The 244,129-nt window shown below is 41.1% G+C and overlaps 5 protein-coding genes across 12 annotated transcripts; 3 read left to right on the top strand and 2 right to left on the bottom strand.

Annotated features, from left to right (window-relative positions):
• The first annotated feature begins 745 nt into the window (after positions 1-745).
• On the top strand, positions 746-21,794 carry LOC130928358 (glycogen phosphorylase, muscle form-like). Its single transcript, XM_057854878.1, has 20 exons — positions 746-1,099; positions 6,879-6,980; positions 7,037-7,115; positions 7,185-7,288; positions 11,358-11,489; positions 11,567-11,678; positions 11,752-11,834; positions 11,893-12,036; positions 12,104-12,196; positions 12,262-12,408; positions 14,593-14,756; positions 14,828-14,942; positions 15,010-15,111; positions 15,182-15,329; positions 15,399-15,457; positions 17,759-17,900; positions 17,964-18,171; positions 18,235-18,369; positions 18,445-18,511; positions 21,270-21,794. Exons 1-20 carry the CDS (start codon positions 857-859, stop codon positions 21,417-21,419), a joined length of 2,529 nt encoding a protein of 842 aa, XP_057710861.1. The 5' UTR covers positions 746-856; the 3' UTR covers positions 21,420-21,794.
• Positions 21,795-21,845: 51 nt separating this feature from the next.
• Positions 21,846-25,689, top strand: LOC130928359 (protein C-ets-2-like). 3 transcript variants are annotated; one of them, XM_057854881.1, is made up of 7 exons: positions 21,846-21,993; positions 22,095-22,214; positions 22,272-22,475; positions 22,537-22,611; positions 24,308-24,514; positions 24,574-24,692; positions 24,753-25,689. In XM_057854881.1, the coding sequence occupies exons 1-7, from the start codon at positions 21,975-21,977 to the stop codon at positions 24,960-24,962; spliced, it is 954 nt and encodes a 317-aa protein (XP_057710864.1). In that variant the 5' UTR covers positions 21,846-21,974; the 3' UTR covers positions 24,963-25,689. The 3 variants fall into 3 exon arrangements, with proteins under 3 accessions (XP_057710864.1, XP_057710862.1, XP_057710863.1); XM_057854879.1 differs by having other exon boundaries at positions 22,095-22,475; XM_057854880.1 differs by lacking the exon at positions 21,846-21,993 and having other exon boundaries at positions 22,026-22,475.
• On the bottom strand, positions 25,444-29,874 carry zgc:112271 (uncharacterized protein LOC553698 homolog). Of its 2 annotated transcripts, none has more exons than XM_057854884.1 (4): positions 29,778-29,874; positions 29,194-29,258; positions 29,015-29,112; positions 25,444-25,641 (listed from the first exon to the last, which is right to left on the bottom strand). In XM_057854884.1, exons 2-4 carry the CDS (start codon positions 29,254-29,256, stop codon positions 25,542-25,544), a joined length of 261 nt encoding a protein of 86 aa, XP_057710867.1. In that variant the 5' UTR covers positions 29,257-29,258; positions 29,778-29,874; the 3' UTR covers positions 25,444-25,541. The 2 variants fall into 2 exon arrangements, with proteins under 2 accessions (XP_057710867.1, XP_057710866.1); XM_057854883.1 differs by lacking the exon at positions 29,778-29,874 and adding an exon at positions 29,384-29,484.
• On the top strand, positions 29,865-187,161 carry LOC130928357 (structure-specific endonuclease subunit slx1-like). Of its 5 annotated transcripts, none has more exons than XM_057854876.1 (32): positions 30,310-30,379; positions 30,444-30,495; positions 39,586-39,785; positions 45,253-45,944; positions 56,410-56,703; positions 56,791-56,860; positions 77,714-77,834; positions 88,010-88,200; positions 96,022-96,128; positions 101,850-102,049; positions 114,990-115,075; positions 115,152-115,334; positions 119,509-119,683; positions 126,465-126,578; positions 136,190-136,334; positions 142,477-142,579; positions 144,265-144,463; positions 147,064-147,127; positions 147,189-147,352; positions 152,457-152,669; positions 152,882-152,987; positions 153,059-153,206; positions 158,538-158,615; positions 158,823-158,897; positions 158,964-159,081; positions 166,932-167,042; positions 167,131-167,264; positions 172,132-172,214; positions 174,671-174,706; positions 176,600-176,663; positions 182,373-182,471; positions 182,543-187,161. In XM_057854876.1, exons 4-32 carry the CDS (start codon positions 45,298-45,300, stop codon positions 182,753-182,755), a joined length of 4,341 nt encoding a protein of 1,446 aa, XP_057710859.1. In that variant the 5' UTR covers positions 30,310-30,379; positions 30,444-30,495; positions 39,586-39,785; positions 45,253-45,297; the 3' UTR covers positions 182,756-187,161. The 5 variants fall into 5 exon arrangements, with proteins under 5 accessions (XP_057710860.1, XP_057710859.1, XP_057710858.1 ...); XM_057854875.1 differs by having other exon boundaries at positions 167,128-167,264; XM_057854874.1 differs by having other exon boundaries at positions 166,932-167,054; positions 182,543-187,160.
• LOC130928361 (membrane-spanning 4-domains subfamily A member 4A-like) lies at positions 35,663-39,248 on the bottom strand. The gene is made up of 7 exons (XM_057854882.1): positions 39,178-39,248; positions 38,988-39,088; positions 38,811-38,918; positions 38,680-38,733; positions 36,682-36,837; positions 36,492-36,614; positions 35,663-36,430 (listed from the first exon to the last, which is right to left on the bottom strand). The coding sequence occupies exons 1-7, from the start codon at positions 39,182-39,184 to the stop codon at positions 36,377-36,379; spliced, it is 603 nt and encodes a 200-aa protein (XP_057710865.1). The 5' UTR covers positions 39,185-39,248; the 3' UTR covers positions 35,663-36,376.
• Positions 187,162-244,129: the final 56,968 nt, after the last annotated feature.

The following is a 244,129-nucleotide window of genomic DNA, read 5'->3' as shown; positions in this document are numbered from 1 at the left end:
GAATGGGAAATTTGGACGTACATGACCGTCAATGGCATCAACTTACATATGTGTTAATGGAGTCCAAATACATTAACGTCAATATAATTGACATACATGGCCGTCAATGGCATCTGTATACTTGGACTACACTGCAATGCAAATGCCATTGAAATGGATGGGAAATTTGGACATACATGGCTGTCAATGGCTTCCCATTAGAAATGAATGGGACAGTTTTTGGTGAACCGTGAGTTAAAATGTCTTCACGCCAGTATGAACTCCAGTAATCCCTCGTTATTTCGTGCTTCAAACTTCACACCCTCGGATTTTTTCAATTAAAAAAATCTTAAAGAATGGAGAAATTTGGCGTAAAACCTGCCCGTCGTCTAGCAGAAAACAGGGAGAGCCCGCCCAACCCAAAATCCACCTCTCTTGATTCGCTGCCTAGCATCACTCGGGAATCTCGCAAACTGATTGGCCGAGACGTTTCACTCACATGCTTTATCTTATTTATACATTATTTCATGCATGTTACTGTATAAGAACATACACAAAAATATATATGTACCGGTACTGTACACACACAAAAATGTATTCTCCGTGGGTTCTCCAGGGTTAAAAAAAAGGTTTTGGGGCACTACTTTACTGTATAAGCGAAACTACGTCGGGAGTGCCTTCACGTTAATTGTGACGCACTTGAACGCGTTCACCGGAAATGCTTTAGCTTTGACGAGCACAAACCGGAAGTAGGCGTATTCGCTTCCGTTAACTTGACCTATCATAATAAATACCGCAGAGCGTCGACTTCCGACTCGAGTCTCGCTTCACAGGTGCTATTCAAACTCCTAATTGACTCGCCGAGCCGCCAGTCGCCATGTCCAAACCTTTGACGGACCAGGAAAAGCGAAAACAGATTTCGGTTCGGGGTCTGGCCGGCGTGGAGAACGTGGCGGACCTGAAGCTGAATTTTAACCGACATCTGCATTTCACGCTGGTGAAGGACCGCAATGTGGCCACCAAGCGGGACTACTACTTCGCGCTGGCCAACACCGTCCGAGACCATCTGGTGGGTCGCTGGATCCGGACGCAGCAGCACTACTACGAGACGGATCCGAAGGTTAGCGCCTGTAGGTCGTCTGCCGCAGTTCGGCACGTAGGCTCGGATGAGATGGGTGGAGGGGGCGGGGTGCTGCAGTGTGTTGAGTGATGGAGACGAGAGAGTGCTGCTCTCCGCGGCCTTATATAGAACTTTTCCCGCATCAACTCAATAAAATCCTTTCAATCCCGTAGAGAGTGCAGCACAAGTGATTACATAACTGTTGCCTTCTGTTCCCCCAGTTGAGGCCTCACTTGGCTCATTCCCTGTCCGTGAAAACAATACATGTCCAATTCATTCAAACTGTGAGGCAGGGGCGTCACTAGGTTTTAAGAACAAGGGGGTGGGCTTAGCCCCAATGATTTACTCAGGATGTAAGTGAATCAAGGGCGTAGGTTTGGTGTCAACATTGGTAGGGACACTTTTTCCACGGGATGGGACATTAATAAGACCAAACAGATCATCAGGGCTACATTTCTCACGAATATGAACCTAATTAATTGATATGCTAAATCAGGGGTGTTCATTACGTTGATTCGACCAGTCGATCGCAACACTAGTGTGGGAAGTTCGCGGAATCCCTTTTTTTTTTGGCAATGTACATCAGGGGTGCCCAAGTCCAGTGGCGCCTCCAGAAAGTTTTCATAGGGGTGGCCAAATGGGGCCACTTAAAATCTTGGGGTGGCCAAAACAGAAAGCCATAATTTCAGGTTTTCATTATATTATTGCAGTAAAAAGGTCAGGGGAAAACTATCAGAAAGACTTAAGGACACGGCTACTGATATACTTTGGTGTATTGTGTAATATTTGATGTTACTAATGATTTAATGTGCATAGTCCATAACTGTCCAGTCAACATTCTGAGTTCCACAACAATTGTTTTATCATGTTATGTATATATTAGCAGTGTTGTTAATAACGGCGTAACAATATAATGGCGTTACTAACGGCGTTATTTTTTTCAGTAGTGGGTAATCTAATTAATTACTTTTCTCATCTTGGCAACGCCGTTACCGTTACTGAGGACGGAAAGGCATGCGTTACTATATTGGTCGAAAAGTCTGAGGGAGACGGACTCACCGAGACGACAGAGCAGAGCAGGAGTAGGGAGGAGGCAAGAACGTTGTGACGCCGAGCAAACGCGATGCTACGTAGCTCCAATAATACATGTTGTAGCCGATAGCTAGTACAAACTACGCTCGCTTATTATGGTAGACATGGTGGATATCACATGTACTGTACATAGATATAACTAGATGCAAAATGACAGACATGGCACTAAATGAGTTAGTAGACAGCCGCCATTTTAAAGCAGTAGACTTTTTAGGACGGCTCTTGTAGGGAACCTTCCTAGCGAACCTCAGTAACTTTTAATCTAAAATACTTCTAAATCGGCAAAATCTTGACTTGAATCTATCTTAAATGATGAAACAGTTTTAAAACTTTCATATGTCGAAAGTAGAGAGAAGGGAACTAATGCAATAAGGGGAGCAATTTTAACAACTTTTAACAGTTAATTCAGGGTAAAGGGTAAATTAGGGTAAAGAATTGGGCTCGGGCCAATTGTACCAAAAACCTTGACAAAAAAAAATCACATAGTGTGGCCAATGTTTTTTTTGTTTTTTTTTTTTTGAGGGGGAAAAAAAAGTAATTATCACCAATTACTTTGCCAAGTAACTAATTACTCTTACATTCAGGTAATTGAGTTACTAACGCAATTACTTTTTGAGAGAAGTAATTTGTAACTATAATTAATTACTTTTTTTCAGCAAGATTAACAACACTGTATATTAGGCATAAGGTGTACATTTAATTAGGGCTGTCAAACGATTAAAATTTTTAATCGAGTTAATCACAGCTTAAAAATTAATTAATCGTAATTACTCGCAGTTCAAACCATCTCTAAAATATGCCATATTTTTCTGTAAATTATTGTTGGAATGGAAAGATAAGACGGATACATTCATTCAACATACTGTACATAAGTACTGTATTTGTTTATTATAACAATAAATCCACAAGATGGCATTAACTTTATTAACATTCTTTCTGTGAAAGGGATCCATAGATAGAAAGACTTGTAATTCTTAAAGGATAAATGTGAGTTTATATATTGTGACGAAATATTGCCATCTAGTGTATTTGTTGAGCTTTCAGTAAATGATACTGTAGCGACTTAACTATTCTGCCCAAATGCATGATGGGAAGTGGTGCAACCATTACTGTGTGTGGTGGCTGCTAATGCTATATCTTCTCTGCATTGGGTACATTACAGGGTGTTAAGAAAAACATCAACTCCTGTCATTCTTCCCCACGTTGCTTAGTTAGTTGCCATGGGAGAGATGACAAAGTTTTGCCAATTAAAAGCACGGCCCCAATGAAAGCTTGTATCTACTCCACTCTGCCTCTGATCTCTGTATATAAGTAAAACAGCGCCATTGTAGGCTGTTTGCGGCAATGCGTGAATGAGTCGTCCCCCGAATGCGTTAATTGTGATAAATATTTCCACGTGATTAATTCAAAAAAATTTATTAGCGTCCGTTAACATGATAAATTTGACAGCCCTACATTTAACAAAACAAAATAAATGCATTCATTTGGGATGAAATGCATAACTGATGCTACAACAATCTAACGATTTACTGGCAAGTGGGGTGGACAACCAATTTGCCAGGGGTGGCGCCACTGCCCAAGTCGAGAGCCTCTATCCAGCTTGTTTTCCATGTCTCTCTCCTCCAGCACACCTGAATCAAATCATCAGGATCGTTCTCAGGCTCCTGTAGAGCTTGCTGTGTAGTTGATCATTTGATTCAGGTGTGGTAAAGGATGAAAACATGGAAAACAAGCTGGATAGGGGCCTTCGTGGACGGGACTTGGGCACCCAAGATGTACATGGTTACATTTGAGACGCTGTCGCAGAGGGAGTTAGTTGGATCCTCCTTGTCAAGTTCAAAAATAGACCCTTAGGTAGACATTTGTAAAATTACCCAAAAATAAGGAGAGAAGACACTCAGTTTTCTTGGCCAAGGAGAGCAAAAGAGTGACTAGACAGAGGAATGCTAGATTACGCTGTATAGTCACCAAAATTATCTAAGGAAAAACCCTCCTTGCTATTTTTATTTAGGGGTTTGTCCTAACACAGATGGGTGCCGCCCTGAGGGAGGGGGGAGCAAGCTGGAGACACCCATGTGATTTTGGTTGGCTATGTGTGAGCATGTAGGTGGAACTAAGTACACGTGTGTAAGCAAAGACACATATAAACAACGGTCAAAATGACCCAAACACTTGAGTTATGCAACGCTGCGGCCATGGAAGATGTCCTCGAATGGAAAATTGTCCTCGAAGGTCTAGACGAAATTCCAGACGCCAGGTGCTGAAGATGTCTCAGAAGGTCTAGTTACGCAATGATGCGGCCATGAAGCAAGGCAGTTGTCATCCTGACCCTCTTTACTCTTTGTAACACTTAAACATTATACTACAACTAGTATAGCAAGCAATAATCATTTACTGGTTTTATCAATAAGAGAAAAATATGGCAATATGTATTATTTATGGTATATATGAGAACAAGCAAATATTCAATCAATCAAGCAAATATTTAATCAATCAACCCTCGATAATTACCTCAACACTCCTCAAAATTGGGGAGACTGTTGCTGAGTCAGACCTGCATCAGACACATCATAACATTAAACTGTGTGAACTTGCTAACTTGCAAAACTAGTGGGAAGCTGCTTAGAGATGTCCTTCTGTTTGTGTTTTCTACTTTTAAACTGTGAGAAACGCAGTGAACTCTGCTGGACACTAGAGGTGTGACAAAATATCGAAATGGTGATATATTGCGATACTTTGTATTCCAAAAGGTTATCGATATGCTCTTGCCAAGAATCGAGATATCGTTTTAAAAAGGTGTCAATGTTTAAAAAAAACAAAAAAAACCCCAACAAGTTATCAAAATCTTCCACCATAATACGACCCCTAGCAAAAAGTCGGCCATTTTTTGGGCAAAACACAATTCAGAAAATGACTAATAACTTCCTGATACAAGGTGCAATCGTATTCATATCTGGCATTCATGTCAGGTATTCAAGCCTGAACACGACTGCATTGAAATATTACCCATTAGGTCTGGCGCCCCCTAGTGGGAACATAAAGCGCCGTTTTTTTTTTTTTTTTAACGAGAAAGGCTCCTCGTCCTCCGGGGAAAAAAGCAATTGACCTCAAACCTGCATCAAGGGAGCCTTAAGAAATGTGTTCAGGTATCTGATGAAAAATAGTGAGTTTTTGTTGAAGCGTTGGGGTCCAAATCTTCTTCTTAATGGCAAATGAAAATGGCCAATTTGAAGGCCTGAACATGCTCGAAAACTCACCAAATTTTGTACATACATACGGAGAGCGATGGAATATGGGTAGTCGTTACATTGTGCGAGGGCTAGATCAGTCCTGCTTGCAGGGCTAGTTATTATTATTGTTGTTGTTTCAGCCCATCTTTTAATACAGTAAAACAACAGGGGAAAAAATGCAAAAATTGCAAGTTACTTAGTAGATAGTGTTGATTTTGGCAGCCATTTTAATTTTCGTCTTACGTCTTTTGGACGAAAATACTTATTATCAGAATTTTTGGGCTAAATGAATCACCATGAAGCTTTGAACCTATTCATTGCTTCAAGTAGCTTCATTTGGCCATCACTGCTCCCTTGGGGAAGACAGTCAACCTCTGCTGTCAACACTGTTGTCATCCAACATGCCTCCCAGCATGCATTGCAGCGCTACAGATGTAAATAACAATGAAAATTCATGTTCTGTGCTAATTATTTCTTCAGTTACTGTTCCAGTTGTTTCATCAATTGCTAGTTATGGTATTTAGCAACACTTTATTTGACAGTGGCGCCATAAGACTGTCATAACACAATCATAATTGTGACATGACATAATTTTTGTCTCTTTTGGACGAAAATACTTGCTCCCGTAATTCTCGGACGATAAGGCGCCACCCACCAAATTTGACACGAAAACGGCATTTGTTTATAGATAAGCTGCAACAGACTATAAGCTGCAGCTGTCCTCACTGTATTATGGGATATTTACACCAAAAGATATTAACCGGTTATTTGACAGCAGCATCATAAGGCTGTCCAAGACCAAATGAATCACCATGAACCACCATAAAAGCTTCAAGTGGCTTCATTTGGACATCACTGCTTCCTTGGGCGGAGACAGTAAACCTCTGCTGCCACCTGCTGTCAACACTGTTGTCGTCCAACATGCCTCCTAGCATGCACTGCAACGCTACAGATGTAAATAGCAGTCAAAATTCATGTTCTGTGCTAATTTTCTTCAGTTACTGTTCTAGTTGTTTCATTAATTGCTAGTTATGGTATTTGGTGACACTTTATTTGACAGTGGCAACATAAAACTGCTATAAAACCATCATATTATGACATTACACTGCCAGGCGCATTAATGAATGCTTATGACAAATGTCATTTTGTGTCATCCGGCAAATTATGTCTTTTGTCTCATGACACCGCTGTCCAATAAAGTTTTACCTGTTAACCCAAATAAACTAGAATAATAAGCCGCAAGATTCAAAATGAGGGGGGGAAAAAAAGTAGCGGTTTATCGTCCAAAAATTGTGGTAGTCTTAGTCATGTTTTAGTCATTTCAAAAATGTGTTCGTCCTCGTCTAGTTTTAGTCAACGAAAACTCCTGAAGCCCCCCGTAAAATAGGCCTAACAATGGCACTGTAAAGTCCAAATCTGTCATTGTTAAACATTTCAAATTTCCCTTCCTCTTGCAGAGGGTTTACTATCTCTCCCTGGAGTTCTACATGGGCCGGACCCTGCAGAACACCATGGTCAACCTGGCTCTGGAGAACGCGTGCGATGAGGCCACGTATCAGGTAAGGCGACCAGTGGACCGGTTTTCCGATGAGATTCTCTTCACGCTTTTTCCTAGCTGGGACTCGACATGGAAGAGCTGCAGGACATTGAGGAAGACGCGGGCCTGGGCAACGGCGGTTTGGGTCGTCTGGCTGGTGAGCTTGCATCTTTCGACTCTTCCCGCTTGCGTCGGTTCTGACTGCGCCTCCGTTGTTTGTTTTCAGCTTGCTTCCTGGACTCCATGGCCTCTCTAGGCCTGGCTGCTTATGGATACGGCATCCGCTACGAGTTTGGCATATTCAATCAGAAAATTGTAGACGGCCGGCAGGTAAGGTTAAGGCGCACGGATCCCTTACTGTTATACCACTGAAAAGCATTTTACTAGGGGGTTATTAACCAACCCGCAGTTCTTTAGCGCTGCACTAGTGGCTCACTGGCAATATATTTTTAGTTTTAATATTATTCTGTAGGGGGAAAAACATGACACAAACATTCTTCTAATTTATTAATGATGCAATAAAGTTAAACTTGAGGCGGCATTGTACAACAGTCACATTTTGCGTCATTCCCTATAGGATTCACTGCAGAGAAAATAAACATTTACCATATTTTCCGCACCATAAGGCGAACCTTCAATGAGTGGCCCATTTTAAAATTGTTTTCCTGTATAAGGCACACTGCATTATAAGGCGCAGTAATAGTAGTAGAAGTATCAATCCCTGTATAAGGCGCACCTTCAATGAATGGCCTATGTTAAATCTGTTTTCATGTACAGGGCACTTTGCATTATAATGATCAGTAGTAGAAGCTAAATCGAATGTCGTGCCATGACGAACTAATATTGATCCATATACAGTATAAGGCGCATCGGAGTATAAGGCGCACCTTCAATGAGTGGCCTATTTTAAAACCGTTTTCATGTGTAAGGCATTATAAGACGCAGCAGTAGTCGTAGTAGTTGGTGTCGCGTTATGCATCCACAAGATGGAGCTGAGCTAAACGGAATGTTGTACCATGATTAACTAATATTGATCCATAAATAAGGCACATCGGAGTATAAGGCGCACCTTGAATGAATGGCCTATTTTAAAACTGTTTTTCACGTGTAGGGCACACTGCATTATAAGGAGCAGTAGTAGTAGTAGCTAAATCGAATGTTGTGCCATTATTAACGAATATTGATTTATTTATAAGGCACATCGGAGTATAAGGCGCACCTTCAATGGCCTATTTTTAAATCCGTTTTCATGTATAGGGCGCAGTAGTAGTAGTTGTGGTTGGTCTTGCGTTATGCATCCACCAGATGGAGCTAAGCTAAACGGAATGTTATGCCATGATTAACTAATATAGATCCATATATAAGGCACATCGGAGTATAAGGCGCACCTTCAATGAATGGCTTATTTTAAATCTGTTTTAATGTATAGGGTGCAGTTGTAGTTGTAGTGCTTGGCATTGCGTTATGCATCCACCAGATGGAGCTAAACTAAACGGAATGTCATGCCATGATTAATATTGACCCCAATATGAGGCGCATTGGAATATAAGGCGCACCTTCAATGAATTGCCCATTTAAAACAGTTTTCAGGTAAAGGGTGCACTGCATTATAAGGTATAGTAGTAGTAGTAGTAGTTGGCGCACCTTCAAGGAATTGCCCATTTTAAAACCATTTCACGTAAAGGCTGCACTGCATTATAAGGTATAGTAGTACTAGTAGTTGGCGTTGCGTTATGCATCCACAAGATGGAGTTGAGCTAAACGGAATGTTGTGCCATGATTATATAATAATGATCCATATATAAGGCACATCAGAGTAAAAGGCGCACCTTTAATGAATGGCCTATTTTAAAACCGTTTTCATGTATAGGGCATAGTAGTAGGAGTAGTAGGAGCTGAGCTAAATGGAATGTCATGCTATGATTAATATTGACCCCTATATAAGGCACATCGTAGTATAAGACACACCTTCAATGAATTTTAAAACATTTAAAATCCATTTTAAAACAGTTTTCATGTTCATGGTTACATTATAAGTAAAGATGTCCCGATCGATCGGGTCTGATCACGACATTTTCAAAGTATCGGAATCGGCAAAAAAAATATCGGACATGCCTTTTTTTAATATATATATATTTTTTTAATTAAATTGTTTTCTAATTGTATTTAACGTTACAGACAAAATGTTTTACATTCATCCAGAGTCTTTAGTTTTGGCTTAAAGTAGGGCTATATTAATTTTTAAAAAATTAATCACGTTAAAATATTTAACGCAATTAACGCATGCGCTGCACGACCCACTCACGCATTGTCGCGCTCAATCTATAATGGTGCCGTTTTACCGATACATAGAGCTAACAGGCAGCGTAAAATGAGTAGAGAGAATTTTGGCAGTCTTTGGAGCCTCTTTTTAATTGGCTAAAGCCTTAAAATCCCTCTCTCAACAATTAGAAACATCGTGGGAAACAATGTGGGGAAGAGCGGTAGTGGTTGATCTTTTCCTTAACACCCTATGTTACTTCCCAACGCAGAGAAGATATATCAATTGGTGCCATTACGCACAATCATGGTTGCACTTCCCATCATGCATTTGGGCAGAACAGTTAAATGGCTATAGTATCATTTACTGAAAGCTCAACAAATACACTAAATGGCAATATTTAGTCACAATATACAAAGTCACATTCATCCTTTAAGAATTACAAGTCTCTCTATCCGTGGATCCCTCTCACAGAAAGAATATTGATAATGTAAATGGCATCTTGAGGATTTATTGTCATAATAAACAAATACAGTACTTATGTACTGTATGTTGAATGTATATATTCGTCCGAGTTTTATTCATTTTTTTTAATGCATTGCCAAAATGTATAGGATCGGGAAAAATGATCGGGAATGATTGGAATTGAATCGGGAGAAAAAATTAAGTGATCGGATCGGGAAATATCGGGATTGGCAGATACTCAAACTAAAATGATCGGGATCGGATCGGGAGCAAAAAAAACATGACCGGAACAACCCTAATTATAAGGTGTAGTAGTAGTAGTGGTTGGTGTTGTGTAATGCATCTATAGACCCTACCCACCGACGTCACAATATCACGTGCTCGCTGTATGGTTCCGCCCCCTTGTCCGTCATTTTGTGTCTGTATTATCAATGGTCTCAATTGATCGAGCAATTTATAATGCATTTCATGGAATACCCGGTGCTTGCGGATGCCGTAAACTCACTTGATGCGTTGCATAAAAGGCGTTATGTGGAAAAGCTTCAGTTTATCCATTCGCCAGATCCATATTTGATGCCTAAATCGATGTTTTTCGACCCGCTGTCTCCGCCGTATTTGCCTGACATCTGCTAGCTACCCTGATATGAACAACTATCTTGTCCACACAAAATCAGCCTATTCTCACGAAAGTTTGAAAAACTTTAAGAGCTTGGAGGCTTATAAATAATTCATTGCTGGTTGGGTGAAACAGGTCCTCGTCCACGAAAATTTGGCAGGAATCTATCTTGTGCTTGGAAAGGTGAGTTACGAAATTTTCACTTCAAAATCTTTTGTTATTGCTAACATCCACTGTCAAGTCTAATGTATTTCATGTCGTTTGTCAATGGAGTTAGGGCTTTTAATGTTTATATGGTTTAGCGATAGCACTCTCACGACATACATACGTGTATGTTGTCGGCGATTAGCCTAGCAATGATCTTAATTGTGGTTGTCAGCCCAAAACCCTCTAAATATATATTAAATGCATCTTACCAGATATAAAATGACTACTACATAATCTGTGGTAATCGTTTGGAGCCCAGTTTTCTCGTCGAATTGCAGCAGCCCATCTCGCTCTCCTCTCTGGGTCTCTCGGAATACGGTAGAACTTCAAGTCTCTCCGTCTATCTTCTCTGTTATTGCAACCGACAGCCACACACGCCTTCACCATTTTGATTATTAATGTTAACGAGCAGAAAAACACGTCGGAAATGGGAGGAATGTACGTAGCCGTAACAGGTAAACATGATGTGTTGACGGACAATTGGGCGGCACCAGTCAGGAGGAAGGAGTTGTGATGTCACGTGGGTAGGGTCTATAAGATGGAGCTGAGCTGAACAGAATGTTGTGCCATGATTAATATTGATCCATATATAAGGCACATCGGATTATACACAGGCACAGTTGGCTTTTGAAAAAAATGAAGGCTTTCAGGTGCACCTTTTGTGCTGAAAATACGGTAATCATGAAGGCTGTCTTTGTAGCCAATTTAGTCATTTTGATAGTAGGCTAATATAGCATGTGTTGCCCTCTTTATAATGCTTTCAATTTTTTGCGGCTCTAGACATATGTTTTTTTGCTCCAATTTGGCTTTTTCAACATTTTGGGTTGCCGACCCCTGGTCTGTTTGTACAGGTGGAGGAAGCTGACGACTGGCTCCGTTACGGTAATCCCTGGGAGAAGGCGCGCCCCGAGTACATGCGCCCGGTGCACTTTTACGGCCGGGTGGAACACACGCCTGATGGCGTCAAATGGGTCAACACGCAGGCAAGCGCTTCGAGAGAGTCTACTGGATAATCGCAATCTGACAATTTATAGGAAAGCTTATGCGCTTTTTCATCAAGGTGGTCCTGGCTCTACCTTACGACACCCCGGTTCCCGGCTACCGAAACAACATCGTCAACACCATGAGGCTGTGGTCTGCCAAAGCCCCGTGTGACTTCAACCTCCAAGACTGTGAGTATGGTGTCGTCGCGAGGACTTCAAGTGGACAGTAACGTTGAGTCGCAGTTGCGGTTCACCCCACTAGTTAATGTTGGCGGCTACATCCAAGCGGTCCTCGACAGGAACCTGGCAGAGAACATCTCCAGGGTTCTTTACCCTAATGACAACGTGAGTAAATTGCAAGTGAAATTTTACTACACTTTCATTTATATTCATCTTTGTTTAGTTCTTCGAGGGGAAGGAGCTGCGTCTGAAGCAGGAGTACTTTGTGGTCGCCGCCACTCTGCAGGACATCGTGCGTCGATTCAAGGCGTCCAAGTTCGGTTCCACGGACTTTGTGCGCTTGGATCTGTCCACGCTGCCTGACAAGGTCGGTACGGTCAAAGTGGACTTGATGAGGACGGTGCTAACTGCAGTTCTTTCTGCGTGTCGGGCAGGTCGCCATCCAGCTGAACGACACACACCCCGCTTTAGCCATCCCTGAGCTGATGAGGATCCTTGTGGATATTGAGAACCTCCCCTGGGAGAAGGTTTGTGACTATTAATTGTCATATTGCGAGTTTATCCGCGACGATAAGCGCTGTTTCGCACCCAGGCCTGGGACATCGTGGTGCGTACTTGTGCCTACACCAACCACACTGTGCTGCCCGAGGCCCTGGAACGCTGGCCCGTGGATCTCTTCCAAAACCTGCTGCCTCGTCACCTGGAGATCGTGTACGAGATCAACCGGAGACATCTGGAGGTAAATATATAGTGGGGCAAATAAGTATTTAGTCAACCACTAATTGTGCAAGTTCTCCCACTTCAAAATATTAGAGAGGCCTGTAATTGTCAACATGGGTAAACCTCAACCATGAGAGACAGAATGTGGGAAAAAAACTCCAGAAAATCACATTGTTTGATTTTTAAAGGATTTATTTGCAAATCATGGTGGAAAATAAGTATTTGGTCAATTCCAGAAGTTCATCTCAATACTTTGTTATGTACCCTTTGTTGGCAATAACAGAGGCCAAACGTTTTCTGTAACTCTTCACAAGCTTTTCACATACTGTTGCTGGTATTTTGGCCCATTCCTCCATGCAGATCTCCACTAGAGCAGTGATGTTTTGGGACTTTCAACTCCCTCCACAGATTTTTTATGGGGTTGAGATCTGGAGACTGACTTGGCCACTTCAGGACCTTGAAATGCTTCTTACAAAGCCACTCCTTTGTTGCCCTGGCTGTGTGTTTGGGATCATTGTCATGCTGAAAGACCCAGCCACAGCTCATCTTCAATGCTCTTGCAGATGGAAGGAGATTTTCACTCAAAATCTCTTGATACATGGCTCCACTCATTCTTTCCTTTACACAGATCAGTCGCCCTGGTCCCTTTGCAGGAAAAACAGCCCCAAAGCATGATGTTTCCACCCCCATGCTTCACAGTGGGCATGGTGTTCGTCGGATGCAATTCAGTATTCTTTCTCCTCCAAACACGAGAACCTGTGTTTCTTCCAAAAATTTCTATTTTGGTTTCATCTGACCACAACACATTCTCCTAGTCCTCTTCTGGATCATCCAAATGCTCTCTAGCGAACCGCAGACGGGCCTGGATGTGTACTTTCTTCAGCAGGGGGACACGTCTGGCAGTGCAGGATTTGAGTCCCTGGTGGCGCATTGTGTTACTGATCGTAGCCTTTGTGACCGTAGGTCATTCACTAGGTTAGGGCTGCAGCTATGGAATATTTTAGTAGTCAATTAATCGATGGACTAGTTAGTTCGAATAATCGAGTAAGGAACACGAAAAATTAAAATACCTGAGCTGCACCTCAAACAGTATAAATTTAAAAAAATGAGGATCTATGTAAAACAAAAGAACAATCGGCTAACTTGCATAGAAAAAGTCCACTAGCTTAAATGCTATAAAATGCTAAAGTCTTTTTTACAATGCTCTAAACAAATGGTTCAGACACATATTCCCACAACAAAATAGCTATTTATACCTATAAACTAAATTATGAATACATTACAAAAATGTAGCTCAAACAAAAACTTAGCTTACGTTGGTTATAACAGGGAGCAGTTGGATTCAGCCATGTGAAAAGAGGCAGACCAGAGGGCAGTGTATCCACCCTGATCAATAAAACTAAATCCAAACACTTTCAAAATAAACCATAACAACGCCACTTTAATTAAACGAATACTTGAGGCGACAAAATTTAATTCGAATATTTTTTTTTCTAATCGAATACTCGAGTTAATCGATTAATCGTTGCAGCACTACACTAGGTCCCCCCGTGTGGTTCTGGGATTTTTGCTCACCATTCTTGTTATCATTTTGACGCCACGGGGTGAGATCTTGCATGGAGCCCCAGGTCGAGGGAGATTATCAGTGGTCTTGTATGTCTTTCATTTTCTAATAATTGTTCCCACAGTTGATTTCTTTACACCAAGCGTTTTACCTATTGCAGATTCAGTCTTCCTAGCCTGGTGCAGGTCTACAATTTTGTCTCTGGTGTCCTTCGAAAGCTCTTTGATCTTGGCCATAGTGGAGTTTGGAGTGTGACTGACTGAGGTTGTGGACAGGTCTTTTATACCGATAATGAGTTAAAACAGTGGCCATTAATACAGGTAACGAGTGGAGCCTCGTTAGACCTCTTTGACAGCCAGAAATCTTGCTTGTTTGTAGGTGACCAAATACTTATTTTCCACTCTAATTTGGAAATAAATTCTTTAAAAATCAAACAATGTGATTTTGTCTTTTTTTTTCTCTCCACATTCTGTCTCTCTTGGTTGAGGTTTACCCATGTTGACAATTACAGGCCTCTCTAATCTTTTCAAATTGGAGAACTTGCACAATTGGTGGTTGACAAAATACTTATTTGCCCCGCTGTATACCGCGCGCCCAAGTCCCGCACGGATGTCACATCTTCTCGGTCGGTTTTTGCAGCGCGTCGCGAAGCTGTATCCCAACGACAATGAGCGCGTACGCCGCATGTCCCTCATCGAGGAGGGCGACGTCAAGAAAATCAACATGGCTCACCTGTGCATCGTGGGCTCACACGCCGTCAACGGCGTGGCCCGCATCCACTCTGAAATCATCAAGAACACTGTGTAAGCGCCACCCTCGCGAAATCTGGTTCGGACGCACTCGATCGTTGACAGTCCTCGCGGTTCTCTCCTAGCTTCAAGGACTTTTACGACATGGATCCTCACAAGTTTCAGAACAAGACCAACGGGATCACACCCAGGCGCTGGCTTCTCATGTGTAACCCGGGACTGGCTGACGTTATCGCCGAGGTTTGTTCGGTTTGAAATGAATAAGGTAAAATCAGAACGATTTCTGGAGGTGTTTTCTTCTCTGCAGAGAATTGGCGACGACTACATCCGCGACCTGGACCAGCTGAAAGGGCTCCTGGAGTTCGTCAACGACGACGCCTTCATCCGAGACGTTGCCAAAGTCAAACAGGTCAAATAAAACGCAACGGTTACTGACTCGTTCTTTCCTTCGAATGTCTGAGCGAATCTTTCGAGCGCAGGAGAACAAGATGAAGTTTTCCGCCCACTTGGAGGAGCACTACGGCGTGAAGATCAACCCGAGCTCCATGTTCGACGTGCAGGTGAAGAGGATTCACGAGTACAAGAGGCAACTTCTCAACTGCCTGCACATCATCACGCTCTACAACCGTGCGTGCTTCTTCAACTAGAAAATGCCAATTAAGAGAAAGCACTTGAACCTGTTTTTCCAAAACGTAGGCATCAGGAAGGAACCCAACAAGACTTGGACCCCGAGGACCATCATGATCGGAGGAAAGGTGACTCCAATCGTAAAAAATAATAGTGTATCACAAAAGTGAGTACACCCCTTGCATTTCTGAAGATATTTAAGTATATTTTTTCATGGGACAACACTGACAAAATGACACTTTGACACAATGAAAAGTAGTCTGTGTGCAGCTTATATTATCCGCTTGAGAATCCCCCAAAGATGTTCTATTGGGTTCAGGTCTGGAGACATACTTGGCCAGCCCATCACATTTACCCTCAGGTTCTTCAGTAAAGCAGTGGTCATCTTGGAAGTGTGTTTGGGGTCATGGTCATGCTGGAACACTGCCCTGCGACCCAGTTTCTGGAGGGAGGGGATCATGCTCTGCTGCAGTATTTCACAGTACAGTCCCTGACAAGTCTTGCCGCTTATCCATTTTGTAGAAACGATTGCTAATAACCTGACTTTTAATTAGTTAATTGGTTTCAGAAATGGCTCATATGAAAGCTAAGACCCTCCTAAATGATGAACGTACAAAAATATATTTGTTTCACTGAAAAAAAGAATTCTTTAATGAAGACATAAAGGTCAAATTTTGCCTACAGAAAGTAGTAAAATTGAACAAAAACTACTTCAAATACAAAAATGTTACATAACATAAGCGAATTAAGTATTGGTGCTGTGAGATCCAAATTTAATACTTTGTATGACTTCCATGGGCTTGAGGGACTGCATCCATGCAGTTTGGCAAGGATTCGTACAATTTATTCATGAAGTCATCAGGAACATCAAAGAAAGCAGTCTTGCATGCCTCCCAGAGTTCATCAACATTCTTGGGTTTCGTCTTCCATGCTTCCTCTTTCATCCTACCCCAGACATGCTCAATAGTGTTCAAGTCTGGTGACTGGGCTGGCCAGTCTTGGAGGATCTTGATCTTCTTTGCCTTGAGGAACTTTGAAGTACGCGATGGAGCACCATTTGTCCCTTTTTATGGTTAGGAATGTAAGAGGCAGCTAAGATTTGTTGATATTACACCCTGCATATTTCTCGCACACCCCCATACTGGATGTAACGCCAGACCATGATTTTGCCACCACCAAACTTCACTGTTTTCCAAGTGAATCTCTGATCCATGTGGGCTCCAGTAGGTCTCCTGCAATATTTGCGGCGACTGTGGTGTAAGTCGATGGAAGATTCAACTGAAAAATCCACCTTTTGCCACTTTTCCAGCGTCCATCCTTTTGACAAGTTGTGGGCCTTGGCAAATTCCACACGGTTTTTTAATCGTCTTTTGTTTAATGTTGGTTTCTGGGCACTGATTCGACCATGGAGGCAATTTCTAGACAGAATTCGACAACCTGTTCTGGTGGAGACAGGGACTTCAGTTGACCAGGTCTCGTGGAGCTCTGCTACAGTGGAAAAGGGCTGGCTTTGGATTTTCCAGCCAACAACCGGTCCTCCCGAGCAGTTGTCTTGCGGGGTCTGCCTGACCTGGGCTTGTCAAAAACGTACCTCTGTACCTGACTCTGAGACACACTGAAGGTGTCTTCCACATCTGCAGTGGATTTGGTCTTCAGGCTCTTGATATTTAACACTTTGGACTCAGGAGGAGTCTTAGGCATCTTGTCAGAGGTCAGGTTGCAGTTGATGTGGCAGTCTAGTGCACTGGGGTTCTTTTGATACACACCTTAGACTTAATTGATCCATTATTGGTAAGAGGTGAAGTTCTAATCTGGGGTTGTGTGCATCAAGACTTCTGTCATTGCAAAAATTGAGTCAATGGGTTTTACCAAGCTGTAAACATAAGAACACTTTTCAACAGTTTTGTTTGGCACCGAAATGTTATTCCAAAACCTGTTGGGATTAATATTATCCATTTCTTGTAAGAAAATATTGATTACAAATGTATTAGAGGGACACTTCAGGTCCATGTGTATGCAAGCGACAAGACTTGAGTGCGGCGTATGGTCTGAGCACTAATAGGCTGACCCCCCCACCTCTTCAGTCTTTGCAGCAATGCTGACAGCACTCCTGTAACGAGTCACATGACATTTTGGAGGGAAAATTGACAAGCAGTACTCAATTAGGACATTTAGGGATGTACGTAGTTTCTAAGGGATGTACTCACTTTTGTTCCCAGGGGTTTAGATATTAATGGCTATATTTTGAGTTATTTTGAGGGGAAAATAAATTAACTAGCTGCACACAGACTACTTTTCATTGTGTCATTTTGTCAGTGTTGTCCCATGAAAAGATATACTTAAATATCTGCAGAAATGCGAGGGGTGTACTCACTTTTGTGATACAGTGTATATGAAAATCCTGTTTTTAATAAGATACCGATGTCTAGGCGGCTCCGGGTTACCACACAGCCAAACTGATCATCCAGCTCATCACCTCCATCGGCAAAGTTGTCAACAACGACCCGGTGGTGGGAGATCGCCTAAAGGTCATCTTCCTGGAGAACTATCGAGTCACTCTGGCCGAGAAAGGTATTCACCCCCTCGCACACTGCTGTTATGGCGTCAAATCTGATATTCTTCTCGCGTCCGCAGTCATCCCAGCGGCGGATCTGTCCGAGCAGATCTCCACCGCAGGTACCGAGGCGTCCGGCACCGGGAACATGAAGTTCATGCTGAACGGCGCCCTCACCATCGGCACCATGGACGGCGCCAACGTGGAGATGGCGGAAGAAGCCGGCGAGGAGAACCTCTTCATTTTCGGCATGAGAGTCAAGGACGTGGAGGCTCTTGACAAAACAGGGTGAGGACTGGAGTAACATGACTTAAGGACTATGTGGCGGGTCTTAACCTGATGTGTTTCCAGATACGACGCCATGTCGTACTACAACCGCTTACCTGAGTTGAAGCAGGCTGTATCTCAGATCGCAGCAGGCTTGTTCAGCCCGCACCAGGCAGACCTTTTCAAGGATCTGGTTAACATGCTGATGCACCACGACAGGTTTGATCAGAACCTCTATCGGCACCAGATTTTAGATGAATGGGGAAAGTCATGTTTTGTTTGCGTGTCCCGCAGATTCAAAGTCTTCGCGGACTATGAGGATTACATCAAATGCCAGGAGCGTGTGAGCGCCCTCTATAAGGTTGGTAGCAAAACTGCATTCAAATCTATTTCAACTGTTCACCGCCGTTGACGATATATATCGCCGCCAATGGCTGCTATTAAGTTAACGCTTGAAAACAAATCCATTTTAAGAACTTAAAGGGGTTCAAGTCGGAGAAATCCATGCGTCTATCTTGCAAGGGCGACTGTTTCCATTGGGGCGGTACAGACATAACACTGCCAACTTCTATTTAACCTTATATGCATTACATAATGAGTTCAGTCATACAGGTAATTTAGGTTGTCTTCCCATATGTTTTAAGGAAAAAATTGACCCTCGCATTATTAAGTGAATAATTTTCATTATGTTCAAACTTACATTTAAAGTCCCCGTGACAGCATAACAAAATCTTAAATAGCATTATTATGTGAATTTGAATATTTTGAGACTGTTCGACTATATACAACAATTTGGCAAAGCACAGATGACGAGAAATTAGTCTTTTAATCTGCTGTTTAGCCCCGCCTGTCATCATAGTGCTCTAGGCAGGGTCACGAGTTCATCATATTTAGAATTCAGCCCATTGAGGGGGAAGATTCAGAATGAGGAAAATGCGACGAAGAGAGCAGCAAAATGTCATTGTTTCAATCTCTACTCCAATATTTTTAAAGGATACTCTTTTTATCGAAGTATTTTTCCCCAATTGCTTGATAAATGGTATGGTCTAGGGCTGTCCCAAACGACTAATTTTCTCCCGATTAATCAGCCGACTATTTTTACGATTAGTCGACTAATCTAATAATTTAAAAAAATATATATATTTTTTTGTTTTTGTTTTTTTGTTTACTAATTTAGCAATGAAATTTTTGTTGACGCTTATCAATTCACAAAAAACATATTGGAACACTCAAATTATTTATTAAAGTACAAATAAACACGTAAATAAATTAATTAATTAATAAACGATTGAAAAGAAGGTCTCTTAAACTGATGGTTTACAACTTTTATTCCATCCTTGATGTGATCACACCGTAAGAGCTACGGTGCACACAAATGGAACAACACAATTAGAAATTAACGAAAACTTTTCACCTTTTTCCTTTTAAACCTTATTTATATATCAATGAATTGCCTATATGAATTGCCTTTACCTTAATTTATTACCTTATCATTGACAATCTCTCCCTTGAGTGCAATCACTGTATATACTGTATATATTTATGACCTTTTAACCTTATATAATTTTCTATACCATAAAATAAACCATAACATGAAATAAACCTTTCAGTTAGCATTAAGAACAATACTAATAGCACCTATAGGCCCATTGTCAATGAAACATTATTATTTAGTAAGGCGACAGCACCCTCTGGTGTACAAAAAATGAAAAAATAAAATAAAATTACAAACGGTGACGGCGCTTGAGGTGTTTATTCACGGCCGACGTGCAGCCAAGCTTGGCATTGAAGAGACAGGACAGAAGAGTGTACCCTCCGTTGTTTCTTTGAAATAAGTCAATGTTTTGGACACTCTGGTGCGCTTTTTTTTGGCTTTGTGCCGCTTTCCCCGCTTGCAAACAGAGCATCCGACATTCTGAACTTTCCACGCATATATATTTTTTAACCCTTCATTAACCGTCGACGGGATGTTGTGCTCGTCGACGGATTTACGTCATCGATGACGTCGACTATGTCGACTAGTCGGGACAGCTCTAGTATGGTCATGACAAATATGTCTTGTGCTAAATGGAATATGAAATATTACAAATGCATGTATTCAGTACAAGAGGGCAAAATTACTGCGTACTGGTGAAAACTGTTGACTTCTTGCACCTTCCGAACGATATTTTATGCCACCTGAGTTAGTCTGGCTTTTGTCATTTCCCTGCCCCGGCTTCGGAGAGCGTAAACAAAACAGGAGGCATGACAGCTAGACGACATGCCAACCCGAACCGAGCGGCGTTTCCAAGGCTTATTCTTGCCTTTGGAAAACGAAAAATCACAAGAAAACTACCCCGGATTATGTCACACAGCGGCGGGGTTGTCGATTGTCTTCACCGATTGGCCAAACAGTCGGCGGCGAGCAAATTACAGCTCGTCGTTCCCCTGCTGCTGGCAGGAGTGCTCGTTGCCGGGGAAGCAGCAGGGGAATGGCGGCTGTTCCAGTCTTTTTCGCCTTTCGAAAATGAAAAATCACACAACTAGCCCGGATCATGTCGCACACGGTGGCGAGGGTGACAGCCTTCACCGATCAGCCAGCCTCTGGCGGCGAGCAACTCTACAAATGTAAATGACAGTCAAAACTCATGTTCTTTTCTGATTATTTCTTCAGTTACTGTTCAAGTTGTTATGGTATTTGATAACACATTATTTGACAGTGGTGCCATAAGACTGTCATTAGACAATCATCTGTCATCAGCATTCAGTCATGCCTATGATAGTGTCATGTCAAAATTTTGACGGTCTTCTGACAGTCTTCTGACGCCGCTGTTAAATAGTGTTACCTATTAATCCAAACAAGCTGCACTGGACTATATGCTGCAGAATTCAAAATGAAGGAAAAAAGTAGCGGCTTGTAGTCCGAAAATTGCGGTAATTAATTTAAAGATTAAACTGTGTGAACTTGCTAACCTGCAAAACTCATAGGAAGCTGCTTTGAGAAAAATGTCCTTCTGTTTGTGTTTTCTACTTTTAAACCGTTAGAAATGTAGTGAACTCTGCTGGACTTGATGTCCCATCCCGAGCAAAAAGTGTACAAGTTGTTATATCGTCCCTACCAATTTTGTGTACATTACCAGAACCCGAAAGAGTGGACCAAGATGGTAATCCGGAACATCGCCGCATCGGGAAAATTCTCCAGCGACCGCACCATTTCCCAGTACGCCAGGGAGATCTGGGGCATGGAGCCCAGTTTGGAGAAGATCGCCGCCCCCGACGACCCCCGTTAAAGTCCACGGAAACACCCTGGTGACCACGTAGCCTCTCACCGTTGCAGCTCCAGACATTTTATCCTCAATTTGATCTAACTCCTACTTAAAGCCAGTCTAGGACTACTCCTTCCAGAGCCTGAAAGCCTTTAAAACCATTCCCAAATGTCTTCACTGTGGTGTAATTCTAATGCACGCTGCTGTCTGTTACTTTAAATAATACCGAACCTAGTGATACCTAAGTGACTATTAATGTTTTGTGTGTTGTTGTTTATTTAAAAACCGTGGAGAAGAATTAATATCGCGTACTGTAACCGCTCACACGTCTTTGAACACTGAATGTGTCGCCGTCTGTCTCTTGTCTGTGACCGTAATCAATAAAAAAATTAAATCATTGCTCCTAGTATGCCCTATGAGATTGCAGCTTCGCTATCAGCTCCTCCCACTCTCCCTGTGATTGACGACTATCAATCAGCGTGAGACCTTTCCCCTCCCATCCCTGTTGTCCATCATATTAATGTGCGCACTCCCAGCTTGGTTCCATTTGAGGTTTCACCTGTTGTCTTTCACACTGGTATGGACTGCAGTGCTTATGGTAAGATTTTGTTGGATTTATTTATGCTTGTCTGAGATCTAAAATATTAAGCGTCACATTTACGCGGTCATTTGGTCCACGATCTGGGTTCTCTGCGACAGAGATGGACCCCCTGGAGGTTCCCCCGCTTACCCCGACGAGTAAGGAGGTTCTATGCCAGGCTCTGAGAGCCAGTTTTGCCGGGTTCACCCAAGAGAGGCTCACCCATCAGTTCCCGCAAGGTGAAACGGCCCCCTTAACACCGTACGCCCAGATTTGTGAGTACTCCCTTCCTCCAGATCCGACTTTGTGGTCCGAGTGGGAGGTAAACCATTGGCTGGACTGGTGTCGGGCAGAGTTCGGGCTGCACTCGTCGGGCTCTGACTTGAAGGGCCTTCGGGGTCACGAGCTGTGCCGGCTGGACCGCGAGACTTTCCTCGCTCTAATGTCCGACTGCACTGCTGGAGAGATCTTGTGGGAACACCTGGAGATCATGCGACGGGGTAACGGTTTCATATGGTCTTCATGAAAGCGGCCATTGTTGAAATGTCTTCTCATCTCCAGATAATGATCGTGAATGCGGTACCGGACTAGGGATGGGCTCCGTGTTATCTCCCTGCCAGCGGACACGGAGTCACGGTAAGATATCATAGGGTCACATTTTCATTTCAACGTTCGTAGGAAGGGACGCATTTTGAAACTAGAAACAGCAGTTTCTGGAGAAGTTACTCTGGGTCTTTCCTGTGAGGAGATACAGATCTTAGCCCTGCCCAGGGCTAGCAATAGAATGGACAAACATGCCCGTCAATGGCATTAAACAGAGTAAATGCCATTAGAAACGAATGGGAAATTTGGACATCCATGGCCGTCAATGGCAGCACCCTTCATAAGCATCAATGGTATCGGGGAAGTTTGGGGGGACACGTCCTATTAATATCTGGTCATTTCCTGTTGATTTGGGGACATTTATTTTTTTTGCCATTGAAAATGAATGGGAAAAAATTTGGACGTCCATGGCCGTCAGTGGAATCCAAGTACATCAGTATCAATAGAATGGACAAACATGCCCGTAAATGGCATGAAACTAAGTAAATGCCATTAGAAATGAATGGGAAATTTGGACATCCATGTCTGTCAATGGCAGCACCCTTCATAAGCGTCAATGGTATTGGGGAAGTTTGGGGGACACGTCCTATTAATATCTGGTCATTTCCTGTTGATTTGGTGATATTTATTTTTTTTGCCATTGAAAATGAATGGGAAAAAATTTGGACGTCCATGGCCGTCAGTGGAATCCAAGTACATCAGCATCAATAGAATGGACAAACATGCCCGTAAATGGCATGAAACTAAGTAAATGCCATTAGAAATGAATGGGAAATTTGGACATCCATGGCCGTCAATGGCAGCACCCTTCATAAGCATCAATGGTATTGGGGAAGTTTGGGGGACACGTCCTATTAATATCTGGTCATTTCCTGTTGATTTGGTGATATTTATTTTTTTTGCCATTGAAAATGAATGGGAAAAAATTTGGACGTCCATAGCCGTCAATGGCATCGACTTATATAGGTGTTAATGGAATCCAAGTACATCAGCATCAATACAATGGACAAACATGCACGTAAATGACACTAAACAAAGTAAATACCATTAGAAATGAATGGGAAATTTGGACGTCCATGGCCGTCAATGGCGGCACCCTTCATAAGCGTCAATGGAATTGGGGAAGTTTGGGGGACACGTCCTATTTATATCTGGTCATTTCCTGTTGATTTGGGGAATTTTATTTTTTTCCCATTGGAAATGAATGGGAAAATTTTTGGACGTCCATAGGCGTCACTGGAGTCAAAGTACATTGGCATCAATGCAATGTAAATTCCATTGGAAATCCCATTGGAAGCAAATGGGAAATTTTCACATTAGAAATGAATGGGAAAGTTTTTGGCAAATTTCCGGGGAACCGTAAATTTTTTTCCAAATTCTGTATACAGCTTTTATGCCCCTCACCGTACCGGAATTTTTGATGGCCAAATGATCAGATTTGGTCAAAAACTGTAGGACTAGATACATTTTGAAACTTTTTTTCCCCCCGGGAAAATAGCCTTTTACGGGTGAACGGAAAATTTTTCGGGGCCGTTTGAAGAATTCCCATCGTCGTGCGATAATTCCGGTCGTTCGGATACTTGAACGGTGCCGATCGGTCAAATGGTTCAGGCTGCACGGCGCCGAAAAAATGCGGAGAATATTTTTTATCCCTACGGAAAAGACCCAAATAAAAATGTGAAATGTCCCCACAAAGTCATTTTAGTGACAAGTCATTTTGTGCTTACAGAGAGCAGCCCCGATGCTGACGTATCTCCTACCGCCTCACTGATGTGGACCGGTGGTGTCCACGATATGGAATCCACGGTGGATGAGAACCAATGCGGGGATGTCTTTTCATTGGCTCAGCCGTACAAAAGCTTCAAAGAGTACGTCGGTAGTAAAGCAGACTCCAGCTCGGCCGTTATCCCCGCGGCGGTGCTAGCCGGCTACACCGGTGAGTCGTGGCGAGCGTCAAATGCCGACATTGGATTTTTAGTTTATTAATCCCGACAGGAAGCGGTCCTATCCAGCTGTGGCAGTTTTTACTGGAGCTCCTGACGGACCGCAGTTGCCAGTCGTGCATCAGCTGGACCGGAGACGGCTGGGAGTTCAAGCTAACCGACCCGGATGAGGTACGGTAATGCCCTTAATCAGGATCATTCATCTCAATCGTGATATAAAACGCTTTCAAGGTGGCGCTGCTGTGGGGTCGTCGGAAGCACAAACCCAAGATGAACTACGAGAAACTTAGCCGCGGGTTGCGCTACTACTACGACAAGAACATCATCCGCAAGACGGTGGGCAAGCGCTACGTCTACCGTTTTGTCTGCAACCTGCAAGGGCTGCTGGGATACGAGCCCGGGGAGCTGCACGCCATGTTGGACATCGGAGTCTCCAACTAAGAGGGTGTAAATAAAGACTCGTAATCCGGCGGCGGGTCTGAGAAAGTCCTTTTTGCGGCAAGATTTTCGCCCGCGGGACCTCGACTTTGCCACCAAATACTTTTAAACAAGACCTGATTTCTGCCGTGAAATCGGAGGTTGATTTAATTTTACAAGTCAGTGAACAAGGCGTCGCACAGCGTGTGAGTGTGCGAGGATTACTTCTGCCACTTTCCTTAATGGAAGCGGGGAAGAAGGGGGTCTTTGTCCTCTGGATCAAATGTTAAGTGTGTGCTGGCCTTGAAAAAAATGGCGTCGGTGTCAACAAAAAAAGTGACCAATCCTCTCCGCGAAAAACAGAAATCACGTAAATAGAAGCTAACAGTGTCTCACTGTTCACTGAACGCCGCCTTCATGGTTCACGAGTACCTTGTATCGCCTACTGATTTAAAAATGTTTATTCACATGGCTTAGTCATACAAATGGATTGAGGGAAGACCCATTCTCGGCCCACGGACTGTCTTTTTATTATATTCGGTAGCATTTACACAATGAGGATCGGAACCAAGACATGATTTACCATGAGAATATGCGGCACTATCATTTAGGCTTGCATTTCTCCCACTGTTCTGGCGTGAGGGTTTTCTGTTCCAGTGCGTGGATGTCTTTCAGTTCCTCCTCTAAGCAGGTGTTGACCATCCTGAGAATGACAAACACACAGTGTTAATGTGACATGACCCTAATTAAAACCTTCTCTCAACTGTGTTTTGTATCGATCTTTGTGGGGACGTAGCAGTAAGTTAACAAGGACCCAAAAAAGCCTCCCCGGAACAAATAGGAATTGACCTATGAGAGCGCAAAGACTTCATAACTCTATTGACCTGACACTTTGTCATTATTTGCGTCACGCCTTTACCATCAGGAGCCGAGGTTTATTTGATAATAGTCAGCCGAACATGGCACACGCTCATGTCCAATCCGGATTTAAGCTTGGATTTTTGAACTACGAAAGCTGTACCGCATACAAACAGGAATGATTGTCTCGGGAGTGAATAGTTCGAGGAGTCAAGGTAATATTTTTCGTACCATGAATGCATTTTTAAACGTGAAAAAAATCAATGGGAGGAATCAGCTGCTACTGCATTGGCATCCTAGTTCGCCATATTTACGTAAAATAAACGCTAACTGCACGTTTTTTGTTTTTACCCAAGGATCGAGCTTGTTTCACGTACATATCTATGAAGAATTCGAGGATTTAAGCATTTATTCAGAATTTTCACCAGAAAAGCTCTGTTTAGGTCAGGCGACCGCTAGCCACAGACGCTAACAGTAACATTGTACTTCGACATATTTACGTAAAATAAACACGAAATGCACGTTTTTTTGTTTTTAACCAGAAATCGAGTCTGTTTTATGTACATATCTATGAATAATTCGGGGATTTCAGCATTTATTCACAAGAATTTTCACCATAAAAGCTCAGTTTACATCGGACGGCCGGTAGTATCATTCCCTAACAGAGTAGCATTGTACTTCAACATATTTACGTGAATTAAATGCTAACTGCATGGTTTCTTTACTTTTAACCAAGATTCGAGACTGTTTTACATCCATATCTATGAAGAACTTGGGGATTTAAACATTTATTCATGAGAATATTCACCAGAAAAGCTCTGTTTACATCAGGCGACCGCTAGCCTCATTTGCTAACAGAGTAGCAATGTACTTTGACATATTTACGTAAAATAAACGTTACCTGCACGGTTTCTATGCTTTCAACCAAGACTCGAGACTGTTTAACGTACATATCTATGAAGAATTAGGGGATGTAAGCATTTATTCACAAGAATTTTCGCCATAAAAGCGAGTTTACATCAGGCGGCCGCTCGCATCATTCCCTAACAGTAGCATTGTACTTGAACATATTTACGTCAAACACCAACTGCACCGTTTCTTTACTTTTAACCAAGATTCGAGACTGTTTTATATCCATATCTATGAAGAATTTTTTTGGACGAATTTTAAACATTTACAAGAATTTTCACCAGAAAAGCTCTGTTTATGTCAGGTGGCCGCTAGCCTCATTCGCTAACAGAGTGGCATTGTACTTTGACATAGTTACGTAAAATAAACGTTAACTGCACGGTTTCTTTGCTTTTGACCAAGAATCGAGACTGTTTTACGTACATATCTATGAAGAATTGGGGGATTTAAGCATTTGTTCACAATAATTTTCACCTGAAAAGCTCTGTTTAGGTCAGGCGGCTGCTAGCCTCAGAGGCTAACAGAGTAGCATTGTAATTCGACATATTTATGTAAAATAAACGCTAACTGCACGTTTTTTGTTTTTGTTTTTTGTTTTGCTTTTAACCAAGAATTGAGACTGCTTTATGTCCATATATATGAAGAATTTAGGGATTTAAGCATTTACAAGAATTTTCACTGGAAAAGCTCAGTTTAGGTCTGGTGGACGCTAGTATCATTCGGTGCCACATTGGCTAAAATACTAGCATCATATTCAACAAGTTTACAGAAAGCTAACTGCCTGTTTTTTTTTTTTTTTAAATTTTTTAAAATTTTAACCATAAATCGAGGCTGTTTTAAGTCGGTATCTATAAAGAATTCAGGGATTTCAGCATTTATTCACAAGAATTTCAACGTAAAAAAAGCCCTTTGTGGGGATAAGGCTGCGCCACATTGGCTAAAATACTAGCATCACATTCGACATGTTTACGGAAAATAAATGCTAACTGCCAGTTTAATATTTGCTTTTAACCATGAATCGAGACTGTTTTACGTTTATATCTGTAAAGAATTCAGGGATTTAAGCATTTATTCACAAGAATTTCCACGTAAAAAGCTCTTTGTGGTGATAAGGTGGCGCCACATTGGCTAAAATACTAGCATCACATTCAATATGTTTACAGAAAAGCTAACTGCCTGTTCTTTTTTATTTTAACCATGAATTGAGACTGTTTTAAGTCAGTATCTATAAGGAATTCGGGGATTTAAGCATTTATTCACAAGAATTTCAACAAAAAAGCTCTTTGTGGTGATAAGGCGGCGCCACATTGGCTAAAATACTAGCATCACATTCGACATGTTAACGGAAAATAAATGCTAACTGCCTGTTTTTTTTGTGTGCTTTTAACCAAGAATCGAGACTTTTGCTCTTCTATAAAGAATTCAGGAGATTTAGGGAAAATCCTAATTGTTTTGCTGCGTTGGCCATGTTGGATTTTACATCTCTAGATTTTTACGTTTTTGTAATATTTCAATCTCATAACTGAGTGAAACACTATGTTCCTACACCAACCCCTACGCCGACGGCAACAAGTAAATCTTCGCCTACTTTGACCCCGTTCAACTTTGGAAGAACATCTACAGCGGCTTCTACAACAATGTATGTATGGTGCTGCCCAGGCGTCCTGGGGCTGAAGTAAGTTGCAACCATCAAAACACCTTTCTACAACAAACACATTTTTTAGGAGCCTGAGAGTATGAGGACGACCCGATTCTCGCACCGGGAGGTGCTGGCCAGGTGGGAGAACTACAAGTCTGTCAAAGCCAGCTACAAGTGTTAAGTTTCTGATGTTAAATTGACTGATTTATTAGTTGTTGAAAACTTGCAGTAAATGAAAAAAAAATTTTTTTTAAAAAGTTGCTATTTTGGTCAAAAACTTATATAAGTATTGCTATTGATCCTGGGAATATAGGTGATTATCTCTACATTTGGTGATTTTTGTGCATCTAGTGTGAAATCTGAGAATGTAATAGCCATTTTAAGTTTTGCCATACTGATATAAAAAATAAATAATCGGGATTTTACAAGGGAACAACATTGAATTTTTTGATGCCTCTGCTCATGGAGACTCATATATGGCTAAGGTAAGTGCCTGTTTTGGTTTTAGGTCGATATTTTGAAGTGTGTGAAAATAGGCCCCCTACGGATCGGCCCCATTTCCCGTGTCATGTCAACAGGTTATGAAGTCTATGGCGAGAGAATAGCAATTTCTCCAGGAATGGCATTTTCTAGTTTTTTGTTTAAAATACACCATGGGATTGAATTATACCTATGCCTCTGTAATAGGGGTTTGCCCTCAAACTTGGAAGACACCACAAGCACTTTAAAACTCGTTGCACATCTGTTGGCTGACATATCTTCCACATCCTGCAGGTCAGAAACAAACCCAAATGTACATGTCGGCTATGCAGAATTTCCAAAAATGAAGGAAACCAAGCAGAAACCTACAACGTGCTCCGCCGCAAGCTCGGTTTTGAGTTTATCCCGGATGTGATCGGATGTTATAGCCATGTCTGCAACAACAAAAAACGATTATTTTCAGATATCGACAATATTATAAATCAAACGTACTGTTATAAATCAAAATTCAAGGCTAATACATAACAATCACTGGAAGAAACCAATACAAAATACATACTCAGCGTTATAGACTTCCAAATATTTTCACTTTTGGCTAGGATTGACCAAATTTCTATTGCAGAGGTAGCGGTAGAATGCCTGATTTAAATGATTCTACCAAAAAAATAAAAGCAAAACCCCCTTGAATATATAAAGAAAATCAAAAACAAACTAAAATCAAATCCAAACATATTTTTTTGGTCTCTTAGTATCACAGCAAGATATGTTTTTAGTTAATAAAAAAAGAAACAGGCAATGTCATGGACTACAACAGGCTATGTTTATCGTTCACATTAGCGTTATGATTATATTTTTGTTTTTCAAAATTCGCGACAATAATAATGTATTTTGTATTTTAAAAATATATATCATGAAACATACATAATTAGCAGGAAAAAAAATCCAAAACGTACCCGATAGAATTCAGTTTCAAAACATTTGGTCCTGTTAACCATCCAATCATAGAGCTAGCTAACTCCGTCCAAAATGTTTGAATTAGCAAACATGCAAACGCCTGACTTAAAGTACTCCTAATTTTAGAACTAAAAAAAACATTATATTATCTAATAAGCATTTTAATCAAATAAAAAACCACAAAAAAATTGAATAGTTGCACTATATCGTTACCAGTACAATAACGAGGCCGAATTTTACATGATTTTAAACAGGCACTTCAACGAACTCCTCACCAAGAGGACTATTTACCAATTGGAAGATTCATTTGAATTCTCAAAAAATAGAATATTTACCAGTGTTTTAGTTCGATTGGGTTAAAAAAAACACGATCTCTTCGTGACATGAAGACAATTTAACAGTCTTTCGTGTTTATTTAGGTCAAATCTATGGCAGAAGAGGTGGAAAACTTCTTTGGCGTCTACATGCTGTACTGTCTTAACCCCAAATTTAAAGGGCGAATATACATCGGTTTTACAGTCAATCCTGAACGCAGGATTCGACAACATAATGCCGGACGGCACAAAGGAGGGGCGAAGAGGACCAGTGGAAGAGGACCATGGTACACAAAATACTGCAAAGAACATCTCGTTTATCTCCAAGGCTAACATTTGCTTCTATACTAGGGAGATGGTCCTCATCATCCATGGCTTCCCGTCTGACATCGCTGCCTTGACAGTAAGGGAAAAAAGAATGATCATAAAATGTTTTTCTGTGTGATGAATTCCTCTTTAACCTCTAATGGCAGTAGCTGTCCAATCAGAAATGAATTGGACATCTATTTCAGGCAATGGAAGCCAAGTAAGGGTGGAAACCAGGGCTGCAGGTGTCGATTATTTTAGTAGTAGTCTTACAACTACCTCAGCGTTATTAACCCAGGTTTGTTTTGGTATTTAGCAAAATGGATTTTGGTTTGAAATGAATAGGAAGTTTGGACGTGCATAGCCGTCAATGGCATAGTCTTACTTGGGTGCCAGTTGAATGTCAATGCACTCTAATGGTAAGTGTATAATCAAAAATCACAGCCACTCATGTTTTTCTGCCATTTAAAATGAATGGAAAATTTGGACGTTCATAGCTGTCAATGGCATAGCCTTATTTCGGTGCCAGTTGAATGTCAGTGCGCTGTAATAGTAAGTGTTTGGTCAAAAATCACAGCCATACGTTTTTCTGCCATTTAATATAATCGAAAATTTGGACGTGCATAGCCGTCAATGGTATGGCTGTGCATGGCCTGGAAAAATACTACATACCCCCCAAAAATTGGAGCAAATCAAAATCGATTTTGCCACATGGCAAAAAAATGCCATATGTTCAAATACATTTTGCCATATTGCAAAAAATGCCATATGTTCAAGTACATTTTGCCACATGGCAAAAAAATGCCACATTGTAAAATACATTTTGCCACATGGCAAAAAAAAGCCACATGGCAAAATCAATTTTACCACATGGCAAAAAAAATGCCACATGTCAAAATGCATTTTGCCACATGGCAAAAAAAATGCCACATGTTAAAATGCATTTTGCCACGTGGCAAAAAAATACCACATTGCAAAATACATTTTGCCACTTGGCAAAAAAAAGCCACATTGCAAAATACATTTTGCCACATGGCATAAAAAAAAGAGCCACATGACAAAATCCGTTTTGCCACGTGTAAAAAAAATGCCACGTGGCAAAATGCATTTTGCCACATGGCAAATACCAGTTTTCATTCTCGGCCCTGCTTAATTTACAGGTTGAATCCATTTCTTTTAACTAGTAGTCCTCGATCTGATGGGAAGAGGAACTGGTTTGCTCAGTGGAAGGTTGACTCACACTTGGTTTCAGGGAATACAACAGACCAATGGGCACCATGGTCTAAAATTTTGACCTGTTTGTAAAACGTGCTGGGAAAATGAGAATTTTGAACGGGAGTTGGCTAATTTATTAGCTTGCTAGCTTAGATATATCGGTTTTGAATTAAAAAAAAAAGCTTTATTATCTAATTCCAATGGGTTCGGTGTAGGACTGCAGCTATCGATTATTTTAGTAGTCGATTCATTGATGAACTAGTTAGTTTGAATTGTCGAGTAATCGGATAAGGAACAAAAAAAAACCTTAACTGAGCATTAAACGGTAGAAAAAAATAAATGAGGACTTAAGTACACAAAAGAACAATTGGCTAACTTGCATAGCAAAAGTCCGCTAGCTAAAATCCTATAAAATGCTAACTTTTTTTTTTACAATGCTCTGAAAAAATGGTTCAAACATATATTTCCACAAATAACGGCTAAGTATACCTATAAACAAAATTATGAATGCATTAAAAAAACTAGCTCAAACAAAGACTTATGTTGGTCTTAACAGGGAGCAGCTGGATCCACCCATGTGAAATGAAATTTAATTTGACAATTTTTTTCAAATCGAGTTAATTGATTAATCGTTGGAGCACTAGTTCGGGGAATCCACGTCTGGGGTTCGGTACCTTTAGCTAGGTTAAGAACAACAAACTAGTTAGTTCGAATAATCGAGTTAATCGGGTTGGAAACAATCAGTGTGTTGCAGAAGAAAATTTTAGGAGATGTAAAACAAAGGCTTGCTAAGATACAAATACCTTTTGGGGCATTTATGCGATCCCCTATTGATGATTCTTGGGTCACTTCCGTTTCCGTAACCCAAAAATCAACAGGAAGTAAGCGAAAACCAACAGGAAATGATGTGAAATGACCCAAAATAAACGTGTTGCCTGGCATTGGCTGCTACTGCCGACTGTAGATGTCCAATCCCACATATAACGAACTAGTGATTAGGGATCATAGTCCTCAGCTTGCCCGGTAAAGTCTATTCAGGGGTGCTGGAGAGGAGGTCCGTCGGGAAGTCGAATCTTGGATTCAGAAAGAGGAGTGTGGTTTTCGTCCTGGTTGTGGAACGGTGGACCAGCTCTACATCCTCGGCAGGGTCCTCGAGGGTGCATGGGTGTTTGCCCAACCGGTCAACATGTGTTTTGTGGATTTGGAGAAGGCGTTCGACTGTGTGCCTCGAAGGGTCCTATGGGGGGTGCTTCGGGAGTACGGGGTACCAAGCCCCTAGGTAAGGGCTGTTCGGTCCCTGTACGGCCGGTGTCAGAGTTTGGGCCGCATTGCCTGGAGTAAGTCGGATTCGTTCCCAGTGAGGGTTGAACTCCACCAAGGTTGCATTTTGTCACCGATTCTGTTCATAAATTTTATGGACAGAATTTGTAGGCGCAGCCGAAGCATTGAGGGTGTCCGGTTTGGTGGCCTCAGTATTGCATCTCTGCTTTTTACAGAAGATGTGTGTTTGCTTCATCGAGCCGTGACCTCCGACTCGCAGCCGAGTGTGAAGCGGTTGGAATGGAGATCAGCACCTCCATGGTCCTCAGTCGGAAAAGGGTGGCGTGCCCTCTCTGGGTCAGGGATTAGGTCCTGTCCCAAGTGGAGGAGTTCAGGTATCTTGGGGTATTGTTCACGAGGGAGCGGGAGATCGACAGGTGGATCGGTGCAGCGTCTGCAGTGATGCGGACTCTGCACCGGTCCGTAATGATGAAGAAGGCGCTGAGCCGAAAGGTAAAGCTCTCAATTTACTAGTCGATCTACGTTCCTACCCTCACTTATTGTCATGGCTGTGGGTCTTGCCCGAAAGAACAAGATCGCGGATACAGGCAGCCGAAATGACTTTCCTCCGCAGGGTGTCCAGGCTGTTCTAAGAGAGGCTCGGTCATCCAGTAGGGAGTCGTGGTGTCGAGCTGCTACTCCTCTACGTTGAGAGGAGTGTTGAAATTCGCCTCCCCAGATGAGCCGCACGGAAACAGCGACATCTGAACTAAGTGCCGCTCTGCTGATGCTGCCTCCGCGCGCGCCAATCGGGAAGGCGGAACTTCGCGCGTTCTCTTATTATTTTAACCCTTTGTACTGACTCCATGTTTCAAAAGTTTGAAGACCACTCACCAAAAACAGGTTGACAATTTATTCGTCGACAGTGGTCAAAAACAAGGCAAAAACAGACGACGGAGGAACAATTCTGGATCCAAAACAAAGCTACATGTTTCCAAGCAGAAAAATCTGTCTTATCTCAGTGTCCAGTGTTTTTTAAGTCCGTGGGCCGGCCGGAGGTGTGTCCAGGCGTTGCTTTGGGATCGTCCCTCTCTGGCCGGTTTTGGGCTGTTTAGGTTAGTGCGTGGATAGGATGTGGTTGCCACAGCGACCGACGCTGGTCTTGACGTCACAAGCGCCTGCTGTCAACTTTATTATCTGGACTGGCACTACTTGTTTTAGGACAAAGCGCGCTGGTCTTTGTCCTTGTTCGTTTGTCGGTACGACTGATTGCCAGAGTCTGGTGCGTCAATCTTGCTCGTGGCGCACACGTTTTGGGCTTCTGTGATAAGATGTCGTTGTGTATCTATTCTGTTTCTTTAAACTATGGTGTGCTATTTATTTTACATTAGGTGTGTTAGAGTAGTGCAGTCATACAGTAAATATGAGAAATGATACTATTCCCTGATTGATTATATTACGTGTGTTCGAGTAATGCAGAGAGTTAGACGGTGCCTACGAGAAACGGTACCATTTTTCCTTTTCCCCCTCATGAGCGCCGATAAGGTGATTCACTTTACTGTGTTCAAGGCCACTGAGTGGAGTGTGCCTAAACTATAGTTAAATGAATGTGTTATACTAATGCAAACAATTATATGGTGTGTGCGAGAATGGTACCTTTTCCCTTCAGGAGCTAGTTTAGATGGTTCAAGCATCTGGTTTTAATGCCTCCTGGACGCCTGAGGTGTTTTGGGCATGTCCCACCGGTGGTAGGCCCTGGGGATGACCCTGGACATGCTGGAGAGACTATGTCTCTTGGCTGGCCTGGGGATGCCTTGGGATCCTGCCTTAGGAGCTCGTTGAAGTGGCTGGGGAGAGGGAAGTCTGGGCTTCCTTGCTAAAGCTGCTGCCCCCGCGACCCAACCCCGGATTAAGCAGTAGATAATAAATGGATAGTGGTGAACTTGCATCGTGAGCTACCCAGACGTTCCCAACATTAATTGTGACACCCTTGCAGCCGAATGAGTTAACTTCTGCCTTATTTTTTGTGTGTCTGGATAGTTTGAGTGGGCGTGGCAGAACCCCCACACCTCCAGACGCCTGGCCCATGTCTCCCGGCGCGCCAGGCGCGAATCCAGCCTGCAGTTTCACTGGCGCGTGGTTTCCAACATGTTACGCGCCGCACCGTGGAGCAGACTCCCTTTGACGGCCCGCTGGCTCAAGATGGAGTACAAGTTGGACTTTGAGTTGACTCTGAGGCCCCCGCCGCACGTCTCCGTGGCTTTCGGCGGTGTCAAAGCCAAGAAGTCGCGGCCGTTGCAGTTAGAACACCCAGAGGAGACTTGCGAGTGTTTTATATGTCAGGGCAAGATCAAGGTGGGTTTCCCGACCGGGTATAATTGCTCACACGGATTTATGGTTCGAAGTCTTTACAGACATCCGAAGAGCTCCAATGCGTCCACGCCTCTTGCGGAATGCGCAGTCATGTGATCTGCCTCGCCCAGGAATTCCTGCGAGCCGAACCGTCCCAGATCTTACCCGTGGCGGGTCGGTGTCCAGCCTGTCGTCGCTCTTTGCTGTGGGGGAGTCTCATCCGCCTCAAGCAAGGATGCACGGGACACAAAGAGGAGTTGACGTATCCCACTTAAATTGCTTCAAGATTACTAGCGTCGTGCTCAAGAACGGAACTCGCAGGGACCCGAGACAAGATCAAGGCCCTCGAAGTCCTGAGACTTATTAGTATACTAGTAAATGCAGAACTCCAGTTCAGACAAAAATGGACAACAACAGGCAAATAATTCCTCGAAATATAATTTATTTAAAAATGTTATTTGTATTTTTTTAAACATATGATTTTTTTAAACATATACGTGTATGCATGAAATCAGTGGTTTGATCATGTGGCTCTTAAAAACCAGATTAAAATGCTTTAAATGAGTTTACACTAGTAAATGTCCAATCAGGGGCGGAGCTTAAAGGGGTGTGGCGGGTGTGCGGCCGTAGAAGGGGTGTGGTTTGGCAAGGGGAGGGTCCAACATAATAGTAAGATGATGTTCGGAGCTTTAATTTAGTGTTTAAGGGTCAAAATATCCCAAATACGCCCACAAACTCCTTGCTCGACTGGTTGTTGCCCGCAGAAAATTTTCCACTAGCCCCGTCCCCAACTCACACATGGGATGATGGTCTTGAAGAGCCCACGAAAGTGTGGAGGGGCCCGCGAATAATCATCACCTAGGACCCCCAACCCACCAGACGTTCATCTCGGCACCAGGGCCCTGTTCACATTTGTCCCGCCACGGAGTCAAATCAGCTTGAAGTGGGTGTGTAGCATTCTCTACTGTCCCTCCCACTTCAAAAGGATTGGACGTCTATTGCAGTCAATGAGTTAATAAAAGGAATTCCTCAGTTGTATATACAAAGTTATAAAAAAATAAACATTTACAATGGATACACAGTAATACTGAAGTGGTTTCTTGTCCCTGCAGCAAGAGTGCAAGGCTGTAGTTTTTCACATTTTGATCATCTCATCCCTCTGCCTGCTCGTGGCTTGGATCAGGGGTCTGCAACATGATCACCGGCTGTGGGAAATAATACAAAATTATGTTTGAGCACTTTTGTGTCGTCGATCTCGGAACTCACCATTTTGGGCGCCGGTCCGCAGCAGTTGGCCACCTTGCAGGCGTAAGCACTCAGAGTGACTGAGATGGCTAGTAAAGCCACCTGGACAAGCATGTTCTGGGCAAAGATGTGATGCTTGGTGCGCTAGAAGCGGAGTATGTATGAAGTATGACAACGTAGCTTAAATTGGCCGTCTGAAGCATGAACTCACTTTGATGCTCTGGCAGAGTTGAGCGTTGGTGGTGTTGTAGTCGTCGGAAAAGCGCCAGCAACCGGTATAATTGCTTTCGATGTCAATCAGGAGCCAGATCACGTTGAAGAATGACGCCACGCAGGACACAACCTGCATTCCCAGACTGCCCCTCAGCTTGCACACATAAAATATTAGTAGTCATGTTATTATTGTGATGAGTCGACTCATAGGTTTATATGCAGTATAAAATACAGTGCCTTGCAAAAGTATTCGGCCCCCTTGAATCTTGCAACCTTTCGCCACATTTCAGGCTTCAAACATAAAGATATGAAATGTAATTTTTTTTGTCAAGAATCAACAACAAGTGGGACACAATCGTGAAGTGGAACAACATTTATTGGATAATTTAAACTTTTTTAACAAATAAAAAACTGAAAAGTGGGGCGTGCAATATTATTCGGCCCCTTTACTTTCAGTGCAGCAAACTCACTCCAGAAGTTCAGTGAGGATCTCTGAATGATCCAACGTTGTCCTAAATGACCGATGATGATAAATAGAATCCACCTGTGTGTAATCAAGTCTCCGTATAAATGCACCTGCTCTGTGATAGTCTCAGGGTTCTGTTTAAAGTGCAGAGAGCATTATGAAAACCAAGGAACACACCAGGCAGGTCCGAGATACTGTTGTGGAGAAGTTTAAAGCCGGATTTGGATACAAAAAGATTTCCCAAGCTTTAAACATCTCAAGGAGCACTGTGCAAGCCATCATATTGAAATGGAAGGAGCATCAGACCACTGCAAATCTACCAAGACCTGGCCGTCCTTCCAAACTTTCTTCTCAAACAAGGAGAAAACTGATCAGAGATGCAGCCAAGAGGCCAATGATCACTCTGGATGAACTGCAGAGATCTACAGCTGAGGTGGGAGAGTCTGTCCATAGGACAACAATCAGTCGTACACTGCACAAATCTGGCCTTTATGGAAGAGTGGCAAGAAAAAAGCCATTTCTCAAAGATATCCATAAAAAGTCTAGTTTAAAGTTTGCCACAAGCCACCTGGGAGACACACCAAACATGTGGAAGGAGGTGCTCTGGTCAGATGAAACCAAAATTGAACTTTTTGGCCACAATGCAAAAAGATATGTTTGGCGTAAAAACAACACAGCTCATCACCCTGAACACACCATCCCCACTGTCAAACATGGTGGTGGCAGCATCATGGTTTGGGCCTGCTTTTCTTCAGCAGGGACAGGGAAGATGGTTAAAATTGACGGGAAGATGGATGCAGCCAAATACAGGAACATTCTGGAAGAAAACCTATTGGTATCTGCACAAGACCTGAGACTGGGACGGAGATTTATCTTCCAACAGGACAATGATCCAAAACATAAAGCCAAATCTACAATGGAATGGTTCAAAAATAAACGTATCCAGGTGTTAGAATGGCCAAGTCAAAGTCCAGACCTGAATCCAATCGAGAATCTGTGGAAAGAGCTGAAGACTGCTGTTCAAAAACACTCTCCATCCAACCTCAATTGGAGCAGAAGGTGGCGCTACAAAGTATTAACGCAAGGGGGCCGAATAATATTGCACGCCCCACTTTTCAGTTTATTTGTTAAAAAAGTTTAAATTATCCAATAAATTTTGTTCCACTTCACGATTGTGTCCCACTTGTTGTTGATTCTTGACAAAAAATTAAAATTTTATATCTTTATGTTTGAAGCCTGAAATGTGGCGAAAGGTTGCAAGGTTCAAGGGGGCCGAATACTTTTGCAAGGCACTTTATGTCGAGTCAAGTGGAATCAAGCCGAGTCACAATGTTGTAAAGAAGAGCTGTGTCAAGTCAAAAGGGTGTTCCTTGAGGGCGTGGCAAGAGTTTTCAAAGAGGACAACCAAAATCGGACAAAAATGTACTACGTCTACTAGTATTAAACACATATAAATTGTTTTAATTCAGTTTTCAATGCCAGAAATAATCGACAATCGATTCATCACTCTTAGTACATGGGCACACTTACCGTGGGCAAATGCAGGTTCTTTGCCGCGACGGAAACGCTCCCGGCGATCAGCACCTGTCAGGACAGCATCGTCGATAACTCAAGCTTAATCGAATCGACGTCAAAACCGACTAATCGAATCGTCTCCGGACCAGAATCGACGCCACGATAAACGGAATGGCCAAGTAGTGATCGCGGTGGCTGGCTGGAAATGCGCTGACACATGAGATCTGATGCACGCTCAGGACAATCTGGGTGATCTAGAATGAATTTGTAGAAGTAAATCTGAGTTTGTTTTAAATCAGAGTTTTTGAAATCAGCGTACACACCCCGAGCGCTTTCGGTTCCGCTTCGAGGTATTTTTGCTTCCTTTTGGCATCTCGCTGGAATGTAACGGTCACCAGTGGGTTCGGGGTCGCCACGTCTTGATCTGAAAAGGTCCAAAAACATCTGGATTTCATCACTGTGGAATTTAAGACAATGTTAAACGCAGTCACTTGGAAAAAATAAACGAATTACCTTCCATGATTGCAAAACCGAGAGAATTGAGGACAGAAAGAGAGCTTGCAGTTTGTTGACTGCGTCTTCGAAAAATGTGGGCGTCAACTGTCGGAGGTTGACGTCACATTGTTGTGGGGCGCAATTACGAAAAATGCACAGCAGAGGGCAGCAGAGTCTAACTAAAAAGACAGGAATAAAGGCGTTTGTGATTCAATATAGTGTTTAATATGCTTATAAACAAAAAAATATACATATAAGATGTAAAAATAAATAAAAAAGAAAAGTAGATCCCTCTAATAGAAATCTACAAATCATTTAAAACCGTTTCCAACTTCAATTTGACATGTTTTGTTGCAAATTTTCTTCCCATGTTTGAAAGCTTAACTGTTTGCGACCTTGCATTCCAAATGCGTTGTGTGTTAACAGGAGGTGTGTTGGGGGATCAAGCCGGGACACGCCGATGCTACACGTCACACTCGGCCTCACCTTGCGCTTCGAACCAGGAAGCTCACATCGACACGCGTGTGTGCTAATTTGCAACACCTTGGGGTGCAATCGAAAGCGGAAATGGAGTTTTAACCGCAAGCGGTCAAGTCAAGTCCTTCGATCTTTGCTGCCGTTTGAAGGTGAGTGTACTCTGCGTGAAGGTATTTTGTCAGAAACAGAAAGAGTAAACTATGCTTTGCAGGACACGCCCCTTTCAAGCAGGTTTTTAGGTTTAGCGTATGGAAGAAATTATGTTAATGAATGTCAACAAAAAATGAGGAGGGCTGCTTACTCTCAGTACTTCAATTGAGATACTGATGGTGGTGTCAAACTCAAAGCCCGTGGGCCACATCTGGCCCGCTATATCATTTTGTGAGGGCTGCAAATTTCGAATACAAAATAGAAATACTGTGTTTAGGAGTAGTTTTAATTCAAAATATGTCATTTAATAAAGAAAAATATCAGAGCAGTGGCGCGGGAAGTAGGGGTGCTGAGGGTGCTAAAGTATGGAGGTAGATTTGTGTCTTTATTATTCAATCAAAAAAAAAAGTTGCTTCAATCAACTAAAAAGTTGCTTCAATCAAAATATATATTTTCAATCGAAAAAAACGTCTCTTCAATCAAAAAAAAAATGTGTTTGAATGCAAAAATAAATTTGAAACTCAAAAAAATATATTTGAAAACTATTTTTCTTTGATTGAAAATTTTTTTGGGGATTTAAGTCAAGTTTTTTTTGATTGAAACACCATTTTTGATTGAAGTCATGTCATTTTGCGTTTGGACCACATTTTGGCTAGGACATTTGTGTCTTTATTATTCAATCAAAAATTAAGTCGCTTCAAACAAAAAATTTTCAAAAGAAAATCACTTCAATCAAAAATTTAAAAAATATTCAATTGTAGAAAAAAAAGTTTGAATGTGAAAAAATATTTCAGACTCAGAAATTCGCATTTGAACACTTTATTTTTCATTCAAACAGTTTTCTTTGATTGAAGCAATCCTTTTTGTCTTTGAGCCATATTCGGGGTAGGACATTTGTGCCAAAATCATTCAATCGCAATAAAAGTTGTTTTAATCAAAAAACTATTTTTAATCAAAGAAAAAAATCATTTGCAAAAATATATTTTTTTGAAAATATATTTTTTTTATTTAAAAAAAATATATATTTTTTTTATTGAAGTATCACTTTTTTTGAAAAGCAAAAAGTTTTAAACTTTTTTTTTTCAAATTGGAAAAAGTTTTGAACACACTTTTTTTTTTTGAAGTGGGAAAAGTTTTGAAGGTACTTTTTTTTCGATTGAATGATTTTGACACAAAGATTCAACTTCAACGCTAGTTCCGGTGTGTTTGAGTGGCAGCTGATTGCGCCAATGGCATAAAAGTATGAAGCAAGAATAATGGCCACCAGGGCTCCATCCAGCCATCGGAGTCCAAGCCGAATATAGGGCATCGGTACGGGGGTGTGACATCGGCATTTCACCGGGGAGAAAGAAAGTGCTTTGGTAGATACTTAGACATCGACATAGACTTCATAATACAACCCCTAGGGAAAAAGTATAGAATCACCAGTCTCGGAGGAGCACTCACTCAGACATTTTATCATGTAGCAAAAACTCGGATAAAAAGCTTGAAAAAATGATGAATTAGTTGAAAAGTGCAACTCCTTGGCATTCAGAAACACTCAAAGAAATGAATAAAAAACATTGTGGTGGTCAGTAAATGCCAATTTTATAGAGCAAGTGCAGGGAAATACAGTGCCTTGCAAAAGTATTCGGCCCCCTTGAACCTTGCAACCTTTTGCCACATTTCAGGCTTCAAACATAAAGATATAACATTTTAATTTTTTGTCAAGAATCAACAACAAGTGGGACACAATCGTGAAGTGGAACAAAATTTATTGGATGATTTAAACTTTTTTAACAAATAAAAAACTGAAAAGTGGGGCGTGCAATATTATTCGGCCCCCTTGCGTTAATACTTTGTAGCGCCACCTTTTGCTCCAATCACAGCTGCAAGTCGCTTGGGGTATGTTTCTATCAGTTTTGCACATCGAGAGACTGACATTCTTGCCCATTCTTCCTTGCAAAACAGCTCGAGCTCAGTGAGGTTGGATGGAGAGTGTTTGTGAACAGCAGTCTTCAGCTCTTTCCACAGATTCTCGATTGGATTCAGGTCTGGACTTTGACTTGGCCATTCTAACACCTGGATACGTTTATTTTTGAACCATTCCGTTGTAGATTTGGCTTTATGTTTTGGATCATTGTACTGTTGGAAGATAAATCTCCGTCCCAGTCTCAGGTCTTGTGCAGATACCAACAGGTTTTCTTCCAGAATGTTCCTGTATTTGGCTGCATCCATCTTCCCGTCAATTTTAACCATCTTCCCTGTCCCTGCTGAAGAAAGGCAGGCCCAAACCATGATGCTGCCACCACCATGTTTGACAGTGGGGATGGTGTGTTCAGGGTGATGAGCTGTTGCTTTTACGCCAAACATATCGTTTTGCATTGTGGCCAAAAAGTTCAAGTTTGGTTTCATCTGACCAGAGCACCTTCTTCCACATGTTTGGTGTGACTCCCAGGTGGCTTGTGGCAAACTTTAAACGAGACTTTTTGTGGATATCTTTGAGAAATGGCTTTCTTCTTGCCACTCTTCCATAAAGGCCAGATTTGTGCAGTGTACGACTGATTGTTGTCCTATGGACAGACTCTCCCACCTCAGCTGTAGATCTCTGCAGTTCATCCAGAGTGATCATGGGCCTCTTGGCTGCATCTCTGATCAGTTTTCTCCTTGTTTGAGAAGAAAGTTTGGAAGGACGGCCGGGTCTTGGTAGATTTGCAGTGGTCTGATGCTCCTTCCATTTCAATATGATGGCTTGCACAGTGCTCCTTGAGATGTTTAAAGCTTGGGAAATCTTTTTGTATCCAAATCCGGCTTTAAACTTCTCCACAACAGTATCTCGGACCTGCCTGGTGTGTAAACAGAACCCTGAGACTATCACAGAGCAGGTGCATTTATACGGAGACTTGATTACACACAGGTGGATTCTATTTATCATCATCGGTCATTTAGGACAACATTGGATCATTCAGAGATCCTCACTGAACTTCTGGAGTGAGTTTGCTGCACTGAAAGTAAAGGGGCCGAATAATATTGTACGCCCCACTTTTCAGTTTTTTATTTGTTAAAAAAGTTTAAATTATCCAATAAATGTTGTTCCACTTCACGATTGTGTCCCACTTGTTGTTGATCCTTGACAAAAAAATTACATTTCATATCTTTATGTTTGAAGCCTGAAATGTGGCGAAAGGTTGCAAGATTCAAGGGGGCCGAATACTTTTGCAAGGCACTGTATTTGTATGATCATTATAAAAGCATTTACACAACGAAATAATGCTGGGAAAGTTTAATATATAAAAAAAAAAACCTTGGGTTTTGCAGACACACAGAGGAGGAGATTAAAAAGGATCACATTTCTGTTGCCTTTGTGTGCAAAAATAAAAGTGTCCTTTGGAACGAATTCCCAGTTGGCAGAAAACCCCCCCGCAAGTTTTCTTAATGTTTAAATAGTCTACATATTTTTATGTTCATTATAAAAGCATTTACACAACCAAATAATGCCGGGAAAGTTCAATATAAAAAAAAAAAACGTGGTTTTGCAGACACACAGAGAAGATTCAAAAGGATCACATTTGTGTTGCCTTTTGTGTGCATAAATAAAAGTGTCTTTCGTAACCAATCGCAAGCGCCACAGCGGGAGGAGAAGAAGAAAAAGCGGGCGGTGCCACAGCGTTCATGTGTGCGAACAAGCAAATGCACAATACAGAGAGCCTGCTCTCGGTTTTATCCCATTTTTAAAAAATAATTTATTAATCGGCACGGCGGCCCGACCCTACCCAAACGTGAATGCTTCACAATTTGGGCCCGACCCGACCCGAAAGGGCACAAGATCTAACCTCTAAAAAACAACTTTTATTGCGATTAAATGATTTTGACACAAATGTCCTACCCCTAATATGGCTCAAAGACAAAAAGGATTGCTTCAATCAAAGAAAACGGTTTGAATGAAAAATAAAGTGTTCAAATGCGAATTTCTGAGTCTGAAATATTTTTTCACATTCAAACCTTTTTTTCTACGATTGAATATTTTTTAAATTTTTGATTGAAGTGATTTTCTTTTGAAAATATATATATTTTTTGTTTGAAGCGACTTAATTTTTGATTGAATAATAAAGACACAAATGTCCTAGCCAAAATGTGGTCCAAACGCAAAATGACATGACTTCAATCAAAAATGGTGTTTCAATCAAAAAAAACGACTTAAATCAAAAAAAAAAATTTCAATCAAAGAAAAATAGTTTTCAAATATATTTTTTTGAGTTTCAAATTTATTTTTGCATTCAAACACATTTTTTTTTTTGATTGAAGAGACGTTTTTTTCGATTGAAAATATAATTTTGATTGAAGCAACTTTTTAGTTGATTGAAGCAACTTTTTTTTTGATTGAATAATAAAGACACAAATCTACCTCCATACTTTAGCACCCTCAGCACTCCTAGTTCCCGCGCCACTGCTCTGATATTTTTCTTTATTAAATGACATATTTTGAATTAAAACTACTCCTAAACACAGTATTTCTATTTTGTATTCGAAATTTGCAGCCCTCACAAAATGATATAGCGGGCCAGATGTGGAGAAATTCAATTGAAACACGTGGGAAAAAATCCTAACTTTTAAGTGATGTGTGTTATCAAGCGTAACGGCATTTTTAGGTAATATATATATATATTTTTTAATAAGATCGAAAAGTTTTTTGAGTGAAAGCAGTGAATTAGTCTTTTTTTTTTTTAAAAAATTCTAGTTACATCTGAGATGCAATTGTTGGCTGTTTTCAACAATATACATCAAAAATAAAGACATTGATTGACTGAAAATGGTTCAAGATTAGATGAAATGTCTTGTTTTCTCATGTATATTTATAATTGCTCTTCACCCTAAAAATATATTTGTTTCATCCGATTACTCGACTAATCGATAGAATTTTCAGTCGATTACTCGATTACTAAAATATTCGATAGCTGCAGCCCTAAACTGAAGAAATAATTAGCACAGAACATGAATTTTGGTTGTTATTTACATCTGTTGTGCTGCAATGCATGCTAGGCGGCATGTTGGACGAGAAAACTGTTGACAGCAGGTGGCAGCAGAGGTGGAATGTCTCCCCCAAGGGGGCAATGATGGGAAAATGAAGCTTCTAGAAGCAATTTTTGTTTTATTTTATTTTTATTAACCCAAATAAATTTAACAGATAAGCCGCACTGGAGTATAAGCCACAGGATTCAAAATGAGGTGAAAAAAGTTGCGGCTTATAGTCTGAAAATTACAGTAGTTGATTAATTGTGGTGATGTTAGTTGGCAGACTCTGTATGAAATCACATCGACAATTCGGCCCGAAAGTGAACCATAGTGAAAAGGGAAGCGGCGTGCAAAGAGTACGCCGTATTGCCTCAGTCGTTTCCTGCCGTTTCATCGGGTCGTGTCGCAAAAGCGTCTCATCACGCTCGCAATCTTTTCCCCTGACCCTATGCGACTGTTTTGTTTTGTCTTCAGCGCACCTGCCCTCTCAAGTCCATCCAGATGTTGCGCTAGAACATCATGCTGGAATCTCCGGAGCCGGGCCTGGAGGTGGAAAAGTGGCTTTTTACTCTCCGCCTTCCCCAGTACGCGTCGTGCTTGTGGCGTGGAGGCTACCGATCTCTGGAAGACTGCGCGGACCTCACGGACGAACGCCTCCGGGAGCTTCGCGTCCTACCGACTGGGCACCGGAAGCGCATCCTCCGCGGTTTAGAGGCGGTGGGCGTCCAGAAGCGAAGAGAGGAGGAGACAAGGAAACCGCCGCTCTACCCGAGAAATATCTTCCTGGACGATAAAAAAAGAGGAGGTTCTTGTCAGGGCTATCGTTCAAAAGAATGGCAGGCGTCGGAAGGAGGAGGGAGTCGGACCTTGCCTCCTGGATCGGGCCTTGGAGCACAAATGGAAGAAACTGGCTTGCGGAATATCCCGGCGTCAGAGTTGTCTTCGGCCAGCAGCACGGAGTCACTTCCGGAAATCCGAGAGATTTCCCCAGAAGACTTTGCACCTTCTCCAAATGATGTCCCAACCGAGGAACAAGGGTCACCTCCGTGCAGCATGGTGGACAACGCCATCTACCAGGCCCAGCCCGCGGTCACTAAAGGCCCACGACCGACCCGCTCTTACCGACTGAGGCACCGACCGGTACCTGACATCCCGCAGCAAGACAGGTAAAGTTTCCAATTTGATTTCCCCCCCCCCACTCTATGACCGTAATTTCGCACTATAAAACGCTCCTGACTATAAGCCGCACTGGACTATAAGCCTCAGCTGTCCTCACTGTATTATGGGATATTTACACCAAAAGATGTTAACCGGTAACAATTTAAGACTAAATGAACCACCATGAAGCCTTGAACCAATTGGCTGCAAAGCTTCATTGCTTCAAGTAGCTTCGTTTGATGGGATATTTCCACCAAAAGATATTATCCCGTAACACTGTATTTGACAGCGGCATCATACAACTGTCATAAGACCAAATGAACCACCATGAAGCTTTGAACCAATTGGTTCATGGCTTCAAGAAGCTGCATTTGGCCATCACTGCTCCACTGGGGAAGACATTCAACCTCTTCTGCTACCTGCTGTCAACACTGCCGTCGTCCAACATTCCTCCGAGCATGCATTGCAGGGCTACAGATGTAAATAATAAAATTAATGTTCTGTGCTAATTATTTCTTCAGTTACTGTTCTAGTTGTTTCGTCAATTGTTAGTTATGGTTTTTAGCAACACCTTATTTGACAATGGCGCTACAAGACTGTCATAACACAAATCACAATTATGACATAATATAATTTTCATCTTAGTCTTTTGGACTGAAATACTTATTACCGTAATTTTTGGACTATAAGGCGCACCTGACTATAAGCAGTCATCCACCAAATTTGACACAAAAATGGCATTTGTTTATAGATAAGCCGCACTGGACTATAAGCCGCAGCTGTACTCACTGTATTATGAGATGTTTACACCAAAAGATATAAACCGGTTATTTGACAGTGGCATTATAAGACTGTCCAAGACCAAATGAATCACCATGAACCACCATCATTGCTTCAAGTAGCTTCATTTTTTTGGGTTTTGTGTTGGTTCCCTCCTATTGTGTCCCTGTGATTGCCCATTGATTTCACCTTTTGTGCCTGCTCCTAGTGTATCCTCCAACCTGCATCCTCCTGTGCCACCCACCTGTTCCTCGGTGTCTCGTTACCCCTTGTCTGCGTGGGTATATAAGCTCCCAGTTTCTTTTCACTCCTTTTTGCGTCATTGTCAATGTCCATGTCCATGTTCTGGTCAGCATTATTCGCGTCTCTCCAAGCTCTCGTGTTCTAAGTAAGTTTTTTTGAAAAGCAGGCTTTTGTTCGTGACAGTTTTGTTTGCCTCAGTGCTTTGTTTGGATCACCACAGCCTTTGTTTTGTACTTTGTTTTTTGTTGGCTTTAATTAAATCATTTTTTGCACCGTTCATCTGCCTCGCCTCCGTTTTCCTGCATTTGGGTCCACCTGCCTGCATTTGGCCTTGACTGCTTCGTTGGGGGCGACAATCAACCTCTGCTGTCAAAATTGTTGTCGTTTAACATGCCTCCTAGCTTGCATAGCAGCGCTACAGATGGAAATAAACAATCAAAATTCATGTTCTGTGCGAAATATTTATTCAGTTACTGTACCAGTTGTTTCATTAATTGCTAGTTATGGTATTTGCTGACACTTTATTTGACAGAATGATTTTTGATTGGTATTTACATTAGGGCTGCAGCTTTTGATTATTTTAGTAGTCGATTAATCACTGAAGTAGTTCGAACAATCGAGTAATCGGATAAGGAACATAAAAAAATCAAAATACCTGAGCTGAGCCTCAAACAGTGAAAAAAATTAATAAATGAAGATCTATGTACAACAAAAAAGCAATCGGCTAAAGTCCGCTAGCTTAAATGCTATAATATGATACGTTTTTTTTCTTTTTTCAATGCTCTCGACAAATGGTCCAGACACTTATTCCCACAAAAAAGGGCCAAATATACTGTACCTATAAACTAAATTATGAATGCATTATAAAAAACATTAGCTCAAACAAAAACTTAGCTTGTGTTGGTCTTAACAGGGAGCAGCTGGATTCAGCCACGTGAAATAAAGCAGAGGGCAGTGTATCCACCCAAATCAATAATTTTAAATGCAAACACTTTCAAAAACAAACCATTACAAAGCCACTTTAACTAAACGAATACTCGAGTTAATGGATTAATCGTTGCAGCTCTAATTTACATCTGTAGCGCTGCAATGCATGCTAGGAGGCATGTTGGACGACAGCAGTGTTAACAGCGGGGAGCAGCAGAGGTTGACTGTCTCCCCAAGGAGAGCAGTGATGGCCAAATGAAGCTAACTTGAAGCAATGAAGCTTTGCAGCCAATTGGTTCAAAGCTTAATGGTGATTCATTTGGTCTTAGACAGTCTTTTGACGGCACTGTCAAATGCAAATTAAGTTAAAATCTTTTGGTGTAAATATCCCATAATACAGCTGCGGCATATAGTCCATTGCGGCTTATCTATAAACAAATGCCGTTTTCGTGTCAAATTTGGCGATTTATAGTCCGAAAATTAGAGTATACGTCCAATTTTAACATGTTGAAGTTCGTCTAGCTCCGTCAATGGCAGCAAAACCACTCCATGACAAATTTCTGGTGACCAATCATTAAAAAAAGAGTGCAATCAAATCCCTAATCAGGATACAACATTCCCGTCGTTGGCGACTTTAGAGCGGAAGAAAATCAATGGCGACGCTAACTTTGCTTAACACAAGGAACCAGATGGGATTTTTTTGTCCCGTACTTGGAAAGGTCAACTGCTGGATGACGAGAAATGCCGAGCGGACACTATGATCACGAAGCTGACCGAACGTGACCTCGGCGGTACAACGTAATCCCGTGGCTATACCTCGCGTGCTCCCGTTTGACCGCCGTCCATCCTTTTGTCCGCGGGCGCGTTTATGTGTCTGAAGGTGTTTCCATCTTTCCGGATGTCTTTTTTGCTCCTGTGCGTGTACAGCCTGCGGCGGCGTCTTCTGTCCCGCGCAATCCTCGGGAGAAGCTGGTGTCATCTTTCACAGTGACAGGCTTGCGGCCTACGCACGCTGGCCCGCAGGTCTCCAGACTAATAATGTCTGGACACCGTCTCTTCTCTGCCTCCCACAAACAGTCGCAGCAAACGCTAACGTAGTAGGAATGTGTCCTTCGGGTGTCCGATAAGGGCTTTCAGGATTTAACAAGTAATGGATTATCAAACGAGTACTATTTTGGTAGTCCTAATCAGCAAATATTCTCAATTTTCTTGAGGTCAATGAGTTAATGTGCAGTTAATGTACTTAACTGTGAGATTACTGTAATTTTTCACACTATAAGGTGCACTTGACTATAAGCCGCCACTCACCAAATTTGGCATGAAAACAGCATTTGTTCATAGATAAGCCGCACTGGACTATAAGCCGCAGGAGTTCTCACTGTATTATGGGATATTTACACCAAAATATATTAATCGGTAACAATTTAAGACCAAATGAAGCACCGTGAAGCTTTGAACCAATTGGCTGCAAAGCTTCATTGCTTCAAGAAGCTTCAATTTGGCCATCAATGTTCTCATGGGGGAGACATTCAACCTCTGCTGCCATCTGCTGTCGACACTGTTGTCATCCAACATGCCTCCTAGCAAGCATTGCAGCACTACAGATGTAAATAACATTCAAAATTCATGTTCTGTGCTAATTATTTCTTCAGTTACTGCTCCAGTTGTTTCATTAACTGCTAATTATGGTACTTAGCAACAGTTTTTTGACAGTGGTGCTATATGACTCTCATAAAATCATCATAATTATGGCATGACACTGCCATGAGTATTAATAACTGCTTATAACAGACTTCATTTAGTGTTATTCGGCAAATTAACTCACTTTTGAATGGATGTACAAGATCCGAGCTTGACATAAATGGAATTAGTGACATAATTTGCCAGATGACACTCCATGACATCTGTCATAAGCATTCAGTTATGCACATTATAGTGTCATGTCATAATTATGATGGTCTTATGACGCTGCTGTCAAATCAAGAGTGACCAAATACATGAAATATGAAATTAATGAAATAACTGGAACAGTAACTGAATAAATAATTAGCACAAAACATTAATTTTGGTTATTTTTTTACATCTGCAGCGCTGCAATGCATGCTAGGAGGCATGTATTGCCTATTAAACCAAATAAATCAACTAATGGGCCGCACTGGACTAAAGGTCGTAGCTGTCCTCACTGTATTATGGGATATTTACACCAAAAGATATTAACCGGTAACCCTTTTAAGACCAAATGAACCACCATGAAGCTTTGAACCAATTGGCTGCAAAGCTTCATTGCTTCAAGAAGCTTCAATTTGGCCATCAATGTTCTCATGGGGGAGACATTCAACCTCTGCTGCCATCTGCTGTCGACACTGTTGTCATCCATCATGCCTCCTAGCATGCATTGCTGCGCCACAGATGTAAATAACAATCAAAATTCATGTTCTGTTTTAATTGTTTCTTCAGTTACTGCTCCAGTTGTTTCATTAACTGCTAATTATGGTATTTAGCAACACTTTTTTTGACAGTGGCGCCATATGACTGTCATAAAACAATCATAATTATGAAATGACACTGTCATGACCATTAATTGATGCTTATAACATATGTCATTTAGGGTTATTCAGCAAATGATCTCACTTTTGAATGGATGTACAAGATCCGAGCTGGACATAAATGGAATTAGTGACATAATTTCTTTATGACATCTGTCATAAGCATTCAGTTATGCATATTACAGTGTCATGTCATAATTATGACGGTCTTATAACGTCGCTGTCAAATAAAGAGGGACCAAATACAATAACAAGAAAATAATGAAATAACTGGAACAGTAACTGAATAAATAATTAGCACAAAACATTAATTTTGGTTATTTTTTTACATCTGCAGCGCTGCAATGCATGCTAGGAGGCATGTATTGCCTATTGAACCAAATAAATCAACAAATAAATCAACATTTTTGTTGTCCAACATGCCTCCTAGCATACCAAATAACATAACCAGCAATTAATGAAACAACTGGAACAGTAACTGAAGAAATTATTAGCAAAGCCGCACTGGACTAGTTGCTGCTGTCCTCACTGTATTATGGGACATTTACACCAAAAGATATTATCCCGTAACACTGTATTTGACAGCGGCATCATACGACTGTCGTAAGACCAAATGAACCACCATGAAGCTTTGAACCAATAGCCTGCAAAGCTTCATTGCTTCAAGAAGCTTCATTTGGCCATCATTGCTCCCTTGGGGGTGGCATTCAACCTTTTTTGCTACCTGTTGTCAACACTGTTGCTGTCCAACATGCCTCCTGGCATACAAAATTACATAACCAGCAATTAATGAAACAACTGGAACAGTAACTGACACCTTGTCAAGAGTCAAGAATCTGCATTGGACAAGGTGATGATGCTGGAACTTTTGTTTGGTGCTGGGAGCACTGACTTAAACAACCGAGTTGGATTCTGGAGAAACGCAGAAGTTAGCAAGAATGTAAACCTGGGGTGCCCAAGTCCGGTCCTCGGGAGCCCCTATCCAGCTTGTTTTCCATGTCTCCCTCCTTTTAACACACCTGAATCACATAATCAGGACCTTTATCAGCTCCCTGATCATTTGATTCAGGTGTGGACCGGACTTGGGCACCCCTAGTGTAAACAATCTGGTAGCAGCTCGCGAGATCGTGAATGCATGTCTCTGTAGTCGGTACAGGATCGAAAACATTCAACTTGAGAGCTGATTTTCTGCTTTCCAGCACTGGGAACACCTTGACTCCCTCCGTTTTGCTCGTGTCTCCCGTTCCTCGCTTATCTCCGCCTTTCGGCCCGTCGTGTCACGACTTGTTCCGGTACAAGCACTGGAGAACAGAATCCTTTCCAATAAATCGGCCATTAGCGAAAATCCTACTTTAGCAACTCGCGTAAGAGGACGGGAACATCCGAAAGACAAAAAAAAGTTCTTCAAAGCTGCCTGACAGGAATACAGACTCAGGTCTCACTAGTTGGAGGGGGACAAGATATGAGAGCCGATATTCCCTGAGATGCGTCGCCGCCGCGCCGCCCTCCCCCTTCCGCGCTTTCATCCGGGCAAACAACAGCGCCGCCGATTCCACCGCCGAATGAAATATTCATAGCACGTGCCGAGCCGATGCGGCTGCGAGACGGCGTGTACCTTTCGGTGTGCCGTTTGCACCGGAGGGACCCCCGCAGACGGCCGGGTGTCGGGGCCCGTTTGTTTGCGCGCCTGAGAGAGGAAGAGCACCGACAACCGCGATGAAAACAACTGCAAAGTCTGGGAGTTAGTTTAAAAAAAGTCAAGGCGATCTTTTAGAAAGTACCTGAAATTGAGTAAAGGGATGACCTTTATCCGATCTTTGATCATGACATTAGGTTCGGAGGGGCATCGTACGACTGTCATAAGACCAAATGAACCACCATGAAGCTTTGAACCAATTGGCTGCAAAGCTTCATTGCTTCAAGACGCTTCATTTGGCCATTACTGTTCCCATGGGGGAGACAGTCAACCTCTTCTGCCACCTGCTGTCAACACTGTTGTTGTCCAACATGCCTCCTAGCATGCATTGCAGTGCCACAGATGTAAAAAACAATTCAAATTAATATTCTGTGCTAATTATTTATTCAGTTGTTGTTCCAGTTGATTCATTAATTGCTAGCTATGGTATTTGGTAACACTTTATTTGACAGTGGACCCATAAAACTGTCATAAGACCATCATAATTATGACATGACATTGCCATGAGAATTAATGACTGCTAATGACGGATGTAATTTTGTGTCATTTGGCAAATTATCTCGCTTTTGAATGGATGTAAAAGATCCGAGCTTGACATAAATGGAGATAAATACCTAATGCCATCTGTAATAAGCATTCATCAATGCCCATGATAATGTCATGTCATAATTATGTCTGATGGCAGTCTCAGGATGCTGCTGTCCAATAAAGTGTTGCCTATTAACCCAAATCAACAAATAGACCAAATGAACCACCATGAAGCTTTGAACCAATTGGCTGCAAAGCTTCATTGCTTCAAGAAGCTTTATTTGATGGGACATTAATGGGATATTTCCACCAAAAGATATTATCCCGTAACACTGTATTTGACAGCGGCATCATACAACTGTCATAAGACCAAATGAACCACCATGAAGCTTTGAACCAATTGGTTCATGGCTTCAAGAAGCTTCATTTGGCCATCACTGCTCCCTTGGGGGAGACATTCAACCTCTACTACCACCTACTGTCAACACTTTTGTTGGCAATATGCCTCTTAGCATGCATTGCAGCGCTACAGATGTCAATAACAATCCAAATACATGTTCTGTGCTAATTATTTATTCAGTTACTGTTCTAGTTGTTTCATTAATTGTTAGTTATGGTATTTAACAACACTTTATTTGACAGTGGCGCTATAAGGCTGTCATAACACAGTCATAATTATGACATGACATCTACCACCTACTGTCAACACTTTTTTTTGGCAGCATGCCTCCTAGCATGCATTGCAGCACTACAGATGTCAATAACAATCCAGATTCATGTTCTGTGCTAATTATTTATTCAGTTACTGTTCTAGTTGTTTCATTAATTGCTAGTTATGGTATTTAACAACACTTTATTTGACAGTGGCGCTATAAGACTGTCATAACACAGTCATAATTATGACATGACATAATTTTTGTCTTAGTATTTTGGACGAAAATACTTATTACCGTCATTTTTGGACTATAAGGCGCACCTGACTATAAGCCGCCATCCACCAAATTTGACATGAAAACGGCATTTGTTTATAGATAAGCCGCACTGGACTATAAGCTGCAGCTGTCCTCACTGTATTATGGGATATTGCCACCAAAAGATATAAACCGGTTATTTGACAGTGGCATCATAAGACTGTCCAAGACCAAATGAATCACCATGAACCACCATCATTGCTTCAAGGAGCTTCATTTGGTCATCACTGCCCCTCTTGGGGGAGACAGCCAACCTCTTCTGTCACCTGCTTTCAATACTGTTGTTGTCCAACATGCCTCCTAGCATGCATTGCAGTGCCACAGATGTAAGTAACAATCAAAATTCATGTTCTGTACTGATTATTTCTTCAGTTACTATTCCAGTTGTTTCATTAATTGCTAGCTACTACATTTGGAAACGCTTTATTACACTAAACTGTCATTTGACAATCAAAATTGTGACATGACACTGTCATGAGCATTAATGAATGCTTATAACAGATGTCATCTAGTGTTATCTGGCAAATTATCTCACTTTTAAATGGATGTATAAGATCCGAGCTGGACATAAATTGAGTTAGTGACGCAATTTGCCGTCATGACACTTCAAGACATCTGTCATAAGCATGCAGTTTGTATTGTGACGCCGCTGTCAAATAGTTACCAAATACAATGACAAGCAATTAATGAAACAACCGGAACAGAAACTGAAGAAGTAATTAGCACAAAACATTAATTTTGGTTGTTTTTTAACATCTGTAGCAATGCAATGCATGCTAGGAGGCATGTATTGCCTATTAACCCAGATAAATCAACAAATAAGCCACACTGGACGATAGCCGTAGCTGTCCTCACTGTATTATGGGATATTTACACCAAAAGATATTAACCAGTACACTTAATTTAATAGCGGCATTATACGACTGTCATAAGACTAAATGTACCACCATGAAGCTTTAACCAATTGACTGCAAAGCTTCATTGCTTCAAGAAGCTTCATTTGGCTGTCACTGCTCCCTCGGGGGGGACAGTCCACCTCTTCTGCCACCTGCTGTCAACACTGTTGTTGTCCAACATGCCTCCGAGCATGCATTGCAGCGCTACAGATGTAAATCACAGTCAAAATTCATGTTGTATGCTAATTTTTTCAGTTACTGTTCTAGCGGTTTCATTAATTGCTAGTTATGGTATTTGGTGACACTTTGTTTGACAGTGGCGCCAAAAAATTGTCATCAGACAATCAAAATTAAGACATGACACTGTCATGAGCATTAATGAATGCAAATTATCTCACTTTTAAATGGATGTATAATATCCGAGCTGGACATTAATTGAGTTCGTGACGTAATTTGCCGTCATGACACTTCAAGACATCTGTCATAAGCATTCAGTTATGCCCATGGTAGTGTTATGTCATAGTTATGACGGTCTTATGACAGTATTATGACGCCGATGTCAAATAAAGAGTTTCCAAATACAATAACAAGCAATTAACGAAACTACTGGAACAGTAACTGAATAAATTATTGGCACAAATCATTATTATTTGTATTTTTATTTATTTATTTATTTTACATCTGTAGCGCTACAATGCATGCTAGGAGGCATGTCTTGCCGATTAAACCAAATAAATCAACAAATAAGCAGCACTGAACTGTAAGCCGTAGCTGTCCTCACTGTATTATGGGATATTTACACCAAAAGATATTAACCAGTAACACTGTATTTAACAGCGGCATCATACGACTGTCATAAGATTGAATGAACCACCATGAAGCTTTGCTGCCAATTGCTTCAAGAAGCTTTATTCGGCCGTCACTGCTCCCTCAGAGTAGACAGTCATTCTCTTCTGCCACCTGCTGTCAACACTGTGATTGTCCAACATGCCTCCTAGCATGCATAGCAGCGCTACAGACGTAAATAACAATCAAAATTCATGTTCTGTGCTCGTTATTTCTTCAGTTGCTGTTCCAGTTATTTCATTAATTGCTAGTTATGGTATTTGGTTCACTTTATTTGACAGTGGCGCCAAAAAACTGTCATTAGACAATCAAAATTATGACGTGACACTGTCATGAGCATTAATGAATGCTTATAACAGATGTCATTTCGTGTTATCTGGCAAATTATCTCACTTTTAAATAGATTTATAAGATCCGAGCTGGATCATGTCATAGTTATGACAGTATTGTGACGCCGCTGTCAAATAGTTACCAAATACAATAACAAGCAATTATTGAAACAACCGGAACAGAAACTGAATAAGTAATTAGCATAAAACATTTATTTTGGTTGTTTTTTAACATCTGTAGCGCTGCAATGCATGCTAGGAGGCATGTATTGCCTATTAACCCAAATAAATCAACAAATAAGCCACAGGATTCCAAACAAAGGAAAAAAGTAGCGGCTTATAGTCCAAAAATTAATGTACTATTTATATATTAGGGGTGTGACAATATCTCGAAAAAGTTATATATCGCGATATTTTGTAGCCCGAAAGGTTATCAATATGCTCCCACCAAGAAAGGATCAGTTGTTTTTTTCAAAAAGGAACCAACCTGTTGCTAGCAAAACCTTGATTTCGAATAGTATTTAGTTAGCTCACTAGCTGCCATTGACAGCCATGGATGTCCAATTGATTTTTGGCTAGTTTGACACTGAAACCAAAGCATTCACAGTCAGTTTGTAATGGGCATTTACAGGTTACTTCCTATTGATTGATCATATTGTGAGGTACCCAGAGGTTCCCACATCTTTTGTGTAATGTTTTCTGGACCCGCAGATCCGAAGACAAGGACTCTTGCGTGGTGACGGACCCAAACCCTTACGAAGATGAATACTCCACGGTGGAAGAGTGCAGCGGTCTCTTGCCGAGTTCTTCACAAAGCGTGCCCGAGTACGACACTGTTGGCCCGGCGGACGACTCTGCGATCATGGTGGACTGCGACCTCTACTCACAAGCTCTCCGGAGTCCCGTGGACCACCTGCCTGATATTTCCCCGTACGCTTGCTTTTACGGTGCTGCGGAACATCAGGTGCGGAAGATGGGCTGGCTTGATAAGCTTTCACCTCATGGGTAGGTTGAGTATAGATGTTACGTCCATTTGAACTGGGAGGGCAGGCATAGCATGACCCGGAATTTTTGTTGTTGTTGTTTTGGCAGGAAATGTGTCTTTCAGCGGCGTTGGGTACGCTTCGACGGCGAAATCCTGGCGTACTACAACAGCGACAAGGTAAGGTTCAACTATCAAACCCTAAAGAAACGATAACCCGCAATCTAGGGTCAGGAACCCCTGGGTAACCATACAATACGATTTACGAAATAAGGCTCACGATAACCATGATCATAGACATCATTACTATTGACGTGTCACGTCGTCATTCTTTGCGCGACGCCTTATCAGAGGGGGCCGAGCTTCATTTAGTAATAGCACACGCTCACGTCGGATTTAAGCTAGGATTTACTTACGATTGGATTTAACTACGAAAGCTGTACCGCATACAAACAGGAAGGATTGTCTCAGGAGTGATTTGTTCGAGGATTCAAGGTAAATATAATATTTTTCGTACCATGCATGCGTGATTGATGCATTTATTCGCAGGAATTTTCTTCGTTTCCACATGGAGGCAGCTAATTTTCGTAACTGACTAGCCTCATAGTTTACTTTTAACCAAGAATCGGGACTGTTTTACGTCCATATCGATAAAGAATTAGAGGATTTAAGCATTCACAAGAATTTTCGCCTGTAAAGATCCTTTTATGTCAGGCGGGCGCTCATTCGCTAACATATTAGCATTGTACTTAGTCAATATACGTAAAATACACACTACGTGCACTGTTTCTTTGCTTTTAACCAAGAGTCAAGACTGTTTTACGTCCATATTTACGAAGAATTCGGGGATTTAAGCATTTATTCACTAGAATTTTCGCAACAAAAGCTCTGTTTACGCCAGGCGGTCGCTAGCCTCATTCGCTTGTACTTCGACATATTTATGTGAAATAAACGCTAACTGCACGCTTTCTTTGCTTTTAACCAAGAATCAAGACTGTTTTACGTCCACATCTATGAAGAATTGAAGGATTGAAGCATTTATTCACAAGAATTTTTGCTAGAAAAGCTCCTGTTAGGCCAGGTGGCCGCTAGCCTCATTCGCTAACAGAGTAGCATTGTACTTGGACAATATACGTAAAATAAAGGCGAACTACACGTTTTTGTTTTGTTTTGTTTTTTTTTGTTTTCTTTGCTTTTAACCAAGAATCAAGGCTGTTTTACCTCCATATCTATTAAGAATTCAGGGATTTAAGCATTTATTCAAATGAAATTTTGCCAGAAAAAATTATTTTACGCCAGGCGGTCGCTAGCCTAATTCGCTAACATATTAGCATTGCACTTCGACATATTCATGTAAAATAAACGCTACGTGCACTGTTTCTTTGCTTTTAACCAAGAGTCAAGACTGTTTTACGTCCATATTTATGAAGAATTCGGGGATTTAAGCATTTATTCTCAAGAATTTTCGCAACAAAAGCTTTGTTTACGTCAGGCGGCTGCTAGCCTCATTCGCTAACATAGTAGCATTGTACTTTGATATATTTATGTAAAATAAACGCTAACTGCACGTTTTTTTTTTTTTTGCTCTTAACCAAGAATCAAGGCTGTTTTACATCTATATCTATAAAGAATGCAGAGATTTAAATCTTGGCGTTTCTTGGCGTTTAACCAAGAATCGAGACTGTTTTACGTCCATATCTATCAAGAATTCGGGGATTTAAGTATTTATTCACAAGAATTTTCACCAGAAAAGCTTCTTTTACGCCAGGCGGCCGCCCGTCTCATTCACTAACAGAGTAGCATTGTACTTCGACAATATACGTAAAATAAATGCTAACTGCACGGTTTCTTTGCTTTTAACCAATAATCGAGACTGTTTTACGTCCATATCTATGAAGAAGTCTGGGATTTAAGCATTTATTCACAAGAATTTTCACAAGAAATGCTCCTTTCACGCCAGGCGGCCGCTAGCCTCATTCGCTAACTGCACGGTTTCTTATAACCAAGAATCGAGACTGTTTTACGTCCATATTTATGCAGAATTTGGGGATTTAAGCATTTATTCACAAGAATTTTCGCCAAGAAAAGCTCTGTTTGCGTCAGGCGGCCGCTAGCCTGTTGCTAACAGAGTAGCATTGTACTTCGACATATTGGCGTAAAATAAACGCTAACTGCATGGTTTCTTTGCTTTCAACCAAGAATCAAGAATGTTTTACGTCTATATATATGAAGAATTCAGGGATTTAAGCATTTATTCACAAGAATATTCGCCAGAAAAGCTCCTTTAACGCCAGGCGGCCGCTAGTATCATTTACTAGCATAGTTAGGCTGACCAAACGTCCTCTTTTGCCTGGACAAGTCCTACTTTCGGGTAGTATCCGTGTCGTCCGGGCGGGTTTTATAAATTCATAAACATGTCAGTTTTTTTATGATTTTTCACGGGACCAATTTGAAGAGAATCCCTCCGGCCGCTGGGTGGCAGCGCCTGCCTGCGATGGCATGGCTCCGAGTAGTCCTTCTTGTTTTTGTTGGCAGTTTACCCCTATCATGAGGCATTACCGACATCTACTGGGATGACGATTTGGCCACAACGCCTGAAATTTTTTACGATAAATACGTATATAATGGCAACTGTTGACTTCTGTCGGAGCTTTGACTGTAAAATCCCGGTTGGTGTCGCATCGTTGCGCTGTCGATGATTGTAAACTTTTATAGCAAAGTTTGATTTTTGCCTCAGCTAGCTATCAGTAAGCTGAACCGCGCGAGGCATTATGGGAAACGTAGTTTTGAACTGCTACGTTTGGAAACATGCTGGTTGAATAATTTGTCAGTTTATTTCAGTTGTTGTTTGTGTGCAATCGAGACAATTGAATGGAAATAACAATTTGTCAAGGACAAATTGTCTTGTTAGTAATTTATAAAAATGTTTAGTTGGCACATTGCCTACTGTGTGTATGTGTATTGACTGGACTACATTTCTATGGGTCTACATTATATATTATACATTTATATATATATATATATATATTAGGGCTGTCAAAATTATCGCGTTAACGCGCGGTAATTAATTTTTTTAATTAACCACGTTAAAATATTTGACGCAATTAACGCACATGTCCCGCTCAGAAAATATTCTGCCTTTTGGTAAGTTCTACAGCAAGGCTTTTTGTGCTGTCCAACAGCGAACTCTTGTGGTCGCTTTGCGACATGGTTTATTATTTTCTTTTTTTCTTTCTTCATTATGGCTGCACGACGTTTCGGGCTGATAATGTTGTGCTTATATGATCCTTGGACAAGATTTGTCTGTAAGTATGATTGTTGTAAAGAATGTACATATTATGTTAGTAAGCGAAATGTTATATTTTTTGTATGAGACGCTTTTTGTTTATGTTTAGGGAACCTGTATAGCGTGCTAAGCTAACGTTGTTGCTAATGCAATGCTTGTGTACTTTTATTTTGTAGTTTTACGACGGTCTAAAGAGGACAATGGTTTGAGGCCATTTTATTAATAAATCAGAAGTGTAATTACTAAGGCGTTGTTCACTAGCTGTCTAGCTTTGGAAAAAGTAGACGCTTCGGAGTGAGGACAGCATAGACAGATTTAAATGGCAATAGAGTGAAATGCCCACTACAGTCCTTATGTACCGTATGTTGAATGTATATATCCATCTTGTGTCTTATTTTTCCATTCCAACAATTTATTTTACAGAATATATATATATATATAATTTACAGAAAAATATGGCATATTTTATAGATGGTTTGAATTGCGATTAATTGCGATTAATTACGATTAATTAATTTTTAAGCTGTAATTAACTCGATTAAAAATTTGAATCGTTTGACAGCCCTAATATATATATATATATATATATATATATATTTATATATTTTTTAAAAAAGTTTTTTAAATTCATTATTTTTTTTTTTTCCAAACTGCATTTTTCCATCCAGAGTGAGGGGGCACACTTTAAATAAATTAAAGTGATATAGGCATCTTTGAGTGAAATTCAAGAATCTTGAGGCCGGGCTGAGTGTCCTCTTTTTTAGAAATCAGAATATGGTCACCCTAAGCATAGTAGCATTGTACTTTGTCAATATACGTAAAATAAACGCTAACTGCACGGTTTCTTTGCTTTTAATCAAGAATCGAGACTGTTTTACGTCCATATCTATGAAGAATTCAGGGATTTAAGCATTTATTCACAAGAATTTTTGCCAGAAAAGCTCCTTTAACGCCAGGCGGCCGCTAGCCTCATTCGCTAACAGTATATAGTGTATAATGATAATAAAGGGCGATTCTATTCTATAATATGTTGTGATTGTATATAGAATTTATTAATCAATTTACATAATATTTATAATTGATTCTGCATTTTTTCCTCAAGTATTAAGTTTCTGATGTTAAATTGAGTGAATTATTAGCTGTTGAAAAAAAAAAAGTTGCTATTTTGGTCAAAAACTTACATGTTAAATATTTCTATTGATCCTGAAAATATAGATGATTATCTGTGGATTTGGTTATTTTTGTGCATATATTGTAAAATCTGAGACTTTTATAGCCATTTTAAGTTGTGTTATACTTACATAAAAAATAATGAATCGAGATTTTATAAGGGAACGACTTTGAATTTTTTGATGCCGCTGCTCATGGAGACTCATATATGGCTAAGGTAGGTGCCTGTTCTGGTTTTAGGTCGGTAGCAGCTTTGGTTTTGTAAATATTTGAAGTTTTTGAAAATAGGCCCCCGTGAATCGGCCCCGTTTCCCGTGTCATGTCAATAGGATATGAAGTGTATGTCATGATCTTACGATATGGCGATACAAAGATTACCGATACTTGGATCAGGAAATCATCACAACTAATAAACAGAAAAACAAGATTCTGCTTTGAATTGGAATGAGTTTATCACTCCTAGACGCCCAATCCATTCGTACTGGGAGGGTGGCAGCGAATGAAAGAATGCCAACCCTCCCACTTCAAACCGATTGATCCCTGTAAATACAGTGGTATGAAAAGTATCTGAACCTTTTGGAATTTCTCACATTTCTGCATAAAATCCCCATCAAATGTGATCTGATCTTTGTCAAAATCACACAGATGAAAAAACAATGTCTGCTTTAATTCAAACCACCCAAACATTTATAGGTTTTCATATTTTAATGAGGATAGTATGTAAACATTGACAGAAGGGGGAATTAATTAGTGAACCTTCACATTTAATATTATGTGGCCCCCCTCTTTGGCAGCAATAACTTCAACCAGACGCTTCCTGTAGCTGCAGATCAGTCTGGCACATCGATCAGGACTAATCTTGACCCATTCTTTTCCACAAAACTGTTGTAGTTCAGTCAGATTCCTGGGATGTCTGGCCTGAATCACTGTCTTTAGCTCATGCCACAGCATCTCAATGGGGTTGAAGTCTACACTTTGACTTGGCCACTCCAGAACGTGTATTTTGTTCTTCTGAAAACCATTCTGAACTTGATTTATGTTGAGATAATTATCGGGGTTTGATTTATTAAATGTTTGCCTGATTGGTTGATTGAATATTTGCTTATGCTCATATATACCATAAATAATACATACTGCCATATTCTTCTTATTTCTAGATTTGCTTATGCTCATATATATCATAAATAATACATACTGCCATTCTAATTACTTTATCTAATTACTAATTACTTTAAATAATATATTGATTCATATATAACCAGTAAATGATTATTGCTTGCTATATAGATTGTAGTATAATGCTTAAGTGTTACAAAGTGTAGAAAGAGGGTCGGAGTGGCTTCATGGCCACGCCGTTGTATAACTAGACCTTCCAGGCATCCTAGCACCTGGGGTTTTGGACTTTCACCTAGCCCCTCGAGGACGATTCTCCATCCGAGGACATCTTCCAGGGCCACAGCGGTGCACAACTGGAAGTGTTTGGACTAATCTGCTGATTGTTTAACGTTGCATAACTAAAAGTGTCTGCATTATTTTGACTGCTTATATATTATTTTGACTGTTTATATGATTGTTTTGATTGTTTACATAAGCTCTTGCTCCACACACGTGTATCACTTAAATTCCACCTACATGCACACACATAGCCAATAAAAAACCACATGGGTGTCGCTAGCTTGCTCTCCCCTCCTTTAAGGCGGCGCCCCTATTGTTCAGGGAATACCCCTAAATAAAATACCAAGGAGGGTTTTTTTCCTTTAGATCAATCTTGGTGGCTAAAGAGCCACATGTTTTGACCTCCTTGGCCAAGAAAACTGAGTGTCTTCTCTCCTTATTTTTGGGTAATTTTACAATGTCAACCTAAGGATCTAATTTTGAACTTGACAATTTACTTCTGGGTTTTGGATCATTGTCTTGTTGCGGCATCTATCCTCTTTTTAGCTTCAATTATCTGACATACGGCCTCAGGTTTTTCTGCGAAACATCATGATAAACTTTTGAATTCATTCTTCCATTAATGATTGCAAGTTGTCCAGGCTGTGAGGCAGGAAAACAGCCCCAAATCATGATGCTTTCACCACCATGCTTCACGGTGGGGATGAGGTGTTGATGTTGGTGAGCTGTTCCATTTTTCCTCCACACTTGACGTTGTGTGTTACTCCCAAACAATTCAACTTTGGCTTCATCAGTCCACAAAATATTTTGCCAAAACGTTTTGCAAACATTAAACGAGCAACAATGTTTTTTTTTTTTTTTTTTTAAGACCGCAGTGGCTTCCTCCATGGAGTCCTCCCATAAACACCATTCTTGGCCAGAGTTTTACATCTAGTTGATGTATGAGAAGAGATATTGAACTGTGCCAGTGGTTTCTGTAAGTCTTTAGCAGACACTCTTGGGTTCTTTTTTACCTCTCTGAGTATTCTGCGCTGAACTCTTGGTGGCATCTTTGGTGGACGGCCACCCCTTGGGAGAGAAGCAACAATGCCAAACTCTCTCCATTTGTAGACAACCTCACTTACTGTCGATTGATGAACATCCAGACTTTTAGAGATTTTGTATCCTTTCCCAGCTTTATACAAACCAACAATCCTTGATCGCAGGTCTTCAGACAGCTCTTTTGACATCAAACAATGCTTCTCATCAAGACAATTCCAACCAAGTTTGTGTTTTATAGTGGTCAGGGCAGCTTTAAACCACTCATCAGTGCACACACTTAAATTGTTTGGTAAAAATAGGTTTCAGTAGCTTTTTAAGTCTCCTTAGGCAGATGGTTCACTTACTTATCCCCCCCTTCAGTCATTGTTTGCATTCTATCCTCATTAAAATATGAAAACCTATAAATGTTTGGGTGGTTTTAGTTAAAGCAGACACTGTTTTTTCATCTGTGTGATTTTGACGAAGATCAGATCCAATTTGATGGTGATTTTATGCAAAACCGTGAAAAATTCCAAAAGGTTCAGATACTTTTTCATACCACTGTGACTTGCGTCCCAACTGCGGTGCCCTCATTCAGGTTCAGTTCTCTCTTTTGCCTCAGCACATCACAATCAATGATGTGCGACCTGTCTGATGGCGCCTCGTTAATCACTTGCTAATTACAGCCCTCTGTGCCCACTCACGCACCGTCAACCCTGCTCCCGGATTCTTTCCAATGCATCGGTCGCTTTATCAGGACACGCTTTGCCGCCGGCGGAACTGGAATCGGCTGGGGGAGTCGACGAGTCAGCACTTTATAGACCGCTACGTGGCGTTTTCTTTCGATTAGTCGGCAAGTCGCCATAAGGGGAACCTTGGAGTTAAAGACTTGTTGGCTCTAATAAGCCACAATTGTTGTCTTTTACTAAAATATGTTATTAGAAACGCTATTGACGCTAGAGGTGATGACGTAGTTTGTCACTAGTTCGTCATGAGGCAAACACTACCGGTGGTCTGCAATTCCTTCATACGCGGCGAGACTTCCAACACATGTGCACCTTAGTTAAAAGCGTCGAATACTTACTATTTGTGTCTTATTGAGTCTTTTATTACCTTTTCCATTGCCTCAAAATACTTTTTGGATGTACAGCTCTAAATACACGCGTTGCCATTGCTGTTTATGACCGGAGGAAAACTATCGCATTTTACATTTCTTACAGTTGCTGCTGCTGGCTGTAGAAAACTTCTAATATCCCTAATATCTCTATTATGTAATGTGTGTGTGTGTTTGTGTGGGGGGCGTGTTTGTGTGGGTTGTCATCAGCCAATCAAATGTGCACTTAGGAGGAAAAAAATGGACCGGCACATTCTTTAGAGATCAGCTTTAGAAAATAGCTTCGTTTAAGCAATTTTCCAATTTCTGATGAAAAAACTTGAGCTTTTTGTAAACGCATACATTTCAAACATAACTATGACTTATACACAGCTATTTTTTGCTTTAGTTACATCCCAAACATCTGAATAATGTTTTCCTTTTACAAAATAAGATCAACAACAAGACAAATAGAGCTTTTGATGGCAAAGTAACAATTTATTTACACATAACTAACTGAAAGATGACGCTATTCTGGCCACAACAGCCGGTTAAACTTTTCCCTCATCGCCATCTGTCTCATAATGATGAATTTTTTTGAGTCGAGCAGCACAGACTCAAAGGCATCGTCCGCTGCACTAGTGGTCCCGGTCGTTGTGCTCGGTCATCCAGCGCCTGGCATTCTGGGCGTCCTACCGGTTGTTCTGCTCTGTCGTCCGCTGCCTGGCATCCAATTGGTTGTCTTCCGCCGGCGCCCAGCCGCGCAGCTTGGCCGTTCGTTGCCGTTGAATCGGGTTGCGGGTCTTACCAAATGCGCTACTGCTTTCTGCCTGGGCTGCCTGGGGGGAGGTCGAGGCTCCAGTCTCGCGTCGCCCCACGGCGGCTCCTCGGCATTCTCCTGCCTCCGCCTTCCCCTCTCTTCTCTAACTGGGTATCTGCCCTGTGCTCCGCCGCGGATCGCTGGCTGGGCGGTGGTGTATCGGCTGGATGTTGCCTGCTACAGCGGGGGACCCTGCCCTGCCCTGGGCTTGGTCGGCCGCTGGGGGTCCCGTGGCGTGCCATGTCGGCTGGGGGGCTGCGGCGGCGGCAGCTTGTGGCCCGGGTGGGCGGACGGGGTTGGGGTCGGGCGTGAGGTTGGTGGTGTGTCCCCTCTTGCCATCCCCGAGGGCCGGTAGATGGGCGCGCGGGTGGCCCAGGGGACCACCCTGGATTTCGGGGGGGGTGGATGGGCTGCGCTGCCCCACCCCCTCTCCCCGTGGCTGTTGCGTGCCCGATGGGGCTCGCGTGCGGCTGGATGTGATTGGGCGCGCTCGTGCGGGGGGTCCCGGTGCCGGGATTGGTGATGGGGCAGCGTAGAGTCGGTCGCCAACGGGCTTACACTCACAAGGGATTCACACGATTACTGGGTTCTAGATCACAGAGATGATTTGTGTACACTCTACCCCTTTCTATCACTTAGCTTATAGACTCCCCCACCTTCTTCCCCCTCTTTCCCTGGTCAACAGGCCCCCCACATGGCGTCAACTGGAAATACATATAGCTGACGATAGCACCAACATATTAGTAGTTAGTGTAGTTAGGCGTTCAATGTATTTCTTGATCTTGTTTGTGTTTCTTCTCTTGTGTTTCTTTTCTTCTGTTCCCCCATAACCCCTTCCTGTTCGCTGTTTTGTCATAATAAAAAAACAAAAAAAAACAGAAAAAAAAGTTTTATTGCTTTAAAATGGATTTTCAGCTTTGTGCTTTGGAGCTAAATTGAATCAGAACACAGATGTCTTTTTTGAAAAAAAAAACTTAACGTCTTTGGGGCACTCAAACAATTAAAGATAGAACATATTTATACGTTTTTGGGAGCAAATGAGTTAAGAACCACTGGTGTAGCGTTACCTTCTTCAAGAAGTTTGATAATCCTCTCCTTGAGACATCTCTCTTGTTGGAGCCATGATTCTTGTGAATCCACTTGGTCCAGCCCTCCAAGGTGCGATAACTGCACTGTTTTTAACTGCTGACTAACGAGCAGATCTAATTTGCCCAATTAAGGAAAGTAAATTGGGTGTGTCTGTATTTTCTACTCAAAATGGAGTGTCTCCATATTTTTTCTTCAGAATGGCGTGATTCTTGCTCTATAAAATCAACATTCACTGACCACCACAATGTTTTTTTTATACATTTCTTTTAGTGTTTCAGAATGCTAAAGACTTGCACTTTTGAACTAATTATTTTTTTCAAGCTTTTGATCTGAGTTTGTTCTACATAATAAAATGCCTGAGTGAGTGCTTGTCCGAGCCTGGTGATTCCATACTTTTTGCTAGGGGTTGTATTAGGCTCCTGCCGAGGTTGTTCATGAGCTGATCATTTCATTCTGGTGTGTTAAAGGAGAGAGACATGGAAAACAAGCTAGATCGGGACTCTTGAGGACTGGAGTTGGATCCCTCTAGTATTCGCAAAAGCGTAAATCAGCCCTTAGTCTCTTGGCAGCGTTTAGCCTATTCGGTCCCAAAACGGCGGGAGCGTCACGGTCCCCGGGAAAACATTGCGATGCTTGTCCTCCCTTCGAAACTTTTAACACCCGCAAACTCTCTTTTGTAGTGTGAAATCCTGCGGGATCTGTCAGCCCCAGACAGAACTAATCGCACTTAATCACAGTCGCGGCTTGAAAGGTCTCCGGTGATGTCATCATCGGGGGGTGGCGTGGGAGAGGAGCCGGATCATCGGTCTCACTTGTTCCCGCCGCCTCGCGTCCAATCCATCTCATCAATCGGCTCCTTTTCGACCGCTTTCGTCGAGACGAGGGGATTGGCTCTGGGGAACGTTAGATTTAGTCCTCCGGGTCTTGATAGGCCGTGTCGTTCGTGTGTGTGTGTGTCCAAAGCCTGGCTTCAAGGGGATGAAGTGCGCAGGATGGGCCGGGTTTTAGGATCGGGGATCAGTCTTTGCAGTGTGTCAGCCTGATGCCGCAAATCCCTCCGTTGACAGTTACTGAGATCCCATCAGAGGTGCTTTTCCAAAAGCGGCGAAATGCAAACCAATGGATCTCTGAGCCGCGGGCTGTCATCAACTCACAATGAGGGGAAGAAAAAATCAACAAGTGACTCTGAAATTGACCTAAAATATGCAAGAAGTGACACAAAATCAATAGGAAGTGAACAAGAAGCAATTTGAATAATGCCAGACAAACAAATAAATCCAATGTCATGACATATTTCCTACGGCATTTCTTCAGAACTTGCACTTATTTAAAAAAAAATGTAATCCCATATCAATTTAGACCAATTGGGGATGACGCAGAGGACTAATCTTGATGTTCTAGCTTCCTCAGAGATGTGTTTTTCACTACCACCAGTTGGTGTCCTCGTGCCTCCATTGCAGATATGCTTCAATTTAAAAAATTATTTTTTTTCTTCCCAGCCCCATCTCTCCTCTCTGCCTCCCTCTCCGCACGGTGCCTCCATTGTTGTGTGCTTTAGCTCCAGCGCTCAGCCTTAATTGTTCCGTGAAGTTTACCGGCTTGTTTTTACTTTATTTTTGCCGGGGGGAGGAGGAGTGAAAATGTGCAGGGAAAATAGGCTCCGCCCCTCCACAGCCTCTGCAGTCAGGGCCAGAATGGGCGGAGGTCAGCGTAAGGGGAAATGAAGATGGGGAGCGAAGAGATGGTTAGGCCTCGTTGCTTGCTTTGTCCTCTTGAGGATAGTCGCTATCTGCGCGCGTCTTTTGGTCTGACCTCGTCTTTTTCATCGAGTATTTATAGACGCGCCAGTCGCAATTATACAGCTGTCCTGCACGGTGCACGACGGAAGCTTATTGGTGCCACGCCAAAAAACAATAAAAACAACAAAATGTCTGTTTTTTTATATCATGCAGAATCGTGATAATTTGGAGAGACGAGAACTAAAAGTGGTATTTGCTATGTGGCCAAATGGATTTTGCCATGTGGCGTTTTTTTTTTTTTTTGCCATGCGGCATTTATTTTCCATGTGGCATTTTTTTGCCATGTGTAAAATGGATTTTCCCATGTGGCATATTTTTTGCCATGTGGCATTTTTTTGTCATGTGGCAAAATGGATTTTGTCATGTAGCATTTTTACTTTGCCATGTGGCGTTTTTTTTTTTTTTTTTTTGGCCATGTGGCAAAATGGATTTTGGCACGTGGCGTTTTTTTTTTTTTTTTTTGCCATGTAGCAAAATGGATTTTGCCACGTGGTGTTTTTTTTTTTTTTTTTTTTGCCATGTAGCAAAATGGATTTTCCCATGTGGCATATTTTTTCTTTGCCATGTGGCATTTTCTTTGCCTTGTGGCAAAAGGGATTTTGCCGTGTGACATATTTTTTTTTTTGGCCATGTGGCGTTTTTTTTGCCATGTGGCATTTTTTTGTCATGTGGCAAAATGGATTTTGTCATGTAGCATTTTTACTTTGCCATGTGGCATTTTTTTCCCGCTTTTGGCAAAAGGGATTTTGCCATGTGGCGTTTTTTTTTTTTTTTTTTTTTTCTTTGGCCATGTGGCAAAATGGATTTTGGCAGGTGGCGTTTTTTTTTTTTTTTTTTGCCATGTGGCAAAATGGATTTTGCCAAGTGGTGTTTTTTTTTTTTTTTTGCTATGTAGCAAAATGGATTTTCCCATGTGGCATATTTTTTCTTTGCCATGTGGCATTTTCTTTGCCTTGTGGCAAAAGGGATTTTTGCCATGTGGTATATTTTTTTTTGGGCCATGTGGCGTTTTTTTTTTGCCATTTGGCAAAATGGATTTTGGCATGTGGCGTTTTTTTGCCATATGGCAAAATGGATTTTAGCACGTGGTGTTTTTTTTTTGCCATGTCGCAAAATGTATTTTGCCATGTGGCATTTTTTTTTTTGCCATGTGCAAAATGGATTTTCCCATGTGGCATATTTTTTCTTTGCCATGTGGCATTTTCTTTGCCTTGTGGCAAAAAGGATTTTGCCATGTGGCATATTTTTTACCGTGTGGCATATTTTTTTGCCGTGTGGAATTTTGTTGCCGTGTGGGAAAATGGATTATGACATGTGGCACATTTTTTGCCATGTGGCATTTTTTTCTTTGCCATGTGGCATTTTTTTTTGCCATGTGGGAAAATGGATTTTGCTATGTGGTAAAATGGTTTTTGCCATGTGGCAAAATGGATTTTGCCATGTGCCATTTTTTTTGCCATGTGCCATTTTTTTTTGCCATGTGGCAAGATGGATTTTGACATGTGGCATTTTTTTTTTGGTATGTGGCAAATTGGTTTTGCTTTGTCGCATTTTTTGGGGGGTATTTATTGGGGGTATATATCAGTGTTGTAGGCCATGCACATCAATGCCATTGACGGCTATGCACGTCCAAATTTTCCATTCATATTAAATGGCAGAAAAACGTGTGGCTGTGATTTTCAAACATGCACTTAGCATTACAGCGCACTCAAGTCAGGCTTTGCCACTGACAGCTATGCATGTCCATTTTTTCCATTAATTTAAAATTGCAGATAAACGTGTGCGGCTGTGATTTTTGGCCATCCACTTACCATTATAGCGCATTGACATTCTACTGACTGTCCAAATTTTCCAAAATCCAAATCCATTTTGCCACATACCCCCCAAAAAATTCCACATGTCAAAATTCATTTCGCCTGCATGGCAAATACCACTTTTGGTTCTCGCTGTCTCTGAAAATTTTTATCACTTTGAAAACACTGAAAGAGGAAACTCCTCAGTATCCCGTTTTAACATGATAGTTTTAGCCTTTTCACATGAGAATGAACGTTTTTACATAATGATCATGTTTGTACATGATAATTATGTTTTTACACCAGAATTATGTTTTTGCATGATTTCACGTTTTTTTTTTTTTCATAAGAATGTTTAAAATCAATGATAACTATTAAGTACAAAACGTGAAATTTATCATGTAAAAAAACCTGATAATTATGTAAAAACATGATAACGATCATGTAAAAACGTAAAAAAATGTATCACTTTGAAACACTGAAAGAGCAAACTGTACGCGGGATCACATTTTTACATATCATGTAGAAGCAAGATAACAATAATGATAATTATGATGTAGTAACGTGCTAATTATCATGTAAAAATGTAGAAAATGTATCACGTTTACCGAATAGTTTTCACGTTTTTAAATTATAGTATCACATTTTTATATGTATCACATTTTAATCACTATCACATGATAGTTATTACGCTTTTACGTGATAATTATCACATTTTTACATGTTAGTATCATGTTTTTACATGATAGTTTTCACGTTTTACTAGATTGTCATCAGGTTATCATGTACTTGTTGTCATCTAAAAATGTGCTAATTATGATGTAAAAATACAATAAATTGATCTCTTTGAAAACATTGAAAGAGGAAAGTGTCCGCGGTATCACGTTGTTAAACAGTTATGTGTTTACATGATAATTATCATGTTTTTACACAAGAATTATCCTGTTTTTACATGAGAATGAGCACATTTTAACATAATGATCAAATTTCTCAGTGTTTCCCCTAGGATTTTTTGAAGCTGTGGTGGTGGGCTGCATCGGAGTCGGACAGCCTCACCATGTCGTGCCACAGCGAATTTTTTTTTCTTCATTTTTTCCCCCAAGAAGAACCATAACAAAGATATATTTGAAATATTTCATTAGCCAGGCTAATGTTGTACCTCTCAGCTACAGTACATGTATGTAAAATGCGTAGCTGATTACAGCTACGTTACCCGATGTACTAATGCGACTTTTTTTCTCGTGGCAATAGTACGACTTACATCTCGTAGTGACTCAGGGTTGGCGACCCAAACTGATGAAAGAGCCATATTTGACCCCAAAAAAAACAAAAAAAAAACTGATACAGTACGTCTGGAGCCACAAAAAATTAAAAGCCTTGTACAAGCCTTATAATTATCGATACTAGCTATATTAGCCTACTATAGAAATGACTAAGTTGGCTAGAAATACGTAATTAGCCTTCATGATTAAATGTTTATTTTCCCTGCAGTGGATCCTATAGAGAATGACGCACCACGTGACTACTCTGTTGTACTATGCCACCACAAGTTTAACTTTATTACAATATTAATGAATTGAAAGAATGTTTGTGTCATGTTTGTCCTCCTAGAAATCCTATTAAAACAAAAAAATATATTTCCCTCCCCCATCTTTTTCCATTTAAAAAAAAAAAAAAGCGCCGAAGCATCGCTAAAGAGCCGCATGCGGCCCGAGAGCCGCGGGTTGCAGACCACCGTCGTAGTCCTCCTTTTTCCTTTTATTTGACCCTCATAAGTACTACATTACCACAACAATAACAGTCCTTCTGTCAACTGACCCATTTAGAGCAGTGGGGGAATTCTAATAGCCGTGTAAAGAGTTTTACTTGATTCGGTGAGAAGGTGAATAGTTTTTTCCCCGTTGTTCGTAAACTAAATTTCCACACAAAGGCACGTCGAGGTACCATTAACTTAGCAAGGAGAGGTATGAGAGTCATTTTTCGAGTGTCCCAGAGCTCGCGAAATTTGGGTGGGGGGGCGCATTTATCAAAGTTTCGTCAGCCGTAATTGTCTGAAATTGGCGCGCCGGTGTTGTGCCGAAAAATAGCCACTCCACGTGAAATGTCCCCCCTGACGGGAGCGCCCACACGTCACTCGTACAAACAGCCTTTTCTTACCAATCGATGGAACCAGAAACGACGTTCTTGTACCGTGAATATGTATCATTTTACTCTGCTTGAACTGATAAATCGTTTACTGTGACCAACGCTCTGAAAATAGAGCAAGGCTTTATTTTGGGCCCCGCCTCTCCGCAGTCTCTCAGCGCAAGTTAGTCAAAGTTTGCTTTCCGTCCAAGACGGCCGTCCACCGCTCACTTTCGCCGAAAAGTCCGATCCAAATTATTGTAATGCCCCGGATATGGGCAAGAAGGAGAGAAGTCTGTATTTGCTTACCCACTTTATTGTGGTAACAATAATAAAGAAAAACAATAACAAAATAACAGCGGGCTGCTACGACATGCGACCGCTATCTCTCGCTATCTCGCTCGTTCTCCCATTCTTCCTACTCGTTCCCCTTGCGTCTCTTAAGGGGGGGCCTGCATAATTACGAACATTAGGCTACAATACACAATGAATAGGTGTCCGCTGAACTCCTCCCACTCGGCTGCCGCTAGTTTGAAGCGGCCTTAAAAATTTTTTTTTATTTAAATAAATAAATAAAATACATCTCATTTGCCAGGCGTGGCGGCTTTCATTTTAGTGTGGCGGTGCGCCACAATCTGTTGAATATAGGGGAATCCCTGTTTCTACATGATAATGTTTTGACATATGAATTATCACATTATTACATGATTTTATGTATTTACATGATAGTTTTCACGTTTTTACATAATATGTAAAAAAAAAAAAAAATGTGATACTTGACTTTTGTTTCATTTTTGAGTGGCAGCAATACGCTTCCGTGACGCCCAAACTGGAATTAAGATGTTTAATTACCGTTCAATCATATTAGTGGCTAATTTATCCAGTCTCGGGCGTAGATTTTTCTCTTATGGTTAGTTTCCTTGATATCCAGTGGCGGTAACGTAAGATTCAGCTTTTTAGTACCAATAGGACCGCCCCTCCCGGACCCTCATATGATGAGGTCTTTTCCCTCCGTCCCCATTTTCTTTCCCTCAGTCCTCCTTGGCCTCTCACCCGGACCTCATTTTTCTCATTCGAGTGCGCCGCCTGATATTTTTGGCCGCTAGATTTTTTTCTCCCCTCTTATTGAACGTCAAGGTCACCGGCATAATTATATCATTGTCCGCCATTGACAGCGCCAGACGTCCACTTTGAACGGATTGGACGTCTATCACCGTCAATGTTACTGAAGGAGTTAAGGAAGAGTCGCAAGTTCACTGCCTACTTTTTGCGGCCGACAAATTCACACCTTTTTTAGCTACTGTGCAAAGATAATGACACTATAACCATGAATAATGCAATGTCGCTCTTATTTTTCTTTTCACGAGCCAGTGATTTTCACACCGCTCTTTAGAGAACATTGGCTGTTTTTTTCACCCCACGCAACTCTAAGGGCGTTTCTTTGTCAAGTCAAGGCTTGTACAACGATCGGAAACGACACTTTAGTATCGAGGTTTCTCGTTCCCGCCGCCGATGACCCGATGCTTTTTTTTGTCGGTGTCAAAAGCATCCTCGTTTGTGTTTGCAGGGATGAATAACACGGAAAAGTACGCTGAATCTCACTTTGCAAGGATTTTTTTTAGAGTGGAATGAGGTGAAAATCTGTGGCAGAGTCATCTTTGTCACAGGCCACATGGGAGATATTGTTTGTGTCAGAAGGACAATATGTCTGCCATTTAGAGCTACCTCGTTAATCAAATAATCGCCAATTACCCTAATTTTCGGACTATAAGCCGCTACTTTTTTCCTTCATTTTGAATCCTGCGGCTTAAAGTCCAGTGTGGCTTATTTGTTGATTTATTTGGGTTAACAGGTAACACTTTATTTGACAGCGGCATCATAAGACCGTCATAATCAAGACATGACACTATCATGGGCATTACTGAATGCTTATGACAGATGTCGTGAAGTGTCATCCGGCAAATTATGTCTTTAATTCCATTCATGTCCAGCTCCGATCTTTTGCATCCATTCAAAAGTGAGATAATTTGCCGGATGCCACAAAAATGACATCCCTTATAAACATTCATGGATGCTCAGGACAGTGTCCTGCCATAATTATAACTGTCTAATAACAGTCTTATTGCGCCACTGTCAAATAAAGTGTTACCAAATACCATAACAATCAATTAATGAAACAACTGGAACAGTAACTGAAGAAATAATTAGCACAGAACATGAATTTTGAATGTTATTTACAACTGTAGCGCTGCAATGCATGCTAGGAGGCATGCTGGACGACAACAGTGCTGACAGCAGGGGGCAGCAGAGGTTGACTGTCTCCCCCGAGGGAGCAGTGATGGCCAAATGAAGCTTCTTGAAGCAATAAAGCTTTGTAGCCAATTGGTTCAAAGCTTAATGGTGGTTCATTTGGTCTTATGACAGTTGTATAATGCCGCTGTCAAATAAAATGTTACCAAATTACATAACTAGCAATTAATGAAACAACTAGAACAGTAACTGCAGAAATAATTAGCACAGAACATGAATTTTAATTGTTATTTACATCTGTAGTGCTGCAATGCATGCTAGGAGGCATGTTGGATGATAACAGTGTTAACAGCAGGTGGCAGCATAGGTTGATTATCTACCTCAAGAGAACAGTGATCGCCAAATGAAGCTTCTTGAAGCAATGAAGCTTTGCAGCCAATTGGTTCAAAGCTTCATGGTGGTTCATTTGGTTTTATGACAGTCGTATGATGCCGTTATCACATAAAGTGTTACCGGTTAATATCTTTTGGTGTAAATATCCCATAATACAACTTCATACTTGATGGGGAGAATATTACATTATGCCTTTGTGATGTATGATTGCTTCTGTGACCTAGATTGTAACAACTTCTATTGTTTTTTACCTTGTGTTTCATAGTTAGGAGGGAATCTCACGAAATAACTTGTTTTGCACCATCGTATTGTTTCCAATACGCCTGGGTTCCATAGTTAGGAGGGAATCTCATGAGATAACTTGTTTTGCACTCATAATAAGGGTTGTTCCAATCATGTTTTTTTGCTCCCGATCCGATCGTTTTAGTTTGAGTATCTACCGATCCCGATATTTCCCGATCCGATTGCTTATTTTTTGCTCCCGATTCAATTCCAATCATTCCCGATAATTTTTCCCGATCATATACATTTTGGCAATGCATTAAGAAAAAAATGAATAAAACTCGGACGAATATATACATTCAGCATACAGTACATAAGGACTGTATTTGTTTATTATGACAATAAATCCTCGAGATGGCATTTACATTATTAACATTCTTTCTGTGAGAGGCATCCATGGATAGAAAGACTTGTAATTCTTAAAGGATAAACGTGACTTTGTATATTGTGACTAAATATTGCCATCTAGTGTATTTGCTGAGCTTTCAGTAAATTGTACTGTCGCCATGCCCAATTCATGATCGGAAGTGGAACCATGACTGTGCGTAGTGGTACCAATTGATATATCTTCTCTACGTTGGGAAATAACATAGGGTGTTAAGAAAAAGATCAATTACTACCTTTCTTCCCCACATTGCGTCCCACGATATTTCTAATCATAGGGAGAAGGATCGTAAGGCTTTAGCCAATTAAAAAAAGGCTCCAAAGCCTGCCAAAATTCACTCTACTCATTTTACGCTGCCTTTTAGCTCTATATATAGGTAAAACGGTGCCATTACAGATTGAACGCGACAATACGTGAGTGGGTCGTGCAGCGCATGCGTTAATTGCGTTAAATATTTTAACGTGATAAATATTTAAAAAAATTAATTGCCGCCGTTAACGGGATAAATTTGATAACCCTACCTTAAGCCTAAACTAAAGACTCTGGATGAGTGTAACATATTATGTCTGTAACGTTAAATGAAATTAGAAAACGATTTAATTAAAAAATATACAGTATGTACCGTATTTTTCGGACTATAAGTCGCACCTGAGTATAAGTCGCACCAGCCATAAAATGCCCAATGAAGAGGAAAAAAACATATATAAGTCGCACTGGAGTATAAGTCGCATTTTTGGGGGAAATTTACTTGATCAAATCCAGCACATAGAACAGATATTTCATCTTGAAAGGCAATTTGAAATTAAAATACAATATAGAACAACACCCTGAATAAGTGTACAGTATGATAATGTTACATGATGCATGAACAACAAAATGCGAACGTGGCCAGTATGTTAACGTAACATAGCTATTAAGAGTTACTCAGATAACTATAGCATCAAGAACATGCTAACAAGTTTAGCAAATCATCAGTGTCACTCCAAAACACCAAATTAACATGGGAAATAATATAAAAATGTGTTAATAATTTCACACATAAGTCGCTCCTGAGTATAAGTCGCACCCCCAGCCAAACTATGAAAAAAACTGCGACTTATAGTCCGAAAAATACGGTATATTAAAAAATAGCATGTCCGATATTTTTTTGCCGATTCCGATACTTTGAAAATGACGTAATTGGCTACCGGACGGCACAACCTGGGAACCACGCAAAGAAAAGCCCCTTTTTCGAAGGGCTGAACCAAAAGTAGCTTTGTCATTGGACGGGGCCGTTCCTACAAAAACCGGGCATTTCCGGGTGACCAGTGAAGTCCGCCAGTGGGTCACGTACGGATCGCCTGGCTTTGTTCCTTCGCCGCCTTACCGGAGCGTTGGCTCCCGCTCATTTGTCACGGTAAGCAATTTTCATTGCCAAGGGATACCTGGTTGTGCTATAACGGCAGCGCGGGGATTCTGGGATTGACAAACTAAAATCGAGGGTCATCGTTGCCATTTGTTATTCTTGTTTTGGGATTATAATCAATAAATCTCATTTATTCTGCATCTTTTAATCAATAAACATCGTCTATTGAGCAAAAGTGTGCTGACTCACCGCAAACTGGAAATTTCGGGAAACATTACTCCATCACAAGTAGAATATCTTTATCAGAATTGGATGCAAAATATTGGCTGGTTGACCTCAGATTGACCTATAAAAGAATTGTAAACATCTCAAAAGCGATAACGGCACAAACGTAGCACAAACGTTTTGATCGACGCGTCCAAACTTTGCGAATTTTTTTCCTTTGTTTCCTAACATTTTCCCGGCAAATCTTCTGAAACTCCTTCCCGCAGCCTTTTTTATCAACAATATTGCCGGAGAGGCAAACAGGGAAAGCATTTCTGTAAATAAATATGATGCCGTATTGATGGCTTATAGCTGAAGTTTGATGAGGAAATCCGTCAGCCGCCTTCAAAATTGAATCGGCTCCAAAACCGACAGCGACGCGGGTGTGAATTACATTCACGTTGATGCAAAAAAAAAAGTCATTTCGATGAGATCGGGAAAAGAACAACAGCTCGATAACGCTATTATAATTTGCGGTGTTTGCTCGCATTTGTCAAGTTATTTAGTGCATTCTGTCTCTCGCAGGAAATGTACTCCAAAGGGATGATCCTTGCCACCGCCATCCGACAGGTGCGGACTCTCGGCGACAACAAGTTTGAGGTCGTCACCTCTCTCCGGACCTTCATATTCCGAGCCGAGAAAGAAGGTTGGGACCACTTGTTTTTGCCAAGTGTAATAATCTCGCCGGGGCGAAAAACCCGGCTCCGTCCACCTCATGCATCTTTCAACGAGGCGGCTCGCCTCGGAGCCGAGGCTCATCAATCTTTGGGGAGCGCGCCAGAACCGGGAAGACCCGAGGAGGTTGATGGGGGGAAAAAGGGAGTTAGTGGAGCGGAGTTAAGGAGCTGCTGAACATAAAGCGGCAGGAGGAATCATAGCGGGCGAGGGGGATGTGCAAAATTGCTAGCAAAGAGCTAACTAGGATCCATAAGAGTGCGGGGGACTTGAAAACAAAGTCTTAATCAACATCGCTTCTCACAAACTATCGTTGATTCGAGTATCTATACCAATAGAGTGCTAAAATGACAATATCAAGGAGTAGTAAGAAATACTGAGTCAATACTGTACAATATGTACATTTCGAGATCTGGTTTCCAACTGCTAATCGATTAGCCCTACTCAACACGGCCGGCAGTTATGCGCGAAGCTGTGAAAATAGGATCACTTGTCGCCCTTACCAAGATGGTGGAAGATGCATCCAATCATCCGTCTGCTGTGAATTTCACTTCCTATTCATTCTTGGGTCACTTCCTTTTCAGTCACCCAAAATCAACAGGATGTGAAATGCCCCAAAATAAACACTTGCCTGGTATTTGCTGTCAGTGACGGCCGTACACTGGTGGGAAAAAGTATCTGAACCTTTTGGAATTTCTCACATTTCTGCGTAAAATCACCATCAAACGTGATCTGATCTTTGTCAAAATCACACAGATGAAAAAACAGTGTCTGCTTTAGCTAAAAGCACCCAAATATTTATATGGTATATTCATATTTTAATGAGGATAGTATGCAAACATTGACAGAAGGGGGAAAATTAATCAGTGAACCATCACATTTAAAAAATTTTTGGCCCCCACTTTGGCAGGAATAACTTCAACCAGACGCTTCCTGTAGCTGCAGGTCGCTTTATCTCTTTATCTATTTATATATTATAATTGATTATTCATGCTGTATTAAGTTTCTGATGTGAAAATTGAGTGATTTATTAGCTGTTGAAAACATGCAGTAGATAAAAGAAAAATAAGTTGGTATTTTGAGCAAAAAAAAAAAAAGTCATTTTTAATTGCTACAAAACCGTGAAGGAAAAATAATATCACTAACTCCATTTATGTCAGTCTCTGTGATGGACAAATGAAACTTCTTGAAGCAATGAAGCTTTGCCGCCAAATGGTTCAAAGCTTCCTGGTGGTTCATTTGGTCTTATGACAGTTGTATAATGCCGCTATCAAATAAAATGTTACCAAATTACATAACTAGCAATTAATGAAACAACTAGAACAGTAACTGCAGAAATAATTAGCACAGAACATGAATTTTGATTGTTATTTACATATGTAGCGCTGCAATGCATGCTAGGAAGCATACTGGACAACAACAGCGTTGAAAGCAGGTGGTTTACGACGTAGCCGTAGGGTTCAATAGCAATATGATAAGTTAAATATTGCTATTGATCCTGAAAATATAGGTGATTATCTCTGCATTTGGGGATTTTTGTGCATCTAGAGAATTTAATAGCCATTTTATGTTTTGTTATACTTATATAAAAGTAATTAATCGGGATTTTATTAGGGAACAACTGAATTTTTTGATGCCGCTGCTCATGGAGATTCATATAATGCTAAGGTAGGTGTCTGTTTTGGTTTTAGGTCAGTAGCAGGTTTGGTTTTGAAAATATTTGAAGTTTTTGAAAATAGGCCCCCTACGAATCGGCCCCGTTTCCCGTGTCATGTCAATTGGTTATGAAGTTTACGTCCGATTTTTTTCGTGTTTTTTTGACTCGTTTGTCGGTCTGAACATGACAAGTTGTATAGAAGTAGACCACTTCAAATCTGATTTGGTCACTTTCATATGTGGTTTAAATCAGATCTGGGCCAAATTTTGCCAGAATGTGGCGGCGGTGGTCTGAATTTTTAAGTGTCTGCTTGCTCAGCGCGTGTCGGACTGCTAATTAGTGCGCATGCGTAGTACCTGAACGGGCTCAATGGACAAAGGCAGTCTGAACGGGCACCCCAAAAAAAACAGAGAAAAACAGCCCCAAAGCATGAGGTTTCCACCCCCATTCTTCACAGTGGGTATGGTGTTCTTCGGATGCAATTCAGGATTCCTTCTCCAAACACGAGAACCTTTTCGACCAAAAAGTTCTATTTTGGTTTCATCTGACCATAACACATTCTCCCAGTCCTCACCTGGATCATCCAAAAGCTCTCTAGCGAATCGCAGACGGGCCTGGACGTGTATGGCTTCAGCTGGGGGACACGTCTGGCAGTCCAGGATTTGAGTCCCTGGCAGCGCATTGTGTTACTGATAGTAGCCTTTGTTACTGTGGTCCCAGCTCTCTTTAGGTCATTCACTAGGTCTCCCCGTGTGGTTCTGGGATTTTTGCTCACCGTTCTTGTTATCATTTTGACGCCACGGGGTGAGATTTTGCGTGGAGCCCCAGATCCAGGGAGATTATCAGTGGTCTTGAATGTCTTCCATGTTCTAATAATTGCTCCCACAGTTGATTTCTTTACACCAAGCGTTTTATCTATTGCAGATTCAGTCTTCTCAGCCTGGTGCAGGTCTACAATTTTGTCTCTGGTGTCCTTCAACAGATCTTTGGTCTTGGCCATAGTGGAGTTTGGAGTGTGACTGACTGAGCTTGTGGACAGGTGTCTTTTATACCGATAATGAGTTAAAACAGGTGCCATTAATACAGGCTAGAGTGGAGCCTCGTTAGAAGAAGTTAGACCTCTTTGACAGCCAGAAATCTTGCTTGTTTGTAGGTGACCAAATACTTATTTTCCACTGTAATTTGTAAATAAATTATTTAAAAGTCAAACAATGGGATTTTCTGTTTTTTTTTTTTTTTTTTTTTTTTTCCCACATTCTGTCTCTAATGGTTGAGGTTTACCCATGTTGACAATTGCAGGCCTCTCTAATCTTTTCAAATAGGAGAACTTGCACAATTGTTGGTTGACTAAATACTTATTTGCCCCACTGTAAGAGTCGCAGAGCCCTGCGACCGGCCTTGGGAAGAGATCAGGGACAAAAGATTGGAACATCTGCGCGGCCTCCCCAGGAACAGGGAGGAGGGGAAGATAAGCGTGTTCGGGAAAGGAAACGAAAATTATAATCAAATTAAGCTGAAGAAGTAATTCAATATGCCCAAATACTGTTGGTCTGCAGTCAAATTCGCGCTCCTCATGGCGAAGGCGAGATCTCAGGTCCCTTAAGTCTAGTGCTGCAAAGATTAATCGATTAACTCGAGTATTCGATTAGAAAAAAATATTCCAATTTTGCTGCTTCGAGAATTCGTTTAATTGAAGTGGCATTGTAATGGTTTGTTTTGAAAGTGTTGGCATTTCATTTTATTGATTTGGGTGGATACACTGCCCTCTAGTCTGCCCTATTTCACGTGGCTGAATCCAGCTGCTCCTGTTAAGAACAACATAAGCCAAATTTTTGTTCGTTTGTTTTTGTTTTGTTTTTTTAATGCCTTCGTGAAGTATATTTAGCCGTTTTTGTGGGAATACTGTATGTGTCCGAACCATTTTTAAGAGCATTGTAAAAAAAATAAAAATAAAATAAAAGTTGGCGTTTTATAGCATTTAAGCTAGCAGACTTTTGCTATGTAAGTTAGCCAACTGTTCTTTTGTTGTACATTGATCCTCGATTTTTTTTTAATGCCGTTTGAGGCTCAGCTCAGGTAATTTTTTAATGGTTTTTATCCGATTACTCGATTATTCGAACTAACTAGTTCATCGATTAATCGACTACTAAAAAAATCGATAGCTGCAGCCCTACTTCAGTCATTGCCATTACTCGCGGTCTACCTCGACAGTTCCATCACCTGGCACAAGATAGTATCCACTTTTCTCCATCCTTCCTCGGACCGAACTGTGAGTCCACAGAGCCAGTTCTCGGTCCGAGCCTCGACGAGATCTTCCAATGCCTTTAATCGCACAGTTTGATCCGTGGTCAATTTGTCGAATTCCTTGAAAGCTGCCATCTTGGAAACTTTCCGGTAGAGCAGGGCACCTCCCAAGCCAAGCAGAAGGAACCCCACAACAGGTAACCAAACAGCCAAATATCCTCGATATCTTCCACGGACAGGACCGTAAGACACGTTGGTTTCCAATGACCCCATGAATCTCTCACGTAACCAGTGGCGAAGGTGCCGTCCGGGCAAGACTGCTCTCCTGGAGCACCGTATCTTGTTGAAAAAAATCTTGTCAATTGCGCTGATAAACCAACTAATCAGATCCATTTTTGTATGAGAGACCAGCGCGGTTGATCCACAGAGGGAAAAAAAGCAGTTATAAGGTTTTAAAGCCCTCTACACGCTATCCACGGGTAAAGCTAACGATAGCACCACTATGTTCAACATAACATAACCACTGCGTTTAACAATGTATTTGTTGTTGTTGTTTGTTCTTCTCCTTTTCTGTCTGCTTCATTCCTTTCTGTCCACCCATACCTCCTTCTGTTCCTTGCCAAAACAACAATGGGAGTACATCAAACTCCATGTGATACATTAAAACTGTTCATATCATAAGGACACTCGGATCCTATTCTCCGTGTCTAAGCAGTAGAAAATCGAAAATTTGGGCTAATTTGATGTTAAGTGAATACTTCATCTGATTTCCTACAGATTCATTCAAAAATGTGAAGCTCATCATTGTTGCGCTGAAGGTCTGCAATTTTATCCAAACCGACAAACCGCTCATGTGAAGATGCCGGCGCAGCTCAAATGGATTCCAAAAGTTAAGCACGCGAGACAACCTTCACCGCAACTCGCCTAAACTCAAATCCCGTCCTCGTCCGCCGATTTAAATATTTCATGTTAAGTAGTGTGTGCTTTCGAGTCCCCATAAGGCTGGTAAGCGCCGACGGATTTACGCACTCTCGGCGCCGGTAAACGCGAGTAAACACGCGCCCCGTGGGGCCTTTGATAGACGCCGCCCGCCGTGGCAGCCATTTAACACCGCACAAAAGAAAGAGCGGGTGGTTGTTTTCCGATTTTTTCCACTTCTTATCCTATTCGAAAAGCGAAAGACGCGCATATTACAGAAAGGTCTGAAAAGACAACCCGACATGACCGACCTGGCGACTGTACAAAAGTACCTCGTCGTATCGAGGCGATAAATATGTTTCATCGGTGACCTGCCCTCGCCTGAGTGACAGGCGGCTTTCTCGATAAGCCGTCAATCATCTGATGGAACTGACATTGTCTTGCCGTGACCTTAATTAGCATCCCCACATTGCTGAGGGCGGACGTGAGCTCCTTTTATTTGACCTGGTGGTCTTGAATTGCTTCCTGGTCCCAAATTCCTCTGAATTCACAATCCGCCTGCATCCATAATGAATGGCCTCCTCCATTATTGACGGCTCTTTACATCACTAGGCTTTACTGTTCCTTTCTGACTTCCATTACCTGGCCCGCTCTCACTTATTTGCCTCTTCTTTTATTCAGGGCTTCCCTCTCTCTCCTCCGCGCTGTCAATCGGAGACGGGAAGGAAGCGAGGCGAGCGGCGCGCTAGCGTTTGGAGGACATTTGTTTGTTTGCGTGGATGTCTATCACTGTCAATGACAGTCAAGTAAGGGTGGGAACCTCTGGGTACCTCACGATACGGTTTGCAATGCCCTGGGTTACGACATAGCCGATGAAGGGAAAAGGTACCGTTCTCGGACACTCCATATAATTGTTTGCATTAGTATAACACATTCATTTAACTATAGTTTAGGCAGACTCCACTCAGTGGCCTTGAACACAGTAAACCTTATCGGCGCTCATGAGGGGGAAAAGGAAAAATGGTACCGTTTCTCGTAGGCACCGTCTAACTGTTTGCATTACTCGAGCACACGTAATGTAATCAATCAGGGAATAGTTTCATTTCTCATATTCACTGTAGGACTGCACTACTCTAACACACCTAATGTAAAATAAATAGCACACCATAGTTTAAAGAAACAGAATAGATACACAACGCCATCTTATCATAGAAGCCCAAACGTGTGCGCCACGAGCAAGATTGACGCACCAACTCTGGCAATCAGTCCTCCCGACAAACGGACAAGGACAAAAAGCAGCGCACTTTGTCCTAAAACAAGTAGTGCCAGCCCGGATAACAGAGTTAATAGCAGGCGCTTGTGACGTCAAGACCAGCGTCGGTCGCTGTGGCAACCACATCTCATCCACACATGAACCTAAACAGCCCGAAACCGGCCAGAGAGGGATGATCCCAAAGCAACGGCTGGACACACCTTCGTCCGGCCCACGGACTTAAAAAACACTGGACACTGAGATAAGACAGATTTGCTGCTCGGAAACATTTTCTATGTAGCCTTGCTTTGGATCCAGAATAGTCCCTCCGTCGTCTGTTTTTGCCTTGTTTTTAACCATTGTCGACGAATAAATTGTCGACCTGTTTTCGGTGAGTCTTCTTCAAACTTTTGAAACATGGAGTCAGTACAAAGGGTTAAAATAAGAAGAGAACGCGCGAAGTTCCACCTTCCCGGTTGGCGCGGAGGCAGCATCGGCAGAGCGGCACTTTGTTCAGCTGTCGCTGTCAGCTGTTTCAACACCGACTTACGTGATTTCCACTTTACGATGCCAAAGCATAGACTTCATAACCTATTGACATGACACGGGAAACGGGGCTGATTCGTAGATGGCCTATTTTCAAAAAACTTCAAATTCAAATATTTTCAAAACCGAAGCTGCTACCGAACTAAAACCAAAACAGGCACCTACCTTAGCCATATGTGAATCTCCATGAGCAGCGGCATCAAAAAAATTCAGTCTTTCCCTAATAAAATCCCGATTAATTATTTTCATATAAGTGTAACAAAACTTAAAATGGCTATAAAATTATCAGATTTCACACTAGATGCACAAAAATCACCAAATGCAGAGATAATCACCTATATTTTCAAGATCAATAGCAATATTTAACAAATACGTTTTTGCCCAAAATACCAACTTATTTTTCTTTTATTTACTGCGTGTTTTCAACAGCTAATAAATTGCTCAATTTTCACATCAGAAACTTAATACTCGAGGAAAACATGCAGAATCAATTATAATATACAGTGGGGCAAATATGTATTTAGTCAACCACCAATTGTGCAAGTTCTCCTACCTGAAAAGATTAGAGAGGCCTTTAATTGTCAACATGAGAATGTGGAAAAAGAAAATCAGAAAATCACATTGTTTGATTTTTAAAGAATTTATTTCCAAATTAGAGTGGAAAATAAGTATTTGGTCACCTACAAACAAGATTTCTGGCTGTCAAAGAAGTCTTAACTTCTAACGAGGCTCCACTCGTTACCTCTATTAATGGCACCTGTTTTAACTCATTATCGGTATAAAAGACGCCTGTCCACAACTTCAGTCAGTCACACTCCAAACTCCACTATGGCCAAGACCAAAGAGCTGTCGAAGGACACCAGAGACAAAATTGTAGACCTGCACCAGGCTGGGAAGACTGAATCTGAAAAATGTTTGGTGTGAAGAACTCAACCGTGGGAGCAATTATTAGAAAATGGAAGACTTACAAGACCACTGATAATCTCCCTCGATCTGGGGCTCCACGCAAGATCTCACCCCGTGGCGTCAAAATAATAACAAGAACAGTGAGCAAAAATCCCAGAACCACATGGGGGGACCTAGCGAATGACCTACAGAGAGCTGGGACCACAGTAACAAAGGCTACTATCGGTAACACAATGGGCCACCAGGGACTCAAATCCTGCACTGCCAGACGTGTCCCCCTGCTGAAGAAAGTACACGTCCAGGCCCGTCTGCGGTTCGTTAGAGAGCATTTGGATGATCCAGAAGAGGACTGGGAGAATGTGTCATGGTCAGATGAAACCAAAATAGAACTTTGTGGTAGAAACACAGGTTATCGTGTTTGGAGGAGAAAGAATACTGAATTGCATCTGAAGAACACCATACCCACTGTGAAGCATGGGGGTGGAAACATCATGTTTTGGGGCTGTTTTTCCGAAAAGGGACCAGGACGACTGATCTGTGTAAAGGAAAGAATGAATGGGGCGATGTATTGAGAGATTTTGAGTGAAAATCTCCTTCCATCAGCAAGGGCATTGAAGATGAGACGTGGCTGGGTCTTTCAGCATGACAATGATCCCAAATACACAAAGGAGTGGCTTCGTAAGAAGCATTTCAAGGTCCTGGAGTGGCCTAGCCAGTCTCCAGATCTCAACCCCATAGAAAATCTGTGGAGGTAGTTGGAAGTCCGTGTTGCCCAACGACAGCCCCAAAACATCACTGCTCTAGAGGAGATCTGGATGGAGGAATGGGCCAAAATACCAGCAACAGTGTCTTAAAAGCTGAAGAGTTACAGAAAACGTTTGGCCTAAGTATTGAGATGAACTTTTGGTATTGACCAATTACTTATTTTCCACCATGATTTGCAAATAAATTCTTTAAAAATAAAACAATGTGATTTTCTGTTTTTTTTCCCACATTCTGTCTCCCATGGTTGAGGTTTACCCATGTTGACAATTACAGGCCTTTTTAATATCTTCAATTGAGAGAACTTGCACAATTATTGTTTGACTAAATACTTATTTGCCCCACTGTATAAATAGATTAGTATTAAATTGTATTTACAATCACAACTTTTTATAGAATAGAATAGAATAGCCCTTTATTGTCATTATACAGTTGTACAACGAAATTGTGGCGCATTTAACTTATCATGCAGTGCAAAGGGAAAATCTCAAAAGTGACTTGCAAGAATAAAATCTAAATAAACAAATATAAAATTCGTATGAGATAGCCCTATGTTCAGGCAGTGCAAATAATCGAAGTGAATTAGCAGCAGTTTGATAGTTAAGGCTTTGAGCATTGCAGGTAAGTATTGCACATAGAATATTGCATATAAATGAATATTGGACTAAGCCTTGGAGCATTTCCCTTTGCAGTGCATGAGTTAAAATCTCAAAAGTGACTTGCAAGTATAAAATCTAAATAAAAATAAAATGCATATGAGATAGCCCTATGTTCCTTTGAGTATTGCAGGTGAGTAAGTATTGCACATAGAATATTGCATATAAATGAATATTGGACTATGCCTTGGAGAATTTCCCTTTGCAGTGCATGATTAGTTAAAATCTCAAAAGTGATTTGCAAGTATAAAATCTAAATATAAAATTCGTATGAGATAAAGTATCACAAAAGTGAGTACACCCCTTGAATTTCTGCAGCTATTTAAGATATCTTTTCATGGGACAACAGTGACAAAATGACACTTTGACACAATGAAAAGTAGTCTGTGTGCAGCTTATATAATCAAAAGCCCTGGCAACAAAAGTGAGTACACCCCCTTAGAAACTACGTACATCCCTAAATGTCCAATTTGAGTACTGCTTGTCATTTTCCCTCCAAAATATCATGTCATGGCTGACTCCCCACCTCTTCAATCTCTGCAGCAATGCTGACAGCAGTCCTGTAACGAGTCTCATGACATTGTGGAGGGAAAATGACAAGCAGTACTCAATTTGGACATTTAGGGATGTACGTAGTTTCTATGGGGTGTATTTACTTTTGTTGCCAGTGGTTTAGATATGAATGGCTATATTTTGAGGGGAAAATAAATGAACTCTATTATATAAGCTGCACACAGACTACTTTTCACTGTGTCCAAGTGTCATTTTTTTCAGTGTTGTCCCATGAAAAGATATACTTAAATCTCTGCAGAAAAGCGAGGGGTGTACTCACTTTTGTGATACACTGTAGTTTCAATTGTCTTAACCGCTTGCTACAGTTTTATTAAAAGAAACAAAAAAATAACCGCCGTGCTGGATTCCCAGACTGGATGGCAATGATTTTTCACTTCTTTTAATTAGCTGTTGTGCTCGCTCTAATTTACGCAGCGAAATTTAGCCGGAGGCTTTTAAATCTCAGTTAAGCAGCTTTCAAGGATATTATTTTTCCAACCAGTTGTGCTTTATCCTGTCCAATTACTCCTTTCTACGTAAAGCCTTTGAATGCCACAGACATTGAAAGCGATGCAAATAGAAACGCCAAAAAAGAAAAAAGGACGTTTAATCTTTCTTTGTCTAAGTGTGTTTTCTTGATTGCGCGTCCGCAGGGGAGCGCCGCGAGTGGATGGCGTGCCTTCAGTCGTCGGCGCGGCCTCCCGCCCGCGGCTCCGGGACGCGCCGAAGCTTGCGCCGCCGTGTCTCCGCCAACAAGCGCGGCGTGCTGGAGGTGCGCGCCTACAAAGGCAGGGTTCTGGTGTCCCTGGCGGGGAGCAAAGTCAGGCTTTGCAAAACGGAACAGGTACTTTTTCACACCTCGGGGACTTACTGGCGGCGGGATGACAGCTCGCTCTTTGACAAAGGAACAGAGCAATGAGCGGCTGTTTGACAGTCACGAGACGTGGCTCGTCGTCCATGTTGGAACATACATTTTTTTGTGTATACAGTGATCCCTCGTTTTTCGTGGTTAATGGGGACCTGCTGTTGGATATTTATGCAGCAGGGCGGAGAACCAAAAGTGGTATTTGCCATGTGGCAAAATGGATTTTGCCATGTGGCTTTTTTTTGCCATGTAGCAAAATGGATTTTGCCATGGGGCATTTTTTGCCATGTGGCAAAATTGATTTTGCAATGTGGCAAAATTGATTTTGCCATGTGGCAAATTTTTTTTGTCATCTGGCAAAATGGATTTTGCCATGTGGCAATTTTTTTGCCATGTGGCAAAATTGATTTTGCAATGTGGCAATTTTTTTTTTTTTTGCCATGTGGGCAAAATGGATTTTGCCATGGGGCATTTTTTTGCCATGTGGCAAAATTGATTTTGCAATGTGGCAAAATTGATATTGCCATGTGGCAAAATTTTTTTGTCACGTGGCAAAATGGTTTTTACCATGTGGCGTTTTCTTTGCCATGTGGCAAAATTAATTTTGCCACGGGGCATTTTTTTTTGCCATGTGGCAAAATTGATTTGGCAATGTGGCAAAAAAATTTTTGCCATGTGGGCAAAATGGATTTTGCCATGTGGCATTTTTTTGCCATGTGGGCAAAATGGATTTTGCCATGTGGCATTTTTTTGCCATGTGGCAAAATGGATTCTGCCATGTGGCAAAATGGATTTTTGCAATTGGGCATTTTTTTGCCATGTGGCAAAATTGATTTTGCCATGTGGCATTTTTTTTTGGTATGTGCATAGCCGTCAATGGCACAGCCTGACTTGGTTGCCAGTTGAATGTCAATGCGCTCTAATGTAACGTGTATGGTCAAAAATCACAGCCAAACATGTTTTTCTGCCATTTAAAATGAATGGAAAATTTGGATGTGCATGGCCGTCGATGGCATGGACGTGCATGGCCTGCAAAACTGCCATATACCTCCCCAAAATGCCATATACCCCCCCAAAAATGACACAAACCAAAGTCCATTTTGCCACATACAAAAAAAAAGCCACATGTCAAAATCCATTTTGCCACATGGCAAAAATAATGCCGCATGGCAAAAAAAAAAAAAATGCCACATGGCTAAATGAGTTTTGCCACATGGCAAAAAAATGCCCGTTGGCAAAGAAAAAAATGCCACATGGCAAAAAAATGCCACATGGCAAAAAAAATGCCACATGGCAAACTCCATTTTGCCGCATGGCAAAAAAAAAATGCCACATGGCAAAAAATGCCATTTGGCAAAATTAAGTTTGCCACATGGTAAAAAAAATGCCACATTGCAAATTCCATTTTGCTACATGGCAAATACCACTTTTGGTTCTGGCTGTCCCTCTATTCGTGTGCAATATATTTTAGTATTGTGAAAGAGGGTGTTAAAAGGAGGCTTATTTGACCTTTTAATTTTCAGATGTGTTTGTTTGTCTTGCTGCACTAATTGTTGTTAAATTACACGGGCACTTTTATTTCCAATACAAAAACTCCAACACACACTGCAGGTGAAATAGAACACTGTCTTTGTAGTAGCCTAGTAGTAGTTTGTAAACTATCCAGCATACGTGAAGACTGCTATTATGCACAGCTATTATAGAGAATATGCACATGACAAATTTGGACTGCAACAGCTGCTTTTGGACTGGAAAAACTATTGCAATTTTCGGACTATAAAGCCGCTACTTTTTCCCCCCTCATTTTTAATCCTTCGGCTTATTTTTGGATTTATTTGTGTTAATAGGTAACACTTTATATGACAGTGGCGTCAAAGACTGTCTTAAGACCGTCATAATGACACTATCATAGGCATTACTGAATGCTTATGACATTAAGAGTCATCCGGGAAATTATGTCACAAACTCCATTTATGTCCAGCTCGGATCTTTTACATCAATTCAAAAGTAAGATAATTTGCCGAATAACACTAAATGACATCTGTTATAAACATTCATTAATGCTCAGGACATTGTCATTATTATGATTGTCTAATAACAGATATATGGCGCCACTGTCAAATAATGTGTTAGCAAATATCATAACTAGCAATTGATGAAACAACTGGAACAGTAACTGAAGAATTATTTAGCACGGAACATGCTTTTTGATTGTTATTTACATCTGTAGCGCTGCAGTGTATCCTAGGAGGCATGTTGGATGACAAGTTTACACTGAAATTTTAGACAACGATCTTATCCCTTCAAACCTGCAAATAATTGTCCACTAGCCGCCGGCACACCATTGGACAAATGGAGCACATTTGTTAGGCACTTTTTTAAACATTCAATCCCGCTCCTCTTTAATTTAGGATTTTTTTGAACTTGTAATAGTTCACAGTCGTCAAGTTTGAGAAATTTGGATCTTATGTGCGGTTGAAAGCTTCTCAATTTTTTGAATTCAGTCCAATTAAATCCCAAAAGAGCAAATTCCATTGATGCTATTTCCGAAGTTCCTTGCCTCTATTTGGAGAATGCTACAGGCGCTCCTTCGCCCGCTGTTGTGCTGTTTGCCTTTCATTATTTTCTTCATTAGCGTGAGCAAACATCTTTGTTAGATTTCTCTTTCGGGTTTCCCTCCGCGTCAGCACATTCGCGAACGGGCAGGAGAAAATCCAAATTAATTGTATTATTTCGGCCGGAGATCAATCCGGCGGCGGGGGGTGTTTGCGCGTGCGGTGAAGGGGAGGGGCTTAAGTAGAGCGGCGCCCCCGTCGGAGCTCAGCGGAGTGGAGTATTTAATCTAACATGATGAACGAGCTTTTGGCAACACGGGCCCGGCGCTGCCTCCGCCGCCGCCCCCGGACTCATTTCTCACGGGTCGTAAGCTCTGTGATGGAGCTGTGTTTGAGGTCATTTAAGCGCCGAGGTAAAGACAGTCTGAAGGCTTACAAAGTGAGAGGGAAAGGTAGCGCTCGGAATAAAAAGAGATATTACGTTAGCGCGGTTGTTCGTGGCAGGTAGGGCTTTTCCGTTTCTCCCATAGGCTTGTTTCGCCTTAAAATCACATCACGCATCTTGACAGTGAAGAGAATAGACTCGCAGACACTGTATAACTGTTTGCATTAGTCTAACACATTCATTATAGTAAAGAATTTAACCATAGTTTAGGCAGACTTCACTCCATGCCCTTTGACATGGTAAAGTGGACCAACTTATCAGCCCTCGCCTGATAAGGTAAGGAGAAAACGTCAGTGACTCTTCGGTGGGGTCAGAACACCCTCGCCCTACCAGGAAAACAAGTTGATAGCGCGGCGCCTGAGACGTCAAGACATGCGTCGGTTGCCGTGGCAACCACGACCCAGCCACAAAAGAGGACACATGAACTTGACCACTCAAACCTGACACAGAAGGATGATCCCAGGACAACCCCCAAGCATACCTTCTGCCCGGCCCACTCCACCGCAGCTTTCAAAGACTGAAGACTGAACATTTAGATAACAACTGTCGCTTCTTGGGGACATTTCGATGTGTCCGTTGTTTTGCTGACCCTGGATCCAGCATTGCCTTTCCGTCGTCTGTTTTGCTTTGTTTTTTGACCATTGTCGACGAATAAATTGTCAACCTGTTTTCGGTGAGCCTTCTTTAAACCGTTCAAAATGGAGTCAGTACAAAGAGTTAACACTGGAGTGGACGTGCGGAGTTTGGCCTCGCCGGCCGACTTGCTGGAGCAGCTCCAGCGGAACGCCATCTGGTTCGGCTGTCGCTGTTTGCTGTTGTGAGACAATTTATTCATGCTTATGCTTGCATGAGAACATTATAGCATAGAGTATCATTGTTAAAATAATCTGTAATCTTTTTGAGTGGGCCTTCTCATAGCCTTGACGATTGTAGACGGAGTCAATATGCCCAGATATGGACTGTCATGTTCCTGTTGTTTTCCAATATGCCCTGAATGAATACAATATAGCAACTGTTGCTTATCAAATTTCTTCCTGGCCACAGCTGGCGATTCAAGGTTACAGCTTAAGGTGGTTTTCCCCTATGAGAGATGTTTTTCTGTAACTTGAGATGTTTTTACTAAGTTTCGATTTCATTTCTATGGTATCAACCCATATATAGAGGGATGCCCTGTATCTCTCTTTTGTCCACATGCGGATAGGCACTTTGTGCGCTATTCCGCGTCTGTACCCAAGAGCTCTTGTACTAAAACCTTCGAAGAAAATCAATCCATGGTTGTGGTCGTTATTTATTTCTCTAATCTAGCTATCGAGGTAACACTTGTCTTGGAGTTCAAACTTGAGCTTCCCTGATACCTGTCGTCTTCTAACTGTGATTGTTACATTCTGTTGAAAGGATACGGGGAAATAGTTTGGTAACAAGAATCCAGAATCTGCCACGCAGGCGAGTCTGGTGCCGTATCCTGTTTGGTCTGGACCAAACCAAAAGAGTTAGTAGTGTGCACCTTTTGGCCTGATGTGAATACAAACCAACGGACCAAACAACTGGTTTGTGTCCAAGCAGACCGTGGTGTGTTTCGCAATGGGTGCGAAAGCAACCGCACCTTGATCCGAACTATAGCTGAAATTGCATACCTTTTAGCATGTAAAAGGCTTTTGTAGCCCGGAACTGTTGTTTGGTTAGCATCACAACCTGTGGTTAACGATACTTGATATTTAATGAGTTGGGGTTCAACATGGAGCATGTTCTAGTGCTAATTTTCGCACTATAAGGCGCACCTGACTATAATCCGCAGCCCACCAAATTTAAAAATAGCATTTGTTCATAGATAAGCTGCGCTGGACTATAAGCCGCAGCTGTCCTCACTGTATTATGGGATATTTACACCAAAAGAAATTAACCGTAACACTTTATTTGACAGCGGCATCATACGACTGCAGTCAATTTCCTCTCCTTAATTGGGCCCCTGCCTCAAATTAGATCTGCTCATTAGTCAGCAGTTAAAAACGGTGCAGTTATCACTCCTTGGAGGGCTGCTGGACCAAGTGGATTCACAAGAATCATGGTTCCAACAAGAGAGATGTCTCTTGAGACCAAGGAGAGGATTATCAAACTTGTTGAAGAAGGTAACGCTACACATGTGGTTGACAAAGATGTGGGCTGTTCACAGACAGCTGTATCAAAAATCTGGACCATGTACAAACAGCATGGCAAGGTTGTTAAAGTTGAGCTTAGTGGTAGACCGAGGAAGACATCCAAACATCATGACAAACAACTAAAGGCCATATGTCTTGAAAACAGAAGATGTACAAGAAGACAAATGAACAAGAAATGGGAGGAAGCTGGAGTCAAAGTATGTGACAGAACTGTGGAAAATTGCCTAAAGGAAATGGGCTTTTCATACAGGAAAGCTAAAAGGAAACCATCATTGACTCTTAAACAGAAAAGAATAAGACTGCAATGGGCTACGGAGAGGCAATCATGGACTGTGAATGACTAGATGCAGGTTAATTTCAGTGATGAGTCAAGATTGGACAAGGTGATGATGCTGGAACTTTGTTTGGTGCCGTTCCAGTGAGATTTACAAAGATGACTGCCTGAAGAAAACATCAAAATTCTCTCAGTCCTGGATGATATGGGGCTGCATCTCAGGCAAAGGCACTGGGGAGATGGCTGTGGTTAAATCTTCAATAAATGCACAAGTTTACATTGAAATTTAGCTTTCTTATCCCTTCAATTGAAAATATGTTTGTCATTTTTCAAAATGACAATGCATCATGCCACAGAGCTAAAACTGTTAAAGCATACCTTGAAGAAAGACTCATCCAGTAAATATCATTGCCTGCAAATAGCCCAGATCTCAACCCTATTGAAAACCTGTGGGTTAAATTGAAAAAAGCCAGCCAGGCTCCGACCTATAAGGATGATCTGGCACCAAATTGATGAGGAACACTGTTTGTCACTCATCAAGTCCATACCTCAGAGACTGCAAGCTGTCATAAAAGCCAAAGGTGGTGCAACTAAATACGAGAGATATGTTTTGATTGATTGTTATTTCTTTGTTTGTTTCTAATGATTCCATGTTTTCTTCCTTAGAATGGAGTGATTCCATATATATATATATATAATATATATACGTATATATTCCCTGCACTTGCTCTATAAAAGTAACATTTACTGACCACCACAATGTTTTTTATTCATTTCTTGTAGTGTTTCTGAATGCTAAAGAGTTGCACTTTAATTCATTATTTTTTTCGAGCTTTTTATCTGAGTTTATTCTACATATTAAAATGTCTGAGTGAGTGCTCGTCCAAGACTGGTGATTCTATACTTCTTGCCTGGGGTTGTATTTCTTCAGTTACTGTTCCAGTTGTTTCATCAATGGCTAGTTATGGTATTTGCTAACACTTTATTTGACAGTGGCGCCATAAGGCCGTCATTTGACAATCATAATTTTGACATGACACTGTCCTGAGCATTTATGAATGCTTATAACTAGGGTTGTCAAAATTATCGCGTTAACGGGCGGTAATTAATTTTTAAAAATTAATCACGTTAAAATATTTGACGCAATTAACGCACATGCCCCCCTCAAACAGATTAAAATGACAACACAGTGCAATGCCAACTTGTTACTTGTGTTTTTTGGAGTTTTGCTGCCCTCTGCTGGCGCTTGGGTGCGACTGATTTTATGGGCTCAAGCACCCATGAGCATTGTGTAATTATTGACATCAACAATGGGGGGCTATTAATTTTTGATTGAAAATTTTACAGATTTTATTAAAACGAAAACATGAAGAGGGGTTTTAATATAACATTTCTATAACTTGTACTAACATTTATCTTTTAAGAACTACAAGTCTTTCTATCCTTGGATCGCTTTAACAGAATGTTAATGTTAATGCCATCTTGTTGATTTATTGTTATAATGTTTGACTCTCCATGACGTCACTCTATGCTGAATGACGCCTTCGTTGCTACAACAGTCTATCAGCTGTGTCAAGAATGTGAACAGTCCCAGAACTGATTTGTACACTTACTAAACATGGTGTGAACAGTCACGCCTAAAAATCAGATTTGAGGAGAAATCCAATTGGGACCTGCAGTCTGATCGTAGCCTAAGACAAGACCAAGACTCTGAAAATGTGGTCTCGAAACTGGTCTACAGTCTATCTACGAGATAGGCTGCTGCTCAACCCCAGACCTAAATGAGAATAAGTTCCATAGAAACTGAATAGAAGCTCCCAATTGCCGGAAATTACCGAGTTCATCGTCAGTTCTTTTTGTCTGCAATGTCAGTCTTACGGCGAAGGAAGTGATTTGATGTATGGCGTCCTAAAATGCACCTTTCCGCTGAGTTTTAGGTCCGACGACAACACGCGTCGAACCCGGTTCGGGCCCTCGACGTGTGCAAGATTGCCTGTCACAAACTATTTCTAGCAGGACTCTCATTCCCGGAAAAAAAGCCGGCAAGACTGACAATGCGGCTGATGTAAATGTAGCTCTCCTTCCGTGTTTGTTAGCCGAGATGAGCCCGAATTAAATTCAAAGCCCGTGCGGGGAGAACGAGCTGTGACTTTAATGAGGCGAGCAGGTGATCGCGCCTTATTGGAAGGCGCTTCTAAATCTGGCCTGGAAATACGAGCTTCAGATGCTGTCTGCTCAAGACGAATACGGGATATTCGGTTCAAGGTGTTCCTGCTTTTTACGCCGGCAGGAATAAAAATGCAGCATCTGCTTGGTGCTTTTCAATTTTCAGCTATTACTTGAATAAGATGTTTTTTTGTGCTGGTCCAGGACTATGAAGCGGGCCTGGCTATCTGCGAAGTGGAGCTAACGGCCGCCAACGTGCGCAACGTGGACCGACGGGTCTTTGAGATCAACACGCCTTTCAAGAACTTTTGGTAGGTCGTTCAAATCAAGGGTGCAGGTCTGGTCTCCCCATTGGTATAAAGCAGCATAACCTGCATGTACACTTTTTAAGATCAAACAGATTGGGTGAGCAAGTTCACACAGTTTAATGTTATGCTAACTCTGATGCAGTTCTGACTTCCAGTAGCAAAATTAGTGGTGTGTTTCCCACCTCCACAACAGTGGTGTCTATTTAAATTACTTACAGTGGCTGCTGCTGGCCGAGAAAAACTAAAAATATGCCATGTATTCCTATCGGGGCTGTGTGAGTGTGAGCATGCGTGTGTGTGTGTCAGGGGTGGGTCAAGTCATCAGCCAATCAAACGTGCGCTTGGGGGGGGCGGAATGGATCGGCGCATTCAGCAAGTGAAAAGGGGTATATGTAATTTTGAACATAATGAAAATAATGACTAAATAAATAATAATGTTTAATTATTATTAAATAATAATGACAAATAATGGTAGGGTCAATTCTTGAGAGACAGTGAGATGGAAATGTGGTATTTGGTATGTGGCAAAATGTGTTTTGGCATGTGACTTTTTTTTTGGTCTTTGGCAAAATGGATTTTGACATGTGGTTGTTTTTTTTTTTCCATGTGGCATTTTTTTGGTCTGTGGCAAAATTGATTTTGCCATGTGGCTTTTTTTTGCCATGTTGCAAAAGGTATTTTGACATGTGGCGTTTTTTTGGTAAGTGGCAAAATGGATTTTGGCATGTGGCATTTTTTTGGTATGTAGCAAAATGGATTTTGGCATGTGGCATTTTTTTGGTATGTAGCAAAATGGATTTTGCCATGTGTTTTTTTTTGGTATTTGGCAAAATCGATTTTGGGATGTGACATTCTTTGGTATTTGGCAAAATGGATTTGGTATGTGACATTTTTTTGCCATGTAGCAAACAGGATTTTGGCATGAGGCATTTTTTTTGCCATGTTGCAAACAGGATTTTGGCATGTGGCATTTTTTTTCCATGTGGCATTTTTTTTCCATGTGGCAAAATTGATTTTGCGATGTGGCATTTTTTTTTTTTTTTGCCGTGACATTTTTTTTTTGCCGTGTGGCAAAAATGATTTTGGAATGTAGCATTTTTTTGGGGTACATGGCAAAATGTATTTTGGCATGTGGCATTTTGTTTGGTATGGAGCAAAATGTATTTTGGCATGTGGCATTTTTTTCCAAGTGGCAATTTTTTGGTGTGTGACAAAAGTGATTTTGCCATTTGTGAAAATGTATTTTGCCATGTGGCATTGTTTTTGGTATGTGGCAAAATGTATTTTGGCATGTGGCAAAATTGATTTTGGCATGTGGAATTTTTTTGGGTATGTGGCAAAATGGATTTTGGTATGTGACATTTGTTTTGGTATGTGGCAAAATGTATTTTGGCATGTGGCATTTTTTTGGTATGTGGCAAAATGGATTTTGGTATGTGACATTTATTTTGGCATGTGGCATTTTTTTGGTCTGTGGCAAAATGGATTTTGGTTTGTGACATTTTTTTGGTATGTGGTAAAATGGATTTTGGTCTGTGACATTTATTTTGGTATGTGGCAAAATGTTGGCAAGTGACATTTTTTTGGTATGTGGCAAAATTGATTTTGGCATGTGGCACAATGGATTTTGGCATGTGGCATTGTTTTTTGGTATGTGGCAAAATTGATTTCGCCATGTGGCATATTTTTTTGGTATGTGGCAAAATTGATTTTGACATGTGGCATATTTTTTTGGTATGTGGCAAAATTGATTTTGACATGTGGCATATTTTTGCCATGTGGCAAAATTGATTTTGACATGTGGCTTTTTTTTTTTTTTTTTTGGTATCTGGCAAAATGGATTCTGACATGTGGCATTTTAAAAAAATTTTTATTGGGTATATGGCATTTTTGCTGGCCATGCACATCCATTCCATTGACTGCCATGCACGTCCAAATTTTCCATTCATTTTTAAATGGCAGAAAAACATGTGCGGCTGTGATTTTTAACCATACACTTCCCCAAAAAATGCCACATGCCAAAATCCGTTTTGCCACATACCAAAAAAAAAAAGCCACATGAAATGTTGGTAATGTTATGTCCCTGCCGTCACTTTGCAAACCTACGCCCTTTGTTCAAGTCATATTTCCAGTTGACTAGTACGCTAGCACTGGATTGGACGTCTTGTGCCATCAATAGCTATTTTCCCAAGAGATACTGGAAGGTATTTGGAAATTGAAAAACTCAAGCGTGTCCTCTAATCTAAAGACCTCCATCGTCAGGAATTTTCATTCGGGAGTGTTCGCTAATATCCAAGGTACAAATATTGTCAACAAGTGTGACGTGCCCTTGAGCTAAAACCTTTATCTGCGGATTTATTTCAGTCCCAGCGCTAAGTTTTCTCGCCGTCAAACTTGAATGTCTTTGTCCCGCAACGCTAATTGTCATTCTCGCCACTAATAAAAGTCAACGACGGTATCTCTGGCGGCGGCCAAACAATGGAAAAGCCAAAGTGAGTCTCCCCAGCCTAAAGTGATTAGATGAGTTTCTGGCTAATCCCCACCTAGAGCAGGTATCAGAAAACTCCTAGGGTGACCAATCGATTTGATCCGCGCACACACACACACGATACAAAGCTTTCAGCATTCACCTCATCAAAACAATTCAGGAGCTCATTTTAATTCCACTTTCTGTTTTAGAGAGGGAGGGGTTCAACACAAAATGGCAATTAAGTCCAGGTTATTAACAAAAGCGGCGAACGACGAGACCATTACGGAGGCCTCGCGCAAACAGATCGATTGGACGTACGGAAGACGGGTGGAGGAACTACGGAGGGTCTTACATAAATCAAGTCAATCTACAAAAGGCGAAGAAAAAAAGGGAGGGTCGTCGTCCGCAAACAAACAAGCCACGCTTTGTGATGGTTGTATTCGAAATGGGCCATTACGGCTCAAACAAGCTGCGCGCTTATTGATCGGCGGGCCTGAGGGAGTGCGGCGTCACCTCAAAGGTTCTACAGATAGCAGCCCCGATGCCATTGACAGTTCTAAGCCAATCAGAGTTTCTTTAAAATTAGCTCTTTTTACATAGACAACACAGGAATTTCAGCATTTTAACACTTACGACGCTGAAACAGATCAACAACCTTCCGGCTTTAACGTTATTTCAGAAATTTGCAAAAATTGACAGCAAGGGAGGACAGGATTGATAGAGTATGACATGACATTTTAACTAATTTTGACTGAGAGTATTTAAAGTAAAGCAACACTAGGTAACTTTTCAACCTTTTAAAAATATTTTTATAACATTTGTGACGACATTATACTACTACTACATTATAAAGCCTATCAATTAATTAGGTTCATAGTGCTGAAAAATGTAGACCTGATCCCCGTTCACCCAGTATGTTTGGTCTTATAAATATCCCATTCCCAGCAAAAAGTGTACATGCAGGTTTGCCACATATAAAAAAAAATGCCACATACCAAAATCATTTTTGCTTCATACAAAAAAAAAAATGGCACATGCCAAAATTCATTTTGCCACATAGCACAAAAAATCCACATGCCAAAATCCCATTTTGCCACATACTCCAAAAAATGCCACATACCAAAATCCATTTGGCCACATCCCCAAAAAAATCAACATGCCAAAATCCATTTTGCTACATACCAAATAAAAATGCCACATATCAAAATCCATTTTGTCACATACCAAAAAAATGCCACATACAAAAAAACAACAAAACCACATACCCGAATCCATTTTGCAAAATACCAAATAAATGCCACATGCCAAAAGTCATTTTGCCACATACCCCCCAAAAAATCCAAATGCCAAAATTTTGTCAAATACCCCCCCCAAAAAAAAAAAAAAAATCCACGACAAAATCCATTTTGACATATACCAAATAAAAATGCCACATATCAAAATCCATTTTGACACATACCAAAATAATGCCACATACCAAAATCCATTTTGAAGTACATCTCCAAAAAAGGCCACTTGCCAAAATTTTGTCAAATACCAAAACAAAAAAAATCCACATGGCAAAATCCATTTTGCCACATACCAAATAAGAATTGCCACATTTCAAAATCAATTTTGCCACATACCAAAAAAATGCCACATACCAAAAAATGCCACATACCAGAATCAATTTTGCAACAAACCAAAAAAAGCCATGCCAAAATTCATTTTGCCACATAACACAAAAAAATCCACATGCCAAGATCCATTTTGCCACATACCAAATAAAAATGCCACATATTAAAATCCATTTTGCCACATACCAAAAAAAAAAAAGCCACATACCAAAAAAATGCCACATACCAAAATCCATTTCGCCACATCCCCCCAAAAAAGCCACATGCCAAAATTTTGTCAAATAACAAAAAAAAAAAAAAAAAAAAAAAAAAAAAATCCACATGCCAAAATCCATTTTTGCCACATACCAAATATAAGTGCCACATATCAAAATCCATTTTGCCACATACCAAAAAGCAATGCAACATAATAAAAAAAGTCACATTCCAAAATACATTTTTGCACATCCCCAAAAAATGCAACATGCCAAAATTCATTTTGCCACAAAAAAAAAAAAAAAAAAAAACTCCACATGCCAAAACCCATTTTGGCACATACCAAATAAAAATGCCACATATCAAAATCCATTTTGCCACATACCAAATAAAAATGCCACATGTCAAAATTCATTTTGTCAAATACCCCCCAAAAATGTCACTTATCAAAATCCATTTTGCCACATACCAAAAAAAACTGACTAACCTTGACGGCAATGGAGGACAGGATTTTCTAAAGTATGACAGGACCTTTTAACTCATTTTGACTCAGTGTACTTAAAGCAACAATTGGTAACTTTTCAACCTTTATAAAATATTTTCATAACATTTGTCACGACATGTCGACTGACAACTACTTGAAATACCCCTCTGTTCCCCCTTTCCTCATACATCATAAAGACCGAAGTCAATGCGAACACTTTCGTGCAAAATCTGCAAAGATGGCAGAGCAACAAAGAGAGACACTCCTGACTGCTTGTATGCAGTAAAACCTTTGTCCTGTTTCCACCTAAATCCGGCATTAGAACGCAGCGTGGGTTTTAGTTTATTACAGTGAAAGCCAACTCAACGTTCTGCTCTGGTCGGCCCCCTACGGAAAGGCGTGGTGCAATGTCTGTGGGAGCTCTTTTGTCAACTGAGTGGGGTCTATTGCAAAACACTACCGCTTTTGTCCACCGGCGTCGCTAAAATCAACCAAAACTCAATAGTTGCACAGTGTTGCTGTAAAACATTCCCTATAAAGAGATGTCTTTTTCACTTGATATAACTTTGAATTCTATATTTTTTTCCCGATTTAATGTCTTCCTCTTGGATAAGCGTCATGTAGCACAAGACCGGCGTGATTGCAATATTCTGCTCGACGAATGAAAACGGGGGTCGCCACCGTGATTGAGGCTTTTTGACAATGCGCGAGATTATATAAATTGCTGTAATTGTGGCTCAAATGCCAAACGCAAAAAGCATAGTCGCGGCTATAACTTCTAATCAGACCGAAGGTGGCAATTTAGTTCTTGTCAGCTTGAAAGGATGATCATTTTCTAACTTCAACTCCGCCCCCTGCATTTACAGCCTCGTATATTCTGGAGAATAAATGAACGGACACGCTTTCCATTGTTCTAACCTTTGAAAATAGCCCTTGTTTTGTCACCATGGCGTCCACAGCTTCGTGGCCGAGTCTGAACGGGAGAAGCTGGAGTGGATCGAAGCGGTTCGGGAATCCATCACGGAGACTCTATGTGACTACGAAGTGGCCGAGAAGATTTGGTTCAACGAGGCCAACCGCAGTTGCGCCGACTGTCGCGCCGAGCAGCCCGAATGGGCGTCTCTCAACCTGGGTGTGATCATCTGTAAGAAGTGTGCAAGTAAGTCACGCTTACATTTAATAACTGATAGGACAGATTAGGGTATGACAGGGCAGAAACTACGAACGGAAATAGTTGTTTTTCAAATTTGTGAGGCGCAAGTAAATCATGCTTAAATTTAATAAATGATAGGTCAGATTAGGGTATGACAGGGCAGGGTATGACGGGAACAATGAACTGAATTGGTTGATTTTCAAATTTATAAAGTGCAAGTAAGTCAAGTTTACACTTAATAACTGATAGGATAGATTATGGTATGACAGTTTTTTAAATTTGTGAAGGACAAGTAAATCACACTTAAATTTAATAACCGACAGGATAGGACAGGACAGATTAGGTTATGACGGCAGGGTATGACAGGAACTTTGAACAAAAATAGTTTTTTTAAATTTGTGAAGGACAAGTAAGTCACACTTACACTTAATAACAGATAGGATAGGACAGATTAGGGTATGACGGCAGGGTATGACAGGAACTTTGAACTGAAATAGTTTTTTAAATTTGTGAGAGACAAGTAAGTCACACTTGCACCTAATGAACGATAGGACAGGACAGATTAGGATATGGCAGAGTATGACATGAACTATGAACTGAAATGGTTGGTGTTCACATTTATGAAGTGCAAGTAAATCACACTTACACTTAATAATTAATATGATAAAACAGGACAGATTAGGTTATGACGGCAGGGTATGACAGGAACCTTTAACTAAAATGTTTTGTTTTTTTTACATTTGTGAAGGACAAGTAAATCACTCTTCCACTTGATAAACGATAGGACAGGACAGATTAGGTATGACAGGGCAGGGTATGACAGGAACTTTGAACTAAAACAGTTGTTTCTTTAAATTTGTGAAGGACAAGTAAGTCACACTTACGCTTAATAACCGATCGGATAGGACCGGACAGATTGGGGTATCACGGCAGGGTATGACAGGAACTTTGAACTGAAATAGTTTTTGCTGGACTGCTTTGTTTTTTGTTTTGTGTTGTCATGTTGTTATAAAGTGTGTATAATGAATAAAAATATTGTGAAAAAAATTGTGAAGGACAAATAAGTCACTCTTACACGTAATAAACGATAGGACAGGACAGATTAGAGTATGACAGGGCAGGAACTATGAACTGAAATTGTTGGTTTTGAAATTTGTGAAGCGCAAGTACATCACACTTACACTTAATAAATGATAGGTCAGATTAGGGCATGGCGGGCAGGGTATGACAGGAACTATGAACGGAATTAGTTAATTTATGAAGTGCAAGTAAGTCACACTTAAATTTAATTACCGACAGGATAGGAAAGGACAGATTGGTTTATGACGGCAGGGTATGACAGGAACTTTGAAGTTTTTTAAATATGTGAGGGACAAGTAAATTACTCTTACACTTAATAACCAATAGGATAGGACAGATTAGGGTATAACGGCAGGGTATGACAGGAACTTTGAACTGAAATAGTTTTTTTTAATTTGTGAGGGACAAGTAAGTCACTCTTACACTTAATAAACGATAGGACAGGACAGATTGGGGTATGACAGGGCAGAGTATGACAGGAACTATGAAATGATATATTTGTTTTTAAATTTGTGAAGTGCAAGTAAATCACACTTCATAACCGATAGAATGGGACATATTAGGATATGGCAGAGTATGACATGAACTATGAACTGAAATAGTTGGTTTTCAAATTTGTGAAGCGCAAGTAAGTCACGCTTACACTTAATAACTGTTAGGATAGGACAGATTAGGGTATGACAGGGCAGGAACTATGAACTGAAATAGTTGTTTTTCAAATTTGAGAAGCGCAAGTAGGTCACGCTTACACTTAATAATTGATAGGACAGATTATGGTATGACAGGGCAGGAACGATGAACTGAAATAGTTGGTTTTTGAATTTGTGAAGCGCAAGTGGATCATGTTTACGCTTAATAAATGATAGGTCAGATTAGGGTATGACAGGAACTATGAACTGAATTGGTTGGTTTTCAAATTTATGAAGTGCAAGTAAGTCATTCTTACACTTAATAATTGATAGTATGGGACAGGACAGATTAGGGTATGACGGCAAGGTATGACAGGAATTTTGAACTAAAATAATTGTTTTTTTGAAAATTTGTGAAGGACAAGTAAGTCACCCTTATACTTAATAACCGATAGGATAGGACAAATTAGGGTATGACGGCAGGGTATGACAGGAACTTTGAACTGAAATAGTTTTTTAAATTTGTGAGGGACAAGTAAGTCACTCTTACACTTAATAAACGATAGGACAGGACAGATTAGGTTATGACAGGGCAGGAACTATGAACTGAAATAGTTGGTTTTCAAATGTGTGAAGCGCAAGTAAATTACGGTTACACCTAAGAAATGATAGGTCAGATTAGGGTATGACAGGAACTATGAACTGAATTGGTTGGTTTTCAAATTTATGAAGTGCAAGTAATTCACACTTAAATTTAATAAGCGACAGGATAGGACAGGACAGATTAGATTATGACGGCAGGATAAGACAGGAGCTTTTAACTGAAATAGTTTTAAAATTTTTGAAAAACAAGTAGGTCACTCGTACACATAATAAACGATAAAACAGGACAGATTAGAGTATGACGGCAGGGTATGACAGGAACGTTGAACTGAAATAGATTTTTAAATTTGTGAGGGACAAGTAAATCACTTACACTTAATAAATAATATGACAGGACATATTAGGGTATGACAGGGCAGAGTATGACAGGAATTATGAAGTGAAATATTTGTTTTTAAATTTGTCAAGTGCAAGTAAATTACACTTAATAACCGATAGGATAGGACAGATTAGGATATGGCAGAGTATGACGTGAACTATGAACTGAAATAGTTGGTTTTCAAACTTGTGAAGGACAAGTAAGTCACTCTTACACTTAATAAACGATAGGACAGGACAGGTTATGGTATGACAGGGCAGGAACTATGAACTGAAATAGTTGTCTTTCAAATTTGTGAAGCGCAAGTAAATCACTCTTACGCTTAATAAATGATAGGTCAGAATAGGGTATGACAGGAACTATGAACTGAATTGGTTGGTTTTCAAATTCATGAAGTGCAAGTAAGTCACACTTAAATTCAATAAGCGACAGGATAGGACAAGACAGATTAGGTTATGACGGCAGGGTATGACAGGAGCTTTTAACTGAAATAGTTTTAAAAATTTTGAAGAACAAGTAGGTCACTCGTACACATAATAAACGATAAAAGAGGACAGATAGGGTATGACGGCAGGGTATGACAGGAACGTTGAACTGAAATAGTTTTTAAAATTTGTGAAGGACAAGTCACTGTTACACTTAATAAACGATAGGACAGGACAAATTAGGGTATGACAGGGAAGGGTATGACAGGAAGTATCAACTGAAATGGTTGTTTTTCAACTTTATGAAGTGCAAGTAAATCGCGTTTACACTCAAGAACTGATAGGTCAGATTAGGGTATGACAGGGTAAGGTGTGGCATGAGTTATGAACTGAAATAGTTGGTTTTCAAATTTTCTGAAGTGAACTTTGAACTAGTCGGCGTAAAAAACTGAACTTTCCCACTGTAAAATCCCGGAGTTGGCTTGAGTCTTCTGATTGATTTTGGCAGCAAATCCGGCGCACGTGTCCCTAATTAAATGTCTTCTCTCCATCTTCACTAAGTGGTGGTTCTTCCATCCGTATACACGCGTGCACTTCTCCTCCCTCCTTATCTCTCCATGCCTGAGAGCCATGACTTGTAATGCGATTCCTTACCTCACCTCTGCAAAGCCTGTGTAATTGCTAGCCATCAGATATCCAACATCCCTTCTCAAACACCCTTAAATGATTTCATTTGCCGGGGTGTTTAATATTACATTTGGTCGACACGCTTGGCGAGAGAGGTAGCTCTCCTCGCGCGGCGCTCCCCTTTAAATTAGGCGGCGGTCCATCTGGAATACCAATGACTTGCCGCACTTCTAATTAGCACTCTGATGTCACGGACAATAAAGAGAAATGCTGAACAAGAGGAAGAGCCAAGATGTAATGAGAAAGCTAATGGTAGAAATGATCCCAGGCTGGCTTTCCGTCGTCTTCTCGCTGGGAGACGGAATTCATTTTAATAGCCTGATGTAGAGAACTTTTATTTTTATTAGCCGAGTTGCCGAAAAAGGACTTTTTGTCGGCGTTTTTGGCTGACCGGCGAGGAAAATCCAATAGCTATTAACTCTTTTAGTGTCATTGACGCTAAAGGTTCTTGAGTTAGTTTGTCACGAGTAGAAGTCCAATCTGTTTGAGCTGGGAGGGGCTGGCAGAGAAATGAACAAATATTACGGGGACAGCGGTCACGAGTTAGTAGGGGTGTGACAATATACAATGAAAATTATTTGAACACCCTGCTATTTTGCAAGTTTTCCCACTTAGAAATCATAGAGGTGTCTGAAATTTTCATCGTAGGTGCATGTCCACTGTGAGAGAGATAATCTAAAAAGAAAAATCCAATTACAATGCATGATTTTTCAGTAGGGCCGAGAACCAAAAGTGGTATTTGCCATGTGGCTAAATTGATTTTGCCATGTGGTATTTTTTTGCCATGTGGCAAAATGGATTTTGTCATGTGATGTTTTTTTTGCCATGTGGCATTTTTTGCTATGTGGCAAAATGGAATTTGCCATGTGGTATTTTTTTTTCCATGTGGCAAAATGGATTTTGCCATGTGGCGTTTTTTTGCCACGTGGCAAAATGGATTTTGCCATGTGGCAGTGTTTTGCCATGTGAAAAATGGATTTTGCCGTGTGGTATTTTTTTGCCATGTGGCAAAATGGATTTCGCCATGTGGTATTTTTTGCCTTGTGGCAAAATGGATTTTGCAATGTGACATTTTTTTTGCTTTGTGGCAAATGGATTTTGCCATGTGGTATTTTTTGCCATGTGCAAAATGGATTTTGCCAAGTGGCATTTTCTTTTTTTTTTTTTTTGCATTGTGGCAAAATGGATTTTGCAATGTGGCATCTTTTTGCCATGAGGCAAAATGGATTTTGCAATGTGGCAAAATGGATTTTGCCATGTGGTGTTTTTTTCCATGTGGCATTTTTTTGCCATGTGTCAAAATGGATTTTGCCATGTGGTATTTTTTTGCTTTGTGGCATAATGGATTTTGCCATGTGTATTTTTTGCCATGTGAAAAATGGATTTTGCCATGTGGCATTTTTGTTTTTTTTTTGCATTGTGGTAAAATGGATTTTGCCATGTGTATTTTTTGCCATGTGAAAAATGGATTTTGCCATGTGGCATTTTTTTTTTTTTTTTGCATTGTGGTAAAATGGATTTTGCCATGTGGTAAAATGGATTTTGCCATGTGGCAAAATGGATTTTGCCATGTGGAATTTTTTTTTTGCCATGTGAAAAATGGATTTTGCCATGTGGATTTTTTTTTTTTTTTTGCATTGTGGTAAAATGGATTTTGCCATGTGGTAAAATGGATTTTGCCATGTGGCAAAATGGATTTTGCCATGTGGAATTTTTTTTTTGCCATGTGGCAAAATGGATTTTGCCATGTGGATTTTTTTTTTTGCCATGTGGCAAAATGGATTTTGCCATGTGGAATTTTTTTTTTGCCATGTGGCAAAATGGATTTTGCCATGTGGCAGTGTTTTGCCATGTGGGCTTTTTTTTGCCACGTGGCAAAATGGATTTTGCCATGTGGTGTTTTTTTGCTGCATGGCAAAATGGATTTTGCTATGTGGCATTTTTTTTGCACTGTGGCAAAATGGATTTTGCCATGTGGTATTTTTTGGCATGTGCAAAATGGATTTTGCCATGTGGCATTTTTTTTTGCATTGTGGTAAAATGGATTTTGCCATGTGGCATTTTTTTTTGCCATGTGGCAAAATGGATTTTGCCATGTGTTTTTTTTTCATGTGGCATTTTTTTGCCATGTGTCAAAATGGAATTTGCCATGTGGTATTTTTTTGCTTTGTGGCAAAATGGATTTTGCCATGTGGTGGTTTTTGCCATGTGCAAAATGGATTTTGCCATGTGGCATTTTTTTTGCATTGTGGTAAAATGGATTTTGCCATGTGGCAAAATGGATTTTGCCACGTGGCAAAATGGATTTTGCAATCTCGCAGTTTTTTGCCACGTGGCAAAATGGATTTTGCCATGTGTGTTTTTTTGCCATGTGGCAAAATGGATTTTGCCATGTGGCATTTTTTGCATTGTGGCAAAATGGATTTTGCTATGTGGTATTTTTTTGCCACGTGGCAAAATGGATTTTGCCATGTGGCATTTTTTGCATTGTGGCAAAATGGATTTTGCCATGTGGTATTTTTTGCCATGCGGCAAAATGGATTTTGCCATGTGGCATGTTTTTCCCCAATGCAAAATCCATTTTGCCACATACCAAAAAAATGCCATGTGGCAAAATCAAAATTGCCACATGGCAAAAAAATACTACATTGCAAAATCAATTTTACCGCATGGGAACAAAAATGCCACATGGCAACATCCATTTTGGATGCTCCCTCCCTCCCATCCGGCCTCCTGCCGGTGGGACATGCCTAGAACACCTCTCCAAGGAGCCAAGGAGGCGTCCAGGGTGCCCCTTGCTCCTCTCAACGCGGAGTAGTAGCGACTTGAACCCGAGTCCCTCCCGGATGACCCCATGTATCGATAATCGTTGGATCGCCATATCACGTGATCGTCGTTATCACAAATAGTATCTAGAGGTTCTCACCCATATTAGTTGGTAAAAAATAGGAAATTGATGTTGAAAACGATTATTGGCCAGGGAAGTTGACCCAAACTATTTCAATGCGTTCACTATTATTTTTAGCATCCTCTACTGCAGGGCAATAAAAGTTTCCCTCGCTCGGCGTCGAGCGAGCTGGACAATTCCACAGGAGGAAGGAGACGCTCGTCGCCGGGAAAGTTTTTAATTGGGGGTGAAATGTGTGGCAGCTTGGCCTTTTTTTGCGGGCCAGCCGCTGCCTTTTCGTGTCTAGTTGTACTTCACCGGGGAAAGATGAAGACATTTGGCTGTTGGGATGGCAATCGCGCACACACCCGGCGCGTTTCCCGTCTCATGTATTATTCACGGGGCTCGCGAGTTTGCTCTTCGGCCACCGGCGACCCCACGAGCCTCATCCGAATAAACGAGCAAACACGATGAATTACTCATGATTCATTAGCAATGTATGGGACCTCCTTGCTTTCCCATTACGGAGGGGTCTAAACCAGAGGCGGATGCTGGTCTTTCAATGAGGGGAAGCGCCTGTAAGTGTTTTGAGGGTTGGTATGGAAAGAAACTAGAGTGCTAGAAGTCAAGACTACAAATGCAAGCAGCTAAATTAGAAAAAAAAAAACCACCAGAAATTAGCTCGATTTTTCGCGAGTTGTTGCGAGGAAGATTATGAAAGTGTCCAGTTCAACTCCGAACAACGTAATGAAAATTGGAAAATTTGCTCATTTCGCTTTCAATCAAAAAGAGATTCAGACTCAGACAGCCAATCACCATGCAGAGAAGCCAGGCAAGCCCCACCCACTGCCCAAAGACCGATGGGCGGGATAAACCCAGCCTTTAGTTCATGTTTCGTCTCGTTTTGCTGGAGCAGAACAATGTACTCTTAACCCTTTAACACTTAAGCCTATTTTGGCCAAATTTACATGACTTTGATGTTGCCTGTATATTTCAAGGAAAAAAATCTTCACAATGGCCAGGTTGGGTCCTTTATTTCAGGACCAAGCAATTATAGTCAACAATTTGGACCCCTAGAGACAAAACAATCCCAAAATATGTTGTCGAAATTTTAATATTGATGTCCCATTGACAACCAAACATGCTCGACCAACTGTTTTGAAGCTTGATAGTATTTATTCAACTTGTTAGGATAAACATCCAATAGAAAAAAATAAGACTGAATAGTTTTATATTTGACAAATCAACACAAACAGCAGGTATGGTCATAGGCGTTTTTGGCCTTTACACATAGTATGGTCAAAACAGGTGATAAAACCCCTAGCAAAAAATATGGAATCTCCAGTCTCGGACGAGCACTCACTCAGACATTTTATTATGTCGAGCAAACTCCGATAAAAAGTTTGAAAAATGAATGAATTAGTTCAAAAGTGCAACTCCTTGGCATTCAGAAACACTAAAAGAAATGAATAAAAAACATTGTGGTGGTCAGTAAATGTTACTTTTATAGAGCAAGTGCACGGAAATATAGAATCACTCCATTCTGAGGGGAAAAAAAACGGAATCTCTCCATTTTGAGTAGAAAATACAGACACACCCAGTCAATTTCCTTTCCTTAATTGGGCCCCTGCCTCAGATTAGATCTGCTCGTTAGTCAGCAGTTAAAAACTGTGCAGTTATCACACCTTGGAGGGCTGCTGGACCAAGTGGATTCACAAGAGAGATGTCTCTTAAGACCAAGGAGAGGATTATCAAATTTTTTGAAGAAGGTAACGCTACACGTATGGTTGCCAAAGATGTGGGCTGTTCACAGTCAGCTGTATCAAAAATCTGGAGCAAGTACAAACAGCATGGTAAGGTTGTTAAAGTTCGCGTACTGGTAGACCGAGGAAGACATCCAAATGTCATGACAAACAACTAAAGACCATATGTCGTGACAACAGAAGATGTACAACAAGACAATCTAGGCCTGCAAGCAGGACTGAATGGGCCCTCGCAATCTAGCGCAACTCGGACGTCACGCAACTCGGACAGTGTGCAGGTCAGGGTGGTGGCAGATCGTCCTCTTTAATCATCTCATTAGAACCTAACATGCTCGAAAGTCGCCTCTTTACATTCACACACCTAAGAGATAAAAACCCCTATTGGGGAGACTACTACAAAAAAGGAGCGAATAAGGGGCCGTCACTGCAACAGACAGACATGTGGACATGGGTCGTAAAATAAGTATTTCAAAAGGTCTTGAAACTACAATGACCAACCTGAAAAGAACTGGACATATATTAGAAAAATGAGTGACTTTGAACGTGGTGTCAAGGAGCTATTAGTCTTGTACTGAATTTGTCATTTTGCCGAAAAAATGGCCGAATTTGGCACAAAGCCTGGTCAGACCCATTAATGAAAACGCACCATTTTGAAAATTTTTAGATCTCCTATGTCTCCTGAATAGTCTAACCTATTTTGAAGATAATCCAACTAACTCCCTCTGTGCCAAGGTCTCAAATGTGCACACTGTTAATTGATAAAAATTTCACATTCGATCCAAAATACCCGATTTCCTGTTGGGTTTGGAATATGGGTTCAAGAGACTTTTTGGAGCAGTTTTGCACAAGGTATGGACTCCCCAAATTTCATTGCTCTACGTTAAAAAAACCTAATAGGAAACGCCTTTTTGAAAAATTCAAGGGGGCACCACTGAGCCATTTTGTTACATTTTTTGTAACGTTGCAAGATTATCGAAATCCATGCGAAGCCGCATGTATGTGCAAAATTTGGTGAGTTTTCGTGCATGTTCAGGCCTCCAAATGTAAACTATACTACAAATGGATAAAAATTTCACATTCGATCCTAAATACCTGATTTTCTGTTGGATTTGGAAAATGGGTGCAAGAGACAAATTTCATTGCTCTACGTTGAAAAAACCCAAGAGGAAAGGCCTGTTTTAAAACTCCTTTCTGTCGCCACTAGTTGGCACTGTAGAGTTGATGCAAATGACCCTTACAAGGCCCTTCAGGCTATGACTCTCAACAAGCACGGGAAGTTTGGCGCAGATATGTTGTATATCTGCTGAGTTATGACTGTTCAAAGTTTTTTGCGAGACAAATTGTTGACGGTCATTTTCACTTTCCTGTTTGGTCCCCTCCGCTTCAACGAAACCTAAATATTTTTCATCAGGCACCTGAACACAGGTCTTAAGGCTCCCCTGATGCAGGTTTGAGGTCAACAGATTTTTTTCCCTTGGAGGAGGAACCTGTCTCGTAAAAAAAAAGGCATTTCCTGTTCTCACTAGGGGGCGCTAGGCCTAATGGGTAATATTTCAATGCACTCGTGTTAAGGGTGGGATACTGCACATACATGCCACATATGAATAAGATTGAACGTTGTGTCAATGAACTATTAGTCATTTACTGAATTTGTCATTTTGCCGAAAAAATGGCCGACTTTGGCACCACGCCCAGGTCAGACCCGTGAATGAAAACGCACCATTTAAAAAACTTAAGATCTCATATGTCTCCTGAACAGTCTCACCAATTTTGAAGATGATCCAACTAACTCCCTCGGCGAAAAGGTCTCAAATGTGCACCCTGTAAATCGATAAAAATTTCATATTCGATCCAAAATAACCGATTTCCTGTTGGGTTTGGAATATGGGTGTAAATGTTTTTTTGGAGCGGTTTTGGACAAGGTATAGACTCCCCAAATTTCGTCGCTCTACGCTGACAGACCCTAATGTTATAGGCCAATTTTAAAATTTCAAGGGGGCGCCACTGAGCCATTTTGACTTTTCGTGCATGTTCAGGCCTCCAAATTGGCCGTTTTCATTTGCCCTGAAAAAAAAAAAAAAATCCTTTGCAAAACAATAGGGCCTTCGCACGCTTAGTGCTCGGGCCCTAATGAAGAAGAAATGGGAGGAAGCTGGAATCAAGGTATGTGACAGAACTGCAAAATCGCCTCAAGGAAATGGGATTTTCATACAGGAAAGCTAAAAGGAAACCATCATTGACACTTAACAGAAAAGAACAAGACTGCGATGGGCTAAGGAGAGGCAATCATGGACTGTGAATGACTGGATGAAGGTTATTTTCAGTGATGAGTCAAGAATCTACATTGGTGAGGATGCTGGAACTTTTGTTTGGTGCCGTTCCATTGAGATTTGCAAAGAAGAAAACATCAAAATTCCCTCAGTCCTTGATGATATGGGGCTGCATGTCAGGCAAAGGCACTGGGGAGAGTTGGCTGTGGTTGAATCTTCAATAAATGCACAAGGTAACATTGAAATTTTAGACAGCTTTCTTATCCCTTAAATTTAAAATATGTCATTTTCCAAGATGACAATGCATCATGCCACAGAGCTAAATTATGAGGCAATCATGGACTGTGAATGACTGGATGAAGGCTATTTTCAGTGATGAGTCAAGAATTTGCATTGGACAAGGTGATGATACTGGAACTTTTGTTTGGTGCTGTTCCAGTGAGATTTACAAAGATGACTTCCTAAAGAAAACCTCAAAATTCCCTCAGTCCTTGATGATATGGGGCTGCATGTCAGGCAAAGGCACTCTGGAAATGGCAGTGGTTAAATCTTTAATAAATGCGCAAGTTTGCATTGAAATTTTAGACAGCTTTCTTATCCCTTCAATTGAAAATATGTTTCTCATTTTCCAAGATGACAATGCATCATGCCACAGAGCTAAAACTGTTAAACCACTCCTTGGAGAAAGACTCATCCAGTCAATGTTATGGCCTGCAAATAGCCCAGATCTCAACCCTATTGAAAACCTGTGGTGGAAATTGAAAAAAATGGTCCACAGCAAGGCTCCGACCTGCAAGGATGATCTGGCAACTGCAAATTGATGAAGAATACTCATCAAGTCCATGCCTCAGAGGCTGCAAGCTGTCATAAAAGCCAGAGGTGGTGCAACTAAATAAAAGAGGTGTGTTTTGATTGTTATTTCTTTGTTTGTTTCTCATGATTCCATATATTTTTCCTCAGAATGGAGTGATTCTATATTTATTTCCCTGCACTTGCTCTATAAAAGTAACATTTACTGACCACCACAATCCAGTCCAGAAGCCGTCCAAGGTGTTATAACCCGGGGTGAAAGTGGCTAGAATTTCTTGCCGGAACTCCCTTACGTGAACTTCGCCACGGAGCCAGAAATTTTATTTATTTATTTTTCATTCAAAATTTTATTTTTTTCAATGATTTGCAGAATAAAAGTTAACAAAAACAGCCTTCCTGGATTTCCTCACATACTAAATGCCAAATCTCAATTTCAACTATTGAAGAACATAGGATATCTATCAAAATTTAAGTTAATGTAAGCATTTACTTTTTTTTTTTTTTTTAATAATAAAAATATAAGTAACATACAAACACGAGGAACTGGGGGAAAATGTCGCGACAGGACTCAACAAAAACGGGGAGCTTATATAGACACAGAGACAGGGTAACGTGAGTCAATGAGAAACAGGTGGGTGACACAGGAGGACGCAGGTTGGAGGACATACTTGGAGCAGGAACAACAGGTGAAATCAATGGACAATCACAGGGACAAGTCAAACTAGGAGAAAACAAACACAAAACCTAACAGGAACTGCATTCTGGCCCTGAATCTTATACCGGAACTGCGTTCCTGACCGCTCTGGCCCACTTTCGTCCCTGGTGATAACTGCACTGTTTTTAACTGCTAATGAACGGGCAGATCTAATCTGAGGCATGGGCCCAATTAAGGAAAGGAAATTGACTGTGTATTTTCTACTCAAAATGGAGTGATTCCATATTTTTTTTCTTAGAATGAAGTGATTCTGAATTTAATTCCCTGTAGTTGCTCTATAAACGTAACATTTACTGACCACCACAATGTTTTTTATTCATTTCTTTTAGTGTTTCTGAATGCTAAAGAGCTGCACTTTTGAACTAATTCATTATTTTTTCAAGCTTTTTATCTGAGTTTTTTCTACATAATAAAATGTCTGACTGAGTGCTTGTCCAAGACTGGTGATTCCATACTTTTTGCTAGGGGTTGTATTTCTTCAGTTACTGTTCCATTTGTTTCATCAATGGCTAGTTATGGTATTTGCTAACACTTTATTGGACAGTGGCGCCATAAGGCCGTCATTTGACAATCATAATTATGTTAAACAGATTTAAATTTATGTTTATGGATTTAAACAGGTGTATGTTAAAGGGGCTTACAGTCTTAGAGCAATCGACTCTGGTCCAAACGTGTTTGTTTCTCATCTACGCCACTAGGGCAGCACGGCTCACTCGGTCCGAGTGTCTCCAAAGTGCAGAGCTTGAAGTTGGACAGCAGCATCTGGAGCAACGAGCTAGTGGAGGTACCTAGTCCCGGCTAATGAATTGATTTTACTCTTTAATACCCATCCCAAATACTAATGTTTCTTAACCACACAGCTCTTCTTGGAAGTAGGGAACCAAAAAGCCAACGCTTTCTGGACAGCTCATCTCCCCTTAGAGGAAGACCTCAACTCCGGCGCTTCCAACGAGCGCCGCGCAACCTTCGTCCGAAGGAAGTACCGTGAGAGGAAGTATCGCCGCGTGCTTGAGGGCCTTCACGACTCGGAGCAGCTCAACAAAGTAAAGCGCCTTCCGAATTGAAAAACATGACTGGCTGACTCTACTGCAAACCCTTTGGGAAAAGTTAACTTTCTATAAGTGGGCTTGGCAGATTTGGACGGGATCAACCCAGCGCAAACGTTGGAAAACAGCCCCGTAAGATCACAGTGTACATTAATAAATCACAACCAATGTATGTAAAAGATGAATCCGGGCGTCAGCGTTGCCAGCCGAGCTGATTTAACGAGACGTCTCTTCTTAGTTGGGCGTCATATCTATTTAGCGGCGCTTGGCAAAAGCCCACTCCTTGGGGAGTCTTGTCGAGTACAAAGACTACAGCAAAGACTTTTCTGCACCCACTCGGTCAGCTCGTATAGCAGGTGACTGTTTCAAGTGTCACTTTACAATCCAAATAAATATACGTGATTTATGTCTGCGTCGCAACTTTAGGCCTTTTGGGGTCTTTTGTTGTCGTCATTGGTCCTATTCCCGCGGTTGCCATTAGAAACTCATATCTCAGTGACCTCCGCGAGTCTCGGCAGGCCGCGCGACCTCCAGAAGAAGGTGTCGAAGGACCTCTTTATATCATTAAACGCACACAAATCCCTCCAGCGACTGCAGTAATTGCTGTGACACGGAAGGTCATTTTGCAGGGACGATCCCGAAAAGGTTCTGTTTTGTTTTGCCACGTAAACACACTTCGACGTAAAGTGACTTACAAGCGACTTAGCAAAAGTAGCATGGATGTTATGCTAGTTACTGACCTCGAAATTGGAAAGATCGTTGATTGAGTATGTGTCCATATGGTGAACAAATGTTAACGGCACTCAAACATGGAGGGGACAGCGAGAACGAAAAGTGGTATTTGGTATGTGGCGAAATGGATTTCTGCATGCGGCATTTTATTTTTTTGGTATGTGGCATTTTATTTTTTGGTATATGGTATTTTTGCAGGCCGTGCACGTCCATGTGAATGGTAAAAAAATCACAGCCACACATGGTTTTCTGGCATTTAAAGTGAATGGAAAATTTGGACGTGCATAGCCATCAATGGGATGGACGTACATGGCCTGCAAAAATGCCATATATCAAAAAAAAAAAAAAGCCACACACCAAAATCCATTTTGCCACTTAAAAAATGCAACATACCAAAAATCCATTTTGCCACATACCAAAAAAAAAAAAATGCTACAGGAGATACCCAATTCGATTTTGCTAGATACCAAATAAATACCACATACCAAATAAAAATGCCACATACCAAAACTCATTTTGCCACATACCCACAAAAAATGCCACATACAAAAAAAGGCACAGGACAACTAAAAATGTCACATATCAAAATCCATTTTGACACATACCCACAAAAAATGCCACATATCGAAATTCATTTTGCCACATACCAAAAAATGCCGCATACAAAAAATGCCACATACCAAAATCCATTTCGCCAAATGCCAAAATAATGCCACATATCAAAATTCATTTTGCCACCCCGCCCCCCAAAAATCCACATGCCAAAATCCATTTTGCCACATACCTAAAAAAATGCCACATACCAAAACCCATTTTGCCACATACCAAAAAATACTTAATGCCAAAAGCCATTTTGCCACATACCAAAATCCATTTGCCACATACCAAAAAAATTTGCACATTCCCAAATCCATTTTACCAGACACCAAAAAAAAAGTTACATCCCCAAATCCATTTTGCCAGATACCAAAAAAATACCACATACCCAAAAAAATGCCACATACCAAAATCCATTTTGCCATATGCCCAAAAAAATCCACATACCAAAATCCATTTTGCCACATACCAAATAAAATGCCACATAATAAAAAAAAAACCACATACCAAAAGCCATTTTGCCACATACCAAAAAACTGCCACATACCAAACCCATTTTGCCACATACCAAAAACAATACTATATGCCAAAAGCCATTTTGCCATGTACCAAAATCCATTTGCCACATTCAAAAAAATTGTACATACCCAAATCAATTTTGCCAGACACAAAAAAATATATATGTCATATATATCAAATAAAAATGCCACAAGCCAAAATTCATTTTGCCACATACCACAAAAAAAAAAAAAAAAACCTTCATAGCAAAATCCATTTTGCAACATACAAAAAAGCCTCATAACTACAAATGCCACACACCAAAATCCATTTTGCCACATATCCTCCAAAAATTCCACATACAAAAAAAGGCTCATAACAACTAAAAATGCAAACAAAATCCATGTGGCTACATACCAAAGAGATGAAACATACCAAAATCCATTTTGCCACATACCCAAAAAATTCCAAATGCCAAAATCCATTTAGCCACAAAACAAATAAAAATGCCACATATCAAAAACCATTTTGCCACATACCAAAAAATACCACATACCCCAAAAAATGCCAAATACCAAAACCCATTTTGCCTTATACAAAATAATGCCACCTAAGAAATAAAAATGCCACATACCAAAAGCCATTTTGCCACATACCAAAAAAATGCCACATGACAAAATCGATTTTGCCAATTACCAAATAAAAATGCCAAATACTAAAATAGATTTGGCCACATACCAAAAAAATATGCCACATGCCAAAAGCCATTTTGCCACATACCAAAAAAAATATGCCACATGCCAAAAGCCATTTTGCCACACACCAAAAAAAAAAAATGTCACTTACCAAATAAAAATTCTACATACCAAAATCCATGTTGTTCCATACAAAAAAATGCCACATGCCAAAAGCCATTTTGCCACATACCAAAAAAATGCTACATGCCAAAATCCATTTTACCACATACCAAATAAAAATGCCACATGCCAAAATCCATTTTGCCACATACCAAAAAAAATGCCACATACCAAAATCCATTTTGCAACATACTGTACCAAATAAAAATGCCACATGCCAAAATCCATTTTGCCATATACCAGGGTTCACTAAATCCGGACCTCGGAGCCACTTTTCCTGTCGAGTTTTCCATGTCTCCCTCCTCCAACACACCTGAATCAAATAATCAGGATCATTATCAGGCATCTGGAGAGGTTGCTGATGACATAATCATTTGATTCAGGTGTGTTAAGGGAGAGAGACGAAGAAAACACGACAGGATAAATGGCATCGAGGTCCAGATTTGGTGAACCCTGCCATATACCAAATACCACTTTTTGTTCTTCAATGTTGCAGTGAAATAGTCTCCTAGTCTCTGAGGAAGACAACATTTTTTGACAGGTTGTACGCAACAGTTTAAAAAGAAATCGCATTATCGAGTTACCAAGACTGAACCGATTGATATCCCTTCCTTACAGGAGGAGGGGCAAGTCGACTTTTGACTTAAAGTGACTTACAAGTGACTTAGCAAAAGTAGCATGGATGTTGTGCGAGTTACCGACCTCAAAATTTGACACAAAGACCAGGCTTTAGTATATATCCATATGGTGAACAAATATTAATGGCACTTAAACATGAGCAGTCTTCAATGTCGCACTGAAATATTCAACTAATCTGTGAAAAAGACAACATTTTTTAGGCAGATTGTACGCGACAGATAGAAAAAAAAAAAGTCCAAAGAGTTTCCAAATCTTTTGAGACCGAACCGATCGATGTCCCTTCCTTTGCTGAAAGGGAAAAGGTTGCTCGTTGAGATTCCGCCGCCGGACCGGCTTTGTCGCGGGTCACCGTCCACAATGTCACATCAATGGAGCGGATTGATGGGAAGCGACGTTTGCGGCCGCAGTGTTTTCCCCGGCTAGCCTTTCTTCTTGTAGCCATGACTGATGAACCCTTTGAACAAAGCTCTCTCCGATTCTTTGCGACCCTAAAAGTCTTAGCCCATCAGAAAACAGTTGCATCGCCGTTACTCCAGCTGTGTTCCTCTTTAAAACTCTTCCATTATATTTAACGCCGCCTTCCCTCGCTCCACTCTGTATTCTCCCCGAAAAAAGATTAGAGATTTAATGACTCGCTCAGGAAGTCATAAAATGTGATCTTATTTTAACTTCTCTTTTGAGATCAGCGAGCTGAACTCCGTCCTAAACTTTTACGCGGTCTTGAGGCGGCGTTTTATAGAAGCTTTGTCCTCCGAGTTTTAAACCCCCAGGAAGATGTTTGTCAATATTTTTGGTGTCATCCTGGACATGCATTATTAATGTCCGCGTCTGGTTTTATCCGCGTCCAGGCGCTGTGTGCCGCCGTGGTCACGCCCGACGTGCTGCGGACCATGGAGCTGGTCTTCAGCGGCGCAGATGTTATGTGCGCCACTGGGGATCCGACCTCCTCCACGCCGTACCTCTTGGCCCAACGTGCCGGCCAAAGGCTGCAGATGGAGTTTCTGCATCAGAACAGGCTATTGGGTATGTACAGTATGCCTACTTGGCCTATTGAGATTTTGAACCGGATCACCATTTTCTGCCAGGAGTTATTAGGGTCCGTGTGCGAGAGCCCTATTGTTGCAAAAAAAATTAACAAAATGGCTCAGTTGCGGCCCGTTGAATTTAAAAAAATGGCCTCTCCTATTAGGTTTTTCAACGTATAGCAATGAAACTTGGGGAGGTGATACCTTGTGCAAAACTGCTCCAAAAAGTGTCTTGCACCCATATTCCAAACCCAAAAAAAGCCTTAGAATATTTGGTCGTTTTAGTAAAGAAAAAAAAAGCCTTACAAGACTTGGTTGTTTTTGTAAAGAAAAAAACAAGGCTAATTATACGTGGTTGTTTTTTTTTTTAAAGAAAAAAAAAGCCTTACAATACTTGGTCGTTGTTTAAAGAAAAAAAGCCTTACTATACATGGTCTTTTTTTTTTTTTTTTTTAAGAAAAAAGCCTTAGAATACTTGGTCGTTTTTGTAAAGAAAAAAAAAACTTAGTATACATGGTCGTTTTTTTAAGAAAAAAAAAAAAGCCTTACTATACATGGTGGTTTTTGTAAAGAAAAAACAAGGCTTATTATACATGGTTGTTGTTTTTTTTAAGGAAAAAAAAAGCCTTACAATACTTGGGCGTTTTTTAAAGAAAAAAATTTACAATACTTGGTCGTTTTTTTTCTGTTTTTTAAAGAAAAAAGCCTGCCATGGTCGTTTTTTTTTTTTTTTTTTTTTTTTTTTTTTTAAGAAAAAAGCCTTACTATACATTTTTTTTCCAAAGCCTTACAATACTTGGTCCTTTTTTAAAGAAAAAAAAGCCTTACTATACATGGTTGTTGTTGTTGTTGTTGTTTATTTTTTTTAAAGAAAAAGCCTTATTATAAATGGTCTTTTTTTTTTTTTTTTTAAGAAAAAGCCTTACAATACTTGGTCGTTTTTGTAAAGAAAAAAAAACTTACTATACATGGTCGTGTTTTTTAAAGAAAAAAGCCTTTCAATATTTGGTCGTTTTTGTAAAGAAAAAAACAAGGCTTATTATATACATATTTTTTATTTCAAGAAAAAAAAAGCCTATTTTGGATAGAGTGTGAAATTTTTATCGATTTACAGGGTGCATATTTGAGACGTCGTCGCCCAGGGAGTTAGTTGGATCCTCCTCAAAATTGGTGGGGCTGTTCAGGAGACATGAGAGCTTAAGTTTTCAAAATGGTGCATTTTCATTCTTGGGTTTGTCTTGGGCGGGGTACCAAAATGGGCCATTTTTTTTTGCAAAAATGACAACTTCAGTAAATGACTAATAACTCCTTCATCAAGGTTTAATCGTTTTCAAATTTGGCATGTATGTGAGGTATTTTAGGCTGAACACGACTGCATTGAAATATTACCCATTAGGCCTAGCGCCCACTAGTTGGACAGGAAATGCCTTTATTTATTTTTTTATGAGACAGGCTCCTCCTCCAAGGGAAAAAAATCTATTGACCTCAAACCTGCATCAGGGGAGCCTTAAGACATGTGTTCAGGTGCCTGATGAAAAATATTGAAGTTTGGTTGAAGCAGAAGGGTCCAACAGGAAAGTGAAAATGACATTCAGCATTTTGTCTTGCCAAAAATTTTGAACAGTCATAACTTGGCAGATATACAACATATCTGCGCCAAACTTCCCGTGCTTGTTGAGTGTCATACCCTAAAGGGGTAGGGTAGGGGTCATTTGCATCAACCCTACAGTGCCAACTAGTAACGACAGAAAGGAGTTTTTAAAAAGGACTCTCTTATTAGTTTTTTTTAACGTTGAGCAATGAAATTTGGGGAGCCGATACGTTATGCAAAACTGCTCCAAAAAGTTTCGTGCACCCTTATTCCAAATCCAACAGGAAATTGGGTATTTTGGATGGAATGTGAGATTTTTTATCGCGTTATAGTAGTTTACATTAGGAGGCCTGAACATGCACGAAAACTCACCAAAATTTGCATATACTGTACATGCGGCTTTGCTTAAATTTCGATAACATTGCGACGGTACAAAAAAATTAGGGCTGTCAAACGATTCAAATTTTTAATCGAGTTAATTACAGCTTAAAAATTAATCAATCGTAATTAATCGTAATTAATCGCAATTCAAACCATCTATAAAATATGCCATATTTTTCTGTAAATGATTGTTGAAATGGAAAGATAAGACACAAGATGGATATATACATTCAAAATACAGGACTATTTGTTTATTTTAACAATAAATCAACAAGATGGCATTAACATTAACATTCTTTTAAAGCGATCCATGCATAGAAAGACTTGTAGTTCTTAAAAGAAAAATGTTAGTACAAGTTATAGAAATTTTATATTAAAACCCCTCTTAATGTTTTTGTTGTTGATGTCAATAATTACTTACACAATGCTCATGGGTGCTGAAGCTTATAAAATCAGTCGCACCAAACGCCAGCAGAGAGTGGCAAATCTCCATAAAACAAGCAGTTCACTGTACTGTCATTTACATATGTCTGAGCGGGGGGAGTGCGTTAATTGCGTCAAATATTTTAACGTGATTAATCAAAAAAATTAATTAACGCCCGTTAACGCGATAATTTTGACACCCCTAAAAAAATGTAACAAAATGGCTCAGTGGCGCCGCCTTGAATTTTTAAAAATGGCCTGTCCTAGTAGGTTTTTTTCAACATAGAGCAAAAGAATTTGGGGAGTCGATACCTTGTGCAAAAGTCTCTTGCACCCATATTCCAAACCCAACAGGAAATCGGGTATTTTGAATCGAATGTGAGATTTTTATCGATTTACAGGGTGCACATTTGAGTCCTTGTCGCCCAGGGAGTTAGTTGAATACTCCTCAAAATTGGTGAGACTGTTCAGGAGACGTGACAGCTTAAGTTTTCAAAATGCTGCATTTTAATTCATGGGTTTGGCCTGGGCGGGTGCCACACAAATGCCACATACCCCCCCAAAAAAAGCCACATCCCAAAATTAGTTTTGGATACCCCCAAGAATTCCATATGCCAAAATCTATTTTGCCTGTTATATCGTCCCTACCAAGGTTGAGACCAAACCTACACCCTTGTCGAGGCTAGATCCCCAAAGGTTTTGTCTTGATCTCTGACATCCAATCCATTTAAAATTTTTGATCGTCAATGAGCCGCCAATGGCAGCCAATGAGTTATTCGAGTGCCCTATATAACAAAAGTCTGTAGCAGTATGCGCAGTCCCCACGATACCTCGCTTCCGATTCCCTTTATGTGGAGCCGCTACCTTCCCGTCCCAGCGTTTCAGCTCATTTGAAGCCCACCCTCCATTACCTCGCCCCGCGGGCCTCGTTGTCACACATCCGCCCGCTCGCCCCAGAGCACCCTGGGATATTTTCCCGTGTTCATTTGCATAACCGGCAAAAGGGGGCCCGCCTGATGTCGCGTTTTGAAAACCTCCGGGGCGGCTTCAATGATGGCTCGATCCCTTTTAGTCAAAGGCTTCCACTGGGGTGCTTCTTTGTATATTGCCTGTTATACTTCTTTATGATTCATTTCGGTCCCAAATGTCACAGGTGTAGACTGAGAATAGGCTCGGAATAGACTAAAAAAGATGTTGGCGCAAGGTGCCAGATGAAGATGTTGTTTTATCCACACCTCGGATCTATTTTGGCACGGCGAACGTGCGACCACGCTGCTAATATCCACAATGCTGAACACTGCCGACAAACTGTGAAAAAAATAATCTTACGCCGTGAAAGGAGTCATTTTTAGTGCTTTTGATTGGATTCTGTCGCTTGCGTTGGCGGGTCAACAGTCCAGGGCTTGTTACCTTATCATTAGGACTCCCCCTGCCTTACACATGTAGCCAATTATAGCGGCATTTATTATGTGTGGCCCGATTCTTGCGCGGCGTCTTCACGGCCCCGCTGTCCGCCGCTCGCAGGGTAGCACTCGGCGGCGGTTGCCACGGGCGACCAGATGGCTAATTGAGCACTCCATCATGTCACCCTCCCTTCACTGGGGACGCAGCCAATCAGCGTAGGCCAGACTCTTCCTCTGGCCCCCCTCCTCTGCCTCTACAGACAACACAGTCCCATCTTAAGCGAGGCCAGCTTTAGTGGCCCGCGGGGGCTGTTTGGAAGACTCGCGGAGGGAAGCTTGTTACAGCACATACGCTGGCTTATTTACATTCCCTTAACATGAATGTTTGGGAAGGAGTGACATAAGCAGAACCAGATTACATAGGCTGCAATGTTAATGTCTTTGGCTGACACAGATGGAGAATTGCTCTTAAAAATAAAAAAAAACAACAATCTTTCTTGTTTTAACTGCTTTTGTGTCCCCTCGGTATATAGTCTTGACTGCTTTGCAACACTACTTATAGTCAAGCATCATATATGTAGGAATTCGTAATTTTTTAGGTTTTAAATACATTTTTAACTCATTGGCTGCCATTAACGGTGCTGGACGAATCAGACTTGCGCTAAAAATGAACATGAATAATTGGACATCTGACAATGTCAATGGTAGTGAATGAGTTACCGTAATTTTTGGACTATAAGCCTCTACTTTTTTCCCCTTATTTGGTATCCAGTGGCTTATTTTTTGTAATATTTGGGCTAATCGGTAATGATAGGTTATGATTGTCTTATGACAGTCTTATGACGCCACTGTCAAATAGTGTTACCATATTCAATGACTAGCAATTAATGAAACAATTAGAACAGTAACTGAAGAAATAATTAGTGCAGAACATGAATTTTGATTATTTACATCTGTAGCGCTGCAATGCATCCTAGGAGGCATGTTGGATGACAACTGTGTTGACAGCAGGTGGCAGCAGAGGTTGATTGTCTCCCCCAAGAGAACTGTGATGGCGAAATGAAGCTTCTTGAAGCAATGAAGCTTTGCAGCTAACTGGTTCTAAGCTTCATGATGTTTGATTTTGTCTTATGACAGTCTTATGGCGCCACTGTCAAATCAAGTGTTAGCAAATACCATAGCTAGCAATTAATGAAACAACTAGAACAGTAACTGAAGAAAAATTTAGCACAGAACATGAATTTTGATTGTTATTTACATCTGTAGCGCTGCAACTCATGCTAGGAGGCATGTTGTACGACAGCAGTGTCGACAGCAGGTGGCAGCAGAGGTGTATTGTTTCCCCCAAAAGAACTGTGATGGCCAGATGAAGCTTCTTGAAGCAATGAAGCTTTGCAGCCAATTGGTTCAAAGCTTCATGGTGGTTGATTAGGTCTTATGACAGTATCATGATGCCACTGTCAAATAAAATGATATCAAATTCCATAACTAGCAATTAATGAAACAACTAGAACAGTAACTGAAGAAATAATTAGCGCAGAACATGAATTTTAATTATTTACATCTGTAGCGCTGCAATGCATGCAAGGAGGCATGTTGGATGACAACAGTGTTGATGGCAGGTGGCAGCAAAGGTTGATTGTCTCCCACAAGAGAACAGTGATGGCTAAATGAAGCTTCTTGAAGCAATGAAGCTTTGCAGCTAATTGGTTCAAAGCTTCATGCTGGTTGATTTGATCTTATGACAGTGTTATGATGCCACTGTCAAATCAAGTGTTACCAAATTCCATAACTAGCAATTAATGAAACAACTAGAACAGTAACTGAAGACAAATTTAGCACAGAACATCAATTTTGATATTTGCATCTGTAGCGCTGCAATGCATGCTAGGAGGCATCTTGGACGACAGCAGGTGGCAGCAGAGGTGTATTGTTTCCCCCAAGAGAAGTTTGATGGCCAGATGAAGCTTTTTGAAGCAATGAAGCTTTGCAGCCAATTAGTTCAAAGCTTCATGGTGGTTGATTTGGTCTTATGACAGTGTTATGATGCCACTGTCATATAGTCTTACCAAATTCCATAATTAGCAATTAACGAAACAACTAGAACAGTATCTGAAGAAATAATTAGCACAGAACATGAATTTTCATTGTTATTTGTTCATTGTTATCCTTTCAAAAATGAGATAATTGGCTGGATAACACTAAATTATCTGTTATAAACATTCATTAATGCTCATCACAGTGTCTTGTCATAATTATGATAGTCTGATGGAACCACTGTCAAATAAAGTGTTACCAAATCCCATAACTAGCAATTAATGAAACAACTAGAACAGTAACTGAAGAAATAACTAGCACAGAACATGAATTTTGATTGTTATTTACATCTGTAGCGCTGCAGTGCATACTAGGAGGCATGTTGGACGACAACAGTGTTGACGGCAGTTGGCAGCAGAGGTTGAATGTCTCCCCCCCAAGAGAACAGTGATGGCCAAATGAAGCTTCTTGAAGCAATGAAGCTTTGCAGCTAATTGGTTCAAAGCTTCATGGTGGTTCATTTGGTCTCATGACACTCTTACGGCGCTACTGTCAAATAAAGTGTTACCGGTTAATATCTTTTGGTGTAAATATCCCATAATACTCACTGTATTATGGCCAGCTGTGGCTTATAGTCCATTGTGGCTTATCTGTGAACAAATGCCGTTTTCATGTCAAATTTGGTGGGAGGTGGCTTATAGTCTGGTGCAATTTATAGTCCGAAAATTACGGTAAATCTTTTTTTACTAGCTACCACAATGCATGTTATGCAAATATTATAACAAAAATGAACTCTTGAGTTACAATCAATGAGTTAGGCTAGCATTGATGGTGTTCTTCATTTGCTGCCAACCCTCCCACTTCAACAGATTGGACATTTACTAGTGATAAACTGATCAAATTGATCCATAACTGATTATTCGTGGTGATCTTCCCCCTCTTAGATTTCCCAACTTCCGAGAGCACGTCCCCCTTTGAAGCGTCCCCCTTCATGGACGGTTTCCTCTACATCTCCCCGGGCCCGGGCAGGACGCCGCCGGATCGCCGCAAAGGATACGGTGAGTCGCCGGGGCGGTCCGACAACTCCCATCAATCGGTCGCGATGAAGTGCGACTTAGTCAGGGGTCCGCTCCAGTTAAGCACTCATCGATCAATCAGCGTCAAGCCGTCAGCTGTCAAAGTCGCCGTCGTTTAATCCCTACGCCAAACATGCAGGTCACAACAATCGATGAATGTCATCCGGGGCTCATTGAGAAGCTGGCGACCGAAGAAATACAACGGAGCTTTACTGGAGATATTTTGACCTAAAAACAGTACTTCTGAAAGTTTTCTTTCCGAGGTAGTTAAAAACTCTGAATCAGACTGCACTTGACTCTGAGCTCCCTCAGCCGCTGCCCCTTCTGCTCCGCGGTGGTCCCACCTCTCCAAACAGCTGGAGTGTCCCTGGGGTCTTCGGGTAATTGGGAGAGAGAGCCGTCTAGGATACAGCCTTCGGGGCGCGGAAGGATTTTGCGGTGGTTAAGGCGGGGATAAAAAAAGAACAATTGGTGTCTTTTAGGGAAAATGAAAACATATTACATACTTCCATCAATAAAAGATTATGTAGTAACAAGAAACTGCAATTTCTTTAAAAATTTTGATGGTGGCTTTGCCTTGGTATATAAACCCCTACAGGTCACTGTCTGTTGATACCAGATCACTTCCTGTTTATACCACGTCATTTCCTGTTGTTATAATGACGTACATGGCCGTCAATGGCATCAACTTACATATCCGTTGATGGAGTCCAAGTGCATTGGCATCAATACAATCGACATACATAGACGTCAACGGCATGGATGTACATGGCCGTCAATGGCATTGACGTAAACGACCGTCAATGGCAAGGACGTACATGGAAGTCAATGGCAAGGACGTACATGGGTGTCAATGGCATGGACGTAGATGGCTGTCAATGGCATGGACGTAGATGGCTGTCAATGGCACGGACGTACATGGCTGTCAATGGCACGGGACGTAAATGACTGTCAATGACAAGGACGTACATAGCTGTCAATGGCATGGAAGTACATGGCTGTCAATGGCATGGACATGCATGTCTGTCGGTGGCATGGACGTACATGTCTGTCGGTGGCATGGACGTGCATGGCTGTCAGTAGCATGGACGTGCATGGCTGTCAATGGCAAGGATGTACATAGCTGTCAATGGCATGGATGTGCATGGCTGTCAGTGGCATGGACATAAATGACCTTCAATTGCATGGACGTAAACGACCGTCAATGGCAATAACGTCCATGGCCCTCAATGGAATGGACGTAAACGACCGTCAATGGCAAGGACGTACATGTGTGTCAAAGGCATGGACGTACATGGCTGTTAATGGCATGGATGCGCATGGCTGTTAATGGTAAGGACGTACATGGCTGTAAATGGCTTGGACGTGCATGGCCGTCCATGGCATGGACGTGCATGGCCGTCAATGGCATGGACGTGCATGGCCGTCAATGGCATGGACGTACATGCCTGTCAATGGCATGGACGTACTTGGCTGTCAATGGGAAGGACGTACTTGGCTCTCAATGGCAAGGACGTGCATGGCTGTCAATGGCAAGGACGTGCATGGCTGTCAATGGCATGGATGTACACGACCGACTCAATGGCAATGGCGTCCATGGCCATCAATGGAATGGATGTAAACAACTGTCAATGGCAAGGACGTACATGGCTGTCAATTGCATGGACATACATGGCCGTTAATGGTAAGGACGTACATAGCTGTCAATGGCATGGACGTACATGGAAGTCAATGGCATGGACGTAGATGACTGTCAATGGCATGGACGTGCATGGCTGTCAATGGCATGGACGTGCATGGCTGTCAATGGCATGGACGTAGATGACCGTCAATGGCATGGACGTGCATGGCCGTCAATGGCATGGACGTGCATGGCCGTCAATGGCATGGACGTGCATGGCCGTCAATGGCATGGACGTGCATGGCTGTCAATGGCAAGGACGTACATGGCTGTCAATGGCATGGACGTGCATGGCTGACAGTGGCATGGACGTGCATGGCTGTCAGTGGCATGGACGTACATGGCTGTCAGTGGCATGGACGTACATGGCTGTCAGTGGCATGGACGTACATGGCTGTCAGTGGCATGGACGTACATGGCTGTCAGTGGCATGGACGTACATGGCTGTCAGTGGCATGGACGTACATGACTGTCAGTGGCATGCAGGTGCATGTCTGTCAGTGGCATGGACGTAAAAGACCGTGAATAGCATGGACGTAGACGACCGTCAAAGGCAAGGACGTAATCGACCGTCAATGGCAAGGATGTACATGACTGTCAATGGCAAGGACGTACATGACTGTCAATGGCAAGGACGTGCATGGCTGTCGATGGCATGGACGTGCATGGCTGACAGTGGCATGGACGTGCATGGCTGACAGTGGCATGGACGTGCATGGCTGTCAGTGGCATGGACATACATGGCTGTCAGTGGCATGGACGTACATGGCTGTCAGTGGCATGGACGTACATGGCTGTCAGTGGCATGGACGTACATGACTGTCAGTGGCATGCACGTGCATGTCTGTCAGTGGCATGCACGTGCATGTCTGTCAGTGGCATGGTCGTAAAAGACCGTGAATAGCATGGACGTAGACGACCGTCAAAGGCAAGGACGTAATCGACCGTCAATGGCAAGGATGTACATGACTTTCAATGGCAAGGACGTACATGACTGTCAATGGGATGGAAGTACATGGCTGTCAATGGCAAGGACGTATATGGCTGTCAATGGCATGGAACTACATGTCTGTCGGTGGCATGGACGTGCATGGCTGTCAGTAGCATGGACGTGCATGGCTGTCAATGGCAAGGATGTACATAGCTGTCAATGGCATGGATGTGCATGGCTGTCAGTGGCATGGACATAAATGACCTTCAATTGCATGGACGTAAACGACCGTCAATGGCAATAACGTCCATGGCCCTCAATGGAATGGACGTAAACGACCGTCAATGGCAAGGACGTACATGTGTGTCAAAGGCATGGACGTACATGGCTGTTAATGGCATGGATGCGCATGGCTGTTAATGGTAAGGACGTACATGGCTGTAAATGGCTTGGACGTGCATGGCCGTCCATGGCATGGACGTGCATGGCCGTCAATGGCATGGACGTGCATGGCCGTCAATGGCATGGACGTACATGCCTGTCAATGGCATGGACGTACATGCCTGTCAATGGCATGGACGTACTTGGCTGTCAATGGGAAGGACGTACTTGGCTCTCAATGGCAAGGACGTGCATGGCTGTCAATGGCAAGGACGTGCATGGCTGTCAATGGCAAGGACGTACATGGCTGTCAATGGCATGGATGTACACGACCGACTCAATGGCAATGGCGTCCATGGCCATCAATGGAATGGATGTAAACAACTGTCAATGGCAAGGACGTACATGGCTGTCAATTGCATGGACATACATGGCCGTTAATGGTAAGGACGTACATAGCTGTCAATGGCATGGACGTACATGGAAGTCAATGGCATGGACGTAGATGACTGTCAATGGCATGGACGTGCATGGCTGTCAATGGCATGGACGTAGATGACTGTCAATGGCATGGACGTGCATGGCCGTCAATGGCAAGGACGTACATGGCTGTCAATGGCATGGACGTGCATGGCTGTCAATGGCATGGACGTGCATGGCTGTCGATGGCATGGACGTGCATGGCTGACAGTGGCATGGACGTGCATGGCTGTCAGTGGCATGGACGTACATGGCTGTCAGTGGCATGGACGTACATGGCTGTCAGTGGCATGGACGTACATGGCTGTCAGTGGCATGGACGTACATGGCTGTCAGTGGCATGGACGTACATGGCTGTCAGTGGCATGGACGTACATGGCTGTCAGTGGCATGGACGTACATGACTGTCAGTGGCATGCAAGTGCATGTCTGTCAGTGGCATGGACGTAAAAGACCGTGAATAGCATGGACGTAGACGACCGTCAAAGGCAAGGACGTAATCGACCGTCAATGGCAAGGATGTACATGACTGTCAATGGCAAGGACGTACATGACTGTCAATGGCAAGGACGTGCATGGCTGTCGATGGCATGGACGTGCATGGCTGACAGTGGCATGGACGTGCATGGCTGTCAGTGGCATGGACGTACATGGCTGTCAGTGGCATGGACGTACATGGCTGTCAGTGGCATGGACGTACATGGCTGTCAGTGGCATGGACGTACATGGCTGTCAGTGGCATGGACGTACATGACTGTCAGTGGCATGCACGTGCATGTCTGTCAGTGGCATGGACGTAAAAGACCGTGAATAGCATGGACGTAGACGACCGTCAAAGGCAAGGACGTAATCGACCGTCAATGGCAAGGATGTACATGACTGTCAATGGCAAGGACGTACATGACTGTCAATGGGATGGAAGTACATGGCTGTCAATGGCAAGGACGTATATGGCTGTCAATGGCATGGAACTACATGTCTGTCAGTGGCATGGACGTGCATGTCTGTCAGTGGCATGGACGTGCATGTCTGTCAGTGGCATGGACGTGCATGGCTGTCTGTGGCATGGACATAAACGACCATCAATTGAATGGACATAAACGACTGTCAATTGCATGGATGTAAACGACCGTCAATGGCAATGACGTCCATGGCCCTCAATGTAATGGACGTAAACGACCGTCAATGGCAAGGACGTACATGTGTGTCAAGGGCATGGACGTACATGGCTGTTAATTGCATGGATGCACATGGCTGTTAATGGTAAGGACGTACATGGCTGTCAATGGCATGGACATACTGTACATGACTGTCAATGGCATGGACGTACATGGCTGTCATTGGCATGGACGTACATGCCTGATAATGGCATGGACGTACTTGGCTGTCAATAGGAAGGACGTACTTGGCTGTCAATGGGAAGGACGTACTTGGCTGTCAATGGCAAGGACGTACGTGGCTGTCAATGGCATGGATGTACACGGCCGTCAATGGCATGGACGTACATGGCTTTCAATGGCGTGGACGTACATGGCTGTCAATGGCATCGACATATTTGGTCGCCAGTTGAATTTCAATGGGCTCTCATGGTAAGTTTTGGGTCAAAAATCACAACCACACAGCTTTTTCTACCATTAGAAATGAATGGAAGGACGTACATGCGTGTCAATGGCATGGACTTGCATGGGTGCCAGTTGAATGTGAATTTTCAACCAAAAACTTACCACTACAACCTGTAATGGTAAGTTTTTGGTCAAAAATCACAACCTGTACTGTAAAAAACTCGTTTGTGCTGTTACGGTTTTAGAGATAATAACTGCAAAACCATGTTAACACAAACAAAACTTTACAGCATGAACGACTGACAAAATTTTGATATAAATTTGCTTCTGTTAGGGGGTCAATTCCAGTTTTTGCACACTAAAGCGTTTATTGAACATCACAAAGTGAGAGATTAGCGTCGATAGATGTTCCTTGTCCTCAAAATTCCGACGGGAGCTTCATGGTTTCCCGTGCCAGCTAATTGGCCCGTTTCAGAGAGAAGATTTCCTCTCCGGCGGGTACCCCCGCGGAGAGCCGAGCGGCCGTGGGGGTCTTTGCTTTGAGGAAGGGGGAACAGCTGCCTGATTGCAAATCAGGTGCTATTGTTATACAGAGTTTTTGGAGCCACACACGTACTGATTTTCAACATCGATTTACTAAGAAAAAACGTGAGCGACCCCACATGTCGGGGGGCGTGTGTGAAAAAATTGACACATGAATTCATAAATATTTTAAAGTGCTTAATAAGATGAGGTAGAGCTGTTGGGAAATCAAGTGCGCCTCTTAAGACGAGCGCGGCGTGAGACTTGTGATTATTACAAATTTGGTTATTAGAACGGGGACGGAGGGAATGCGGAACGAGCGCTTAGAGATGTTCTTACCGGCATAAAGACGGACGTGACATTTCGGGTAAAAGCGCGAGAACCTGAACGCGTCGTCGCCTGAGAGGATGACGCTTAAGTGACTTGTTTTTTCCATATGTCGACACAGAAAACAGGTAATAAGACACAAATTGAAATTGTAGGTCAATCATTTGTTGCTGTTTTAATCACACCATTTGAAAGTTAAAAGTTTTATTAGCTAAAACTAAAAAGCAGCTCTTATTACAATAAAATAAGTAGAAGAAAACATGTTTTTATTGTCCTAATGTTCTTTAATTCACAGTTGATCAACTATGGTAACCGTTAAAAGTCAGGTAGCACTCGCCAGCCAATTTTTTTTTTTTTTTAAGAATAAAAAGGAGATACCACTATTTTCAATTTTGGATTACACACAGTTAACTGTGAAAACCATTACCAGTAAATCAATACTCCATTTGACAAAATTTCAAAAAATGTTAGCGGTGCCCCATTGACTCGCGCTAGCTTAGCCACTCCGGCGCCCTGAAACTAACAAATAACAAACAAAGTAATTAATCCCCCGCTAACTTGAAAATAAAGCCTAATTAAAAAAATTCGGAACTTTATACTTCTGAAAAGTTTAAAATCAATTCTAAAATGAACTGGGAGCCAATGGAGCGATGATAGCATGGGGCTAATATGTTCACGTCTGGATTAAAATTTGAACAGCAGCATTCTGAACAAGTTGCAAATGGGAAATAGAGGACTCGGATTGACTGGATTGGACAACAACAACAAATTGGACAACAATTTTAACATCTCTACCAGGTTTTATTTGGCGCCGATTGACCATGGAAAACCGGAGATATGACCCTTTTAGTTTCATAATAGGAAATATATTTTCTCCACTACAGGGTTCATATGCTCTTTGGACAAATTATGCTTAAAATGCTGTATTTGACATAGAGCGCCACCGTCAACATGACGCAAAATCGTGAATTTTAACGTTTCTCCCAGATTTTATTTGGCGCCGATTGACCATGGAAAACCAGAGATACGATCCTTTTAGTTTCATAGTTTTAAATATGTTTTCTCCATTAGAGGGGCACTCATGCCCTTTGGATGAAAAATGCTTAAAATGATGTTTTTGACATCGAGCGCTGCTGTCAACATGACTCGAAAGCGCGAATTTTAACATCTTTCCCAGTTTTTATTTGGCGCCGATTGACCACGGAAAACAGGACATATGATCCTTTTAGTTTCATAATGGGAAGTATGTTTTCCCCACTAGAGGGCACTCATGCTCTTTGGACGAATGATGCTTAAAATGATGTATTTGACATAGAGCGCTGCAGTCGACATGACACGAAAGCATGAATTTTCATTTCTCTCCCAGATTTTATTTGGCGCCGATTGACCACGGAAAACCGCAGGTGTGATCCTTTTAGTTTCATAGTGGGAAATATGTTTTCTCCACTACAGGGCACTTATGCCCTTTTGTCGAATAATGCTTAAAATGATGTGTTTGACATAGAGCGCTGCCGTCAACATGACTCGGAAGCGCAAATTTTAACCCCTCTTCCAGTTTTTACTTGGTGCCGATTGACTACGGAAAATCAGAGCTATGATCCTTTTAGGTTCACAATAGGAAATATGTTTTCTCCACTAGAGGGCACTCACGCTCTTTGGACGAAAAATGCTTAAAATGATATATTTGACATAGGCGCTGCCATCAACATGACTTGAAAGCAGGAATTTTACCCTCTGTCCCAGTTTTGATTTGGCGCCGATTGACCACGCAAAACCGGAGTTATGATCCTTTTAGTTTCACAATAGGAAATATATTTTCTCCACTAGAGGGCAGTCATGCTCTTTGGCCCAATAATGCCTAAAAGGATGTTATTGACATAGAGCGCTGCCGTCAACGTGACGCAAATGCGCAAATTTGAACTCCTCTCCCAGTTTTTATTTGGCGCCGATTGACCACGGAAAACCAGAGATCTGATTCTTTTAGTTTCATAATAGGAAATATGTTTTCTCCTCTAGAGGGCACTAATGTTCGTTGTACAAATAATGCTTAAAATTATGGTTTTGACATAGAACGCTGTCGTCAACATGACGCCAAAGCGCGAATTTTATCCCCTCTCCCAGATTTTATTTGGCGCCGATTGACTACGGAAAACCAAAGATATGATCCTTTTAGTTTCATAATGGGGAATATGTTTTCTCCACTAGAGGGCACTCATGCTCTTTGGACAAATAAAGCTTAAAATTATGGATTTGACATAGAACGCTGTCGTCAACATGACGCGAAAGCGCGAATTTTATCCCCTCTCCCAGATTTTATTTGGCGCCGATTGACCATGGAAAACAGGAGATATGATCCTTTTAGTTTCATAATGGGGAATGTGTTTTCTCCACTAGAGGGCACTCATGCTCTTTGGACAAATAAAGCTTAAAATGATCTATTTGCCATAGAACGCTGTCATCAACATGACTCGAAAGCACAAATTTTAATCTCAGTTTTTATTTGGCGCCGATTGACCACGGAAAGCCGAAGATATGATCCTTTTAGTTTCATATTGGGGAATATGTTTTCTCCACTAGAGGGCACTCATGCTCTTTGGACAAATAATGCCTAAAAAGTTGTATTTGACATAAAGCGATGCCGTCAACATGAATGGAAACGCGAATTTTAACCTCTTTCCCAGATTTTATTTGGCGCCGATTGACCATGGAAACCAGAGATATGATCCTTTTAGTTTCATAATGGGGAATATGTTTTCTCCACTAGAGGGCACTCATGCAGTTTGGACAAAAAAATGCTTAAAATGATCTATTTGACATAGAGCGCTGCCGTCAAAATGACTCGAAAGCGCAAATTTTAGTTTCTCTCCAAGGTTTTATGTGTCGCCGATTGACCACGGAAAACGCTGACGGCCATAGATGTCCTATTCACAGCAGACGGATGAAAAGTTTGTTTTTCCGTCATATTTTTCCGAATATCGTGGAATAATTACCTGACCCATGTATCGATAATTTTTATATATCAGCTCAATATATCGTCCGATTTTATTCGTTGTAATCTGTATAGCGTAATATCAAATTGGTGATTGTTGATGTCTTTAAATATCGATGCCTGGAGAAGATGACTTTTTGCAGCTGCTATTTGTGTTTGATTCTCTAGAGAACAATTTTTTTTTTTTTTAACCCCTTTTGAAAGCCCGCCGCGAGTTAGCCACGTCGGAGTTTTAAAGCGTGTCCCATTTCGACTCCGAAACGGAGAAAAGAGCCACACTGAGAGGCGGTGCAAGGGTGAATGGCGTCCTTGTGCTTGTCACATCCTTTTCCTTGAAAAAGCCAGTTGCAGGCACTTTTATTGGGACGCCATCCGCTTCTTCACAAGCGTGGCGCACAGTTGGCAGAAGAATTAGCATATTCATGAGACAAATACAGTGGAAACTTTGGGGCGACGGGTGGCGCGCCGGGTTTGTTTTTCTCTGTGTGAGCGTGTTTGTTTGCAGCACAACAAAGAAAGAAAGAAACAGATGGCACGGTGACTTTGAAAATCCAAAATTAGGTACGTTTGGGTGAACTTCATTCTCATTGGATGACGAATTCGCCCAGTCAGACGGTCGCGAAAAGACAATGGATGCGGGGCGGGTGGCGTCGATTCAAAAGTCTTTTTTTTGTGTGTGTTTGTTTTAAAGTCATTGTCTTTTTTTGGACGTTTTTGCAGATACGGCGCGTCGATGGTGCACGCTGGAGGGCGGCTTCCTGACGTACTACGAGACCGCCGAGAGTCCCGCGGCGGTCGGCCGGGTGGCTGTCGCCGACGTGGTCAGCCTGGCTGTCTGCAACGTCGAGACAATGACGGTGGCAGGGTACGAATGCGCGCTAATTTAGAAACCCAATAGTATCTAAATCGGCACTAAAAACTGAAATCAAACTCTGAGTTTATCAGTTGTACACTCGACGAATGAACGTTCATTCGCTGCAGCCTTCCCATTTCAAATGAATCGGACGTCTATTGGTTGCCGTGATTGGCAGCCAATGAGTTATTTGCTTAACCAATCCCATGACATTGGTGGTGTACGATCGCAAGCTAATTTGACGTCGATAGACGCCCAATCGTGTTAAACTCAGAGTTTGATATCAGTTTTTATCACTTGTAGACAAAGTGAACAAACGTTCATTGGCTGTAGCCCTCCCACTTCAATTGAATCAGACGTCTATTGCCGTCAATGGCAGCCAATGAGTTAATTGCTTATCCAATCCATAAAATATTTGATTTTAACTCTATAATGTAATGTAATTTTTAACTCTGTAATGTGTAGTAATGTTAGAACTTTATTTATTAGGGAGTAAACTTGATCAAAAATGTTAATCTAATTAATTCATCAATGAATCTCGATTAATCTCGGTGGACGACTGCAACACCAAGACCGTGGCGGTGGCGGGGTACGATCACACGCTAATTTAACGTTGATAGATGCCCAATCATGTCTTAATCGGCTGTTAAACTCAGAGTTTGATATCAGTTTTTAGCACTTGTAGACAAAACGAACGAACGTTCATTCACTGTATCCACTTCAAATGAATAAGACGTCTATTTCCGTCATTGGCAGCCAATGAGTTAATTGTTTAACTAATCCCTAAAATATTTGATTTTAACTCTGTAATGTAATGTTTAACTCTGCAATGTAATGTTCATACATTATTTATTAGGGAGTAAACTTAATTAAAAATGTTCATCAATGAATCTCGATTAATCTCGGTGGACGGCAGCTGCGGCGAGACCATGACGGTGGCAGGGGACGAACGCACGCTAATTTGACGTTGATAGACGCCCAATCGTGTCTTAATTGGCTGTTAAAAACTGAAATCAAACTCTGAGTTTATCAGTTGTAGACAAAAGGAACGAATGTTCATTCACTAAAGCCCTCCCACTTCAAATGAATCGGACGTCAATTGGTTGACGTGATTGGCAGCCAATGAGTTAATTGCTTAACCAATCCCATGACGGTGATGGTGTACGATCGCACGCTAATATAACGTTGATCGGCTAATATAACCTAATCGGCTGTTAAACTCAGAGTTTGATATCACTTTTTATCATTTGTTGACAAAACGAACGAACGTTCATTCAAATGAATCGGACATCTATTGCCGTCAATGGCAGCCAATGAGTTAATTGCTTAACCAATCCCTAAAATATTTGATTTTAACTCAGTAATATAATGTGATGTTTAACTCTGTAATGTACTACTACTACTGTAATATTCGTTCTTTGTTTATTAATCAATGAATCAATGAATCTCGATTAATCTCGGTGGACGGACCATGGCGGTGGCGGGGTACGAACGCGCGCTAATTTGACGTTGATAGACGCCCAATCGTGTCTTAATTTGGCTGTTAAAAACTGAAATCAAACTCTGAGTTTATCAGTCCTAGACAAAAGTTCATTCGCTATAGCCCTCCCACTTCAAATGGATCAGACGTCTATATCTTGACGTGATTGGCAGCCAATGAGTTAACTGCTTAACCAATCCCATGACGGTGGTGGTGTACGATCGCAAGCTAATTTGACATTGATAGTTGCCAATTGCTGTCTTAATCGGCTTTTAAACTCAGAGTTTGTTGTCAGTTTTTATCACTTGTAGACAAAACGAACGAACGTTCATTCGCTGTAGCCCTCCTACTTCAAATAAATCAGACATCTATTGCCGTCAATGGCAGCCAATGAGTTAATTGCTTAACCAATCTCTAAAATAGTTGATTTTAACTCTGAAGTAATGTTAATACTAGATTTATTAGGGATGTAACTTGATTAAAAATGTTAATCTAATTCAGTTAATCAATTTACCTCGATGAATCTCGGTGGAAGGCTCCAACGCCAAGGTATGAATGCGCTAATTTGACGTTCATAGACGTCCAATCAGGTCTTAATCGGCTCTTAAGAATTGAATTCAAACTCTGAGTTTACCAGTTCGTCCGATCCATTTGAAGTGGGATGGCTCAGTCCTCCCACTGCAAATGGATCGAACATATGACGGCCAATGAGTTAATTGCTGAAACAATCCCTAAAATAGTTGATTTTAACTCTAACCATAATTTTCGGACTATAAGGCGCACCTGACTATAAGCCGCCACCCACCAAATTGCTGCAATTGGCTGCAAAGCTTCATTGCTTCAAGAAGCAATCCAACATGCCTCCTAGCATGCATTGCAGTGCAACATATGTAAATAACAATCAAAATTCATGTTCTGTGCTAATTATTTCTTCAGTTACTGTTCCAGTTGTTTCATTAACAGCCAGTTATGGAATTTGGCAACACTTTATTTGACAGTAGCCACATAAGACCATCATAATTATGAAATGACACTGCCGTGAGCATTAATAAATACTTTTGACAGATGTCATTTTGTGTCAACTATCTCACTTTTGAATGGAAGTAAAAGATCCGAACTGGACATAAATGGAGTTGGTGACATATTTTGCCAGATGAAACTTTTTGATATCTGTCATAAGCATTCAATAATACCCATGCATAGACTTCATAACCTACTGAAATGACACGGGAAACGGGACAGATTCGTAGAGGGCCTATTTTCAAAAACTTCAAATTCAAATATTTTCAAAACCAAAGCTGCAGCTGAAATCAAACAATGTGATTTTCTGTTTTTTTTCCACATTCTGTCTCTCATGGTTGAGGTTTACCCATGTTGGCAATTACAGGCCTCTCTAATCTTTTCAAGTAGGAGAACTTGCACAATTGGTGGTTGACTAAATACTTATTTTTCCCACTGTATGTCGAAGTACAATGCTAGTCTGTTAGCGAATGAGGCTAGCAGCCGCCTGATGTAAACAGAGCTTTACTGGCAAAAATTCTTGTGAATAAATGCTGAAATCCCTGAATTCTTTATAGATATGGACATAACACAATCTCGATTCTTGTTTAACAGCAAAAAAAAAAAAAATCAAGGAATTAAGTCCATAAAAATCCCCCAAATAGTTGATTTTACAACTGAAATATGCGCTAAATTTAGTTTTAATTAATCCACACGAATGCTTGATTTCAAGTTTCAAGCACCAAATTTGAAGCGGAATGTCCATTCGCCTCAATTGAAATGCGGAATTTCCCCAGCGTGCCCTCGGAAGCGTTTCTCCTCCTTTATTGGTCTGTGGCAGAATGGAGTGTCGATGTAAATCATGTATTCCCGAGCCCCCCCCTCGAGTAAACACACATTCTCGTGTCGTTTTTCCTCCAAGCGACGCTTGTCGCATTAGCATATCTTTCACTCGGGCATGATTCACTTTAACGCTGACCTATCAGCGCTTTATGAGCGCCGTATTTCCCGTTCACGTCGACAAAACTGCTGGCCCCATCCAATCGGGGATTGTTCCGAAAACTTGATCTGGTTGCTGATATCCTAACAAACAGATAACCGTAATTTTCAGACTATAAGGTGCACCTGACTATAAGCCGCCACCCACCAAATTTGACATGAAAATGGCATTTGTTTATAGGTAAGCCACTCTGGACTATAAACCGAAGCTGTCTTCGCTGTATTATAGGATATTAACACCAACTTTGACAGCTTCAAGAAGCTTCATTTGGCCATTATTGCTCCAAAGGGGGAGACAGTCAACCTTTGCTTCTACCTGCTGTTAACACTTTTATCATCCAGCATGCCTCCTAGCATGCATTGCAGCGCAACAGATGTAAATAACAATCAAAATTCATGTTCTGTGCTAGTTATTTCTTCAGTTGCTGTTCTAGTTGTTTCATTTAATTGCTAGTTATGGTATTTGGTAACACTTTATTTGAGAATGGCGCCATAAGACTATCATAATTATGACATGTCACTGTCATGAGCACTAATGAATGCTTATAACGGATGTCATTTAGTGCTATCTGTCAAATTACCTTACTTTTGATTGGATGTAAAATATCCGAGCTGGACATAAATGGAGTTAGTGACATAACTTGCCGGATGACACTTAATGACATCGGTCATAACCATTCAGTAATGCCCATGATAGTGTCAGGTCATATGTATGACGATCTTATGACGCTGCTGTCAAATAAAGTGTTACCTATTCACCCGAATGAACCACCATGAAGCTTTGAACCAATTGGCTGCAAAACGTCTTTGCTTCATGAAGCTTCATTTGGCCATCACTGCTCCCTTGCAAGAGACAGTCAACCTCTGCTGCCACCTGTTGTCAACACTATTGTTGTCCAACATGCCTCCTAGCATGCATTGCAGCGCTACAGATGTAAATAACAATCAAAATTCATGTTCTTTGCCAATTATTTCTTCAGTTGCTGTTCCAGTTGTTTCATTAATTGCTAGTTATGGGACTTGGTAACACTTTATTTGACAGTGATGCCATAAAACTGTTATTAGACCATCATAATTATGACATGACACTGGCATGAGGATGAATGAATGCTTATAAGAGATGTCATTCAGTGTTATCTGGCAAATTACCTCACTTTTGAATGGATGTTTGCTTATGTTATGCTTATGACATATGTCATTTTGTGTCATCAGACAAATTTTCTCACTTTTGAATGGATGTAAAAGATCCGAGCTGGACATAAATGGAGTTAGTGACAATTTGCCCGATGACACTTAATGACATTGGTCATAAGCATTCAGTAATGCCAATGATAGTATCATGTCATAATTATGACGAGCTTATGACTCTACTGTCAAATAAAGTTTAACCTATTCACCCAAATGAACCACCATGAAGCTTCATTGCTTCAAGAAGCTTCATTTGGGCATCACTACTCCCTTGGAGGAGAAACAGTCCACCTCTACTGCCACCTGCTGTAAACACTTGACGTCCAACATGCCTCCTAGCATGCATTGCAGTGCTACAGATGTAAATAACAATCAAAATTCATGTTCTGTGCTAATTATTTCCTCAGTTGCTGTTCCAGTTGTTTCATTAATTGCTAGTTATGGTATTTGATAACACTTTATTTGACAGTGGCGCCATAAGACTGTTATTAGACCATCATAATTATGACATGACACTGTCATGAGCATTATTTAATGCTTATAAAAGAGAATTTTGTGTTATCTGGCAAATGATCTCACTTTTGAATGGATGTAAAAAACCCAAGCTGGACATAAATGGAATTAGTGACATAATTTGCCGGATGACACTTCATGACATCGGTCATAAACATTCAACAATGCCCATGACAGTGTTATGTCATAATTATGACGGTCTTATGACAGTCTTATGACGCCGGTGTCAAATAAAGTGTTACCTATTAACTCAAATAAATCAACAAATAAGCCGCATGAAGATAAAAAGTAGCAACTAATTGTCTGAAAATTACGGTAGACGTTCATCACCGTCAATTGCAGTTTATGAGTTAACAAGGAAAATGACCTGAAGAATACTAATTTTCAAGTTTGTGATCGTCAATCAACAATTAACACAAATGTTAATTTCGTGGCTATAAATTAGCCGAAAAAATGAGTGTTCGTGGTTTTAAGCTTTGGAAGTTACCATCTGAGTCGTCTTGCTCCTTCCATTCCCGGTGGCAGCGTTTGACCATCGCTCTGCTTCCTGCTCCCCCTCCAACACGCGTCGGCGCACCTGCTGAGGAGGCGGCGCCGGGTCAGAGCGGGGCCACGTAAACACCCGTTCCCCTGACACTCGGTGCGGATCGGGCCTACTTGGCGCACTCCCACGAGCTCCGGCTCGGCAGTTAACCGTCAGGATAACAAGTGTGTGGCCTTTGCTCCTTCGCATAGGAAGCCAGAAGTAAAGGTGTGCACAGAAATACCAACAAAGAAGCTTTTTTTCCCTCCGTTTTTTTCCTCTAATAGCTTTCACCCGGCGACTTAACTTCATTTCGCGACGAAATAGTCGTACTTTTGTTTGCATAGTTTGGCCCGGCCTGCGAATTATACACAGGTGCAACTTATACACTGAAAAATTCCACCGTTTTGCATGATTATTTACGTCTACGTTTACTTGAACGTTTTCTACAGGGCTGTGTTCACCGTGGAGGTGTACTGCAGCTCGGGGCGGACGCTCGTCGTCGGCGCAGAAACGCAGGAAACGCGGCGCGACTGGATCCAGGCTCTGACAAAGGTTCGATTCCATTTTATTGTTGGTACCGCTAACTTAATCACCTCATATCCAAATCACTGTTTTTTTGCAAAATTCTGTCGTCCGTTTACCCCTTTAATGGAATAAATAAATAAAAATAAAATCTCAGTGTTAGCCCACCATCAGATGCAAATTTATATAAAAATGAGGAATCGTTCGTGCCCTGTTTGTGCTTTTTTGTGCTATAAACAGTTTTGTTTGTGCTGCAACATTTTTTTTTTTAGATATTATACTTTGTCGTGATGACGTCACACAGTCCCACTATTTACCACAATGGTGTCATTCGTTTGTACTACGTTTGTGCCTGTTGTGCCATAAAAAGTTTCGTTTGTGCTGTTGTTTTTGAGATTTTTTTTTTTTGGGGATAAACCCGTGTTCACGGGCGAATGGAAAATTTTCGGGGTTGTTCAAAAAAAGTCGCGGGGTCGTGCGAAAATACCGGTTGTTTCGGTGCCGATCGGTCAAATGGTTCGGGCTGTACTGAATGCCATAAAAAAAATACGAATCTGGGCCTTTGGAATGCAAAGCTCCATATACCCCAATTTTTAGACAATAAGGCGCACTTGTCTATAAGCTGCCACCCACAGAATTTGATACAAAAACGGCATTTGTTCATAGATATGCCGCACTGGACTGTAAGACGCAGCTGTCCCCACTGTGTTATGGGATATTTACACCAAAAGATATTAAATGATCGCACTTTATTTGATAGCGGCATCATCACCATGAAGCTTTGAACAAATTGGCTGCAAAGCTACATTGCTTCAAGAAGCTTCATTTGGCCATCACTGCTTCATTGGCTGAGATGGTCAACCTTTGCCGCCACCTGCTGTCAACACTTTTGTCGTCCAACATGCCTCCTAGCATGCATTGCAGTTCTACAGATGTAAAAAACAATCAAAATTTATGTTCTCTGCTAATTATTTCTTCAGCTACTGTTCCAGTTGTTTCATTAATTCCTAATTATGGTATTTGGGAACACTTTAATTGTCAGTGGTGCTATAAGACTGTCATAAGACCATCATAATTATGACATGACACTGCCATGAGCATGAATCAATGCTTATGACATATGTCATTTTGTGTCATCAGGCAAATTTTGTCACTTTTGAATGGCTGCGAAAGATCCGAACTGGACATAAATGGAGTTAGTGACATAATCTGCAGGATGACACTTAATGACATTTGTCATAAGCATTCAGTACTGCTCATAATAGTGTCTTTTGGCAGTTTTATGGCACCACCGTCAAATAAAGTGTTACAAAATACCCTAATTAACAATTCATGAAACAACTGGAACAGTAACTGAAGAAATAATTAGCACAGAACATGAATTTTGATTGTTATTTACACCTGTAGCGCTGTAATGTATAATAATAATAAAGTTCAGGAATTTCACTATCTGGGCCTTTGCCATGCAAAGCCCCATGTGAGAAAAACGTGTCATTACAATGTTAAGTTTATTTTTTGTTCATTTATTAATCTATTTTCATCTTTATTACAATTTTTAGATGATGATTCATTTGCTAATGGATTTGACAAATAATCATGGCGGCCCTAATTTACTTGGCATTGACGGCGCAAGCTGTCCAATCCATTTTAACTTGGAGTCAAAACAGATTTCATACATCTGTCTTCATAGTTCCTGTTTTGTTTTTTCTCACCAGTGCTTGATTCCACCCAAAGTGGAATCTCTGGTCCGGAAGGACAGCGAGCTGATTGGCCGGCTTTTGTACAAGGAGGGTCACGACCTGTACCACTGGAGGACGGGTTGGTTCGTCCTTTCCGGGTCCGTCCTCCGCTTCGGCGCCATCGACGGCGAGGGAGACGAGGAAGTGCTTCATCTCAAACGGCTGCAGGAACTCAGTAAGTGTTACTGGAGTTGACCGAGAATGGCCCTAAGGGCGGACTGGCATACTGGGATATTGGGGATTTCCCATGTTGGCCCGTGGGCAAATGAGCAGACCCTAAAATTAGCGCACCCGCGTAATCCAAGCATTATGCTAAATGCGGCAAGTCAGTTTCAAACTCTTAAACGCTCTCAACACTCTAAAATATATAACACCACCATTGTCATTGTCATTGTCAAAAAGGTTAAAGTTCTCACTTTTGTGGCACTGTAAATCCACAATTCTGAATGCGTTCTGGACAAGGATGGTGAATATTAGAAGTTTACCTCTCTGACTACTCCCATACTCAAAACTATGCATTTGTACTCTAGTGACATTTGGAAAAATGTATTAAAAGTCCTGCATGTGAACTTTAATCAAGTTCCAGTTCTCATTTATGTGGTACTACTAATCCACAATTTTGACTATCAGTATTTGCTGACTATACTTTTTTTACCGTACCAATATTTAGAAAAATGAATTAGTAGTTCTACATGTATACAGTTCTTTGATCAGGTTACAGTTCTCATTTTTGTGGTACTGTAAATCCACAATTCTGAATAGGTTCTGGACAAAGATGGTGAATATTAGAAGTGGACCCTTCTGACTACTCCCATACTCAAAAATATCCATTTGTATTCTACCAATGTTTGGAAAAATGAATTAAAAGTCCTGCATGTGAACTTTAATCAGGTTTCAGTTGTCATTTATGTGGTACTGCAAATCCACAATTTTGACTATCAATAGTCTCTACTCCCAAACTCAAAAATATCCTTTTTTTTTTTTTTTTTTAACCGTACCAATATTTAGAAAAATTAATTAGTAGTTCTACATGTATACAGTACTTTGATCAGGTTACAGTTCTCATTATTGTGGTATTGTAAATCAATCCACAATTCTGAATACGTTCTGGACAAAGATGGTGAATTTTAGACGTGGACCTCTTTGACTACTCCCATACTCAAAACTATGTGTTTTTACTCTACCAGAATTTAGAAAATTTAAATTAAAACTCCGACATTTATACTTTGCTCTGGTTTGCTGGTTTCAGTTCTCATTTTGTGGTACTGTAAATCCACGATTCTGAATACGTGCTGGACAAGGATGGTGAATATTAGAAGTGGACCCCTCTGACTACTCCCATACTCAAAACTATGCATTTGTATTCTACCAATATTTGGAAAAATGAAGTAAAAGTCCTGCATGTGAACTTTATCTAAGTTACAGTTCTCATTTATGTGATACTGCAAATGCACAATTTTGAATATCAGTTCTCGCTGACTACTCCCATACTCAAAACTTTCCTTTTTTTTTTTTTTTATCGTACTAATATTTGGAAAAAAAATTCAAGATCTACATGTATACAGTACTTTGATTAGGTTTCAGTTCTCATGTTTGTGGTACTGTAAATCCACAATTGTTAATATGTTCTGGACAACGATGGCGAAGATTAGAAGTGAACCTCTCTCACTGCTCCCATACTCAAAACTACACATTTACATTCTACCGATATTAGGAAAAAGGAATTAAAAGTCCTGCATGTGAACTATTATGAAGTTACAGTTCTCATTTATGTGGTACTGCAAATCCGCAATTCTGAATGCGTTCTGGACAAAGATGGTGAATTTTAGAAGAGAACCTCTTTGACTACTCCCATACTCAAAACTATGCATTTGTACTCTACCAATATTCGGAAAAATGAATAAAAATTCCTGCATGTGAACTGTAATCAAGTTACAGTTCTCATTTATGTGGTACTGCAAATCCACAATTTTGACTATCAATAGTCGCTGACTACTCCCAAACTCAAAACTATACTTTTTTTTACCGGACCAATATTTAGAAAAATGAATTAGTAGTTCTTCATGTATACAGTACATTGATCAGGTTACAGTTCTCATTTTTGTGGTACTGTAAATCCACAATTCTGAATATGTTCTGGACAAAGATGGTGAATTTTAGAAGTGCACCTCTTTGACTACTCCCATACTCAAAACTGTACGTTTTTACCGTACTAAAATTTAGAAAATTTAAATTAAAACTCCTACATTTATACTTTGCTCTGGTTTGCTGGTTTCAGTTCTCATTTTGTGGTACTGTAAATCCACAGTTCTGAATAAGTTCTGGCCAAATTTAGTCAATATTAGTAGTGGCTGGATGCCTTCCAACACTGTCCATGAAGTGGGCAGGTCTTTCAATGACTCCCAGGTCACGCCGCTCCACCCCCCTCAGTCCGCCCCTTCCCAGTTTGGAAACCTTGTCGCTGTTGTTTCTTTTCACCGAAAATTGCCGTGAGCAAAGGGTCCCTTGCTAGACAGCTTAAGTGGGGCTTTTAATAGGCCGCAAATTAGATCTGTAGAACCCCCGCAGCACCAAAATGGCCTAATCCGCTTACGATTTAAGAGTCTCTGTGATTAACTGTGCTAACTCTCTGATGACTTTGACATTTTTATACATTGCGTTATCCGCAAACATGGTAAAGATTAAATCCGGAGGACCTTTGTTTGACTGTCATGTGTTTACTTGTACATGTTCCTCATTCTAAACATACAGAAATTTATATTTATTTTTCATCAGCCGTCACCACTCAAACCGAAGGCGAAGAGAAGATGCAAGTGCTGCTGATGGTGGAGAGTGGAAGGTACGCAGATCCCTGGAATCGTCCCTACTCAATTTTTTTTTTAAGTGTAATTTTTCAACAGGACCGTTTACATCCACGGTTTCAACGCGGTTGACTTTGCGCTGTGGCGCTCGGCCATCACGCAGGCGGCTGGCAACGACGGCAAGGCGCTTGGCGACCAGCAGCTCACCAAAAACGGCGTCCCTATCGTTGTGGAGAGTTGCATCGCGTTCGTCACGCAGTACGGTTAGTTCACTCGGGTGGTCTCAATGTACGTCAATTTTATTTGTGTTAGTGTACGTCCATGAAAATAAAAGTGGTTTTACAGGTTCTTTAACTCTCTGGTGCATCGTGGTCACTACAGTGGACAATTACTGAAATGTACCTTTCTCTTTAATGCATTGGTTTTCTATGGTTTTACTGCATAGCAACCTCAAGAGTGCTCTCTGCTGCCGTACTTAATTGAGGTCAATTCAGTGGTCAGTTGGTGTAACTGCAAATTACATGTACCGTATTGGCCCGAATATAAGACGGACCTGATTATAAGACGACTCTTTTTCAAGACTCAAGTTTGAAAAAAGACTTTTTGAACACCAAATTAATTTTTATACAGAAAATAATAACAGTACATCCGAAACAAATGATTATAATAATATATTTGAGAGAAAAAGCATGTTATTTTGCTTTATTCAAATCTTAATATCTGAACATTTAAATATGTGAACTAAAGTGCAATTACATTTGTAAATGAATGGGTTCTGGTTTTTGAAATGTAAATACAGTGCCTTGCAAAAGTATTCGGCCCCCTTGAACCTTGCAACCTTTCGCCACATTTCAGGCTTCAAACATAAAGATATAAAATTTTAATTTTTTGTCAAGAATCAACAACAAGTGGGACACAATCATGAAGGGGAACAAAATTTATTGGATAATTTAAAATTTTTAAAAAAATAAAAAACTGAAAAGTGGGGCGTGCAATATTATTCGGCCCCCTTGCGTTAATACTTTGTAGCGCCACCTTTTGCTCCAATTACAGCTGCAAGTCGCTTGGGGTATGTTTCTATCAGTTTTGCACATCGAGAGAATGACATTCTTGCCCATTCTTCCTTGCAAAACAGCTCGAGCTCAGTGAGGTTGGATGGAGAGTGTTTGTGAACAGCAGTCTTCAGCTCTTTCCACAGATTCTCGATTGGATTCAGGTCTGAACTTTGACTTGGCCATTCTAACACCTGGATACGTTTATTTTTGAACCATTCCATTTGGCTTTATGTTTTGGATCATTGTCCTGTTGGAAGATAAATCTCCGTCCCAGTCTCAGGTCTTGTGCAGATACCAACAGGTTTTCTTCCAGAATGTTCCTGTATTTGGCTGCATCCATCTTCCCGTCAATTTTAACCATCTTCCCTGTCCCTGCTGATGAAAAGCAGGCCCAAACCATGATGCTGCCACCACCATGTTTGACAGTGGGGATGGTGTGTTCAGGGTGATGAGCGGTGTTGCTTTTACGCCAAACATATCGTTTTGCATTGTGGCCAGAAAGTTCAATTTTGGTTTCATCTGACCAGAGCACCTTCTTCCACATGTTTGGTGTGTCTCCCAGGTGGCTTGTGGCAAACTTTAAACGAGACTTTTTATGGATACCTTTGAGCAATGGCTTTCTTCTTGCCACTCTTCCATAAAGGCCAGATTTGTGCAGTGTACGACTGATTGTTGTCCTATGGACAGACTCTCCCACCTCAGCTGTAGATCTCTGCAGTTCATCCAGAGTGATCATGGGCCTCTTGGCTGCATCTCTGATCAGTTTTCTCCTTGTTTGAGAAGAAAGTTTGGAAGGACGGCCGGGTCTTGGTAGATTTGCAGTGGTCTGATGCTCCTTCCATTTCAATATGATGGCTTGCACAGTGCTCCTTGAGATGTTTAAAGCTTGGGAAATCTTTTTGTATCCAAATCCGGCTTTAAACTTCTCCACAACAGTGTCTCGGACCTGCCTGGTGTGTTCCTTGGTTTTCATAATGCTCTCTGCACTTTGAACAGAACCCTGAGACTATCACAGAGCAGGTGCATTTATACGGAGACTTGATTACACACATGTGGATTCTATTTATCATCATCGGTCATTTAGGACAACATTGGATCATTCAGAGATCCTCACTGAACTTCTGGAGTGAGTTTGCTGCACTCAAAGTAAAGGGGCCGAATAATATTGCACACCCCACTTTTCAGTTTTTTATTTGTTAAAAAAGTTTAAATTATCCAATAAATGTTGTTCCACTTCACGATTGTGTCCCACTTGTTGTTGATTCTTGACAAAAAAAAAAAAAATTCATATCTTTATGTTGGAAGCCTGAAATGTGGCGAAAGGTTGTAAGATTCAAGGGGGCCGAATACTTTTGCAAGGCACTGTAAACCAATCCATTGTGATAAAACCAAAAAATTGCAATAACTGCATTAACCATCAAAGTGAAGTCTAACTGTAACTGTAGTCTTGAAATAAATCTGAATAAGGAAAAAAATGCAATAAAATAATGCGAACTGGTTAAACTTCAGAATAGCTGAGATCTGTCATGACAGAACATCGCTTCATGATATCTGGCGCCATCTAGCGTCGCGAATGGGCATAATGTCTAGACCGCGAATGTAAGACGACCCCCACTTTTTCAGTCTTATTTCAATGCAAAAAAACACCGTCTTATAACAGGAAGATCTTAGATCTGTATCAACCACAGTAAAGTTCTCATTGCAATTTCTCCAGAAATTGCAGTTTCTAGTTTGTTTATATTTGGTTTGGAGTCCTGAGAGCCACTGGCTATGTTACATTCTGTGCTTTACCCTTGCTTCAGAGAAGAAGCTGATAGCTGCACTCTTATCTTATCCAAATAAAGTCAGAATGCAATATAAAAATTAATATTCAGCGGAAAGAAAAAGTATCTGGACCTTTAGGAATTTCTCACATTTTTGCTTAACGTCATCATCAAATTTGATCTGATCTGTCAAAATCACACAGATGAAAAAACAGTATCTGCTTTAACCAAAACCACTCAAACATTTGTACGTTTTCATATTTTAATGAGGATAGTTTGCAAACAATGACAGAAGGGGGGAAAATTAGTGAACCATCACATTTAATATTTTGTGGCCTCCCTTTGGCAGACGCTTCCTGTAGCTGCAGACCAGTCTGGCACATCGATCAGCACTAATCTTGGCCCATTCCGCTCTACAAAACTGCTTTAGTTCAGTCAGATTCCTGAGATGTCTGGTATGAATCGCTGTCTTTAGGTCATGCCACAGCATCTCAATGGGGTTCAAGTCTGGACTTTGACTTGGCCACTTTTGTTCTGAAACAATTCTGAAGTTGATTTACTTCTATGTTTTGGATCATTGTCTTGTTGCAGCATCCATCCTCTTCTTAGCTTCAACTGTCTGACAGACGGCCTCAAGTTTTCCTGCAAAACATCTTTGAATGTTCTTCCATTAATGATTGCAAGTTGTCCAGGCTCTGAGGTAGCAAAACAGCCCCAAATCATGATGCCCCCCTCCACCATGCTTCACGGTGGGGGTGGGGGGGGGGGGGGGTGAAGGAAAAGAGTCGATTCTTCCATGTTACAGGTTGTTTATTCTTATAATGAATAGGAGATGATGACACAAAATTCGTGAATTAAAAAGAACAAAGAATTTACACTTAAAGACAGACAAACAGAAAAGACAAGACATATTGGTACCAGGTGACAAAGAAAAGTGCTACCAGCCTCCCCCTGCATAGCCTTTTTCCCCCTTCTCGGGTAACTAGCTTGGAATGTACAACCCCCCCCGCCCTGATCAAATTACATACACTGGTAAAAAGACAAAAGGGGCCTGTGTGAATATGTTAGAAAAGTGTCATTTTTCACGTGTGATTGTTGTGAATAAATGGAAATACATTTCTACAACTTCTCTGATTGTCGACTGATGAAGATCCAGACTTTTAGAGATGGTTTTGTATCCTTTCCAGCTTTATACAAATCAACAATCCTCGATCGCAGGTCTTCAAAAGCTCTTTTGACCGAACCATGATGCACATCAGACAATGCTTCTCATCAAGACAATTCTTACCAGGTGTGTGTTTTATACTGGTCAGGGCAGCTTTCAACCACTCATCAGTGATTGGGCACACACCTGACTGAAATAGTTTGGTAAAAATTGGTTTCAATTGCTCTTTAACTCATTCACTCCCAGCCATTTTCACTGGTGCAACCCCCTTCGGTCCCCTTCGTTTTACTGGATTTTGTTGTGGCCGCGACAGCCGGGGTAAGCTTTTCCCTCATCGCCGCCTGACTTATCAAGATGGATTTTTTTGAGTGTTTCTTTTGTGGTGACCACTGCCTCGTGGCGGAGTTCGCCTGGGGAACTTGTGTGGGGCATGTTGTGTTCATGGGGGGGGAACTGCTTGGCCGTGCGCGTTTCCGGCTGAGTAGTGGGGCACGCGAGTGGCTGAGGACGGCGGCGCGGGCTCTGCTCGGCATGCAGCACAGACTCAACGGCATCGTCCGCTGCACTGGTGGTCCCGGTCGTTCTGCTCACTCGTCCAGCGCCTGGCACCCCGGGCGTCCTCCCAGTTGTTCTGCTCGGTCGTCCGCCGCCTGGCATCCTGGATGTCCTCCTGGTCGTCGCACTTGGTCATCTTCCGCCGGTGCCCTGGCCGTTCGTTCCGTTGAATCGGGTTACGGGTCTTACCAAATGCGCTACTGCCCTCCAGTGGCCAGTTTTATTGCTTTAAAATGGATTTTCAGCATTGTGCTTTGGAGCTAAGTTGCATCAAAACCTAGAGATGTGTCTTGTGGAAAAAAAACGTAAAAGACGTATAAATACGTCTTTGGGACACAGAAACAATTAAAAATAGAACGTATTTATACGTTTTTGGGAGCAAATGAGTTAAGTCTCCTGAGGCAGCGGCTTCACTTACTTATTTTGCCCCTTTTGTCATTGTTTGCATGCTATTCTCATTAAGATATGAAAACGGAGAAATGTTTGGGTGGTTTCAGTTGAAGCAGAAATTGTTTTTTCATCTGTTTGATTTTGACAAAGATCAGATCACATTTGATGTTGATTTTATGCAGAAATGTGAGAGATTCCAAAAAGGTTCAGATGCATTTTCATACCACTGTATCAAGTAAAATAAACTATCTCTACAACGTCCATGGAAATGACCGCCATGCACGTCAATGCCATTGGAAGACTTGTACGTCCATGCTCATGAAATGTCTTAGGTGTTTGTTGACCATTACAGCAAAGCTACCATCACAATTTCTCTGGAAATTTTCTTGGTCTTAATGAATACAGTATTTTTTTAATACAAATGACTCTGTTGTGACAGGGTTATGTCAAGAGGGGGTCTACCAGCAACCGGGTGATCCCAACGGGGTGTCCCGACTCTTGGAGGAGTTCACACTTGACGCCCGTCACGTCAAACTGAGGAGCAAAGAGCGCCGCCTAGAGGACGTGACCGATACCTTGAAGAGCTTCTTATCGCAAGCGGAGGACGCACTCTTGACCAAGGAGCTTTATCCCTACTGGGTTTCAGCTTTGGGTACGTTGGTGTCGCTCAAAACCGGACTGTCCGGACTTGCCAAGGATCAGAACTTACCAAGACTTTTGGTAGTCAAGACCAAGACTGTCGGAGTTGCGACCAAGTTACAAGACAAGTGTTTTTGCTAGCATAGCTTTCTTAAAACTAGCATTGCACCAATACCTTTTGTTTTTTGGCTACCGATACCGATTCCCGACTGTGTTTTTGTGTAGATGAGGAAGACAAGAGCCGGAGAGTTCAAAAGTATTCCACTTTTATCGAAAGTTTGCCTAAAACCAACAGGGCAACCCTCGGTGCTTTGCTCCAACACTTGTTCAGGTAGAAAAATTCTATCTCTGTGTACATTTGAATGAAATCCTGGTTGACTGATTGAGGTCCATGTTGGGCAGGATTCAGCAATGTTGCCACCTCACCGGCATGACGAGTGAAAAACTGGCTTCGGTTTTCTCCTCCTGCTTGTTCCAGACGCAGGGACCGACGCCTAAGGAGATGGGCGTGGTCCGCGACCTCATCGATAACTACGTTACGCTCTTCAATGTGAGTCCACGATAACATTTATTTCTCCTTTTGGTTCAGATAGATAATGTTTCAGTGCCCCTGGTGGCGACAGACGTGAATGACAGCTGATTTTGTAGCTGGATAACACTAAAAAACATCTGTTTTAAGCATTCATTAAAGCTCATGACAGTGTCATGTCATAACAATTTCGGGAGAAATTACTTCTGGTCTTTGCAATGTGGAGATACAGATCTTAGCCCTAGCCTAGGTTGGTTTGGGGACAATATGGGGACAATATTAGGTCACTTCCTGTCTATTTGGGGACATTTATGGGGCCTGGGATAATGATATCAGGTCATTTGGGAACATTTGGGAGGCGTGGCCTATTCGTATCAGGTCATTTGGGAGCATTTGGGGGCGTGGCCTAGTCATAACAGGTCATTTGGGAACATTTAGGGGGCGTGGCCTGATCATATCAGGTCATTTGGGAACATTTAGGGGGCGTCGCCTGATCATATAAGGTCATTTGGGAACATTTGGGGGGCGTGTCCTATTGATATCTGGTTATTTCCTCTTGATTTGGGGACATTGTTTTTTTTGCCATTGAAAATGAATGGGAAAAAATTTGGACGTTCATAGCCGTCAATGGCATCCAAGTACATTGGAATCTATAGAATGGACAAACATGCCCGCATTAAACAGAGGAAATGCCATTGAAAATGAATGGAAAACTTGGACGTCCATGTCCGTCAATGGCAGAACCCCCTATAAGCGTCAATGGAAGCGGGGAAGTTTGGGGGACACGTCCTATTGATATCTGGTCATTTTCTGTTGATTTGGGGAAATTTTGTTTTTTCCCCATTGAAAATGAATGGAAAAAATTTTGGACGTCCATGGCTGAACGGTGCCGATCGGTGCAGCGGTACAGGCTGTGCGGCGCGCCGAAAAAATGCGGAGAATAAGATGATTAATAATAATAAATAAATAAATAATAAAGGTGCAGAATAACATTATCTGGCTTTGCCAAAAAGGCAAAGACCAGATAATTATGATTGTCTAATAAGAGTCTGATGGTGCCACTGTCATATAAAGTGTTACCAAATACCATAACTAGCAACTAATGAAACAACTGGAACAGTAACTGAAGACATAATTAATGGTTATTTTGATTGTTGTTGACATCTGTGGCGCTGCAATGCATAGTAGGAGGAATGTTGGACAACAATTGTGTTGACAGCAGGTGGCAGCAGAGGTTTACTGTCTCCCCCATGGGAGCAGCGATGGCCAAATGAAGCTTCTTGAAGCAATTAACCAATTGGCTGCAAAGCTTCATGGTGGTTCATTTAATGTTATGACAGTCGTATGACCCCGCTGTCAAACAAAGTGATACCAGTTAATATCTTTTGGTGTAAATATCCCATAATACAGTGACGACAGCTGCGGTTTATAGTCCAGTGCGGCTTATCTATGAGAAAATGCTGTTTTCGTGTCAAATTTCGTGGGTGGCGGCTTATAGTCAGGTGCACCTTATAGTGCAAAAATTACGGTACATTTATAATGTTGAAGACAAACTAAATTAACTATAAGATGGCACTTCCGGAGAAAAAATGGAGAAAAGTCCTGTCCAGTTAATTTTGAGGCATTTTCGGGTCACTTTTTGTTGATTTTGGGTCATTTTTGGGTCACTTCCTGTCATTAGGGCCCGAGCACTAAGCGTGCAAAGGCCCTATTGTTTTGCAAAGGATTTTGCAAATAAAAAACGGCCAAATTGGAGGCCTGAACATGCACGAAAAGTCACCAAAATTTGCACATACAAACGTACATGCAAATTGTAAATTTTGATAATTTTGCAACGTTTCAAAAAAATTTAACAAAATGGCTCGGTGGCACCCCCTTGAAATTTTAAAACTGGCCTATAACATTAGGGTTTGTCAGCGTAGAGCGATGAAATTTGGGGAGTCTATACCTTGTCTAAAACCGTTCCAAAAAAGCATTGGCACCCATATTCCAAACCCAACAGGAAATCGCTTATTTTGGATCGAATATTAAATTTTTATCGATTTACAGGGTGCACATTTGAGACCTTTTCGCCGAGGGAGTTAGTTGGATCATCTTCAAAATTGGTGAGACTGTTCAGGAGACATATGAGATCTGAAGTTTTTTAAATGGTGCGTTTTCATTCACGGGTCTGACCTGGGCGTGGTGCCAAAGTCGGCCAGTTTTTCGGCAAAATGACAAATTCAGTAAATGACTAATAGCTCCTTGACACAACGTTCAATCTTTTTCATATCTGGCATGTATGTGCGGTATCCCCCCCCTTAACACGAGTGCATTGAAATATTACCCATTAGGCCTAGCGCCCCCTAGTGAGAACAGGAAATGCCTTTTTTTATGACACAGGTTCCTCCTCCAATGGAAAAAAATTTGTTGACCTGAAACCTGCATCAGGGGAGCCTTAAGACCTGTGTTCAGGTGCCTGATGAAAAATATTGTGGTTTCGTTGAAGCGGAGGGGTCCAAACAGGAAACTGAAAATGATCGTCAACAATTTGTCTCGCAAAAAACTTTGAACAGTCATAACTCAGCAGATATACAACATATATGCGCCAAACTTCCCATGCTTGTTGAGAGTCATACCCTGAAGGGTCTTGTAGGGGTCATTTGCATCAACTCTACAGTGCCAACTAGTGTTGATGAAAGGAATTTTTAAAAAGGCCTTTCCTATTGGGTTTTTTCAACATAGAGCAATGAAATTTGGGGAGTCCATACCTTATGCTTAACTGCTCAAAAAAGCCTCTTGCACCCATATTCCGAATCCAACAGAAAATCGGGTATTTTGGATCGAATGTGAAATTTTTATCCATTTGTAGTAAAGTTTACATTTGGAGGCCTGGACATGTACAAAGACTCACCAAATTGTGCACATACATGCGACTTTGCGTGGATTCTGATAATCTTGCTGCGTTACAAAAAAATGTAACAAAATGGCTCAGTGGCGCCATCTTGAATTTTTCAAAAAGGCGTTTCCTATTAGGTTTTTTTAACGTAGAGCAATGAAATTTGGGGAGTCGATACCTTGTGCAAAACAGCTCCAAAAAGTCTCTTGAACCCATATTCCAAACCCAACAGGAAATCGGGTATTTTGGATCGAATGTGAATTTTTTATCAATTAACAGGGTGCACATTTGAGACCTTGTCACAGAGGGAATTAGTTGGATCATCTTCAAAATTGGTGAGACTGTTCAGGAGACATGAGATCTTAAGTTTTTAAAATGGTGCGTTTTCATTCACGGGTCTGACCTGGGCGTGGTGCCAAAGTTGGCCATTTTTTCGGCAAAATGACAAATTCAGTAAACGACTAATAGCTCCTTGACACAACGTTCAATCTTTTTCATATCTGGCATGGATGTGCAGCATCCCACCTTAACACGAGTGCATTGAAATATTTCCCATTAGGCCTAGCGCCCCCTAGTGGGAACAGGAAATGCTTTTTTTTTTTACGAGACAGGTTCCTCCTCCAAGGGGAAAAAAATCTATTCACCTCAAACCTGCATCAGGGGAGCCTTAAGACGTGTTCAGGTGCCTGATGAAAAATACTGAGGTTTGGTTGAAGCAGGTCTAACAGGAGAAGTAAAAATGACTGAAGCCATTTCGTCTCACTACAAGTTTTGAACAGTCGTAACTTCTACAACATATCTGCGCCAAACATATCGTGCTTGTTGAGTCATAGTCTGAAGGGTCATTTGCATCAACCCTACAGCGCCAACTAGTGGCAATAGAAAGTCACTCATTTTTTAAAATATATGTCCAGTTCTTTTCAGGTTGGTCATTGTCGTTTCAAGAACTTTTGTAATACTTATCTTACGGCCCACGTCCACATGTCTCTGTCTGTTGCCGTGACGACCCTTTGTTCACCATTAAAAGGAAATATTTTTTTTCAGAGACTCAGGCAGCTTATAGAGCCACAGTGTTTGGCACACTTGGTCGAATTGGCCCAGTTAGAAGATTCATTTTGGTTTTGAATAAGGGCTTGGCTGCATAGCTCAGTAGTGACTCCTTTTTTGTAGTGTACTCTGTCCAATCGCGGTTTTTATCTCTTAGGTGTGTGAATGTAAAGAGGCGACTTTCGAGCATGTTAGGTTCTAATGAGATGATTAGAGAGGACGATCTGCCACCACCCTGACCTGCACACTGTCCGAGTTGCGCTAGATTGCGAGGGCCCGTTCAGTCCTGCTTGCAGGCCTAGTTTTAGTTTGCTTTTTGTGGAATTTTAGGTCACTTCCTATCATTTTAGATAATCTTCGGGTCACTTTCTGTTGAGTTTGGGTCACTTCTAATAGTTCTAGGTTACTTCCAGTTGATTTTTATGTATTTTCAGGTCACTTTTTGTTAATTTTGGGCCATTTCCTGTCATTTTAAGTCACTTCCAATTGCTTTTTTGTGGAATTTCAGGTCATTTCTGTTGATTTTGGGTCACTTCCTACCATTTTAGGTGACGTCTTGTTGATTTATGGTGATTTTTTTGGGGGGTCACTTTCTGTTGATTTGCGGGAATTTTTGGGTCACTTCCTATCATTTTAGGTCACGTTCTCTTCATTTTGCGGCATTTTTGGTTCACTTCCTATAATTTCAGGTCACTTTTTGTTGATTTTAGGTCACCTTCAATAATTTTAGACCACTTCTTGTTGATTTTTTTAGGTGTGTTTTGATCACTTTCTTTATTTTGGGGCCTTTTTTGGTTCACTTCCTATAATTTTAAACCACTTCCTGGTGATTTTTTTGGTATTTTTGGATCATTTTTTGTTTATTCGGGGGGCATTTTTGGGTCACTTCCTATGATTTCAGGTCACTTTCTGTTGATTTAAGCTAATTTCAGGTAACTTCCAATAATTTTAGGCCACTTCTTGTTGATTTTTAGATTACTTTGTTGATTTTGGGGCATTTCAGGTCACTTCCCATAATTTTAGGCCACTTCCTGTTGATTTTTGGGTGACTTCCTATCATCATCGGTCACCTCCTGTTGATTTTTGTGTATTTTTAAGCCACTTTCTGTTGATCTTTGGCCTTTATGGGTCACCTCCTATTATTTTAGGTCAATTTCTGTTGATTTTGGGGCATTTTTAAGTCATTTTCTGTTGATTTTACGGGCAGCCCCATCGAAAACACTGATTATGGCCCCTAATAATACTGTAAAGTTATTGTTTTAAATAAAAAAAAATCATACAGGATTTAAATGACTGACCTATAAAGGGTTAAACAACCTTGTTGTTTTTCAACTTGAATCCAACTCCAAGCATGGAAATTGTCTGTTTTCCTCCATTTCCTCAGTGTTTTCTCCTGAATTGATTCCCGACTCGTGCGCTTCCAACAGGTCAATGAAGAGCAGGTGCAACAGATGGAGAGGGAGAATAGTTTCATCACCCGCTGGAATGACAAAAAGGACACCACAGTAAGTCAATCTGAGCAAATGGAAATCACCCACGGTTGTGTTTTGTTTGCGCGCGCCGATCGATTTGCCCGCGTGCATCGGGATCTGGCAAATCATTCCAGTAGCTTTCCTGGAAATGAGGCTCAGGGCGGGGTGGAATCGGGGTTCTCGTGCTGTTATTCTATTTTGATGAAGAAACGCAGTCTTGATTTTCATCTCCTGACGCAGTTTTCGCCAGCCGGTGACTTGATTTTCGAGGTTTACTTGGAAAAGCGAGGCCCGGAGAATTGCTGTTTAATCAAGGTGCATCCGCGCGTGATCTAAATAGTTTCTTCTTTTTCGGAATGCTGATTTTGTCATCGTCGGCAGGTTTGGCCTAGCATGCGCTCGGCGGAGCTCGCGGAGACGGCCTTGAGCATGCGCAATATCCCTTTTGACGCTGCGGACGCGTGGACTACATTTGAAGTCATCGAGAACGGAGAGCTGGGTAAAATGTTTATTCCACTGTATCTGGAAGTGAATAATTTTTATGTGTACCACTAGATGGAGCCAATATTCCACTCGCATTTTTTTGTTGTTTTGCTAACTAACTCCATTTATGTACGGATCGGATCTTACACACATTCAAAAATGAGATAATTTGCCGGATGACACAACATGACATCTGTCATAAGCATTCGTTAATGCTCATGGCAGTGTCATGTCATAATTATGATGGTCTTATGGCGCCACTGTCAAATAAAGCCTTACGAAATACCATAACTAGCAATTAATGAAACAATTGGAACAGTAACTGAAGAAATAATTAGCATAAAACATGAATTTTAATTGTTATTTACATATGTTGCACTGCAATGCATGCTAGGAGGCATGTTGGTCAACAACATTGTTTGCAGCAGAGGTTGACTGTCTCCCCCAAGGGAGCAGTGACGGCCAAATGAAGCGTTTTGAAGCAATAAAGCTTTGCAGCCAATTGGTTCAAAGCTTCATGGTGGTTCATTTGGGTTAATAAGTTACACTTTATTTGATAGCGGCATCATAAGACTGCCATGAGACAGCCATAATGATGGCATGACAATATCAAAGGTACTCATGAATGCTTATGACAGATGTTATTTAGTGTCAACCGGCAAATGATGTCACTAATTCCATTTATGTCCATCTTGGATCTTTTATATCCATTCAAAAGTGAGATAATTTGCCGGATGACACAAAAACAACATCTGTCATAAGCGTTCATTAAGTCTCATGGCAGTGTCATGTCATAATTATAATGGTCTTATGACAGTCTTATGGTGCCACTGTCAAATAAAACGTTACCAAATACCAAAACTAGCAATTAATGAAACAACTGTAACAGTTACTGAAGAAACAATTAGCTCCGACCATGAATTTTAATTGTTATTAACATATTTTGCACTGCAATGCATGCTAGAGGCATGTTGGATAACAACAGTGTTGACAGTAGGTGGCAGCAGAGGTTGACTGCCTCCCCAAGGGTGCAGTGATGGCCGAATGAAGCTTCTTGAAGCATTGAACCTTTGCAGCCAATTGGTTCAAAGCTAAATGGTGGTTCATTTGGGTTAATAAGTAACACTTTATTTGACAGTGGCGTCATAACACTGCCATAAGACCGTCATAACATGACAGATGACATGACACTGTCATGGGCACTAATGAAAGTCATTTAGTGTCATCCAGCAAATTATGTGACTAACTCAATTTACGTCCAGCTCAGATCTTTTACATCCATTCAAAAGTGAGATAATATGCTGAATGACACAAATTAACATCTGTCATAAGCATTCATTAATGCTCATGGTAGTGTCATGTCATAAGTACCATGGTCTTATGGCGCCACTGTCAAATAAAGTGTTACTAAATACCATAACTTGGAATTAATGAAACAATTAGAACAGTAACTGAGGAAATAATTAGCCAGAACATGATTTTTGATGTTATTTACATCTGTAGCACTGCAATGCATGCTAGGAGGCATGTTTGACGACAACAGTGTTGACAACAGGTGGCAGCAGGGGTTGACTGTCTCCCCAAGGGAGCAGTGACGGCCAAATGAAGCTTCTTGAAGTAATGCAGCCATGAAACTTTGAACCAATTGGCTTCAAATCGTCATGGTGGTTCATTTGGTCTTATGACAGTATTATAGCGCTGCTGTCAAATAAAGTGTTACCAAATACCATAACTAGCAATTAATGAAACAACTGGAAAGGCAACTGAAGAAATATTTGGCACAGAACATGAATTTCGATTGTTATTTACATATGTTGCACTGCAATGCATGCTAGAGGCATGTTGGACAGCGTTGGCAGCAGGTGGCAGCAGAGGTTGTCAAATAAAGTGCTATCGGTTAATATCTTTGGGTGTAAATATCCCATAAAACAGTGAGGAGAGCTGTGGCGTATCAGTGTTGACAGCAGGTGGCAGCAGAGGTTGACTGTCTCCGCCAAGAGAGCAGTGATGGCCAAATGAAGCTTCTTGAAGCAATGATGGATTCATGGTGGTTCAATATAACGTCTGTCATAAGCATTCATTAATGCGCATGGCAGTTTCGTGTCATAATTATGATGGTCTTATGACAGTCTTATGGCGCAACTGCCAAATAAAGTGTTACCAAATACCATAACTAGCAATTAATGAAACAACTGGAACAGTAACTGAAGAAATAATTAGCACAGAACATGAATTTTAAGTGTTACTTACATATGTTGCACTGCAATGCATGCTAGAGGCATGCTGGACAACAACAGTGTTGGCAGCAGGTGGCAGCAGAGGTCAAATAAAGTGCTATCGGTTAATATCTTTTGGTGTAAATATCTGATAATACAGCAAGGCTTATAGTCCAGAGCAGCTTATCTATCAACAAATGCCGTTTTCGTGTCAAATTTGGTGGGTGGCAGGTTAAAGTCAGGCGCTCCTTATAGTCGGAAAATTGCGGTACTAGAACATTAATCTTGAAATGCAAAATGATAGCGCGCGTGCAGATTAATGAATTCCCTCGTCACAGGCCGTCGTTTTCCTTTATCCTCGCACGCTCCTGTGAGGGGAGTTGACCCACTTCCTCTCGTATTATTAGGAGTCGAGTTGAGCTGTGTTGTGAAGTTGCTGAGATGGCGACCGACAACACCACTCTAAATCATCGTAAGCTACGTCAGAAGCTATTGCTCTAAAACTGCAAGGGAAGCTCAGCTTCCCCCAAAACGTCAAAGAGTAAATGCGCAAATGTATGCTGTTCTGTGGAAAAAATTAGCTTCGAATCAGTGGTTACGATGCGGCTTTTCATTCAAACAGGGTGAAATCTGTGCTACTCCAGAGTTGAGAGTGCATTGTTAGGTGATCTGTCTGAGGCTGAATGTCTTTTTGATTGACAGCCAAATGAGCGACACTGTGATTTTATCGTATTAACATCCACAGGAGGTATTTTCCAATTTTTATTCCATTGTTCTGTGTCGAATTAGGGACTTCCATCATCATCCTAGCGACCCTTGCTTTGTAAAAAACGACTAGCGAAAAACGGAGCTATTTCCGGTGTTTTTTTTTTTTTTTTTTTTTTTTTAATTTTAGCTACTTGTGCTTGGAGACTTGACTTCTGGCACTCTAGTTTCTTTCCCTACCAAGCCCCTCCACCAAAGCACTCACATTTTGAGCTTACCCTCATTGAAAGACCAGCATCAGCCACTGGCTATGCTGAAAACAAACTCTGCAGTCAAGGGCATGGGTTCGCATTGGCGGATGACCTGACCCCGAACACACACACACACACACAACACACGCACACAGACAGCATGTATGCCGTTTCCTCCGCCCCCCTTCGAAGAGGAGGGATATTAGTTTGTTTTCCGGCCAGCAGCAGCCACTGTAAGTACTGTAAAAATACATCAATGTTGTGGAGACATTGTGGAACACACCACGAATTTTGCTACTGAAAGTCAGATCTGCCTCAGAGTTAGCATAAAATTAAACTGTGTGAACTTGCGAACCTGCAGAACTCGAGTAAGAAGCTTTTTAGTTATTCCTCGACTAAGGAGTTTTTTCAGTTACCATAATTTCCGGACTATAAACCGCTACTTTTTTCCATCATTTTTAATCCTGCAGGTTATAGTCCAGTGCATCTTATTTGTTGATTTATTTAACGGCGGCGTCATAAGACTGCCATTAGACCGTCTTAATGATGACACTATAATGGTTATTAATGAATCTCTATGACAGATGTCATTAGGTATCATCCAGCAAATTACGTCACTAACTCCATTTATGTCCAGCTCGGATCTTTTACATTTGTTATAAAGCAAGATAATTTGCCGGATGACACAAAATAACATCCGGCGTAAGCATTCATTAATGCTAATGGCAGTGTCTTGGCATAATTATGATGGTCTTATGACAGTCTTGTGGCGCCACTGTCATGTACAGTGTTACCAAATACCATAGCTAGCAATTCATGAAACAACTAGAACAGTAACTGAAGAAACAATTAGCACAAAACATGAATTTTGATTGTTATTTATATATGTTGTGTTGCAATGCATGCTAGGAGGCATGCTGGATGACAACAGTGTTGGCAGCAGAGGTTGACTGTCACCTCCAAGGTAGCAGTGATGGCCAAATGAAGCTTCTTGAAGCAATGAAGCTTTGCAGCCAATTGGTTCAAAGCTTCGTGGTGGTTCATTTGGGTTGATAGGTAACACTTTATTTGACAGCAGTGTCAATGAAACATCATGAAACAACTGAAACAACTATCATCCAGCAAATTACGTCACTAACTCCATTTAGGTCCAGTTGGGATCTTTTACATTTGTTCAAAAGTAAGACAATTTGCCGGATGACATTAACTGACATCTGTCATAAGCATTCATTAATGCTCATGGCAGTGTTATGTCATAATTATGATGGTCTTATGACAGTCTTATGGCGCCACTGTCAAATAAAGTGTTACTAATTACCATAACTAGCAATTAACGAAACAACTAGAACAGTAACTGAAGAAATAATTAGCACAGAACATGAATTTTAAGTGTTATTTACATGTGTTGCGCTGCAATGCATGCTAGGAGGCATGTTGCATGACAACAGTGTTAACAGCAGTTGGCAGCAGAGGTTGATTGTCTCCCCCAAGGAAGCAGTGATGGCCAAATGAAGCTTCTCGAACCACTGAAGCTTTGGAGTCAATTGATTTAAAGCTTCATGGTGGTTCATTTGGTCTCAGAGAGTCTTATAATGCCACTGTCAAATAAAGTGTTACTAAATACCATAACTAGCAATTAATGAAACAACTAGAACAGTAACTGAAGAAATAATTAGCACGGAACATGAATTTTGATTGTTATTTACATATGTTGCGCTGCAATGCATGCTAGGAGGCAGGTTGGATGACAACAGTGTTGAGAGCAGGTGGCAGCAGAGGTTGACTGTTTCCCCCAAGGAAGCAGTCATGGCCAAATGAAGCTTCTTGAACCATTGAAGCTTTGGAGTCAATTGACTTAAAGCTTCATGGTGGTTCATTTGGTCTTAGTCTTATAATGCCACTGTCAAATAAAGTGTTACTAAATACCATAGCTAGTAATTAATGAAACAACTAGTGCAGTAACTGAAGAAACAGTTAGCATGGAACATGAATTTCAATTGCTATTTACATATGTAGCGCTGCAATGCATGATAGGAGGAAGGTTGGATGACAAGAGTGTTGAGAGTAGGTGGCAGCAGAGATTGATCCAAGGAAGTAGTGAAGGCCAAATGAAGCTTCTTGAACCACTGAAGCTTTGCAGTCAATTGATTTAAAGCTTCATGGTGGTTAATTTGGTCTTAGACAGTCTTATGATGCTACTGTCAAATAAAGTTAATATCTATTAGTGTAAATATCCCACAATACTGTGAGGACAGCTGCGGCTTATAGTCCAGTAAAAAAATCCATGATTTATTCAGTTCCAGCAAGTTGTCCAAGTCATGAGGGAGCAAAGCAGCCCCACACCATCACATTTGACTGTTGCTATCATGTTTATTTTGTGCATTTTACTCATATAACTCCTAATCCTTCCCCCTGTGTCCTACCAACTTTGCGTATTTCTGGAATTTTCAAAAAACCCAGCTCCTGAAGATGTAAAAATGCCATTTTGGGAGGACTGCTGGAGATAAGCGGCGAGCTAATATTTGTCTGCCGAGATCCCGAAGACGATAAAGCCGGCGCTATGAATACGTTCCGCCGTTGTGGCTCTTTTTACCTCCCCGGGTTATGAATAACCGGCGAGCGGAGGAGCAGGAGTGCTCTGATAATGTTGCGCCCTGTTCACCAATTAGGAGGAGATAATAGGTCTATTTTGCACATGAGTGTGTTTTTATAATCGTATCTCGATCGGCTCAAGATAACTTCCCCGCCGATGAAATGAGGAGAACAACAGTTTTATTTTGCGGTTAATTGGAATTAGTGCAGTGGCGATTGCTATAAGACCTGAATAAAGTGTCAAAAAAACAACGATTAAATGTATATTGTTCTGTGTGCATGTCATTGACTGAATATACACGACAATGCGCTCAATTTTTGTTCAGAATCAGTTTATCAATGGTGACGACGCGGTATTATAGTTCAGGTAGTCCCTGGGTTTCATTCCCTACGCTGGCGACATAACCCGAATTTCCTTGTAAGTCTAATTTAAACCGTTGAAGTCCCCCAAAATACCCCCTAAATCTCAAAATAACTACTCAAAAACATGTATTACAATATATGTCATTGTACTGTCTTCGAAAATGCGTTGCTCATTTAATGTTTGCAAAATGGCACTTGAACGCTCCACAGACGTTTTGGCAAAAAAATTTGGACTGATGAAACCAAAGGTGAATTGTTTGGGAGTAACACAAAACGTCATGTGTGGAGGAAAAATGGAACAGCTCACCAAAATCAACACCTCATCCCCACCGTGAAGCACGGCGGAGGGAGCATCATGATTTGGGGCTGTTTTGTTGTCTCAGGGCCTGGACAACTTGCAATCATGAATAGAAGAATACATTCAAAAGTTTATCAGGATGTTTTGCAGGAAAACCTGAGGCCGATGATCTAAAACACAGAAGTAAATCAACTTCAGAGTAGTTTCAGAAGAACGATATACATGTTCTGAGTGGCAAAGTCAAAGTCCAGACTTGAACCCCATTGAGATGCTGTGGCATGACCTAAAGACAGCGATTCATGCCAGACATCCCGGGAATCTGGCTGAACTGCAGCAGTTTTGTAAAGAAGAATATCCAACATTAGTCCTGATCGTTGTGTTAGAATGATCGGCAGCTTCAGGAAGTGTCTGGTTGAAGTTGTTTCTGCCAAAGGTGGCGCCACAAAATATTAGATGTGATGGTTCACTTACTTATTTTTCCTCTTTCTGTCACTTTGCATGCTATCCTCATTAAAATATGAAAACCTATAAATTAGGGCTGTCAAAATTATCGCGTTAACGGGCGGTAATTAATGTTTAAAATTAATAACGTTAAAATATTTGACGCAATTAACGCACATGCCCCGCTCAGACAGATTTAAATGGCAGTACAGTGAAATGCCCACTTGTTAATTGTGTTTTATGGAGTTTTGCCGCCCTCTGCTGGCGCTTGGGTGCGACTGATTTTATAGGGTTCAGCACCAATGGCAGGCTACTAGTTTATTTTTTGGTTGAAAATTTTACAAATTTTATTAAAACGAAAACATTAAGAGGGTTTTAATATAAAATTTCTATAACTTGTACCAACATTTCTCTTTTAAGAACTACAAGTCTTTCTATCCATGGATCGCTTTAACAGAATGTTAATAATGTTAATGCCATCTTGTTGATTTATTGTTATAATAAACAAATACTGTCCTTATGTACCGTACGTTGAATGTATATATCCATCTTGTGTCTTATCTTTCCATTCCAACAATAATTTACAGAAAAATATGGCATATTTTATAGATGGTTTGAAATTGCGATTAATTGCGCTTAATTACGATTAATTTATTTTTAAGCTGTAATCAACTCGATTAAAATTTTTAATCGTTTGACAGTCCTACTATGAATGTTTGGGTGGTTTTACTTAAAGTACACAGTTTTTTCATCTGTGTGATTTTGACAAAGATCAGATTACATTTGATGGTGATATTATGCAGAAATGTGAGAAATTCCAAAAAGTTCAGATACTTTTTCATACCAATGTAACTCCTTGTTTTTGGAGTCTTGACATCTGGCACTCTAGTTTCTTTACAAAAGGTCACAAAGCACTCTTTCCTTCATTGATTGATCAGCATCCACCACTGAATTAGCGCAGGGTTTTTTGCGATCATTTTTGCTCATGTTCTTTGGACAGAGAGGCCGTTGCATCACAGTGAGAAGATTCTGGAGCAGGTGTTGGAGTGGAGCACGCTGGACTGCCCTAGTTCGGCTTTTCTGGTTTTGAAGAAGTTCGCCAAGGCAAAAAGTGAGGACAAAGGTACCAAAACGCGTGGTTGACAGTTGACTCTTGGACTTAATAGAGTAACAAGCTTTGCGTTTTCTCTCCAAAGCAGAGCCCAAGGAGCTTTTTAAAGGCGAGCATCTGAAGTTCAACGACGGCTGCTCCAAACTGCTCTCCGGGCACAAGTTCCAGGACAAATACGTGGTGCTGCGCGCTCAGAAACTCTTGCTCTACAGAGATATCAAAGTAAGCAGCTTTTTTTCCCCTCTCCATTTTCCGCTTAAATCTCAGAGGTATTTTTTCGGTCAACTTTACGAAAAACAAAAATGGAATATCTGAAACTGATTTCTTTTCCCTGGTGCCATGGAAGTGGCGTTCCCCCGCTTTTGGGATGTTGTCGGAGAGGAAAATTTCCTGCTGAGTTTTCATAAGACTTCTTTGGAGAGTGGAGAGGACCGGCGGGTTAGCGTTCATTCCCTGGAGGCTTTTTTTTTCTTGGCGCGGATCTACAGTTGAAACATGGGATTTGTAAAGGCGCGTGAGGAAGTGTTAATAATTGATGAAGGCGCAGTCATTCTGGCGCCGGGCCGCGGGGAAAAGGTGGCGCTTCCGCCGAAGGTTTTCTCAACGTATGAGAAGGTGGCTAATTACGCTACAAAAGCCGGCACTTCGTTGATAGGGCTCTGTGCTAATTGCTAGGTTGTTGTTTTGTGACGAACTTTCCCTTAAAATTTCATTGGGCCCATTCAATTAAACTGAAATTTAACCCAAAACTAGTGTTGTTTCTTGGCTAACAATACAGATTTTGACACCAAACTACCTATACTGTACGGATACCACGTTTATTTTTGGACAAACGATACATTGAGAGTTTGGCATACTCCCATTGTGATCATTCAACATACCTCGTTTATTATGACAAAGCAGCGAACAGAAAAAAAACAAAAAAAGAAAGAAAAACACAACAAGAAATACATTGAACTCTTACACTAACTATGAAGATGTTGGTGCTATTGTCAGCTAGATGTATTTCCAGTTAACACCATGTGAGGGGCCTGTTGACCAGGGAAAGAAGGGGAGGGGGGAGGGGGAGTCTTTAAGATAAGTGATTGGGAGGGGTGGAGTATACACAAATCAGCTCTGTGATCTAGAAACCAGTAATCGTGTGAATCACTTGTGAGTGTAAGCCCATCGGCAACCGACCCTACGCCGCCCCATCGCCAATCCCGGCACCGGGGCCCCCCACCCAATGCGCCCAATCACATCCAGCCGCGCATGAACCTGACCAAACACGCGACAGCAACGCAGACGAGGGCCACCCCAGGGCCACGGCCCCCACCCAGTCATCCCGGGCAGGGAGGCAGGGCGGGTGGTTAGCAAAGGAGCCATCGTCATCCCCCGGGATCCAAGGTGGTCCCTCGGGCCACCCGCGCCCCCATCAACCGGACTTCACGGATGGGAAGAGGGGACGCACCACCAACCCCACGCCCACCTCCTCCCCCGTCTGCCCACCCGGCCCACGAGCGACAGCCGCAGCCCCCCAACCAGCACGGCACGCCACGGGACCTCCAACAGCCCACCAAGCCCAGGGCAGGGTCCCCCACCGGAGCAGGCGACACCCAGCCTACAGTCCCTGACAAAAGTCTTGTCGTTGACTTTTAATGATTTAATTGGTTTCAGAAATTGCTCATATGAAAGCTAAGACCCTCCCAAATGATGATGAATGTACAAAAATATGTTTGTTTCACTGAAAAAAGATTAATCATTTAATGGAGACATAAAGGTCAAATTTTGGCAAGACAAAAGTTTTGTCGCCTACAGAATGTAGTGTGAAAATTGAACAAAAAATACTACAAAAAAGTACTTCAAATACAAAAATATGTTACATAACATAAGCGAGTTAAGTAGTGGTGCTGTGAGATCCAGATTTAATATTTTGTATGACTTCCATGGGCTTGGAAGTCCATGTGGTTTGGCAAAATTCATACAATTTATTGACGAAGTCATCAGGAACATCATAGAAAGCAGTCTTACATGCCTCCCATAGTTCATCAACATTCTTGGGTTTCGTCTTCCATGCTTCCTCTTTCATCCTGTTCATGTCTGGTGACTGGGCTGGCCAGTCCTGGAGGATCGTGATCTTCTTTGTCTTGAGGAACTTTGAGGTAGAGATTGAAGTATGCGATGGAGCACCATCCTGCTGCAGAATTTGTCCCTTTTTATGGTTAGGAATGTAAGAGGCAGCTAAGATTTGTTGATATTTCAGACTATTTATGTTGCCTTCCACCCTGCAGATCTCTCGCACACCCCCATACTGGATGTAACCCCAGACCATTATTTTGCCACCACCAAACTTCACTGTTTTCTGAGTGAATCTCGGATCCATGCGGGCTCCAGTTGGTCTCCTGCAATATTTGCGGCGACTGTGGTGTAATTCAATGCAAGATTCATCTGAAAAATCCACCTTTTGCCTTTTCAATCTTTGTTACTACCACTGAATGTAAAATCATTGCTAGCAAGGCTAAAGTCAGACACTGCTTAACTCATTGTCCGCCATTGACGGAGCTAGACGTCTAATCCATTTGAAAGGGAACATCAGGCAGGGAACTAACGAAAATCTATTCCATTAGAATAGTGTCTTCGTTAGCTGCCATTGATGGCGCAAGACATTCAGTTTTTTTCGACTGGATTGGATGTCTAGCGCTGTCAATGGCACTGAAGCTGTTCCTTTTAGGCCATTTACACGTTACTTCCCATTGATTTTGAGTCACTTTGGGGACTTTTTGGGGTCATTTCCTTTTCAGTAACCCAAAATAAACGGGAAGTGACCCGTAAATGCCTCAAAATCCATAGGAAGTGACATGTAAGTATCCCAAAAGGAAAGGAAACTGACCGAAAATTAACAAGAAATGACATGAAATGCCCCAGTCACCCAAAATTAGCAGGAACTGACCCGTAAATTCCCCAAAATCAACAGGACATGATGTGAAATGCCCCCAAAATGCACTCATTGCCTGGCATTGACTGCCGCTGATGTCCAACTTATTTGAAGCGTGTCAATAATCGTTGTATTGCCATATCGTGATATAATCGTCATCGTGAGCTAGGGCTGCAGCTATCGATTATTTTAGTCGTCGATTAATCAAGTTGTTTTGAATAATCGAGTACCGGTAATAGGAATATTTAATGAATTGCAGACAAAATTTTAGGAGAAGCTTGCTCGGATTGCACTTTCAAAATAAAATTTCTCAGTGTTTCTTCAAACTTGGCGGAATTGAACTTTCATTTCAAAAGAGCAATAATTGAAATATAGGAGCTTAGCCTCAAACGTTATAAAAAACTTAATATATGAGGCTAGAAGTACAAGAAAAGAACAACTGGCTAACTTGCATAGCAAAAGTCTGCTAGCTTAAATGCTATATATACATTTTATATACAGTATATATATATAATAGGGCTGTCAAACGATTAAAATTTTTAATCGAGTTAATTACAGCTTAAAAATGAATTAATCCTAATTAAGCACAATTCAAACCATCTATAAAATATGCCAAATTTTTCTGTAAATTGTTGGAATGGAAATATAAGACACAAAATGGATATATACATTAAAAATAAGGTACATAAGGACTGTATTTGTTTATTATAACAATAAATCAACAAGATGGCATTAACATTATTAACATTCTGTTAAAGCGATCCATGGATAGAAAGACTTGTAGTTCTTAAAAGAAAAATGTTAGTACAAGTTATAGAAATTTTATATTAAAATCCCTCTTAATGTTTTCGTTTTAATAACATTTGTAAAATTTTCAATCAAAAAAACTAGTAGCTCGCCATTGTTTATGTCAATGATTACTTACACAATGTTCATGGGTGCTGAAGCCTATACAATCAGTCGCACCCAAGCGCCAGCAGAGGGCGGCAAAACTCCATAAAACACAACAAGTGAGCGTTTCACTGTACCGTCATTTAAAAGTGTCTGAGCGGGGCATCTGCGTTAATTGCGTCAAATATTTTAACGTCATTAATTAAAAAAAAAAAAAATTAACGCCCGTTAACGCGATAATGTTGACAGCCCTAATATATAAATAAATATATATGTATATATATGTATATATATATTTGAGCTGTCAACATTTTCGCGTTAATATGATAATATGATTGTATTTTTTTTTTTTTTTTACAATGCTCTTAACAAATCGTTCAAACACATATTAAAAAAAAAGACGGTACTGTTGCCTACACAATCAAATTGCGTTTGCTATGCTCATTTTTGGCGTTTTGAATTAATTTTCCACACTAAACTGAGTCCTACAGGGATCAAACCCATCTAAGAACACTCCCAGACACAAACTAAATAAATGCTATAAAATGCTAACATTTTTTTTTTGTACAATGCTCTCAACAGATCATTCAAACACATATTCCAACAAAAAATGGCTAAATATGCCTATAAACTAAATTACGAATGCATACAAAAAACATATTAGCTCAAACAAAATACACCTTATGTTGGTCTTAGCAGGTAGCAGCTGGATTCAGCCATGTTAAATGACTAATGTCATCTTAACTCTTGCCACTGGCGGGCACAAATCAGTAAAACTAAAAGCAACACTTTCAAAACAAACCATTTCAACGACCCTCTTAATTAATTGAATACTAGAAGCAGCAAAATTTGATACCAATTACTCGAGTTAATCGATTAATCATTGCAGCACTATCGTGAGTCTTGTATCCAGTGTTTAATTTGTAAATCATAAAGACAGCGCAGGGATGACAAGACGGGCACAGGTCCCGGAACATAAGCAGAAAATGGTGCTGAAAACAACACGCAAATGCCCACTTGCCATGCTGTGGGACTTACAAGCCTCAATTTCAGATAATATCCATGGTATAAATGTTAGGACAACAATGTACAATTATTTTGGCTATACTCTGCATAGCACCGGCAATTGCCCACATAACCACAGGTGGGACTTAGTCACGTACAGTCTACCTTGTAAAACATGGGGGAAAAAAATCAGAGATTACAATACATAACCCAAGCCCATTCTTTTGCGAGTTTCAATCATTGAAAGTGAACTCTGTTCATTTTGTTTGTTCATTCTAGACTACAAAAGCCGAGAAGGTGATCCATCTCAAGGCCGCAAAATGCTATCTGGGCCTGAAGAAGAAGCTCAAGCCTCCCAGCAGGTACAAAAAACCCCCACTGCCTTTGAATCACCGCCGCGCTGGGAAGCGGCGAAGCTGGCCATTTTTCGTGTGAATCACTCGTACGGGGGCGAAGCGGCTGGATAGAGAGTGGGAAAAGAGCGATCCGACGCCGTGTCACGGATAGACTGACGAGTGGGCTGCGGGGATGATGAAGACGAGGAACCGCGAGAGGGTGAGGAGGGGCAACGCGGCGGTACCTCATTAGGCCGAGGGCTCCCTTTGCAGCCGCTTCGACTGGCTGCCGCACAGCTCCGGGCTTTGCTCATCCTCCGCTCCTCTTAAGCCAGGGGGAAGTCTTCCCTCCTCCACCTCATTAGTTCCTTTCTCACCTCTCGTGTAGATATGAACACGTGTGTTCAGATTTAGCGGATTGGAACGGACAATTTCTGCAACCAGAACTACAAAAAAAAAAAAAAAAACTTGTTCGTCATTTGTTTAATTGATTCGGGTGCCCTTCCTAGTCTGGTCTTACTCTGGCCAAGGTGCACTCTCTCACCAATTAGTTTTTCACTAATAGATTCCAATACATTTGAAGTGGGGGGGTTGGCAGTGAATGAACCGTTACTGACATCAATGGCTTTGTTAATTTTTTGCGGAAACATTTTTGCGGATTTTCTGTAAAAACTAGGAACTGCAATTTCTGGAGAAATTACAATTGGGGTTTGCTGTGGTTGATACAGATCTTCGACCTGCCCAGGTTAATTTGGGAACATTTCAGGGACACGTCCAGTTGATATCAGGTCACTTCCTGTTGATTTGGGGACATTTGGGGGACATGTCCCCTTGATATCAGGACACTTCCTAATGATTTGGGGACATGTCCGATTGATAACAGGACACTTCCTAATGATTTGGTAACATTCCGGGGACATGTCCTATTGATATCAGGACACTTCCTGTTGATTTGGGGACATTTGGGGGAAATGTCCGATTGATATCAGTCCACTTCTTAATGATTTGGGGACATTCTGGGGACATGGCGTATTGAAATTAGGTCACTTCCTGTTGATTTGGGGACATTTTTGGGACATGTCCTAATGATATCAGGTCACAACCTGATGATTTGGGGACACCTTTTTTTTCCATTGAATATGAATGGGAAATTTTGATGTACATAGCCGTAAATGGCATCGATTTGAAGACTTGACAATATTTCAGGGACATGTCCAGTTGATATCAGGACACATCCTAATGATTTGGAGACATGTCCGATTGATATCAGAACACTTCCTAATGATTTGGGGGGCAATCAGGGACATGTCCAATTGATATTAGGTCACTTTCTATTGATTTGGGGACATTTTTTGGGACATTTTCTGATGATACCAGGGCACTATCTGTTGATTTGGGGGACACAGTTTTTTTTTTGCCATTGAATATGAATGGGAAATTTGGACTATATAGCTGTAAATGGCATCGACTTGAGGACTTGAGGATATTTCAGGGACATGTCCAGTTGAGATCAGGACACTGCCTGTTGATTTGGGGACATTTGGAGGACATGTCCGGTTGATATCAGGACACTTCCTAATGATTTGGGGACATGTCCGATTGATATCAGGACACTTCCTAATGTATTGGAGACATTCTGGGGACATGTCCTATTGATGTTAGGTCACTTCTTGTTGATTTGGGGACATTTTTGGGACATGTGCTGATGATATCAGGTACCTAATCACTACATGTTGATTTGGGGACACAGTTTTTTTTGCCATTAAATATGAATGGGAAATTTGGACTTACATAGCCGTAAGTGGCATTGACTTGAACATATTTCAGGGACACGTCCGGTTGATATCAGGACACTTCCTGATGATTTGGGGACATTTGGGCGACATGACCAAGTGATATCGGGACACTTCCTAATGATTTAGGGACATGTCCGATTGATATCAGGACACTTCCTAATGATTTGGGGATATTCTAGGACATGTCCAATTGATGTTAAAAGGCTGCCAATGGCATCCCATTAGAAATCAATGGGACAGTTTTTGGCAAATTCGGGGGGAACCATATGTTTTTTTCCCCAAATTCTGTATGCTACTTTTATGCCCCTCACCGTCCCGCAGTTTTTGATGTCAAACCTATGTGATTTGGTCAAAAATTTTAGGAGAAGTAGAGTTTTGAATGTTTTTTGTCTTTTTTTTTTTCAAAAAGCCAGCACTTACGGGTGAATGGAAAATTTTTCAGGGTCGTTCCAAAAAGTCCATGCATCGCGCGAAAATTCTGGTCATTTCGATATAGGAACGGTGCTGATCGGTCAAACAGTTTGAAGAAACGCCATTCAAAAAATAATAATAAAAAGGGATTTTTGCTAAATGGACCTTTGCAATGCAAAGCCCCGTATAATTACAAATATACATGATGATGTCACATTTTGCAACTTCCTATTTCAAAAACTGTCATCTGACCTTTTCCCCCTAATATTTCAACAGCTGGGGCTTTACTGTCTACACGGAGAAACAACATTGGTGAGTAATGCTGCCTTCATGTGATGTCGTAATTATTGTAAACTAGCACTACTTTTGCTAGGTTATTGGGTCCAAAGTTTTTTAAATCGACTACAAATTTGCTGACTGCTTTCTGGTATAGGATAGAAGGACCAGAACGATTTATTCAGGTCGACAGTGATCAAACGGTAAGGCGAAACAGACACAGACTCAGGCGAGGAGGCAAGCTCGTTCCAAGGTCACCATATCAGAAGTCAACAAAAGGTTCCTGAGAAAAATGACTACGCTTAGTTAAACATTCAGTCTTTGAAGGCTCATGCGGGGCGGGCTATGGGCAAGACGAAGGGTGTGTTTGGGATTATTGTCTGTTTGTGGATTGGACAGGAGGATTTGGGAGTTACTGTTATCCGAGCAACGAGGGTTGTGGATTTTGCCACCTCAGCGTCAAAGGGGCTCTTGGAGTCTTTTCAGTCGTGTTATCATTAAGATATTCTCCGGCGCCGCTTGTGTTTGGACAGAGCGTCCTGCCGGGAGAACTAATTTGCGAGAGTTGGTGCGTCAATCTTGCTCATGACGCACACGTTTCTTTCATCTTTTATGCCCAATATTCTGCTTGTTTTCCTTAAACTATGGCATAAGTGCTATTTATTTTATATTAGGTGTGTTAGAGTAATACAAGCAGTTCGACGGTGCCTCCTCCTCCATTATGCGACTGGAATGTAGTGATAGTAAAAGGACACCATAAACTCTGTTATGGTTGCCACAACTACCCATGAACCATTGCTGGGGTAACACATAATAACAGTCACTCCAGCCCAAATGAATCCTGTAGTAATATTCCGGAAAATTGTCCTATCCACCTTGTAGTATCACCACAGCTCATTTAAATTTTTACATGAAAGTGTCAAGTTTGATAGCCAACTGCGACATTGCAATGGCAAGAGGTGCGTCTTTTGGCCAAAAGATGGCGCTGTCGCCTTGACAATTTTTGGCGTTTTGAATTATTTTTCCGCAGTAAATCAAGTCCTACAGAGATCAAACCCATCTAAGAACACTCCCAGACACAAAGTACAACTAAATACGATAAAATGCTTTTTTTTTTTTTTTTTTTTTTTTTTTTTTACAATGCTCTTAACAGATCATTCAAACACATATCCCAACAAAAATTGGCTAAATATACCTATAAACTAAAATACGAATGCATAAAACACATATTAGCTAAAACAAAAACTTAACTTGTGTTAGTCTTAACAGGGAGCAGCTGGATTCAGCCATGTTAAATGAGTTATGTCATATTAACACTTGCCACGGGCGGGCATTGTATCCAGACAAATCAATAAAACTAAGTGCAAACACTTTCAAAACAAACCATTACAACGCCCCTCTTAATTAAACGAATACTCAAAGCAGCAAAATTTCATACAAATTACTTGTGTTAATCGATTAATCGTTGCAGCACTATCGTGAGCCTTGTATCCAGTGCTTAATTTTTAAATCGTAAGGTGCCGGAGCGCAAAGTATATATGACAGCGCAGGGATGACGAGACGGGCACAAATCCCAGAAAATGGTGCTAAAAACAACACGCAAAATGCCCACTTGCCATGCTGTGGGACTTACAAGCCTCAATTTCAGATAATATCCATGGTTTGCTATGCTAATTTTTGGCGTTTCGAATTAATTTTCCGCACTAAACTGAGTCCTACAGAGATCAAACTCATCGAAGAACACTCCTAGACACAAAGTACAACTATGTAAAACTTCGTCAAAGTAAATACCAATTCGCAAGTGGTAAGGATCATTGTTCTCAGAGCGTGTGAAGGCAGCATCAGGCTAGCTTCAGATCCAACCGATCCGAACGCAAGCTCTGTTGGTCCAACCGATCCGAATGTAAGCTCCGTTTCTGTCCTTCCCAGGCATTTCTGCTGCGAGGAGAGGGAAACGCAGGTCAGCTGGGTGACCGACATCATCAGGATGAAGGTACGTGGTGACAAATTGTGCAAGAATCTTCAATCACACCGCGTACCTGTTGGCTGTGAGCCAGTAGTGTTAGCGTCAGCTAGCGTGTTGCTTCTCGCCATGCTTTGATTTGATTGACACATAGACTCCACCATCAGTTGACAAGACATCTCCCACAGACATTGTGCCACGCCTTCCCGTAGGGGGCCGATCCAGACAGAATGTTGAGTTTGCTTTCACTGTGATAAACTCAAACACGCTGCGTTCTAACGCCGGATTTAGGTAGAAACAGGACGAACAAGCATACAAGCAGGCAGGAGTGTTGAGGATTCAAACTAATTATTATATTAAATAGCACCATGCAGTGAATAAAATCAATCGATAAAATTCGTTTAACTTTGGCTTGAAATATTTACTTAAAATGAACGATAACTCCCCGATTTTTGCTTTAAACCAAGACTCTAGACCATTTTACATTCATATCTATAGAAATTCCATGATTTAAGCATTTATTTACTAGAATTTTAAACTTAAAAAGCTCTTTTTGTGACTGCCGCCAACTTGGATTACCATAACTATGGTTTAGAATATTTCGGTAAAATGAATGATAAATGCCCGTTTTTTGCTTTTAACCAAGAATCTAGACTGTTTTACTTTCACATTCATAGAAATACTGCGATCTAAGCATTTATTTACAAGAATTTTCAATTTAAAAAGCTGTTTTTTTGTGACTGCCATCATGTTGGATTACCCAGTACCGTAACTTTGGCTTGAAATATTTACGTAAAATGAACGATAACTGCCCACTTTTTTGCTTTTAACAAAGGATCTAGACTGTTTTACGTTCACATCTATAGAAATTCCGCATTTTAAGCATTTTCTTACAAGAATTTTCAACTCAAAAAGCTCTTTTTGTGACTGCCACCATGTTGGATTACACAATACCGTAACTTTGGCTTGAAATATGTCCGTAAAATGAACGATAACTGCCCGTTTTTCGCTTTTAACCAAAAATCTAGATTATTTCACATTCATATCTACAGAAATTCCGCAATTTAAGCATTTATTCACAAGAATTTTCACCAGAAAAGCTCTGTTTACGTCAGGCGGCCGCTAGCCTAATTCGCTAACAGAGTAACATTGTACTTTGACATATTTACATAAAATAAACGCCAACTGCACGGTTTCTTTGCTTTTAACTTAGAATCGAGACTGTTTTACGTCCATATCTATGAAGAATTGAGAGATTTAAGCCTTTATTCACAAGAATTTTCGCCATAAAATCTGTTTACGTCAGGCGGCCGCTAGCCTCATTCGCTACAACTATATAAATAACTATACAACTGTATAATGACAATAAATGGCTATTCTATTCTATAATAAGTTGTGATTGCATATAGAATTTATTAATAACATATTTAAAAATTATTTATAATTGATTCTGCATGTTTTCCTCAAGTATTAAGTTTCTGATGTAAAAATTGAGTGGTTTAATAACGGCTAATTGAGACTCATTTTGCCTAAGGGAGGTGCCTGTTTTATTTTAGGTCGCTCACAGCTTTGGTTTTGAGACTATTAGAATTTTAAGTTTTTGAAAATAGGCCCCCTACGGATCAGACCCGAGCCCCGTCGACTGATAGTGAAGTCTATGATTGACACTATTCGGTGGTAAGCTCTTGGTCTTCAAAACTGAAAAACCGAGAACGCATTTTTAGCTATTTTCGTTCACATCTCTCGAATTTACTCATCACCCAGGTGAGCGCTCCTCGGAAAAACGTTTGAAACAGAAAAATTGGATTCCCCTTTAGATCCATCTCGACCTGACAACGTTGGCCTTTTTGCTCGCGAGGGCGGTAAAAGGCTTTTACCCAAGTAAGCACCTGTGATAAACAACACTGAGTTCCCATAAAAGAAGGCGCGCGGGGGGGCGGAAAGGGGCTAATACTAATGAAATGTCCGCGCCGAGCCGTGAAAGCTTGAAGCCCCGGAGAAACGGAGTCGGGAATACAGACGCTTTGATTCTAAAGAATCAAGCTGCTAGCAATGTGGAAACCTAACAGTAATCTCCTGCAAGTTTTAATGTTATAAAGATGGCAATTACATATACTTACATAGTTTTGAATTCTTGAACGGTGAGTGTAAAACCAACCCGATGCATCTCTGACCTTTTACTCTGGAGCAGATTGATATTATCACCGGGCGACCTCGAAAACTTGACAACCCCCCGCCGTTTACGTATTTCATCCGACGAGCGTGACGTGATTTATCCGCTCGTAAATTCTGGTTTTGCGCTTGTGAGAGATTGAAGGGAAGTGTTATTTTTTGTTAACATGCTAATCCATAATCATAGACGCGCCAGCTTCTGTTGTTTTAGTACGTCGTAAAGATATTACAACTATTGTGTAACCAACAATAAAATACATCTAAAATATGATAAAATGATGATTAAATGCTACGAATGCTAACATATTTACAATTCTCATAGCAAATCGCTCACATGTAACTCCACAAACTGTAGCTGTAAACTTAATTACAAATGCATACACAAACATATATTAGCTGAAACAACTTACAGCCTTATGTGGCTAAACCAGAGCGCAGCTATCCGTTATCCATGTCAGACATCTGAGTCTGCTTCTCAGTCGTACAGGGCGACAGTCCAGCCAGACCCAACGCTGCCACCAGAGGGCGGTGTATTCTCCATCATCCAACCAAATACTTTTGGACTTTTTGAATAGTTATTTTAACTTTCTTTGCGTACTTAAAGGGTTCATTCCGATTTAGAGAGACAGTGAGAACCAAAAGTGGTATTTGCCATTTGGCAAAATGGATTTTGACGTGACATATGTTTTGTCATGTGGCATTTTTTGCCACGTGGCAAAACTGATTTTGCCATGTGGCACTTTTTTTGCCCTGTGTCCAAATGGACTTTGCCATGTGGCATTATTTGCCATGTAGCAAAATGGATTTTGACTTGTGGCATTTTTTCTTTGCCTATGTCATTTTTTTGCCATGTGGCAAATTTTTCTTTGCCATGTGCCATTTTTTTGCGAAGTGGCAAAATGGATTTTGCCATGTGGCATTTTTCCTTCCCATGTGGCATTTTTTTGCGATGTGGCAAAATGGATTTTGCCATGTGGCATTTTTCTTTGCCATGTGGCATTTTTCCTTCCCATGTGGCATTTTTTTGCGATGTGGCAAAATGGATTTTGCCATGTGGCATTTTTCTTTGCCATGTGGCATTTTTCTTTCCAATGTGGGATTTTTTTGCCATGTCACAAAATGGATTTTGACATGTGGCATATTTTTTTGCCATGTGGCAAAATGGATTTTGCCATGTGTCATTTTTTTGCCAGGTGGCAAAATGGATTTTGCCATGTGCCATTTTTTTGCCATGTGGCAAAATGGATTTTGACATGTGGCATTTTTTTCTTTGCCATGTGTCATTTTTTTGCCATGTGTCATTTTTTTTGCCATGTGGCAAAATGGATTTTGTCATGTGGCATTTTTCCTTCCCATGTGGCATTTTTTTGCGATGTGGCAAAATGGATTTTGCCATGTGGCATTCTTCTTTCCAATGTGGCATTTTTTTGCCATGTGACAAAATGGATTTTGACATGTGGCATATTTTTTTGCCATGTGGCAAAATGGATTTTGCCATGTGTCATTTTTTTCTTCGCCATTTGGCATTTTTTTGCCATGTGGCAAAATGGATTTTGCCATGTGGCAAAATGGATTTTGCCATGTGCCCTTTTTTTGCCATGTGGGAAAATGAATTTTGCCATGTGGCATTTTTTTGCCGTGTGGAATATTTTTTGCCAGGTGGCAAAATGGATTTTGCCATGTGGCATTTTTTCTTTGCTATGTGGAATTTTTTGCCATGTGACTTTTTTTTTTGGCATGTAGCAAAATGGATTTTGCCATGTGGCATTTTTTTTGCCATGTGGTAGAGTGTATTGGTATATTTTCTTTTTTTGGTATATTTCAAAATGGATTTTGGTTTGTGGCATTTTTTGGGTTTATATGGCATTTTTGCAGGGCATGCACATCCATGCCATTGACGGCTAGGCACGTCCAAATTTTCTATTCATTTTGAATGGCAAGAAAACGTGTAGCTGTGATTTTTGACGATACACTTACCATTAGAGCACATTGACATTCAACTAGTACCCAAGTAAGGCTATGCCATTGACGGCTATGCACGCCCAAATTTTCAGAAAAACTTGTGGTTGTAGTTTCTGACCACACACTTCGCATTACAGCACATCCATTTTCGCCACATCCATAAAAAAAGTGCCGCATGTCAAAATACATTTTGTCACATGGCAAAAAAATGCCACAATGCAAAAAAAAGGAAGTTCGGGTTACGTTGCCAGCGTAGGAACTCATTCGTAACCTGGGGAATATCTGTATAATGTTTGTGCTTGGTCCCTGATAAAACAAAATGCTAATTTTTTTGGCTGGTGAAACTTGTACTCAGGTGCGACTTATTGTCCGAAAAATATGGTATTTTGCACTGTATGACCACCGTAATTTTTGGACTATAAAACACTACTTATGTCTTTCATTTTTAATCCTGCGTCTTATAGTCCAGTGAGTCTCATTTATTTGGGTTAATAGTCAATACTTTATTATCCAACATGCCTCCTAGCATGCATTGCAGCGCTACGGATGTAAATAACAATCAAAATTCATGTTCTCTGCTAAATATTTCTTCAGTTACTGTTCCAGTTGTTCCATTAATTGCTAGTTATGGTATTTGGTAACACTTAATTGGACAGTGGCGCCATAACACTGCCATATGACCGTCATAATTATCACATAACACTGTAAAGGGCATAAATGAATGCTGATGACAGATTTAATGAAGTTTCATCTGGCAAATAATGTCACTAACTCTATATATGTCTAAAAGTGAGATAATTTCCCGGATGACACAAAATGATATCTGTCATAAGCATTCATTAATGCTCATGGCAGCGTCATGTCGTAATTATTATTGTCTTATGACAGTCTTATGGCGCCACTGTCAAATAAAGTGTTACTAATTACCATAACTAGCAATTAATGAAACAACTAGAACAGCAACTGAAGAAATATTTGGCACAGAGGATGAATTTTGATTGTTATTTACATCTGTAGCACTGCAATGCATGCTAGGAGGCATATTGGGCGACAAATGTGCTGATAGCAGGTGGCAGCAGAGGTTGACTGTGTCCCTCAATGGAACAGTGATGGCCAAATGAAGCTTCTTGAAGCAATGAAGCTTCATGGTGGTTCGTTTGGTCTTAAAGTGTTACCGTAAATATCCCATAATATAAAATGAATAAGTGCGACTTTTGCATCAGAAAATACAGTCATCCAAAATCTAGACTTGTGGTAATTTCTGAATATTTCGAATACCGATATGTCTTATGAGGAAGTGCAAGTGCAGACAGAGCACTTCTCCCATTTCCTTCCTTTTTACCTGTTAGAAAGCGTTGCGCCGAGACAGTTTCCATAGCGACCGGGCGACTACGAACCATCATTTTGTAGCAAGGTGCAATTGGCGGCGGCGTGTGGGTTGGCGCGTATGTCCAAGGACGGGTCCCAGCAGCCCTCGGATAAAAAAGAAAGGACAAGAAAGGGCGCTTTTACAGGTCAAAAGGCTTTGAGTGATGCCAGAAAAAAAAAGAGGATGATCCCAAACGCTCTTTTCATCACCTCACCGCTCATTTTCTCCGATCGCAGTTCGGCTCTGACCTCTGTTCCGACCCGGGGGACGTGCCGCTTCACGCGTCTTCTAAAGTGGGGACGCGCCTGCAGCAAAACGCCGCTTTGGGCAGACAGGTGAGAAGAACACATCAATGTGAAATGTATAAAAACAAACCCCCGGTTCGAGACTTATTTCTTCCTCTCAGGTGTCAGACAGGCGTACTTCCTTTCCTGATACTCCGAAGCCAACGGGCCTGCGTCGGAGTTCCGTCATGGATCCGTGCCGGCCTTACCCGCAGGCCCCGCCCACTTTCCGGAAAAGTAGCATTCAGCCGGGCGGGGGGGAGGGTAAGTTGCCCCTGAATCTGCTGAGCGAGTTGAACACAGTGCTGAGCAAGAGCAAAAAAGTTGACCTATGAATACGGCATAAAAAATGGACAAAAATTCACCTTCATTTCGACAAAGCTTGTAAATTGTCATTTAAAAGTTTTGCTCTGACGAACTATTCACTATTTATTCAGTAATTATTCAACAGTACCATTTGGAGCGAGCTGCATTTTTTGAACTGTTGTACCGGAATAATAATAAAAAAAAAGTCCTGGACTGAATGAATGACTGAATAAAGTGGCGCCTCAGTCTTTAATAATGCACACAGCATGCTGAAAATGCACACGTAGGCAATTGTCACATGGCTATGAATGATTTATTCAGAGCGTTTTTTCCTCTAAATCGGAAACGGGCTTTCAACAGGAATGAGATAATTGATGATTATTTTCGTTCTTGTTTGTCACTAATCGACGTCCGATCCATTTGAACTGGAAGGGCTGGCAAATGGATCGGACGTCGTTCAGGGACAGCTTTATAATTTCGAATGGATTTGACTTCTCACGACATTAATGGTACTGAAAACATTTTTGGTGACCCAAAAACACAAAGAAATCAACAGGAAGTGATGTAAAATTCTAGGAAGTGACCCAAAATTATAAATGACCCAATAAAATGCCCCAAAATCAACAGAAAGTGACCCAAAATACCCCTAAATCAATCGAAAATAACAGCAAAATCAACAGAAAATGACCCGAAAACCAAAATTAACGGGCCGTGACCTAAAATGATTGGAAGTGACCTGATACTGCTCCAAAAATCAACAGAAAGTGAACCGAAAGTACATAAAAATCACAGGAAAGTGACTCAAAAATGCCCCCAAAGTTAACAGTGACCAAAAAATACACATACATCAACAATAAGTGACCTGAAAATACACTAAATTCAACAATGACCTAAAATGATAGGAAGTGACCCAAAAATAGGCTAAAATCAACAAAAATTGACCTGATAATACACCAACAGTGAACAAAAAATACACAAACATCAACAGTAAGTCACCTGAAATTATAGGAAGTGACCCCAAAAATGCCCCCAAATCAACAGAAACGGACTCAAAAATACATAAAAATCAACAGGCAGTGACCTAAAATGATAGGTAGTGACTCAAAAATGCTCAAAAATCAACAGAAAGTGACCCGAAAATACACAAAAATCAACAGTGACCTAAAATAATAGGAAGTGACTCGATAATGCTCCAAAAATCAACAGAAAGTGACCCGAAATACCCCCCAATTCAGTCGAAAATGACCCTAAGATACACAAAAATCAGCAGGCGGTGACCTAAAGTGATTGGAAGTGACCCGATAATGCTCCAAAAATCAACCGAAACTGAACCGAAAGTACATAAAAATCACAGGAAAGTGACTCAAAAATGCCCCCAAAGTTAACAGTGACCAAAAAATACACATACATCAACAATAAGTGACCTGAAAATACACTAAATTCAACAATGACCTAAAATGATAGGAAGTGACCCAAAAATGCGCTAAAATCAACAAAAATTGACCTGATAATACACCAAAATCAAGAGGGAGTGACCTTAGTGACCCCCAAATAAATCGAAAATGCCCCAAAATCAACAGAAAACGACCCGAAAATACACAAAAATCAACAGGCTGTGACCTAAAATGATAGGAAGTGACACAAAAATGCCACAAAATCAAGAGAAAGTGACCCAAAACTCTGCAGGAATGTGACCTCAAATTATACGTGACCCAAGAAAATGCCCCAAAAGCAACAGAAAGTGACCCAATATACCCCCAAATCAATCGAAAATGACCCGAAGATACACAAAAATCAGCTGGCAGTGACCTAAAGTGATTGGAAGTGACCCGATAATGCTCCAAAAATCAACAGAAAGTGAAACGAAAGTACATAAATATCACAAGAAAGTGACTCAAAAATGCCCCCAAAGTTAACAGTGGCCAAAAAATACACAAACATCAACAGTAAATCAAGAGAAACTGACTCAAAAATACATAAAAATCAACAGGCAGCGACCTAAAATGATAGGTAGTGACTCGAAAATGCTCAAAAATCAACAGAAAGTGACCCGAAAATACACAAAAATCAACAGGAAGCGATGTAAAATTCTTGGAAGTGACCCAGAAATCCACAGGAAGTGACCTAAAATTATATGTGACCCAATAAAATGCCCCAAAAGCAACGGAAAGTGACCCAAAAGACCCCTAAATCAATCAAAAATAACCCCAAAATCAACAGAAAATGACCCGAAAATACACAAAAATCAACAGGCAGTGACCTAAAATGATAGGAAGTGACACAAAAATGCCACAAAATCAAGAGAAAGTGACCCAAAAATCTGCATGAAGTGACCTCAAATTATACGTGACCCAAGGAAATGCCCCAAAAGCAACAGAAAGTGACCCAATATACCCCCAAATCAATCGAAAATGACCCAAAATCAACAGAAAATGACCCAAAGATACACAAAAATCAGCAGGCGGTGACCTAAAGTGATTGGAAGTGACCCGATAATGCTCCAAAAATCAACAGAAAGTGAAACGAAAGTACATAAAAATCACTCAAAAATGCCCCCAAAGTTAACAGTGAACAAAAAAATACACAAACATCAACAGTAAGTCACCTGAAATTATAGGAGGTGATTCTAAAATGCACGAAAATTAAGATGGAGTGACCTAAAATTATAGGAAGTGACTCAAAAATGCCCCCAAATTAACAGTAACCCAAAAATACACAAAAATCAACAGGAAGTGATGTAAAATTCTAGGAAGTGACCCAAAATTATAAATGACCCAATAAAATGCCCCAAAAGCAACAGAGTGACCCAAAATACCCCTAAATCAATCAAAAATAACCCCAAAATCAACACACAGTGACTTAAAATGATAGGAAGTGACCCAAAAATGCCACAAAATCAAGAAATAGTGACCCAAAAATCTGCAGCAAGTGACCTAAAATTATACGTGACCCAATAAAATGCCCCAAAAACAACAGAAAGTGACCCAAAAGACCCCCAAATCAATCGAAAATGACCCAAAATCAACAGAAAATGAACCGAAAATACACCAAAATCAATCGAAAATAATCCCAAAATCAACAGAAAACGACCCGAAAATACACAAAAATCAACAGGCAGTGACCTAAAATGATAGGAAGTGACCCAAAAATGCCACAAAATCAAGAGAAAGTGACCCAAAAATCTGCAGGAATGTGACCTCAAATTATACGTGACCCAAGAAAATGCCCCAAAAGCAACAAAAAGTGACCCAAAGTACCCCCAGATCAATCGAAAATGACCCAAAATCAACAGAAAACGACCCGAAGATACACAAAAATCAGCAGGCGGTGACCTAAAGTGATTGGAAGTGACCCCATAATGCTCCAAAAATCAACAGAAAGTGAAACGAAAGTACATAAATATCACAAGAAAGTGACTCAAAAATGCCCCCAAAGTTAACAGTGGCCAAAAAATACACAAACTTCAACAGTAAGTCACCTGAAATTATAGGAAGTGACCCCAAAAAATTCCCCAAATCAAGAGAAACTGACTCAAAAATACATAAAAATCAACAAGCAGTGACCTAAAATGATAGGTGGTGACTCGAAAATGATCAAAAATCAACAGAAAGTGACCCGAAAATACACAAAAATCAACAGGAAGCGATGTAAAATTCTTGGAAGTGACCCAAAAATCCACAGGAAGTGACCTAAAATTATATGTGACCAAATAAAATGCCTCAAAAGCAACAGAAAGTGACCCAAAATACCGCTAAAGCAATCGAAAATAACCCCAAAATCAACAGAAAATACACAAAAATCAACAGACAGTGACCTGAAATGATAGGAAGTGACCCAAAAATGCCACAAAATCAAGAAAAAGTGACCAAAATATCTGCAGCAAGTGACGTAAAATTATACATGACCCAATAAAATGCCCCAAAAGCAACAGAAAGTTGTTATCCATCATGCCTCCTAGCATGCATTGCAGCAGTACAGATGTAAATAGCAATCAAAAGTCATGTTCGGTATAGGGCTGTCAAACGATTAAAATTTTTAATCGAGTCAATTACAGCTTAAAAAGTAATTAATCGCAATTCAAACCATCCATAAAATATGCCATATTTTTCTGTAAATTATTGTTGGAATGGAAAGATAAGACACAAGCTGGATATATACATTCAACATACGGTACATATGTACTGTATTTGTTTATTATAACAATAAATCAACAAGATGGCATTAACATTATTAACATTCTCTTAAAGTGATCCATGGATAGAAAGACTTGTAGTTCTTAAAAGATAAATGTTGGTACAAGTTATAGAAATTTTGTATTAAAACCCCTCTTAATATTTTCGTTTTATTAAAATTTGTAAAAATTTCAATCAAAAAATAAACTAGTAGCTCGCCATTGTTGATGTTAATAATTACACCATGCTCACTCATGGTACTAACTAGGCCTGAACGATATTGGAAAAAACTATTGCTGCGATTTTTGGGGGGTTTGCGATATTATATTGCGATATTTAAAAAAAAAAAAAAAAAAAAAAAAATATATATATATATATATATATATATATATTTTTTTTTTTTAAAGAAATTTTCACTATATGACTTGAATAGCTGTTTGGAAAGATTGGACGACTCACCATCACCACAGTGTACAGTGATCCCTCGTTTTTCACGGTTAATGGGGACCAGAACCCGGCGCGATAAATGAAAAACCACGAAGTAGCGCATGATGATCGTGATTCAGCATTGGAAAGAGATACATAGAAGACATGTTTTTTTTCACTTTTCCCTCCAAAGTGATTTAAAATTAAAAATATATAAATAAATGGTTTTTAAGCATTTCAAATGTCATAATTATTATCAATTTTAAACATAACTGTCCAACCAAATCATTTTTGAACAAGAAAAAAGTACTGTAGTAGAAAATGCTTGGCTTTATTAAATGTTTCTTTTTATCTACCTTAGCTGTGACTCTTGGAGTGACATGTAGAAATTTCAAACTCCTCATGATCACTTCTGGCATTTATTTTATATAAGTTAAACGATGATTGACACATTGCTTCGCTTTGAAGTCCCCTTCTTTGGCAAGATCTAAGACAACGAGCGTCGTTAACTTTAATAAGCAAGTCCTGCAGTGACTTTGAGGAACAAAGAGCTGGGAGAGGGAGGGTGTGAGGCTGTGCGCAGAGTACAAAGCACAGAGTATGTGGATAACAAAAAAAAAACAACTATCGCATGCGCACATCGCGATGGCGATGTTTAAACGATACATCGTGCAGGCTTAGTACTAACCCATGAAATCAGTTGGACCCAAGCGCCAGCAGAGGGCGCCAAACACCAAAAAACAAGTAACAAGCGGCCATTACACTGTACTGTCATTTTAAGCTTTTTGAGCGGGGCATGTGCGTTAATTGCGTCAAATATTTTAACGTGATTAATTAAAAAAATTAATTACCGCCCGTTAACACGATAATTTTGACAGCCCTAGTTCTGTGATAATTATTTCTTCAGTGACTGTTCTAGTTGTTTCGTTATGTTTCATTGACGCTGCTGTCAAATAAAGTGTTACCTATTGTTGAATTAATTATCAAGGGTTGATTGAATATTTGCTTGTGCTCATATATACCTAATACATACATTATACATATTGCCATATTTTTTCTTATTTGATATAACCAGTAAATGATTATTGCTCGCTATACTAGGCTGTAGTATAATGTTTAAGTGTTACAAAGTGTTAATGAGGGTCGGGGTGACAACTGCCTGGCTTCATGGCCGCAACATTGCGTAACTAGACCTTCTGGGACAACTTCAGCATCTTACGTCTAGACTTTCGAGGACATCTTCCATTCGAGGACATCTTCCATGGCTGCAGCGTTGCATAACTGAAGTGTGTGGGTCATTCTGACCACTTTACCTAAGTGCCTTTGCTTACACACGTGTATTTAGTTAGTTCCACCTACATGCTCACACATAGCCAACCAAAATCACATGGGTGTCTCCAGCTTGCTTTCCCCCTCCCTTTAGGGCGGCACCTTTCTGTGTTAGGACAAGTCCCTAATACAAGAAAGAGCAAGGAGTTTAGTTTTAGATCAATTTTGGTGACTATACAGCGTAATCTAGCATTTCACTGTCTAGTCCCTCCTTGCTCTCCTTGGCCAAGAAAACTCTTCTCTCCTTATTTTTGGGTAATTTTACAAATGTCTACCTAAGGGTCTATTTTTGAACTTGACACCTATTAACCCAAATGAACCACCATTAAGCTTCAAGAAGCTTCATTTGCCCTTACTGTTCTCTTGGGGGAGACAGTCAACCTCTGCTGCCAATTGCCACCCAGACAAAGAGGAGCCACATGCCTCCTAAAATGCATTGCAGTGCTACAGGATGTAAATAACAATTAAAAACTCATGATCTCTGCTAATTCTTCACTTACTGTTCCAGTTGTTTCATTAATTGGTAGTTATGATATTTGGTAACACTTTAGTGGCTTTTAGTCCAAAAATGACGGTGTTTTTTTGGGTAAAATGTCACTGAATCATCATCAATTGCTGCCAGCCCTCCCATGTAAAATGGATTGTATGTCGATCACCTACAATGACACTAATAATTCTGTGGTTCCATTCTGTTTACGTGCTCATTTCTTCCCCCTACACTTCACTTGATCGCATTCGATTTCAGCAAATGAGTCAACTCTTGACATACGCTTCGCCGTATATGACGCACGTGGAGCCGAGTCCCCCGTGATTTACATTTCCACAAAGGGTAGGCTTTATATTAATGGAGTCGTCCATTTTCGTAGCTATAAATAGCGCCCGACGTGAAGTCGTCCCTCTGCCGACCGGCCATCCCCCACCGATTCGCACATTCTGCCCTCTAATCTAGATTCTATTAATGTCCGGGGCTGATATTTACGACGCGCCGAGCCTTTTAGCCTGACACGGCCGTAAAGTATGCGTTCAAACCGGCCGGGCTTTATCTAATTAAAAGCCCCCGCGCGACGGCGATTCCTTCGGGATGCCGGCTCGGTTTAGTTTCGCGCCATGCGTCGGGTAGCATCGAGGACAAGGTTATAGATCAGTTTTGAATTTGGCTAGCTTGAACAATTTGTCAGCCATATTTGGAGCAAGTTATTTATTTATCAGCTAGGATCTTACAACGCCACTACCTCCACTGTAACCTTCATCTCGGGATTGTTTGGCCTAAATGAGGTTATCAACAACGCGGGGCGGAGAATTGCCACGCTTCGAGAGAAAATAAACATTTGCTCGTTAAAGATTCATGCCGGTGCCCGACTTGAGTTTTGTGCCCTTGTCGTGTTTGGCAAAGTCACGCGCGACGGCGGCTGCCAATCAAAGAGCGGCATTATTATTTCATAAAAGTCATTTTTCAAGTCTCCGAGTGTCGACGTGAACTCCGCTGACCCTGGAAGGAACTTTTTTTGGTTGACAATTGTGTTAGTTCAAACAATCCCGAGATTTTTTTTTTGTGTGTGTTTGTATTATAACGTTTTTTGTCGGAAATATAAACCTCAATCCTCGTAAAGAATTGGTGGTGACTGGATTGGCGCTGAAAACTGAGCTCATTGCCGAAAAGTTACCTCAATGCCCTAAAATGACGGGAAGTGACCCAAAAATGCCCCAAAATCAACAGAAACTGACCTCAAAAATACACAAAAAAATCAACAGCAAATCATCTAAAATTTAAAGAAGTGATTTAAAATCAAAAGAAAGTGACCGAAAAAATCAACAGCAAGTGACCTAAAAAATCAACAGCAAGTCATCTAAAATGATTGGAAATGACCTAAAATCAACAGAAAATGACCCATAAATACAAAAAAAAAAAAAAAATCAACAGCAGGTGACCAAAAATTCAAAAAATTGACCCAGAAATGCACCCAAAATGCAAAAAAAACAAAACAAAAATATCAGCAGGAAATTACCTAAAATTATAGGAAGTCACCCAAAAATGCCCACAGATCAACAGAAACTGACCCCAAAATACACAAAAACCAACAGGAAGTGATCTAGTTATGAGACGGCCCCAAAAATCAACAGAAAGTGACACAGAAATACACCATAAAATCAACAGCAAATCATCTAAAATTAAAAGAAGTGACCCAAAATCAACAGAAAGTGACCTAAAAAATCAACAGCAAGTCATCTAAAATTATGGGAAATGACCACAAATCAACAGAAAGTGACCCATAAATACAAAAAAAAAAAAAAAATCAACAGCAGGTGACCAAAAATTCAAGAAATTGACTTAGAAATGCCCCAAAAATGCAACCAAAAAAAAAAAAAAAAAAAAAAAAAAAAAAATCAACAGGAAATTACCTAAAATTATAAGAAGTCATCCAAAAATGCCCCAAACTCTACAGAAACTGACCCCAAAATACACAAAAACCAACAGGAAGTGATCTAAAGTTATGAGACTGCACCAAAATCAACAGAAAGTGACTAAAAACTACACACAAAAAATCAACAGAATTGAACCTAAAAATAGTCAACAATCAACATGAAGTGACCTAAAGTTATCGGAAGTGACCAAAAAATCAACAGAATTTGACCCAAAAATACACAGAAATCAACATGAAGTGACCTAAAATTATCGGAAGTGACCAAAAATGCCTCAAAACCGAACAGAAGGTGACCAAAAAATACACCAAAAAATCAACAAGAAATTTCTTAACATGACTGGAAGTGACCCAAAAATCAACAGAATTGGACCCAAAAATACTCAACAATCAACATGACGTGACTAAAGTTATCGGAAGTGACCCAAAAAATGCCGAAAATCAACAGGAAATTACCTAGCATTATTGGAAGTGACCCAAAAATCAACAGAAAGTGACCTAAAGTTATAAGAAGTGACCCAAAAATCCACAGAATTTGACCCAAAAATACACAACAATCAACATGAAGTGACCTAAAATGATCGGAAGTGACCCAAAAATGCCTCAAAACTCAACAAAAAGTGACCAAAAAAATACACCAAAAAATCAACAGGAAATTTCCTAACATTACTGGAAGTCACGGCAAAATCAACAGATTATGACAAAAAAAATACACAAAAATCAACACGAAATGACCCAAATTTATAAAAAGTGACCCAAAAATCAACAGAATTTGACCCAAAAATACACAAAAATCAACATGAAGAAACCTAAGGTTATAAGAAGTGACACAAAAATCAACAGAATTTGACCCAAAAATACACAACAATCAACATGAAGTGACCTAAAATTATCGGATGTGACCCAAAAATGCCCCAAAAATCAACAAAAAGTGACAAAAAATACACCAAAAAATCAACAGGAAATTTCCTAACATTACTGGAAGTGACGGCAAAATCAACAGAATTTGACCAAAAAAATACACAAAAATCAACATGAAAGGACCCAAATTTATAAAAAAGTGACCCAAAAATCAACAGAATTAAACCCAAAAATACTCAACAATCAACATAAAGTGACCTAAAGTTATCGGAAGTGACCCAAAAATGCCCGAAAATCAACTGGAAATTACCTAACACTATTAGAAGTGACCCAAAAATCAACAGAAAGTGACCTAAAGTTATAAGAAGTGACCCAAAAATCAACAGAATTTGACCCAAAAATGCAAAACAATCAACATGAAGTGACCTACAATTATTGGAAGTGACCCAAAAATGACCCAAAAATCAACAGAAAGTTACCAAAAAATATACCAAAAAATCAACAGGAAATTTCCTAACATGACTGGAAGTGACGGTGAAATCAACAGAATTTGACCCAAAAATACACAAAAATCAACACGAAATGACCCAGTTATAAAAAGTGACCCAAAAATCAACCTAATTGGACCCAAAAATACTCAACAATCAACATGAAGTGACCTAAAGTTATCGGAAGTGACCCAAAAATGCCCGAAAATCAACAGGAAATCACCTAACATTATTGGAAGTGACCCAAAAATACACACAAAAAAATCAATAGGAAATTACCTAACACTATTCGAAGTGACTCAAAAATCAACAGAAAAACAACAAGTGCCCAAAAAAATCAGAGGAAGTGGCCCAAAAATGCCCTAGAATCAACAGAAAGTGACCCAAAAATGCACAAAAATTAACAGGAAGTGACCCAAAAATGCTTCAAAATAATAAAATGGAATTTAAAAAAAAATCCTGATTTGAAGATATAAAATACAATTCAAATAGTGCTAGCAAAACTGCATTTGATAGTTGATAGTGAACAGTTTTATTGTATCAAATGGGAGTTTAATTTAGGTGCATTACCTCTACCGCCCCCTGGATTGGAGGAGGACTAACTCCGACATAGATTATTATTATTTTTTTTTTTTTTACTCCAACTTATTCGCTGACCCTGTGCTCCAAAACGTGATGCCTGTATCATGACGGTATGGGACAAATACAAATACCTTTATTCTTAATGGACATGAACTCCATTTTAACTGTGATGGCCGTCACTGACTTCGCTAGACGTCCAATTTGACTGGGGTCAAAATGGATTGGACGTCTAGTGCCGTCAATGGCAGCCAATTAGTTAAATGCCCACGGAGAATTCAAGCAGTTTCCTATTTATCAGTTTTGGATTGTTGCCAAAAACCTGAACCGAAAGGTTGCAAAATGATCTTCGGTTCCCCAGAGTAACTTAACTATTATTGTAAATTCCCCCAAGCAATTTTTGATAAGAATAGCAATTACCACCCTCGCTATTTGGAATATCTTTCCAATGAATCGTCTGAGTAAAACAGGGGTGACCTCTGCTCATGTCTTGGTGCTGCCAGTCTGGCTTAATGGCCTTTAAATCTTGCCAGTTCAATAGCCTCCCCTTATTAAAAACGGCGGCGGATGAAAGCATATTTCATCCGAGACAACGCGCATTTTGAACTCCGGCCTCCGTCGCGACGTCTCGCCTCAAAGCCGTTTTGGGGCTAATGTGCCCGAGTGTGCAAGGCGCAATTAGCCGCAGATGAAACAAATCGCGCAATCCCATCTCGTAATTGATATTAAAAACCGTCTATATGCAAATTGATTGAAAAAGATCCAATCTGCTCCATTTCAAGCGATCAAATCTTTTCCCTGAGCTTCTCTGCTGTTTTTGTCCTCCGTTTTTTGGAGAAGAAAGTCATACATTTCAAAGTTCTTTTTGCCGAGCAGTATGTGTCGTGGAATTCTGGTAGTTGTCTGATAATGACTTCTTAACCAATAACTGAGATCCGTATGTTGTCCTACAACAAAAAAATCTGATATCAAACCGATACCGATATATACGGGTGTGGACTTAAAGAATTTTAATCAGGTGTCCCGCCAGTGGGACATGCCCGTAACACCTTTCCAGGGAGATGTTCAGGAGGCATCCGAGCTACCTCAGCTGGCTCCTCTCAACGCGTAGGAGTAGCGGCTCGACACGGAGTCCCTCCCGGATGACCGTGCTTCTCACCCTATCTCTCAGGGAGATCCCGGACACCCTTCCGCTTGTATCCAGGATCTTGTTCTTTCCGTCACGACCCACAGTTTGTGACCTTAGGTGAGGGTAGGAACGTATATCGACAGGTAAATCAAGAACTTCGCCTTTTGACTCTGCTTCTTCTTCACTACTATGGACCGGTGCAGAGTCCGCATCACTGCAGTCGCTGCACCGATCCACCTGTCGATCTCCCGCTCCTTCCTGCCCTCACTCGTGAACAAGACCCCAAGATACTTGAACTCGTCCACTTGGGGTAGGATCTCATCCCCGACCCGGAGAGGGCACACTACCCTTTTCCAACTGAGGACCACATTCTCTGATTTGGAGGTGCTGATCTTCTGGGGCTGCGAACCGCTCCAGTGAGAGTTGGAGGTCATGACTCGATGAAGCCAACAGCACCATATCATTTGCAAAAAGCAGAGATGCAATGCTGAGGCCACCAAACCGGATCCCCTCAAGGCTTCAGCTGCGCATGGAATTTCTGTCCATAAAAGTTCTGAACAGAATCGGTGACAAAGAGCAACCTTGGTGAAGTCCCATCCTCACTGGGAATGAATTCGACTTACTGCCTGCAACGTGGACCAAACTCTGATACCGGTCATACCGGGACCAAACAGCCCTTACCAAGGGGCTTAGTACTCGTGAACAAGACCTCAAGATACTTGAACTCCTCCACTTGGACAGCATCTTATCCTTTACCTGGAGAGGGCAAGCCGCCCTTTTCTGACTGAGGACTATGGTCTCGGATTTGGAGGTGCTGATCTTCTGGAGGTGCGAACCGCTCCACTGCGAGTTGGAGATCACTGCTCGATAAAGACAGCAGCACCACATCATCAGCAAAAAGCAGCGATGCATTGCTGAGGCCACCAAACCGAACCCCCTCAATGCTTAAGCTGCGCCTTGAAATTCTGTCCATAAAAGTTCTGAACAGAATCATTGACAAAGAGCAACCTTGGCAAAGTCCAACCCTCATCTGGAACGAATTCGACTTACTGCCAGCAATGTGGACCAAACTCTGAAACCGGTCATACAGGGACCGAACAGCCCTCACCAAAGGGTTTATTACTCTTAAGCCAACAGCACCACATCTTTTGCAAAAAGCTGAGATGCAATGCTAAGCTCACCGAACCAGACCCCATCAAGGCTTCAGCTGCGCATGGAAATTCTGTTTATAAATGTTCTGAACAGTATCGGTGACAAAGAGCAACCTTGGCCAACCTTCACTGGGAACGAATTCGATTTACTGCCGGCAATGCGGACCAAACTCTCATACCGGTCATACAGGGACCAAACAGCCCAAGGAGCTTGTTACCCTGTACTCGTGAACAAGACCTCAAGACACTTGAACTCCTCCACTTGGGAAAACATCTCATCCCCTACCTGGAGAGGGCAAGCCACTCTTTTCAAACTGAGGAACATGGTCTCTGATTTGGAGGTGAGAACCGCTCCAGTGAGAGTTGGAGATCACTGCTCGATAAAGCCAACAGCATCACATCATCAGCAAAAAGCAGAGATGCATTGCTGAGGCCACTGAAGGAATTCGCCCCCCCCCAGCCAAGCCGCACGGAAACGGCGACAGCCGAACGGAAACGGTGCTCCGCTGCTTACCGCTTCCGTTAGTCAACTGGGAGGACCGATATTCTGCGCGTTCCCTTCCTGTGTTAACCCTTTGTACTGACTCCATATACCAAAAGTTGAAGAAGGCTCACCGAAAACAGGTTGACAATTTATTTGTCGACAATGGTCAAGAACAACGCAAAAACAGACGATGGAGGAACAATGTTGGATCCATAACAAGGTTACATAGAAAATGTTTCCGAGCAGCGAACCGTTTGTTCTCTCTCTCAGAGTCCGGTCTTTTTGAAGGCTACGGTGGAGTTGGCCGGGCCGAAGGTGTGGTTGGGTGTTGTCTTGGGATAATCCCTCTGTGGCCGGTTTTGGGCGGTTAGGTTTGTGCGTGGATGCCACAGCGACCGACGCTGGTCTTGACGTCCCAAGTGCCCGCTATCATCTTTGTTATCCTGGCTGGTCGAGACGCTACTTGTTTTAGGACAGAGCGCCCTGCTCTTTGTCCTTGGAGTGGCCGGGTGAACTGATTGCAAGAGTTGGTGCGTCAATCTTGCTCGTGACGCACACGTTGGGCTTCTGTGATAAGATGGCATTGTGTATCTATTCTGCTTCTTTTCATTAAACTATGGTGTGCTATTTATTTTATATTAGGTGTGTTAGAGTAGCACAGTCCTACAGTAAATATAAGAAATGATACTATTCCCTGATTGATTATATTACGTGTGTTAGAGTAATGCAAACAGTTATATGGTGTGTGCGAGAAAGGTAACTATTCCCTTCACCACCAAACCGGACCCCCTCAACGCTTTGGCCTTGAAATTCTGTCCATAAAAGTTGTGACAAAAGGCAACCTAGGCAGTCCAACCGCCACTGGGAACCAATCCGACCTACTACAATGCGGACCAAACTCTGACATAGGTCATATAGTTGTCAAACAGCCCTTACCAAGGGTTCGGTACCAGGTACTCCCGAAGCACCCCACACAAGACTCCCCAAGGGACACGGTCGAACACTTCTCCAAATCCACAAAACACATGTAGACCGGTTGGGCGAACAGAATGATTTCCTGATGTAAAAATTGTTGTATTGCCATATCGTGAGTCTTGCATCGCAAATTGACAAGTACCCCTAGTGCAAAGTCTGCAAAACGACTCTCGTCAGGGACAATGTGGGTGAAAGCCTTCGAGTCGCACATGAGAGTAGAAAACACCAGTTACAGTGAAAGAAATTGTTCAATTCAGAACATTAACAAAATTTGATACTGAAGGGAATAGTTACCGTTCTCACACACACCATATACAGTGCCCTCCATAATTATTGGCACCCCTGAAAAAGATGTGTTTTTTTTTAGCTTCTAATAATTTTTTTTATTCAAATAATATGGGACCTTAATGGAAAAAAGGAGAAAAATCCAACCTTCAATACAAGTGCATTCATTCCGTGGGGAAAAAATCCCACATAAAGAAAAAAATTATTTGACATCAAATAATGTGTGTCACAATTATTAGCACCCCTGGTGTTAATACTTTGTACAACCCCCTTTTGCCAATAAAACAAGGTCTGGGGACTGAGATGGCCATGGGAGGAGCTTGATTTTGTGTCTGGTGAACCATTTCTGTGTAGATTTGGCCATATGTTTAGGGTCAATGGCGACCCATCTTCAGCTTTCGGGCAGAGGGCAACAGATTTTGATTCAAAATGTCCTGATATTTCAAAGCATTCATGATGACATGCACCCTAACAAGGTTCCCAGGGCCTTTGGAAGCGAAACATTCCCACAGCATCACTGACCCACCCCCATACTTCACAGTGGGTATGAGGTGCTTTTCAGCATGCGCATCTTTCATGGCACGCCAGACCCACTTAGAGTGTTTGTTGCCAAAAAGCTCAATCTTGGTCTCATCTGACCAAAGCACACGGCCTCAGTTGAAGCCTGGGACCGTGTGTATTTTTGTGTTTCGCTTATTACCCTTATATTACACCCCATGTAAAATAAATAGCACTTACACTATAGTTTAATGAAAAGAAGCAGAATAAAGTTCATAGAAGATACACAACACCATCTTATCACAGAAGCCCAACGCGTCATGAGCAATACTGACGCACCAACTCTTGCAATCAGTTCTCCCGAGAACTCCAGGACAAAGAGCAGGGCGTTCTGTCCTAAAACAAGTACCAGCGGAGAACACCCTCGCCCAACCAGGATAACAAGATGATACCGCGGGCGCCTTGGACGTCAAGACCTGCGTCGGTCGCCGTGGCAACCACGTCCCAGCCACGAAGGATGACACACGGACCTAATCGCCCAAACCTGCCACAGAGGGATGATCCCAAGACAACACCCAGCCACACCTTCGGCCCGGCCCACTCCACCGCAGCTTTCAAAAAGAACTGAACATTAATGCCCCTTTCCCACTGAAACTAGTGGGTCAACACGTGTTTTTTCCAAGCCGATGGAACCCACTAGCAATTGGCACCTTTCCCATTGACAAAAAAAAGCCGTGTCTTTTTTTTTTTCCCACCCGTCTAACCCCCCACCCCTCCTCAGTCGTGCGTAAGGTTACGTGACGTCACCACGCTAAGATCAACGTCGACAAGTGCGACCGAATTCATTGTTCAAGGAAGTAAACAATGCAGACCATGATGGAAGCCTCCTTTCCGTTTGTGTTCTCTGTTTTTATGCTTTTTACTGCCCTCAAAATGGTCGAAATGCGGCAGAGGATCAACACTCTGCTTGTGGCGAGGCAACGTAGGCGACGTGAATTCTTCTTCTTCTACTAGCTTTGTTGTTAGCATCGACGTAACTACGGTTGTGGGGCGTGTTAAATGGGAGGCGACTGGCATGTTGTTATGACGCATCACGTAAGAGCCGATGTCACCACGTAGATTAGGGTGTTGACTGTTGACCAGGGGTTTTGCTTTCACACTGCATGACGATCAGAGCCGAGGTGATTTTAACGCGGGTCGCTTGGCGGGTTGATTGATATGGGTCGAGGCGGGTCGCTGCACCTTTCCCACTGCCACCAAAAGCCGATTGTTAGTGGGTTGACATGGGTTTTTTGGCCAGTGGGAAAGGGGTATTAGATAACAACTGTCGCTGCTTGGGAACATTTCTATGTAGCCTTGTTTTGCCGACCCTGGATCCAGCAGGGTCCCTCCGTCGCCTATTTTTGCCTTGTTTTTTAACCATTGTCGACGAATAAATTGTCAACCTGTTTTCGGTGAGCCTTCCTCAAAACTTTTGGAACATGGAGTCAGTACAAAGGGTTAACACCGGAGTGAACGCGCGGAATCTTGGCCATCACCGGTTGGCTTGCGGGAGTGGTGTCAGCGGAACAGCATTTCGTTCGGCTGGCGCTGTTTCCGCGGTTTGGCGGGTTGGGGGGCGGATTCCTTCAATACACTAGCAAAAAAAAACAAAAAAAAAAACCTAGCGCCTGATCCATTTCATCGCAGGAAAATCCAAGCGCTTGTTTATTCGGATTATCAGTTCTTAGCGTGACGTCCCTCCAGGGGTTTCTACTCAAGTCAACATAGAATCAGAGCTACAAAAGCTGCCGTGTGACATCATTGAAGTGCGTTTGCAGGTCGGTTTCAAGGCGAGGCCTCAGGGCGTACGCCGAAATGACGGATATCCCGTTTCTCAGGAATCCAAGCTATTTGTGCGCAGTTTTGGAGTTAGCGCATTAGCATGAAGTGTGTAAGCCCAGCAAGGCGACATAAAGTGTACTTTACGGCCTCTCTGCCTCCTCCTCCGGCTAATTTGTAGCAACGGCGAAGAGAAAAACATGGAAATGACACTGACGGGGATTTAGCACTCCTGCGCTCAGCATGCAGAATGAGTTGTCCCATTAAACACCCCCCCCAGCTCAGCCCTTCCCTTGTTTATTTAGAGAGGGGCTGATATTGTCTAATGCAGCACAAGACGCACCGCGTGTACTCTACGCGGCAAAAACTTTTATAGCCGCCCGTATCCCAAGAATATCAATTAGCTGCGGCAGTGGAACCGCTCGCCGTGATGCTAATGGACTTTTAAATGGCTGGCCCAATTCCCCTCATTAATGCCACCGCCGCCGCCATTTGATTTCAAAGGTCAACTCCCAAATGTCAACATAGGAGCGGTAAATAGAGGACACTTTTACGACGCTTGCACTGCAGCGGGAAAATGCGTGGATTGGAGGGAAACTGCACTGATTTGGTCGTATTTTGCCAGCCTCCTACTTCAAATGGTTTGGGCGTCTACTAGTGATAAACTAATTTCAGGAGAATATCTGCACACAAATCAATATTTGACTGTAAAGTTTGTTGCAGTGAAGAGACCTGAATGATTATCCGTGTCCCGTTCCTCCAAATGTTTTTGCTTATTGATCCCCGCTTGCACCGCTTTGATTGATAAGATGCGCCGGTTCATTAGTTTTCTCGACTGTCCGATTTAGTCCAGATCCAACTGCATACCGAGAAGGTTTGCAGTACTTTCCTATCAAATGGGTGCATACAGAGCTGAAAAATACTGAAAAGCATAGCTGTAAAGTTGTTGCGGAGCATCTATAACAACATTTTTGTTAAGTCTGATAGCCATTTTTAGCTAATCTTTAAGTGCATAAACAATAACTGACATCAGTTTTCGAACTATAGGATCCCTGTATTCTTAAAAATATTAAAATCAGTTTAAACAATCACGTGTACAGACTGAAGACTGCGTGCATGCCCTTGACTGGCTAACCTACAAGCACAAAAAACTGAAATTAATATTTCAGCCAAAAATCTGCCTACAAGGATCAATAGATAATGGCTCATGCTACCTAACTACCAAGTTTCAAGACGATCGGTTCACGAATGATAAATGACTAGGTCATCAAAGTGAGTGTCCACAAGAACAACAAAAACCTGAGTGCCAATTTAGCTTTTTATCAGCATAAAAATCAAACTCTACAGAATTTTTATTTAACTTGTTACACATTGTAATGGAAGAAGACTCATCCATTGGACCTAAACCAGGGGTGGGTAAACTATTCCACAATGGGCTGCAGTGGGTGTGGGTTTTTGTTGCAATCCATCAAGAGGACGTTTCACCAATCTGGTGTCTTGCAGGTGCAATCAGTTCATTGCAGTCAGGGGCTTCTTGTTTCCCCGGGCCCGTCATTGGTTAAACTGCCTGTGCTGGATCAGTTGTAACAAAGACCAGGACCCACTGCGGCCCTTGAGGACTGGTTTGCCCACCCCTGACCTAAACCCTATTAAGGACCAGAGGAGCATATTTGTAAGGACGGTGAAAAAAATTAACATTTACTTGCCCAATATGCAAGATTAGATTTTAGATTTAGTCATTTACACGCAAGCTCTGGACTGGCTAACTCAGAATCTACAGGCACAAAAACCTCTAATTCATAATTCAGCCAAAAATCAGACTCCTAGGATCAATAGATACTGGCTCATGCTACATAGCTACCAAGTTTCAAGACGATCGGTTCACCTATGGTAAATGACAAGGTCATCAAAGTGAGTGACCACAAGAACAACAACAACAAAAACCTGAGTGGAAAACTCTACAGAATTTTTATTTAACTTGTTGCACATTGCAATGGAAGAAAACGCTCCCATTGGACCTAAACCCTATCAAGAACCTGAGGTGCATATTTTTAAGTACTGTGAAAAAAATTTAGGTTTGCTCGTCCAATATGCAAGGTTAGATTTTACAGATTTTCTTTCTTGGATGCTAATTCTACACACCATCTTTTCTCCATCTCTAACACAGAGAAACACCATTTTTGTTATGTTTTTACAGGCACATAAAAACTGCAAATAATCCAGCCAAAAATCGGGCTCCAAGGATCAATAGATATTGGCTCATACTACATAGCTGGCAAGTTTCAAGACGATCGGTTAGCGGAAGACAGATGAGTAAGACTTCAACGTTAGTGTCCACAAGAACAACAAAAACCTGAGTGGCAATTTAGCTTTTAATCAGCATGAAAATCATATTCTACGAAGCTTTTAATTCAAGTTGTTCTCATTGTAATGGAAGAAGACACATGCATTGGACCTAAAGCCTATCAAGAACCCTAGGTGCATATTTGTAAGTACGGTGAAAAAAATTAAGTTTGCTCGTCCAATATGCAAGGTTTGATTTTACAGATTTTTTTTCTTGGATGCTAATTCTACACACAATCGTTTTGCAATCTCTAACACGAGAAACACTGTTTTTATTATGTTTGACATTATTATTATTTTTCTTACTTGAATAAGACTGAAGCTGTGCGCGCATGCTCTGGACTGACTAACTTGGAACATACAGGCACATAAAACTGCAAATCATAATTCAGCCAAAAATCGGGCTCCAAAGATCAATAGTTCCTGGCTCATGCTACATAGCTACCAAATTTCAAGACGATCGGTTAACCAAAGACTGATGAGTAAGACTTCAACGTTAGTGTCCACAAGAACAACAAAAACCTGAGTGGCAATTTAGCTTTTAATCAGCATAAAAATCATAATCTACAAAGTTTTTAATTCAAGTTGTTCCACATTGTAATGGAAAAAGACACATGTATTGGACCTAAACCCTATCAAGAACCTGAGGAGCATATTTGTAAGTACAGTGAAAAAAATATTTACTCATCCAATATGCGAGGTTAGATTTCACAGATTTTTTTTCTTGAATGCTAATTCTACACACAATCTTTTTGCCATCTCTAACACTGAGAAACACCGTTTTTATTATGCTTGACTGCTGTTTTAGCTAATCTTTAGGTGCTGAAACTAGAATTGACATCAGGTTTTGAACACCACGTGGGGGGCCTGTTGAACAGGGAAGGGGGTGGGGGAGTCTATAAGCTAAGTGATTCAAAGTAGTAGAGTGTACACAAATCAACTCTGTGATCTAGAACCCAGTAATCGTGTGAATCCCTTATGAGTGTAAGCCTGTTGGCGACCGACCCTACACCGCCCCATCGCCAATCCCGGCACCGGGACCCCGCCACCTGAGCACGCCCAATCACATCTAGCCGTACGCGAGCCCCACTAAGTACGCGACAGCCACGCAGACGGGTGGAGACGCCACGCGGGCGGCAACCCAAGGCCACGGACTGACCCAGCCAGCCCGGGGAGGGAGGGCGGTTGGGTGGGCAATGCGGCCCATCCCTCGTCCCGTTGCCCAGCAAAGGAGCCATCGACCCCCCCCCCAAAACACACACACACACACACATTAGATATCACAGATATTAGAATTTCTTTTTTTCCAGCCAGAAGCAGCCACTGTAAGAAATGTAAAAAGACATCAATGTTGTGGAATTGGGGAACACACCACTAATTTTGCAACTTTGGCTGTGCTTGTGGACAAAAGCAGTTTTACCTTGAAGGACAGCTCCATTTTTATTTACTTTTTTGTTATTCCCTGACAAAGAAATTTTTTCAGTTATATTTAATTTCTTTATTTAGACAATGTTGAATGGTCTTAAGTGTTTATATTTTTAAAATTCTTGGATTTTTAAGAGATGATTAACAAGCTTTTATTTATTTTGTATGTTAATGTCATTGAAGTTATGGTCAAATAATGCAATTTAAATTTGCTCTTAAAATCCGAACAAAAGAAAACAAAGGTTTGAATTGAACAGTGTAGGCTGAACCAATACACATAAAATTTAGTTTAAATCCATACAGATTTATTTTGCATTGATCATTATGAATGTCCCGCCCCCAGCAAAGTGTACATGCAGGTTATGCTGTTATATATATCCCTACCAATGTTGAGACCAAACTTACACCCTTGCATTGGACCTAAACCCTATCAAGAACCTGAGGAGCATATTTGTAAGTACGGTGAAAAAAAAATTACTCGCCCAATATGCGAGACACATGTGTGAAAAATTATGTGAGAAAATTGCTGTGATTCACAGATTTTTTTCTCAGATGCTAATTCCTCACACCTCTTAAAAACGTGACAGAAATACTGTCAATTTTTTCATTATCCGATCCAATACTTCATCATTTTCTGCAAATCACACTGTTTTTTTTCTTAATCTGTGTGTCCAGCATGTAAATGTTTGCATTTTGTATCTGTGGGCAATTTGAAACGGAAGCCATTTTCCAACCTCTACGTTTAGCTTATTATCAGCAGAGGAAGAAGTCGAGCAGATTCAATTTAGGGAGATGTAGTGGATGGCCAAGGCCTTTCAGCATTCTGGAACAAATTTGATTCGTGTCTGGAAGTCAGACAGCCCGGAACGGTGTTGTCAGGTGGAGGAAAGCAGGTAATGGTTTTCTTTGCGATTCCAATTTCCTATCATTGCGCGGACATTTTTTCCCTCCTTATCGCTCATGCAAAAGAAACCTGGACTCGCAAATGCAAACTCGCGTTCCGATGATGTTTATTTAACTCGTTGGCCGCCACTGACGAATTGGAGTTGCTTGAAAAAATAACGAGGCCATATTTCCACTTAAAACTAACTAAGGAATCAAGCTACCAACCATTGATCTATGTTGGAATTTGACCTTTCAGCCAGATTGCCAGAATCACGCCAGCCAAATCGCCGGAACTGCGTGAGCGCGATACCAACAACCCGGCCAAAAGGCCAAACTCTTCACTTTAGTTTTAACCCCTTGTACTGAGTGCATTTTAAAGACTGGAAAAAGGCTTAGAAACACAAGTTGACAATTTATTCTAAGTCGACAGCAATCAGACAGCAAGGCAAAAACAGCAAACATCCAGATGAAGAGGAAGACTGGATCCAGGGTCACCAAATCAACAGGTCAACAAAAGATTCCTGAGAAAAATGATAGGGATTAGTTAAACAGTATTTTCAAGAGAACCTCGAACTTTAAGCCCCTTAGCCTGGAGTAAAATGGTATTACAGTATATGAATACAATGTGGTCATGGTGAGTCAACCAGAGTCTTCCTAAACATATCCAAATTCTTATAGTTTTAAAGTGCGGATGACTCCAAAAAGCATGTTTATTTCATATTTCACGCGGTGTTTTATGCTCCTGAATGAAATGAACTGCTTAGATGTGCGTGGTAGCGATCGTTTTATACATGTTCAATTTTAGAACCCGGCGAGCTTTTCTGTCCGTAGCAGGGGAACGAGCTGTAACTTGCTCACCGCCAGGCAGGTTGCCGATCGGCGAAGACAATCGACAACCCCGCCACCATGTGATATGATCGGGGCTAGTTTTGTGTGATTTTTCGCTTCGAAAAGCGAAAATAAGACTTTGAGACGTCACTCGGTTCGGGTTAGCATGTCGGCCACAGTGGGGCAAATTAGTATTTAGTCAACCACCAATTGTGCAAGTTCTCCTGCTTGAAAAGATTACAGAGGCCTGTAATTGTCAACATGGGTAAACCTCAACCATGAGGGACAGAATGTGGAAAAACAAAACAGAAAATCACATTATTTGATTTTTAAATAATTTATTTCCAAATTAGAGTGGAAAATAAGTATTTGGTCACCGACAAACAAGATTTCTGGCTGTCAAAGAGGTCAAACTTTTTCTAACGAGGTCTAACGAGACTGCACTCATTAGCTGTATTAATGGCACCTGTTTTAACTCATTATCGGTATAAAAGACACCTGTCCACAATCTCAGTCAGTCACACTCCAAACTCTACTATAGCCAAGACCAAAGAGCTGTTGAAGGACACCAGAAACAAAATTGTAGACCTGCACCAGACTGGGAAGACTGAATCTGCAATAGGTAAAACGCTTGGTGTATAAAAATAAAGTGTGGGAGCAATTATTAGAAAATGGAAGGCATACAAGACCACGATAGTCTCCCTCGATCTGGGGCTCCATGCAAGATCTCACCCTGTGGCGTCAAAATGATAACAAGAACGGTGAGCAAAAATCCCAGAACCACATGGGGGGCCTACAGAGAGCTGGGACCACAGTAACAAAGGCTAGTATCAGTAACACAATGCGCCGCCAGGGACTCAAATCCTGCACTGCCAGACGTGTCCCCCTGCTGAAGCCAGTACACGTCCAGGCCCGTCTGCGGTTCACTAGAGAGCATTTGGATGATCCAGAAGAGGACTGGGAGAATGTGTTCTGGTCTGATGAAACCAACATAGAACTTTTTGGTAGAAACACAGGTCCTCGTGTTTGGAGGAGAAAGAATACTGAATTGCATCCGAAGAACACCATACCCACTGTGAAGCATGGGGGTGGAAACATCATGCTTTGGGGCTGTTTTTCTGCAAAGGGACCAGGACGACTGATCTAAAAAGGAAAGAATGAATGGGGCCATGTACCTAGAGATTTTGAGTAAAAATCTCCTTCCATCAGCAAGGGCATTGAAGATGAGACATGGCTGGGTCTTTCAGCATGACAATGATCCCAAACACACAGCCAGGGCAACAAAGGAGTGGCTTCGTAAGAAGCATTTCAAGGTCCTGGAGTGGCCTAGCCAGTCTCCAGATCTCAACCCCATAGAAAATCTTTGGAGGGAGTTGAAAGTCTGTGTTGCCCAACGACAGCCCCAAAACATCACTGCTCTAGAGGAGATCTGCATGGAGGAATGGGCCAAAATACCAGCAACAGTGTGTGAAAAGCTTGTGAAGAGTTACAGAAAACGTTTGGCCTCCGATATTGCTAACAATTGGTACATAACAAAGTATTGAGATGAACTTTTGGTATTGACCAAATACTTATTTCCACCATGATTTGCAAATTCTTTAAAAATCAGACAATGTTATTTTCTGTTTTTTTTTCCTCCTCATTCTGTCTCTCATGGTTGAGGTTTACCCATGTTGACAATTACAGGCCTCTCTAATATTCCCCACTGTAGCTATCACGCCTCTTGGTTTGTTTACATTCTCCAAAGCCGGGGCAGGGAAATGACAAAAGCCTGACTAACTACGGTGGCAGTCGACAGTTTTGAGCATTATGGAGTAATTTTGCCATGTCGTACTGAATAAATGCATTTTTATTATTTCATATTCCATTTAGCACAAGATTGTTATTTGTCATGACCATACCACTTATGTAGCTATTGGGGAAAAATACTTCGATAAAAAGAATATCCTGAAAAAAATAATGGAGCAGAGAGACTGAAACAATGACATTTTACGGCTCTCTTTGTTGTATTTTCCTCGTTCTGAATAATTTCCCCTGAATAGGCTGAATTGTAAATCAGATGAAACCATGACCCTGCCGACGTCATCCTCCTGTAGGGGACGCTAGAGCCCTATAATGGTAGGTGTGGCTAAACGGCGGATTAAAAGACTAATTTCTTGTCATCTACGCTTTGCCAAATTGTTGTATGTAGTCGAATCGTCTCAAAATCTGATTCTAATTCACATAATAATGATATTTAAGACTTTTTTTATCCTGTCGTACGCACTTTAATACCACAATATACACTCACTGGCCACTTTGAGGTACACCATGCTAGTAACGGGTTGGACCCCCTTTGGCCTTCAGAACTGCCTCAATTCTTCGTGGCATAGATTCAACAAGGTGCTGGAAGCATTCCTCAGAGTTTGGTCCATATTGACATGATGGCATCACACAGTTGGTGCAGATTTGTCGGCTGCACATCCATGATGCCAATCTCCCGTTCCACCACATCCCAAAGATGCTCTATTGGATTGAGATCTGGTGACTGTGGAGGCCATTTGAGTACATTGTCATGTTCAAGAAACCAATCTGAGATGATTACAGCGTTATGACACGGCGCATTATCCTGCTGAAAGTAGCCATCAGAAGTTGGGTACATTGTGGTCATAAAGGGATGGACATGGTCAGCAACAGTACTCAGGTAGGCTCTGCCGTTCCAACGATGCTCAATTGGTACCAAGGGGCCCAAAGAGTGCCAAGAAAATATTCCCCACACCATTACACCACCACTACCAGCCTGAACCGTTGATACAAGACAGGATGGATCCATGCTTTCATGTTGTTGACGCCAAATTTTGACCCTACCATCCGAATGTCGCAGCAAAAATCGAGACTCATCAGACCAGGCAACGTTTTTCCAATCTTCTATTGTCCAATTTCGATGAGCTTGTACAAATGGCATCCTCAGTTTCCTGTTCTTAGCTGAAAGGAGTGGCACCCGGTGTGGTTTTCTGCTGCTGTTGCCCATCTGCCTCAAAGTTCGACGTACTGTGCGTTCAGAGATGCTCTTCTGCCTACCTTGGCTGTAACGGGTGGTTATTTGAGTCACTGTTGCCTTTCTATCAGCTCGAACCAGTCTGGCCATTCTCCTCTGACATCAACAAGGCATTTCCGCCCACAGAACAGCCGCTCACTGGATATTTTTTCTTTTTCGGACCATTCTCTGTAAACTCTAGAGATGGTTGTGCTTGAAAATCCCAGTCGATCAGCAGTTTCTGAAATACTCAGACCAGCCCTTCTGGCACCAACAACCACGGCACGTTCAAAGTCACTCAAATCATCTTTCTTCCCCATACTGATGCTCGGTTTGAACTGCAGGAGATTGTCTTAAACCATGTCTACATGCCTAAATGCACTGAGTTGCCGCCATTTGATTGGCTGATTAGAAATTAAGTGTTAACGAGCAGTTGGACAGGTGTACCTAATAAAGTGGCCGGTGAGTGTATATTCTACTTGCTTTCTTAAACTATGATTTAAATACCGTTTATTTTATATTGGGTGTGTTAGAGTAATACAAAGAGTCAAACAGTAAAAAAAAATACTATTCCCTCCACCCACAAATAGCAAAGGTTCACAAATCACTTCCTCATTGGTCCACGACCCAAATAGCACGCTTTCGCAAACAAAGCCTAATGGTAATTAAGCAGAGAGGAGAAAAAGACTTTGAGAGCGGCTTGATGAATCCAAGGACGGCCACAAGAAACGGTTTGATTCCAGTCGAACACTAGGGGGGAAAACAAAAGGTGACTTTTTGATGTTTTTTTTTTCTTTTTCCAGAAGAACAAAAGATAGGAATTAGCGACGGAGAACAAAGCCTCCGTCCTCTCTTTAATCACTGCCAGCTACTGCAGTCAAAGTGACTACAAAACAATAGCGTGCTTACTTCCAACGCAACCGATGGCACATGCAATCCCACGTCGGAAACGAACTTCTTGGTAAGATGGCCGGGGGTCACGAGACTTTTACCCTTCCAGTTGAATTTAATTAAAAGCTAAGAGTAGCCTAAGGGTCCATTAGGAAGAGGGAAAACAAGGTAAAAGCGCATTAACTGAGAGTTCATTGTGTTTTCAGAGAATGGAGGTGTCAAGCTTGATTTTTAAAGCACCCTCATTGCCCTTCATTATGCACGCCATATTGAACCAAACCAATGGGTAATCAAGGCCAATCAAATATTCATTGGGACGCGTTTCCCTTGAGAACTAAGGAAAACTTAAGACTTGGTGGAGGAAAAAATATACCAAGAGTCTGTGAAAGTCTTACAAGCATAAAGATGCATATTTTGATTTCCTGGGTGAGCCTCAATTCATGTCCAATTCTAGTTTTGGCACTAAAACATCATGTGTTGTTTATTTTTTCCGAAACTCCTCGGTTTTTCCACTTTTCAGATGAACACCATCATTCCCTGCCAGCCAAAGTTTGGCTGTCGTTTTCAGCAGCGGCAGATGTTCGCCACCCCACGCGGATGCGTGAATGCTCTACCCGCTTGCTATTCTTTATACAAAACGAACCTTTGAGATGCAGCGACGGGCGCTCTGGAAGCGGTCGCATTGGCGCCGGATAACAGACCCACGGGGGACTTTTGCGGAGGGGAAGCCGCAAAAGAAGGACCGACGCGTAGCACCGAGACGCGACATCCGAGTCTCAACTTTTCCTCAATGGTGTACACTTGAAATTTGCAGGAAGGACGACAGGATTAAAAAAAAAAAATGAATGGAGCATCCTTCACTCTTTCCTCGGTAAACTGTTTTCCAAACTCGGTATGCGCGTACCCCGCTTGAAAAGACGGATGTGCGAGAGATAACTGATCGAGACCTCATTTAAAGCCTACACAGCCATTAATCCCATTGATGTAGTAACCCCCCAATACTCCCACCGCCCCCTCATCGCTATTGACAGATGAGAAACAACTAAGGCGGCCGAGATAACATCACGCATCAAGTCGATACCGAGACGTAGAGAAGTATCAAGATTGCCGGCTTCCTTGGCGGTAGTTTGTCACTGTCTCCCAACGGGCGCAGGATATTCAACTTTAGGTTGTACCCTGAGACAAAAGCCCCTTTCACATATACCTGAACAGCGTTTAAATCGCGGGATTTAAACAGGTAGCCCTTATGTGTGAAAGCAATTTCCTGGGTCGACTGACACAGAGATGGCACAGACATTTAACGGGTCTTGCATTTGGTTCGGATGCCTCCTGGGCGCCTCCCTGGAGAGGTGTTACAGGCATGTCCCACTAGCGGGAGGCCCCGGGGACAACCCAGGACACGCTGGAGAGACTGTCTCTCGGCTAGCCTGGGAACGCTTTGGGATCCCGCTGGAGGAGCTGCCTGAAGTGTCTGGGGCAGGGGTCGCGTTAACCGGATATTTTCCGTTGTTCACCGGTTTTTTAAAACGGTGACGGAAAAAACTGAAGTCCGTCCGTCATTTTGACAGGTTGCAATTCACACCCCAGACCACAGGGTGGCGAGTTAGCATATTAATTAGCTATTGTCTCTCTTAATGCATGACGTCGTTGGCTCTTCTGTCAGAGTATTGCAAGAGAGTCTGGCTAGCGTCACCGGGTTCTGGCGGCGGCACCGTGATTGACACATCAACGCGAGGTTCTTATTGGTGCACCCGGTGTGCCAGCGTGTCATCCAATTGATGGACAAGATTGCCGCCTGTGTATAGACCCCAATCACATGACGTCACAACTCCGCCCCCCTGACTGGAGCCGCCATATTGTGTGTCAGCTCGTCATGTTTACACATTACTGCTACGTACATGCCTCCTATCACGGCGTGTTAATCAAAATAGTGAAGGCGTGTGTGGCGGTTGGTTGCTGTAACAGAGAAAATAGACGGAGAGACTTGAAGTTCTACCGTATTCTGAGAGACCCGAAGATGAGATCGAGATGGACTGCTGTAATTCGACAAGAAATCTGGGCACCAAACAATCACCACAGACTATGTAGTAGTCATTTTATATCTGGTAAGATGCATTTAATATATATTTAGAAGATTTTGGGCTGACAACCACAATTAAGATCATTGTGTGACATTGGTGATTGGGGTCTATATCGTTGCCTCTTTTTCTTTGGGGGCGGAGTTGTTGGCGGTAAGCAGAGTAAAAAGGGAGAAAGATACCACGACTTCCGTGTCTAATTTTTCGCCGCCAAGCAAGCGTTACAATATTAATTAAAAATGAATGAAAACTAAATACTATTGAATATGTCATCATTATCATTTGAAAAATTTAAGTGACGGGTAAAAATAGACTATGACCGGATTTTTATGACCCTGTCAGTCAAAATGACAGACAACGAAAATGTCTAACGCAACCTCTGGTCTGGGGAGAGGGAAGTCTGGGGTTCCCCGGATTAAGCGGAAGATAATAGATGGATGGAAATGTCCTCTTTCTTCGCAGTTAGACAAAAAGCGATGAAAAAACATCGGAATTATCAACATAACAAGCTGGAAATGGCAAAATTAAACAAAACATCATGAAATTAAATTGCTACTTAATCGTAAAGCCGAAGAGGAAAGTCATCCAAAAAGGCAGAGACCAGATGATAATAACTGTCATTTTTTGCTTTTAACCGAGAATTTAGCCTGTTTTAGATTCATATCTACAGAATCTAGAATCTTACGGATCTGCCCCGAGTTCAGTGTCCTGTAAACTGATGGTGAAGGCTAAGGTTGGAGTTTTACAACTTACAACCAGGAAAAATTACCTGGAATGCCACTCGAGCTGGGAGGTTCTAGTCGTGAATTTGAAAAAAAAAAAAGAAGTACTTAACGAGTTGCTTCAATATGACGTCACTCGACAAAATGGCCCGTCGAAAAGCAAGCAACTTGTCGCCCACAGCCATCTTAGCTGTTTACATTCGCTTTGAGGTCGCAACTGGTACCAACCGAGAGGGATAACTCCAACTTCCCACCTTACTCGAATGCAGCGTAATCGCCGTTGACCTTCATCTGGCACTCTGATGAGGGTCGTTTATCAGGAAGTGACGCTGGGCGGGTGCGAATTTTCGTGACCTGGCTGCAATGGCTGCTTTGATGCTGAATAATTGGCGGGCTTTTAGATTGATCGTGTTTAATGTGTAGGCTGGATTTATCTTAGATCAACGGATTTTCTCCAAGGAACTACCTTCCGCCGACCACAGTTTTTCGGCAATTTTCATCAACGTAGGATTGTCCTGTCAACCAATCGTTCGTCCTGTCCCGATCCAGACAGCGATTTCATGTGATCTAAAGTGAAATATTAAGTTCCAACATAAACACTCTGGTAAAACATTCCCCTCGTGCAGTGCTTAATTTGTAAATCATAAGGTGCCGGAACGCAAAGTACATATGACAGCATAGGGATGACAAGACAGGCACGGGTTCCGGAACATACGCAGAAAATGGTGCTGAAAACAACACGCAAAATCCTACTTGCCATGCTGTGGGATTTACAAGCCTCAATTTCAGATGATATCCATGGTTTAAATGTTATGACAGCAATTTACAATTATTTAGGCTTTAATCTGCACAGCACGGGCAATTGCCCACATCACCACAGGTGGGACTTACACTAACGTACAGGGGCCAGCCAGCAGGGGCCCCCAGAGGGCCAATAGATTTAGCACTTACAGCTTTACTGCACTGTCGCAGTGACAAGTGTAGGGAGTGTTCAATACCATGGAATCATTTGGCAGATTATCTAACGATTCTGTTATCCATCCCAATCAGCACTAACCATGTCACGTAGATTATACATCAGGGCCGGCCCAGGCTATTTGGGAGCCCTAAGCAAAATAATGCAAAGGGGCTTGTATTTTTGGCCCACCATTTTGTCACAGTGTACTGTGAAACCCAGATTTTGTTGCACTGCATACTTCAAACTTCTAAATCAATAGGTGCCGGATCTTGTTCCGGCAGGATCTGACACAAATTAACCCCTGCCCTCGTGTCCAGCAGAGTTCAAATCTTAAATATCTATGAAACAATTGTTCCACAAAGCAGAAAACCAAGCAAATTGGTAGGCTTTCTTGCTCCGTGCGATGAAGACACGACGAATCCGGCCGGCCCGACTTAAATATTTAAAATATAAGAGACGCACTTGAAGAGATGGCCCCATACAAACGCTAGCCTTCCTATTCAATCAGGCGGCACGTTCACCTACGTTGTGAAATATTGATGCGCGTCGAGTCCCGAGTCTAAATGCGGACTGCGAAGTACACAAACGCCAGTCCCCACATTTAAAGTTTTTGTACTCGGGCCAAATTCTCGTCTTATATAAACGAACGATAGCCCGGCGTTGCTCCGTCGCTACCTTTCGGCAGTTGTAAAACTTGGGCATTAGTAGGAAGAACCCGAAGCGTCTTCGGAGCTTTCTGTTTTGAAGTTGAGCCCGAGGATTTACCGCGGTTGCTTCCTCAGCAGAGGTGAAAACGCACGTACGATTCCCGAGACTTGGGGAAGAGGGAGCGGAAGAAAGGGAGGGGAGTGAAGAAAGCCGTGGGGAAATGGCTGCCGCTGAAAAGGGAGCGAGGCGACAAATGCGTGCAAGAGTGAGACGTGGATGCTCTTACTGCAAATAAGTCACGAGTCTGTAATGGTTTCATAGTCGTCAGGCTCTTTACGACTCAATTCGTGAAAAATCTGGCTGCCATTGACGGGAATTAGGGGTCCGATCCTTTTGGACTGGGAGGGGCTAAACTATAGCTAGATAGCATTTAGTGCAGGGATGTCATGTGGTTCGGACAGGTTTATTTATACCAGTCAAAATGGATTTGACCTTGGAGCACTGTCCATGGCACTGAAGCATGAGCATTCACAGCTAGTCTTTCCAGTTAAAGGACTAGTATCTTTTCTCGTATTTACTGATTGACTGTTTGTATTACTCTAACACACTTAATATACAGTGGGGCAAATAAGTATTTAGTCAACCACTAATTGTGCAAGTATTCCCACTTGAAAATATTAGAGAGGCCTGTAATTGTCAACATGGGTAAACCTCAACCATGAGAGACAAAATGTGGAAAAAACAAAACAAAATCACATTGTTTGATTTTTAAATTATTTATTTCTAGGGTTGTTCCAATCATTTTTGATCCCGATCGTTTTAGTTTGAGTATTTGCCGATCCCGATATTTCCCGATTCGATTGCTTTCTTTTTTTTTTTTCCTCCCGATTCAATTCCAATCATTCCCGATAATTTTTCCCCATCATATACATTTTGGCAATGCATTAAGAAAAAAAATGAATAAAACTCGGACGAATATATACATTAAACATACAGTACATAAGTACTGTATTTGTTTATTATAACAATAAATCCTCAAGATGGCATTTACATTATTAGCATTCTTTCTGTGAGAGGGATCCACGGATAGAAAGACTTGTTATTCTTAAAGGATAAATGTGACTTGTATATTGTGACTAAATATTGCCATCTAGTGTATTTGTTGAGCTTTCAGTAAATGATACTGTAGCCATTTAACTGTTCTGCCCAAATGCATGATGGGAAGTGCAACCATGACTGTGCGTAGTGGTACCAATTGATATATCTTCTCTGCGTTGGGAAATAACATAGGGTGTTAAGAAAAAAATCAATTACTACCTTTCTTCCCTACATTGCTGCCCACGATATTTCTAATCGTACGGAGAGGGATTGTAAGGCGTTAGCCAATTAAAAAAAGGCTCCAAAGGCTGCCAAAATTCACTCTACTCATTTTACGCTGCCTTTTAGCTCTTTATATCTGTAAAACGGCGCCATTACAGATTGAACGCGACAATGCGTGAGTGGGTCGTGCAGCGCATGCGTTAATTGCATTAAATATTTTAACGTGATACATTTAAAAATTTTTTAAAAATTAAAAAAATTACCGCTGTTAACGGGATAAATTTGATAACCCTACCTTAAGCTTAAACTTAAGACTCTGGATGAGTGTAACATATTATGTCTGTAACGTTAAATACAATTAGAAAACGATTTAATTAAAAAAAAATTGAAAAAAAGGCATGTCCGATATTTTTTTGCCGATTCCGATACTTTGAAAATGACGTGATCGGACCCGATCGATCGGGATGCCGATCACGTCATTTTCATCTCTATTTATTTCCAAATTAGAGTGGAAAATAAGTATTTAATCACCTCCGAACAAGCACGATTTCTGGCTGTCAAAGGCGTCTAACTACTTCTAACGAGGCTCCACTCGTTACCTGTATTAATGGTCCCTGTTTTAACTCATTATCGGTATAAAAGACACCTGTCCACAACCTCAGTCAGTCACACTCCAAACTCCACTATGGCCAAGACCAAAGAGCTGTCGAAGGACACCAGTGACAAAATTGTGGACCTGCACCACGCTGGGAAGACTGAATCTGCAATAGGTGAAACGCTTGGTGTAAAGAAATCAACTTGTTTGAGCAATTATTAGAAAATGGAAGACATACAAGACCACTGATAATCTCACCCCATGGCGTCAAAATGATAACAAGAACGGTGAGCAAAAATCCCAGAACCACACGGGGGAGACCTAGTGAATGACCTACAGAGAGCTGGGACCACAGTAACAAAGGCTACTATCAGTAACACAAAGCGCCGCCAGGGACTCAAATCCTGCACTGCCAGACGTGTCCCCCTGCTGAAGCCAGTACACGTCCAGGCCCATCTATGATTCGCTAGAGATCATTCGGAAGATCCAGAAGAGGACTGGGAGAATGTGTTATGGTCAGATGAAACCAAAATAGAACTTTTTGGTAGAAACACATGTTCTCTTGTTTGGGGGAGAAAGAATACTGAATTGCATCTGAAGAACACCATACCCACTGTGAAGGATGGGGGTGGAAACATCATGCTTTGGGGCTGTTTTTCTACAAAGGGACCAGGACGACTGATCTGTGTAAAGGAAAGAATGAATGGGGCCATGTATCAAGAGATTTTGAGTGAAAATCTCCTTCCATCCGCAAGGGCATTGAAGATGAGACGTGGCTGGGTCTTTTTATGGTATCTTTTACCAGATGCACAAATCCATTTTATCACAGAAGCCCAACACGTCATGAGCAAGATTGACGCGCCAACTCTTGCAAACAGTATTCCCGGGCACTCCAGGACAAAGAGCAGGGCGCTCTGTCCTAAAACAAGTAGCATCGGCCACCCAACCAGGATAACAAGTTGATAGCGCGGGCGCCTTGGACATCAAGACCTGTGTCGGTCGCTGTGGCAACTACGTCCCAGCCACGAAGGATGACGCACGAACCTGACCTGCCATAGAGGGATGATCCCAAGACAACACCCAGCTACGCCTTCGGCCTGGGCCCACTCCACCGCAGCTTTCAAAAAGAACTGAACATTTAGATAACTGTCACTGCTTAGGAACATTTCAATGTAGCCATGTTTTGCCGACCCTGGATCCATCGTCTGTTTTTGCCTTGTTTTTGATCATTGTCGACGAATAAATTGTCAACCTGTTTTCGGTGAGCCTTCTTCAAATTTTTGGAACACGGAGTCAGTACAAAGGGTTAACACAGGAGTGAAAGCACGGAATCTTGGCCCTTCCGGCTGACTTGCGGGAGCGGTGCCAGCGGAACACCCATTTCGTTTGGCTGTCTCTGTTTCCGCGGCTTGGCGGGGGGCCGAATTCCTTCAGCAATATATCAAATTAAAGCTAAGATGTTGCATTTTTATGATCGGTTGACAAAATCTTACTGAGATTTATAGTCTAACTCCGCCTTCCTCGTTAACTCGTTGGCTGCCGGTGCTAGACGTCCAATGTAATTTGACTGGGAGGGGCAAACGAACAAATGTGATTTCAAAATAAAAGCATGGGGTTTTGTATGAGCAGTATAAATGAGCTACAACATGCCTCTTTGGTAAAATAGCATGATAAAATTTAATGGCAGCCAATGAGTTAATCATGAATTAACAGTCACAACAGCAGGAAAGTTGTTGATTTGGTTCCTTAGTTTCAGTTTTGTAATAATTTTGTCAGGACTGTTAGCTGTTCTACCGAAATGCATGATGGGAAGTTGAGTGCACTGTTACTTGGAGTCGTTCGGTGTATAGGGCACAAGAGCAGCAAGTGTTAAATCAATAGCCAATCTCTTGTCATTGTTCGCTATGTTGCTAATATGCTAAAGTTCCAGTCCTAATGGATCGGATGTTTATCGTCGTCAATGGCACTGAAACCCTTTGCTAATGCGACTCATTTTTTGCTTTCCTTATTATTCAGTTTTTGGCAAGTGCGACTTATACTCTGAAAAATAGTGACCTTCTGCTAGTTCTATTCTCCACCAGCAGAGAGCGCTGATGATATATTCAAGTGCCGCACAAACCCCTCTCTTTATTTTCATTAAAAAAAAATTTTTTTTTTTTTAAAAACACTTTTAAGGTGGCATTTAGTGATGTTATTTGTTTACTCCCCCCCCCCCTCTTTTGGCCCCCGCTGTTTTTTCTTGTTGAATTAATCATAAATCATCCAGCTCTAAAAGTGGAGGAGGTGTGTTTGCCTACTTGAAGCTTGTCAGAGGTGAGGTTGAGGCGGGATAATCTGGCACAGAACATGTCTCATGCAGGGAAGGGAGGGAGATTTCTGTCCCCCCTCCTGAGTTTGTTGGGGGAAAAAAAAGGTCTCGAAGTGCTCACTGTGCGGCCGGAGTACTGACAACGTAGCTTGACGCAAAGCGGTGCTGACGTGCAGGATTATGTGCTGCTCTGGCACACGCTGCGTCCGCAAGCAAATCAAATGGAGGGGTTCTCTGACAGGCTCTTCCCTATGTACATGTAATGGCTCTCAACAAATAGGAAAGGATTAATTTGAAGCTGAATTAAGCGGCGCGAAAATCCCGTCTTTGTCCGAGTACGCTGTAAAATAAGGGCCATGTTGAATTTAGAGTAAAAATAAACTATCATAAAACTTGGTGGGTGGTGCAGCTTGGCCAGAGGAAGAACCAGTTTCTATTTATTTTTATTTTCCACACTATAAAGCGCACCTAAAAGATTTCAATTTTCTCAAAAGCCGACAGTACGCCCAATAATCCGAGGCGCCTTATGTATAGATCGATATTTGTTAATCATGGTATGACATTCATTATGACATGCAAAATACAACCCCTACTACTACTACTGCGCCTTATAATGCGGTGCACCCTACATATATGAAAACAGCTTTAAATTCAGCCATTCATTGAGGGTGCGCCTTATACTCCGATGGGCCTTACAGAGCAGAAAATATAGTCCCGGTCATAAATAGACTAGCCAATGAGTTAATTAAGTTCATTTAAAAAAAGGCATAATTTGTGCATGAAAGTAAGGAGCCCCAAAAGGATCATCAACAGAAATAAAAAAATTTTTTAAACCATCTGATGCACTCGAAACTATCTGGTGTGCACCAGGTAGTATGTGGTGCGCACTACAAACAATCTGGTGCACACCAGATAGTATGTGTTGTGTACCAGATAGTTTCTAGTGCGGACCAGATGGTTTCTGGTGCACATCAGATATTTTTTGTGGTGCATAATAGAAACTATTTGGTGCGCACCAGATAGAATGTGATGTGCACCAGATAGTTTCTAATGCGGACCACATGGTTTCTGGTTCACATCATATAGTTTCTGTGATGCGTACTAGACACGACCAGAAACTGTGGTGCACACTAGAAACTATCCGGTGCGCACCAGATAGTATGTGGGGCATACTAGAAATTATGTGGTCCACACTAGACACTATCTGATGCGCACTTTAAACCATCTGGTGCGCACCAGATAGTATGTGGTGCGTACTAGTATTTGGTGCACACCAGAAACAACTTGGTGCGCAAAAGAAGCTATCTGATGCACATTAGAAACCATTTGGTGCACCCATCTGGTGCGCACCAGATAGTATGTGGTGTGCACCAGATAGTTTGTGGTGCACACTAGCATTTGGTGCACCCCAGAAACCATTTGGTGTGCACCAGAAACTATGTGCCGCGTACTTGAAACTATCTGATGCACACCAGAAACCATTTAGTGCGCACTAAAAACTATGTGCTGCGCACTTGAAACTATCTGGTGCACACCAGATAGTATGTGTTGCGCACTAGAAACTATCTGATGCGCACCTTAAACCATCTGGTGCGCACCAGATAGTATGTAGTGTGCACCAGATAGTTTGTGGTGCACACTAATATTATGTGCACACCTTTAGTACTGTATGTGGTGCGCACTAGAAACTATCTGATGCACACCAGAAACCACTGGGTGCGCACTAGAAACTATGTGCTGCACACTTGAAACTATCTGGTGCACACCAGATAGTATGTGGTGTGCACTAGAAACTATGTGGTGCACACCTTAAACCATTTGGTGCGCACTAGATAGTATGCGGTGTGCACCAGATAGTTTGTGGTGCACGCTAGTTTTTGGTGCACACCAGAAACAATCTGGTGCGCACTACAAACTATCTGATGCGCACCAGATAGTATGTGGTGCGCACTAGAAGCTATGTGCTGCGCACTTGAAACTATCTGGTGCACACTAGATAGTATGTGGTGCGCCCTAGAAATTATATGGTGCACACCAGATAGTATGTGGTGCGCAATAGAAACTATCTGATGCGCACCTTAAACCATCTGGTGCGCACCAGATAGTATGTTGTGTGCACCAGATAGTTTATTGTGCACACTAGTATTTGGTGCACGCCAGACTATGTGCTGCGCACTTGAAACCATTTGGTGCACACCAGATAGTATGTGGTGTGCAGCAATAGTATGTGGTGCACACTAGTATTTGGTGCACACCAGAAACAATCTGGTGCGTACCAGATAGTATCTGATGCGCACCTTAAACCATCTGGTGCACAACAAATAGTATGTGGTGCGCACTAGAAGCTATCTGATGCACATTAGAAACCATTTGGTGCACACCAGAAACTATGTGCTGCGCACTTGAAAATATCTGTTGCACCTTAGATAGTATGTGGTGCGCCCTAGAAACTATATGGTGCACACCAGATAGTATGTGGTGCGCACTAGAAACTATCTGATGCGCACCTAAAACCATCTGGTGCACACCAGATAGTATGTGGTGTGCACCAGATAGTTTGTGGTGCACACTAGTATTTGGTGCACACCAGAAACAATCTGGTGCTATCTGGTGCGCACTTGAAACCATTTGGTGCACACCAGATAGTATGTGGTGTGCACTAGAAACTATGTGGTACGCACCAGATAGTATGTAGTGCGCTCTAGAAACTGTGATGCACATCAGAAACCATTTGGTGCTTACTAGAAACTGTGGTGCGCACTAGAAGCAATTTGGTACGCACCAGAAACAATTTGGTGCACACCAGATAGTATGTGGTGTGCACTAGAAACTATGTGGTGCGCACATGATAGTATTTGGTGCGCTCTAGAAACTATGTGATGCACATCAGAAACCATTTGGTGCGCACTAGTAACTATGTGCTGCACACTTGATACTATCTGGTGCACACCAGATAGTATGTGGTGCACACCAGATAGTATGTGGTGCGCACTAGAAACTATGTGGTGCGAACCAGAAACAATTTGGTACGCACCAGAAACAATTTGGTGCGCACCAGGTAGTATGTGGTGTGCAGCAATAGCATGTGGTGCGCACTAGAAACTATCTGGTGCACACCAGAAACAATCTGGTGCGCATCAGAAACTATCTGATGTGCACCAAAAACCATCTGGTGGGCACCAGATTTTTTTCTGGTAATTCAAATTTCATTGCATGTAATTGACTTTCCTACATATGAATTTAAAATAAAGACCTAACCGGTAACATGTCTATAAAAGTTGTAAAGCAATAAAAACAACAAAAATAAATAATGTAAACAAGAATCCTACAAAGTATTTCATAATGGGTCAAAATGATTTTTTCGAACAGGTCATGTGACTAACCCTCGCTATTTCACTGCATTTTTGTTTTTCATTTGAAACAAAGAAGGAGCGCGACTCAGACCACTTTCTTGTTGCCAAGGTAACCGGCGCCATCAACTGTTTCCGTGTTGACTTTCTAGGCGCGGTAGCGATGCGTGCATCTGCTTCAGAGGTTCTGGGTTAGGGTCGACTTTGCTCGTAATAAATGGATCCGACCGGAGACGCTCACGCGGAAACTGATTCCTTTTATGCCCCATCCAGGCAAGTGGAGCACTTTGAAAGAATACAGCTGTAATTGGGACAATATGAGCGACTAAAATAGATCTCCATTAACTGCGAGGACGTATGCAACCTTGCAAAAATACGACGGTTAATTTATCAGACTGTATATTTGCATTTGTCAAGAAAAGGAACGTAAGCAGAAACGGGGCTTTTAAGGGACTATTGTGGTTCCGCTTCACGTGGCAAGGCCGGAAACTGTAACGCTGCTCCTTTGGGATTCTGCGCCGGGCATGTTCGGAACACTGGACGCTAACAGAGTGTTTCTTTAGCTTGCGTGCTTGTACGCCGATGGCAAGGAGCCACAGTGGCCTTAGTTTACCCCGCGTTTGGGTTTTTGGACTGAAAATGGAATTCCGGAAGAAAAAAAAAATGGATGATCAGGTCGTTATAAACTTACTGGATGTGATTTTGTAAATGAAATTTTAAGGTAATTGAGGTATTAAGTGATAACTTGATAGTTAGCTTAATTAATTCAAGTTTGCAGGCTGCAAGGGAAGCTCAGCTTCCTCCAAAATGTCAAAACTTAGCCGTGCATCTCTGGGGGTCTATGGGCAGTGGGTGGGGTTTGGGATGATCTGTCTGAGGCTGAATCCCTTTTGCAGTGGTGGAATGTAACAAAGTAAAAGTACTTTTTTATCGTACTTAAGTACATTTTTTTGGATCTGTATTTTATTCTTTGTCTATAAGCTAAGTCATGGGTGTCCAAACCTGTCATCAAGGGCCGCTGTGGGTCCTGGTTTTTGTTCCTACCAATAGAGCACAGACAGTTTAACCAATGAAGTTTGTGCTAAAACAAGCAATTGATTACACTTGTGAGACATCAGATTGGTGAAAAGATGTCGTCTTGTTTTGTAGGAATGAAATCCAGCACCCACTGCGGCCCTATGTGGATTAATTTGGACACCACTGAGCTAAGTGATTGGGAGGGGTGGAGTGTACACAAATCAGCGCGGTGATCTAGAAACCAGTAATCGTGTGAATCGCTTGTGAGTGTAAGGCCGTCGGCAACCGACCTTATGGCCCGGCGCTCAGTCGAGGGTTGCTGCCTGGACGCCGGTGTGGGGGATCCTGCCCTGCCCTGGGCTTGTTGGGCTTTTGGGGGTCCCGTGGCGTGCTTGTTGGGAGGCTGTGGCTGTAGCTCGTGGGCTGGGTGCGCGGACGGGGGTGGAGGTGGGTGTGGGGTTGGCGGTGGGTCCCCTCTTCCTATCCCTGAAGGCCGGTTGATGGGGGCGCGGGTGGCCTTGGGGACCAACCTGGATCCCGGGGGGGTAACAATGGCTCTTTTGCTAGGCTGCGGGACGAGGGATGGGCTGCGCTGCCCCCCCCCCCTCGTGTGGGGTGCGGTCGTGGCCCTGGGGTGGCGCTCGTGCGGCGTCTCCACCTGTCTGTGTGGCTGTCGTGTGCTTGGGTGGGGGTGCCGGGATTGGCGGTGGAGCGGCGTAAGGTCGGTTGCCGACGGGCTTACACTCACAAGGGATTCACACGATTGCTGGTTTCTAGATCACAGATCTGATTTCTGTACACTCCACTCCTCCCAATCACTTATCCGATAGACTCCTTCACCCCCCTCCCTGGTCAACAGGCCCCCCACGTGGTGTCAACTGGAAATACATCTAGCTGACGATAGCACCAACATATTCATAGTTAGTGTAGGCGTTCATAACCCCTTCCTGTTCGCTGCTATGTCATAATAAACACGGTATGTTGAATGATCACAATGGGAGTATCTCATACTCTCAATGTGAAGCATTAAAACTGTTCGGACCAACCGGACACTTAATTTCCATTCTCTGTGTTAAAAAAAAAAAAAAGGTAATGAAGGGAATGAATCCAGCTGTGGCTAAACAATAGCATATGACGGTTAGCAACCTCTTTTTGTCTCTTTTGTTGCTCTGCCATCTTTTCAAAATTCGTGCAAAAGCGCTAGCATCGACTTCCGTCTTTATAATGAATGGGGAAAGAGGGAACTGACACATGCTGTAAAGCAGTCAGCACATTTGTAGTTTTTTTTGTGTGTGTGTGGCAGGATTCCTGCCACAAAGCACACCTCCTCAAAGTTAATTAGTGCCAGTGAAAGTGATACAGATCCCCTCAAGATATAGAAGAGGTGTCATTCAACTCGTCGTCAGTCGACATGTCATCACAAATGTTCTGAAAATATTTTATAAAAGTTGGAAAGTTAGTGTTCCTTTCAGCTTTTGTTTACATTGCAGTCAATTTTATTCTTCATAGTTTTGAATAAAAGTGAGCAGTCGATGAGTTTTCTGGTTCATGTGGCGCCCCAGTGGTTAATTCCACAGGTGTCACCACATAGGCTTTTGTTTCAATGCCTCGAAACACTTAAAGTGATCCTCTAACTTAAATACATGTAGGCTGTAATAAAACACAATTGTTCTCTTGTACTAAAATATGTTATTAGACACACATAAAATGTTAAATCAATGGTAATATTTAATAATATTAAGTCCATATTTTGACCGTTAGTTGGCGCCATGGTTTGCGGGCTCGCAGTGATGACGTCATTGGTATCTTTCCAAATGTGTAGCGTGTTCAACAATTGCTTATTGCTGCCTAAACTCGCAAAGTAAAATGCCACGATGTGCTGCTTTTGGATGCAATTTCCAGTCAAATGGAAACAAGGGGAATGAAGTGAGTGGTCAAGGTGGAATTATTATTTTTAGTGAATAAAATGTGCATAAGTGGAAGCTTCTCCCCCTTTTTGGTCCCTGGATGCACGTATCCTACCCACCACGCGTTACAACTGGCACCCGAACATTTTTCCTGGATCCTCAGTCAAGTAAGGGATCCATCTATTTTCTGGATCCGACGGCTCCACCGCGTCTGCAATATTGGTTTCGGATCTGTCCATTTTTTTGATTCGTCGGTCCCAAACAGCAGCTTTTCGGATCAGTCTATTTTGTGGAATCGACGGCCTGACGCGGCTGCGACTTTGCCATGGGATCGGTCTAATTCCTGGATCTTCGCGTGAGTAAAAAAAAGGATTTGCATTACTATTGCTATCTTTTATGTTGACTATTCTTCATGAGAGTTTTCCCCAAATCATACTAAACAATTAAAGCGCTATGGCACGCTACATTGATGACAGTGACTCTGACGTGGACCTCACAACAATGTTGGGAGTTCGTCAGGGAACGCGTGTTTGCGTACTGCTGATCTCCCGAGTGAAGAGTGGTCAAGGTGGAAATATTATTTTTTGTGAATAAATGTGCATCGTGGAAGCTTCTCCCGTTTTTGGTACTTTTATACACATATCCGAGCTACCACACGTTATAATGTACAAGACATGGATTACACAAGGTTTGCTCTTTGGCCTGTACTGTATGTAAAGCACAAGACAGCTCTGGATGCTAACAATCTACATAATTATATTGGGATAAGTTTGAAAACGCAATATGCTTACCTTGAATATCTGCTAATAAAACCGGACAACATACACTCTCGCTCCCAACCCGATTTCCCAACAGGACTCTCTCGCATCACCAGTTTTGCCCAACTTTTGTCTTATCAGGTATTTGCTGCAAGCATTTTTCCCTGAAGCTCGTCTTGTGAACGACCAACAGTGCTGTCCTGCGCCTCACTTTTCAGATCTGGTTCAAATAGGAAGGGTTGAACTAACGACATGTTGGGAAAGCTAACGAGTGACACGCTGGAATTTTGGCAACGGGACCAGTGACGTAACAAGAATGGCGACCTATCACTTAAAATAATTTTACAAACTTTATTAAAACATAAACATTAAGAGGGGTTTTAATATCAAATTATTATAACTCATACTAACATTTATGTTTTAAGAATTACTTGTCTTAAAAATAGAGGATCCCTTTAAGCCAATTGGTTTGAGAAAGGGTTCATTTCTCGGAGCTTCATATTTGCATGGTACCACCTACTGGCTAAGTGTATAATCACATTCAGTTGTTTCCCAACCACATGAGTGATTCATTGATTTTTGTGTGTGTGTCTGTCAGGAGTTATTTGGCAAAAATATTGTCTGACTAAATCCTCTATGTGGATAGATTTTCATATATGTACGGTGGGGCAAATACGTATTTAGTCAACCACCAATTGTGCAAGTTCTCCTACTTGAAAAGATTAGAGAGGCCTGTAATTGTCACCATGGGTAAAACTCAACCACGAAAGACAGAATGTGGTAAAAAAAAAAAACAGAAAATCACATTGTTTGATTTTTAAAGAATCTATTTCCAAATTAGAGTGGAAAATAATTATGTGGTCACCTACAAACAAGCAAGATTTCTGGCTGTCAAAGATGTTTGACTTCTTCTAACAAGGCTCCACTCGTTACCTGTATTAATGGCACCTGTTTTAACTCGTTATCGGTATAAAAGACACCTGTTCACAACCTCAGTCTGTCCCACTCCAAACTCCACCAAAGAGCTGTCGAAGGACACCAGAGACAAAATTGTAGACCTGCACCAGGCTTGGAAGACTAAATCTGCAATAGGTAAAACGCTTGGTGTAAAGAAATCAACTGTGGGAGCAATTATTAGAAAATGGAAGACATACAAGACCGCTGAGAATCTCCCTCGATCTGGGGCTCCATGCAAGATCTCAACCCGTGGCGTCAAAATGACAACAAGAACGGTGAGCAAAAATCCCAGAACCATACGGGGGTACCTAGTCAGTGTTGTCACAGATTACTTAAAAAAGTAATTTAATTACTGGTTACACCTCAAAAAAGTAATCGTTACTTTACTGATTACTTTATTATCAAAGTAACTTATCTTAAAAGTAACTTGTCAGTTACTTTTTACCAATTTTTCTCAGTTTGCTGCCTCAACATAAAAATGACAACAGAAAAAATGTCATCGCATGTACCGTAATTTTCAGACTATAAACCGCTACTTTTTTCCTTCATTTTGAATCCTGCGTCTAATAGTCCAGTGCGGCTTATTTGTTGATTTATTTCGGTTAAAATGGAACACTTTATTTGACAGCGGTGTCATAAGACTGTCATAAGACCATCATAATTATGACATGACACTGTCATGGGCATTACTGAATGCTTATGTCATTAAGTGTCATCTGGCAAATGATGTCACTAACTCCATTTATGTCCAGCTTGAATTTTTACATCCAAAAGTGAGATAATTTGCCAGATTACACTAAATGACATCTGTTATAAGCATTCATAAATGCTCATGACAGTGTCATACCATAATTATCATTGTCTAATGACAGTCTTATGGCGCCACTGTCAAATATAGTGTTCCCAAATACCATAACTAGCAATTATGAAACAACTGGAACAGTAACTGAAGTAGTGCTGCAACGATTAATCGATTAACTCGAGTATTCGATTAGAAAAAAAGATTCGAATTAAATTTTGCTGCTTCGAGTATTCGTTTAAGTGGCGTTGTAATGGTTTATTTTGAAAGTGTTTGCATTTAGTTTTATTGATTTGTGTGGATACACTATCTTCTAGTCTGTCTCATTTCACAATGGCTGAATTCAGATGCTCCCTGTTCAGACCAACATAAGCTACGTTTTTGTTTGAGCGAATGTTTTTTTTTTTTTTTTTGTATTATCTATCCGTTATTTAGTTTATAGCCTATTTTTGTGGGAATATGTGTCTGAACCATTTGTTAAGAGCATTGTAAAAAAGTTAGCATATTATAGCGTTTCAACTCGCGGACTTTTGCTATGTAAGTTAGCCAATTGTTCTTTTGTTGTACCTAGATCCTCATTTATTCATTTTTTTATACTGTTGGAGGGTCAGCTCAGATAATTTAATTTTTCGTGTTCCTTATCCAATTACTCGATTATTCGAACTGCTGGCTCATCGATTAATCGACTACTAAAATAATCGATAGCTGCAGCCCTAAACTGAAGAAATAATTAGCACAGAACATGAATTTTGATAGTTATTTGCATCTGTCGCGCTGCAATGCATGCTAGGAGGCACATTTGACAACAACAGTGTTGACCGCAGGCGGTAGCAGAGGTTGACTGTCTCGCCCAAGGGAGCAGTGACCAAATGAAGCTTTTTGAAGCAATGACGCTTTGCAACGAAGTGGTTCAAAGCTTCATGGGGGTTCATTTGGTCTTATGAAAGTTGTTTGATTTTGCTGTCAAATGAAGTATTACCGGTTAATATTTTTTGGTGTTAATATCCCATAATACAGTGAGGACAGCTGCGGCTTATAGTCCGGTGTGGCTTATCTATGAAAAAATGCCGTTTTTATGCCAATTTTTGTGGGTGGCAGCTTATAGTCAGGTGCGCCTTAAGGTGCGAAAATTGGGGTAATTGAAATTTCCACAAAAGGCTTATTCTTTGAGTGAGCGGGTGTTTAATTAGTCGATGGAGTTGATTTCAACCACCATTGACTCGCGCTAGCTTAGCCACTCCGGAGCCCTGAAACTAACAAATAACTGACAAACTGCACGGAATTTGTTCAAATCAACTACAACGACTAAATAAACCCCCGCTAACTCCAAGACAAAGCCTAATGTCAAAAATTCTGAACTTCCCCTTTAAAATAAAGACCTGGCTGGTAAAATAGTGTCTATAAAAGTTGTAAAGCAATAAAACAAACAACAAAAATTAATGAACAAGAATCCTACAACGTATTTCATAATGGGTCAAAATCATTTTTCGAGCTGATCATGTGACTAGCAACTTAGAGACTATCATTTGCTTTGCTTCCCGAAAACTACACCTGTGGCGGCAAGATGGATATTTAGAGTTTCTGTAAACCTAAACTTTCAAACGCAACCAACAACAACTGAGCTTGAACAGTTTTATATACATATACATACATATGTATATTAGGGCTGTCAAATGATTAAAATTTTTAATCGAGTTAATTACAGCTTAAAAATTAATTAATCGCAATTCAAACCATCTATAAAATATGCCATATTTTTCTGTAAATTATATATACTGTAAAATGTTGGAATGGAAAGATAAGACACAAGATGGATATATACATTCAACATACGGTACATAAGGACTGTATTTGTTTATTATAACAATAAATCAACAAGATTGCATTAACATTATTCAAATTCTGTTAAAGCGATCCATGGATAGAAAGACTTGTGGTTCTTAAAAGATAAATGTTGGTACAAGTTATAGAAATTTTATATTAAAACCCCTCTTAATGTTTTCGTTTTAATAAAATTTGTAAAATTTTCAATCAAGAAATAAACTAGTAGCTCGCCATTGTTGATGTCAATAATTACTTACACAATGCTCATGGGTGCTGAAGCCTGTAAAATCAGTCGCACCCAAGCGCCAGCAGAGGGCGGCAAAACTCCATAAAACACAATTAACAAGTAGGCATTTCACTCTACTGACATTTAAATCTGTCTGAGCGGGACATGTGCGTTAATTGCGTCAAATATTTTAACGTGATTAATTTTAAAAAACTATTTAGCGCCCGTTAACGCGATAATTTTGACAGCCCTAATGTATATATATACATTATTGGCCAAAAGTTTGGCGACACCTCAAAGGTGGATACTTGTATGTAGAATATAAAACCTGTTTTCAGTTATTTTTTTGCCATTCCACATGTTCGTTCGTAGTTTTGATGTATTCAGAGAGGATTTACAATAGTTGTAAATATATATAAAATGCAAAAATGATGAGGTGTGTCCAAACTTATGACATTTGTTTCAGAGTCATCACCATGCTTTGCCCAAAGTCCCACAAAAGTAAAACTCCGCCTGCTATGGTTACTAACATTAACAATAAAATGTGCATAAAGGCTGGTTACAAACTGTAGAACTGCTGGGTGTCTTGTTACCTGTAGGCTTTTTTTTTTTTCGAGTTTTGTCGCGTTGTGCTGTAATTCCAAGTGCTTCCTTGTGGAATTGGGATGTCGAGTTTTTAGCGGCCGACAATCTTTTTCACCTAGCGCAAAGCTTGCAACGCACTGAGATATTGTCATCTTTACTGGACAGAAATGTGAAGTAATGGCTGTATTTCCAGTGAGCAAAGGCAGCCATTTGCGGTATATATCCTGCCTCTCACTGTTAGCCTCGCTGCCTCGTCAGAATGCTATGTTGTTGACCGCCGTGGCAGACAGCGCTCAAACAACATGGTAATACATGTGACCTGTTTTTTTTCCCCGATGACAAAACGTGAGATGTAATGTCACTCCCAAACTCAAGAGCAATATTTTCTATTCAAATGCTCTTCGTACATGACTACAGTATTCTTCATTCTACATACATTATGAGGCAAAAACAAAGTAGTAACGCACAGGCACTAAGGAAACTAACTTTAATCGGATTATTGGCTTGGAAAAATGAACGCGTTAGATTACTCGTTACTTAAAGTAATCAGATTACAGTAACTCGTTACTTAGTAATGCGTTACTGACAACACTGGACCTAGTAAATGACCTACAGAGAGCTGGGACCACAGTAACAAAGGCTACTATTAGTAACACAATTCGCCGCCAGGGACTCAAATCCTGCACTGCCAGACGTGTCCCCCTGCTGAAGCCAGTACACGTCCAGGCCCATCTGCGGTTCGCAAGAGAATATTTGGATGTTCCAGAAGAGGACTGGGAGAATGTGTTATGGTCAGATGAAACCAAAATAGAACTTTTTAGCAGAAACACAGGTTCTCATGTTTGGAGGAGAAAGAATACTGAATTGCATCCGAAGAACACCATACCCACTGTGAAGCATGGGGGTGGAAACATCATGCTTTGAGGCTGTTTTTCTGCAAAGGGACCAGGACGACTGATCTGTGTAAAGGAAAGAATATATGCGGCCGTGTATCGAGAGATTTTGAGTGAAAATCACCTTCCATCAGCAAGGGCATTGAAGATGAAACGTGGCTGGGTCTTTCAGCATGACAATGATCCCAAACACAAGGCAACAAAGTAGTGGCTTCATAAGAAGCATTTCAAGATCCTGGAGTGGCCTAGCTAGTCTCCAGATCTCAACCCCATAAAAAATCTGTGGGGGGAGTTGAAAGTCCGTGTTGCCCAACGACAGCCCCAAAACATCACTGCTCTAGAGGAGATCTGCATGGAGGAATGGGCCAAAATACCAGCAACAGTGTGTGAAAAGCTTGTGAAGAGTTACAGAAAACGTTTTCCTCCTTTATTGCCAACAAAGGGTACATACAAAGTATTGTGATGAACTTTTGGTATTGACCAAATACTTATTTTCCACCATGATTTGCAAATAAATTCTTTAAAAATCAAACAATGTGATTTTCTGTTTTTTTTCCCGCATTCTGTCTCTCGTGGTTGAGGTTTACCCATGTTGACAATTACAGGCCTCTCTAATATTTTCAAGTGGGAGAATTTGCACAATTAGTGGTTGACTAAATCCGTATTTGCCCTACTGTATGTGGCGGAAAACACCGACAAGACTGAAAAAGCAGTTTCAGCTCCTTCAGAGTTGTTTTGCTGACCCTGGATCCAGAATTGCCTCTCTCTCGGAGACCTATTTGCTGTTTGCTTTGCTGTTTGATCGCTGTCGACCTGAATAAATCGTCAACTTGTGTTTCGAAGCCTTCTTCCAGCTTTCAAAATGGAGTCAGTACAAGGGATTAAGACTAAGATGAACACAGGGAGTTTGGCCTTTTGGCCGGGTTGTTGATATTTTGCCGGCCCGGGCCGTTGGAGCTGCACCAGCGTGGGTCCGGCGGTTCGACTGGCGTAATTCCGGTAATCTGGCTAAAAGGCCAGATTCCATAAATAGGTTCATACAGGGCCGGCCCAGGCCATTTGGGGGCCCTAAGCAAAATAATGCAAAGGGGCCCATATTTTTTGCCCACCATTTTGTCACAGTGTAAAACCCATACATGCAATCCAACCATATTTTGTATATTAATCAGATTTTGTTGCACTGCATACTTCAAACTTCTCACCCCAAATGATTGTCAGTACTTACAGTAGATAGCGCCAAACCTTTTTCTAAAAGAGGAAAGAAGTTAAGAACTTTTATTTTTTTTAAGCTTGTAATCAAGTATCAAAAGTCAAATAAAGCGAACTGTAGTAAACAAAAAATAGAATATAAATTTAAAAATCGCCAGATTGGAGGCCCCCTAGTGGTCAGGGGCCCTATGCAGCTGCATAGTCTGCGTATAGGCTGGGCCGGCCCTGGGTTCATATAATAATAAGAAACAGGGTCAAAGAATTCAGAAATTTGACAATTATTATAATTTAACTGCCTAGTTTGTACATGTTGGACTCGAGTATCTCCAGGAAACCTTTGCTGAACACGTGCTCGGTACCTGAAGTAAGCAGTTTTGTTCCGAGCCGAGTTAATGGCCACCCAGAATGCTTACCTGCGCCCGCCTGTCATCCCTCATCAGCGTTTGGCAGCCGGTCGCCAGGATGGACATTGCAATCCGAGCAGGATTTCCATCTGACCACACACCTTAACCGAGGATTACTTGACACCTAGGTTTTCGAGACGTGGCGTGACGGCGACTAAAAATGGCACGCCGGAATCTGGCATTGCAACTGCTTTGTCAGGTTTATTTTCATACATAAATGTCTTCAGTGATTGGAATTTTAACTACGTGCTGGAGTGAAATTAAATAAATTGTAAATAAAAGTGAGACAGCGTTCCCGAGTCGATTTAACACCGAAACAATCTGCCAATCTGATATAATTTGAAGGAAAGTTTCTTGGATTCACGCCCCGCATGAAAATACGCCGTTGTCGAAAAATGGGTCATGAAAAGTAAAATAAAAAAACTCATCAAAATTTCAGAAAGTCACTTTCAGAAACGGTAAGCAGAGCTGCGTTTCCCCCCGGAATTTGATCTTTAGCTTGACGAAGCGAGCCAGTCGGCGCAAATAAACACGTCAAATAATTCCCACCTAATTGAAGCGGCGCCACTTCGTTGAGCCTCGGTATTAATTTCTGATTAAATGTACCCGTAATGTTCAATGGAGGGAATTCTTATCGCGTTTCTGTGCAACATCAAATTAATGAGTTGCACGTCCGAATATAATTGCCGGCATTTGCAGATCAAGCTAATATACATGTAAGCAGGGAAGCCCTTGAATGCAAATAATTCACGACAATTACCGTATATTTCAGAATACAAAACGCCAAGCTATGAAATTGTCATTTATAGTCTGGAACTGGAGAGACAGAGAGAGACAAAAGTGGTATTTGCCATGTGCCATTGATTTTATCATGTGGCTTTTTTTTCCCCCCAGTGGCAAAATTGATTTTGCCATGTGGCATTTTTTTGCCCTGTGGCAAAATCAATTGTGCCACATGGCAAAAAAAAAAAAAAAAAAAAATACACATGGCAAAATCCATTCTGACACATGGCAAAAAAATGCACATGGCAAAAAAATGTGACATGGCCACAAAAAAAAAAAAAAAAAAAAAAAAAAATGCCACATGACGAAATCCATTTTGCCACATGGCAAAAAAAATGCCACATGGCAAAATCAATTTAACCACATGGCAAATAATGCCACATGGCAAAATCCATTTTGCCACATGGCAAAATCAATTTGCCACATGACGAAATCCATTTTGCCACATGGCAAAAAAAGCCACATGGCAAAATCAGTTTAACCACATGGCAAAAAAAGTGCCACATGGCAAAATCCATTGTGCCACATGGCAAAATCAATTTGCCACATGACGAAATCCATTTTGCCACATGGCAAAAAAAGTGCCACATGGCAAAATCCATTTTGCCACATGGCAAAAAAAGTGCCACATGGCAAAATCCATTTTGCCACATGGCAAAAAAAGTGCCACATGGCAAAATCCATTTTGCCACATGGCAAAAAAAGTGCCACATGGCAAAATCCATTTTGCCACATGGCAAAAAAAGTGCCACATAGCAAAATCCATTTCACCACATGGCAAAAAAGTGCCACATGGCAAAATCCATTTCGCCACATGGCAAAAAAGTGCCACATGGCAAAATCCATTTCGCCACATGGCAAAAAAGTGCCACATGGCAAAATCCATTTTGCCACATGGCAAAAAAAGTGCCACATCACAAAATCCATTTTGCCACATGGCAAAAAAATGCCACATGGCAAAATCAATTTTGCCACATGGCAAAAGAAAATGCCACATGGTAAAATGCATTTTGCCACATGGCAAAATGAATACACATGGCAAAAGAAATGCCGCCTGGCAAAAAAAAAAAAAAAAAAAAAAAAAGCAACATGGAAAAAAAAAATGCCATATTGCAAAATCAATTTTGCCACATGACAAAATCCATTTTGCCACATGGCAAAAATAAACAAATAAAATAAAATACACATGGCAAAAAAATGCCACATGGCAAAATCATTTTAACCACATGGCAAAAGATGCCACATGGCAAAATCAATTTTGCAACATGGCAAAAAAATGCCACATGGCAAAATCAGTTTTGGCATTTGACAAAAGAAAATGCCACATGGTAAAATGCATTTTGCCACATGGCAAAAAAAAATACACATGGCAAAATCAATTTAACCACATGGCAAATAATGCCACATGGCAAAATCAATTTTGCCACATGGCAAAATCAATTAATGGCGAAAAAATGCCACATGGCAAAAAAAATGCCGCATGGCAAAATCTTGCTACATGGCAAAAAAAAAGCATACTCCAAGAAGTTCACAAGTATTGTATTCTGTTTGATGATGGAGGATACACTGCTGGCTGGTGGCAGCGTTGTGTCTGGCTGGAGGAGCAGACTCGTCTGACATGGATACAGGACAGCTGCGCTCTGGTTTGGCACACATAAGGCTGTAAGTTTTTTAGGCTAATATGTTTCTGTACGCATTTGTAATCAAGTTTACAGCTACAGTTTGTGGAGTTACGTGTGAGCGATTTGCGATGAGAATTGTGAATAGATTAGCATTCGTAGCATTTCAGCTAGCTGACATTTGCTAGGCAAATTAGGCTAATTTAATCTAATAAATTTACATATTGATCAGACTAGATGGACGTTTGAACAACAATTGTTTTGTGTCAAGTGTTTTATTGTTACAAAGCACCAAACTATGAAGAACAAACTGTTATTTATTGACTGGCCTGGAAAATATTGTACTGGAAGGCAGCCATTTTGAGCAATAGTCTTAAATTGCGATTGTATTTACGCTTGAAAAGGTTGTAGCTTTTTATAAAGAATCGCAGTGACATTTAGCACCATTGTCAGGATTTCAACTTTCCTAATGGTTCGGCGAGTGCCTTTTTAAAAGCTGCCTTCGTTTGCCCTTTTTTCAGTGGGGAAAAAAAAAAAAGCCTCCTTTTACGACTGGTAGCATGACAACATTCGGCGTCTTTGTGCGTTCTCTGTCCCTGGCGGCACTCGGCTCTGACAACAATTAATTGGCTTGACCGGTAAATAGCGGCGTGTTTGGGAAAACGCCACCCCGCCGCCAATTGGCTGAAGTGCTTCCAAGATAGACGGTGAACAAACATGGGTTGTTTGTGGTGGCGGCGCTCTCTGGGAAGGCCATTAGCAGCTCTTGACCTCCGCTGATTTTCTATTGTCCGTCATTGGGCTCTACTTGGCTGCAGATGGTTTTTAAAAGCCACTCTCGGGAGAGCGTGATTACAATCTTCGTAGGGAACATGACTGCCCGCGTCACAACGTTATTTTTTTCCAAATATTTTTTAAACATGTCACATTTGGTGGATTTTTAGCTCGTCTTTAAACGGAATAGCAGGGTGGAAATCAACAATGCTAATAGTAGCTTTCCGTGAGTTAATTTTGATCCGATTCATGGCTTGTCGTTTTGATTGGATCAATTATTAATCGATTGACGTAAGGTTATTGTTAAGAAAAACGAACTGAATGACGAAAATTTTAATTTTTTAATAGGGTGCCATTTGTGTCCGCAGTATAAATGAAGCCGTATTTTTGCTAAAGTTGGACAAATACTCATTCAAATTATTATTTTTTTGTGTATTATGAATTTCCGTCTACTATAAATTCAAGAGTATAGGCTCCTGAATTCTATTTTTTTAAAATGTTTTTTTCAAAATTGAATTGACTTGAGGTAAAAGGCTGCTATGGAATTTTGCTCTGACCCCACTGTGTTTCATTCAAATTCAGTTTAAAAATCGCTAATATAAGTAGAAAAAAATTCCCAAATAATTATGATTTTATCGTCCTGGATAAACTATCTTTAATCATGTGTTGTTTTTAAATAAAAACATAGTATTTAATTAAAAAAAAAAAAAGAAAAAAAGTTTCTGTTCGTCCACACTGTCACTGTCCACTCTGTTATGTTAGTGTCCCTTTAAGGAAATTTCCCATTTATTAATGACAGTAATGCAACAGCAATAAAATCACAACAGTGGCGGGAAATTCAGCCGTGTTTGAAGTACGTTCCGTGTGGTCGATCATAACTTGTCCACTCTGTCATAGAAATGAACTGAATCATTTCAAATGGTTAATTTGTAAAATGATACTTTTCAAACCAAGTAACCAAAGTCATGTTAGCTATTATGCTAGCAAAGCTAGGCTAACGGGCTAACTTTAGCACAAAATGTCCCCTCTGTTAGTGTCCACTCTGTTACGTCTTATAAAATAAATGACCCTAACAATAACAAACTGGAAACGACAACATTCTTAATAATTTTTAAAAATCATACATTTTTTTAGCCATGCACTTGCCAAAAAACCTAGTTAATGAAAAAGTAAACCATCAAATTTCAGGAAAAATAAAAACTACCGTAATTTTCAGACAAAAAGCCGCTAGTTTTTCCCCTCATTTTGATTCCTGCGGCTTCTAGTCCAGTGCATCTTATTTGTTGATTTATTTGGCTTAATAGATAACACTTAATTTGACAGCTGCATCATAACATTGAAATAAGACTGTCATAGTTATGACATGACACTATCATCGGCATTAATAAATGCTTATGACAGATGTGATTAAATGTCATCCGGGAAATAAACGTCACTAACTCCATCTATGTCCAGCTTGAATGTTTTACATCCATTCAAAAGTGAAAAAAAAAATTGCTAGATGACACAAAATGTCATCCATCAAAAGCATTTATTAATGCTCATGGCAGTGTCATGTCATAATTATAATGGTCTTATAGCACCACTGTCAAATAAAGTGTTGCCAAATACCATAACTAGCAATTAATGAAACAAGTGGAACAGTAACTGAAGAAATAATTAGCACAGAACATGAATTTTGATTGTTATTTACATCTGTAGCATTGCAATGCATGGTAGGAGGCATGTTGGACGACAACAGTGTTGACAGCAGGTTTGCAGCACAGGTTGACTGAAATTAAGGCTTCTTGAACCAATGAAGCTTTACATCTGGTCTTATGACAATTAATGACGCCATTGTCAAATAAAATATTACCGGTTAATATATTTTGATGTAAATATCCCATAATACAGTGAGGACAGCTGTAGTTTATAGTCCAGTGCCGTTTATCTATAAACAAATGTACTTTTCATGTCAAACCCTAACCAAAAGTGGTATTTGCCATGTGCATGTGGCATTTTTTTTGCCATGTGGCAAAATGGATTTTGCCATGTGGCATTTTTTTGTCATGTGGCATTTTCTTTTAGCCATGTGGCAAAATGGAATTTGCCATGTGGCATTTTTTAAAAATAACCTGGTCCAACCGTGAGTGTAGTGAACGTATACCCTGGATTCATAAGTGCAGAAAGAAAGCTGACACGGAAATTTGGACGTGCACAGCTGTCAATGGCCTAGACTGACTTGGGTGTCAGTTGAATGTCAATATGTTCTAATGTAAAGTGTATAGAGCAAAAATCACGGCTACACGTTTTTCTGCCATTTAAAATGAATGGAAAATTTGGACGTGCATAGCCGTCAATGGAATGGACGTGCATGGCCTGCAAAACTACCATATACCCCCCAAAAAATGCCACGTACCCAAATGCCAAAAACCAAAATGCATTTTGCCATATAAATGCCACATGGCAAAATCCATTTTGCCACAGGGCAAAATCCATTTTGCCACATGGTAAAAAAATGCCACATGGCCAAATCCATTTTGCAACATGGCAAAAAAAAATCCACATGGCAAAATCCGTTTTGCCTATATGGCAAAAAAAAAAAAAAAAAAAAGCCAAATTGCAAAATCCATTTTGTCACATGGTAAAAAAATGTCACATGGCAAAATTAATTTTGCCACATGGCAAAAATAAAATGCCACTTGGCAAAATCCATTTTGCCACCTGGCAAAAAAATGCCACTTGGCAAAAGCCGTTTTGCCACATGGCAAAAAAAAAAAAAAAAAAAAAAAGCCAAATTGCAAAATCCATTTTGTCACATGGTAAAAAAATGTCACATGGCAAAATCCATTTCGCAACATGGCAAAAAAAATTCCACATGGCAAAATCCGTTTTGCCACATGGCAAAAAAAAAAAAAAAAAGCCAAATTGCAAAATCCATTTTGTCACATGGTAAAAAAATGTCACATGGCAAAATTTATTTTGCCACATGGCAAAAATAAAATGCCACTTGGCAAAATCCATTTTGCCACCTGGCAAAAAAATGCCACTTGGCAAAAACCAGTTTGCCACTTGGCAATAAATGCCAAAAGGCAAAATCCATTTTGCTACATGGTAGAAAAAATGCCACATGGCAAAATCCATTTTGCTACATGGTAGAAAAAATGTCACATGGCAAAAGCCGTTTTGCCACATGGCAAAAAAAAAAAAAAAAAAAAGCCAAATTGCAAAATCCATTTTGTCACATGGTAAAAAAATGTCACATGGCAAAATCCATTTTGCCACATGGCAAAAAAAAAAAAAAAAAAAAATTCCCACATGGCAAAAATAAAATGCCACGTGGCAAAGAAAAATGCCACTTGGCAAAATCCAGTTTGACACATGGCAATAAATGCCAAAAGGCAAAATCCATTTTGCCACATGGAAAAAATGCCACACCCCAAAATCCATTTTGCCACATGGCAAAATCCATCTTTCCAAATGGCGAAATCCAGTTTGCCACATGGCAAAAAAAAAAAAAAAAAACACATGGCAAAATCAGTTTTGCCACATGGCAAAGAAAATGCCACATGGCAAAATCCATTTTGCCACATGGCAAAAAAAAATCCACATGGCAAAATCCATTATGCCACATGGCAAATACCACTTTTGGTTCACGCTGTCTCTCCATATTTGGTGGGTGGTGGCTTATAATCAGGTGCGCCTTATAGTCATAAAAATTACGGTAATTCAAACAACTGTCAATAAATATATAAAACTGCTTAGAAACAGTATAAAACAATGGCATATTTCGACTGTAAAATCTTAAAATTCATTCCTCTCTGCTCGGTAAAACTCTTCCTCTTTACATTTTCTGTTTATGATAACATCTAAAAACGTGTTTGTGCTTATTCATCAGATTCCCTTTACTCTGCTGGCCTCAACACATTTCCACACCTATAGAGGGATAAATAGGTCTTCAGGGGTACCTTTTGATATCGTTGCAGGTGGGTGATGGAGAGGTCAGCAAAGTCGCCCACGGTCTCCCTGGGCGATCCGTGAACTCTCATTAGATCGCCCCGAATGCTCCCCCTTCTGGATTTTCACCCCCACATACTCGCACACACATTCTCTTTTGGGTCGGTGCTCTTCTTTTTCCAACACTAATGTGGATGTCCAGCCGTCTGTGAAGGACAACGGAACCTTTTGGCTGAGACAAATGGCTCTGGAACTCGCCCACGCACACACAGTGGTCCACCCTCCGGGGTAACAAGGGAAGCCTTGAGTATAGTATTCCATCAGGAGTCAGCCAACTGGGCCGCTGGTCTAATCCCTAGCAGCGTGGTCGCAATGCCGATGTCCAATTAGGACCCTAAAAAAAAAATTCTTCCTGAACGTTGGTATTTATGAGGTGCCTGCCTGGCCCTGCGTGACCTGTGAACACTTGTCGTAACAATGCAGCCATAAAAGCGAGACCGCGCCGTGGAACACAGTGGGATTACGAGATCTCCAAAGAACCTTAACGTAGACAATATGAGTTTTTTTCCCGATTCAAACAGTTCCCAAGTGATTAAGGAACTTCTTCTGTTGGAATCGTAAACGACCAATTATGTATTCAGCGCAAAGGTGTAGGTTTGCATAGGGAAGGAAGGGACGTAACACTACCAACTTTTCAGGATGCTCAAATTGTGTCCACAAACTTTTATGCAACCTTATTTGCATTATATAACTAGAAACTGCAATATCTGGAGAAATTACTCTGGGTCTTTGCTATGTGGAGATACAGATCTGAGCCCCGCCTAGGTTTGTTCGGGGACATTTCAGGGACAATATCAGGTCACTTCCTGTTGATTTAGGGACATTGGGGGACACGTCCTGGGCATAACATGTCGCTTCCTGTTGATTTGGGGACATTTCGGGTACATGTCCAGGTCATATCAGGTCATTTGAGGTCATTTGGGGGGCGTGGCCTGGTCATATCAGGTCATTTGGGGAAATATGGGGGGCGTGTCCTGGTCATATCAGGTCATTTGGGCGCATTTGGGGAGCGTGTCCTGGTCATATCAGGTCATTTGGGGACATTTGGGGGACACGTCCTATTGATATCTGGTCATTTTCTGTTGATTTGAGGACATTTGTTTTTTTGCCATTGAAAATGAATGGGAAATTTGGACGTCCATCGCCGTCAATTGCATCGACTTATATTTGCGTCAATGGAATCAACAAACATGGAGGTCAGTGGCAATAAACAAAATAAATGCCATTGAAAATGAATGGAAAATTTGGACGTACACGGCCGTCAATGGCATCGACATCCATATCAATAGAATTGATATACGTGGGTGTTAATGGCGTCAATGCAATGTAAATTGGATTCGAAATTCCAATGGAAGTGAATGGGAAATTTGAACAAACGTTGCATCCCATTAAAAATGAATGGGAAAGTTTTTGGCAAATTTCCGGGGAACTGTAAATTTTTTCCAAATTCTGTATACAGCTTTTATGCCCCCACCGTCCTGGAATTTTTGATGTCCAAATTATGTGATTTGGTCAAAAATTGCAGGACTAGATACATTTGGAAAAAAAATGTTTTTCCAAAAATTAAAGTTTACGGGCGAACGGAAAATTTTTCGGTGCCGTTTGGAAAAATTCCCTGCCTTGCGTGAAAATTCCTTATCTCATCGACTCATCGACTTCATTATCTATTGACGTGACACTTTTTTGCGTAACGCCTTACCACAGGGGGCCGAGCTTCATAGTAGTAGCCAAAGACTGCACACGCTCATGTCGGATTTCAGCTTAGCATCATAGTTGGCAATATTTACGTGAAATAAATGCTGCCTGCATTTTGCCTTTAACCAAGCATCGAGACTGTTTTACGTCCATATCTATAAAGAATTCAGGGATTTAAGCATTTATTTACAAGAATTGTTGCCAGAAAAGCTCTGTTTACGCCAGGCGGCCGCTAGCCTCATTCGCTAACAGAGTAGCATTGTACTTCGACAATATACGTAAAATAAACGCTAACTGCATGGTTTTATTTGCTTTTAACCAAGAATCCAGACTGTTTTATGTCCATATCTATAAAGTATTCAGGGATTTAAGCATTTATTCACAAGAATTTTCGCCAGAAAAGCTCTATTTACGCCAGGCGGCAGCTAGCCTCATTCGCTAACAGAGTAGCATAGTACTTTGACAATATACGTAAAACGCTAAATGCACGGTTTCTTTGCTTTTAACCAAGAATCGAGACTGTTTTACGTCCACATCTGTAAAGAACGCGACTCCACCCGGTTCTTTAAGGAGCCCAGTTTCCGGATGTAAAGTGGGTGTGGTTGGGCAATGGGAGGGTCAAACAGAAATGCAAGATGATGCACAGAACTGTAATATAGTGTTAAAATATCTTTGCTAGCCAACGCTCCCCGGTTGTCTGGAGGGACCCACAATAAAATTTCAATTTGCACCTCCCCCCACCCCCTGCACACCCACGATACAATTATCTTTAAACTGTCCATTTGGGGGGCCCGTCTTGACTCATCGCACCGGGGCCATGTTCACGTTTGTCCCGCCACTGCCCCAAATTTTTATGAATGAAAAAATAAAATATCTGCGCAACTTTACAGAGTTGTATGTTTTTTTTCGCTCTTCGCTGTGCATTTTTGGCTGGTACGACTTACACTTGGTTGTGACTTATAGTTCGAAAAATACGGTCATCAAAGCAACACTTGGTAACTTTTCAGTTTTGGTCGATTTTAGCGACGCCGGTGGACAAAAGCAGTAGTGTTTTGCCTTAAGGAAGACTGTGTTGGTTGAATGGGGAAAGGGGGAAGTGACGTATGCCGTAGAGCTGTCAGCACATTTGCAGGTTTTTTTTTTTGTGTGGCAGGATTCCTGCCACCCTCCTCAAAGTTAATTAGCGCCGGTGAAAGCGATACAGACACCCTTAAGATATAAATGAGGTGTCATTCAACTAGCTGTCAGTCGACATTTCATTACAAATGTTATGAAAATATTTCATAAAGGTTGAAAAGCTGCCTAGTGCTCCTTTGAAAATCAACTTCAGAGTGTTATTGGCAGAAATGTCACATATATATACAGAACTACAAATGCGAAATTGAACCTAAATCAACAAATAGCGATCTGGAATTGACCCTAAATAATCAGGAAGTGACCTAAAAATGCCCTAAAATCAACAGAAATTGACCCTATAACTGACAAAAATTGACAGAAAGTCAACCAAAATCAATAGGATATGAAAATGGCATTTTTTTCCCCCAATTTCTAACTGATCTGTCGCTGCGAATGGCACCGAAACAATATTATTCACGACCAGCCCTCCCTAATGATCGTTACCGCCGTCGCTCTCGAGAGGTTTTCGCCGAGCTAAACGAAGGCGAACTGGAGCGCCGCACGGTTGCGCCGCATCCACAATTAGACATTTCATTAGCATCCATTAACATTTGATTTTATTGTGTACAAGGGAGCAACAGGAGGAGAGGTGAGGCCAGATGGTGCTTTTTACCATTGACCCGTGAATACACGGGCACCACCAAGTGGAAAACCATTAAAGTTGGAAACTGACTTGGTTATCAGTCTTCGTTTTTATTGTTATTATTGCAACCATTAGCATCCAGTCATTTGGTTTCGCTAGCTCCCGCTCTAATATACTCTCTGCCCGAACCTGAGCAAAATGACAAAACTGAACTAGAAACTGCAATTTCGAGAGGAATTACGATGGGGCTATGCTGTGGTAGATACAGATCTATCAGGTCACCACCTGTTGATTTGGGGACATTTCGGGGACACGTCCTGTTGATTTAGGCACACCGTTATTTTTTTCGCCCTTGAAAATGAATGTGAAATTTAGACGTACATTGCCATCAATGGCATTACATATACGTCAATAGAATCCAAGTACTTTGGCACCAATAGAATCGACATACATGGCCGCCAATGGCATGGACGTGCATAGCTCTCATTTGCATCTGTGTACATGGGCGTAAACACAATGTAAAAGCCATTGGAAATGAATGGGAAATTTGGACGTACATGGCCGTCAATGGTATGGACGTTCATGGCTGTCAATGACATTGACTTACTTGGGTGCCAGTTGAATGTCAATGGGCTGTAATGGTAAATGGTGAAAAATAACAAGAACTTATGTTTTCCGGTCATTAAAAAATGAATGGGAAATTTAGATGTACCAGTTTTTGGCGAATTTTGGTGGAACCGTAGGTTTTTGCCAAATTCTGTATACAACTTTTAGGACCCCTACAGTCCTGGATTTTTTTTTTTGTAAATTAAATGTTTCGGTCAAAAATTGTAGGACAAGTAGCATTTTGAATTTTTTTATTTAGGGACATTTCGGGGACACGTCCTGTTGATTTTGGGCATTTAGGTTTTTTCGCCATTGAAAATGAATGGGAAATTTGGACGTACATTGCCATCAATGGCATTGATTTACATACACGTCAATGGTGTCCAACTACATTTGCATCAATAGAATTGACATACATGGTCGTCAATGGCATCCTATTAGAAATGAATGGGACAGCTTTTGGCGAATGTTGGTGGAACCGTAGGTTTTTGCCAAATTCTGTATACAACTTTTATGCTTTTTACAGTCCTGGAAATGTTTTTTATTTGTAAACTATGTGATTTGGTCAAAAATTGTAAGACCAGTAGCATTTTGAATTTTTTGATTTGGGGACATTTCAGGGACACGTCCTGTTGATTTGGGCACACAGGTTTTTTCGCCGTTGAAAATGAATGGGAAATTTGGACGTACATTGCCATCAATGGCATTGATTTACATACATGTCAATGATGTCCAACTACATTTGCATCAATAGAATTGACATACATGGTCGTCAACGGCATCTGTGTACTTGGCCGTCAATACTAAGTAAATGCCATTGGGAAGTAATGGGAAATTTGGACGTACATTGCCATCAACGGCATTGACTTACATATATGTCAATCAAATCCAAGTACTTTGGCACCAAGAGAATAGACATACGTGGCCGTCAAGGCATGGACGTGCATAGGCCTCATTGGCATCTGTGTACATGGGCGTCAATGCAATGTAAAAGCCGTTGGAAATGAATGGGAAATTTGGACGTACATGGCCGTCAATAGCATGGATGTTCATGGCTGTCAAGGACATTGGCTTACTTGGGTGCCAGTTGAATGTCAATGGTAAATTGTGATAAATAACAAGAACTTATGTTTTCCTGCCATAAAAAAATGAATGGGAAATTTAGATGTACATGAGCGTCATTGGCATCCCATTAGAAATGAATGGGACAGTTTTTGGTGAATTTTGGTGGAACCATAGGTTTTTGCCAAATTCTGTACACCACTTTTAGATGTGTAAATTGGTCAAAGTGATTTGGTCAAAAATTGCAGGACAAGTAGCGTTTTGAATTTTTTGATTCCGGGACATTTCGGAGAAATGTCCTGTTGATTTGGGCACACAGTTTTTTTCGCCATTGAAAATGAATGGGAAGTTTGGACTGACTTTGCCATCAGTGGCATTGACTTACATACACGTCAATGGAATCAGAGTACATTGGCATCAATAGAATGTGCATACATGGCCGTCAATGGCATGGACGTGTATAGCCCTCATTGACATCTGTGTACATGGGCATCAATGCAAAGTAAAAGCAATTGAAAATGAATGGGAAATTTGGACGTACATGG

This window comes from Corythoichthys intestinalis, chromosome 13 (assembly GCF_030265065.1).
Source record: "Corythoichthys intestinalis isolate RoL2023-P3 chromosome 13, ASM3026506v1, whole genome shotgun sequence".
NCBI lineage: Eukaryota > Metazoa > Chordata > Actinopteri > Syngnathiformes > Syngnathidae > Corythoichthys > Corythoichthys intestinalis.
The sequence above is the reverse complement of the archived record's forward strand: the minus strand, read 5'-3'. Positions and strand labels throughout refer to the sequence as shown.

Excerpts from the sequence above, each read along its gene's own strand:
- LOC130928358 (XM_057854878.1), top strand. The coding sequence starts at position 857 with ATGTCCAAACCTTTGACGGACCAGGAAAAGCGAAAACAGATTTCGGTT. Across the intron at positions 11,490-11,566 it reads TCAAATGGGTCAACACGCAG|GTGGTCCTGGCTCTACCTTA; the intron begins GCAAGCGCTTCG and ends TTTTTCATCAAG. Across the intron at positions 14,757-14,827 it reads GAAATCATCAAGAACACTGT|CTTCAAGGACTTTTACGACA; the intron begins GTAAGCGCCACC and ends GTTCTCTCCTAG.
- LOC130928359 (XM_057854879.1), top strand. Across the intron at positions 22,612-24,307 it reads CCAGCGGACACGGAGTCACG|AGAGCAGCCCCGATGCTGAC; the intron begins GTAAGATATCAT and ends TTGTGCTTACAG. Across the intron at positions 24,693-24,752 it reads AGCTAACCGACCCGGATGAG|GTGGCGCTGCTGTGGGGTCG; the intron begins GTACGGTAATGC and ends AACGCTTTCAAG.
- zgc:112271 (XM_057854884.1), bottom strand. The coding sequence starts at position 29,256 with ATGGCTATAACATCCGATCACATCCGGGATAAACTCAAAACCGAGCTT. Across the intron at positions 29,113-29,193 it reads AGCTTGCGGCGGAGCACGTT|GATGTGGAAGATATGTCAGC; the intron begins GTAGGTTTCTGC and ends TCTGACCTGCAG. Across the intron at positions 25,642-29,014 it reads CCCCTATTACAGAGGCATAG|GATGGTCAACACCTGCTTAG; the intron begins GTATAATTCAAT and ends TGTCATTCTCAG.
- LOC130928361 (XM_057854882.1), bottom strand. Across the intron at positions 38,734-38,810 it reads TTATCGTGGCGTCGATTCTG|GTGCTGATCGCCGGGAGCGT; the intron begins GTCCGGAGACGA and ends CTGTCCTGACAG. Across the intron at positions 36,431-36,491 it reads GCGGACCGGCGCCCAAAATG|CCGGTGATCATGTTGCAGAC; the intron begins GTGAGTTCCGAG and ends TATTTCCCACAG.
- LOC130928357 (XM_057854873.1), top strand. The coding sequence starts at position 45,298 with ATGCTGGAATCTCCGGAGCCGGGCCTGGAGGTGGAAAAGTGGCTTTTT. Across the intron at positions 96,129-101,849 it reads ACGCCTTTCAAGAACTTTTG|CTTCGTGGCCGAGTCTGAAC; the intron begins GTAGGTCGTTCA and ends TGGCGTCCACAG. Across the intron at positions 159,082-166,931 it reads CATCGAGAACGGAGAGCTGG|AGAGGCCGTTGCATCACAGT; the intron begins GTAAAATGTTTA and ends TTCTTTGGACAG.